General features: G+C 34.9%; 4 protein-coding genes across 5 annotated transcripts; 1 reads left to right on the top strand and 3 right to left on the bottom strand.

Moving 5' to 3' along the window:
• Nucleotides 1–12872: 12872 nt before the first annotated feature.
• Nucleotides 12873–46368, bottom strand: LOC137397963 (mucin-5AC-like). The gene is made up of 12 exons (XM_068084059.1): nucleotides 46356–46368; nucleotides 42907–43071; nucleotides 40034–40186; nucleotides 31213–33180; nucleotides 30378–30593; nucleotides 27434–27682; nucleotides 24839–26116; nucleotides 23186–23398; nucleotides 20697–20945; nucleotides 17057–19384; nucleotides 15413–15628; nucleotides 12873–13243 (listed from the first exon to the last, which is right to left on the bottom strand). The coding sequence occupies exons 1-12, from the start codon at nucleotides 46366–46368 to the stop codon at nucleotides 12873–12875; spliced, it is 7419 nt and encodes a 2472-aa protein (XP_067940160.1).
• A 13078-nt stretch (nucleotides 46369–59446) lies between these two features.
• Nucleotides 59447–131690, top strand: LOC137398537 (protein scabrous-like). The gene is made up of 19 exons (XM_068084663.1): nucleotides 59447–59557; nucleotides 59887–60045; nucleotides 79555–79866; nucleotides 90742–90883; nucleotides 93926–94053; nucleotides 97494–97560; nucleotides 100846–100984; nucleotides 103554–103669; nucleotides 108060–108272; nucleotides 110238–110324; nucleotides 112602–112735; nucleotides 113892–113979; nucleotides 115925–116066; nucleotides 117091–117252; nucleotides 119757–119903; nucleotides 121239–121319; nucleotides 125019–125165; nucleotides 128644–128757; nucleotides 130915–131690. The coding sequence occupies exons 2-19, from the start codon at nucleotides 59987–59989 to the stop codon at nucleotides 131055–131057; spliced, it is 2421 nt and encodes an 806-aa protein (XP_067940764.1). The 5' UTR covers nucleotides 59447–59557; nucleotides 59887–59986; the 3' UTR covers nucleotides 131058–131690.
• A 2347-nt stretch (nucleotides 131691–134037) lies between these two features.
• Nucleotides 134038–185358, bottom strand: LOC137398633 (stAR-related lipid transfer protein 9-like). Of its 2 annotated transcripts, none has more exons than XM_068084810.1 (14): nucleotides 185223–185358; nucleotides 177976–178038; nucleotides 176527–176658; nucleotides 167595–167803; nucleotides 161962–162059; nucleotides 157925–158070; nucleotides 155914–156079; nucleotides 149834–149918; nucleotides 147411–147520; nucleotides 145903–146035; nucleotides 141663–141728; nucleotides 140147–140286; nucleotides 137578–137732; nucleotides 134038–134560 (listed from the first exon to the last, which is right to left on the bottom strand). In XM_068084810.1, exons 1-14 carry the CDS (start codon nucleotides 185328–185330, stop codon nucleotides 134369–134371), a joined length of 1803 nt encoding a protein of 600 aa, XP_067940911.1. In that variant the 5' UTR covers nucleotides 185331–185358; the 3' UTR covers nucleotides 134038–134368. The 2 variants fall into 2 exon arrangements, with proteins under 2 accessions (XP_067940911.1, XP_067940913.1); XM_068084812.1 differs by having other exon boundaries at nucleotides 147417–147520.
• A 265-nt stretch (nucleotides 185359–185623) lies between these two features.
• On the bottom strand, nucleotides 185624–194368 carry LOC137398589 (IST1 homolog). Its single transcript, XM_068084750.1, has 6 exons — nucleotides 194014–194368; nucleotides 193646–193715; nucleotides 192843–192996; nucleotides 191559–191689; nucleotides 190426–190510; nucleotides 185624–186216 (listed from the first exon to the last, which is right to left on the bottom strand). The coding sequence occupies exons 1-6, from the start codon at nucleotides 194292–194294 to the stop codon at nucleotides 186080–186082; spliced, it is 858 nt and encodes a 285-aa protein (XP_067940851.1). The 5' UTR covers nucleotides 194295–194368; the 3' UTR covers nucleotides 185624–186079.
• Nucleotides 194369–260253: the final 65885 nt, after the last annotated feature.

Genomic DNA, 260253 nt, shown 5'->3' with positions numbered 1-260253 from the left:
GCATGACCTTGAAATTTTGTTAGTGCCACAGCACTCTTATGCAATTACATACATATACTGGAAAAATTATGTTGCGTTTGTAGTGCATTTTACATCTGAGCATCAGTAAGTACCATCAGTGTGCAGTTATTATTATTTTATAGTGATCATAAATCTGCATATTCATAAATGTATATACATATACAACGCTGGACATTCAGTTATTATACATATGTTTTTGTTAGTTTCAGGAGCAACTGAAAAACTCTAACGAAGTTATAATCAACCATTAAATTTTGAAAACGCAAACCAACTCCAAACCAAAATGAAAGAACTGGAGTTATGTTCTTTCTTAAGGAAACATTTTTTACCATTTCTTTGGAACAAGTTCTCTTTTAAATGGTAGCAATAAATGCTGGCATGAAAATTACTTTTAATTGTTTTATTACTTATTTTTTACCTTATACTTAAAGTGACTTTCACACTTTGATAATGTCTTTAAAATTACTAGTTTAGTTGATGTGAAACTTCTGCATTATGCTGAAAATATTTGCCACTCAAGGCAGCAAAGTTCAGCAATACTACGTACACTGGAAGTGAAAAAAACTAATGCGCTATTAGCAAACATTTTTCGTTTGTTGGTCTGTTAAAAGAGCCTTTTTTATTTTGGGAATACTAATAGTCAACTTATCTGCAAACTCTTGAAATATGATAAAAACAGAAGTCACGCAATGCGATCAGTGTTTCATAATTCTACTTAAACCGCAACTATGGAAGTACAAAAAGAAATAGTGTTTTTTGGAAGTGTCATCAGTAATTTTGCTATATCTCAAAAACCAATTATCCTATCACTTTTAAACTCTGGAATTATACTTAAGTTCTATCCAGCAAAATGCCACCAAAACTGTGTAAGTTTTTGTAAACTCCAAGTATAAAAGAACAGGGTGAAACTACTACATAATTCAAGTTTACTTGTGATCAGGCAGAAAAACATATTTTCGAGTTATCTCAGGCCCAGGCTCCAATGTGTAACAACAGCATCAAAGATAGCAATCCGTACAGATATGTTTACACCAGATACACTTTTATATGCTTGTTTCAAGACATCTGCATGCCATGAAATAAGCAAATAAAATGTTCAGAACTTCAAAAAAAATAATTTCATAGCAGTTTGGATTACATATTAGAAATCAGGACAAAGTGAGGATTAGTTCAATATATTATTGATTACTATTGACTAAATTCACGATGCATAACAATGTTACAAATGAGAATTTTAGTTGCTGACAAGGTTGTTCAGTTTATTTCAAATACCACTGTATATGCGATAACTCACGAGTTAGAGTAAATAGAAATCGTTTCCACAATAATGTGGTGCTAAATGGTAAGATAACTCCACAATAGAACAAATACACGAATTAATTGTTGGCTCACAGGTTTATCTAATTCTACTCAAGAAAAATTTTTGAGATTTTTTTTGTTTTTATTGTGATTTATAAGAGCAACCAGGGAAGATTTTTTTTTTCAAATTGATTTCTTTCCTCCCAAAAGGTCATTCAAAGTTAATTGAGAAACCTTTAAAGGTTAACTTGCAACAAAATTCACATTACAGTTATTTGGTATCAAAAGATTCACCATGTTTTACTTCGCTGTGTTGTAAGTGCAAAATATGTGGAAATGCGATTACAAGCTCTTTAAAGCTCAAAAACAAAAAGCCGCCGTAGATTGGTATCTCTTTATTTCTCTGACGTTGTCATTACAGTTTGGTTGTTTTCTTGTCACGTGGTGTTCTCACGTGATTTGAAAGGCTAATAAAAAGCTCAATATTAAACTTATCGTAGCACTATTTTATGACAAACACTTCGGGTTTTACCGAAGACCCCTTGTCAAATATAGATGCTCGCTACTTTACAGTTTTGTTTCGGCTTGACCAAATCGTCAAGTCGTAATCTGATCATGTGACCCAATACTTCGCAAATAATTTTGGCAGCATTTTCGATAATCACAGGTGACCAACAGGCTCGTCTTGATTAACACACAATGATATGTACTCCTTCGAGATAAGATTAAAAAATTAAACGAATTTTTACTGTGAGTTATAAGATATCACCGCTAAAAGTGACAGCATTACAATGGCGATAAAATAGACGCATAAAAACAATAGACATGGTTTTATTGAATGCGTGAAGTATATTTGTGAAAATATTTTGACGAATAAGGTTGAATGAAAGTGTAAACAGAAACCATTTACCACAACTACGTCACATTTGAGCCATTTTGGAAAGAGAATCCAAACTACGTCGGTATTGTGTGGCTGCGATTAACTGTCCTTTTTTTAGCTTTTAAGAGCTTGTAATTACATTCCCACATATTTTGCACCTACAACACAACAGAGTAATACATGGTGAATCTTTTGGCATCAAATAACTGTAATGTGAACTTTGTTACAAGTCAACGTTAAAGTTAAAAAGCGAACAGTTAATCGCAGCCATCACGAAAATGCCGTAGTTTGGAATCTCTTTATTTTGATGGCGTTCTCAAACATTTTGGTTACTGTTTTGACATGTGATGTTATCACGGGAGTTGAAAGGCCAATAAAAGGCTCAATATAAAGCATCTCGTAGCACCAGCTTATGACAAACACTTTGGGTTCTACAGAAAAGCCCTTTTCAAATACCTAAACCTTAAATATATCAAACCCGATTTTCAAATTCCTGTCTAAATCTCCCACAATCTTCCTCCCATGCAGGCCATCACAGGGTGGATTTTCAACAAGCTATTTTTTGGAACCAACTCCATAAGTCTATTAAAGGCATAGAGAAGGTGGTCAGTTTCAAGAGAGAACTTAGGTTGTATCTTTTAACATGTGAATAAAACCGATGACGACAAGCCCAATGCCACGACTAGCTATGCTATTGCGTAATATGGGCTTCATCACTCCTCCAGCTTTTTTCTTTTGCTCAACTAATTTTGTTGATGAAAACACATCACAAATATAGATGCTCGCTACTTTACAGTTTTGTTTCAGCTTGGTCTAATCGTCAAGTCATAATCTGATCATGCGACCCATACTTCCTGCCAAACAGCGTGAGTAATTTCTGCACCATTTTTCAACTAACACAGATGACCAACAGGCTCTTCATGTTTATCAGAGGATAATATGCACTTCTTCGAGCTAAGGCAAAAAAATAAAACAAATTTTCACGGTAGGTTTTGAGATATCAGTGCTCAAAATGACAGCATTAAAATGATGATGAAACAGACGCGTGAAGACAATAGACATGGTTTTATTGAATGTGTGAAGTATGTTTGTGAAAATATTTCGACGAATGAGGTTGAATGAAAGTGTAAACAGAAGTGCATCGTGTTCATCTACGTTCCATTTGAGCCGTTTTGAAAAGGGATTCTGATCTACGCCGTTTTCATGATGGCTGCGATTAACTGTTAGTTTTTGAGCTTTAAGAGCTTGTAATCATATTTCCACATATTTTGCATCTACAACACAGCAGAGTAAGACATGGTGAATCTTTTGGCATCAAATAACTGTAATGTGAATTTTGTTACAAGTCAACCTTTAAAAAGCCGATACTATTACTGCTAGTAAAAATAACATTTATGGAAAGTGTGGGTAATTGGGCTTAGACTTTAGCCTTGGAATATTTGGCATTTAGTAATTAATCTAATATAATAAGCCTTTGACCTTTTGACCTGTAAAAATTAAGCTGTAGGCCTTTGACCTTTTAACATTTAGTAAGTCATGTAAGCGACCCTTTCAAAGATGGAGTATGATGTATGCTTAGCTTACTACAAGCAGAAGTTGTGCATGTTTTAAGAGAGTTTTTGCACAAACCATGGTTCTATGGTCTCGGCTAAACATGTCTGAGTTCAGTACAGGGAGCCTCACTGACTGAAGACATACCCAGTTGCAGAGAGCAGTTAAAGGTTAAACGTCATTTCTGTCACCACCAGTGGCCTTCTTGAGAGTTAAACCCCAACATTTGGTTTACAGGTCAGCATTTTACACCAGTAAGCTGCCAACCATTCTAATTTAGTAAGCGACCTATTATAGGCCTTTAACATCTTGACCTTTGTCAATTGACCTATGAACTTCTAAATCCTTTTTCACGATAACTAGCTGTTTTAAGCAAGGTTACAAACAAGCTTTTATTTTGGCCTTAAGCCTGGTTCCCATATACGCTGCAAAGCACCGGCGACAGCATCACAGGCTATTGTGGTAAAATGTGCGCCTGCATGGCGGGTACCGCCGAGTACTACCAGTAGCTGTTGGGGTTACCACATGAGTTTAGCGCTGTTTAAATTTCGTGAAAAGCTTCATGCAAAACCTTTCCAAAATGCACTGTACAGGTGAAGGTCACTACTATCAAAACGGCATGGCGAGCGAACATTTTATGCAATTATTAGCGATGCAGCTATATATGTGAACAGAAGCCGCCGAGCCCAGTGTTGCAAGCATTTTGCTGCGCGAGTTACCGTCAGGGTCTTGCAATCGATATGGGAACCAGGCTTTAAGGCTCGGTCAGTGGCTATTTAATATTTTGTTACAAACAGTAAACAAGGTTTTCAAAAGTTTTTAAAAGAATTCTTTGAAACTTTTAACTTCAACAGAATTTTTTTCGGCATTTTCCTTTTGCTTGTTCTGCTAATTATTTGTCGGTTTGCCTATACAGTGGTACTGACTGCGTTCTGCTCGGATGCCATCTTGAGTGCTTTCGCATTCTCTGCACAAGGCATATGGATTTTAATTGCATACCTCTGAAAGTTTTAGAGATTTAGGTAGTTTTGCTCTGATTATGGCCCACAAAAGTGCACAAAAACTGAGTCAGGTAGCATCCATCCATTAGCAGTAAATAATGTCATACATGACAATGCATCGGTAAAGGTAGTTTAGTAACTATATTTGAGTGAAATGTTTATCAGTAGCATTACCCTAGACATCCTGTATAACATAAGCGATTAGCAGGTGTTCGCTCACAGCACAGAGATTAGGTACATGCAGCAGTATTTTAAAAGACAGGAAGATTAGCCTAAGGCTGGTTCACATTATACTAAGGCTAAGGCCTAAGGCTACATTGCCGAATGATGGTGTTTTCCTTTCATACAATGTATGATGGTACAAAGTACAATGTGAACCATTTTAGCAATAGTAATTTTCGGTCGCCGATAGTGTGATTTATTTATTTCCGGTTTTGGTAGTCGTTGAGGAAGTAGTAGATGTATTTTATTCAAAATGTAAAAACAAAGAGGTTTCTTTGCAAAAAAAAATGAAAAAGAAAGATGAAAACAGCCACGGAGTGTTTGCTGATGCAAATTTCGGTAGGTTTGTGATAGTGTGAACATTGTTATCATCGACGATCGCCAAAGTATTGCTGCATCAACGCCGAGATACGATAATATAGTGTGAACTAACCATTTGGTGTTGCTACATGAAACTGGATGATAAGAGTTCAAGCCCCATTTATAGCAATATTTTATCCCAAACTTTAATCATGCATGGCGTCACAAGTACGGACAAGGCTCCTATTATAATAAAGGCTATATATGCTCATCATAGCATAGTCCCAATACGAGCCTTAAAATTAACTCATGGTAAGGATATCTTTGCGGGTGTCTCGCTATTAAAGCTGATTTCTTTAATCTGTGATAAACTCTCTTAAACATTTTTATTAACCCTTCGAACCCTGATGGCGGGTTTATTGGCATTGCGTAGGGTGTATCAAAAACCCTAGCGGCTGGAATACCGGCATTCACATGGCTCTGTTTACAAAAGCTGTTTCTAAGTAGCAGAGTGAACCAATCAAATTAATTATTGCACAGGATGTTAAACCAGAAATTTCACTTCCATTTATAACAGTTTTCAAATTTCTTCATCTACTTTCTTTGTTATAATAACAAATTTTGTTAGATCAATATCGCGAAAAAATCAATACGACTCGTACGCTGGTAAGTCATAATGGTTGTGGTGCAAATGAAGAATTTTATGATACGGACATGTAATCTCATTAGTCACGTCAGATGTTTGCATGTGACTGCAATTATGTGCTTTCATGGCTTTCAGGCTTTTCATGAAAGTCAACATCATTGTTCGGCATAAACGGTTTAATGGTAATTTTATAGCTATCTAGGCCATGCTATCGTTTTGCCTTCAGTTATGTGTCAACTCTCAGACTGAACAATACACGATAAATACTTCATTATCCCATGCACTACTCAACAAGTTTATACAATCTGACAGATGCTAACTATAACTTTCCAGTATATTTTGAGTCATGAAAAGATGATGAACATGTGCTCGATGAATATGATACTACTGTGAATTTTTTTATGAGTTTTTCAAAATCGTACGAACTTTTATAGTTTTAGCGCAAATAATGGCGAAGTACTATTTTTTCTGTTTGATGACATTTGCTGTGGGCTGCCTGACATTCTTATTAGTGGTTAACCAAATATCATTGCATTGTGAGCACATTTAGATATATTTAATAAAAGTTTTAAAGTTTCCGATCGTTAGACAAATTGGCAAGGGTTACTGACACGCATTGACAAGAACCGCTAGGGTTCAACGGTTTAACTTTTGACCAATTTTTGTCACTGCCAGTTTGGTATACTAGTAACCTGGCAATCCAGTGAGATGTGAGAAACCAGCAGGTGTTTGCTCGAAGCACAGACACAAAGTATGCTAAGCAATATTTTGAAGGATTGTTACTCGGCTGATTATGTCAGGCAAGTGAATGCTGCTAAGTCACAGGTCATGAGTTCGAATACCTTATGAAGTAATCTTTTCGTCCAACCTGTAACCTCGGCTTCGGACAGACATCTTATGGACATGTCTATTATTATAGTAAATATTTTAATGTTTGTTCAAGTAGCATAACTGAACTTTTGTCTTGTAAAAAATGTGTTGTACAAAATCGTACTTTAGAGTTGTTCCCCATTTTTCAATAAAGTACAGACAGTTGATACTTTACTGGAAGAATAAGGTAACTCAAAGTTTATCTCAAGTTTCACACATAGGACCATACAAATGCTCATCATGTGCCGCAATCCATGGTTGATATTTTGCAAAATTTCATTTAACACATATTTGCAGGTTTCAAGTCATACTGTACCACAACCGAAATAAGAAGTTGTCTACTCCTTTATTTAAAAATAAAACTTTTCGGACCTCATTGGTAAGTCTTTAGAAGGAATCACTAAACAGCCGCAATGGGATAATTAAAGGAAAATTATTTTATAAAATAAAAAAAATTTTATGTTTGCAAATAAACTAAAGTAGTAAACGAAATTGTAGAGGTTTTGGCAGTAAAGCAAACAAATTTGTATTTTTTGCCCATCATTTCTAGCATTTCAAAAAGGAAAAATTGTGTTTGCTACGAAAGTGGTCTGTAGTTTAGCCTGATGACTGAGGTCCCATCTTTATCAGACCCCATAAAGGTGATACATCATAGAGGTGGTGCATTTCAGTATTCAAAACAATGAAGCCATTGTGTGGGTTCTTCCTGTTCTGCGTTACCTTTGTTCACAAAATAAATATTTAGACATTTTGTGAATAAAAATGCAATCATACCTCCATTACAAACCACTTTGTCACTACTTTTCAACATTTTATTATAAAGATTAGTGCCCCTCATCTGTCATGACTAAAACAACGACAGATTTTTAAATATTATACTAGAAACTAAGGATTTACAAAAGGTATGGTAACTCCAAATTAGATTGCTGCAGCTCATTTTGATGTGTCACTAACAACTTGAGATTAATGTACAAATTCATTTTACAAATTACGATTCGAAAGGCATTCCACAGAAGGCCGAATCACACGATGCTACCGAGTCTCCAATGAATCTGTAAACAACATCATTATTAAAATTCCACGAACATCTTATTACTTCCAACTGAATAGTATCACCGTAGCACAGATCATCATAGCCATCAGAGGAGTGAGACGCATAGACATCCATAGTTTTTGGCCACAATATTGCCTTAGGCGGTAAATCTTCTGTCCATAAAGGAAATCTTGAGCCACAGCTGTTCCTTCTTGGGCAGTAATCTAGCAACATCTCTCCTTGTAACAAAATGATTTGAAGAATAAGAGATGCTATTTTCAAGTCTTGTATGATTTCTCAAAACTTCAGCTATAAAACAGAGTACTTTTTTACATATTGTTCAAACAACAACATGCAAAATAACTCTATTTAATAAGTACCTTCATACGAAAGTAAAAATGGTAGCACTACTTGAAGTGAAAGTAAACACATAATTTTAACATTGTTTTATATGATTGGTAATGCATCATACTATGTTAATTGAAGAAGAAAAAAAATTTTAGCAGATATTTCTACTAGTTTAGCAAGTTCAAAGTTGAAAACATATTTTGGTGCATTTACGTCGGACCATCACTGATTTGTAATAAAGCTGTTTCCAGTAACGCTTTCTTTACTTATTCGTTAGAAATTCAACACATTCTATTTTCTCTTAACCACCGTCAATTAATTACGATAGGTAGATGTCTCTTTGCTAGTTGTAAATCTTACACTAGAAGTCGTAGCATAACCTTGTTTAAAGTTCCTGTCTCTCAGTTGCCAAATTTAGCAAAACTATGGCTGTCTAAGGTAAAGCGTGCCGACTTACCTTTTCGCAGACTACCTGATAGTACGGTCGTGTGCGTTAGGCACTTCCATGAGAGGTTTCTAACCACCGAGTTTTCACCAAGGTTTTAATGGAACATTAACTTGAGTAGCTTGGATATCTTGTTTTAAATGGGTTTTGGCAATCATTTAAAATGTCTTTCACAGTCATCCATCAGTCACAAAATTAAATTTAGGTAGAAAAGGTTTCTTTGTTTATGCTTTTAGGTTGTCCATGCATACTCTAGAGAGCGGGATGAGACAACTCTAGAGTGCGGGATGAGACAAAATTCAAAAAAATGATTTACCGTGGTGATTGTAGTTCTGGATCCGTAATTATTAAACCATTTAAAATAAAAGTGTTATTTCTTCTTAGTTCATATTCTTTAAAACATTTATTAACTGAATTATGGCAAGATGAACACCTATAAAAGCTATTAATGTTGTACACATGAATATTGCTTTATGAGTTTATTGCTCAGATTTTATTAAAATATATTCCAAAAGAGGGTCAAAAACCTCGGGTTAAATTCGTGCTTAAATATTTAATATTTAAAAATTAATATTATGTTTTCTTTCTAATATAAAAATTGTTAATACATGTATTTAAAAGTACAGATTTGTAGATAACTAGACAAATGTCCGGTGTTGCACGGGTGTTACAAAACAGCTTATAAACAGTGTCAGGTAATGTATGTATTTAGCTGTCATTGCTATTAGCCTTGCACATTGTTAATAGCTAATTTAAGTATGCTACTAACCGGATTACTGAACTTACCAATAAGAGCCGTGAGAGCAAGCTTTAGTGACGTTGTGTAACGCAGAATGCTATGCGTGCTTCAGTCACCATAAGAACTTATATCGCCTAATGAATCCATTTGACCTCGCATAGCTTTATTGGTTAGATTATTGTTTGGTAAGCGGGTGGTCCGAGATCAACTATAACTTAAAGTGGATGTTTTATTTCTAGATTTCATTAGCTACAGCTGAAACGACCAAATGACAGAGTTTAAGACCTATATACAGTCGAACATGAAAAACTCAAACTTCACGGGACCGAGGGAAAATGTTCGAGTTATCAGAGCGTTCAAGTTATCAGAGCACCGTCACAAGTTTATGTATTTATTTATTTATTAGTAGATACATGTACATATACAATCTATAATATAAATCAAAAGCACAAATGGCTTGTTTCAAATTAAATACTTCTAATGTAAAGCTTAAAAAACTTTTATCAAAAAGTATAGAGATTTTTTTATCACTTGAGATTGGTTTGCTGTTTGAGGTGGTGTTATTGCCTGGACGTTTTTTAGATTAAAATAGGCAAAACTTGATTGCTGTTGAAATGCTCCAAAGAAAAGAGATCTTTTTCTTTTGAGCGTTTTAACTTAAATCAGTTTTGCCAATTTTTCTTGAAGTTTATGCGGAGGTTAACTTACTTTTCCTTGCTTCCGGAGGGCCATTGCTAAGGGGATGTTTGGTAAAAATCAAGTTTTACCAAACCTTTAGAAAAATCGTTGACAAAAATATTTTGCCGACGATGGTAATAACGACGCCTATGAACTATGAAATGTTGAAGTTTATCTCTATGGCTTGGAATAAAGTGATTTTCTAAAGCGATAACAACCATTTCGGTAGCTGTTGACCAAAAAACTGTTCGAGTTAACAAAGTTGAGGTCGAGTTATCTAAAGCAATTTACCATCACGTGGAAACGGACCAAAAAAATCGTTCGAGTTAACCATGTGTTCGAGCTATCCGAGGGCGAGTTATTCATATTTGACTGTACATGTAAATAAGTTCAAGCCGGTTTTCTTTATTTCTTGCTTATTCATTAAAGCTATAAATTTAGTTTAATAGAGTCTTACCAGCAATTTGAACCAAATTCTTGTATTAATGAATGTACTTTCCAACATTTTCTATGTGTTTGGCTACTCACCTGCTGCTCCTCCAAATCTGAACCATTGCTTGCTTTTCTGAAGATCGCAGTGAGATTTTTGAATAGGCTTACTTGTCGCATATTCATCATAAAATCTCCAACTTTCTGAGTAATAAACAGCCTGTTTGCATGCTTCAGTCAGTGAGATTGTTGTGGAGACCACTTTAGAAGATGTAATGGCTTTTGTAGGCTGGACTGTAGATGATTGCAATCGTTTGATGGTGTCAGTTGGTTGAATTGACCGAAATTCACTAGTAGCAGAAGGTTTTGATTTAGTCGGAGCTGTAGCAGCAGATTCAGTTGAAACTTTCGGTTTTGAGCGAGTGGTGGCAGGGTGTGTGGGTTGAACAGAAATAGCAGGTGTCGCCCGAGCAGTAGTAAAAGATTGAGATGTCTGAGCAGGTGTTTCTTGGGACGTAAGATATGAGGGTTTGGCAGACGAAACAAATACTGAAGATTTTGATCTGGCAGTTGTTTCCTTATCAGAGACAATTGGGGTTGTTGTTTCTGACTTTTCAGAAACAGTTGGGGTGTAGCCTGGGAGCGTTGTCTTCGTTTTAATAGCTAAAATAAATAATTATATTGTTAATAGAGACGCGTCACCACAGCAGAGTGCTCACTTCAAAGCACATACCTTACATCAAGTATAGGCAAAGCATAATAATTTCCACATAAAAGTATTATTATGCAATGTTTTTCAGACAAAGCAATACAGGGAATAAAAGGCCAACAGTAAAATAAATTTCCTATTTGAGAGTTTTTAACATTAGGAAGTTTTTGTTATAAAGGAAAGAGAACCAGAACCGCCATAAAATGTCAGAGCTTAAATGTGTGTCCAGGTTTTAGTAGAAAGGTTTGAAAACCTGTATTTATGCAGGAACATCTATAAGGAACTACAAAGGGATGGAGGTGGGTAAGAGAAGGGAAGGAGGTGGGTAAGAGAAGGGATGAAGGTGGGTAAGAGAAGGGATGGAGGTGGGTAAGAGAAGGGATGGAAGTGGGTAAGAGAAGAGATGGAGGTGGGTAAGAGAAGGGATGGAGGTGGGTAAGAGAAGGGATGGAGGTGGATAAGAGAAGGGAAGGAGGTGGGTAAGAGAAGGGATGGAGGTGGGTAAGAGAAGGGATAGAAGTGAGTAAGAGAAGGGATGGATGTGGGTAAGAGAAGGGATGGAGGTAGGTAAGAGAAGGGATGGAGGTGGGTAAGAGAAGGGAAGGAGGTGGGTAAGAGAAGGGATGGAGGTGGGTAAGAGAAGAGAAGGAGGTGGGTAAGAGAAGGGAAGGAGATGGGTAAGAGAAGGGATGGAAGTGGGTGAGAGAAGATAAAATAATCATTAGATAAAAACTTAGTAAGAGTTTTTTAGAAAAAGCTGATAGAACCTAAGTATATGTATTAGATTTTAGTTACAAAAAATGTAATTTTTAACAGAGTTACTCGTCCATAAGATATGTCCATAGTTTTCCAACATTTAGCAGTTACTGCGTACTAGCGGTGAGCCTGGGGATAGCTGAGACTTTTTCAATTTTAATCAGACAGCTTACAGGAAACCAGATAGAGTTTTGAAACCAAATATGTTTGGCCAATTTGAGGTTTGGTCAAATTCAGCTAAAAATGCGGAAACACATTGCGCTTGCGCAGACTAGCAGGCAGACAATGACAGTGTAGAATTTATTAATTTATTAATATACATTTTTTAAGATAAACTCCTTTTTGGTAGTTTCTCACATGGTTAATTTTTTGAAAGTTTACCTTGCTTTAAAAAGTCTTTAGTAGGTTTTTTAATATTAATATTTTTAATATTAATATTAAATATTATTATTAATATTAATATTATTAATATTAAAAAAAAATATTAATAATTAATATTTTTTTTAAAAAGCTGTCATTTATGCCTAATTCACTCATGAACATTTTTCTGACAGCATCTTGAAAAAAGCGAAACAATAATTTTATCTTTGTGATGACAGATCAACAAAGCTTGTTTGGCTGTTGTATCTGACTATATGACTGAGCCAATACTAAACAAAGTTATATTCTCAACGCCATCATTTTTCGCAAACAATTGATCAATAGCATTATTCGATAAGGGGATTAAAAATATGATGACATAATTATGCTGATCATCTATCAAATATTTTATGAAAATCAAATTTTTTATAAAATAATAATTATTGTTTATTATTTTATGAAATCAAATAAATCCAATAAATACTAATAGTCAAACCAAACATTGCTCAGACTTCACAACACTTTAACAGATCGAACATTTCTGTCCAAATAAATTTTTTTAGAATTTTCATTGGAGATTTGCCCTCATGTTAAATAGACATGAATCTCTTCAAAGCTCCAGATAAGGATATGCGATATGGTCATAAGGATATAGTCAGAACAAGCTTCTAAGAAGACTTGCAGCATACCTGTGGTCCTATCTTTGTGTTTCTTCTCCTGTTGGCACTTGTGTAGTTTTGCCCTTAATTTGGCATTTTCTGCCTTCAGCGCTTTCACAATTTTTTCAGCTGCTTTCAGCGCCTCTGTTGATGTACCATCTGCTGCTCTCTTTTCAGTGTCAGCGGGTGCTTCAAAATTGTTGGCATGCACGCTGCTAAATAATATTTTTTGTGTCTTATGAAATAGAGCGTGATCTTTCGGCAGCATCAGGTTAGCACTGCTTATGCTGCCGTATGCTAATAAACAAAAAGCTAGTAGCTTAACCCCTGACATTATCCTTGCCTGATCTAATTATTGCTGACAGCAGAGAAGTTTTTATTCTCCGGGTAGACAACTCCTGAGAACAAACATTATTCCTAGACTTGGTACCTTGAAATATTAGATATTAAGGGCATCCTGTTGTACCATTATTTCAGGGTGTCAACCACAGGCTCTTACTACAAGTTTGACTTGTATAAATTTACTGGCGGAATTTTTCTAGTAGAAAGACACCTGCTGATTCCCAAGACCCTATTAACTTATGTAACATGGGAAGAAAACTCCGACAAGTTTAGTTCCGTTTTCTTTTCTGTAAAAACTTCTGATAGAAACAGAAATGTGGGTGCCCATTTAACACCATATCTTACTATAGCCTTAGAGAAGCGGGTTATACACAGGCATGTAGTATTGTCATAACAATTTTACATATATTTGTTGAGCTGAGGGACAAAGTTACAAATATTCAGCAGAATGATTTCTATTAGGTTTCCATCATCATTTGATTCCATAAACTTATTATGTAACTTTCAACAATGGTCTTGTTTGTTTAACATCCATCAAACTATTGTCTGTTTATATCCTGGTATATCATATATTACATATAATATATATAATATAATATACATACTATATAGATTTTAACCATTTTATCTTCCTTTGTGTTATATTACATTTTGCATATTGCATTATGTTGCATTATTCTGTGTTAAAATGAATTTTGTTTTTATAATATATTAAAGATAATATATTATGTTAGTTTTATTAAATTAGATTACTTTAAATTATAAACAATTATCGTATCATATTAATTTATTTTATGTCATTATTTTATATTACATTGTATTATGTACACTATGTTATACTTAATTATTGCATCATATCATATCATGTTATATATTCCATATTATATTATATAAAATTACATTATATTGAGTTATGTAAAGATAAACTACATTAGGCTATACCACATTTTCTTAAACTACGGTATGTTTTATTCTAAAAATTCTATATCATATATGATGTTCTATATTATATGTTATGTTGTAACATAATAAAATAGTATAATAGGTGAAACATCTATATAGTACTTTGCAGTAATCTTTTTTAATGTGCAATAGAATAAAATGCAAAATGATATGACATAATGCAAAATAATATAATGTTACACTATATAATTTGATATTATATCATATTATATTATATTCTGTCTTTTTATGTCATAAAGCTATGTCATCTCACACAGATTATTTACTAGTTTGCATAAATATAATAAAATTACTCAAATAATATTAGGTAACAATACACAACTGCATGTATTTAATTATGGCTGTTCTAATTATGGTAAGTCTGATGCTTTGATTATTATTGTCTTGAAAGTTGGCAAAAAATATTTTAACCAGATAATTAAACTATTTGATATATTTGAGTTTTATTTGAATAAAGCTGAGTTTATTCTATTTATGAAGTTTTATGCATAAATAATATGGTATAATAAATAAGAAGTAATCTATATATAAAAATACTGTATAGTCATCAGTATAATAAAATAGCTAAACTAATATTAGGTAACAATCACCGACCCAGTTGCATGTATTTAATTACAGCTGTTTTAATTATGATAAGGCTGATGCTTTGAAAATTATTATCTTAAAGTACATGTATTGGCAAAATACTTTAGCCAGATATTTAAATTACTTTATATATTTATGTTTTATTTAAATAAAGCTGAGTTTATTTCATTTATGAAGTTTAGTACATGAATAACAAGGTATAAAATAAAAATTAATCTATATATACTACTACATACTCATGTATAATATATAAATAATATATCGTTTATAACATAACATACAATACAGAGTGACATACAATACAGTGTTATAAAATGTTTAGTAAATTGATATGACCTAAGAGGGCTCGTTATGACTGATGAGATTTCATGTCATCGCTTTTGACCTTAAAATAACCTTCAAACTGTTTATTAAAGATTGTGCAAGCAATTTTGACTGACTCAAAGCAACATGAGAGGGCGGATATAATGTATAACAAGTACCTATATTTCATACATTAGTCTTGGAAAGGACTTCCACAAAAAGCACTGTTGCAAGATGACAAAGGTTCTCCAAGGTATCTGTAGATCAAATCACCTTTAAACCTCCATGAACATCTCATTACTTCTACCTCGATCTCTTCATCATAGCAGTCATCATAATAACCATCAACATCACCATTAAGAGAGTTAGATGCATAAACAACTTGTACTTCGGGAGTCATTACTTTTTTAGGCGGGATGTCTTCTGTCCAGAGAGGATTCATAGATCCACAGCTGTTTATTCTTGGACAGTAATTTAACAACACTTCTCCTAAAAACGTGTTCAACTTATTACTAAGTTTTCTCTGCAAGTTTTATAGCAATTGTGAACGAAAACATTTTTATGTCTATTAACCATAAACGACATGTAGTTTTCCTAAGGAAAACTGCTGAGAATCTTTTTTGTTAAGAAAAACTACCGTAAAGATTTTCCTATCAACAGGCAGAATTACAAAAAGATAAAACATAAAAACAAGTTTTAATCTCATTATACAATTAAATAATAGTTTAATTTTAATAATCAAAATACTTAAATGCATTTAAATGTCGCTAATTATCACACTACAAGACATAAAATATTGACAATGGTGGCAGTTCACAAACGCTAAGGAGATTTAATCTTGTAATGTAAACACAGTTATTACAGCTATAATACTGTTTTGAGAAATCCAGATAAATTTCTTAAAACATTGATTGGCCATTTATGTTTGGGGTCTTTTTTAGAGTTATTAAGATGATACTATGACTTTTAATCATTGAAAAAACTTTTACATTCAAATCTTGGTTTGAACTGAAGTTTTTGTGACAGCATTTCATTTTAAATCGAAAGTAGCTTAACTATAAATGTTATCAAAATATATTTTTTTTGTAATTTTAAACTTGAATTTAAAATCTGGTAAAGATGAAAATCTCTGCACTACATTAGTGAAGACAACCCCCTTTTAATATTGGTAAAGTTTTAAGACTGCATGAATAAGCGCAGTAAGGTAAATTACCAGTAGCTGCAGTATTTATTTGTAGTCATTAAAAAATCTTTTCAAACATAAATGCCCCCAATTTGAACAATTATTAACAACCCAAAGACTTCTTTTGTACAAAAATTTAACATTTGAAAAAAACTAATATATTTTTGGCTTTTCCATGACAGTTGTTCAAACAATAAAATATATTGATTCGCTAAAGATGTTGAAATTAGGTTAGTTTTTTATTTTTTGTTCAGTTATACAGGTCATAGATAGAACCTAACAATTCTGTTGAATGACAATAGAGCAACCATTCCCATTAGATCAACATAGAGCTGTCAAGGAGACAAACGTTATAAAATGTTTAGCAAGTTCATTTTATCAACTGCTCCTTTGTTGCTACTTTTAGTAATTTCAAATTAGCTGCATGGCTTTATAGCAATCGACATACTAGAACTACTTCTTTCTGTCTACACATCGCCGTGTGTAACAATCAAATTGGTTATAGAGTTGTTGACTAAATTGAATTTTACTGTGTGATCCATGTATTTAGATTATGTATATTTCATCAAATGTTTATGTTAGCCCTGAAATAGTGTCTGCCATGAGTGAGCACTGAACTATTGTATGAATACTCATTTTAGTTTTATAGAGAAGTTCGTATTAGCAATTTGAACCAACTTCTACTAGTACCAAATGTACCAATATCTTTGACATGTACATCTTTGGCTACTCACCTGCTGCTCCTCCGAATCTGAACCATTGCTTGCTCTTTTGAAGATCACAGTGAAATTTTTGGATAGGTTTAATTTCTGTGAAATCATCATAAAATCTCCAACTCTCTGAATAATTGACTGCCTGTTTGCATGCATCAGCCAGTGAGATTGTTGTTGAGAAAACTTTAGAAGTTGTGATTTCTTTTGAAGGCTGGACTGTCGATGATCGCAATTGTGTGATGGTGTCAGTCGATTGAGTTGATCGAAAGTTAATAGTATCAGAAGTTTTTGTTTTAGTTGGAGCTGTAGCAGCAGATGCATTTGAAACATTCGGTTTTGAGCGAGTAGTGGCAGAATGCATGGGTTGAGCAGAGATAGCAGGTGTTTTCCGAGCAGTAGTAGAAGGTTGAGATATGTGAGCAGGTGTTGCCCAAGCGGTAGTAGAAGGTTGAGATGTGTGAGCAGGGGTTGCCCAAGCGGTAGTAGAAGGTTGAGATGTGTGAGCAGGGGTTGCCCAAGCGGTAGTAGAAGGTTGAGATGTGTGAGCAGATGTTGCCCGAACAATAGTAGAAGGTTGAGATGTTTGAGCAGGTGTTGCCCAAGCAGTAGTAGAAGGTTGAGATGTGTGAGCAGGTGTTTTCCGAGCAGTAGTAGAAGGTTGAGATGTGTGAGCAAGTGTTGCCCAAGCAGTAGTAGAAGGTGGAGATGTGTGAGCAGGTGTTGCCCAAGCGGTAGTAGAAGGTTGAGATGTGTGAGCAGGGGTTGCCCAAGCGGTAGTAGAAGGTTGAGATGTGTGAGCAGGGGTTGCCCAAGCGGTAGTAGAAGGTTGAGATGTGTGAGCAGATGTTGCCCGAACAATAGTAGAAGGTTGAGATATGTGAGCAGGTGTTGCCCAAGCAGTAGTAGAAGGTTGAGATGTTTGAGCAGATGTTGCCCAAGCAGTAGTAGAAGGTTGAGATGTGTGAGCAGGTGTTTTCCGAGCAGTAGTAGAAGGTTGAGATGTGTGAGCAAGTGTTGCCCAAGCAGTAGTAGAAGGTTGAGATATGTGAGCAGGTGTTGCCCAAGCAGTAGTAGAAGGTTGAGATGTTTGAGCAGGTGTTGCCCAAGCAGTAGTAGAAGGTTGAGATGTGTGAGCAGGTGTTGCCCAAGCAGTAGTAGAAGGTGGGGATGTGTGAGCAGGTGTTGCCCAAGCGGTAGTAGAAGGTTGAGATGTGTGAGCAGGTGTTGGCCAAGCAGTAGTAGAAGGTTGAGATGTTTGAGCAGATGTTGCCCAAGCAGTAGTAGAAGGTTGAGATGTGTGAGCAGGTGTTTTCCGAGCAGTAGTAGAAGGTTGAGATGTGTGAGCAAGTGTTGCCCAAGCAGTAGTAGAAGGTTGAGATATGTGAGCAGGTGTTGCCCAAGCAGTAGTAGAAGGTTGAGATGTTTGAGCAGGTGTTGCCCAAGCAGTAGTAGAAGGTTGAGATGTGTGAGCAGGTGTTGCCCAAGCAGTAGTAGAAGGTGGGGATGTGTGAGCAGGTGTTGCCCAAGCGGTAGTAGAAGGTTGAGATGTGTGAGCAGGTGTTGGCCAAGCAGTAGTAGAAGGTTGAGATGTCTTAGCAGGTGTTGCCCAAGCAGTAGTAGAAGGTTGAGATGTGTGAGCAGCTGTTGGCCAAGCGGTAGTAGAAGGTTGAGATGTCTGAGGAGGTGTTGCCCAAGCAGTAGTAGAAGGTTGAGATGTCTGAGCAGGTGTTGCCCAAGCAGTAGTAGAAGGTTGAGATGTGTGAGCAGGTGTTGCCCAAGCGGTAGTAGAAGGTTGAGATGTGTGAGCAGGTGTTGGCCAAGCGGTAGTAGAAGGTTGAGATGTGTGAGCAGGTGTTGCCCAAGCGGTAGTAGAAGGTTGAGATGTGTGAGCTGGTGTTGCCCAAGCGGTAGTAGAAGGTTGAGATGTGTGAGCAGGTGTTGCCCAAGCGGTAGTAGAAGGTTGAGATGTCTGAGCAGGTGTTGCCCAAGCAGTAGTAGAAGGTTGAGATGTGTGAGCAAGTGTTGCCCAAGCAGTAGTGGAAGGTTGAGATGTTTGAACAGGTGTCGCCCGAGCAGTAGTAGAAAGTTGAGATGTCTGAGCAGATGTTGCTCGAGCAGTAGTAGAAGGTTGAGATGTGTGAGCAGGTGTTGCCCAAGCGGTAGTAGAAGGTTGAGATGTGTGAGCAGGTGTTTCTTGGGACGTAAGAGATGAGAGTTTGGCAGACGACGCAAATACTGAAGGTTTGGATCTGACAGTTGTTTCCTTATCAGAGACAATTGCTTTAGTTGTTGCTGACTTTGTAGAAACAGTTGGGGTGTAGCCTGGGAGCATTGTCTTTGTTTGAATAGCTAAAAGAGAGCTAAAAGTAAAGAGCGTGTACCTCAGCAGAGTGAACATTTCAGAACACATATCTTACTCTCAAGTAAAACAAAGTAAAATCATTTCCACATAAAAGAACCCCTATACATATGAAGCAATGGTCTTCTGACCAAAACATACAGGAAATGAAATGTTGGCAGTAAAAACTTCTTTAATATTTGGGAATTTTTAGCATTAAGGAGTTTTCGTCTTAAGGGAAAGAGAACCAAAATAGCCTGTTTATGAAATGTCAAAATTTAACTGTGTGTCCAGGTTTTGGTATAAAAGGTTTGAAAACCTGTATCTATGCAGGAGCTTGAGGAGCAACAAAATGATGGAAGTGGGTAAGAGAAAATAATAACCATTAGATAAAAACTTGGTAAGAGTTTTTTATAAAAAGCTGAGAGAACATAAATATGTGTAGTAGATTTTAGTTACAATAAATGTAATGTAATTACTACCAGAGTTACTCGTCCATAAGATGTCCATGGTTTCATGGTTTCACCAACATTTAGCATTTACTGCTTACTAGGAGTGAGCCTGGGGATAGCTGGGGCTTTTTTTAATTATTGTCAGAAAGCTCTTTAAAAATCAGATGGAGTTTCAAAACCAAAGATGTTTGGCTACTTTAAAAAAGGATGTGGTTAACAATATCATGTTATAATTTTGGCCAATTTGCAGAAAGCGCGGAGCATGCGTGTGAGGTATGGGCAGACTAACAGACAGACAATGACAATGTGGAATTTATTAATATAGGTTTTTTATTATAAACTCCCTTTTGGTAGTTTTTTTATTTAGTTGAATTTTTGAAATTTTACATTGAATCTCAAAATCTGTAATAGGCGCTCTATTTATATGGAGCTGTTATTTTTGCTTAGTTCACTCAAAAACATTTATCTGATGACACCTTGTAAAAAACAACACAATAATTTTATTTTTGTGATGAAAGATCAACAAAACTTGTTTGGCTGTTGTGTCGGACTTTATGACTGAGCCAATAATAAATTAAGTTATATTCTGAACATCATCATTTTCCGCGAACAAATAATCAATAGCATAATCCAATAAGGAGACGATTTAAAATATGAAGAAACAATTATATCGATCATCTCTGAACTATTTTACAAAAATCAAAACTGCTTGAATTTCACAAAACTTTGACAGATTTAACGTATCTGGCCAAATAAATTTCTTTAGAATTTTCATCAGAGATTTGCTCTCATGTTAACTAGACACGAGTTTCTGCAAAGCTCCAGATAAGGATATAGTCAGAGTAAACTTCTGAGAAGACTTGCATCATACCTTTGGTTGCATCTTTGCGTTTCATCTCTCGTCTGCACTTACGTAGCTTTGCGACCATTCTGTCATAATCTGCCTTCCGCACTTTTATAAACGTTTCTCTTGATTTACCATCTGCTGCTCTCTTTTCAGTGTCAGCAGGTGCTTCAAGGTCTTTGGCATGCACGCTGCTAGACACTACGTTTTGCGTTTTATGAAATAGAGCATGATCATTCGGCAGCACCAGGTTAGCAATGCTTATGCTGCCATATGCTAATAAACAAAAAGCTACTAGCTTAACCCCTGGCATTATCCTTAGCTGCTCCAGTTATTGCTGACAACAGGGAGAGTTTTGCTTTCCGAGGGACAACTCCTGATAACAAACCTAATTTCTAGAATAAGTACCTTGAAATATTAGATATTAAGGGCATCATGTTGTAGCATTACATCAGGATGCTTAACCATAGGCTCATATTGCAAGTTTGACTTGTACGAATTTACAGGTGGTATTTTTCTAGTAGAAAGACACCTGCTGATTCCCGCGACCCTGTTAACTTATGTAACATGTGAAAAAAACTCCTACAAGTTTAGTTCCGTTTTCTTTTCCGTAAAAGCCTCTAATAGAAACAGAGATGTGGATGGCCATTTAATATCATATTTTGCTATAGCCTTAGAGAAGAGAGTTCTACACAGGTGTTTAGTATTGTCATAACAATTTAACATATATTTGTTGAGCCAAGTGACAAAGTTACAAAAATTCACCTAAATATTTACTAGTAGGTTTCCATCCTCAGTTGATTTCCATTAACTTATTATGTAACTTTCAACAATGGTCTTGCTTGTTTAACATCCGTCAAACTATTGTCTGTATAAATCCTAGTAAATTTTCTCAGAATATTGTAACATAAATATCTTCTGCCATCATATTCATCTTTCGGTGGGTTTATCTGTCTGATTCGTCAGTCGATATTTCTAAGACTGACAATTTATGAAAAAAGTCTGATGATATTAAGATAATTCTTGCCTTATGGAAAGTTTACTGCTTTTCATGATAGAGACAGGGATGTAATTTATATTGAATGAGATCTGTTTATTATATTCTGTCTAATGCATTTAGTGCTTAATTATTTTGCACTATATTAAGTCTAATGCACTATATTATATATAGTTTTATTACATATGATGTATATAATATGTTATATTTAGTACATATAGTATATTACATATAATATATAATATAATATACATGTACAAACTATTTAGATTTTAACCATTTTATATTCCTTTGTGTTATATTACATTTTGCATATTGTATTATTTTGCATTGTTTTGTGTTATAATGAATTTTTTTTATAATACACTATATTAAAAATATTATATTATGTTAGTTTTATTAAATTAGATTACTTTAAATTATAAACAATTATCATATTATACTATTTTATGTCATAACTTTATATGATATTGTATTATGTACATTAAGTTATACTTAATTATTGTATCATATTACATCTTGTTATATACTCCATATTATATTATATAAAATTACATTGAGTTATGTAAAGTCACACTACATTAGGCTATCCCACATTTTCTTAAATTACGGTATATTTCATTTTCGAAATTGTATATCATATATGATATTCTATATTATATATGATATTCTATACTCTATGCTATGTTGTAACATAATACAATAGTATAGTAGGTGAACATTTAATACTATTTCGCAGTAATCTGTTTTACTGTGTAATAAAATAAAATGCAAAATGATATGATACAATGCAAAATAATATAACATTACACTATATAATTTAATATTATATCATATTATATTATATTCTGTCTTTTCATGTCATAAAGCTATGTCATCTCACACAGATTATTTACTAGTTTGCATCGGTATTATAGAATTACTAAACTAATATTAGGTAACAATCACTGACACAGTCACAAGTATTTAATTATGGCTGTTTCAATTATGATAAGGCTGATGCTTTGATAATTATTATCTTAAAGTACATGTATTGGCAAAATACTTTAGCCAGATATTTAAATTACTTTATGTATTTATGTTTTATTTAAATAAAGCTGTGTTTATTTCATTTATGAAGTTTAGTACATGAATAACAAGGTATAAAATAAAAATTAATCTATATATACTACTACATACTCATGTATAATATATAAATAATATATAATTTATAACATAACATACAATACAGAGTGACATACAATACAGTGTTATAAAATGTTTAGTAAATTGATATGACCTAAGAGGGCTCGTTATGACTGATGAGATTTCATGTCATCACTTTTGACCTTAAAATAACCTTCAAACTGTTTATTAAAGATTGTGCAAGCAATTTTGACTGACTAGAAGAAACTTGAAAAGGCAGATAAAATGTATAACAAGTATCTATATTTCATATATTAGTCTGGGAAAGGACTTCCACAAAAAGCACTGTTGCAAGATGACAAAGGTTCTCCAAGGTATCTGTAGATCAAATCACCTTTAAATCTCCATGAACATCTCACTACTTCTACCTTGATCTCTTCATCATAGCAGTCATCATAGCCATCACCATCACCATTAGTAGAGTGAGATGCATAGACAGTTTGTACTTCGGGAATCATCCGTTTTTTAGGCGGTAAGTCTTCTGTCCAGAGAGGATTCATAGATCCACAGCTGTTTATTCTTGGACAGAAGTTTAACAACACTTCTCCTAAAAACGTGTTCAACTTATTACTAAGTTTTCTCTGCAAGTTTTATAGCAATTGTGAATGAAAACATTTTTATGTCTATTAACCATAAACGACATGTAGTTTTCCTAAGGAAAACTGCTGAGAATCTTTTTTGTTAAGAAAAACTACCGTAAAGATTTTCCTATCAACAGGCAGAATTACAAAAAGATAAAACATAAAAACAAGTTTTAATCTCATTATACAATTAAATAATAGTTTAATTTTAATAATCAAAATACTTAAATGCATTTAAATGTCGCTAATTATCACACTACAAGACATAAAACATTGACAATGGTGGCAGTTCACAAACGCTAAGGAGATTTAATCTTGTAATCTTGTTATTCAAACACATTTATTTTAGCAGCTAATACTGTTTTGATAAATCTAGACAAATTTCTTAAAACATTGATTGGCCATTTATGTTTGGGGTCTGTGTTAAAGTTATTAAGATGATACTATGACTTTTAATCATTGAAAAAACTTTTACATTCAAATCATGGTTTGAACTGAAGTTTTTGTGACAGCATTTCATTTTAAATCGAAAGTAGCTTAACTATAAATGTTATCAAAATATGTTTTTTTGTAATTTTAAACTTGAATTTGAAATCTGGTAAAAATGAAAATCTCTGCACTACACTAGTGAGGACAACTCCCTTTTAATATTGGTAAAGTTTTAAGACTGCATGAATAAGCGCAGTAAGGTAAATTACCAGTAGCTGCAGTATTTATTTGTAGTCATTAAAAAATCTTTTCAAACATAAATGCCCCCAATTTGAACAATTATTAACAACCCAAAGAATTTTTTTGTACAAAAATTTAACATTTGAGAAAAACTAATATATTTTTGGCTTTTCCATGAGTGTTGTTCAAACAATAAAATATATTGATTCGCTAAAGATGTTGAAATTAGGTTAGTTTTTTATTTTTTGTTCAGTTATACAGGTCATAGATAAAACCTAACAATTCTGTTGAATGACAATAGAGCAACCATTCCCATTAGATCAACATAGAGCTGTCAAGGAGACAACCATTACAAATTGTTTCACAAGTTCACTTTATCAACTGCCCCCTTAAATTGTTGCTACTTTTAGTAGTTTCAAATTAACTGTATGGCTTTATAGCAATCGACATACTAGAACTACTTCTTTCTGTCTACACATCGCCGTGTGTAACAATCAAATTGGTTATAGAGTTGTTGACTAAATTGAATTTTACTGTGTGATCCATGTATTTAGATTATGTATATTTCATCAAATGTTTATGTTAGCCCTGAGATAGTGTCTGCCATGAGTGAGCACTGAACTATTGTATGAATACTCATTTTAGTTTTATAGAGAAGTTCGTATTAGCAATTTGAACCAACTACTATTAGTACCAAATGTATCAATATTTTTACATGTACGTCTTTGGCTACTCACCTGCTGCTCCTCCGAATCTGAACCATTGCTTGCTCTTTTGAAGATCACAGTGAAATTTTTGGATAGGTTTAATTTCTGCGAAATCATCATAAAATCTCCAACTCTCTGAATAATTGACTGCCTGTTTGCATGCATCAGCCAGTGAGATTGTTGTTGAGAAAACTTTAGAAGTTGTGATTTCTTTTGAAGGCTGGACTGTCGATGATCGCAATTGTGTGATGGTGTCAGTCGATTGAGTTGATCGAAAGTTAATAGTATCAGAAGTTTTTGTTTTAGTTGGAGCTGTAGCAGCAGATGCAGTTGAAACATTCGGTTTTGAGCGAGTAGTGGCAGAATGCATGGGTTGAGCAGAGATAGCAGGTGTTTTCCGAGCAGTAGTAGAAGGTTGAGATGTGTGAGCAAGTGTTGCCCAAGCAGTAGTAGAAGGTTGAGATATGTGAGCAGGTGTTGCCCAAGCAGTAGTAGAAGGTTGAGATGTTTGAGCAGGTGTTGCCCAAGCAGTAGTAGAAGGTTGAGATGTTTGAGCAGGTGTTGCCCAAGCAGTAGTAGAAGGTTGAGATGTTTGAGCAGATGTTGCCCAAGCGGTAGTAGAAGGTTGAGATGTGTGAGCAGGTGTTGCCCGAGCAGTAGTAGAAGGTGGAGATGTGTGAGCAGGTGTTGCCCAAGCGGTAGTAGAAGGTTGAGATGTGTGAGCAGGTGTTGCCCAAGCAGTAGTAGAAGGTTGAGATGTTTGAGCAGGTGTTGCCCAAGCAGTAGTAGAAGGTGGGGATGTGTGAGCAGGTGTTGCCCAAGCGGTAGTAGAAGGTTGAGATGTGTGAGCAGGTGTTGGCCAAGCAGTAGTAGAAGGTTGAGATGTCTGAGCAGGTGTTGCCCAAGCAGTAGTAGAAGGTTGAGATGTGTGAGCAGCTGTTGGCCAAGCGGTAGTAGAAGGTTGAGATGTGTGAGCGAGTGTTGCCCGAGCAGTAGTAGAAGGTTGAGATGTGTGAGCAGGTGTTGCCCAAGCAGTAGTAGAAGGTTGAGATATATGAGCAGGTGTTGCCGAATCAGTAGTAGAAGAATGAAATGTATGAGCAGGTGTCACCTGAGCAGTAGTAGAAGGTTGAGATGTATGAGCAGGTGTTCCTTGGGATGTAAGAGATAAGGGTTTGGCAGACGAAGCAAATACTGAAGGTTTGGATCTGACAGTTGTTTCTCTATCAGAGATGATTGCTTTAGTTGTTGCTGACTTTGTAGAAACAGTTGGGGTGTAGCCTGGGAGCGGTGTCTTTGTTTGAATAGCTAAAAGAGAGCTAAAAGTAGAGAGCGTGTACCTCAGCAGAGTGAACATTTCAGAACACATATCTTACTCTCAAGTAAAACAAAGTAAAATCATTTCCACATAAAAAAAACCCTATACATATGAAGCAATGGTCTTCTGACCAAAACATACAGGAAATTAAATGTTGGCAGTAAAAACTTCTTTAATATTTTGGAATTTTCAGCATTAAGGAGTTTTTGTTTCAAGGGAAAGAGAACCAGAATTGCCTGTTTATGAAATGTCAGAGTTTAATTGTGTGTCCAAGTTTTTGGTATAAAAGATTTTAAAACCTGCATCTATGCAGAAACTTCTATGAGGAGCTACAAAAAATGGAAGTGGTAAGAGAAAATAATAATCATTAGATAAAAACTTGGTAAGAGTTTTTTATAAAAAGCTGATAGAACCTAAATATGTGTAGTAGATTTTAGTTACAAAAAATGTAATGTAATTACTACCAGAGTTACTCGTCCATAAGATGTCCATGGTTTCATGGTTTCACCAACATTTAGCATTTACCGCTTACTAGGAGTGAGCCTGGGGATAGCTGGGTCTTTTTTAATTTTAGTCAGAAAGCTCTTTGAAAACCAGATGGAGTTTCAAAACCAAATATGTTTGGCTACTTGAGAAAAGGATGTGGTTAACAATATCATGTTATAATTTTGGCCATTTTGCAGAAAGCGCGGAGCATGCGTGTGAGGTTTGGGCAGACTAACAGACAGACAACGATAATGTGGAATTTGTTAATAATTATAGGTTTTTTATTATAAACTCCCTTTTGGTAGTTTTTTTATTTAGTTGATTGTTTGAAATTTTACATTGAATCTCAAATCTGTAATAGGCGCTCTATTTATATGGAGCTGTTATTTTTGCTTAGTTTACTCAAAAACATTTCTCTGATGGCACCTTGTAGAAAACAACACAATAATTTTATTTTTGTGATGAAAGACCAACAAAACCTGTTTGGCTGTTGTGTTGGACTTTATGACTGAGCCAATACTAAATTAAGTTATATTCTGAACATCATCATTTTCCGCGAACAAATGATCAATAGCATAATCCAATAAGGAGACGATTTAAAATATGAAGAAACAATTATATCGATCATCTCTGAACTATTTTACAAAAATCAAAACTGCTCAAACTTCACAAAACTTTGACAGATTTAACGTATCTGGCCAAATAAATTTCTTTAGAATTTTCATCGGAGATTTGCTCTCATGTTAACTAGACACGAGTTTCTGCAAAGCTCCAGATAAGGATATAGTCAGAGTAAACTTCTGAGAAGACTTGCATCATACCTTTGGTTGCATTTTTGTGTTTCATCTCTCGTCTGCACTTACGTAGCTTTGCCACCATTCTGTCATAATCTGCCTTTCGCACTTTTATAAACGTTTCTCTTGTTCTACCATCTGCTGCTCTCTTTTCAGTGTCAGCAGGTGCTTCAAGGTCTTTGGCATGCGCGCTGCTAGATACTATTTTTTGTGCCTTATGAAATAGAGCATGATCATTCGGCAGCACCAGGTTAGCAAAGCTTGTGCTGCCGTATGCTAATAAACAAAAAACTACTAGCTTAACCCCTAGCATTATCCTTAGCTGCTCCAATTATTGCTGACAACAGAGAGTTTTGTTTTCCGAGGGACAACTCCTGATAACAAACCTAATTTCTAGACTAAGTACCTTAAAATATTAGATATTAAGGGCATCATGTTGTAGCATTACATCAGGATGCTTAACCACAGGCTCATATTGCAAGCTTGACTGGTACAAATTTACAGGTGGTATTTTTCTAGTAGAAAGACACCTGCTGATTCCCGCGACCTTGTTAACTTATGTAACACGTGAAGAAAACTCCTACAAATTTAGTTCCAATTTCTTTTCCGTAACATTTTCTGATAGAAACAGAAATGTTGATGGCCATTTAACATCATATTTTACTATAGCCTTAGAGAAGAGAGTTTTACACAGGTGTTTAGTATTTTCATAATAATTTCATGTATATTTGTTGAGCCGAGTGACAAAGTTACAAAGATTCAGCTAAATATTTACTAGTCAGTTTCCATCATCAGTTGATTTCCATAAACCTAATTAGTAACTCTCAATTTGCAATAATGGTCTTGTTGTTCAACATCCGTCAAACTATTGTCTGTATAAATCCTATTAACTTTTTACAAAATATTTTACGGTGAATATGTTCTGCCATTATATTCATCTCTCAGTGTGTTTATCTGTCTGATTGGTCAGTCAATATTTCTAAGACTGACAATTTATGAACAAAGGTCTGATGGTATTCAAATATTCCTTGCTTTATGAAAAGCCCACTGGTTTTCATAATAGAGACAGGGACGTATTTTATATTGAATGAGATCTATTTATTGTATTTCTCGTCTAATGCATTTAATCCTTAATTATCTTGCACTAGAATGCACGATATTAAACTCTAATGCATTATACTAGATATATTGTATATAATATATTGTGTAATAATATATATTATATATATAATATGTTATATAGTACATATAATATATATAATATATAATATGTTATATATATTATATAGATTTTGACTATTTTATCTTTCTCTGAATTATATTATATTTTTTATATCGTATTATGTTGCATTATATTATGTTATATTGGATTTTGTTTTATAATATATTAAAAATATCATTTTATGTTATTTTCTATAAAATTAGATTAGACCTACTTTAAATTATATATGAATATTATATTATGCTAAGTTATTTATATTACAATTTTATATGATATTGTGTTATATACATTTTTCTATATTTGATTATTTTATCATATCACATCATGTTAATTATTCCATATTATATAATATTACATTATATTGAGTTTTCTAAAGTTGCACTACATCAAGCTTTACTGCGCTATCTTAACTTATAGTATATTTTATTTTTGAAATTTTATATTATATATGATATTCTATATTATATGTTATATGGTAACATAATAGAATAGTATATTAGGTAAAACATTTATTACTATTTGCTGTAATCTGTTTTACTGTGAAACAGAATAAAGTGCAAAATGATATGATATAATGCAAAATAATATATTGTTACACAATATAATTTGATATTGTATTAAATTATATTTATTATTATTTATTTATTATTTATATTAAATTTGTATTTTGGTGTCTTTTCATGTCATAAAGCTATGTCATCTCACACAGATTATTTACTAGTTTGCATAAATATAATAAAATTACTCAAATAATATTAGGTAACAATACACAGCTGCATGTATTTAATTATGGCTGTTCTAATTATGGTAAGTCTGATGCTTTGATTATTATTGTCTTGAAAGTTGGCAAAAATATTTTAACCAGATAATTAAACTATTTTATATATTTGAGTTTTATTTGAATAAAGCTGAGTTTATTCTATTTATGAAGTTTTATGCATAAATAATATGGTATAATAAATAAGAAGTAATCTATATATAAAAATACTGTATAGTCATGTATAATATATAAATAATATATCATTTATAACATACAGTACGGAGTGACATACAGTGCACAGTAGTGCTGGGTAGGGGTAGTAAAACTCGTTGAACTCGCAGGTTTATCTTCTCTTGAGTCTCAGGTAATAGAAATTTTGAGTATTTCAATCTTCCGAGTTTGGGTTTTGTCTTGCGAGCTCAGGTTTTGGTTCACGAATCCGTCGATTAGAGTGTACAAAAACTCGGTCTATTGCACCCTGAGCTCCAAGCACTGTTTAACAACCCGCCTGTTAACGCTGCGAGCACGAATATCAGTCGATAGAAAATAGTAAAAAATAATAAATGAATTGAATAGAATGATAATTGCGTTGTAAGTTTTAATATGTCTGATATTTGGAAACTTTAGATATAAAACCCATATCAACCAACTCAATAACAAAAAACCCATTGGCCAAGAAGTACTCGTGCCAAGCACTAGTACCTACAGTGTTATGAAATGTTCAGTAGATTGATATGACCTAGGAGGGCTCATTATGAATAAGGTGGGCCTATGTGATTTCATGTCATTTTTGTTGACCTTAAAATAACCTTCAAACAGTTGATTAAAGATTTTGCAAGCAATTTTGACTGACTCAAAGCAACATGAAAGGGCAGATAAACAGTATAACAAGTACCTATATTTCATACATTAGTCTTGGAAAGGACTTCCACAAAAAGCACTGTTGCAAGATGACAAAGGTTCTCCAAGGTATCTGTAGATCAAATCACCTTTAAGCTTCCATGAACATCTCATTACTTCCACCTCGATCTCTTCACCAAAGCAGTTCTCATCATAGCCATCACCATCACCATTAAGAGAGTGAGATGCATAGACAGCTTGTACTTCGGGAATCATTAATTTTTTAGGCGGCAAGTCTTCTGTCCAGAGAGGATTCATAGATCCACAGCTGTTTACTCTTGGACAGAAGTTCAACAACATTTCTCCTAAAAATGTGTTCAATTTATTACTAAGTTTTCTTTGGAAGTTTTTATAGCAATTGTATTTTTATGTCTAATAACCATAAACTAGTTTTCCTAAAAAAAACTACTGGCAAATATTTTTCTTTTGAGCAAAGCTTGAGCAAAATTTTTTAACCAACAGGCAGGATTACAGAAATATAAAACAAAAACATTTTTTAGCCTCATCCAAATATTGAATGATAATTTAACTTTAATAATTAACATATTTAAATACATTTAAATGTCGCCAATTATCACACTACAAGACTTAAGATATTGACAATGGTGGCAGTTCACCAACGCTAAGGAGATTTAATCTTGTAATGTAAACACGTTTTATTACAGCTAGACTGTTTTAAAAATTCCAGATAAGATTTTCAAAAACATTGATTAGCCATTTGTGTTTTGGGGCCTTTGTTTAAAATTTGCTAACATGTTGCCATGATTTTTAATAAATAAAAAAATTCAAATGTTCAAATTATGGTTTGAATTAAATTTTTTGTTTTTGAAATCAGGAACTACATGCACACTACTATGTAGCGGTATTTCCTTTTTACATCAAAAGTAGTTTAGCTATATGTGTTATCGAAAGTCAGCTACTCACCTGCTGCTCCTCCAAATCTGAACCATTGATTGCTCTTCTGAAGATCACAGTGAGATTTTTGGATAGGCTTACTTTTTGCGAACTCATCATAAAATCTCCAGTTTTCTGAGTAGTTGACTGCCTGTTCGCATGCTTCTAGCAATGAAAGTGTCGTCGTCTTAACCTCAGAGACTGTGCTGGATTTTTCTGGCTGGCTTGTCACTGGTTTGGTTGGGTTGATGGGATCAGTCAGTCGAGTTGTGGTATAAGGTATCTGTTGAGGTGTAGTAGCAGGTGTCTGATGAGATTTAGTAGTAAGTGGCTGCTCCGACTTAGTAGCAAGTGTCTGCTGATGTGTAGAACCAGGTGTCTGCTGATTTGTGGTAGCAGGTACTTGCTGAGGTATAGTAGCATGCAGCGGTTGAGTTGACTTATTTGTATCAGTGAGCTTTGTAGTACTTGTCGATTTAATTGTAGGAGTAGGTGTTGGTTTACTTTCAGTGCCAGAATCATGATGTCCTTTAGAAGAGATTACTGGTTGATTTTTAGTAGTAGATGCTGGTTGATTTGAAGTAAGAGGAGATTGTTGAGCTTTACTAGTAGTTTTTTGAGTTTTAGTAGCTGGCGCTAATTGAGTTGTAGAAGCAGGTTCAGACTGAGTTGTAAAAGAGAGTGTTGGATGGGTTATAGGAGCAGGTGCTGATTGAGTTGTAGAAGCAGGTGCTGATTGAGTTGTAGAAGCAGGTGGTGGATGAGTTGTAGGAACAGGTGCTGATTGAGTTGTAGGAGCAGGTGCTGGTTTAGTTGTAGGAGCGGGTGCTGATTGAGTGGTAGAATTAGGTGCTGGTTGAGTTGTAGGAGTAGTTGCTGGTTGAGTTTTAAGAGCAGGTGCTGATTGAGTTGTAAAATCAGGTGTTGCATGCTTTGTAGAAGCAGGCGCAGATTGAGTTGTAGCAGCAGGTGCTGATTGAGTTGTAGGAGCAGCTGCTGGCTGCGTTGTAGGAGCAGGTGCTGGTGGAGTTGTAGGAATAGGTGCTGGTTGAGTTGTAGGAACAGGTGCTGGATTGGTAGGAGCAGGTTCTGATTGAGTTGTAGTAGCAAGTGCTGGTTGAGTTGTAGGAGCAAGTGTTGATTGTGTTGTAGGAGCAAGAATTGATTGAGTTGTAGGAGCAGGTGCTGGATGAGTTGTGAGAGCAGGTGCTGATTGAGTTGTGAGAGCAGGTGCTGATTGAGTTGTAGGAGCAGGTGCTGGTTTAGTTGTAGGAGCAGGTGTTGGTTGAGTTGTAGGAGCAGGTGCTGGTTTAGTTGTAGGAGCAGGTGTTGGTTGAGTTGTAGGAGCAGGTGCTGGTTTAGTTGTAGGAGCAGGTGTTGGTTGAGTTGTAGAAGCAGGTGCTGGTCGAGTTGTAGGGGCAGGTGTTGGTTGAGTTGTAGGAGCAGGTGCTGGTTTAGTTGTAAGAGCAGGTGCTGGTTGAGTTGTAGGAACAGGTGCTGGTTTAGTTGTAGGAGCAGGTGTTGGTTGAGTTGTAGGAGCAGGTGCTGGTTTAGTTGTAGGAGCAGGTGTTGGTTGAGTTGTAGGAGCAGGTGCTGGTTTAGTTGTAGGAGCAGGTGTTGGTTGAGTTGTAGAAGCAGGTGCTGGTCGAGTTGTAGGGGCAGGTGTTGGTTGAGTTGTAGGAGCAGGTGCTGGTTTAGTTGTAAGAGCAGGTGCTGGTTGAGTTGTAGGAACAGGTGCTGGTTGAGTTGTAGAAGCAGGTGCTGGTCGAGTTGTAGGGGCAGGCGCTGGTTGAGTTGTAGGAACAGGTGAAGAATGAGTTATAGAAGATAGTGTTGGTTGTGTTGTTGGAGGTTTTGTTTGAACTGTAGTAATCTTTGGGGATTTAGTTATTTTATTGTAATGAATTGTAGTTGTAACTGCGTTTGGGCTTTTCTCGGAAGTAGCAAATTTTGATGTTCGTGGTTTGCTGGTTGTCATTACATGTTTTGGTGATGTCACTGTAAAACATAAAGATCTTCTACTCGCATAATTGAAATAAAATACAAATACTCTAAGAATAAACAACTAGCTCAGGAAGGCGTCAATTTTGTAGATACAACATGGTAAACTTGCCCTTATTGCCAATAGAAAATTACAATACCTGTTCATAGAACTAAGAGCAATATATGTAAAAAATCTAATTATGTGAACACTAAAAAAAACTTTCAATCTTTTTTAAAACTTTTTCAAGCAAAAAAATAAAAAAAAGTTTTGCCTGAAAACAGGCGAGATATAGGCCCTTTTGTAGACACAGGCACTTTTTCAAGCATTATGTACCTGAAAACTCTTGAAGGAGCCAATTAACAGATGTACTCAATTTGCATTTACTAATACTTAGATGTACGAAAACATAGATATATCAAAACACAGATATAACAATGCATAGATGTATGAGAACATAAACACAAGCATACAAATTAGCGTTGCCCTGATTTTGGTATCGGAATCAGTATTGTTGCCGATATGGGTGTTAAGTAGAGATGTCCCGATTGTAAATTCACCAGCCGATTCAGATACCAATCCGATATACCGATTCTTACTGAAAAATAATCCGATTCAGATCTTTTGTGTTGCATAGATAATTGTTCTTTTTATTACGCAAATATAAATATAATGTAAAAAAAATATAAATATTAATGTAATTATTTGTTTGTATTTATAGAAAAATATATATATATGTTCACATACTGAAATACCAAGCATTTAGTAGAAAAACAGTCCATGTTTCTTGTAATTTGTGATTAATAAAGGTAATTACTGTTAGTGGTACAGCTCTCTCTGTGATAACAAAGTCTCTCTTCTATTGCTGATCGAACTGCTGCATCTGTACAAGTTTAGAGCAAATCAATGCTTCTATTAATTACCGTTAGTGATTTAATTATCTCAGCAAGAAGTCTCTTTCTTCTATCACTATCAATGTAGCCAGTTGTACTGAAGAGGGACTCACTTGCCACAGATGATGGAGGACAGGCTAAATACCTATAAGCCACTGGGGTTACCGTATTTTGTTCGATACAAACGATACATTGTATCGTAGGATCAAGAGTGATAAATAACTTTATGCATGGACTGCTTAAATTACTGTCGTAATGCTAGTAAATAGAAATATTACACTGCATTCTTGTTTCCCATTTTTGTTATCTTGTTCATGATTAGCTGCAATAAATCCTATCGATGTAATTGCGGAAATACCAAACTTTGTGATTACGTCCTGACTAAAGCAAAAATGTTCCTCATGTGTTGATGTTGATCGGTCTATAGACATGAAATAAATTGGGTGGCAGGCCTGAAATTTATTAGGTAAAAGTAAGGAACTGCAGCTGATGATTTTTATTAGTGTAGCAGGCTAAAATACTGTTTTCTGCTAAATAGTTGATCTGGAAAAAGTACCTGAAGTTTCCGATTTTTTAAGAAGAGATTGGCCGACACCGATTCAGATACTTAACACCCGTATCGGCACCGATACAAAGATTCGGGCAACTCTAATGTTAAGTATCTGAATCGGCGTCGGCCAATCTTTTTTTAAATCTGAAGCTTCAGATACTTTTTACAGGTCAACTATTTAGCAGAAAACAGTATTTTAGCCTGCTACACTATTAAAAATCATCAGCTGCAAGTTCCTTACTTTTACCTAATGAATTTCAGGCCTGCCACATTATTTATTTCTTGTCTATAGTCTGATCAACATAGCTGAGGAACCGTTTTGCTTTAGTCAGGATGTAATCACAAAGTGTGGTATTTCCGCAATTACAGCGATAGGATTTATTGCAGCTAATCACAAACAAGATAACAAAGATGGGAAACAAGAATGCAGTGTAATATTTCTATCTACTAGCATTGCGAAAGTAATTTCAGCAGTCGGTGCATAAAGTTATCTGTTTTTCTCTTTATCATGACGATAGAGAGCTTGTTAGTTGGGTAGCTCTCATTGGGTCTGGTTGTGTTGTGAATGTAATTTGTTTCTCTCTTTTATTCTATTTATTTACACATCAACATTTGAAGTTTGTCAAAAGAATATTGGCCGTTCAGATCATTTGATGAGCTAGTTCTTGTGAGGGAACTATTGCAGGTCTTACTATAAATTTAAAAAAGTTCTTTCACAGGTGCTGCTAATGTTGTTGTTGTCTCCATTGATAAAAACAATAAATAAATACAAACAAATAAATACATTAGTATTTATACTTTATTTATAATAAAATGAACAATTATCTATGCAACACAAAAGATCTGAATAGGTATTTGAATCAGATTATTCTTCAATAAGACTCGGTATATCGGATCGGCATCTGGAATCAGCTGGTGAACTTAAAATCAGGGCAATACAAATGCGATATATGAGCATTTTAGCAAACAAGTTCAATTTACGGAGAATGTCAAGTAGGAAAAATGAATGTACTTAGAGTCACTAAAGCATTGATTTTTTTAACCGAACTATTGTAAGTATAATATACTTACACTACTTTGTCTAAAAACATCAAATTTTACATATCATGTAGAAATGGAGAAGTTTCATTAGTAGGTGAAGACAATTTTCACATGTACTCATTTTAGTCAATTGTAGCCGATGCGTCGAACAAAGCAGGAAATTATTTTAGGAGGTCAGGACAAGGTTTATGCAAGACATGGTTTCTAGGTTTTTAGAAAGGCCTTGCACAGTGACTAAGACACATGCAAACAAATCATGCTGATTTGTTTTCATGTGCTCTTAGTCACTCTTCATAGCCACTCTTTGATTTATTACTGACATTTCCTTTCGTTTTCTATTAGTGATGTTTCAAGTCATTCTAGATTTTCCGTTTTTACTTTCCCTAATTGCAAAATGTGTATCAGTACAAAAGTTTTGTCGTTTCTGGTAACTTTTAAAAAAGCTGTATTATTGGCTGGCAGAACTAGCCAATTAGATGAGAGCACATTAAAAATGCACTGACATACTGAACGTAGTGTCTATGACGCTCAACGCAGACATCAGGAACTACATGCAGATTGCTATGTAGCACGAGTATTTGGGATTTATGTTTACGAGTTTATGTTTACGAGTTTATGTTTACGAGTTTATGTTTACGAGTTTATGTTTACGAATTTATGTTTATGAGTTTATGTTTACGAGTTTATGTTTACGAGTTAATGTTTACGAGTTTATGTTTACGAGTTTATGTTTACGAGTTTATGTTTACGAGTTTATGTTTACGAGTTTATGTTTACGAGTTTATGTTTACGAGTTTATGTTTACGAGTTTATGTTTACGAGTTTATGTTTACGAGTTTATGTTTACGAGTTTATGTTTACGAGTTTATGTTTACGAGTTTATGTTTACGAGTTTATGTATACGAGTTTATGTTTACGAGTTTATGTTTACGAGTTTATGTTTACGAGTTTATGTTTACGAGTTTATGTTTACGAGTTTATGTTTACGAGTTTATCTTTACGAGTTTATGTTTACGAGTTTATGTTTACGAGTTTATGTTTACGAGTTAATGTTTACGAGTTTATGTTTACGACTTTATGTTTACGAGTTTATGTTTACGAGTTAATGTTTACGAGTTTATGTTTACGAGTTAATGTTTACGAGTTTATGTTTACGAGTTTATGTTTACGAGTTTATGCTTACGACTTTATGTTTACGAGTTTATGTTTACGAGTTAATGTTTACGAGTTTATGTTTACGACTTTATGTTTACGAGTTAATGTTTACGAGTTTATGGTTACGAGTTTATGTTTACGAGTTTATGTTTATGAGTTTATGTTTACGAGTTTATGTTTACGAGTTAATGTTTACGAGTTTATGGTTACGAGTTTATGTTTACGAGTTTATCTTTACGAGTTTATGTTTACGAGTTTATGTTTACGAGTTTATGTTTACGAGTTTATGTTTACGACTTTATGTTTACGAGTTTATGTTTACGAGTTTATGTTTACGAGTTAATGTTTACGAGTTTATGGTTACGAGTTTATGTTTACGAGTTTATGTTTATGAGTTTATGTTTACGAGTTTATGTTTACGAGTTTATGTTTACGAGTTTATGTTTACGAGTTTATGTTTACGAGTTTATGTTTACGAGTTAATGTTTACGAGTTTATGGTTACGAGTTTATGTTTACGAGTTTATCTTTACGAGTTTATGTTTACGAGTTTATGTTTACGAGTTTATGTTTACGAGTTTATGTTTACGAGTTTATGTTTATGAGTTTATGTTTACGAGTTTATATTTACGAGTTTATGTTTACGAGTTTATGTTTACGAGTTTATGTTTACGAGTTTATGTTTACGAGTTTATGTTTACGAGTTTATGTTTACGAGTTTATGTTTACGAGTTTATGTTTACGAGTTTATGTTTACGAGTTTATGTTTACGAGTTTATGTTTACGAGTTTATGTTTACGAGTTTATGTTTACGAGTTTATGTTTACGAGTTTATGTTGACGAGTTTATGTTTACGAGTTTATGTTTACGAGTTTATGTTTACGAGTTTATGTTTACGAGTTTATGTTTACGAGTTTATGTTTACGAGTTTATGTTTACGAGTTTATGTTTACGAGTTTATGTTTACGAGTTTATGTTTACGAGTTTATGTTTACGAGTTTATGTTTACGAGTTTATGTTTATGAAAGGCCAAAGAAATAAGCTCGACCACGTTGCACTTCCTTTTATAATTATGTAATTTACAGATCATAAAGTTTCAAACCACTTTATTTCTTTTAATTAGATAAATAAAGAATAGCCTGTTTTACAGCTTTTTTATAAGTTTAGTTACTCTATTAAAATTATATTTAGCATGTTTATTCTTTTATAATGTTTGTGATGCAATTAGGCCTAGAAAATACATTTCTATAAAATACTTCTGATAGTCTGCCATGAGTAAAGGTTCGGCCACACGTAACGAATTATTCGTTCAATCTGACCGAATCCACGAATTTCACAGAATTCACAGATTTATTCTGCCGAATATCATAGATTCGTCTGAGCTGTGCATGCACACCGAATTCGCTACCGAAACGCGTTTAATTGGCTAACCAATTTTTTTAGCCAGCACGATTCTAGTAGCTTTGACAAGTGGTATAGTCCAAGACACGTACGACGACCCACAATAAAAGTATAACCGCGATATGACTTGATACATACGATGCAACGGCCTATATGCGCTATTGTTGGTTCTCTCTCGTTGGTTCACCATGACAGGAACTTCTCATCGTGTATCCAGAATTTTCTTTTAGATGTTTTAGAAGCTGTGAATTATTTCTTTTCAATAATAATAATTTCTTTTTATGCAGCAAAAGCTCCGTCGCAAAAACAGTCGCTATCTCTAGCGCATATAGGCAGTTGCATCGTATGTATCAAGTCATATCGCGGTGATACTTTTATTGTGGGTCGTCGTACGTGTCTTGGACTATATCACTTGTCAAAGCTACTAGAATCGTGCTCGCTAAAAAAATTGGTTAGCCAATTAAACGCGTTTCGGTAACGAATTCGGTGTGCATGCACAGCTCAGACGAATCTATGATATTCGGCAGAATAAATCTGTGAATTCTGTGAAATTCGTGGATTCGGTCAGATTGAACGAATAATTCGTTACGTGTGGCCGGACCTTAACAGTGATAACTGAAGTTGCATAGTTTTGGGTCAAGGTCACCATCATAGTCCTGGTCATCATTACAGTCGAAAAACTTAGTTGAATTCGGAGTAATTTCTGTGTCACAGTCACAGGTGTAATTGTAGTTTCACTATACCGGTAGTGACAGCTTCGGTAGTTAGCGATACGCATGGAGCTGTATTAAGTGTCATAGATTCACATAATCCTGAAAGGCTGGCTCACACTATAATGCCATATCTCGGTGTTGATGCCACAATACTATGGTAATCGTCGATGATAACAATGTTCACACTGCCACAAACTCATTCGCGTTCGCATCAGCAAACACTCTGTGGCGTAGTGGTCTCATTTTTCTTTTTGAATTTCTTGAGGAAACCTCTTTGTTTTCGTGTGCTTGAATCAAATACTAGTCTTGCATCAACTATCATAGACGGAAACAAATAAATCACGCTACCTGCGACCGTGAATTAGTATTGATGAACAGGTTCACATTAAAAAGGCGGTCGTCGATGCTCGATGGATTATCGGGAAAGTTTGACAGCTGCAAACTTTCCCGATGGCTTCGTCGATGCCATTGATTGACTTCAACTTGAAGTCTACAGCCTGAAGAATGCGCCAGCAGGAAACTGTCAGTAGCTGAAAGATAAGTGAACTATTTAATTTTCTAATTTATACTGGTCCATCCTATGTTGAGCACTCTGAATTTAGTTCTAAGTATGATACATTTCAATATATGTATAATATATATATATATATATATATATATATATATATATATAAATCTCAGTCCATCTTTCGGTGTGTCCAGCTACAGCTATTAAACACTAGGAATGAAAGATTTGCTTTGTGCTGGATTTAATCTCGAAGCCACCAGATTCACCAGGCGATAATCTAACCATTTAAGTTATGCGAGATACAATGCATTGATCAGGTGATGTGAGCCGTTATGTCGATTAAAATACGCTATGCGTAATCGACATAACGGCACACATGCTCTGCACAATGTAACATCACTAAAGCTGGCTCTCGTGGCCTTTTTAGTAAGTTTAGCTGTGTGAATAGTAGCATAATCAAACTAGTCATTGGCAATGTGCCAGGCTAATGGCGAGTAGCAGGCAACTACATTACCTGCTACTGTTTATAAGCTGTTTTTATTACCATTTATTTAGTTGTTCAATATTGTAAAACTGAAAGAAAGCGTTTGATAGAAACCAACAAGCATACCTCTAGTTGTATCCTTACGGTTCTTTTCCGTCCGACATTTGGTCAGCTCTTCGAGCAGACGTTGATAATGAATTTTCGCTACTTCATAGTCAACTTCCTCTGAAACATCTGCTGCTCTTTTTCGAATCTCTGTGTGACCATTACATTCTTTTTCTAAAGTGGCGTGAAGAATTCTTATTTGCATCTCATAGTAATGTATGTGCTGCTGGTCTGATAGTATAACATTCGCGGCTCCAACATTACAGTATGCTAATAGACAAAATGCTAGAATTGTAAACGCTGACATTGCTGCCAGATGATTTGCTTCATTCGTGGCTATTGACTTTCTACAGTTAGTACAAAGTTGCAAAAGCTACTAACAAAAAATGTCATTGGTTGTAACAGGCAATAATTTTTAGTAGCCTCAGATCTTAATCTTTATCTGTCGAGTGGCTGCTATATCCTTCTTTCATAGGCAATATATTAGCGCCTAACTTGGATAGCTTGAATTGAAATTTTTAAAAATACTGGTGAGGATGTATCAAACCTTTTGTTGGTAGTAATTTCTTTACGCCATCATCCTTTCCTGTCTGATGAGGTCAACTTCTGTTGGCTCCCATGAAGAATAAGCAAGTGAAGTAATCTAGTTTATAGGGAGGATAACTTCACAATTATTTCAGAAGGTTTGATTTGTTATTAACTGGTTCTGCCACTACTGTAAGGCTGCAGGCTAACTTTATCCAAATCGGTTCCTGATGAGGATAATATAAAAGCATATATTATCTATAATATATATTACATAATATATTGTTATATTATATATATATTAGTAACTACCAAAATGGTAATGATAAATTCATTACTTAAATTATGTATACTTGGGTTATAAAATGTTTAATTATATATTTAAATTATGATTTGTTTAATATTTTAAAGCCATTTATCTCATATAAAATATTGTTTTTAAAATATAAATTTAGAATTATAAAGTTTATATTTTAAAAAATAAATTATAATCACAATCAAGTAAATTTTTGATTAAGTTATAATATGACAGAAAAAAAAGATTTAACATTTCAGATGCAATTTAGTTAATTTTTACCACTCTTATTTTAACCTAATTTAAGCATTTCTTTTAATTAAATTGTTTAATTTTAATTGTAAAGACTGTAAAGTGCATAAACTAAAAATAATACACATTTTACGCGAGAGACATCAGTATTATATTAGTTTGTATGATGTGCATAATTATCAATTTTACCAAGGTGATTAATTTATGTGAACATAATTTAAAAGCCAATCAACATATAGTTGTTCAATCAGTAGCATTTAAATATATGATTGCAAATAGCTTGAAGCCTCAGTGTCTACTATTCTTGTTGTTGGGGTGGCAGCAGGGACTGGGGACTCATCACTAAAAAATTAAAATTAAATAATTGTTTAATTGTTAATTTAATTAAATTGTAAAGTTGCTTATGAAAAGAACTATTTTATAATAATACTAAAATATTCACTTAAGTAAAATATAGAAACCATGTTCTGGTTAATAAAAAATAGAATATGTTTGAATGTTTAGTGGAAATTTAGAGTCAAGACAAAAAGAACAGAGGAAAGGACAAAAAGACGTATTTTGGGAATATTGATCACTGTAAAAGTTTTGCCATTTTTGAAAAATTGTTTTTTTGTAGTGTCGAGATTGTAGTGTCTATGACACTCAAGGCACACATCAGGAACTACATGTACATTCCTATGTAGCACCAGCACATTTTTGGGATTTACTGATTTTATTATTTTAAGCTTATTTTTGAAAGGCCATAAAAATAAGCCATAAAAATTAATGTCCACTGCCTATTATTATTTATTCAATTGTTGCAGTTGCTATCACCAGCCATGGGAAAATTAACTTCCTTCAAAAACCACTATTTGACCTAAGCTTACAGAAATAATTAGGAAATAATTGTGAGAACCACATGGACATACATGTACATATAATATGATATACAGACAATAATGTAATGGTACAATTTAAATTCAAAGAAAAGACTCATTAACAACATGGCGTGTCTCCCTTGCTTTCCCTTTCCCTCTCTCTCCTTCTCTCTCTCCTTCTCCCTCTCTCTCTCTCTCTCTCCCTCTCTCTCCCTCTCTCTCCCTCTCTCTCCCCCTCTCTCCCTCTGTCTCTCTTTTTCTCTCTCTCTTATACAACACTAGAATATTGTAGTGTTGTATATCATGCCTTATATCATCTCTAAATGTAATCTCGCTATGTAAGTTGTTTGACAGATATTAAGCCAACTATTGGCAAATTTCTTTCTAAATGGAAATACCGTTTAGAAAGAAAAAGGTTTCCCTCTGTCCTTCTCTCTCCCTCTCCCTCTCCCCCTCTCCCTCCCCTTCTTCTTCTCCCTCTCCTTCTCCTCCATCTCCCTCCTTCTGTCGCTCTCTCTCTCTCTCCTGTCGCTTTCTCTCCCTCTCCCTCCTTCTGTCGCTCTCCCTCCCTCTCTCCCCTCTCTCCCTCTCTCTCTCCCTTTCTCTCTATCTCCCTTTCTCTCTATCTCCCTTTCTCTCTATCTCCCTTTCTCTCTCTCTCTCCCGCTCTCTCCCTCTCTCTCCCTCTCTCTCTCCCTTCCGCTCTCTCTCCCACTCTCTCCCGCTCTCTCTTTCTTCTTTTTTCTCCTTCTCTCTCCCTCTCTCTTTCTCTATCTTTCCCTCTCTCTCTTTCTTTCCCTCCCTCTCTCGTTCTTCTTTCCTCTCCCTCTCCCTTTCTCCCTCTCTCTCTTTCTCTCTCTCTCTCTCTTTCTTTCCCTCCCTCTCTCGTTCTCCTTTCCTCTCCCTCTCTCTCTCCCTCTCTCCCTCTCTCCCTCTCTTTCTTTTTCTCTCCCTCTTTTGTTCTCTTTTCCTCTCCCTTTCTCTCCCTCCCTTTTTCTCCCTCCCTCTCTCGTTCTCCTTTCCTCTCTCTGTCTCTTTCTCTCTCTCTCTCTCTCTCTCTCTCTCTCTCCTTTCCTCTCTCCCTTTTTCTCTCTTTCCCTCTCTCCCTTTCTTGCTCTTTCCCTCTATCCCTTCCTCTCACTTTCTCTCTCTCACTTTCCCTCTCTCACTCTTTACATAAGGCAGTCATTGTTAACATGAGCGGTTAGTCATGTCGACATGTCGACTGTCTTATGTTTAGCGCCACAATAACAAATAATAAAGTATCATAAAACACAACGAGTTATAAGGCACTCCATTAAGTGTCAATATGGTGTAATGTGTAAGAATTTGTGTACATAGAGAGTTAACTCCAAAACTGTCTATTATGTCTCATAGCTTTATCAACTCCTTTACTTTTGACCCTGGAGTATCCTGCGCCTATACTTTGTGTTTGGGAGTATTTACGGTAACAAGAAATTATTCTTTTTAATAAATTGAATTCAATTTTGCATTTAATTTTCAACTTAGTTTTATGCGATGTATTTATTTTATTGCGATGTTTAATTTTCTATACAATATTTATTGTTTAATTTTTTGAGATTCAGAACAAATTAAATGAACTAAGTGGTTTTTTGAGAGTATTTGCTCAACATACCGTAGTTTATGAAGCAAATATCGCCATGAGATAACTTCATATGTCAAAGTTTGTATGAAGTTAATTATCTCTGCTAAGAGATCTCATGCTAACTGCTGTGATGACTCTGGCTAAGACAGAGCATTAATGACAGGTTACCTAAGCCTAAATTCAACATGGCTCTATCTTATTAAACTGAGAGGTGAAAATCTGCTTGCAAAGCTTGCAGTTCTATCCGTTTACAACAGCTTAGGGTGTGGGAAAGTAAGCATCTGTTACCTTTGATCATGCAAGTAAAGCCTGCCAAGATCTTATATTAATACCATGGACCCCAATTGCATCATCTGATTTGGAATAGTCTTTCATCATGTACATCAAATGTATCAGTTGATTTGGAATACTAATACCATGGACCAAAATTTTATTATCTGATTTGCAATTGGGCTCCATGGTATTGGACTGTATCATCTGATACGGTCTTTCATTATGTACACCAACTGTATCAGTTGATTTGGAATAATCCCTGCCATATATACCGACTGTACCAAGTGATTTTGATTAGCCTCTTTTTATGTACACCAACTGTATCCAGTGATTTGCAATAGTCACAGTAAAATTATTATTGTTATTATTATTATTATAACACAGTACAATTACAATTTAATAATTATTACATCAGTTGTTATTACTTTATGGGCAATAATGTCATATCAGACTAATTATTTTTTGACCAACAAATTTATTTTCAAACTAGTAGAAATTTTTTCCAATTGTGCCACACAAAATATAAAATAAATAGTTTACATATAATGGCAAAAATTCTTTTTTTCGGTAACTAGAGTAAAATAGCGCTTTTACCATGTAAGAAATAAAATGCAATTTTTAAATCCTAATAAGATAAAACTTTCATTAATATGAAAACACTTTTAAAAGAAAATTTAATGCTTGATGATATTTATATAAGCAAATTGACACCAGAGTCAAGGTGTGACAACTTCAACCGGTAGTAAACATTAATATTCTATTCAAAGCTAGCTAACTATTATCATTATTGACAGTTCAAAAATCTTTAATAAAAAATTAAAAAGCTAGGCGACAATAATTTTTTTTTAATTTGAAGAATTTACGAATCATGGGTTAACTAGTCAATAAGAATAATCTACAATTTTCTCTAATATCCAATCGACTAATGCTGTATAGCAATAGTTCATATATAGTGATTTCATCAAAAGCAATTGGTTATTTGTTAAATAGATCAACTGGCATAAAATATACTTTTAATGTGACATATCACATTTACCAATAAGATCAGTCTATAAAAAATAATTAAGTAAGGAACTCTGCAACGCATTAAAAATACCTATAAGATCACAGTCTATATAAAACAATTAGAGAAGGAATTCTTGGAATAGTCAGCGATTGCTGATGATGTCATTAACAAGTAAGGAAACTGCAAGACTGCCAGGCAGCAAGAGTAGCTCAGAAAGTGAATAAAAACAAACGTAAATCATGGCGCAGTCGTACCAGGAAGTGACAAGAAATGTCATTCTTAGCTTCTTCAGCACAAGGTTTTTATACCCTATACTATTTGCTAATTGTTTACGTAACTAAATGCATTTAGCGGCGACCTTGATGAGTTATTTTCGTAATCTTTTAATAAATACTGGCGAGTGTATGTGTTACAAGAAAAATAAGTTGGCAATGTAGAAATGTTGATGAAAAAAATCCCAGTCAAAGGGAATATTTTTGTGGGTACATAAATATACATCTTAGAAACATATATAATATACAAATGATATATATACATGTATATAATATATATGCAATATATATAATATATATGATGTGTATATAATATATATAATATATGTAATATATATTATATAAATATTATATATATATTTATATAATATATTATATATATTTTATAATATTAAAATATTATATGTAATATATATAATATTACATATATTATATTTATTATAATATATTATACATACATATAATATATATATAATATATATATTATATATATTATATATATAATATATATATTATATACTGTATAAATATAATTTATGTTTTTGCTTAGAAAAAAAAACAAGAGAAAAACATGAACAATAAGGTTCATATATTTTTTTGTTTTTAAACACAAAGCTAATTTAAATTAAATTTAATAAAATGAGCTAAATTCTGATTTTGAGAAGTCTGCTAACAGTAGCTAGCAAACCGCTTTACTGCTTACATTTGACATCATACCAATCTGTAGGGATTCTACAAACCAAATGCACATTAGAATTTGTTGTTAGAATATATACATATTACGATATTTTCAAATTAACTGAAAATATTATAATAGGTAGCCCTATTTTGACTTTTGTTCAAAACTTTAAAAAAGTGTATACTTTTTTATTGTAAACAATTTCAACTCATTATAGGAGTTAACACAACTTATCTGAAGATTTTGGGTTTATACTTCATAGTTACCGAGTAAATTAGCCAATGCACAGTCTTGTGAATGAGAATGACATGGTGCTCTCCGATGTGTCATGCCTCAAAAACTAGACAAAAGCAAGTGTGAATGACTGTCTTTTGTAGAAAAACATCAAAAAAAGCTTTTTTTAAAAGCAAAAAGTTGAAATTAAATAACTATAGTGTGCTTACAAATATGAATTCAGCATTTGCGACTACTTTGTGCAATACTGAGCTAACATGTATTTGACCTTGTACACAAAGAGTATTAAAGTTTAGCGGAATCAGGCATTTAAACTTGTGCGAACAAATACAGTTTGAGGATACCAACAAATACCATAATTGATACTGCTTCAGAGGATCAATCTCGTGCGAAGGAAAGGTAGTTTTGATAAACTCTAACAATTTACTTTGAACAGGTTGATAATGGGTGGCTACAACAATCCAAACAACGCAGCTGGAATAGAAGGTTTCTTTGATGGTCTGCAGTACACACATACAGTACACCGAGTTACCACTGCTCTTAACAACTTCAGTAAGTGTTGAAATATATTCACTATTGTTCATTTATAGACCGAACTAGCGGAATGGCCAGCGTTGCACGGGTATTAAAAATCAGTCAGCTTATAAACTGTGACAGGTATAATATTTCATATATAACTTAATATGTAAGATTTTATATTTTATATATAATATAGTATTTTATACATTATATGTATTATATATAATATTTGTTGTATATATTACATATAATATATATATAATATATAATAATATTGTAATAATAAATAAATATAATAATATTATTTATATTATATATATTATGTATAATATATAATATACATTATACTTATAATATAGTATAGTACACATATAGTCTAATATATATAACATATTATATTTTATATGATATCATATCTAAATTTGGTAAGAAATTTATTAAAATATGACTAAGCATAAAAATTACTAAAATACCAATGCACAATTTTGTTTACATTTCAAAACGGCATAGCTAACAATATCACGAAGTTGTGATATTTATATAGATTTTTAGAAAATCTGTACTATGTAGTCATTGTCCTGTAGTCATCCAAGCTTATAATTAATTATTGCAAGAATCTCATTAGAACCATTAGAAAAAATATCATCGTCATGCCTTTACTTACACTGCGTTAGATTTTTAGAAAGTCTGTACTACGTAGTCATTGTTCTGTAGTCATTCAAACTTATAATTAATTATTGTAATAATCTCATAAGAAACGTTAAAAAATATCATCGTCATTTGCTTTACTTATACTGCGTTGGACATCAGTTAGAATGGGAAAGTATTCAAATGTGTCGGCAAATGAAAATGAAAAAATTGAAATTGGCAAAAATGAAACGATTTCTGTACTCCTATGTTAATTGCCAAAACCTTCGGCAATTTGACAATGCTATAGACCGGTGAAAAGTGCACGTTATTTTTTCGTGAAATGCGCAAGACTTCATCGTTCTATTATCTGTCCCGCGGCGTTTCAATTTTTGGTCTTAACTTTTATTAAACCAAGCTTTTCAAGTGTTTTGTGGCGATTTTTGTTGAAATTAATCTGTCTATGTGTGTATAATCCGATCAGATGGGTAAGTTTTAAGATAATATCGACGGTTTACAAAGACTTGGTAACATATTTAAATAGGTTTAAATGTGTTTTGTATTGTTATTATACATTAACGACTTTACATAACAATGTTTAAATTTGTTGATGAAAGTTCTTGACGAGGGTTCGTCTCATTGTTGATGAATAATTTTCGTAAGTTGTGTGCACATGCATTTATCATAAAAACTCCCACACTTCGCTCCGCTCGTTTGGTCGTGGGATAATATTATATATATATTATATATATTACGTATAATATACATTATACGTATAATATAGTATAGTACAAGTATAGTCTAATATATATAACGTATTTTATATGATATCCTATCTAAATTTGGTAAGAAATTTATTAAAATATGACAAAGCATAAAAATTACTAAAAGTTTCATATCACACAAAAGGTGTGTAGTATTCATCAGATAAAATGCTTAGTGAGGACTATTATATATGTAATAGTAATTCATGTATATTCCTCACTAAGCATTTTATTTGATGAATGTTACACACCTTTTGTGTAATATGAAACTTTTAGTAATTTTTATGCTTAGTCAAATTTTATTAAACTCCTTATCAAATTTACAGTAAGCTTTACTTTAGTATTGAGCACTTTATGCTGACTTCTAGCCTATACCTTAGGACACTTATGTATTCGCCGCATCTAACTTTCGCGTTTTCGCGGAGTCATCCTCTCGCGAAATTTTTTGAGCGAAACTAAACTATCATAACGAACGAGCAAAAATGCGAAATTAAATAGCTTTGTTTATTGATAGTCCAAGACACAAATGGCAGCAAGCGATCAAATTGCATCATCGATATCGCATACACAGTTCTACCTGCGGCTCACAATTACAAATTGTCCCAAATTAAAAAAAAAATTCTTACCAGTGAACTGGACCTGAGGAATCTAATTATGTTTGTTTCACTGCATTTATTTTCACATCACTATATTTTCGCACTCATCAGAGCTGCGAAATTAAGTTGCAGCGAAATTTTACTCTGTATTCTACTCATGAAACTAAATATGGTACTAGCGAAATATAAGTGTCCTAGGGTACTTTATTGTAATATCATATGTATATTATATTATAATATAGTATACATATGATATTACAATAAAGTATATATATATAAATAACAACAGTAAATAAATATAGATAATATATATATTATAATATATATACTATATTATAATATATAGATTATTATATTATGTATAACATACTAATTATCATGTAAAATATCAAATCCCCTTTTAAGGATAATTTTCAGTGAAAAAACTGAGGTCGGACGGAACTAGGCAACAAAAATCACAACACATAAGTAGAACAGACGCATGAGATGGAACAAAAATTGATTGGATAAATAAATAATATTATTTTATTTAATTAAACTAGTTTTGCTTGGAAAAAACATTAATATTTTATTTAGGCAAACACAACGCACACAGAAAAGTTTTTTAAGCAGATTGCATTTTAAACATGATTTTAACGAAGTCAAAAAACATATTTTAATATTTAAAAAACTGTTTAATATAAAACAGTAGAAAAAAATTAAAGTATTAAATCATTATATTAATCTACACGCATCAAGAAAATATTGTGGTCAAAACTGGAAATTAAATGCTTTTCGATTTGTGTTGCGTTACTCCAACAGCAAATGAATGCAAAAAAGACCATTTCCCTTAAAACTTGACTTGCAATAATCCTTTTAGTTTTTCATGTTTATGTCTATGGTTTTAATTGCAGACCATAGACATAATCATCACCGAATATATGATTCTTTTTGAAACTCTCAATGCTAATATCACTAATCATAGCTTTTCCTGTCTGCTCTATTATCACACAGATAGTTTTATATATATATAAAACTATATATATATATAGTTTATATATATATATATATATATATATATATATAAAACTATATATATATATAGTTTATATATATATATATATACATACAGTATATATATAACTTAAATTGTTTGAATAATTATTTTATTACTCGTGCACCGCTGGGCATTCAGCTAGTAAGTATTTTTAGTTATGCGAGCACCTCTCTTTGCTACACAACGAGTATATGTATTCAACTTCTCCATTGTTTAATCTGTGACTGTAGGATTTGCAGCCTTGGAGATGCCGGGCAATGCTTATGCTGAAGTGGTGACAGATGTTATAATGTCAGTACCACCAGAGGTCTCTACCCAGGAGGCTAGAGGAGCCGTACAGGATATTATGATGGAAGTCGTGCCATTTAATGAGCTTGCGTGGGGACGAATTTTTATAGTGAGTTTATTTGAAGCATTTGGAATCTAATCTTGTGAATGCATTATAATAAAAAGCACTAGAATTTGGCGAAATATAATATAAAAATGTTTCTTAACAGGGGCATCGTAACATGTGGCCGCATCGGTAAAATACTCAGCGTGCGCTATAGCTATAGCCGGAACGACACATATATCCACATACTTTGAGAAATAAATATATGGATAATAGATAATATTATAATAATATTATAATATGATATTATTATAATAATATTATAATAATATTATAATATAATATTATTATAATAATATTATAATTATATTATAATATAATATTATTATAATATAATATTATTATAATATATATATTATTATAATAATATTATATTAATATTATTATAATATTGTAATGTAATTTAAAGTATACAATAAAATATAGTGCATATAATACATTATATAATAATAAATTATAATAATCCATAATATGATGCCATTCAACCTGATAAAATATGGTTTGAAACAATATAATATTGTGTAATATAATTTCATATACTACAGCATACCATAGTATAAAATGATCTTACATAAGATATTTCAATATATCATCATGTAACATAGAATAAAATTACACGATTAACTTGATATATATAGTATAATTTAAAGCAATATTAAATAGAGTAATATATCAAATCATATAATAAAACATAATACAATGTTATATAATATATCTCAATATACAATAAAGCAACATGAAATGATATAATTTCATGCAAAATAATATCATATCACATCAGAAAGCATCGTACTAATAAATTTCAAATTAAGTCATATAACGACATATATACATAATTATGATGTAGACAATGGTTAATTCAATCTGGCTAATACCCCGTTGCGATTGGTTCCTATTGATTCTATTTAGCTAATACCTCGTTATGATTGGTCACTACTGTACTTATCTAGTAATACTCCCACATGATTGGTCGCTATTTCTCCTATTTAGCTAGTACCTCATTACCATTGGGCACTGTGTTTTCTATTTAGCTAATACCTCATCATGATTGGTCTATATTGTTTCTATTTAGCTATTACCTCATTACGATTGGTCACTATTGTTTCTATCCAGCTATTACCTCATTACGATTGGTCACTACTGTTCTTATATGGCTAATATTTAAAATGATTAGTGACTATGAATTTATGCTCCAATATGATTGAATAAGTTATCACTTATCAGTTTCATTGGATCTAATCAGCCATTACAAGAGCTATAGATAATAAAACCAGAAGAGAGTTGGTGTGCATAAAATCAACCTGTAGGCAATAAACTTTACTACTCGTAAATCAATAATAAAATCAATAATACGTGTCAATCTTTTACTCTTTTCCTCAATATTGTTGAGATTGCATACAAAATGTGCTACTGTAGCAATAACACTTGAAGTACGTTACATGAAATGTGTAAATCTTATCTTATATATATATATTTTTATATTTATTATGTGACAAGAAACTTTAGATCAATATGAAAAGAATTTCTTGTGAAATTAAAACTGTGACAAATGGACTCGACACTCATAGAAATAAAAAGGGATGTAAGCGCTGGAAAAGAAAACTGTAAATAATGGCGTGCCACACTCATGATAACAATTATCAACAAAAATTAAACAAAATTATTTGCAGCAACTTTCTTTCATTTTTTGTGACAACATTTTATTGTTGTTGGCCAACTTTGTAGACAATTTTTATCGTTAAAACACAAAGCTTTTACAATGGATTTTTGAAATTGATGCGTTTGTTTGCAATTTTTATATTATAGTATCAAATTAGCAAAAAAAAACTATTAAATAAAACATTAATGATCGTTTTTCTACAAATAAGGCGGCTCTTTCGTGAACAAGCGCGTGTGCAAATGGCTTGATGACGTCAGAAAAAGCGATGGATTATGAAAAACAAATTTTCGACAAAAGGAGGTAGCAACAGTTAAGATGAATCATTCATCATGAAATGTCCAACTTGCTACTTATTTTTTCCACTAGCCAAACTGGATGTCAAGACTTTTTGACAAAGATGCAGTTGATGCTATTTAGAATTCCATTGTAAGAGCAAACAACTCCAACCATAATGTCTACTGTCCTGTGCTTTACCTGAATGAGCTAGCGTCAGCTATTTTACCGTTTCAGTTTGTTGTCGCCCTCGTGGATATAGCTATAAACGCCCTTCGAGCTGGTCGGCCCCAGAGAACAATTGATATCATAAACTGGACAATTCAGATGCTTAACCTGCCCCATATCAGAAACTTCGTTCTCAGCCACAACGATTGGGTAAGGATGTTGGTTTGGTTATTTTGGTTGAACTGGTTGCTAGGGCAACCAACAAACACGAGAAATAGTGGTTTAGTTGTATTACTTAAACCATAACCGTCACATACAACTTTTATCACATTTATTAGGTAAATCAGACACGCTGATTCCGATTTTGTACTCAAAATAAAGATTAGTCCACTAACTTTCAGAGTAATGAAGGCTTTTTTACAGCGTTTTAATATCGGTCTCGAAAACAACACGATCGGCACAACAAGCTCGGCCTATAAATACGTGATGTAACCTAGCTTTTTAGGAACAGAAGTTACGTAGGGATGTTTAGACCGATTTAAAATAATAGAAATGGGTGTTTTAAAATCAATTAATATCTAAATTCAGCCTTAAAAATAATCTGTCTTTTCTGAAAAGTAGATAAGCTATTTAACATTGCATATTTAAAAAAGCGCCATAGCAACGCCAGCTTGTGATAAAACCGCGCCTTTTGAGCTTATTTTTCTTGGCGTTCAGCTCATTTAAACATCACGTAACAAGATACGAGCAATTTTAAATAGTTTATATCCCTTTCATAAAAGACTGCGATTATTTTACAGACTGGATTTCGATAATAATGGGTTTAAGACACCCATCTCTATTATTCTAAATCGGACTAAACATTCCTAAATTCCGTTCCTGAAATAGCTAGGTTTCGTCACAAATTTATGGGCGGAGCTTGTAATGCCGATTGTGTTGTTTTCGAAACGGATATTGAAACGCTTTAAAAAAGCTTAAATGACTTTGAAGGTTAGTGGACCAATATTTATTTTGAGTACAAAATCGGAATCAGCGTGCTGATTTACCTAGAAACTACAATAAAAATAGTACGTGACAGTTATGGTTTAAACAAAATATGTGTATAATATGATGTTAGATGCATCCAAACTGCTGCATGCATCAGCGTAAAATATGACTAACCCTGGGAAAGTTTTAAAGAAAAAGTTTTAGAAACCGAGGGAAAGTTTCTAAGTTCTAAATACAAATAACAAATTTGAAACACGCACGATATATATACTAATTTGATTTTTTAGACTTGATCTCTGGTGTTATGGCGTACCTTGATATATGATTGCTCTTTAAAGATATCATGCTTTACTTGCATTTTTTATTAAAAGGGTTGGAACTATATTGTCATGATAGAAAATATAGCTGTATTTTAAAGCAAATATTTCTATCTTCTAAATCATTGAATAAAGGTCGTGATTCATTTTGACTAAAATTAGTACGCTTGGTAGTCCTGTGCACTATGAGAGATCGTCATGAGTAATCAGTATGTACATAGTTAATATGTCAAGTGACAAGGTGGTGTGATGGTTAGCCTGCCTCACACATACTCAAAGTATTCCAGTTCAATTCCTGTGACAGGCAATTTTTTTCAAACACTCTTAGCGGGGCTTTAGACAGACAGGATGGGCAGACGGATACTACTTTTATTATAGCAAAGATTGCTGTCATTAGAATGTTCATTTACAAAAATTGAGTTTTGAAAAATTTGTCCTAAATTTTTGATAAAATCTTTCATGTTGTTTTGAACAGGCGGGTTGCCCGACCTACGAAGATAAACTACGTCGAGATAGGGATGACGACGATAAAGACCCAAGAAGAAAGCTCGTCAGAGACATGCTCGAGAAGTTCAGAGATTTTGGCACTGCAGTGGAGCGAATCCAAAATTACATCCAGGGAAATTGGTAAGGGTTGACTTGTTTTCTTTGACAAGTAGGTTGACAAGTGTTTATAGGTAACAGAGGTAGGCTAGCACTCTTTCTTTTTATGCCTGCTTTGTGATTGGCTAGTAGAATTGGACCTACGAGACACAAAAATAGTTTTTAGTATGTTCATAGTCCCACCATTGGCAGCAATCTTTATAACGCTGAAGTTGAAATCCTTGCCATTTTTTAAGTACAGTACTCGCTCTTACAACGTAAATAATCCGTTTTAGGAACGTTTATGGTTTTTATAATGTAAGAACAGTAAAATACATGTAAATTGCCTAATTCATTCCAAGATCTTTCCAAACTCACCTCTTTGGGATTACAAAAAGGAAAAACTTGACTTAACCTTTTTAATTTGTGGACTACCATAACCGCAGCATCATCAGTTTGCGTTGACAATTTTTCTCCTTTTCATAATCAATCTTATTGGTCTTATAGACCATTATTGCGGTAGCTCTACAATAACTTGATGGAGAGAGCACATCTTCGACGCTCCTTTACAACGATTTGCTAATTTTTCAAAACACAACAGTGTACTCTGCAAAATAAAACTAATAACAAATATTTCATACAACTACAACAAAACAAGCAAAACAACTTTACAAATACTTTACAAAAAGAAGTACGACCTGTTTGTCATCGATCTGTATCCAGGGTTCCAGGTTAGAATAAAGAGTATTTTCGACGATACTCCAACTAATGACGTGACTGAAGCTATAACACCTGCACCAATCGATTGCCTCTGTATTTATGAACAATGCGCAGCTACCCTGTTCTCTGTTTTGTCAACAAATCTGGCGATCTATCACGACGAATTAGATTGCTGCAAAAGTTGTATATATAATAAGTGTAATGTTATACGGACGACGTTGTTTGGTTGCAAGTGCCGGGAGATAGATTAAATATCAAAGCAAATTTGAGAACTTGCCCGACTTAACACTTTACGTTATTCGGATTTTTTTTACATAGTAGGAAGCAAAAACTTCACATAAATTCTTTACGTTGTCTGGAATTTATGTTTTAAGAGGTATATGTTATAGGAGCATCTACTTTTCTTCCTGTGTCAAGAAAACATCATGGCAATAGTCAATTTATCTATTTATTCGTAACTTGTACCCTGGCATCTAGTGTGCTACATGAGTATGTGAGGCGTGCCGAAACAGTGCAGAAAATAATTATGTGCAGTTATTCGAAAACACTGAAAGCCAATTGATTGGCATCGAAAGCAAGGATTACAAAAAATGTTACACTAAATTAGATTCAAACTCCAGCCTTCAGCTTAGTGACCAAGCCCACTACACACTGCACCATCTGACCACATGGCTACCTTTAAAAATAATGGTGCATTTAAAAATCAAATTTTAAATTTAAAATAAAATTTAAATTTAAAAATAATGGTGCAGATACTTCTTAAACACGATGATCTCTCATGAGGCATGAACTGTCAGAATTTTGGGAATGATTACATTTTATTTAATAAATTTCTGTTCAAATTACACAGCCAAATAATTATAGTTGTTCTATAGCATGATAGAAAATTGGTTACAACTATTAGGTCATAGCTCAATATCTTACAAAATATTTGTCTAAAAGACAAAAAATTGAATTTGTGTCAAGTACTATGAGAGTGCACAGATAAAACAGATATTTTATCTGAATTACAGAGAACGATGAAACTGAACTAATAACAACTAAAATAGTTCTTTATTAGATTTTAATGCATTTATTTTTTATTTTTTAAAAAAGCAATGAAAAAAAAATTAAATACTGTGTTTTTTAAGTAAAACCCATTTACAAAACATTTATTCAATTAGTGCATTTTGCTAAACAAATTTGTGGCTGACAATATACATGTTAGTACATTACTTTAAATTTTATTTTAATGTAAACCATTAAATATATATAATATATTAATATATTGTAATAGACTACATTATATATTGTTACAACCTTTTTTGTATTGTTATATTTATTGGTTAAATCCAATTATATTACCTTATGTATTATTTTGTGCTATGTTATATAATATACCATAATGCATATCATATCATATTAAATTTATATATGTTTCACTACACTATAATACATTATATTATATTATGTTGCACGATGTCATAGAATTCTGTAACTAATGAACTTGAAACACAGTAAAATTTAACGTAGCTAGGATATTTGTGATTTTCTACAGCCATTATGAGTGGGCAACTCCAAAGAGAACCTTACAAATAGCTTAATTGACAATTATTTATAACTAAAAAATTTCAATTTTACAGATAAACTTTCTAAAGATTTTGACCAACCAAGCCACTTCTAATCACCATAGACAATGTAAACCAACCACCCTCTTCTGTTACCATCCTTCATAACTACCTGTGATGAACCCCCACCCTTCAGAACCAGCTACAAACGTTTGCCACTCTTCATAACCACCTGCTACAGACTGCCACCATTCAGCTTGAGCAGAAGCGCTGGCACTTCAATAATCTTGCCTATAAGATTTAAAATTTCGTTTTTTTAATTCTGAAAAAATAAAACCGTGAAGAAGAAATTTGCTATATGCATACAAGTTTGATAAGAAATAATACACAGACTCTATGTGGGCTATGTATGTAGGTAGCCTATATTGACTTTGCAGGTAATAAAACTGGACAATCTAGGTGAAAACTATTAATATTATATCAATATTATATTAAATAATATTAATATAATATCAATACAATCATTATAAAATATAATACTAATATAATATATAAAATTAATATAATATAAGACAATATTATAATATATAATATTAATATAATATATAATTTAATATATAATATTATTAAAATATACAATATTAATATAATGATAAGATTAATATAACATAATATTATTATAAAATGTAATATTAATATAATACATTAAATTAATATAATACAAAATAATATAATATTAATATAACACATAATATAATATATAGCATTAATTTAATATATTATACTAATATAATATACAATAATATAATAATAATATATCAAACCTATTTTCTTTACATGATAAGTGTATGTCTTAAAAACATTGAACTAAGTGAGTCTAAATTCGTAACATTCTTGAATTCAGTAGGAAACAAAAAATAACATGTCTGTCAAAAAGTTTCAATTTATTTTTTTGTGACGGGAAATATGGAAGCCAAGTGTCTAGGTCATCTAGTCTGCCAACATCACTTACCTTGAAAAGTTTGTAGAAATTGCTGTATTTTAGAGACAGTCTCAGTAAAACAGAATAGTCAACGTTTTTAAGGTTCTCAAGGATAGACTTGCGGGCCTTTAGGTCTCCAGGCTGCTCTCAATTTTAACAACTATTAACCAACTAACTCCAAACCAAGCAACTTCAAACTTTCGGTTTTGGTACATAGCAATGCTGATTTTTTTCTGCCTATAGCATCTTTATGAATCTCACAATAATGAAGCCTAAAATATTTATAATTTTAAAAACTGGTTTAGAGTTTCGCAATTTATCATATGATCTCCTGTCTATAAAGGTCAAGGAGGCAATCACTAAGAACCAATATTGTATAGCCAAATAAACAGTAAGGTATGCTTTGAATGATGGATGGAGAGACATTGCCATGAGGAGCTGTAAGTATGAAATGGTATAAAATAGCTAAGCTTAGTACATGTAATGCAATTCGAACAAAATTTCAGAAAATGTTCAAGTGTTTTTTTGTGAAGAATGTTTGCACGTGTCTGAACATTTTCAGGGCACAGTTTCTACTAAGTACAAGAACTAACCTCCATGGTATCTTTGCAGCAAAGACCTAACACAAGCTCTCCCATATATACATACATGTACCTGCAGAATGTGACGTCACGATATTTTTGTATCCACAGTGTGGAGACCGTGTGGGTTCCGCACAGTCCTACTTTAGCCTGGGCATGGCTCTCTTGAGGGGTGGGGAAAAAGGGGGAGTTCTCCCCCACCCTCCAAAAGAGACATGCCCAGGCTAGTCCTACTTTGTCCAAATCCAATCATTACCTATAACCCAATCCAGGGCCGTATCCTCCTATACTGCAGCTACTGCCATGGCTGTACCATTTTTTGAGGCTCACAATCCCGGCATTCACGTCATTTTAGTTTGATTTTGACCCTTTGGCTGGGGACACGACCAAAATGTCGTTTATCGTTTGCGTGGGGAAACGTCATTTATGTCGCTTTTGGTAGACGTTTATGAAGCTGTCGTCTAGTAACGTTAAACAAAGGCTATGAATTCTAGCAAGTTTTAAATCTCATCAACAAGATATCAGTCGATGAATTACAATATGAAACGATTATCTGAGAGGCGTTTCTTTGTGCTAAAAGCTGAAGAAATCGCGCCTCCTTGGAAAAAAATAAAAGTTGGAAAAACCAGTCAACATCGGCTCGACTTTCAAAACGTTAAAATAACAAGATATTTGATCCTGTAATCGTTGGTGAATTTTTGTGTGATCAGAATAAAAATATTTCAGATGATAAAAGTGATGTAAACTTTTTGAACTTTTATTATACTTGGAATATACAGAGAAAATCGATCATTATGGTAGCTCGCATGGATACGCTATAGCATTGGACTCTACCAAAAGGAATGCTTCCAAGCATTTCATACAGAGACAGTTGTACATGGTTGTTTTTTTGTAGTAGTAGATATGTAAATGAATGCTTATGTACAAACGATTTTGTTCATGGAAATAAATTTAAGTTTGAGCTATGCATGTGGCATGCGTAGTATAGACTATAGTATAAGTGCATTATTTTTAACATGGTGCTCTCTTAATTTTACTTTTTAACTCTACAATATTATTTAATTAAATTATTTCATAGGAGACTACTTGTCTCCTACACCATTCAGCATTGTACCCGGTGATAATTCTACCTCATGCTAGCTTTGGCCAACCCTTTTCGCAGCTTCCACTCACGTTATATTTTTAATAAGCGTTGTTAAAGACAATCTCAATAAACAGTTTTATATTTAGAAAACTGGATTATAATGCCAAATTTGCTGTCATCAGGAGCCAAGTGTGCTAGATTTGCACCATTTTGACTAGTTATACTAAAAATTTTTCTGGGGGGAACCCCTGGACCCCCACCGAGAGCGCGCTCGGCACTCGACTCTTCCCACAGTACCATTTTCAAACATGTGGATACTGCCCTGACCCAATCCAATTATTGTATTATGAATGCGTGTTCATCTTGCGCCCTTACATATAGCTTGCCGCGGGCGAGTAACGGACTTGCGCAAGTTACTTCATTCTGAGCGCGTGAATAAATAGGTGACGAATAAAATACCCAACCACCAAGGATACCCATCGAACCGAGCGCTGTACTAGATGTACTAGACACTGTGAGGTGCCCGCAATAACTTTCGGAACTGTGGTTAGTGTACGACCTCTGACCCTCCAGTGCATAGCGATCGCACATGCTTAATTGATTTGTGAGTAGTTGTGAGTACAAGTGAGTTGCTGTGTAGCTAAGGATTAGTTAATTACTTAGCGTGGTTATGCAAATTTAAGAGATCTTACCCGACAATACTAGCGACGAGGTGGGTTACTTGGTTTATTGTACATTTTTACTATAATAGATCACTTATGTTTGAGATCGTTTGTTAACTTTTTGAATTATGCACAGGCATTTAGGATCCTATTTCGTGTTCAGATTATAATTTATTTTTACTGTTTTTTATGTTTAGATTTGCAGACTAAAACTAGGGAGAAACAGTTTTTATAGCATTTTTATACACATCGTTAGCTTTATAAAAAGACGCTTCCACATGATTGCCATTTATTATTTTTTAGAATCTAATTATTTTTTGTATCTATAAATGACATCTTTTGGCGAAACTATACGCCTAAGCTTATACGTATTTTGCAGAATACAACCGTAACGGGGAAACTAGAGAGTGCAGCGAGACAGCAGCTAATAGTTAGCGTGGTTGGATTTAGGAGCTGTGGCTCAAGAGCTTCGCGTCAAGATGCAACTTCACTTCTCCATTGTTCTGACCCTCTTCCTGCCGCTTCACGCAATTGCTAGGTCAGTTTGAACAAATACTAGCAGCCGTTACTTAACAATTACGTTAATTGTGTAGATCATCGTTGAATGTGCTTTAAATTTTGTATGATTCATAGCTAGAGTAGTCGGAACGGTTTATAAGCTGAATTCTGTTTCATATTTATGCGTATCCGTTTTTCTTGAAACAAACGGCAAATAACGGATGAAAAACCGGCGAATATATCAAAATGTTCAATGAACAAGTTTACCTATTTGACCCATTGAACTTTACTGTAATTAGAAATAAATTCTGTGATGAGCAGCATGATGTCGACACAAAATTTCAATTAAAGAAGTTACTTTTTCCTTCCCACTGTCCATCCTAAGTGGTCATTCCAAATAATTTTTAAATATGTCCCTGTATGAACCAGTGCATCAAACGTAAAACTGCATGGCACCAGCTGCAGACACACAGAGCCATAGCAATTTTCTAAATTCACATTGGCTGGAAGGGTTTTATAAAACAATATTTTTTCATGTATGGCTACAGATTTTTTAATGATTATGAACTAAATTGATATGCCACATAATAGCCTACATTTATAGCTATTTCGGTTTATTTTAAATCTATATTGTCTTGACCAGTTGTGTTATGATATTATGAGCCTACTTGTTAAAATTGTTTTGTTTAAGAATCAAACAGATTTTGAAATGAAACACTGAGGGAGTTTTCTTAGCGTTTTCGCTGGCTTATTGCTATTTCAAGTAAAAATGTACCAACTTTTCTAGAATCTAGTAAAACTTCTACATGTGAATTTACTCTTACTTACTTAATTACTTACTTCTGAAATCGGCTTCATATAGGCCTATGTTAAAATGGTTGGATGTTGGAACAGGAACAAATATTTTTTTTTGAAAATGTGCTGCAATTAATATGATTTGTATTATAGCCAAAACTGGGCCATATGTGAGTAATTATACATAACAGTTAGACTAAGTCATTAGAATAAATGAAATTTAGAAGTTAACGTCCATATCAAAACAACAGAATAACTAGTAGTTATTAACAAAAGGAAGTCTTTATTGTTACCTTAGCTGTAACTGTAGGATTGGCAGAAGCATGGAAGTATATGTGCTGACAGGAATACTCTCTAGGACTAATGCAAATCTAGTTTAATCTCTACCTTTTGACTGGTAATGAGGTGCAATTGAAACTAGTTGAAACTAGCTGAGTTTTTGTACTTATTACCTTTTCACTTGCTTGTTATTTTGTTTAATTCTCGCTGTCTGTTTTCCTTTCACTTAAAAAGTTTGAATATTTTTTAGTTGCTGCACACTTTATGGTGTGAATGACCATAGTTTCTCGGTATGTTACGATTCAGGTTTTACGCCTTTATACATTCTACTGCATTCATTCACTAGAAATTCTTAGAAATATAATAACAGTAACATATTGCACACTATCGGTCACTATATACTTCGATCTTGTAAATTCGAATGATTATTCTTATAATTAAATCTTATAGAATTGAATAATTATTCTTACAATTACAAAAGGGTTGTCAAGTTTTTATTGCGATTTTAGGCCAAATTAATCCGTCTATTTATGTATAATCTGATCAGATGGGTTGGTTTTAGGATATTGCGTCAACTTTTCAAAAGCTTGATAACATATTTAAATATGTTTATATGTGTTTTGTATCATTATTATACCTAAACTACTCTACACAAAAATGGTTAAATTTTTGATGGGATTTCAAAAAACTTATTTGATGGGGGTACAAGGGTTTGGTCACGGCCGTTGACGGATAATTTTTTGGAAGTTGTGTGCGCATATGCATTTACCATAAATCTCCCATACAATCGCTTCGCTCGTGTTTGTTGTGGGAAATTGAAGAGACTAAATAACAATAAAAAACTACTACAGTAGACGCTCCTATATCGTATACCTCCTATAACATAAATTCCAGATAACGTAAAAATTTATGTGAAGTTTTTGCTTCCTACTACGTAAACATTTCCATATAACATAAAGTGTCAAGTCGGGCGAGTTTTTAAAATCGATTTGAAAGTTAGTTTATTTCGCCGTAATTGCAGTAGAAAAAATATTGTGCATTTAGCGTTATATCTATTAGATATATATATATATATAACTGTCGCGACATTCTAGTTCATTGTAGTAAATCGTTAAATGTGTCGACAAAAAGGCGAATAACTTAGCTGCGCAATTGCTCATAAATACAAGTGCGATCGATTGGTGCAGGTGTTACAGCGTCGGTCAACCAGTCTTAATGTCAGGAGTTGCAGTCTCGTCAGAAATTATCTTCATCCTAACCTTGACCCTTGGATTGTGATAGACGACGAACAGGTAGAACTGCTTTTTATAGTAAGAAGATTTTGTTGTTTTGCCTTATTGTAGATGCACAAAGATGTACATCTTTGTAGAATAGACTTTGCTCAAAAATGTGCAGTCTCTATCAACTTGTTGTAAATTTACAGCAATCATGGTCTAGCAATCATGGTTAGGATAACATCTTTAACCTAACCATGATTGCTAGGATAACATCTTTATCCTAACCTTGACCCCTGAATAGTGATAGACGAAGAGGTAGAACTGCTTTTTATAGATGTACAAAATAGATGTTATTGGCTTTACTTTGTAGAATAGACTTGGCTCAAAAATGTGTGGTCTCTATCAAGTTGTTGTAAATTTACAGCAATCATGGTCTAGCAATCATGGTTAGGATAACATCTTTATCCTAACCATGATTGCTAGGATAACATCTTATCCTAACCTTGACCCCTGAATAGTGATAGACGAAGAGGTAGAACTGCTTTTTATAGTAAGAAGATTTTGTTGTTTTGCCTTATTGTAGATGTACACAATATTTGTTATTAGCTTTACTTTACAGAATAGACTTTGCTGTTTAGAAAAATTAACAAATTGTTGTAAATGATCGTCGAAAATGTGCAGTCTCTATCAACTTGTTGTAAATTTACAGCAATCATGGTCAATAAAACCAGTGAGATTGATCATAAAAAGGAGAAAAGTTGTTGATGCAAACCAATATTTCTGCAGTTACAGTTCAGCCCACAAATTAAAAGAGTTAAGTCAAGTTTATTCTTTTTGCATGGCCAAAGGGTGAGTTCGGAAAGATTGGAACGGATTATTCAACTTACATGTATTTCACTGTTCTTATAACATAAATTCTCTATAACGTAAACGTTCTTGGAACTGATTATTTATGTTATAGGAGCATCTACTGTATAACACCAAATAAATACATAAACATGAATCTCTCTCATACTCTGGCCCGGTAAGAGCTCTTTGCTTGTGTCTTGGGATAGCGGTCGTCCTGTTTTTCTGTTTTATTACAGTGAACCCTCTCCATACGATTTTCATTTGTTCCACTGTTGGCATTATATGGCGAAAATTTTGTATGGAGGGGTATAGAAACCCATAGCAAATATCTAACTCGTACAACCCCTGGTAAAAATCATCTAAATTTTCTATTCATACTGTACATATTAAAAATTTATAAAAATAATATGTTAACCTTAGTAACTATGGTTTTCTACAGTAATTAGTGTATACTGTCATATTTCAACTTACAAGTTTAATGCGTTCTGGGACAGAGCTCGTATGTCAATTTACTCGCATGTTGGTGCAATTTATTTATATATAGATCAATTAAATATATGTTGATTGGTTTCCATACTCTAAAAAATGCAAATAACACACAAAACAAGATATTGTAACAAAAAGAACATTTTGGTCAATGTCTTAACTTACCACATACTTTCAAAAGGCAACAAATAAAAAAATAATGCAAAGAAATGTGATTGATTAAAATGTAAAATTAAATACATACAATAGCAGATAACGCTAGCATTTGCCCGGGAGGCATCAAAAAGTTATCCTTCATTACAATATTTGTCTTTGATAAATTTGAATTCGAAGCAAACTTTCATTTTAGACTGGACGTAATTAAAAGATTTCTTTGGCGTTTATAGTTTTAAGTTTCTCGCGGCTTAGCTAATTTTTCCTTTGTTTCGCTCTCACGACCAGACAGTCATTTTAGGAAAACCTATCTAAGGACGTTTGCCTTTGTTGCCCTTTCAACATGTTGCGAAAATGACGAACACAGGTGCCGCCACAAAGGGTTAATGCACGACCACTAGCCAACTTGTCTGAATTTCTATTTTTTATAGTCTTGATAGATAGCACCAGCCTTTTTACATAGTATCGTTTCAGTTATGCTGTCGCCGGCCAATTGTTTGTCTTTTATCCAAAGCCTCAGCAGTCTCTCCATCTTGTCGTGAAGATCGTTGTGCCGTTATCAATTGTTATCATTCGCTTTTTCTTTGCATTATCTTTCATTGTACCGTTTGGCTTGTGGCCTACGCACATTACTTTTAATTCACATAATTCTGCGCTGAAAAGCGCGCACAAAAAACACGGTGCAAAAGTTTAACCTGAGCAGTTGAAAAATACAGAGTGGTGCTGTTCTCATAAGACACCTCCAACATGCCTGGCCTCTGACCCGCGTGCTCGTATCTCAAACATAGTTTGTATGTTAGTCCTAAAACTTGCTTCAAAGCTGGCTCGTATCTCCTATGTTGGTACACTCGTAAGTCAAAGTATGACTGTATAGTGGTTATGATCTGCGATAAAGTGTAATGTTACAATGTTCTATGCGCTGTATGTACCGTAGGCAATGTATGTACCGTAGGGACTGTATGTACCGTAGGCACTGTATATACCGTAGGGAGTTCTTACTTTCGAGGCAGACTTACAACATAAATGTTGAATCGACTTTAAATGAATTTTGCCTAGTAAACACATACATAAAGCTTTCAGTTTTGGTATGTATTTTTAATGATTTTACTGAACTTCAACTTTTTATCACGAAATTTTATCACCTGTTTCCTGTTTCGTTTTCACTATAACTAATAATGCCGAACTGAGCAAGATTGAGCATTGTATTCATTTCATTTGTTGTTAGAAGAATTTTGCCAAATAGCATATCAGCATATTTGTTATTTCGACGCAATAAGCACACCGACTACCAAACTTGAATTTCGAGAAAATTTATTTTGATTTTGTATGGCTAAAAATATTTCGTAGGAAGAGGGTGAAAAATTAGCTTGTTTTACATCAGAGGGTGAAAAAATTGTATAACAGAGTTAACGTAACTTGAGGGCGCACTGTAATGTAAAGTTGTAAAGTTTAAAAGTACAAATTGCTTTTGACACCCTTCACCATGTCTCATAAACACCCTTGACCTTCAAAATCATCAAATGAACCTAAATAAGAGGAGAATGCTTACGATTAATGAAAAATCTAATATTAGATATGCGTTTGTTACTTTTTATTTCGTGGGAGGCTCCGGTCTCAATTGTGTTTCGCATGTAGAGCCGAATGTTTGCTCAAGGTTAACATCATATGTCGGAGAATTTGTAAGTTGAGAGATCATGAGTGGACGTTGTTTTTGTATTATCGTTTTCTTTATGGCTGCCCAAAGTATGAGACCATTCTCATACGTCATGCAGCCATAAATAAAACGATAAATGGTATGGTCTGCATTTTCAAAAAAAGTTTCGAAGTTTGCATCACGGTTTCTACTAAACAACTTGCCAAATATTTACTAAAAGCTGTCAGTAGTTTATAAATATATGGACTGCTATTTATGGCATTGCTTCATTGCATATTACGGTTGATAGCTTTATATCTGGTAGAAGCATCACTATTTGATGATTCTTCGTCAACAATCGTTGGTATTCAAAGAACACAGGCTTTTTGAACTCTGTAAATTGAAACTTGTCATTTTTCATATATAACAACCACTTTTGCCCTCTATTTTACTTGACACCTGAAAACATGTTTGCATACACAGTGACATTTTATGAGATTTCACAGAGCTTGTCATCAGACAGCATGCTGCTCTCACTAAATGAAAACTGATATTCTAAGCAACATAGGGTTACAGCTAGTGATAAGGGCTTATCACATCAACATTTCTCATTATCTCAGTTTTTTCAAGTTTTGACTTTTTCAAATCATTTGTTGTCACAATAATTGGGATTACTACGGAGATGCCGCTGTAAAAATAGATTCATGCACCCGAAAAAATTCTTGAGGTTTAATAGAATACAGCCGTATGGCGGCTGTATTCTATCCGCGATTATTCGTGGATTATGTGTACCATAAGTTGATAGCATTGTCGAGGCGATGCTGATAGGTCGGAAAAGTTTGCAGCTGTCAAACATTCCTGATAGTTCGCCGGGTATTCGCGACAGCCCCTCGCAACAGATTCTAGCTACACTCCTGTAAAGTTGTTATAAGGTTTGTACTACACTCCTGTCATAGGGTGTGGTTTTAATCACACTCCTTTAAATTTGTAAGGCCTTGACTGCACTATTGTCAGATTTTTCCTACATTTGTTCAGTGTGGTGTACATAATTTCCATTAATTTAGGAAAAGGAAATCGTTTGATAGCATTTTTCAACTGTACCTCAAGCTTAAGAATGTAGAATGAATTGATTCAGACTTCCCATGCACAGGGGACACATACATATAGGGTACACATACATATAGGGTACGCATACGTATAGAGTATACATACGTATAGGATACACATACATGTAGGGTACACACACACATATAGGGTACACATACGTATAGGGTATACATACATATAGGGTACACATACATATAGGATACACATACATATAGGGTACACACACATATAGGGTACACATACGTATAGGGTGCACATACGTATAGGGTATACATACGTATAGGGTATACATACATATAGGGTACACATACATATAGGGTACACATACATATAGGGTACACACACATATAGGGTACACATACATATAGGGTACACACGTATAGGGTACACATACGTATAGGGTATACATACATATAGGGTACACATACATATAGGGTACACATACATGTAAGGTACACATACATATAGGGTACACATACATATAGGGTACATGTACATATAGGGTACACATACATATAGGGTACACATACATACAGGGTACACATACATATAGGGTACATGTACATATAGGGTACACATACATGTAGGGTACACATACATATAGGGTACACATAAATATAGGGTACACATACATTTTGGGTACACATACATATAGAGAACAGAAGATGTTCAGATTCCATTCATGTATCTCTCAGAATAGCATTATTTGTGGCTTTGCCCTGCATTATGATTGAGTTGTGTAGGGAGTAGGTACATGTGATTGTGTGCCCTTAATGTATCACTAAAGCTCATGGCCTGAGATATTTATAAATAATTAGTTTACCTATTGCTTGGTATATAACCCAGACTTAAGTTTTTTTATTCACCTGTGCTTTGTCTTTGAATTAGTAGAGTATTTATTGCATTGATAGCGTATCATTGAAAGCCACATATAGAGCATAACTCCAAGGGCAAGTCTAGAATAATTGCAGATCTCATTAAGTGATAGATGTTTTTAGAGATTTTTTTATACATATGCAAAGAAAATCCAAAAGCACCATGGACTACACAGTTCATTACACTGATTTAACGATATAAAGGTTGATGCGTGGGGCCGCCAGTGCGACAAAAAACCAGAAGCTGATATCACCTTACTGAGTGATAATCTATGGATCTATACAATTTTAATGAGGGATTCCGTATCGATCGAAAGGTTATCCAATCATTGTTATCACGGTGTTAGTCTATGTTTGTTTTTTGCTGATCGTTTAATGTATCGACATTTATCTCGTTAAGTTGGTGCAACGAACTGTGCAATTTAAGGTGCTTTCAGATAAAATGGATAATTTCATTTTATGAAATAGATCATTTCATAAAATGAAATAGATGAAACCAAGAAGTGTAACTAATGAAATGAAGTAGACCTTGACATGTACATTTTGTGGTCATCCAAAATCAGTGTCCTAAAGCAAGATGTCAAATTTTGCAATCTATACTGGCGGCTTTGACATGTCGTTTGTTGCTATTTTTTGGTGTTCATCTAATGTACTAGATATATATATATATATATATATATATATAATAGATCAATAATACAATATAATACAATAATCTAATCAATATTGTAAATCACTGTGAGCATCTTACAGTTAGTACAATCTTATGCACTAGCAAAGTTGAACTCTTAGCATATCTTTTTATCATTGGTCATGCACACCAGCTAAATAACACTTAATATGCTGCAACCCAAACTCCCCAGCTGCCAAAAACAGAGTAACATTTTAGACAGATCCTTCGTATCATCTCATACGATAGAAAAGTATTTTTAATCATCTCTGGCAATAATTTGACATGAAATCAGGGTTTCTCACATGTCATATTTGACAATGTCAGCAGGTGTGACCTTTGACATTAGTAAGTTCTTACAAGGATATAGCTGACCATTACATCACTTTGGCTAGCTAGTGCTGGGTTCTGTCAAAAACGGCGAAAATGTCAATATCATTTTATTTGTAATAATACCAGCCAGTGTTTCCATTGCTGTTCTATTATCTGAATAAGTGCTTCATCTTTTTTGGCCTTAGTGTATCGGCTAATAAAGTCATCTTGTTAGCTTACGACCTTCTTAGGTTCGACCAACGTCTTTCGACTAACTTGTCATTTATTTAAAACTAATCGTTGTATAAGGATTTTTGTTGCAATATATTGCTGCAGCATCTTCTTTCGTTTGGAAAAGTGAAAAAAAAACTAGTTAGTCTATGCCAGGGTTCGGCTACCTGCGGCTCCAGAGCTGCATGCGGCTCTTTCATCCCCTTGCTGCGACTTCCTCTGACTTTGAACTTTTTTTACCATATGCCAAGTAATTCATAAAATATAGAAGTTTTATCACTAGATTTTGTTATATAATTTAAAAAATTGTAATTATGGTGATAAATCTAACATTGTCACTTGTTATGCGTTATTATTTATGTTCTATTATTATTACCTTATCACATGACCATCACATAGCTTTAACTTTAACATAGAAGTACAGAAAAACGTACTACCGGATTCGCGCAGAGGTCCAGATCGCTACGAGACACCTTCTGATATTATGTCAATGAACTGGATTAAACAATTAGTAATCTAGTAAGGCTGGCCAGCTACTTAGGTCTGCAATATCTGCAACAACACTACTGACAAACAGCAACATTAATAATACAGTTAGTACAACTTATAACATTTTATGCACCAATAAAACCACCAATATTATTTTATTCTTTGCAAAAGTGTTATTTTGTTTTCTCAGCAGTTAAATCACTATACATGCCACACCTGTTCGTTTTATGGTGTAAACATGGTATAAAAACATTAAGAGCTGAACAAAAAAATTACATGTGATATTTATTATTTTTTAAATTTTAAATATCAAAGGGGATTTGTGGCTCCCATTGTGTTCTTTCCTGCTGAAAAATGGGTCTAAATGGCTCTTTGAGTAGAAAAGGTTGCTGGCCCCTGGTCTAGGCCATAGTTTTAAAATGGAGGTACGCAGTGAACCCAATGTTTTAATGACAGTAATGCCTCACTTTGTGGTTGATCCGTGACCCCTACAGGTGACCTCTACAATAAATGAAAATTTGTGGAATAGTAACTAATACTAATAACTAATAATCAAACATTAATAGGTTCGAGGTCTGTAGAATATCATTTTGTATGTCGAAGAAGTACAGAGTTTTGTTTGTAATCAAGTAAGGGTGTTCCTTCACAATTTGCTCTGCTAGTATGATTTTCAGTGGTAGAATTCATTTGCTACTGGTTTAAATTACCAAACCTAGCAAAGTTTTTGTCTAAATTCAATCTTAACAAAAAATATTTACAAACGGGCCTTATTTTCAGAACTAAATAAGCAAAATAGGATTTGTAACTTATTGTATTTTTTACAAAGAATTTTGTTTTATTTTGTTTAAATATTGCAATAAAAATTGAATTACTTTTTGAGGCACACATAGTTTGCTGATGGTCTTTATTGTTGCAAGTAAATTTACATTGAACGTATCAACGCCTGAATTTAAAGGTTAAAACGATTGATCTAATAAAGTCGATTCTTTATTAATCGAAAGTATTTTTAAATTAAATGAAAGGGAACACTCTGTTATTTGAAACTATTTAATACTAAATAGTTAAAACCTGAAGAGTTTTATCTATTTAGCGATTTTGTTACAGGTCATTTATTATTTCACAGAAAATTTTAAATAATTAAATGTAATGCATATAAATAGGTATCAAGGATCGCTAAACATATTATGAAGTGTTTAATTTTCCATATCCATTTCCATAAACATAAATATTTCCATAATTTTATGGAAATGGATATGGAAATTTTACTTTAGAAATATGGAAATGTTATGGAAATAGAAATAATATGGAAATGAATTTTGGAAATGTTATGGAAATGGAAATAATATGGAAATGAATTATGGAAATGTTATGGAAATTGTGACAAACACGTAATCCCTGATAGGTATACAAATATCTCAAACGATAAGATAATGAGTTAATCAAAAATTAACTAATTAATTAAATTTTATATTATCTAACACCAACACATGACCAGCTTAAAGATAAGAATTGAATTAACCAATACACGCAGGCATAATTGTAAATATATGCACAGCCTTCCTGAATGAATATGTATTAATACGTATGCCAAACTGATATTGTAAAAAAGCAGTTGAGTGGCTAGCGATTCACTGATATATATTAATTATATTACCAATACATATATATGATTACATCTAGTCACTGCCAATATATATGGTTATGTTGTGTTTTAACCATTATATCCGAAGAGTGTCAACAGGCATAAAACTATTCAAACTATTTTATTGAAACCAATAAATGGTTTTAAATAGGTTACGGAAATGTTCTCTTTCCATTAATTGAGATATTTATTTGTATATCTATTTATACGTGTTAAATTAATTTCTTTAAGGTTTTCTGTGAAATCATAAATGACTTGTTGCAAAAACATACTCACATTTTTGTTGTCACCACCAATAATAGTCTGTCGCCATGATAATGATGAGGCTCCATTTTTACTGTTTTTTTATTGGTCTCAGGCTAATGAAACTGCATTGTAAAGACATTTATATGTATTTAAGTATGTCTGTTGGCTATTACACTTGTGTATCCCGCCAATGTATTAGCAGCAGCATTCCTAGTTGCTGGCTTATCTCGAGTACTAACCACTAACGACGGTCTGGTAACCCTTGTTTACTCGCTAATTAGATTAACACGTTTGTTTCGTGACTGGAGAGCCTAAATGATTTCGTAACCCCAAAGCTCTCGGTCTCCCAGTCACTATGTTGGCAGGTAGGAGTTTACAAAGTGACCACTGGCCTGATAAGGAACCTAGTTGAACCAAACAAACTTCTTCCTCGTGTAACAAACATGGTTGGTATATGGAAGCAATCTTTTCGCGTGGTGTGACATGAGACGAGTTTTTCAATGATTGACAGGCTATATCTAGAAGGTTTCGCCTACAATATTTACTGTGAGACAAATTTGGCTAGGTGACAGCTGAAAAACTATCACATGGTGGAGATAGTCTATACATGTACTTATTCACTATGTTTCCATGGTGCGCAGTACTGCGAAGCAGCCCCCTCCGAAGTCGAGGGGATCGTACGTTTCCATGCTGCGCAGTGGTTTTCAGCAAATTAGCCAGAAAATAGAAATTGTGTAAATCGAATCGCTGGATGGATACATGGAATCGATCATGCGTACCGAACGTCAGAAAAGGTCTTTTTATGCTTTTATCATCATTATACTTTTATTTACAATACACATTCACAATGTTTTACAAACCTTAACACATTTTTTACAAATAATATATTTTTAATAAATATTTATATAAGTAATAGATTATTGAAATGTTACTTTAGGGCTTGCCACCTATTTTTCGAAAAGTGTTGGTATCGATAACAAAGTCCAGGAAAGTAATCACTTCATCATCTTTGTAGGAGCAGACCATAAGTAAATTTAAGTGAAAAAAATATCGGAAGAATAGCAAAAACAAAGATAAGCAGGATAACATTTTTACTAGTCTATGGCGCTCGAAGAATCTGTATCTACGGCATGAGAGTTATGCGCAGCCACTGCGCAGTCGCTGTTTCCTTGCTGCGAATTTGCACTGGCTTCGCACTGATCAGTGCGCAGTGATTTCAGTGCGAAGACGCCGTTTCCATGATTCGGAGATAGCGCAACTCCGAAGCACTGCGCATCATGAAAACATAATTATTCCTAAATCCTCCGAGTTGGGCACTTTGCAATGAGTGTTGTTAGCCTGCGCTTTCAAGTTTGATTATGACTTGAGTGATAAATGAGAATTATATAACAGAGTGTCCATAAAATCTACAGAGCTAAGGCAAGCCATGTTACTTTTTCTGACCAAAATGGTTTCTGCAATTTAATCAGGCATGGCGTGTTTCTATTCCATATTGATCTTTGACATTTTATTTTTAATACACCCATACTTACCTAGGACTTACTTACCTAGGACTTACTTACCTAGGACAAATACTTGCATTATTGTGTCTAAGCATTTTTCACCTGTTGGATGGAGTTGTCTGACTTAAACATGCAAATGTATACAGCAAATACCTCTGATCACTTTGAATCTCTGCCCTAGTCACCAATCAGTGTTAGTCACTAATCCAACTAGTCAAAGTTATCTCCCCGACAGGATGCTGCTTTTCGATTGTACTGGAATATGTTCGACAGTTAGTTTTCCATTAGTTCTTTTGAAGTTTTTTACTTGTTACTAAATCTTTGGGTTTATTCATGTGATCTCTTACAGTAAAGACTTGCACTTAATTACCCAAAACTCATTAAACTTCCGTAGTCTCGGATATAAAAATTATATTTGCATATATATCTATTGGATTTTGTGTCCGCCTTTTAACATACTCATTTTTTCTGCCTGCCTCTTTTATCCCTTTGGCTCCAAATTATTTTTTTTGTGCTCACCTAGTCTACTAGGAGTACAGTCATACCTCAGCAGACGCTTAATGAGTTCCAGGACTGATCTTCTTGTAAGTCAATTTTCTTGCAGCTCAAAGCATTATTTCATATATAAAATAACTAAATACAATTTAATCCGTTCTCATCTTCTAGAAAACCCACGTAAAGCAGGATATTATGATAGAAAGTGTGCTCTTAGTTGTTCTAACTCACAACCTACGCCCACAAAGTAACAAATACCTATTTATTGGTTATGATCTGCAATAAAATGTAGCATTACAATGTACAGTACTGCATGAAGTTCTTAATTTTGAGACCGATTTAACGGCTAACGGCACTGTGAGAGGCTCTTGATAACAACATGTTCGATACAGTACGCATAATAGCATAATCTTCAAGTTCAACTTAAATGACTTTAGATTACTAAACATACACAAAAAATACGTCTTAAACTCACACTAAACTTAATTTTAATTCATCTTCATTTTCATTATCTTCTGATTTGGTGCTTTGTGCTTTGCTTTCATGATCACTTTTAGCCAGTCTGTTTAAAACCTGTCAAAACTGATATAACGAGAATGACCCAGTGATGCGGTTCTAGAAAGCGGCCCCTCACATAGGCCTACTTCGCCATCTAGCGACTGAATCAAGGACTGTCTCGCATCTCACGGCAAAGTTATGCTCGAAATTTTCTCGCATCTCAGATTTTTTGTATGTTGACGTGCTTGTATGTTGAGGTACTTGTATGTTGAGGTATGACTGTATGTTGAGGTACTTCTGTGTTGAGGCACTTGTGTGTTCAAGTACTTGTATGTTGAGGTACTTGTATGTTGAGGTACTTGTATGTTGAGGTACTTGTATGTTGAGGTAGTTGTATGTTAAGATTCTTGTATGTTGAAGTACTTGTATGTTGAGGTACTTGTATGTTGAGGTACTTGTATGTTGAGGTACTTGTACGTCGGGGTGTGACTGTATGTTGCGGTACTTGTATGTTGAAACACTTGCGTGTTGAGGTACTTGTATGTTGAGGTATGACTGTCTTTTGATATTCTTAGTAATAGCATAGTAGTGCTGTAAACCAGGCGATGTCAAAGTTGGTTTTCATTTTCAATCAGATACCTGCAAGTGGATGCTTGAATTTCTAAAAAGTTTTTAGAATTTCCATAAATTCTAAAAAGCTAAATCAAGCTTTGTTGTTTTTACTCTCTAATCATGAACCAGATATATATAATATATCAATATATATATATATAATATACATAATTATATATATAATTAATAATATGTATAATATATGTATAATTATAAACACAATAATATATAATTGTATATATTAATATATATAATAATTAATATTAATATGTTATATTGTTATATGATATTATATATTAATATAATAATTGTTTTAATATATATTATATATAATAAATATATATAATAGGTCAGTATTATAAATCACTGTGAACATCTTACAGTTAGTACAGTCTTACACACGAGCAAAGTTGAACTCTTAGCGTATCTTTTTACCAGTGGTCATGCGCACCGGCTAAATGACACTTGTATGCTGCAACCCAAACTCCCCAGCTGCCAAAAACAGAGTAACATTATGGTCAGGGCATTGCTTCATATCATCATATAAAATAATGTGAGAAGTATTTTTAACTGTTGGGAGCAAGATAACTTGTATCATGCAGAGAATGTTCTCTCAGTATTTCATGCAGCGATAGTAACAATGACCATAGGTTTTTGCTAATTAATTTTCATTCAGGCATATTTTAATTGTATTAATCGACTGTAGGCTTATCTTTGGTTATACTAACGCTATTTAACATTAAAATAAGAATTTTCTTACATTTTGGCTATTTACATCTTTCACACTGGGCTATCTCCTTCTGGCATGGTTTTGTTTTCACCTAGATGCTATCATCTAGGATAATCATTGTTGAAATCATTGTTAGATTTTAACTTGTTTGTAAATATTTATCTCTGAGAAAGAAACCACAGAGTGTGAATCAGCCAGTCCTGCTTTTGTTGAAAACATCCGATGAATTGTTTAAACCATAACTGTCACGTACAACTTTTTTGTGTTTACTAGGTAAATCAGACATGCTGATTCCGATTTTGTACTCAAAATAAAGATTGGTCCACTAACTTTCAGAGTAATAAAGGCTCTTTTAAAGCGTTTTAATATCAGGCTCGAAAACAACAACTCCGCCCATAAATACTTGCAATTACCTAGCTTTTTTGGAGCAGAAGTTAGGGATGTTTACTCCGATTTAGAATGTTAGAGATGAGTGTCTTAAAACCCAATATTATCTAAATTCAGCCTTCAAAATAATCTCAGTCTTTTCTGAAAGATAGATAAGCTATTTAACATTGCATATTTAAAAATGAGCTCAAAAAAGCGCGATAACAATGCTAGCTTGTGATAAAATCACCCTTTTTGGAGCTCATTTTTCTCGGCGTTCAGCCTATTAAATGTACTGTAACAAACTACAAGCAACGTTAAATAGTATATCTACCTTTAATAAAATATTGAGATTATTTTACAGGCTGAATTTAGATAATAATGGGTTTTAAGGCACCCATATCTATTATTCTAAATCGGACTAAACATCCACAACTTCCGTTCCTAAAATGCTAGGCTACGTCACATATTTATGGTGTGGAACTTGCTATGTCAATTGTGTTGTTTTCGAGACGAATATTGAAACGCTTTAAAAAAGCCTAAATGACTGAAGGATAGTGGACAAATCCTTATTTTGAGTACAAAATCGTAATCAGCGTGTCTGATTTACCTAGAAAATACGATGAAAGCTGTACGTGACAGTTATGGTTTAAAGTTTTCTGAAAACCTATCACTTTTTATGTCAATGTTTCACATAGTGCGCCAAATTGAAGATTCATGTAAAATGCCCCATTGGTATTTAAAGTTTTATTGTAGTAGAACTTTAATTCTTCCTGCGGACTGATCATTGGCTAGTCGTGATATTGTTGACTGTTTGAGGTGAACTGACTGATAGAATATTTCAAGATTAAAATAAATAAAACTTGATCGCGGGTAAAACGCTCAGAAGAAAAACATGTGCGAAATAACGTCGATAGTTGCTATCGTTGCAATAATTGATATTGGCTATTGCGTTTAAACTGCAGCGATATGTGTCTCTCTCCTGTCGTTCGGTTTGCAAATATAGACGTCATAATCACACTTTGTACTCGCATCGTTTCTACTGCAATCAAGTGTTGTAGCTGTAAATCTTGAAAATATTCTGGCAGTCAAATTACCTCAAGCATCAAAAGCAATTGCAATTAATAAGTTCATTTTCAAGGTTGTCTCAGATGCTATATGTGTAACCTTGAGATTTACACATGACAAAGCATAAATTAAACATCTGTCATGAGATGGACAGTTTTCATTTAGTTTTATGTGTATCCAAATACAGTCAAACATGGATAACTCGCCCACGGATAGCTCGAACACATGGTTAATTCGAACGGTTTCTTTGGTCCGTTCCCACGTAATGATAAATTGCTATAGATAACTCGAACTCAACACTGTTAACTCGAACTGTTTTTTGCCCATCTGCTACCGAAACGCTTGTTATCGCTTTAGAAAATCACTTTATTCCAAGCTATAGAGGTAAACCTCAACTTTTCGTAATTCATAAGCGTCGTTATTACCATCATCGGCAAAATATTTTTGTCAATGACTTTTCTAAAGGTTTGGTGAAATTTGATTTATACCAAACATCCGCTTAGCGATCGCCCTTCGGAAGCGAGGTAAAGTGAGGTAATCTTTGCATAAACTTCAAGAAAAATCGGCAAAATTGATCGTGGGTAAAACGCTCAAAAGAAAAAGATGTCTTTTCTTCTGAGCATTTCAACAACGATCAAGTTTTGCCAATGCCAATCTAAAAAAACGTCCTGGCAATAACATCACCTCAAACAACGAACCAATCTCAAGTGATAGAAAAATCTCTATACTTTTTGATTAAAACGTTTTAAACTTTACATTAGAAGCATTTAATTTGAAACAAGCCATTTGTGCTTTTGATTTATATTATAGTTTGTATATGTACTGATGTCTTTTCTTTTGAGCATTTCAACAACGATCAAGTTTTGCCAATGTCAATCTAAAAAACGTCCTGACAATAACATCACCTCAAACAACAAACCAATCTCAAGCGATAGAAAAATCTCTCTACTTTTTGATAAAAACGTTTTAAACTTTACATTAGAAGCATTTAATTTGAAACAAGCCATTTGTGCTTTTGATTTATATTATAGTTTGTATATGTACATGTATCTACTAATAAATAAGTAAATACATGGACTTGTGACAGTGCTCTGATAACTTGAACGCTCTGATAATTCGAACACTTTTGCTCGGTCCCGTGAAGTTCGAGTTATCCATGTTTGACTGTACTTGGAGTTATCTTCTATACACCACCTTTGTGTTTTTAATTGTTGTAATTCACCGCCTGCCGTCACAAAGTAATAAATACCTATCTAGTGGTTGTGATCTTCAATAAAATGTGAGCTACACAGATCTGACTGGACATGGTGACTGCGATATAAAAAATTTGTAGTATTTCTTTTTTATGAATTAAATTAATAAGTATACAATTTAGATTTAGGTATTTGCTTAAAAAACTAGAATAATGAGAATAATAAAAGATTTTTAAGCACAGACCCTTACAAAATAGGTTATCATGTGGTCGTGTTCCTCAATCAAGTCGTAAAACTACACTAGTTCAGCGAATACAAAAGCCGAAAGGAAGAGTAAGGTACGGGCTGTGTCAGGCTAAATCTATTAACACATCAAATAATTAACCTCTCCTGACAAACAGCGCTGCTATAGAACTAATAAGTTCAATATGGGGTCATTCGGTGCTGCACATTCTTACTAGCTACCAGACCCACTTCTCCCAAACTCATTTCCTTTCTTATTTGGCCCTTGACCTTTGCTGCCGCAATGTTTTCCGTCTATTTTCTCAAGCATGTATACTCCTTTATCTATGTAAGGTTATGTTTTTACCGAGGAATGCTGTGTTATGTCCAATGCTGGTATGCCTGAACACAGTCAGGCAGCTTCAATTCGTTCCATGATACTGTTGAATTCCCATGTCATTATTTTATTTTTTCACATCCCCTGATTTGTGTTTATCAACGTTGACCAATGAATAAAGTCAAGGTCAAATCAATGTTGGAGTCTCACACTGTGAATTAATAGAAACTTGTGTTTTTGTCACAAATATCAAGTGTATCATTATGGTGATAGACAATTGGTTCCATGATAGTGTTTTCATCGCGCGGCTGACGCAGAATTGGATATGTGCGTTGATCTAATCTGGGATGAGTGTTTCAGTGGATATTCCCACAGGCTCTTTTTTAAGAAAGATAGTGAATTCTACACCGGAGGTCATAGCAGCGCACTCCCGTCTCAATTAGCAGCATGCTTTAGAGCAAAAATGACTATGGAAAATGTTGAAAATGGAATAGCTTGCGCAGCATTCGTTTTACATTTTTTGCCAGCATGAAACATTTGATTAAAATTTGCAAAACTTGTGGAATTTTTTTTATTTCCATCTTGCAGATTAACCGTGCCATGTAAACATAGTATATATCATAATATATATATATATATATATATTAACCGTGCCAATGTAAACATAATATATATCTGTAAGCTGTGACCTGAGGTTGACATTCAAATATGACGACCTTGGCTGTAGTCATATTCTATTATTGTGTCATGATATTACCTTTCACTGATATCGTATCCATCTGTTGTGGTAGTATAACTCCAAGACTGAATATGTGCTATTTTTAACCAGAACATTTTGAGTAACATATTATTTATCTCTGTGCTAATTATCCAGCTGCCCAGATCGGTACATTTTATATTGTTTTATATATATATATATATCGTTTATATCAGGTACATTCTACATTTTAATGTCTGTCTCTGTTGGTAGAGATTATAATTTCACATTTTATCTGTAGACGTTTTATGAATATACATATATTATTGCCAAATTTTTATTGGAATTTCTGTAAGCAATACAGTTGACTAGAACATGAGGCAGCAGTGTCTACAGTGTGCAGTGGAATTCTTTTATGCATGCAGATACCCAAAGACAAATTGTACAAACATGGACGACTCCAAAAAATTCTTTTCGCTGTTATTACCGAAATATATATCTATATATCATACTTTATTGGAAATAATTTAATCTCAAAAATAGAAATGTTTTTCAAATTAGGACATACAACAATAGTAAAACAAAAAGAGGCAGCAGTTAGCCATTAAAATCGATAAATGGTTTGACAGATAGTGTTTAAAATGCCTTTCTCTGCTAAGAGCACGGATATAATTCACTAGAATATAATAACCTTTTTAATAATAACAATTACTATAATAATAATTTAATATAATAACATCAGAATATATTAATTTACCAGGCGTTTGGTAAATTAATGGCCGCTTTTATACCGCCTCGTCCATTTCCCTTCATTTTAACAACTCACATGCGTGTCTATTTTTCAGTTTGGAAGACGATGATGACTCTAGGATAGTGCCTCTGAGACGGAGTCGCTCATTAGTGGAAACTTCCGGTAGTTTGAGTTCCACGGAAGAGGTCGTTGCTAGCGGATATGAAGCAGATGACTCCAACCCGTTCATCGCTCACTTAATTTCCATTGAAGCTGATCAGGCAGCCGCACAAAGTACATCCTTACCTTTAACATCGGAGAGTGATCTTTGGCTGGAAGAAGACGCTATTACTGCTGGGGTTTGGGATGCGACGACAATCGATCCTTTGGAGAGCATGAGTACAGCTCACCCAACTACTCCGCAGAGGTTTGTCGTTTCCTTTTGAGGTGAAATCATGTTTCAATCGTTGACATTTGTTGACTTAAATTTTCTCCTAGACAAAATGTTCAACAGTTTTATGCCATAATAGTTTTTCTTTATGCTTGTTGTTCTATGAAATCCAGTCATAGAGTTGTCTCCTTCGGTTCTCTCAGTCCGACTGACTGTTGAAATGCTAATGATCAAACCTTTTAATGGTTGAATTAGAAATACTTCATTAAAGTGTATATTATGTAAAGTTTAAAGGTTGAACCTCAATAAAATTCAAATTACAGTTATTTGGCATCAAAAGATTCACCATGTCTTACTCTGTTGTGTTGTAGGTGCCAAATATGTGGAAATGTGATTACAAGCTCTTAGAAGCTCAAAAACGAAAAGCCGCCATAGATTGGAATCTCTTTATTTCGATGACGTAGCCATAAAATTTGGCTATTGTCTTGTCACGTGATGTTCTCACGTGAATTGAAAAGCCAATAAAAAGCTCCGTATGAGACTTATCGTAGCACTAGTTTATGACAAGCACTTCGGTTTTACCGAAGACCTCGTATCAAATATAGATGCTCGCTACTTTGCAGTTTTGTTTCGGTTTGGTCTAATCGGCAAGTCGTAATCTAATCATGTGACCCAATACTTTGCAAATAATTTCTGCAGCGCTTTTCGATTATCACAAGTGACCAACAGGCTCGTCATGTTTATCAGACAATGATATGTACTCCTTCAAGCTAAGGCTAAAAAATTAATCAAATTTTTCCGGTAAGTTATAAGATATCACTGCTAAAAGTGACAGCATTACGATGACGATAAAACAGACGCGTAAGAACAATAGACATGGTTTTATTGAATGTGTGAAGTATATTTGTGCAAATATTTCGACGGATAAGGTTGCATGAAAGTGTAAACAGAAACCATCTCTCACAACTACATCACATTTGAGCCATTTTGGAAAGAGAATCCAAACTACGGCGGTCTCGTGTGGCTGCGATTAACTGTTCGTTTTTTAGCTTTTCAGAGCTTGTAATCACATTTCCACACATTTGGCACCTACAACGCAACAGAGTAAAGGTCCGGCCACACGTAACGAATAATTCGTTCAATCTGACCGAATTCACGAATTTCACAGAATTCACAGATTTATTCGGCCGAATATCACAGAATCGTCTGAGCTGTGCATGCACACTGAATTCGTCAACGAAACGCTTTTAATTGGCTTACCAATTTTTTTAGCGAGCTCGATTCTAGTAGCTTTGACAAGTGGTATAGTCCAAGACATGTACGACTACACACAATAAAAGTATCGCCACGATATGACTTGATACATACGATGTAACTGCCTATATGCGTTATTGTTGGTTCTCTCTCGTTGGTTCACCATGGCAGAAACTTCTTATCGTGAATCCAGTATTTTTTTAGATGTTTTAGAAGCTATAAGTTGTTTCTGTTTCAATAATAATAATTTCTTTTTATGCAGCAAAAGCTCCGTCGAAAAAACAGTCGCTATCTCTAGCGCATATAGGCAGTTGCATCGTATGTATAAAGTCATATCGCGGTGATACTTTTATTGTGTGTCGTCGTACGTGTCTTGGACTATACCATTTGTTAAAGCTACTAGAATCGTGTTCGCTAAAAAAATTGGTAAGCCAATTAAAAGCGTTTCGTTGACGAATTCGGTGTGCATGCACAGCTCAGACGATTCTGTGATATTCGGCCGAGTAAATCTGAGTTCTGTGAAATTCGTGAATTCGGTCAGATTGAACGAATAATTCGTTACGTGTGGCCGGACCTTAAGACATGGTGAATCTTTTGATACCAAATAACTGTAATGTGAATTTTGTTGTAAGTCAACCTTTAAAGAGTCTGCTGTTGTTTTAGTTTTAGAGTAGCTAAAATTAATCTAAATTAGTTCATTAATATTTAAAATTAATTTAAATAAATTTGATAAAAACACAACTGACATTAAACTGTGCTGATTTTTAAGCTTTTGCGGTAATGACATAAGTTATTTTCTCGTATCTGTAGGCAGCAGCACACAATATACCTAAACTCCTTAGCAATGCTTAACCCTTTGACCAGGTATAAGCCCCCCAAAAACAACCGAAACTCATGTAATTTATTTTCGAAAATTCAATAAAATCGATATTTGATGAACATGCATAGCTCAAATCTTAAATTTATTTCTATGAACAAAATTTTTTGTACATATACATTCATTCACATGTCTACTACTCAAAAAAAATTACAACCATGTGCAATTGTCCCTGTGTGAAATGCTTGGAAGCATTTTTTTCGGTAGAGTCAAGCGCTATAACGTAGCCGTGCGAGCCACCATAACGATCGTTTTCTCTGCATAATCCAAGTATATTAAAAGTCCAAAAAGTTCACATCACTTCTATCATTTGAATTATTTTTATTCTGATCAGACAAAAAATCACTAACGATCGCAGGATAAAATAATCTTTTATTTTACCGTTTTGAAAGTCGAGCCGATGTTGACTGGTTTTTCCAACTTTTAATCTTTTCCAAGGAACCGCGATTTGTTTAGCTTTTAGCACAAAGCAACGCCTCTCAGATAATCGTTTCCTATTGTAAATCATCGACCCATATACCGTACAGGATGAATTTATTCGCGGAGTTATATTTCGCGAAAATGGTATTTTTATGCATATTCGCGGATGAATTTATTCGCTGCTGAAAACTGCCACTCTCTAAGAAAAGTTAACTCTATTACGTCTAGCAATAGAGTTAACCTTACGCATGCGCGGCTGCGCACATTGCACGTTTCGTTTTCTATTTAGCTTACAACTACGGGTGGATCGTACGAAGCTATAAATTCTTTGTTGCGTTCAGAGGTTTTCACGAATATTCACAGATTTGGAGGCCTTTGATGAACCAACAATTTGTGGTAAGTAATGAGTTTTTCACATTTACTAAATTAGTTGAATCTTACTTTGGTTCTTCGGTAAAACGCAATATTCATGTTTTCCATCCCCACCAATTCATTATTTGTTTTAGTGTGAGAGAGAGATTTCTCATCATACACGGAAGAACAATGATTGCAAGGGTGGTGTATGTCACGAATCATTCAGGGAAGTCTGGAAATTCAGATAGAAGTGACCGCAGCTACTTACGAGGAGAATATATCTGATTTAAAAAAAGAGCTAAAACGCCTTTACGAGCACAAATCTTTGGCCAGCCGGCAGAACTTTGCAATAGTAAGCTACGAGGAGAGTTCTGATGATAACTTCCTTACCAGCCATGTAGTAGCAAGAGAATCGCCTTTAACGTCTACCCAAGACAGTGACAGCGACGTAGAGCTGCTATTACCAAAATAACTAGTCAGAGAGCGCCATTACACGCTAGTATTCACTTATCAAGAGTATCAGTTTAATTTTATTGCTCTAGACAACCGCAATATAGACTAAACTATTTATATTTACTCCATTCATCGTTTGTAAAATTTTATTTGTACACTCAAGTTTGTAATAAATTATAATATATCTATACATGAAATAAAAAATATAATTTAATCATGTTTGCTGCAGCGATATCAAGGAGTTGTTGTCAATGAAGGGGGTCTAGGTTGACTGGTTGCTTCTCTGCCAATATTCCTGCCTTGATGAATATTACTACTTGTCTCTAGTTTTCGTAATCGGAGTAGGTTGTTTTATTCTCAATCTGCAGTAAACACAAAAAAGAAAAAAATCTTAACAAGTGTCAAGGAAGTACAAAAACAATAGCTGAAGTATTTAATGAAAGCGATCAGTTTTTAAACAAAAGAATTAACTAATGCAGTTAATAATGGAAAAACGTATCTGCACTGCACATCAAATACATACCATAATGTCCAGATCAGAATCATGATCGTCCTCAACTTCGGTATTCGAGATTGATGGAGTTGATTTCAATGTATACAGACTAGGAGAGGTTTTTTGCGATGATGAAGCCATGCCGAACTACTTATAAAAACCTTGAATAATTTTGTAAAGTTTGCTGCAATGGCAATAAAACTCGAACCCCGGCGAGGAATTTAAAAAAGTTTTGGAACTCGGCTACGTTTAGTACTTCTGCCTAGTGGCTATTTTCGCTATGACGCCGTTCTGCCTATCTTGTGACAACCTTGAATAATTTTGTAAATAAATGTGATGCATTGGCAATGGTGTTAGCTCAAAGCCTAGGCAATAATTTTAAAAATGTTTTGAAACTCACCTACGTTTAGTAGTTATATTAAAAACTAGCCTAGCGACTAGTTTTCAATTTGATGCAGTAGTTATTCTCCCTTGTGATAAAAAATAGAACTAATTATTCACGGAATTTAATAATTCGCGAAGTTGACTGTTCGCGAAATCGCGAATTTTTATATCCATCGGATATTTTCATCCTGTACGGTATTGTTGATGATATTTAAAACTTACTAGTGTTCATATCCTTTGTTTAACGTTACTAGGCGACAGCTGTATAAACGTCTACCGAACTAGACATAAATGTCGTTTCCCCACGCAACCGGTCAACGACATTCTGGTCGTTTCCCCTGCCAAAGGGTTAACTGGAAAGTTTGCTAAAATCACAGCCACCCATAATCATGCTAGGGATAGTAATTTATGTGTTGCAGTGATGAACATTAGGCTATCTTAGAGGAGGTACTTCAAAAGCTCTGGTCAGCAGGAAATAGTGTGAGAATAATGCGCTGTCCAAAGCATTTAATATTTTTGAAAGATTTGTGCGGATAGTCAGCCATATTACTATAACACACTATGTTTCCATGACACACATTTGGAGTTGTCCGCAAGTTGATTTACCGCGGAATTAACCCTTTAGCGACCGCGGGTTTACAGCTGGAAATTCTCCAGCGCACCGGAGCATTTACTATGGCAATTTGAGCCTTCGACACCACTGTGTAAAAACTGCATCAACTTTCATCAAGATTGAGGTAGATACATAAATTAACGTGCATAGGAATGCTGAGAAATTTCTCTACAAGCTGATACTTTTTTTATGTAGCTAGCTTGCATTTGCTTTCCTGCAAAAGTCTCAATTCGTTGAAGCTACGAGTTTTTTATTTTTGTACGTCATTTTCAATTGTATTTTATATAGACTAAAAGCAATTGGCAATGTTGTATAAATAATTCTTGCATGGATTCATATGTTCGCAACAAGTTGTAAAAAAGTTAGTCGTCCAAGAGCATTGAAAGCGGAGTTATGAGCTCCGATGTATAGCGGGAGCGCCACTGGAAATGCTCGAGATACCTTGTTCATACGCAGCGCAAGACAGTCACCCGACAAGGTTGCTCCAACTTTCGTGCAAATTGGCACAAAACTGCAAATAAATATGCATTTGGAAGCTGAGACATTTTCCTGCAGAATGAGATTTTTTCGTCCACACAGCTTGCAAAAACTTTGCAGCTAGACATTTATATATACACAGTTACGATTTTTTGCTCTGAATTTTTATGCATTTTTTGAGACTATAGATTTATGTAAAAAATTGAATATAAAGTCATTGCACAGGTTCATGCGTGCTGCAGCAAAAGATTAACTGGTTGTGTGCAAGAAGAATAAAGTGGTGAGCCTATATTCACACATTTGGTGAAGCAGCAAAAGACAGGAAGCAACGTTTATTATGAGCAGAAACAGCAAATCATGGACTGCTAGATTGCAAAACAATATGAGAACTGAACTCTTTGATTAGACTGCTGCTCTGAAGATGGCAGTGTGCATCAAATGCAGCACACCAATGCATAACTAATACAATAGATTAGCAAATGTATGTACAAAAGCTAGCAATACAAAGCAGTGAAGCATTTGCAGAAACTAAACAAAACACCATTTGTAAATAAATTTAGTTAGCATGGTAAGGATCAAAACATGACTCGCACAAAGATATTCCACAAGTGACTCCGCTGCCAGTGCATTCAGCTTGCTCATCGACGATGTATACAGACAACTGGTGCACATAGCGAGAGATAGCAATGAAAAGCAAATAACTTAATTCCAAATTTAGATCTGTTAAATGAAATATACTGTCTGAAGTTGAGCCATCCTTTCCATGCCAACAAGCTTTCATCTACAGATATAAATTTGTCAGATAAAAAAACAGGATAGAACCAGTCGCATGTCATGGCAAAAACATTTTCTAATTTGAACAATATATTGCCAGCAGGGTCTTCAAAATTGTCAATAAAGTGTAAACTTGCTTCTAATTTTCTTTCAATTTTTAAGTTGATTAAAAATCAGCGTAGCTAATAAAGGAATGTGGACCAGTAAGGCAACAGAGAAGGCGTTTTGAGAACACCTATATGCAAAACTGAACAAACAACTAGCCAAATGTTTATCATCAACAGGCTCCGAAGCATCGCAATGTTTTTGAAGGCCATATTCATTCGTTTCGATAAATATAATATTTATAATGGCCGATGTTTAAAAAGCTTTGAATAATAAAAACACTTACCTGCTTAAGAATGCAAACTTATACTCCTGCAAGGCTGTCAGCAAAATGTAATTCTTTTGGTTTTAAATCAGCTACTCTTTGATATCCGTCATTATTCGCCATTGCAACACCGGCCGTTTCAGTCTCACTTTCGCAATCCAATTCATTATGTTGATTTTCCTTTTTACTTTTATCGTCTTCCTCACATTTTTCTGGTTTAAAATCCTCTTCTTCACTTTTAAACCAGTCTGTATCTTCCTATGAACGAATTTTTTTAGCAGCGCTTCAAATATCGTGTCCGTTCACGATGATCAGCTTTCCATAAAGAACGTTCAACTTCTAACAACGTGTTCTTTTTGCACATGCGTAGAAGAGAATAATTATAGTGTTAAAAAAGTAGTATGATATCTTTTAAAACTTCTCAAAATATTAATTAAAAATTTTAGTGCCGTTTTTAAAATAAAGAAATGAATTTAAAAAATACCTATCGAAGACTCAGATCTGACTGGCAATTACGGGTTTGGTACGCTGAGACTGCGCTCTCAGCCCGTAAGATTTACGGGAACGGTGTGGAAAAGGTTAAAGGGTTGAATAGTCATTCACACATTTATAGCCAGCCTTCTGGGAAAATACTAGACTGTGGTGCTAATTATTGTTCCCATAGGTCAATAAATAGCGATGCAGTATTTTTTGGTATTGTGGAACCTCAATACAAAAATTAGAAATGTATGTAGGCCTCGAAACAACTTTTAAAACGAGATTAACCAACTACAAAACATCATTTAAATATCCTACCAAACGTCTAAGAACAGAATTGAGTAAATATAGGGCATATATGGGACTTAAATCATAACTGCCACAATTCTGTAAGCAGAAGTTATTCAAACAGCAAATCAACTATGCTGATCAGTATGGTTACACTATTTTTCATATTTATTGCCTCATTAAAAAAATTGCAAACAGTTTTGAGATTAATTTGCTTTTTTTCTCCACAACGATATCATTTTGAAGGCGTTGTCTATTTAGCGCATATCAATATTTTTGTGGCATAACCTAGCTTACAATTGACCCCAATAACAATGGTAGCTTGTGGTAAACTCGCACTTTTTTGAGCTCATTCTTTTCGGCGTTCGGCCTATTAAACATCCTGTAGCAAGCTACGAGCAATGTTAAATATCTTATCTACCTTTCATAAAAGGCTGATATTATTTTGATGGCTGAATTTAGAGAATAATAGGTTTTAAAACACCTATCTCGATAGCGTCATTTCATTGCATTATCTTATCTGCCATGTGATTGGTCAACAGCCTTTCAACTAGTCCTGGAACACAATTACATCTCAGTAAAGTTTCCACCAAAGGCATACCATTTGTACTTGGATTCCTGCCATTGAGAGTGTTATCTGTATCTGTTGTCTAGTAAGTCTCTCTGTCTAAGAAATAAAGCGTTTTATGAGCGATTCGAAAATAAATTATAAGAGATTATCTTGTCCTTCAATGATTTGACATATGTCACGTCGCTTTTCATTGGTCAGTTCACATAGATATATTTCTAGATCTTTATATATATATATGTATATATACATATATATATATATATATATATATATATATATATATATATATATATATATATATATATATATATATATATATATATATACATATATACATACATATATATATATGTATATTATGTATATATGTATACATATATATGTATATATATGTATATTACATGTATATATATATATATATATGTATATATATGTATATATATATGTATGTATATATATATGTATGTATGTATATGTATATATATATAGTATATATATACTATATATATACTATATATATACTATATATATACTATATATATACTATATATATACTATATATATACTATATTCAATTGTATATATTTTGTACAATTTATGTATATTTATAGTGTTTATCATTAAATTTATTAGAGTTGTTGAATGAAATTAAGAAAATATAATCTGGTGTAGAACGAGGTGTAAATAGCAGAACAGATCAACTCTGTACGTCGATATTTGATTGCGTTGTTAGAGTCTTGGTAAAAGAAACATCGCTATTTAATTTAGCCGTTTTTTGTTTTTGTTGGGAGAACTTGAAGGGTACCTGAAACTTTCGTTCGGGCAAGGCTGGCTATCAAGGTTTCTTCTCGTTTGTTGGTCTGTTGTTATCTTGGGACTCTTTGGGAGATAGTTTAACCTTGTGACAGGCTGTTATGTTGCTTATCACATAGTGTGTTTGTGACAAATATTCATTATCTGGCATTGCATACGCATTGTCTCTTCATTCCCAGTGTGTACAGGAGTCTAACCAAATGTAGATATCAAGTCACGCGTGTAAAGCCATAATTAGTTAGCACCAACTAAATAGTTATATTTGTGTAGCCAATGGATATGATGCAGTATATGAACCATTATGTTGTACTTCATTGATGGATTGCTGACTGATTCATCTCTTATTGGCTGTGGCTGAATGGGCTGTCTTGCTTTAGGTGTTAGAACAAACAGAAGTGAAAGTTTGCAACTAAATGCCGTGGACCAGGTCAATTTGTTTTGACCTGGTGCAACTGTACTGTCAAATCTTCACAGGAAACTTTTTCAAGATTTTTTGATGTGCCAAAGCGATTGTACGTTGGAGTGAATATTCTTGTAATAAAACACTGCATTTTATTTAATTTGTTCACATATTAGAGACCTATTAAAACTTGTTTGAAGCCGCAATTAGAGGTTAGAAAAATATTGCATCGTACAGGGTTTGAACTTGTGGCATTCGATCTCCTGTCCAGCACTCTCACACTGGAGCTGGTTATCCGCTTTCCATCATATCAGAATAGTTGTGCATATTGTTACTATCTGTGCATTATCAGCGCACCTGACAATCTCCCACGCCACCTGAGACTGTCAGGTACTAGTCTATATATAAATTTCTCAAAGTTGGTCATATGTTTGTCGTTCCAGCTATTAAAATTTTGGACTAAAGAATCTGTTAAGCAGCAGGTTTGATATTGTACCTCCCATTCACCAGTCGGACACCTTACTAACTAAACCACGCGAGCTGGATCGATTCGCTTGGCAATATATGTCGCTATATTGGCTCAAATCGGCTACTGCTTTCGGTCATGACGCAAAGCGATGGCGTTACGTCATAAGGGTTAGCTCTTATTAGTAAGCTTACTCAAATTATCCATTGGCAATGTGCCAGGCTAATAGCAAGTGGCAGGGAACTCTCATTACCGCTCATTGTTTATAAGCTGATTTTTAATGCTTGGGCAGCACAGCTACCCATAAAAAGCACAATAATCCATAAAAAGAAATTTTGTTGTCACATCACCTTATTATGGAAGACAAAATGAGGTGTAGTATTGGTGATACCGGAGGTGGATGGTATGTAGGTAGAGGCTATGACAGAGATCGAAGTTTGTCTTACCTCTACTATGTGGATGATTTTTGAGAGCAAACGTGGACTAGTGGTCTAGAACTCCTGACTTGAAAACAACAGGCTGGGTGGGGTTCAATTCCTTAACTCTTTCGCTACCATAAGTCGATGTATTGGCTTATCAATAATGGTTTCACTTTTCTTTTCATTACGAAGCCTTCGCATTAGCTGGATCGATCAGATTTTTGTCTCCAACAAAACAACCTTGTTGCCAATCACGTGAAACCATATGAAACATTTTTTGCTCAGCAGTTCCATTTCTAATTATTTATCTAAAACGGAAAAACCAGATCGCTATCGTCTTGGCAATAAGAAATTCACTGCGTTCGTTCAATGCAGAGTAAGCATCAGAAATTTTGCGAGAGTCGGATTCACTGAACAATTTAAAAATTATCTTGTAGCGAATTTTGTTCTGGATAAGATGCATTTTACAGTAAAATGATATCTGTATTGGTTCTCGAGATATTGCATAAATACTAGCGGTATATCGATTTTTCGAAAATTCGTTTGAATTAATTTTGGTCAGAATAGCGAATTTAGCGAAAGAGTTGAAAGAAATGCCACTGGTGGTAACATAAATGACATCCAACCTTAAATTGCCTGTTACAAATGGGCATGTTTTTAGTTGTCCTGGCTAGTAAGCTCAAATACGTCCAGGTAAGATCACAGAGCCATGGTTCGTACAACAATGCTCTTCAAAACATGCACGACCTCTGCTGGCAGGGAGTTAAGCAGACAGCATACTCAGTCTTCAATTGATCGCTCACGCACTAGATTTTTCAATTAACATACTTTTGGTTACATATGTATTTGTTTTCTATTGTTTCTCCTTTCATCATTTCATAGACAATTTTCATATTCTAATGGTTTCGTGTACCTGTTTTGACAGAATGTTGGCCATCAGTTCAACAAACTGATTTGTGAAAAACGGTTGTTCTTTGCTTTGCGTTAATGAAGAATTTTGTGTTTTAGTCGCCAGCATCTAACGTCTCTGCAGGGTATCGTCGCTTTGCTTAATACTCAACAAGATTTACTTCTAGAGCTCAAGGAACAGCTGACACATGTCAATGTAAGGCTTGATACTCAGCAATCAGCCATTGACACACATGAGCAGGTGGGTGTTGAACTATTCAAAATTTTAACTATTTTTTGGGAGTTATGTACACCGTGTATATGTGGTGTTGGAAAAAATTTTAACATTCAAATATAGTGTCTAATTTGGTACCTGAACATACATTCGACAAAAAATCAAATTAACTAAAAATGTATTTTGTTCTTTTTAAATCAAGTTACTGAAAGTAATAGTAGAGATATTTATTGAAATCGCTAACAGGAATTGTCTGCACATTCTCTAAACGGCCAACAAATCAATGAACTTAGTTTTAAAGGATGGCTAGAGGCAATTAGTTATGTAGACATCTTAGGGCTTCCTCTGACTTTGTCACCACCTATGCCACACCTGCAGTGCAGAATAATCTCCATGGCTATCTGAAAGCAGAACCGAGGCTGTTTAGGTGAAGGTTAACAACGATTTTGTAATGGACAACAATAAAGCAATATACTGTAAAACCTTTATTTCAATACCATGACGCTCTATTTTCCAACCCATCTATAGTGGCGTTTTATTAGCAGTGATGTTATAATAGGGGGTAGGCACTGTATTTTGCGACTGGTTCGTCAGAATTTTGGAAAGATAAATTTAACTCTTTTGCGGTCTAAACAATGCAAATGTCACCTATATTGTGTACTTTCCGGCGTAGCAACATTAATGCCAGTAGTCTTAGTATTTTTGCTAAATCGTTTTTCATGTAGGGCCTACACCAAAGTGTTAGACCAAGTTAAACGAGGTACTACTTTGACTATAAAATATTAGCAGAGATACAGCTATTGATTAGGGCCTGTTTTACTTTTGAAGTTTATAAAAAGAAACGGTAGAACTTTGGAATTGGAAAAACAGACATGAAGTTTTCAAGTTTTAAATACGTTTTAATGTTCTAAAATTGTAATACGCCATTATATTGGCTGCTATTACGCTGTACTGCTCCTGAAAAGTATTCTCATCGTTTATTGCAACGCTTTTAGATCTTCAGTTAAGATCGTAAACCATGTTATAGAAAAATCTGAAAACAGTGGATATGATTTAGACATTAGTGACTTCGAATCAGAGTGTAGTTCTTATGATTGTGACGATCGATCGTCTCAGTTACATCGTAGTGCTGCACGATAAAACGATATAATTTGATGCGATGATATATTTCAGTGGATGATTTTATATTTGGTCAGCTTTCAAGTCGATATGAATATTAAAGCCGATATTTTATCGAACTATCGGCGTATTTTATTTTGCAAAACTGGAGTTGTCTATTCTCCTTATTGTAAAGAGGTGACAACTCCCGTTTTTTAACCGATATTAGCCAATACAGTCATACTTCAACTTACGAGCTTAATGTGTTCCGAGACTGAACTCGTATGTCAATTTACTCGCACGTTGGTGCAATTTATTTATATATAGAACAATTAAATATATATTGATTGGTTTCCATACTCTAAAAAAGCAAATAAAACACTCAAAACAAGATATTGTAACAGAAAGAACATGTTGGTTATTGTCCTTACGTACTACATGCTTTCAAAAAGCAACAAATAAAAAATAATGAAAGGAAATGTGATTAATTAAAATGTAAAATTAAATACATACAATAGCGGTTAACACTCGCATTTGCCAGGGAGGGAGATATAAGTTATCCTTCGTTACAACATTTGACTTTGATAAATTTGGATTTTATCAAAGTGTTAAAAGACAAACTTAGAGGCAGACCTAAAAACAAACTTTCATTTTCAACTAAACGTAATTAAAATTTCTTCGGCGTTCATAGTTAGAAGTTTCTCGCTGGTTGGCGAGAAATTTTTCCTTTTTTTCGCTTTCACGACTAGCCGGCCATTTTAAGATAAACCTATCTAAGGACGTTTGCCTTTGTCGCCCTTGCAACATGTTGCGATTAGGACGAACACAGGTGTCGTCACAAATGGTTAATGCACGACCACTAGCCAGCTTGTCCGAATGTCTATTAAACAGTTTGGGTAGATAGCGCCGGCCTTTTCACATAGCATCGTTTCAGTTACGCTGTCACCGGCCAATTGTTTGTCCAATGCCATCAGCAGTCGTGAAGATCGCTGCACCGTTTAGAAACTATGGTTAGTCCTTTTGCGAACTAAATGCCCTGAATATAATCCTTCTGTTTGATAATTATGAATGTATTTCTGTCATATGGCCGAGCTAGCTCAATCACGCATACACATTTTGCATATTTTTTAATATTTTTCCGTTTAATATCAATTTTTATCATTTGCTTTTTCTTTGTATTATCTTTCATTTTACTGACAAACTTTTGGTCTACGCACAATACGTTTAATTCACATAATTCTGCACAGAAAATCGTGCACAAAAAAACACGGTACAACAGTATAACCTGAGCAGTTGAAAAATACAGAATGATGCTGTTCTCATAAAACACCTCCGGCATACTTGGCAACTGACTCAAGTGCTCGTATCTCAAACATGGCTCGTATGTTAGTGCTAAAACGTGCTTGAAAGCTGGCTCGTATCTCAAGTTTCTCGTACGTTGGAGCACTCGTAAGTTGAAGTATTACTGTATCCTCTCGTATTGTTCATGTTAAAACCTACCACTATATATCGAAAGAAGACAACTCCGATGTTCGATATTTTTCGATATTCGATATATTTAGAGACCAAATAATCAAATGTACATGCAAAGATATCGTGCATCACTAGTACATCGTCACTATAATCATGGCAACTACTACAGAGAAAGAATTAATTGTTATTGATGTAGCTGAGTCATTATTAGCACGGTTTTGTGGACTCTCCTACTGATCGCTTGCTATTATGTGTACGCAAGGATCAAAGAATGTCAGTAGAGGTGGCGTTCAATTAAAAGGTGGCGCTGTTTTTTCAACTGCTCTCCTATATTGGCATTCAAATAAAGGTGGCATTCTGTTAGAAGTTTTCCGGTAGTGCTGTTTAGTTTTTTTTCGTCAGTTTGTTCTGCAAAAATAATTTTTCACTTCAATGGTAAGCAGTTTTGTAAGCTATTGACTTTCTTGTGCACTACTAATGCGCTTGCTCTCTCTACAGGACTTGTCTGCTCAGAGTTGGAAACTGGCTGAACTTACTCGCAGCCAATTGCAGATGACCAATGACCTGTATAATATCAATTCAGCTGTAAATACTCACAAGCACGAGGAGACAACTTCTTCGAGCAGGTAGGGCTAGTTTGGAGATATATTAACATTAATTGGTTTGATGGCTAACCGAATGGTGTGCTAACCCTTTACGCGCATTCAGTGTAGAACCATTTTGAGAATATAGTCGAGCCTATGCACAGTAATCGCTCACTTTTTCGCGGTTAAGGAGGCCCGGCATCCCCACGATAAATTAAAATTCGCAAAATAGAAACAAATTTTTTAAAGTATTGGTATCAGACAAATTTTAACACCAGAACACTTAAACCGCTTTCCAAACATATTGTATTTATTTCCTAAATAATAAGTGAGTAAATTAAATTAATCTTGATTGACTGTCAGTTTATATTTCAACTTTAGCCCCAATAATATAAGTTAGAGAATGCATTTACGTAGAACGGGTGTAGCTTGGACTTCATCTGGTTTGAATATTCATACTTGAGATTAACTGGGTTCATTGTAAGGAGCCACTTGTTTGTAATTTATGAGATTTATGTATGTTAAGTTTTTTACACCATTTTTTAAATTAATTTATGTTATTGTTAAGAAACACTTTTTAACCATGAAATACTGAAACTGTGAAAGGTGAGACCTCAAAGTATCGGGGGATTATTGTATATCAAAAATCCCTGAACATGCAAATTTTTTAACTATGTAATGTTTGAGCAAATTTTGGACTCGACATCGAAAGTAATCTCAAACACCTAACTTTTGAAAATTCTCGAATCATGGGTTTGTAAAAGCAGAACATAAACGTAAAAATGATAAGAAAATGTAGAAAGTAAGGTCAATAACAAATAACTCTTAAGTAAGTTAGTTAAAACTCCCCTAGTATAAATTAGAGTAAGTTACGCTGTGCGTCTCCTCTATCCCTACCTCCACCTTGATGTGCCTCTGAAAAGAAGTAAAACTAGAAATCTTCAGTGAATTACAGCGTACGTATGTTCCCTGGAATATTTTTATCGGAGCGTTTCAGCCGCGATCAAGTTTTCTAGATTTTAATCTTGAAACATCCTGGCAGTCAGGTCACCTCAAAAAATCAAAAACAATCACAAATGATAGAAAAATACTGATACTTTCTGATTAAGATCTACAAATTTTTTTAGTAAATTCATCTTAAACGCTCACATTTTTCAACGGGTAATGTAAAGTTTGAGTTTACATGTATATTTGACTGCAAGATACAATGTTAGGAGTTTAAAAAAATACTTGATACAAAATGTTTAATAAGTAGAAGTGAGGTGGCTGATGATACAAAGTAAACATAAAAAGCAACAAATGTACAATATAAAAATAATAAGAATACATGTGACACTCTAGTTTTAATATTCTGGATCGTCCTAATTACTCTGCTTATTAATGTCAACAGTTCCAAACCTGTGCGTCTACATTATATATATTCTATATTATTAATATTATTACCATATTAATATAATATATTATTCCAATATAATTATATATTAATAATATATTATACAATGATTATAATATCTATAATTTGTAATATATATAACAAAACATATATAATATATTGTAATTATCTAATAATTATATATGGTATACATTTATATAATATATAAATGTATAAAATATATACATCAGGGTGCGGAATTTTAATTCCAATATTTTAACTCATTCGCACCCAGGCGCGAGTTAACTCGCGTATTTATAACATTGCTAAGCACCTAGGCGCGAGTTAACTCGCGTATTTATAACGTCGCTAGGCACCCGACGCGAGTTAACTCACGTCTGAAATTTACCAACTCCTTACATTGTTGTTTTCAAATTATATAGGAATACTTTTGATTAGTTAGAAAAAAAATTCTCTGGCCAATCAGACAAACTTTAAAATATGCCTCTGTGACGTCTCTGGCAAATGTTATAACCAAATTAGTACACCCATCTCAATATCTAATAAAACCGGAAATCATCATGCCGACTTGAAATTTTATCGTTTGCGATAATTTTTTTTCAACTCATGAAGTAAATATGCAGATTCAGAAGTGGTAAGACATTAAAAAATTGCATAAATCAAATTAAAACATTATTTTTAATGTTTCAAAGTTTTTATTAAATTTTAATTTTGCCAATTTGAATCATTATGCTCGAATAAAATGCACTCTTCAAGCTGCCAGCCGTAGTCAGACTAACGTTATCTTTCAGTTTCGATACGATCGTATTGATTCTTAGAGCTGTTTTTGAAGTCTGAAAAGTCAAGAACAGAGTTATTGAACATATTTTTTATTATTAGAAACATTTTCATAACGTTTTATTTGAGTTATATTGGCATATAGATTTGCCCTGCTTTTGTTTGAAGGATGATACTCATGAGCAAAAGTTCGAAGTTAGAGTTTCATGATTTTCATGTTCATGACTAACTGCAGATGTATAAATAATATTCATAACTATGTATTGTTTGTAATAAATAAGTAATTTTAGTCAAACTTTGTATATTTTGTAATTTTTATGGTGCAAATCTAACTTTGTTTTAACAAGTGACAATTTTTTAAAAATTGGAAATTTCTTGAAACTACCTTCTTTGAGGCACGGATCTACATAAAAGGGATATGAGTTGTTTATATGAATGTAATATAATTTGAAAGAGGAGACTTGGCTGGTTCTTGTGAAATTTGAATGAGTAAATTGTCTCAAGTCTGTCTCTTGTAGTAGTAATTTAAATTATGGCAACTTTCAACTTTTTGAAAAATTAGCGGTATCCGGGGCTAATCGCCTAGAAATTAGTCGAATGAGTTAATAGCTATTGCTGGACATACTAAACGACAGAGAACTTTGAGAATTAAACCTCTAGATTGGCTGTTATCCATCCATCTGTGCTTTTTTCTGTCATAAAGCAATAATTATTATCTGATTAGTGCAATTATTCTGAAGCTATCCATCAGCCTGTCTAATAGGCTGAATGTCATGGGTCTCATTCCCTACATTTTACTTATCCCATTAATTGCACAGACATAATTTTATGATCGTGTAAAAGTTAGCAGATTTAAAACAACTGCTCTTAGCGTTTTAGGCGTGGTCAAGTTTTGTCGATTTTAATCATGAAACATACTGGAAGTCAGATCACCTCAAACATCAAAAACAATCGTAAAAGATAGAAAAATTTCGATACTTTTTAACAAAATCTACTAAAATATTTTGCAACTTTGGCTTTAATTTACCATGATTTGTGTATTTTTAGTGATTTGAAAGCCTTGTATTAATAACCATCTTCGAGTGCTGATAATAAAAGGAAACGTGTGATATGACTTCGTACACGCCCAATAACCTATGGAAACTAGTCTAATCGTGACAGCTGCACCATTACAAAGGGAGTTGCCCCTTTTAAATAGCCTTGTCTCAAACCTGCTTGTTCTGACATCGTGTATAGCATGTGCTCCTGAGCCTGTCATACATTGACACCTCTGTAAGGGAGAAGTAACTAACCCTTCCATGGGTATTTACAGTGTGAAGGTTCAAGAAACAAGTGATCTGGATTCTCTAGCAAAGGATATTCAGTTGATGGACGCAAGGGTGAGTTGTCAGGAGCTTATCATTTTGTTCCGCGTCGTGTGGATTTTGGAGTTGTGTGCACAGTTGTGTTGACCGTGCGCATTAAGTGTTTTTATGGACATTAGTATGAAGTGAATTGACTTTGTTGAAAAAAGGTAAAGAATTGTACGCTATAAGTTAACGATTAGCGATGCATACGCATGATGCACACGCATGAAACTCGATGGAAAAAGGATGACGGAAGTATTGAAAGTGGTTAAAATTGAATAGCTGGCGCGGTATTTTAATGCGCATCATTTTCAAGTGCTAATTCCATTATTCGCAAGCATGATAATAGATTCGAAAAAGATTTGCGAATCTCAAAACTCGCTTAGCTTGCGGATTTATGCTGTTTCCATGATGCGGTTAACCTGCAAATCTGCGAATCATTCGCTTCACGAAAACATTGTGTGTATGTTCATATCTCTTTCTTTCTCTCCTGCGACATTGTCTGTCTTATGGTTTAGACCTTATCACTGATTTCCATGCAGCTCTGCTTTTAGCCTTCTCTTGCAATCTGTCAAGGTTTCTGCACTGTATAAGCTCAAAAGCGACAATACAGATGATTCTGGTCTAAAAGCGATTTTGCTTAGCGATGAAACGAAGTTACGGATGACCATCTAAACAATAACAAGGTCAAATTGTCAAAAATGCTGTATGATTGCATTTGAACCTTTGTGCCACTTTTATTGAGAAGAACCACTTATTTATTTTTAACAGCCCAAAAACTCATTTCGTGGGCTGACAATAATGTTTGCTGTAATAAGGAAAGCCGCCTTTGTCGGAATCCGCAGCTGGAGGGTAGATAATAGATTGCATCCTAGATGATTCGAACCCAGGAGAATGAGCTTCTCTGCCCTGTTCACTACCATCTGCACCATTTGACCAGCTTCCCCATTGACCTAGTAGTTGTGCATATAATGGTTCTCTGTGCTTTATTGGCACACCTTTATGGTGCAGTATATGTAGGCGATGAATAATCGCCTACATACAGCGATGTGGTGTAAACCAACCAGTCTTAAAGGTTGACTTGCAACAAAATTCACATTACCGATATTTGATATGAAAAGATTCACCGTGTCTTACTCTGTTGTGTTGTAGGTGCAAAATATGTGGAAAGGTGATTACAAGCTCTTAAAAGCTCAAAAACGAACAGAAAATCGCAGCCACACGAAACCGCCATAGTTTGGGATTCCCTTTCCAAAACGGCTCAAATGTGATGTAGTTTGAGAGATGGTTTCTGTTTACACTTTCTTGCAACCTTATTCGTCGAAATATTTTCACAATTATACTTCACGCATTCAATAAAACCATGTCTATTGTTCTTACGTGTCTCTTTTATCGTCATTGTAATGCTGTCACTTTTAGCAGTGATATCTTATAACTTACCGTAAAAATTTGTTTAATTTTTTAACCTTAGTTTGAAGGAGTCCATATCATTGTCTGATAATCATGACGAGCCTGTTGGTCACTTGTGATAATCGAATAGTGCTGCAGAAATTATTTGCGAAGTATTGGGTCACATGATCAGATTACGACTTGCCGATTAGACCAGGCCGAAAAACAACTGTAAAGTAGCGAGCATCTATATTCGATACGGGGTTTTCGGTAACACCCGAAGTGTTTGTCATAAACTAGTACTACGATAAGTTTTATATTGAGCTTTGTATTGGCCTTATAATTCACGTGAGAACATACGTGACAAGACGATAACCAAATTTTGTGGCTACGTCAGAGAAATAAATAGATTCCAATCTACGGCGGCTTTTCGTTTTTGAGCTTTTAAGAGCTTGTAATCACTTTTCCACATATTTGGCACCTACAACACAACAGAGTAAGACATGGTGAATCTTTTGATACCAAATAACTGTAATGTAAATTCTGTTGCAGGTCAACCTTTAAGGAAATTTTCATCTAGCTACAAATTTGCTAATTGACATGTTTCGGCACAATACTCAATCGCTAAGCCAGTATCACTTGTGCTGACTACGGGCCATAAATTTGCTGATTGCCTTTGCTGATTTATTTATTATAATTATTCTATTATTAGAACTAGCATTTTGCCATAAGGTAAAATGCTAACCATATGTGTGTGCCTTTGATAATATTGTGAAGCTATGACCTAGTGATGACTTACTGATGACTTACTGATAACTTACTGATGACCTACTGATGACTTAAAGGAAAGCCGTTATAAAACCTCACTTGGTACCTTTACAAAAAAATTAATTGTGGATCACAGAGTTTACAAATCTTCTGAAAACTTTGTCAAAATATATTTTTAGAATTGGGTTATCATTTCATCAGAAACAATGAACGAATTAATTGTAATGGAATCATTATAAGTACAGTTTGGTGGACGCTTTTTTACCGATCACTTGCTATTATGGATTTGTGAAGATTAAAAATGTCAAATAGTCTTGGTCAAATAGAATTGGCGTTCTATTTAAGGGCGGCGCTCTGTTTTTCTATAGTGGAGGTCAAATAGAGGTGGGGTTCAATTAAAGGTTTTACTGTAGGTTATCATTTCATCACAACAAACTGAAGCAATTACTTTCTTTCTCCTAAGAATTACCACCATAATATTGCAGACGCCAATTTTTTTATTTCCAGTTTAGAAAAAATTAATACCAATAACTGATGTACTGATTATAGTAAGCAGCATATTGGTAATGCATATCGTCGGGCGATGATCAGGACTTCCATAACACCAAAAAATTTATAATATTGTCTGCGATTGTATTAAACGGCGTCTGCTGTATTTTATTTGCTTATGAAATTAACAAGTTAGGAGTTAGCGTTATACAGAGACATTTAAATGCTTTGGTTAAATAGTTTTGAACTTACAAACTTCAAGACACTAAACGCTTTACATAGTTCTATATAATGCATCTGGTTTAATGCTTTGTGTAATTGCTGGAAATATTCGCTATTATTTTTTGGGCTGCTGAGCTAATCTAGTGAAATGCAATATATGCCATTGCACATATTTGCTTTAAAATAAAATGTTTTCAATAGAGGAAGCAAATATCGGAACGGATTAATTTTGTATGTTGAAATTTGTTTTCAGTCTTCTGGAATTATTAGACAGTTTACAACCAGCTCAGGATTAGTAGAAAGTGGCTAATCATGGCAAAAATATTGGCACACATGCTCGATCTGAAATTTCTAGCTGCCCTTCTATTTAAAAAATGCTATCTTTTCAATTCTTAATTCCAAAGCGAACAATATTTGACATGTGTCATTCACTGAGACTGCCTTTGACAGGTGCAGCAAGTAGAGCGTGTGCAAGAAAACCTGGTCAGTGTCGTAGATCATCTTGTCTCAGGGGATCCAATTCAGAGCATACCTGTCACCCAATCAGATGCTTCCAATCATTCCATATCATTTAATGAGAGTGTAACAGGTAAGCATAGATTACAGTGATTCAGTTGATGGCAAGTGCTGGCAGGTGATACGCTAAAGGTTACAGTCTTGTTGTAAATGAATCTATGCATTTACTGGTAGAATAATGAATTGTCTTCTCTTACCTAAATAATAAACGACAACTAATTAGATTGTTTCAAATGTTATGTCATTGTGAGAACATAAAATTTCAGTCAAGCTTCTCCGTTTTGACGAACTAATAGTAACGTTAGTTACTATTAGTAACTTACCCGGGTATCAGCGATACCCGGGTTTTGTTTTTCGTATTCATTCAGATAGCCGCATGTGAGTGTTTAACTCATTTGCTACCAAATTTATTTCTAGCTCTGCCCGAATTTATATTTTCTATTCACACAAATGTTGACACAACGTCACTAATTTTGTGATAACTTGAGAAAGAATGAAGATATCCACGTAATTTAAAAACAGGTTGTTGAAAAGAAGATACTTTATTAGGAAATAAAAAACTTTAAATCCACTTCATTTAAAAAATGATGAAAATTTTTACAAACTTTACCAACAGTATTTTGCTAGCGATTTCGATAGTCGTATTTTGACAGTCGCCATAATGTTCGGTTACTATTACAATTTTTTACATGAAATACATGCACTAGAAGAATCAAAATCACTTGATATAGAGTTACTGGAGTCCCAATGGCTAAGAATGTTAGAAGCTTCTACAGCTTAAACAATCGCAGTATTCTTTTTTGTCCTTGCTTTTTTCCGCGGTGAACTTCCTGTTTGATAATCAGTGAGCCACTAGTACGAGGCCTGCTGATCCGTCATTATCATTAGCAACAAGCTTGTTTTCATGGAGGTCAAATCCTGTTGGTCTGTCTGAAGCGAAAGCTGAGTAATTATAAATAAACTAACACACTGTCTAAAAGCCGATGCATCGGCTTCCAGCCACAAAGAAAAGGCAACCCGAGCTGATACATCGGCTTGCGAAAGTGAAAGAGTTAAGAGGCTGATTCTCAGGAACTAGATGTAGTTTTGAAGTCAAATATTTTTAGCGACCTGACAGAAGGCTTGGTTCATACATGTGTGAAGTTTGGATGAAATTAATCAAACAATGTAGAAATGCATTGTGTTTACATGGACTAACAGACAGACACAGCAACATGTTAGTCTGTTAGTCTAACATACTAACATGACAGTCTAACATGTTAGACTGTTAGACTAACATCATGTTATCTAACTAACATAATGTTAGACTGTCATGTTAGTATGTCATGTTAATCTAACATAAAGTTAGATTAATCTGTTTAGATTAACATTAATCTAACTTTATGTTAGATTAACATCATGTTAATCTAACATGAAGTTAGATTAACATAATGTTAGTCTAACATTAAAGGATTTGTTAATGTTAGACTAACATTAACAAATCCTTTAATGTTAGTGTTGGGATTTAGTAATGTACATGTAGATATCATAGAATAGTGAAATTAATGTCTCCTCTATACTAAGTAATAGAATAACTAGCTAAGGTTTGAATGATATCCTACGTTTTTTCGTGACGTAATTTTATCGTTGTCGGCCATCTTTATCGACAATTTTATCGTTAAAAACACGAAGCTTTTGTAATAAATGTTTGAAAACGATGCTTTTGTTTGCAATTGTTTTATTATAGTATCAAAACAACACCAAAAAGTATCATTAAATAAAAGAAAAACGATCGTTTTCTACAAATATGGCGGCTTTTTCATTAACGAGCGCGTGTGCAAACGACTTGATGACGTCAAAAAAGCGATGGATTTCATAACCAAAACATAAAATATCTGCTAAGCTTGTCTATTACGTAGACTTCAATGCTGAAATCTTAAGGTGAAAATGGAAGAGTTGTGAACCCTAAAACTAGCGTTGCCGAAATAACTTCTGAAGTGTAATATGTCTGACATGTGGGTTTAAAATTTTATTTTCTTTAAATCCTTTCATGACGGTTTCTATTACAAAGTTGGAATAATTCTTAGTTGTTTATTGTAATTTTACTTGTGAAACAGTTATTTTAGAAACATATCTACATGTATTTCATGAAATGATTGCCGTCTCTCCTTGAAACTAATGAGTTGGCAGCTGGAAATATCGGCTATTACAGTTTGCTCACAAATTCGCTGCCGATAGCGCTTGTGAACATGCTGACAATTACATGCTGACAATTACATGCAGTGTCTCTCCATTGAACTTTGACCTTGAACTTTGACCAGTATAGTTGAAGTACCAGTCACTCAGTGTTTTTGTGCGACACTTTCCATTCAGTTGTAACCTTGAAGTAACGAGTTCCCAGTGATGACACACTTTAAATGGTTCCTATATGTAAATTTTCTTGTTTGACAGTTCACTGTTGGGTTGTTGTTTAGGTTTTAGGCTAGCTATGGATCAAAATGTCTTTAGCTCAGTTGCTGGCCAAATAATATTTGCATAATCTTTTTGTTTTTGTTAAGTGTTAAATCATTATCTGTGCTATTTAGTCCTTGACACTCACGTGACACTCACATGACATTTTTGGATATCATTGATGTGTTTTCCTTCTCATAATATTTACTCAGAGCTGGCGCTTGAAATGGATGAGGAACAGCCAATCAGTGAGGTCGATGTCCAAAAGATAGAGGAACGAACAAACCAGTTGGTGACAAGTGTTGACAGGTGGACTGAAATAGAGCAGGTAATAAGTGACAGTTGATAAGGGATATAAGTAAGGAAAGCAGGCAATCAATGGCAAGCATTGACAAGCAGAATCAAACATAAATGACAAGCGCCAAGCGGGTGGTGTTGAACAAAGCCGGTATTAAGTAGCATGCAGTAATGCATAGATTCGAATCAAACAGTCAGTATATCACTGCGTTTCCATGACCCGCATAATTCGCAAATTAGAGCCAATCCGCAAGTTATCCGCGTCATGGAAACGGCATAAATCCGCAAGCTATCCGCATAAATCCGCAAGCTATCCGCATAAATTTGCAAGCTAAGCGAGTTTTGCGATCCGCAAAACTTTTTCGAATCCATCGTGCTTGCGAATCATGGAAACGGTACTTGCGATTAATGCGCATTAGATTATCGTTGGCTATTACATTAAAAACATTTTCACGCTTCAGTCGTTTTTTTTCGATTTCAGCAGTCTCAATGCGCCAACGTTCCAACGATCGCCAACGTTCCAACGATCGCTGCTAAGCTAAGCGTGACAAGACTGCTTAGCTATTTATAGAGTCAATAATTAGGCTAATACTTGACCTATGGGGTCAAGTACTGGTGTTAAATCCAGGTGTTCATTGAAACGCTCGATTGCTAAGTAACTCAACTTGCGGATCGTTCGAATTATTTGAAACATGCGGATTATGCGAGTCATGGAAACATAGTGTATGACAGGTGTAGACAGGTAGAAGAAAGCCTGCAACTGGTTTGTTGTACTTGTTATAAGGAAATTCAAGCCAATTAGTGCTTACATAAATCATCTCTAGCTCAGCTATCATGAAATAATTAAAATGGTAAATATGGGGTCTTGGGTAGTGCAGAGTGCAAATTAATAATCTGTATATACAGGCTATGGAATACGATCTGAAAACTTGTCTATGCAGAGCGGTTTTTCACTATGATCAGTAGCTAAAACAAGCAGCCCGAGGCTACCATGTTGAATGACAAATTTCATATAAAACAATATTAACTGTTTTATATGAAATAATATAAATATGTTTTATAATAAATAAAATATGGTAAGTGTTTCTATTAAATAACCTGAATGTTTCCTGATAAAATATAATAAACGGTTTATATTAAAAATAATAGCAAATAGTTTTCCAATAAACAAAGTAACTTAAATGTTTATATGCAGTGATATAAATATATTTTTAACAAACAAAGGGAAGGTGAGGATAAAACAGCCCCTTGAACCACACGCTGAACTTTCTGTTGCCATGTCACCATATCATGTCTTCCACTGTTTCATATCATTGTATAAGGGTTGGTGTACACAGAAAAATATTGAACGAATTTCCTTGGCAAGGGGTGCTTGATGTTTTGCTTGTTGTTTTGTCGTGGTTAGCTAGCTGATAGTAAGAGAAAATGGTTTAAATAAAACCGGAAAAGCAACAAAAATGCTAGTTATATTTATAATAAAAACTTTGTTGCACTAACATAATTTTGAATAATTCTTGTATGAATAAATTTATTAAAAACGAATACCAAATAACAATGATCTATATCAAATAATATGTAATTTATTATATATTTCTTAATATATAATAATAATTTATTATTATCATAAAATAATAATAAAATTTATATTATCATTTAATATTAATTTCATTATTTAATAAAATTAAGAATAAGTTATAATAAAATAACAATAAAATAGTAAATTTTTGATAAACATATATGAACTATAACATATATTTCATCATATGTTATAATAATGAAATAACATATAATTATTATTTCATTATTATTAATAGTAAAATTTAAAAGAATTTAATGTCTACAAATGTCCAATGATTACGTTAGTGCTTGGTGCCTTCCGTGTCCTTCACAGCATTTGTTGCGGTTGATGCTAGTAATAGTGGTTTGTAATGCTCTTTGTGCTCTTCCAACACACCTCAGCTTAAAGTTTGCTGTCAGTTACAGATCAGCATAAAGTGCTGTAACGAATGGTAGAAATGTAAAACTTTGAATATTGTAGCATCAGCGACCACCTTTATGATTAAAGAAGTGCTAGGTTGGCATATTTACTCTGGAGTTTGCTGTATTGTTTGTGTTTTAGACAAGACACGCATCAAGGTCGTTTACTCGCCGGTAGATATGGTAAAGCTGTGTTGATATGCTATATACATGGTTTCTCTTTTCATGCCGGTACTAGCAGCTGGGTGGCTGACTGTGTGGGTGTGACATGGCTGAACCTGATTTGCTTGTTATATAAGAGTAGGCGGAGCTTGCATCGCTTGTATATGTCAGTTGTTGTAGAAATTGCATTTAGTGTTTTTTAGATAAGCTTATGTTGTTTACGTCTATGGATATTGCATAAGTGGGTGGAACCTGTGCTTTTTATATCTATGGTTTAGTACTTAAGCAGGCGGAGCTTATCTTTGTGGCTTAAAACATGTGTAGGTGGAGCTTACGTTGTTTATCTCTGTGGCTTATAATATAGGCAGGCGGAGCTTATGTTGTATATCTCTGTGGCTTTTAACATGGGTAGGTGGAGCTTACGTTGTTTATCTCTGTGGCGTTTAACATAGGTAGGCGGAGCTTATGTTGTTTATTTCTGTGGCTTGTAACATAAGTAGGCGGAACTTACCTTGTTTATCTCTGTGGCTTATAACATAGGTAGGTGGAGCTTACATTTTTTATCTCTGTGGCTTATAACATGGGTAGGCGGAGCTTATGTTGTTTATCTCTGTGGCTTATAACATGAAAAGGTGGAGTTTACATTCTTTATCTCTGTGGCTTATAACATAGAAAGGTGGAGCTTACATTTTTCATCTCTGTGGCTTATAACATGGGTAGGCGGAGCTTATGCTGTTCATACCTGTGTAACGTTATTTCCAAGTAGGTGAGCCTTGCATTTAATACGTTTACATTATGCGGATGATGCTGATTTGGAATTGTGCACACATGGAGTTTCAGTGCAATATGTGTTTAAATGGACATTAGCATGTTACGGATTAACTCTGGCACTTTGTTTAAAAAGACGAGGATTTCTATGCCAGAGCTCATGGTAGCACATGTCTGTCTTGTCAAGGTCATTTCGGCATTGATGCCACAATACTTCGGTGATCGTCGATGCTGACAATGTTCACACTATCAAAAACACATCCGCGTTTGCATCAGCAAATACTCTGGGACGTAGTGTTTTTATTTTTCTTTCTAATTTTTCGCGAAGAAACTCTTCTGTTTTAACGTGCTCAAATAGAATACTAGTCCTGCAGCAACTATCATAAACAGAAATAAATAAATCATGCTATGCGCTAATGCTAATTACTATCGCCAAAATGATTTACATTGTACAGGCTGCTGTTGATGCTCAACGAAATATCGCGAAAGCTTGACAGCTGCAAAGTTTCTCGACGTATCCGGGTTGCTTTGTCGATATTACTGGTCTCGGGCAGAGTCGATGATGACTGCTACAAGGACAAAGCTGACATACGGCAATATAGCGCGATAGAGGCTTTTGCACACTTTCGATATAGATATGGTTAAACCGGAATAGCTTGCACAACATTTTCTTGCGCATCATCCTTTGTATGTTGAAACTGCCATTATCCCAGTAACTCCTTAAATACTGCTAGTAATTAATTGCACAAAGAGTTGAAGAAATAGATAATATTACGCTACTTAAAAAAACTAAATGTTAACCAATTGAAATACGTGTTGGAAACAAAATTAACAAAGCATTAACTAATGAAGAAGTTTTTATTAGTAGTGTTTAGCGAGGAAACAGACTATGACATTCCGTGTAGGTAGAGATATGCTTAATGTTTTCTCTTGTTATTCATTATATTTATTATTTCAACTACCATGTGTCAGGGTGTAGTGTCAAATATTTGCTACAGTTTTACATTTTGGAAACTTCTCTCATTACATGTTTAGGTGGTGTGTGTGTCACCAACATCTATGACTTGTCATATAAGGTTAGCTGGAATTGGTTACACGGTTCCATTGTCTTGTTTTTCTTGTCGGATGTGGGTGTTGTGATTTATGTTGTGATTTATTAATAAATATATATTTTAAGCGAAAAGCTAGTCTTCATCTGGTGTAAAGCACACATTTGGTTAAATTTATTTAAAAGATCATTAAATAAACAAACACACTGAGTTTTATTCAGAAGTTGTTTACATGAGCTAACCCTGTACTTCACAAGGCATGCATGTATGCTACTATGTAACTAAGCGACTTGACCCAACAGGTGTTAAAAAAAGAGTTATCTGCTCAATAATCATGACGTTAGTTATGTGTAGACAACTTGCAAATAACACTTTTCTTGAACTCGGCTTAATATACAACATTGTGCAAGATTAGTTTATTCTCTGAGTGTTTTCGGAGTTGTCACTTCATGATGAATACTGCAGGTGCTGCATAATAGCTTGAGAGACATGCAGATTGATCATGAGAAGTATGAGGAGGCCCTCTCCTTTCTCACAAACTATACCCTTAATAATGCAGAAGTTCTCTCACAGCTGGCTGAGGCTAGAATAGAAGATGCCAGCTCCATCATGATTCTCATGAACACCAGCAGCTGGCTGAGTCAGCAACTCTATTTGTTCAAAGCTGCCGTCAGACAGGTGAGTAGAGGTTGGGACGGGTGCGCACTCAATCATTAAAACATTGAGAAGTGAACATTTGAGACTTTGATCGGTAGTGTTGGTATGCTGTTTTTTTGGTTTTTATCAAGTTGGAACTTTGCTTGTCACGATATGGGACTATGCACATTATCATCCAAGATATACTTAGACGCATACGGAATATGAAAAACTATATGCTAAAAAAATACGAAACACTATTGCTTGGTTCATGCGAGGATGAAACTTCACGCAAAGCAAAATATTACTTTCATCTGGGTGGTCTGACCTCACCAAAATCTTTGGACAACAATTCAGCTCATGACAATACAAGCTGTATTTTCAACATAATTTTTTCGAAACTTCATATATTACCTTGCTGTACATCTGTTCAGAATTTTAGTAAATAAATTGTGTTTGCGGTACAGGATTGCTTCAAACATTGATATCAATGACATCTTTTGTAAAAGCTTGCGATGTAGTGGGGAGAGATTTAAACATGATTTTTGGCAGGTCTGAATAACTGAGTTTTGCCTAGATGATAAGCAGAATTGATAGTAAGAGACCTTCCTATCCAGTCTCATCAGTAGTCATGCGGAGTTGGCTACACATGAAAATAAATTTCACTCTCTACTTTGTCCATTCCTTCATGTTTTATCATGACTACAAGTGCCATGGCAGTCTAGTGTGTTGTAAGAAGTCATCAGGTTTAATAACCATATGTACTATTATTCAGAGACTCCAGTCAGTAGTCGAGCGACGCTATTATTAGACTGTTGGTCTGCTATAGTGAAAGTCGTGAGTTTTAATTCTGTACAATGCGATCTTTTCTTTTTTCTTGGCTTAGATTTCTAGTAGTAATGCTGCTCTCCCAAGTATCAATTTTGCAAAGTCAAATCTGTACCACTTATCGAAGTCCATTAGAGACAGTTTTCAAGTGCTGCTCTGATTGTATTGGCACGTTTGTAAGGCCGGTAGGGGCATTCAATGAAACCAGCTGGACATGAAAGCTGCAAGGAACTGGTTTGATTGAATATTGACCGACCGACTACCGGTCTGAGAATGGTGTAAATACAGCAATACTTTGAGATATGAGCATTATGCGTTCCGGGATTGAGTTTGTATGTCAATTCACTTGTATCTCAAATCAATTTTTCTTTATGCATTAAATACAAATTCATCAATTCCGACCTTCTGAAAATAACTCCTGAAACCAGGAAATTACTATGAAAAAACATGTTTTTATTTGTTCTAATTTACCACCGACGCTCACAAGGTAACAGATGTATATCTAGTGGCTATGATCTGCGGCAAAATTGGAGAACGTTATGTACAGTACTGCATAGAATTTGTACTTTTGAGATGGATGGTAGCGGCTAACTGCGTTGAGAGAGAGACATGCTGGCAACACACTCGGTATGCTACACTTTTGTGATACTACGTAGCATAAATTTTAAATTTGGTTTGTAATAAGTTTTAATCTTACGTTACACAACGCTTTATTCTATTTTTGTTTTCATTTTTGCTTTTCTGACTTGCCTCTTTGTGACCCACTTTTTGACTTTTTTTCGCACTCATTTTTAGCCAGCCTTTTTAAAACTTTTTTAAACAGATCCAATGAAAAAGACTGAGCGATGCTGTTCTTGTCAGCAGCCTCTCGAATACTTGGTCACCTAGCGGCAGCATGGAGACCATTCTCTTATGCTCATATCTCAAGCTTTTCTTGTATCTCACAGCAAAAATTTACTTGAAGTTTTCCTTGTATCTCAAATTGCTCATATGCTGGGACACTCATATCGCAAGGTATTACTGTATAAGCAATTTTGCATGAATGTTCTAATACAATGACAGTACATTTTTCTGCTGCCATCCTCTCGTATTTCCGTATAGCAACAGTACTAATAACAATAATAATTATTGAACTATCTAAATGTTTACAGTGTTTCAACATTTGAATCCTCATTTTAGAATAAAAACCTCACGGATGAAATGGTCTATCGGACGGAGAGCAATCTCAATCAGTTGCTTGAACTCATACAGCTGAACTCTATGAAGGTAGGATTAATCTATGCAGATATCCATGCGGTAACCTGATAACTCTATGGAATTATTTTTTCTATAAAATGATGTTCTATCACAGTAGAATTGGTCTATGCAGATATCCATGTTTGTAACCTGATAACTCTATGGAATTATGTTCTCTATAAAGCGATGCTCTATCGCAGTAGTATTGGTGTATGTAGCTATCTATTTGGTAAAATGATAATTGTATGGAGTTATGTTCTCTATAAGATGATGCTTTATCAAGGTAGCATTGGTGTATGTAGTTATCTATGTGGCAACATGATAACTCTATGGAATTATGTTATCTTTAAAAGGATGCTCTATCACAGCATGATTAATCTATGCAGATATCCATGTTTGTAACCTGATAGCTCTATGGGATTATGTTCTCTATAAAGCGATGCTCTATCGCAGTAGTATTGGTGTATGTAGCTATCTATGTGGTAAAATGATAATTGTATGGAGTTATGTTCTCTATAAGATGATGCTTTATCAAGGTAGCATTGGTGTATGTAGTTATCTATGTGGCAACATGATAACTCTATGGAATTATGTTATCTTCAAAAGGATGCTCTATCACAGTAGGATTAATCTATGCAGATATCCATGTTTGTAACCTGATAGCTCTATGGGATTATTTTCTCTATAAAATGATTCTTTATCACACTAGTGTTGGTGTAAGTACTGTAGTTATCTATGTGGCAACATGATAATTCTATGGAGTTATGTTCTCTATAAAATGATGCTCTATCAAGGTAATATTGGTGTATGTAGTTATCTATGTGGCAACATAATAATTCTATGGAATTATTTTATCTATAAAATGATGCTCTATCACAGTATAATCGGTGTGTGCTACTATCTAGATGGCAACATGATAACTCTATGGAATTATGTTATCTTCAAAATGATGCTCTATCACAGCAGAATTGGTGTGTGCAGCTATTTATGTGGCAACTTGATAATTATATGGAGTTATGTTCTCTACAAAAATAAGAAAAGCAAGGTTGATTAGAGCTGTTGTTCACAATCTTTTCTTTATTTAACTTTGATACCCTCATATAAATACATACGTATAAGATGGGTTTTTAAGTCTATGGTAACAATGAAGCTGTGCAAATTTACTGCTCTGATAGGGCCTACAATGTATTGTGACCTTTTTGAAAGCAGAGTATGTTTATAAACTTACGCCAACTCCGTGAAATCAGATTGATTCCATGGAGCCGTGCTGTTAGCTTATTGGAAATAATTGCACTCTCTAGTTTGTGTGTTTTTGTGTGTGATAACTCTATGACCGGTAAGGAGTACTCTATTGTTGTTACAATGGAAAACATTGATTTTTGTTCATACGACTTTGACTTATAAGCCTGGAATTTAGAGGAAATAAATACAGTTTATATGCAATATATTATACTCTATGATATATAAAATATTTTGTATATAATATGTTTAGTATGCAAGTATGAACAATTACTGGATTTAATGATGCTGACATTGACCCTTTGAATCCTAGCCACTGTTATTCCAGCATTCACATGTCTGTGTTTATGAAGGCTGTTTCTAAGCAACAGTGTAAATCAAATCAATCAAATTAATATTTGCACAGGATGTTAGGCCAGAAATTTCACTTCCATTTGTAACAGTTTTCAAATATCTTTTTCTACTTCCTTCGTTATAATAACAAATTTTGTTAGAACAACATCGCAAAAAAATCGATACGGCTCGTTCGTTGGTAGGTCATAGATGATTGCGATACATATGAAGAATTTTATGATACTAACTATAAGTTTCCAGTTTATTTTGAATCATGAAATGATGATGAACATGTGCTCGATGGATATGATACTACTGTGAATGTTTTTACTTTATGTTTTTAAAATTGTACGAACTTTTATAGTTTTAGCCCGCATAATGGTGAAATACTGTTTTTTCTGTTAGATGACATTTTCTGTGGGTTGCCTGACTTTTTTTTACTCGTGTTTTACCAAGTATCATTTCATTATGAGCGCATTTAGATATTTAATTAAAGTTTACAAATTGGACAAAATTTATGTTGGACAAATTGTCAAGTCTTACTGACACGCATTGACAAGAACGGCTAGAGTTCAAAGGGTTAAAATTCATAGAAAATATTTCTTTTGATGTTGAACACCAGTTAACTGGCTTGTTAGGTGCTAACATGTCAGGCTTGACTTGCCCCCTTTTCTTTCTCACGACTGATATTTAGCATATCACATTTGATTGTACTTACTCAGACATGGCTTGCAGGTTGAGTTGTTGCAAGAAACTTTGACGGAACAGGGTTCTTCTATTGTCTCCCATTTGAACTACACAGACATCCAGCTGTTTGGTCTGGAGAGATCATTGAATTCCCTTGAAGTTTACCATAATTCTTCCTACAGGTAAAATGGCTAGTTAATGACAAGAATTAAATTTGAAACATTGTAAAACTCAACTCATGTGTTTTTTTATCATTTTTTATGCATTTAGATGGTTTCACGCATAACTCTACGGAGTTATGTTCTCTATAAAATGGCGCTCTATCAAGGTAGTATTGGTATATGCAGTTATCTCTGTGGTAACCAGATAACTCTATGGAATTATATTCTTAGAGAACCACTTAGTTCCATCAAACTAAGTGGTTACCGACTCCATAATACAGCCAACTTATTTAGGCAACAGGAAATATATTGTTTTTTTTTTGTAAAGTGCTTGGAACCGAGATGAGTTGACTGTTAGCCACACATTTGCTACTCCTGTGCAGCTAAAGTTCTCCTTTTTTCAATGGATTACTTTATAAAGTGCGTTTTTAAGTTATTCGTAGTTTCATATCTGAAACTTTGTTGCAAACTCTTCTTGATTAACTATTGGGATAAAAATATGTATCTGCTATATCTGTCACTCAGATAATTAAATTGTTTGTTCTCTATTTTTAACATATATCAGCAACCCTTGATATAAATTTTGTTGTCAAAGTTGGTGCGGCATGTTACAGATTTTAATCATTTTAGTTTTGAGTATTAAAGTTTGCTAATAGCAATAAGATATGAATAGACCATTTAAAGGTCATTATTGAATTGGAAACTTTAAATTAATTTTTTAAAAGTTTATCATTTTCACTGACTATTTACACACGAAATGATACTAATTATTATGATAATAGCCGTGTGTGTACATCTGTCCTAAGTCACAGCTAGAGGTTGAAATAAAAGATAGCTTCGTATGGGATTTGAACTCGTTATATATTTGACTCACCGCCTTGATTTGAAAGTTGTTTTTTCATTGGAGATATATTACAAATATATTCTGAAAAATTTGGCAAGTTATTCATTTTTAAATAGCATACGGCGCCATATTCTTGTATTATTCAGAAATAGCTCGCTTCACTATGGAATAGAAATTGTCTTTCCAAATATTCTACGGCCAGTCTTGGAAAGCCCGACCAGTCTTCATTTTATTGTTGAAAATATATTTTCCTCATCTCGCTTTTATGTAGCCCGTTCCAAGGAGTAAATAGCTTGTAATGTTGGAGTTATCTCCCACCGTCCATTGTTACAGCGAAGTGGCTGAGAAGCTCGACTCGAACAAGGAGAAGTCTGATATGCTCTGGTCAAGGGTGCGGATTCTAGACGATCGTCTCGCTCATGTAAGATGGTCTATTTTATTTTATTGTATTACTGAAATAGTTTTTAGGGATTCTTAGCAGAGGTTGCAATGTCATTTTCATTATTATTATTTTGACTGATCGCCTCTTTTACTTTATAGAATAAAAAACAAACAGTTTACTAACCCTTTGTCTGGGGAAATGACAAAAATGTCATTTATCGGTTGCGTGAGGAAATGACATTTATGTCGTTTTCGGTAGACATTTATAAAGCTGTCACCTAGTAACGTTAAAAAAATGGTATGAACACTAGTAAGTTTTAAATATCATCAACAAGATATTAGTCAATGATTTACAATATAAAATGACTATCTGAGTGCTAAAAGCTAAAGAAATCACTTCCTTGGAAAAAAATGGAAGTTGGAAAAACCAGTCAACATCGGCTCGACGTTCAAAACGATAAAATAAAAGTTTATTTGATCCTGCAATCGTTTGTGATCTTTTGTCTGACCAGAATAGAAATGATTCAGATGATAGAAGTGATGTAAACTTTTAGGAATTTTGAATATACAGAGAAAAGTGATCATTATTATAGCTCGCATGGCTACGCTGCTGCGCTGGATTTTACCAAAAGCTAAAAGAAATTTAGCCATTTTTCTGACTGGATTTGTTTCTGCACAGCATTTTATAAGTAGTTAATAATGACCAGCCAACTACTGGCTATACTACGTAGCCAGCTGTGTAGCTACGACAGAGCTGCATAGTCAGCTATGTAGCTACGTAGCCAGTCATGTAGCTATTGTTAATATGGCCGACTACTGGCTATACTACATAGCCATCTACAAGAAAGTTAATACTTTCTTGTAGCTGTCTTCTCTTTTCTTCCTTTATAAGTGCCTGTGCTTCGAGTGCCTTCGGATTTCTTCGGATTGTATAAGGTTATTCGATTTGGGTACATGTGAGTCATTTAAATTCCAATCGCGCACCATTCACAATTTTAGGCCAATGACACTGGGTGTTTTGCTTTGATATGATAAATGCTAATTACATGATAAGCTAGTCAGGTGGGTCTGTTGTGTGGCGAATCATTATTCAGAGCCCTAGTCTGAGAGCTATAGAAATATTTTAATATATGAAGCTTCAATAGTTGATCATTTGCCCTATAGCAGGTGCTTTTGGTGTATGCTAAACATAATTTATTGGATTTTGTCATATTCAGATTAATTGTTGTGTCGTGTCCGTCACAAATCTCAAAGTTTATAGATAGTGGTAGGGCATGAATGACCATGTGGATATGCTTACTGCATATCCATATTGTGATGATGATTCCCGGTGGAGCCGCCTTAGTGTAGTGGTTAGCACTGCGGAGTGCTAATCAACAGGTCAGCGGTTCAAACCAAGTTGTGGGATATCAAAAATACATTCAGTAATTCAATTGATTTTGTGGTAAGGAAGACAGCCCTGGCAGAGAAACCCGAAGCAGTAAATGAAAAACGACCTCTGTTGGTTTTCAAGAAAATTCATAAAATGCTCAATTCAAGTAGGCTAATTGGAGAAATCATGGCTCGACATACCTCAAGGCTGGTATGTAAAGGTAAAGAGACCTCTTTGTTTTCGCGTGCTCGAATCAAAACAAGTCCCGCAGCAACTATTATAAATGGAAATAAATAAATCACACTATCCGTGACTGTGAATTACTATCGCTGAAATGGTTCACATTGTAAGGGCTGTCTTCGATGCTCGGTGAAATATCGGTAAAGTTTGACCACTGCAAACGGCCCGTGCTCATCTGTGTTGCTTCGTCGATGCTATTGGTTTATCGGTCGCATAATCAATGATGAATGCCGAAAGAATAAGGTGGACATATGACTATGTAGTGTGAACCAAACACGAGTGAGAACACTCTTAACTAACCCTTTGAGGATACCCATAGGAAAGCCCAATATACTCGTACTACTTTTCTACCAAGTGTCAGTTCTTGACTCAGGTTGAGGTGAAGTACTTGACAGAGGAGTTGAATAAGTACCAGAAGAGCAACGATGACTTGAGACAGAGTTTGAAGCTGATGGAGATAGATAACGAGCTGGAAACTATTAAGTCTAGTATCAGTAGACAACTGACCAATCACGGTACAGGGTTCTTGCTAGCTAGCCAATCATGTTTATTAATACAAAACGTTGGTGACAATTTGCATTTACAAGCTTTATGCGAAAGCATTTGACTTTAACTATCAACTTACACAAAGTGTTAGTAGATTTTATCTGAAAGTATCGATATTTTTCTATCATTTGCGATTGCTCTTGATGATTGAGGTCATCTATGAAATACATGTATACGAAGCCTGATCGCGCTTAAAATGTACAGAAGAAAAATATGTATGAAATGACTCCACCAGTTGATATCAATTTTTGCATTAAAGTTGTAGCGTTACGCTTCTCTATTCTGTAGGTCGACCGCTTTGCAACTATAGATGTCATAATTGCACTTTTGCTTGGTCTGAGCATTTGAACCATGATAATAGTTTTTGTCAATTTTAATCTTGAAACACCCTGGCAGTCAGAGCACCTCAAACATCAAAAACAATCACAAATAATAGAAAAATACCGATACTGTCTGATAAAATCTACTAAAGTTGCGTGTAAGATAGGAAAATTACTTTTTTCTTCTTTTTAAAGAAATGCTCATTTTTAGCTGATAGCATCTCTGTAAGAGACAACTGTGAAAAGATGAATCACTGTTGTAATAGATTACTATCTTAAAGTAGGTCAACGTCAATATCTGTAGAACCTCGGCTGTCACACCGCTTACAGATTGATTGAAAATACTTTTGGTTGCCTTAACACTGTTTGTCAACCTCTTATGTATTGATGTACCGGAATAGCTACACTGCAGTGGGCCCTAAACGCATTGCTTATGATTTTCTAGAACATTCTCTCATAAAAGTGAAGCAGTGGTTTTAGCCAAACACCACGGGCAGTCCTTTAGGAACAGCATTACGATATTGGGAAAGTTTCAATTGAAAATTAGGATGTAGTAGTGCAGAAAGTCTTTTAAGGTGTGAGGTCCAAGCTATGGTTGTTGTGCAGCAGCCGTGGATGTGTGATAAAGTTCGACCATCGCATTGCTTGCATCTCAATCATTACATTTCGTTAGGGAACCTGGATGATAAATTGAAGACTGTAGAGAACAGGGTCGATGCACTGAGCTCTTCTCTTAGCGACTTGCGATCCGCATGGACAGAGTTCTACGGTCAACTGCCACAGTTGCGGCTCATGTACAGCGAGGTGCAGATGATGATCAACATTCTTCCTGCAGGTGAACTTTCATGAGACCTACTCTTTTCTGATTCTGTTTCCTGCTTAGGAGGTGTGGTGTGACCTTGAAATGCCAGGAAGGTTTAAGGAATAATATAATAGCTTTTTGTATTCTGTTCTATGGCAAAGTGCAATTTAGAACTACTTTTCTTAATTTGTATAATATTATATTCAAATGCTGCTGGCCACATATTATACACTGCCAATGCAAGAATTCATGTAATCTTGCCTGCCGAAAAGTTAAGTTACTTTTTGTTCTATTAAAAATGAGAATTTTTGCTTGTTTCATTATCCTTATCTGTAAGCTTGATGAAAACAAGAGTAAACTTCGATAAATACCGTACTTTTCAGACTATTAGCCGCTACTTTTTTTCTGATGATTTGAGCCATGCAGCTTATATAAGAGTGCGGCCAATCTGTGGTTTTTTCTTTCATCGCTAGGGCGCATTAACGGGAATCTCTGGTTAGTGCGCCTCTAGCGGTGAAAGAAAATACGAAACAATGCCTAACGGTACTGTCCCATTCGGCACTAGGTTAAAAAGCATCGATTAATACGGAACAGTGCATAACCGCACTGTTTCGTTTTAAACAGGAAAGTTGCTGCCATGTTAAAGAGCACCGTCCTGAGTTCTGCGGTCTATACAAAGGTGTGGCCTATGTATTGTTTTATTATCATTTTTTTTAAAATAAAGCAGGTGCAGCTTATATAGGGGTGCGGTTTATAGTCCGAAAAGTACTGTAATATATTATTTTGCATTTAAAATGGCAGAAATATGTTATAGCTTATGTCGTATGGTAGAATTAAATTCTTTAATATCAGCAACTTGAGAACATTCCCAGCTATATGGAAAGTACGCTTATATAAAGTTTATAAAGTGTATAAAGTACGGGTAATTTTCTTGATGAATATTAGGCTATCCTATGCAAGGCATTACATGCAAGTTAGTTATTCTCTTATTTAGCCTCAGACTCTTTTGAATTCCTTATGAGTTTGGGCTATAGGATTGACAATTATAGAAAAATAAATATGATTGCCACATATTTTGAACCCTTAAACGAGAGCCTCAAAATATATTTGAACTCAATTGTGTCATCGAATGCAGCAATGAAATAGGTTTGCTAGATGGGTGTGTTATCACCAGCTGCTTAGCCCTTTGAACCCTGGCCGCTTTTGTCAATGTGTATCAGTAACTCTGGGCAATCTGTCCAACGACCAGAGGGCAACCTGTCCAACGACCAGAGGGCAATCTGTCCAACGACCAGAGGGCAATCTGTCCAACGACCAGAGGGCAACCTGTCCAACGACCAGAGGGCAATCTGTCCAACGATCAGAGGGCAATCTGTCCAACGACCAGAGGGCAATCTGTCCAACGACCAGAGGGCAACCTGTCCAACGACCAGAGGGCAATCTGTCCAACGATCAGAGGGCAACCTGTCCAACGACCAGAGGGCAATCTGTCCAACGACCAGAGGGCAACCTGTCCAACGATCAGAGGGCAACCTGTCCAACGACCAGAGGGCAACCTGTCCAACGACCAGAGGGCAACCTGTCTAACGACCCATGTTTTTAAACTTTTATTAAATTTATATAAAATTTCTCATAATACAATAATATTTAATAAAACGCTAGTAAAAAAGTCGGGCAACCCACAGCACACTTCATCAAACAAAAAATAGTACTTCACCATTATTCGGGCTAAAACTATAAAAGTTCGTACGATTTTGTAAAACTTGTAAAACATTTACAGTGACATCATATCCATTTAGCACTTGTTTATCATCATTTCATGACTTAAAATATACTGGAAATTATAGTTAGTATCATAAAATTCTTTATTTGCATCACAACTATTTATGACCTACCAACAAACGAGTCGTATCGATTTTTTCGCGATACCGTTCTAATGAAATTTGTTATTAAAATGAAGAAGGTGGGTAAAGATATTTGAAAACTGTTACAAATGGAAGTGAAAATTTCGATCTAGCGTGCTGTGCAAGAATTAATTTGATTGGTCTCTGCTGCTACTTAGAAACAGCTTTTGTAAACGAAGCCATGTGAATGCCGGAAAACCGGCCTGGCCGTTAGGGTTCAAAGAGTTGATGTTTCTGTGATGGTGTTTTATGATGCTAGTATTTTTATCTAGACTTATAAATTGATGTTGAAATGCCATTAGCACCTGTCTTATTGAAGCTGTGCCTTTAAAATATGATAAATAGTTGAGAATGGACAATTACAATAGTTAAGCCTTGAAATACGATCAAGAGCTAAGGGCAGACAATTACAATAATAGACTGTTGAGAATGACCACTTGGCATGTTGTCAATAGTCATTCGTTAAATGAACAAATTATTTTCCGATGAAATGGCGATGTATCAATTTTTATTGTATGGTGGAGGCAGAGGCAGCTATGACTTGCTCTGTTCCGATATGCTAATCTTTCCCCAGAACCCAACTCGTATATAATATAATAAATAATATATTATATAATATTGGTCATTCCACAGATTGTGATGATGTCTACACAAAAGGCATCGTCAAATCAGGTGTTCAATTAGCCAAGCCAAACAGCAATATGACAGCGGTTAAACTCTTGTGTGATATTGACCTGGATGCAGAGAGGGGCTGGACAGTTATACAGCAAAGACGCAGTGGTGAGTTTACTTACTAACTTGTGTGTTCAAGTCTGTATTAGTGATGCTTTCTAGAGGTGCATTGGTTTGTTATAGGTGGTGCTTTTTAGAGGTTGAGTGGCTGTTCATAGTTGTTGCTGCTAGGAGTTCGTTGGTTTATTATAGGTGGAACCATTAGAGGCGCGATGGTTTATTATAGGTGGCACCATTAAAGGCACATTGGTTTATTATAGGTGGCACCGTTAGAGGTACATTGGTTTGTTATAGTTGGCACCATTAGAGGTGTGTTGGTTTGATATAGGTGACACCATTAGAGGCGCATTGGTTTATTATAGGTGGCAACGTTAAAGGTACATTGGTTTGTTATAGTTGGCACCATTAGAGGTGTGTTGGTTTGATATAGGTGACACCATTAGAGGTGTATTGATTTGTTATAGGTGGCACCATTAGAGGCGCACTGGTTCGTTATAGTTGGCACCACTAGAGATGTGTTGCTTTGCTATAGGTGGTGTTTTTTTTAGTTTCATTAGACATTATGCTCGATGCTTTTCAACAGATTCTTGGCTCTATATAAGTGATACTTTTTAGATTCATTGGTTCAATGTAAGTGGCGCTTGTAAAAGTTTATGGAGACTACAAGGATGCACTTTAGAGGTTCATTACTTTGTTATAGTTGCTGCTTTTCATAATTTCCTCTTTTCATTGCAGGCGAAGCTTTTTAGATGTTGACTAGTTCTTGGTAGGTAGATGCTTTATGAAGAAATATGTTCTATGTAGATGCTCATTAGTTCTTGATAGGTTGATGCTTTATTAAGAACTATGTTCTATGTAGACGCTCACTAGTTCTGGATAGGTAGATGCTTTATCAAGAACTATGTTCTATGTAGATGCTCATTAGTTCTTGATAGGTGACAGTTTTTAGAAGTTCACTCTGTTCAATATAGCTGATATTAAGTTTAAAAGTACTGTTCTTCAGGCTAGCATTGTAGCCTTTTTGATGCAGCCTTTTGCCCAATCGGTGAACGATATGCCCAAAAAGCAATTAAGTATATTAAACGTGATAATTTTCGTAAGAACACTCTGCCTTGGAGATCATACAGTCAGTCGCTGGTAAGTTTTTAGGCCTGAGGTTCTATAGATTTTCACTGATCTGTTTTTGCTGACTGATTGATATTTATAAAGTTGCTGCAGCTGTATTGCCCATACTAATCATCAGAATTCCTTGTTGGCCTTGTTGTTCCTGGGGAACCCATTGTATTTTATGTACATTTTAACGATGTATGAGTTAGATCTTATATGTACATATTTATGGTGAGATAACTCCGAACGTAATTGACATAAAAACTGTCGCTGTAGGTCTGCAGAGTTTCAACCAGAACTGGACAAGCTACCGGAATGGTTTTGGCTCAGTGGACTCTGACGGAGAGTTCTGGATTGGTATGTAGTTAGTCTTTGCAGACCAAAGGCAGCAGACCGTAATGTGGTACTATTAGTTTGTGAGCAATTAGGTTAGGGCATAAGTTGAGTGACACTTTCATACGTAGATAGGAAGCTGGAAGCTTAGTGGATGGTGGGTAAAAACTTTACTGCGCACTTCTGAGCATCTTTCTCAACTTTTGCGATGGTTATTCAGAATATGCTGAAGAACCACATCTGTAGTTTGTTGTCTTAGAACATTCACTGATTTTATTTTGACAAACCGAAGGCATTTATTTTTGGAAAAGTATGTCAAAATTTAACATACCGTAAAACCTCTATTTGAACGCCATGTCACTCTATTTTGCAACCCTTTTCTTATGGTGGCGTTTGTTTAGATGTGAAATTCAAATAAAGGATTGCGCTGTATTTTTCGACTTGTTTGTCAGAGTTTTGGGAGGATTAATGTAACCCTTTTATAGGTGAAGCCATGCAAACGTCCCATATATTTTGTACTCGCTTTTGAGCAGATCGACATTGATGCCGTTGGCCTCAGCATTTTTGCTAAACTGTTTTATATGCGTCAAAGTATCCTACCGAGTTAAACAAGGAACTTCTTTGATTATAAATTATTAGTGCAGTACTATGATTAATTGTTTCGATGGTGTCACTTTCCAAATTATTAAGAAAAAGCGCAAAGCTTTGGAGTATAAAAATGAAGATAACATTCTTAACATTTCCAAGTTAGAATGTGCCGTAACAATGGCTGATATTACGTCGTATGGTATTCCCAAAGAGTATTCTCATCGTTAATCGAAACGCTTCCAAGTCGTCAGGTCAAATTGTAAACTACTTTATGTATGAATCTGAAAACAATGGATATGATTTACACCTTAGTGACTGAATCAAAGTTTAGTTTTGATTACTGTGATGATCGATTTTCTCAGGTACAACCATGGCAACAAGTACAGCATCAATGAAAAAATTAATTGCAATTGATGCCACCGAGTCATTACTAGTACTAGTACTGTTTGTTGTCACTTTTCCACTGATCACTTTCTATTATGGGTTTGTGAAGATCAAGAAATGCCTCAGTGGTGGGCAAATAGTGGTGGTGTTCAATTAGAGGGTGACGCTGTATTTTCAACCCTTCTATAGTGGCTTTCTATCAGAGGTGGTGTTCAAATAGAGGTTTTACAGAAAGTGTAATCAGTGGGATCACTGGTGACTGCTGACTAAACCTAGACATACTAGCCAGGAAGTAGTTTGCTGAGGAAACTTTAAGCTAGTATTTTTTGTTTTTAAATCTTCATTGAAAAGTCAGATTTTTCGTTCTTGCCGTAAATGATAACATCAATGACTTCCTTTTTCTTTATAGAAAACAAGATAAGGCATATCGATCCACAATGCCTAACTTTTCCGATAAAGGTAATTCGATGCGTGTCATGCAGAACGCTTAAAATTTATTAGTGGTTCAAGTTACGAGTAATTAAGTTATGAGTGCTAAATTTAAAATAGTTTTGGCTGAATATCGCTGGTTGTCCCTACCCCTTTCCATGTTCCTTGTAGCAATAGTAGCTATCCCACACAAGCTAATCAACCACACTGTCTTTGTGTTATATGTGCCAAAATGGCTATTTTGTTTATCATGCTTGTAACTGTGTATGGTGTCATGAAATCTCTATGCGTCTGTCTAAATAGTTTCTCTTGGAATTAACATTGACTTTTTGCCGGTTTTGATTAGCCAAATGGCATCAATATTGGAAAATATTAGTGAAGTGGTTCCTCCTGCTTCACCTTTAGCCCCCATAGTGCTTCGTGGATTTTATAGCATTTTAATAGTGATGGAAACTGAAGGAGGGGCGGTTGTCAATATAAGTTTGGCAATCTATATATAAAAGTCCGTGTGTAGTTCACTTTGTCGAGCTACAGTATAGCTATTAAACTAGAAATTCCCCTGTCATACAGCCCACGACCAAAGTGATAATAGAAAAAAGAAAGGGTACTGCCAGTTGAGAAATGCAATATTAGCAGTCAAATGGCACTGCAGTGCATTAGGAGAACTGTAATGGTAGCTGTAATGTACTGGGTGTGGGTGTTATTATGTGCAACAAACAGCAATAATGAAAGGAAAAGATTATGTTTATATCTCTCTCTTGCAATAGGAGAAATGCAGTATCAGAAGTAAAATGGCAAGCTGCTGTGTAATATACACAGGCCAGGCGGTGGGGGGGGGGCTGTATATCATTGGTCATAGCAACCAATATCAAGAAGTTGTGATATTTACCTAGATTTCTGTATTCATGTCTTAAAAATTATGCTGAATTTAAAAATCTAAACAGATTTTAGCTGGTTGTCATAGAAATAGATGTATATCTATAAGAAAATGTAGGCCTATTACTTAATTTTGCAGTTATTAAAAGCGGCTTGGCGATATTGGGCACAGCCACAGTATCATCAACACAATCTTTAGAAAAATAATAACAGTGACACGGCTGTAGCTGGCTGTCGCACGGCTTTATCGGCGTTTCGTTGGCTGGTCTTAATTTTGATTAAAAAAGGCTTGTCAGGTTTTAATGACTTTTCATGTTTTCATGACTTTTTTAATGACTTTTCACTTTTCATGACGTTTTAATGGTTTCATATTGGAATGGAGAATCTGTATCACAGAAGTTTGATCTCGAAACCTCCCGTTCTCCAAACAAATGCCTTACCAATTTAGCTACGGTAGATTGATGGATTATTTGGGCGATATATGTCGCTATGTGGGTGAAAATACCCTACAACTCTCCATTACGACGCGGCGAAATTTTATGCTTGCTCTCCTGTGAGAGCAAGTAGCTCTTATTAGTAAGCTTACTCAAATTAGCCATTGGCAGCGTGCCAGGCTAATAGCAAGTGGCAGACAACTACATTACCTCTCATTGTTTATAAGCTGATTTTTAACAACCGTCCAAGGCCGGAAATTCTAATAGTGAAAAAATAAAAACAAGCTATTATTAACCTCTGTGATTAAAAATTTGATTTCAGAAGCAAACATTGCAAGAAATGTATTAAAAAAAGGTGTTTTGCTGAGGTGAAGGGCATTTTTAGAATTGTTTCATCAAACGACCTTGCCTTTACATTTTCCTTCAAGTCAAAAGGATGAACGGTTAGTTTTGAGTACAGCGATGTGGTGAACCAAATATGTTAATTATAGGCTATAATATTTTGCACAAACTGGCAATATATAACCTACAGTTGGTCAAATGTACGTAGAAATTCACTAATCGTTCCTGTGACCCTCGATAGCTGAGTGATCACTTTAGAGGATTTGTTAGCCTTAGACAGTTTGACGCAGTAGGACTCATCTTGTCTCGTATCAAATGTATGATTTCAACGCATAACTCAAGGCTTTACTACGTCTTGCTTGCTTTGATCTCGGCTGATAAAATGCTGGACCCCAATCAAAGAAAAGCTCAAAATATAAAATGGAGTAAATTTAGTTTAATAGGAAACCTTTTAGGATTGTTTGAAACTCGAGGAATGAGATATATACAGTATTTATTAGTCTGTAATGTTATATTATTGCAGTTCTTCATAAAAGTAGATATGCACAGGTTTAAATTGGCCATACAAAGTCTGACGCATTTACATTTGTAAGCTGCCAGGAAAAGACTTGTGCATGTTATATAGCGAGTTTTGCTTTTTGTTAGTTAAGATTTACATTACCTGTTACAGGAAATGAAGTTTTACACGGGCTGACGTCTAGCAATAATTACACAGTGAGGTTTGATATGTGGACGATCAACGGAACCTACATCTATGCCGTCTATGATCAGTTTAGAGTCTTCTCGGAAGCAGAAGGCTACAAAATGGAGGCTAGTGGTGAGTTTTTGTATTGCACTTGTGTATAAGTCAATGTGATAGGAGATAGGCATAACAACTTTGAGAACTCAATTTACTCTGCCACTCGTTGTAGCTGTGCCTTCTTTGTCCTGATGCTTGCATGTCAATAAGCTGCCAACCACCTGCTTTGTTTATTAGCTTGTATGGCGAAATATTGAGTCTTTGTTGTCGCTCTTATAGAGCTTAAAATTCCAACTTTTGTAATTTTTGCGTTAATATAATATGTTTGAAAAGAAAAAAAACACAAACCAGATTTGTTACAAATTTTCTGACTTGAAACTTAGTAGAGATAGGCACGCAAGTTAATGTGCCTGGTCGAACAAATTAATTGAGTCGATTTAATTCAAATGAATTGGATTGATTCAATTCTCCTGATTTATTTTACTTACTGCCATAAGATTGTCATAAGTCAATTTTTTGGAAAGAATTGATAAAGAATTGGTTTTGCCTATTGAGTGAATTGAATTGAACTGATTCATTGAAGTTAGGATGGGTAAGAATTGAGAATTGAATTGTGGTATTTTACGCTTCCATATTGAATTGATTCTTACTTGATCCATGATGCCAAAGAATTATGAATTGAATTGCTAATTTCTTAATGAGAGCTGAATTTTTAATATAGTCATTTTTGAAAGCCTTAAAACAACTTTAGAAATTGGAAAGTTCTAGAATTTAGCTTCTAGAAAGGTTATAGTCATTTAAAAATTCCAAGTCTGGTCTTGCATATGTACAAGCAAGTCTCCTGAACCTTAGCCATATTAAAAACTTTCTATTAACCATGATAGCACAATTCTTTTTCAAACTGGATATCGTATTGAAGTTCCATGCTTGCAGAACTAAATGGAAAAAAAATCAAATAGAGCAAATAGTTTTCCACACTCTTTCATAGATGTGATGTTTTATAGATAACTGAAGAAACACGCTGGCAGTACACTGAGTCTAATAGAGTGTGCACATTTGTTATGAATAGAAAAACAAATAGTTCTATTGTAAAGTTCTTGTTGTTGAGGAGCTTTGTCTATTTTTGATCCTTTACTAAAAATGTCAATCATTAGAATTAATGTCCTGCCAGCAGCCATTTTTCGTCGTTCATTCAGTTATTAGAAGTGCCCTCGTTCTTGTGACAATATCTCAAAAACTAAAAGTTCACTTGACTCGAAACTAGGGAATTATACCAAGCATGTACCACGCACAAAGCGACCAGAATTTCATAATACTACATTAACCAAAAGTTTAAAAACCAAAGCTAGACTGCAGCCGAGTTTACTCAGAGGATCAGATGGGAACACAACTCCCTGAATTATCTTATGCCCAGGCTGGAGAGTCTTGAAAATTATCATGAAAACACATAAAAAGAACGGAGGAGACATTTGTTATGCAACTAGCAATAATGCAAGTGTGTTATATTAGAAACTACAAGTATTATTAATATAAAAAAGATAAAAATTATGTTTTTCTTTGGTATTTTACCTTATTAGAGGCCGGCTAGTGTGAGATCGGACTTGAGGGAGAATAGAGATGGTCATAAAGACTCAGAATAACTGATTAGTAACTTAGAGGTGAAATCTAAACTGGCATAGCTTAGAGATATTTTATTATTGTAGTATTATATAATCTTTATATTTTATTTTTGGTTTTCACCTTCAGACTTTTGCTTTTACTTATGAATTGTGTTGTTTAAACAATTTCAAATATCGTGTGTCGGAAATTACTTTAAATGCAGAGTCGAATATTTTTACAAACTGTAGATTGGAAATATTGTATGTTGATGTGATTGGCTGGAGCAGGTGTTTAGCTGTAGCCTGATCATGACCTACGATTGTATGTTTTGTCGCCTATATTTTGTAAAAGGTTTTGGCTCTAGGGAATGAGTATTCACTAAACTTATGGCTGATAGATATTATGGATTATCAGAGTTGGCTAGAATAGGAACAACCAGTTTGTAATTGAGTTACAGCATTGTAATAAATTTTATCAGTTTGCTACAATTGATCATAGAAAAGGTTGTATGAGAATACATCACTATTAGTACAACTTGTTAATCTTGTCAGGAGAACACAACTTCAAATTAAAAAGTTTTCTTTTCCCTGTAATTCTTTTGGCCAAACATGGACTTAGCTTTATCTGGAACATTTGCTGCTACCGACATGAAATCATGTCTATTAGCATAAGTGACACACTTATTCTAGCCTGTGCTTCTATCAAACTAACTGTCAGTCAATTGAATGTCATGATTCGCTGATTGGAGGACCTGTAATCCAGGCTAAAATGGAGTTAATATATCAATGGAGTCAATCTGAATACAAGCAGTTATGAATAAAATTATCATATTTTTTGCAACATCAAGTACACTAGAAAGGTTTGGATTAAAAAAAGCACTATGTGCCTTTTAATACACTGCGCCCTGTGCGTGGACTGACTTCTACAATCTGTTGGGTAACTTTAGTAAGTGCACTACTCTCATCAGTTCGCCGAACTTTTCCCTTTAATACAACGAAAACTCCATCTAAAGTATGCAGCAGAGGTGCGCTGCTAACAGCTATTCATGTACTTATTTAAAACCCCCTAAAATAGCAAGTGCTTGTAAAGCTCAGTTTTAACTGCAGGCTGTCCAATCTGTGGCTAAAATGGCAATTGAGCAGCTGCGAGACATTTTACTGTAAATGAGTCAGTGGTCAGAAAACGGGAAAAGCAGGAAATTGAACCACGACCAGTGAGAAGACTACTCCGAGTATTGGCGTAGTCTCTGTTGGCCAACTTTTCCAGCTCTGGCCAACAAAGCGATTTGTTGGCCAGAGCTAAAAGATCAACTGGAACGGTGGGCTGTGAAACAGCGAACAGCCAGACAGAGCAATTCGACTGTCACCATGTGACTGAAGACTTGCGATTGCAGAACTAGATATTGAGCGCTTCCAAGGAAATCTGTCTCATTGTGTTTTCGCTTCATGAGGAGGCAGAAATTTTTGAAACGTGTGTTTGCCTTTGCTGGTGCTTTATTTGCAAATGTTATAAATTTCATCTTATAGTATAGTGCGCTTTATATATTGGTTAAGTACAGAATAGACCACAGAATTAAGACTGCACCCTATGATACAGTGTGCCCTATGGTGTTGAGAATATGGTAACAAAAATGGCTACTAATAAATATATTTTATGTATTGCAAGCACAGTAAAACTATGATTTCTATAAAATTCAAGGAGAAAATAGTACATTTCCGTCTAATGGTCTCACTGTACTTTCCCGGTACAGTCTTTCATAATTCTTTTCGTTGTGCAGTCGCTCAATGAGTAGTGCGTATTACCGATCCCAGTTCATGAAACAGTTTTAATGTTTCCAGGTATGGCGACTATTCCGCATCATCATCAACATATTCCGACGTCCTTTGGCACCACCATATCATTTATGTCATTCATATAGCTATCATGGTTTCATAGATCTCTCCCATATGTCTTGTAGGATACTCGGGCAATGCCACCGATAGCTTACAGCACAGCAGTGATATGAGTTTCAGCACACCAGATGTAGATAACGACTTGAGCTCCACTCACTGCGCTCAGTTCTACACTGCTGGTAAGTTTGGAGAGGTCATTGCTGTTTAGCTTTGCTTTTAGGTGTCACAATGCTGCAGATTTGTCATTAGTAAATTCATAAAGTATCTGGTTAAATTATCAATCTATGTAGGAGTTATCTGTTCATAGCATCATTGCTCGTAGTTATTATTTTGTGAGTTGAAAATGAAAAATAATGATTGCGTATGCAAATTTCATATGTATTCACGAGATTCTCGTGAAAGTCTTCATATTGTGATAGAGACCGGCAAATCCTCATTGTTAGTTACTTTTTAATATGAACTAAACATGGGTGATCTAAACAATCCATGACTACTCGAACAAAGGTAGCTTAATCTGCCCACCTGCACTAGTTATGGGTACATTTATTTAAGAGTTGTCCTCTTTTATTTCTGCATTCATTGGAAATATAGAGGAGACAAATCTAATAATGGTTTGGACAAAACATCAATTTTCACATTGACACTTAGCCTCCACATTCACAACTCGATGTGGAAGCATCACAGTATTTTCACAGTATATTAACAGGATGCTTGCTCAAATACAGTCTGAGCTTTTAGTTCCTCATGAAATTTAAGGACCAAATCCATCACTTACTTGCCCAGAAAAATATTTGCTCACAAGGGTCTTCACCCAGTCAAACCTCAACTTGCAATCGGCTTTGCACCTACAGCCTCAAATTTGAGCAAAGATTTGTCTTGAATTTGTACGATGTCTGACATTTCTCATGATATTATTTTATAATATTTTATATTACAATTTTAGATGTAGAAGTGTAAAAGGTGATAGAAGTTAAAACTAGAATATGAAAATGATGGAAATATTCAAATTGAGTATAGAACATTTGACAGTTTTTTGTGCTCTGGAATGAATGAAATATTAGGCATTCTTATCTGAATGGCTCTAAAATACAAGTTTTGCAATCGAGCATATGCATGTAAACGGATTGACTTCTTGTTTTGAGGTTTGACTGTACAGGTATAAACACACTAGTTTACAACACCAGTCTCTGTTGTAAACTTTAGTAGAACTTAAAAATAAATTGAAAATAGAATCCATAAGAACAAATAAAACTGACTAATACAAAAATAGAAATAAAACTGACTGAGCGCACAAATAACGACATGTTTAGTTGCTGCTGTTGGCTAAAGGTATAAACACACTAGGCGATATTTAGAGCGATATCGCGCTGTGTGGCGCTAATCTGCGCTAGAATTCACTCAGCGTGCTCATGCAGAGCGATAACGTTAGACTTTCTCTACACAACTTTATCGCTAGCGAGATCCATTTCGATTGGTTGGCTTTTACCAGAATGCAACTTTATGGCGGGTAATTATTTCTTATCGCTGTTCACCAACGTACAGCAGCGACAATTTGCTATTTTGTTACGATTGAAACATCTTCAGAACAAACACGGGATTGTTCATAAATTTAATAATCGCCCTCCCAGTCCTGTACACCATAACAAACAAAATTACAAAAATCTGAGTTGAAAACCAACATTTGGAGTCAATCGTTGCGCAGGTTGACCACCTTGAGAACGGTAAATATTTAATATATTAAGTATAAAAAACTACTACAAAATGAAATATGTTTAAAAATAGTAAAAAATATTAGTTAAAAATACAATAATCGTTTTTTCTTATGTCTCCTTGTAGTGTAGGCAGTGTACAATCCATGAAAGTGAGATAGGTTTAATAACAAATGCGTAAGTTGTTTACGTTGTCGCCTAGACGGCGCCATATTGACTAACCTAGATTTATTAACATCCGAAGAAACTAATGATACAGAATTTTTTTGGCAGTTTGTGGGCGTGCCAATTATATTGTATGCTAGTGAATCGCTCAAGTGTGTTTATGCACACGCCAGCGATATCTCCGCCCTCCTCATGACGCTCGCGATAAAATCGCCTAGTGTGTTTGGACCTTACTTGTTATCATAGGCGCTTTAGAGAAGAATTTACATACAAATTGTTCATAGATTTTATCAGAAAGTGTCGGTGTTTTCTATCATTTGCGACTGTTTTTGATGTTTGAGGTGATCTGACTGGCAGGATGTTTTAAGATGGAAATCGACAAAAAATAATTGAAGTATAATGATATTCTAAAGATTAAAAATTTCGATTGTTTTGTACTATAAATATGTTATCTCATTCCAGGTTGGTGGTACAAGCACTGCCAATATTGCAACCTTAATGGTCGGCACACGGTTGGGATCATCTGGTTCAACCATGAATCCGACAGATGGATGGAACTCAGGCAGACCTCCATCAAAATTTCTAGGCATCACTCAGGCAGATAAACCCAGTACATGTCATGTTAGAACTGTTTATTTTACTAGATAACTTTAGGTAACACAACTCTCCGAAGAGATTACGAGTAACTCATTTAATCTAGTCACAAGGGAGAATAACTCCAGTTTTTTACATAATCATTATACTCACCAAGTGCAATTATCTTTGTGCTTGTTTTTATCAATCAATTTTATAAAATCTTAATCTATAACAAAAAGTCTTACCCATGTCTATGTGACTATAAGTATGTCTATGCATTACTCATGTCTGTGTAACTATACTCTGCCAAACGAAGTTGGTGTAGCAGCCATTATTTTGTCAACTATCACATTGTAAATTATGTAATCCCTTTTTGTTGGACGAGGTCTAAAACGGTTTGCATGTAGGTAAACAAAATATAACATTTGTAATGGCTTTACAAATAGTCACTTGGTAAAATTGGTTGCAAATCCATCCCAAGCTCGTCGCTAGGGTGGTTTTGGATTCCCTGTGCGTATGCAATAGAGGACTTCATTTCAGAATCCAACTGCTATTCCTTCATGATTTAAAAAAAATGGCGATTTCACCTCCACTGGAAATAATTAAGTTGGGTACAGTGATAATAGATAAGTTCATACATGTTGACACATCTTTGAAAGTTCGCGATCCCAATTAGCCTGTCTTGACAAACTGTTGTTTTTGCGGAGTTGTCACCCCGTCGAGCGGGCGAGCAACACAACAGCTTGTTACAAGACGTACTGCACCTGATGCATCAGCTGCACTTATAGGGAGTTGTTCTCTTCCGTCTATGCTGCTTGGTTGCGATGTTATGTCGTCGCTCCATTGGTAATCATAACGGATTTCGCGCAAGTCTTATGTAGAAAAGAATAAGATTACAATGTTTAATCAGTGACGAGTGTCTGCGGTAAACCTTAGTAAAACATGAAACAGTGTTTTGTTAAATGAATGTATGGGTTGCTATTGACAAGTAATTTTTAATACATTTAAAAGTTGATAGAAATGTTGCCGTAGTAAATTGTTTGAATTGTAGTTTTATGGTTATCAAGAATAAATCTGTAAAGCCACAACCTTTCGCTGACTGCAACACGCACATAATACACCACAAAATATGATAATATGAAATATAATAAACACCACCAAATATGTTTTCGGTGTTTTATTTCTCTTATCCCTCTAGGGTATGCGTAAGAAACCCAAAGGTCAGGCCCGTATTCCCTGGGGCGGCTGAGCCGCCCCAACTTTTTAGGAACTTTCTGCGGCTAAGTACAGTCAAACTCGGATAACTCGCCCTCGGATAAAATGTAACATTTCATCTCAAATACAAGGTTAACTCGAACGGATTTGTTTGGTCTGTTCACACGCAATGATAAATTGCTTCAGATAACTCGACCTCAACATCATTTATTCGAAAAGCTATTTGCTTAACGGCTATGGAGACGGTTTTTATCGCTGTAGAATATCACTTTATTCGAAGCCATAGAGACAAACATCAACTTTTAGTAGTTCTTAGGCGTCATTATTATCATCATCAGTGGCAAAATATTCTTGTTAACAACTTTTATAAAGGTTTGTAAAATATCAAGTTTTACCAAACAGCCGCTTGGCCATGTCCCATCGAAAGCGTGAAAACCTCCGTATGAACTTAAAATAAAATGGGCAAAATTGATCTTTGTTAAAACGCTATAAAAAAGATGTCTTTTTTCTGAGCGTTTTAACTGCGATCAAGTTTTGTTTATTTTAATTTAAAAATGTCTCGTCAGTCACATCACTTAAAACAGTAAATCTCGAAAAATGTTGATACTTTTCGATAAAATTTTTTAAAACTTACATGAGAGGCCCGGCTGAGACCCTACATAAGAGAAACCTGTTGGGGGCTTACACCATCCCCCTCCACACCCCCAGGAGTTCATAACTAGTTGCCTAACATTAGCCGCCCCAACTTGCAACCAATGAATACAGGCCTGCCAAAGGTATCGTAAGATGATTGCATGAGAGCTCATGACGCGTAACGATCACAAGCTGGCTGCACGGCTCTTATCATAGTAAATATTTAGACTAGCGTAAGTTACTCAAATTAGTTACGCAAATGTACTGCCTGACAATTTTGAGCCAGGTGCATCTCTAAAGAACATAAATGATGGAGCAATAGTTATATAAAACAAGACAACTAGCTCTTCTGAGGTTACCTTAGCAGACTTAGAAGCTTACTTATTCTACTACCTTAGCAGAATAAGTTGATTTTTACCATGTCTGTTAAAAGCACAGGTCAAAGGTTGAGACGATAGATTGCTAAAACCAGAATTTGAGTTCACGACATTAAGTTTGGTAGACCAACACACTAACAACCGTACTAACGGACCACCAGACATTTGAGAATAATTGTGGTGATATTTCTGTGGCTTCATCAACACACAGCGGCGAAGGCTACCAGGCTACAAGTACATAATGAAAATATACATACATATGGAACTGTCTATTTCTTAAAGGTTGGTTCACACTATTTCGCCATTAGTCAGCGTTTTTCCTTTCAGCATTCATCGTCGATTATGTGAACCGTGACCGACGGCATCGACGCAGCATCACGGACATGTCGGGAACGTTTGCAACTGTCAAACTTTCCCGATACTTTGCCAAGCATCGACAACCGCCTTTCAAATGTGAACCATTTTGTCGATGGTAATTCGTGGTCGCTGTTAGCGTGAATTATTTATTTCCATTTATGACCATTGCTGCGAGATTAGTTTTTGATTTCAGGCACTCGAAAACAAAGGTTTCTTTGCAAAAATTTAAGAAGAAACGTGAGAACACTACGCCACGGGGTATTTATTGATGCAAACGCGGATGGGTTTGTGATAGTCTGAACATTGTTATCACCGACGATCCCCGAAGGCATTGTGGCATAAATGCTGAGATGTGGTGATATAGTGTGAACCAGCCTTTAGTCGACACAGCACACAGACTACGAGTACATAATGAAAAGATAATCCGTAAGAATACATACAGAGCTGTCTATTCCTTAAGACATCATGTTTATAAAAAAGGGCGCAAATGGAACAATCTCAATGTCAATGATAGGCTTACAGCATTACGACTATTCAGATGCATAGAGATATAGATGCATAGAAACCAGAGAAAACATCTCAGTTGATGAAATTGATACATAGAATTTGTGATAATTGTCAAATTTAGAGGTAGAATCAATACATAGTAGAGTTAACACAGCGCACAAAATTCGTTGCACATGTCCCAGAATTAATTTGCAAACATCCCAGAATTCATTGCACAAGCACAATTTAATCCATGTGTACTATAGCCTGCATTATTTATTGGTTAGATATTCCCGAAGGTGTGCTATTGCAATTGGTTGTTTCGCAACGAAATCCTCGTCAAACTGAAGAGCACCAGAAGTTGATAAATCACCGAGATCGATCTGGGATAGGTAGGTTACCATAGAGTAGATATGTTTGTTCTTGCTCACCACTGGTTCAATGATCCAGCCACTCGTGCCAAACTGCAAGCATGACGGCAAAATTACATTAACAATAGCTACTTTCTGACCTTTTGTTACCAGCTTAGTTCGTATCCAGCGTTCAAGCATTTCCTAAATCCTTACTGGCTGCACAGGTACTTTACAGTGGTCAGTTACTGACCTGTTTACAGTTGTCAATCACTGATGTGTTTACAGTTGTCAATCACTGACCTGTTTACAGTTGTCAATCACTGACCTGTTTACAGTTGTCAATCACTGACCTGTTTACAGTTGTCAATCACTGACCTGTTTACAGTTGTCAATCACTGACCTGTTTACAGTTGTCAATCGCTGAGTTAAGCCATGACTCAGCTTGAGCATTTGCACTGATGTTTTCATCACCATACTTGATGCATTTTCATGTTATGCAGACTTTTTATTGACCAAGAGATTGATTGAGGTCATTCTTAACAACTTTTTTATTCTCATTAGCAATGAAAAACAAAAATCGGTAGTAACCTTTACTATAACTACAGTTGTGTCTGTTTGTTCAAAGCCACGCTAAAAGCATTATGGAAAAAAGATAACCTCTCGCAGGAATTGAACTAGGATATTTCATTTTGCAGCCGGGCACGCTACAGCTGCAACACTTGACCACCTTGATGAATTCAAGAATAACTGTATATTCTTATTACACATGACGATCTACGATTATGGTTCGTATTTCTAACAAAATATAACTTGCCCAACCATGATTAGCCGAAGAGTGAATTAACACTCAACGATAAACCTAGAATGTCATTGGAGGAAGTGGGCTACATGGCAACAGCGATCTTCCCATCAGTAGTTGGTTCAGCAGCCCATGATTGGTCAGAACCGGCTACCATTGCTCGCAACATTCCAAAACAGATGCAGTCTAAACCCAAGATTATTTTGGCTCATTGTAAATTTGGTGAGCGTAGCATAATAAATCATCGCTCCGAATACACTAACAGCAGGCAACGAATGACTGCATATACTCGTGGATGAGTCAAGTTTCTGAGAGACAATTTTAGGGTAAAAATTGTGTGGTCGACTTATACACGAGTAGTGTTTATGGACTTGTGGCTTCCGAGTCAAATAAAATGTTAATATGAATAGAAAACTCTGTTACTATACATGCAATGTACACATCGTGGTACGCAGTCTTAACATACACTCATAATAATAATGGTACTTCATCATATCAATTTAAAGTTACTTCATAGAATCACCTGTATCAAATATCAGGGAAAATACGGTATATTACCAGTAAGCAAGCTTACAAAAGCAATTTTAATCATAACATGTTGCGCTGTACTGCCAACGACTAGTTTTAGATTTAACATGTAATATATTTGGTAAAACGTTAAGAAAGTGTTAAGCGAAATTTTACAACCGTAAATATTAAATAGACTCTATGAATAACTCTATCAATATTTGCTTAATGTTTGTTTACTAGCTACAGAGGAAAAGATGCGATTGAGAACTGGCAATGCTTAACTCACGATTTAGCGCACAGTCATTTCAGTAATAATACCAAAGCGAGCCGTTTCAAACCTCGTTTAAAACATATATGAAGGAACTTTATTTATTGTATCGAGTAAAAAACCTGAAATTTTTAAAAATTATTTTCCAGATTTTTCACATTTCTGATTTTGGATAGCAAAACTCTATAATAATACAATGATTTATAATAATGCAAATTATTGTCGCAAAATCCATTGTTTTTTTTACGTCATCAAGTCGTTTGCACATGTGCTCGTTTACGAAAAAGCCGCCATATTTGTTGAAAACGATCGTTTTTCTTTTATTTACTAGTACTTTTAGGTGTTGTTTTGATAATATAATAAAAAAATTGCAAACAAAAGCATTGTTTTCAAAATATCATTGCAAAAGCTTCGTGTTTTTAACGATAAAATTGTCTATAAAGATGGCCAACAACGATAAAATGACATCACGAAAAATGAAGGATACTTATCGATGTATACATGAGTATAAACTGTATTTTAGTTTGTAGCATCCTAATCCATTTGTAAAGTTGCAAACCATGAATCAAATTGATCATCAAAGAAAGTCAAATACATTATCAGCCAATTAAGGTGGAAAAAGAAACTTTACCAACATGAGAAATGTTTGAACATTTTAATGCAAAAGTACTTTGTACCTGTAACAAAGAGTTTAACCCTTTAAACCCTAATGACCAGCTTTCCGGCATTGCATAGGGTGTGTCAGAATCCCTAACGGCCAGAATTCCGACATTCACATAGGTCTGTTTATAAAAGCTGTTTTTAAGTAACAGCATAAACGAAATTTCACTTCCATTTCTAACAGTTTTCAAATATCTTTATCTACTTCCTTTGTTAATATAAAAAACTTTTTATTGGAGCGGTATTACAAAAAAATTGATACAACTCGTTCGTTGGTAGGTCATTAATAATTGTGATGCAAATAAAGAATTTTATAATACTAACTATAATTATCCAGTATATTTTGAGCCATGAAATGATGATGAACATGTGACCATTGGATATGATACTACTGTAAATGTTTCTACGAGTTTTTTAAAATTGTACAAACTTTTAAAGTTTTAGCCCGAATAATAGTGAAGTACTGTTTTTTCCTGTTTGATGACATTTGCTGTGGGTTGCCCGACTTTTTTACTAGTGTTTTACTAAATATTATTGCATTATGAGCATTTTTAGACATATTTAATAAAAATCAAAAAACTTCGGATCGTTGGACAAATTGCCCAGGGTTACTGACACATATTGACAAGAACGGCCAGGGTTCAAAGAGTTGAACCAGTTTAATAAATAAATTGAAGTTGTTTTTCCCTGAAAAGTCCTGTATGGTTCTATGCAAGTTTTATTAATTTGCTCAGCGTGTCATCATCACCTAATTCCTTGATATGTACATAAATCTGTGTCAGCTTCCAAAAAATCTTAGTTATCTTGACACGGTGTTTTTCATTTATTCGAGGTTAACTCGGCAGGAGTGTGTAACATGCCTGCCATAAAGTTACTAATGAATCATTTTACCTTGCCCCGAGGACACTCTTTGGTCTCAGGCTCCGGAGACTGAAATGAACATAGAGTGACAAGGCGCTTCTTTCCCTCTGTCCGCTCAGCCTGGAGAAGGTAAAACTCACGACTGTCTTTTCCCAACACTTGACTTGCGGAGTAGTTAAGTTTCACTATAAATAAAAATATTTCAGCAACGTCTACTGAGTTGTACGCTTGGTAAAATTTGACTATCAGAAGTTAGTAATTGTTAAGTAATTGTTGACAGACTGTCGCAGCAATGGTGCCAATGCACTTTTGTTTTTTGGGGACAAGCATGTATAGATTAATATATACATCAGAATATATATGTATGTACATATACATACACGTACATACTAGCTGTGCTACCCGGCGCTGCTCGAGTAATAAAAAAAGTATTTGGACAGAAAATTGATTTGTATTTAACATATTACAACATTTGCCATTCTAACTTTCAAACTACATATCATGAGAAAAGTGTTTAGTGTAGTTGAAATAATTTGAGAGAAAATAAAAACAACTGTAAAGGTTTTTAAACTTTGTCAAACAACTGTAGCTTTCAAATTTAATATCATGAGGAAAATATTTTGTGCAGGCCAAATAAATTAAAAAAAAAAAAATGACTACAGAGGGGTTTAAATGTAAATGTGGAATAATTAGCAAGTAATAGCTAAATTAAGTTGGTTTTGCTACAATTACAATAAAGATGATTTGTAATGATACAATTAAAACAAACTGAGAAAACAAAATATAATTCCTGAATATGTTGGAATTAATCATACAATTCTTGGATAGAAGTGGGTGGGTATAAAAAGGTTACTGTTCCACCAGAAGCTATTCTTTTGATTTTGTGTGAAGGACAACTAAATTAAAAATAAATAAATCAAATGAAAATGTTTTCAAACCGCTGTAAATTTAAAATTTCATAACTTTCAGCGACGTATGTATTTTAACAAAGTACAGTGGAACCTCGGTTCGAAAACCGAGCTGTTGGAGATCCGAAACAATTTTTCCCATTAGAATGAATGTAAGTAAATTTTGATCCATTCCAAGGCAAGAAATCGACTTCGGTAAAATATTTTTTATTTTACACCATAAACTGTACTGTATACTGCATACTATAAATAAAAACGGGTAGATATAGATCATGTTTAATTTTAATGAAAGGTTTTCCGTTTAAGATGATAGAAAAAAACCAAAGTAAAAATTCCGTATGTTTTGCTCTTAAAACATCAAAAACATTAAAGGTTAAGATACAATGACAAAAATTGCAGAACTGCTAATGACACAGCAAAAAATGCAACAGATCAGCTACATCAAAGTTGTAGGAAAAGGAAAATATAAACAGCAATGGCACATTTACTTCACATCTTTGAAGGATAATCCTCCTCCATACAATTTAGGGTAACTCGACTGGAGGTGTTATCTCTCTAGTAAATATATTCGGCAAATCTCTTCGTTCCAAATGGTTCCTCGTTTTTTGGAAAGAATTTATAAAGCGTAAATTGATTCTCCTTTTGTTAACGAATGTCCGCATGTTGTTTCCAGAGCTGTTTCAATTTCAATGCGCATGCTCTCGAATGTATGTTCGAGATCCGAGATGAACAATTCTCAACATCTTTGGTGTATAGCCGAGTTGGTCGAGAACTGAAGCGTTCAAGAGCCGTTGAACTGTATATAATCAGTAATAGTTGGCAAGTTATAAGTTCGAGATAAATTATTGACGATATCGAGCGGCTGAATAACTTAGTCCTAACGAAAAAAGAATAAGCATCGCGTTGCATATACTTACGTCCCAAAATATTTCTGAACAGAAGCATCGCAACTCGTGAACACAAGGCTAAAATAATCAGCACACACATGGTGTCTTCGTTATATGAAAACTTATCTGATCGCTATGGTGTCCTAGCTCAGTAGTAGAGCGTCTGCCAATGAAACTTGTCGATGCATTAGTCGTGTGTTTGAATCCATCCTTACACGAAATTCTTACTATCAAGCTTTTAAAACTAATAGCTGGAAAACATACAAACACACCAACAGACATTCTTTGAGAAATATAGATGTACACATATATATATATATATATATATATATATCCATATGTACATTTTGTGCATATATGTATGTACATGCACATATATGTACATGTATATATGATGTATATATGTATATAAACTATGTATATATAAATTCTATATATATATATAATAATATATATAATATTATAATGTATATACATATATAAATTATGTATATATAAATTCTATATTTATGTACATGTATATATATAATAATATAATAATGTATATACATATATAAATTATGTACATATATATTCTAAATCTAGAAATAGAATATATATGCATATAGATATGTAGCCTTGAATGTCCAACCTTTTCGTTTTCTATACAACTTAAAGGTTATCGGAATGCAAAAACTAACACAATGACAACCACTGACACAATGGCAACCACTGACAGGTATCCATCAAAGAGACCTTATCACGACCATCAACTTCCTCAGACCCAAAGCCCTACTTCAAGCTCATGTAATGTTGGTAACTCACACAATTTCAATCCATCATCAAGATTACTCAGAATGGTGAGATCTTTGAGCATCTCATCGTAGATGTAACGGCTGTAGGGATTAGCTACGGCCTGTCTCACCACCTCGGGACTCTCTTTTATCATTCCCCTGCCTATCCAGCTGCAGTAAATCGACAAATTGTATTTGATCATTATTGAAATTGACAGGTGCTCTATAACACCTACTAACAACTAGTCGCCGACAACCAGCGCGGCTGACATTCAAATACAGTTTTCAGTTAAAACCGTCGAGGGATCCTTTGGTAAGAAATTTGAAAAAATGGTGTTTTCTACAGAGCTTAAGGAATGTGGGTCAATTCATCTTTTTCTCCCGCTACAAGAATTCTGGTTTAACAATCGAAACTGAACAAAAAACTAGCATGCCAGTGATTATATATAAATAGGTACACTACTTCCCAAACTAAATGAGTGGCTTGCTTTTTTCATATTCACTAGCGGTTTGCCCATTCCAGCGCATATTTATGTTTCAGAAAAGGCTCAATTGCTACCTCTATAGCTGCAGGCCAACCTGAATAGGAACAGCCAATGTAACAATGTTGTTCAAAAGATAAAATTACGCCAAAACTTACAGCTTACTTAACTGGTAAGCTTAGATTAGCTTAGATGCTCAATTTTAGGAGCATTTCAAAGCAAACACAGTTCTAGTCAAAACATTTATAGGAAGCAAGTTTTCAAGCATTGTATCCTCTAGGTTATGTCTGCGAGTACAAAAACATTTCTAATTATTATAATATATATATTGACAACCGCAATATACATTATACATAATATACATTTTGTGTGTAAATATATATAGTGTATATATACGGCACTTTATATACACTGTATTTTTCGGACTATTAGCCGCCACTTTTTTCAGACGTTTTGAGTCATGCGGCTTATTTAAAGGCTGTGGCTATTCTGTGGTTTTTTCTGGGGCTATTCTGGGGTCGCTCTAACCGGAATCTCCAGTTAGCGCGCCTCTAGCAGTGAAAGAAAAAACAGTACAGTGTCTAACGGTACTGTTTCGTTTTAACCGGCAAAGTTGTGGCTGTGTTAAAAAGCACTATTATGAGTTCTGCAGCCTATACAAAAGGTGCGGCCTATGTATTGTCTTATTAATAGTTTTTTTAAAATAGAGGAGCAGATGCGGCTTATATAAGGGTGCGGTTAATAGTCCGAAAAATACGGTACATATATATATATATATATATATAAAGTGTGCTGTAATAGACGTTAACCCGGTCAGATTCATAAATTTTGTATTTTATATATATGTATAAAATACAAAATTTATTAACCTGACCAGGGGACCTTCTCCTCCAACACACTTCAATTTGTTTGTGAGCAATAATATTTTACAGCATTATTTGTAGCACACTATTGCACCAACAAACAGATAACAGATGATTCAGTGAGTGAAATTGTCTTCACCTGCAGATATTTCTCAACTAACCCCATTGGTGTATCGACATCAATAAGAGAACTCATACTAACCTGCGAAGGCTACCAGAATTAGAAGTTTTCCGGAGAACTGCCACATCCCTATCCGTGCTGTCTAATCTACAACAATGGTACTTTTAATTACATAATAAAATGACACTTTAACATCAAACAAAAAGACAAACCTAAACAAGCCCAAATTAGAACACATCCGCCCACTTTTTCAAAAATCTTAAATTTTGACTGTGAATAAACTCTATAAATTTCGAACTCTCATTGCACCTCATCAATTATTCTACAACCTTAAATCACATGGCATTCATCAATATCCCACTCGCTGCTCTTTTTTAAATCTAAAGCTACCTCCCTCTAAATCTGCTTCAGGTCATCGCAGAATGTCTTATCAGCAGTCAGCACAATGGAACGCTCTGCCTGATGAACTGCGTAGGGTTGCAAGTGGGCCCACTTTTAGACGTGCCCTCAAGCTGTACCTGTTGAGCGATGACTAGATAGTTTCTGGCTGCTCGCTGTTAACTTGTGGCCCAGCGCCTTGACTAGCAATGCTACTGCGCAGTTTGGGCCTCATCATTATTTTCTTTTGTTGTTTTTTCTGTTTTCATATCTTTTGATGAAATAAAACAAAACTATGGGACTCTCGTTATTCCTCGTTAATCGAATTCGAGAACTTGTGCCGACTTGAAGTTTTTCATCATATGGATTTTTTTACTGTAATATAACGCAAAAAATTTAAAAAAATTATTTTACATTATGCCGAAATTATGTAACCAGAGGTTTACATTATGCGGGTCTCTACAGTACTTGTAGTATCATCCAAACTAGTATGCTGGAAGTCTAGCGTGCTGTGAGAGATCATCAGGAGTGTTGATAAAGCACAGATAATAACTATGTGCACAACATTCATTATCCTAAATGCTGATTGGTGAAAGTAGTAAAGTGTAGGATCACCAAGCTCAATGTTACAGGTTCAAATCTTGTATGATGTGTTTTTCCAACCTCTAACCCTGGTTTCGGATAGAAGGACATGCACAGCTCTAATTATAATAAAGAAGATTGTGTTCTCCTCAAAGAACTTCGTTTTATTTTACAAACCTGATACGCCTGTTCTCTAAAATTGCTTACACAGCCTGCCTTCTATAGAAAGGGTCATTCAAGCATGTTTTCACTACTGCATACGTCATACTTCAAACAAATGTAGTGAAAGATTAAAATTAATTATTTGTTTTAAAGGTTTTGTGAAGCTAATAATGGACGAATCTGAATGAGCAATTTGTGATTTATCTAATCATTTAACAAGCTTTAAACAAACAGGAATTAAATTTCAAGGTTGCTGGCCTTTGCACTCTTAGAATAACGATAACACATTGAGAAACAGCAACCATTAGTCAGTCTAAAAAAAAGTTACTAGAAAATTATGTACAGAAACACAAATTTAATCATATTGAAAGTAACATTGGTTTTGGGGTTTGTCCTAAGACATCCTAGGAACGCCATGGCGCTCTATTTTTCAACCCTTCCCTTTGAACGGCGGTTTATTAGAGGTGGTGAACAAATAAAGGGTGGCATCGTAATTTTCAAACATATCATCAGAATATTGAGAAGACAAATTTAACCTGTTCACAGGCGAATCGAATGTCGTCTATATTTTGCACTCTGCTCCAGGCGAAGCGACATTAAACCTTTTGCATGCAACAAATTTGCTAACTTACCTCCAACTTGTCGTAGATCTATAAACAAATGTACACGAGAAGCTGATACATGTCTCTACTAGTTGATATCTATTGCTTGCAATTAGCCTTCGATGATCTTATAGCCAGCGTTGCAATTTTTTGCAGCTTGTAAGTTTTCTATTTCATTTTAGATTTGAAGGTATATTTTCATTTTTAACAAAATTTAAAAAAAATTGCATAAAAGCTCACTGCACTCGTTGATGTGTTTGCTACAGTTTGCAACAAAAACTGGCTTTCTAATTGCAAAGAAACGAAGTTACGAGCATCGATCCATTGTAAGCCGAGTTCATATTACAGTAATAAATGCTATCAAATAATATGCTACAAATAAGCAAATTTAGAAGCTTTAAAATAATAATAATAATGATCAATCAAATGCTACAGTATATATTCAGGAACAACTGGCATAAACCATATTAATAATACATGCAGAAATAAAAATTAATACTTTAAACCGAAGATACTAGCATCGTTTGCTTGACCAGTTGCATTCTGATTGTTTTTTTCATTTGAAACCCTTCCATATTTTTCTGACAGCTCGATACCTTCCAGTGTCTTCTGACCTCAAACTGTCTTCTGCACAACTGAGCTAGTCGATATTAGCGTACAAACAGATTTTTGGAAAGCAAATCTTTTACGCGTTGCATTTTAGAATACATGTACATACTTCTCGCCCGAATAAAGATAAACCGCGTGTAATCAAAATAGCCTCAAAATGTTAGCCTCAAACTACAGAGTAACACGGATCCCATCGTAAATGTGAAAACTTTTTCCCGCATACATCAAAGTATCAAGACCGCGTTAATAAAGCAACTGTTATTAGCTTGATCCAGTTACTAAATATTTCTATGGTGTTGCATTTGAAGTTTTAACAACAAAAAATTGAGAGGACTTGGAGTTGGAAACAGACTTTGATATGAACAGAAACAATGAATGGATCAATTGTTATTGATGTCATCGAGTCATTATAAGTACGGTTTTGTGAACACTTTTCTACTACTGATCACTTGCTATTATGGGTTGGTGAGAATCAAGAATGTCAAATAGTGGCATTCAAATAGAAGTGGTGTTCAAATAGAAGTGGTGTTCAATTAAAGCGTGGCGCTCAAATAGAGGGGGCATTCAAATTAAGGTGGTGTATAATTTGTTGGTGAATTTACGATTAGCGAAATAGATAGACAGTTACATAACAATAGTGATAACACTTCACACTTTCCTCTGCTACTAGTAGATGAGTCAGTCAAATGGTTATTCATTACTTCAAGAGCAAACGACTCCTGATTCAAATAAAGTTGTCTGTAATAATTTCTGCAAAATGCTACGAGTTTACAACCGCTGCGCCTTCTTTCACTCTTTTACATACCATCATAGCTCATAACATAACCATCATAACTGTTATGTTAACGTCATTGTTCGTAAGCCAGTCATTAATTCTTTTACGACTGCGCTAAAATCGCTATTCTGACCAAAATAATTCGAACTGATTTTCGGAAATTCAATATATATATAGTATTTATGCAATATCTCGAGAATCAATGCAGATATTGTTTTACTGTAAAATGCATCCTATTCAGAACAAAGTTTTTTACAAGATAAGTATAAAATTGTTTAGTGAATCCCACTCTCGAAAAAATTGTGACACTTTTTTTGCATTGGATGAACGCGGTGAATTTCTTATTGCCATGACGGCAGCAATCTGGTTTTCCTGCTTTGAAAAATAATTAGAAATGGAACCGCTTAGCAAAAAAAATTTTGATTGGTTGCATGTGATTGGCAATAAGGTTGTTTCGATGGGGAAAAAATTGGATTAGTCTAGCTAATGTGTAGGTTTCGTAATGAAAAGAAAATTGAAACCCGATTGATAAACCGATACATCGCAGTACGGTAACAAAAGAGTTAATGACAGCTCAAAACAATTGTGCAGCAGCACAGAGGGTGACTAGAAAAAATAATGCGTGTCAGTGAAGCGTTGGTACTTATCTATATATAAATTTCTCAAAGTAAGTCGTATATATGTCGGAAATCCGGCTATAGATCATAAAATCTTGAATTAAATATTCCATACCAAAGAGGATTCGATCTCGGACCAAGCCGTTCATAAGTCTTATGCCTAGCCCACGGGACTATGGAAGTCGAATTGCTTACCTGCCGATATAGGGCATTACATGAGAGCGATACCTAACTGTTTTTCGTATGACGCGGGTCATGCCATAACGTCACGAAAAGCTGTTCACTCACATTATTAAACTGCCTAATAGCAAAACTCTCACTACTTCTCATTGTTTATAAGACAGAAAACTTTTCTCATGATATGTAGTTTGAAAGTTAGAATGGCAAATGTTGTAATATGTTAAATACAAATAAATTTTCTGTCCAAATACTCTTCTATTACATGGACAACGCCGGGTAGCACAGCTAGTTATATCATATTATCACAACTCGAACAGCCTCGCCGATATCATTAAGTAAGTTCATTAGGTCGGTAAACAATAATTATTTAGATGAGCTGCAGTGAGTTATGGTCTAGGTAAACATAAGCAACATACACCCATCCTGTGCTTGTTTCCGATTTGTTAAGGGCTTTACGGGCGGAAGATGTCGCAGCCATGACCTCTGCAAGAAGGTCAGCAGCACAGGTATTAGAAAGTGTTTTGTAGTCGATCAGACCTTGTTGACCATCTACAAAGACAATTTAATACTGAGTGGCAAGTGTCATACATGAAGTGACAAGTGTCATACATGAAGTGACAAGTGTCATACATGAAGTGACAAGTGTAATACATGAAGTGACAAGTGTCATACATGAAGGACTATGCTAAAATCCAACCAATCAAGAAGTTTGGCATCAGAGAACATCACATTCCTAGAAGAAAAAATAGAAAATATCTAGGAGGATGCAACAAGCTATGAACGTACTAAGTACATCTTAAATGACATTTTTTACAAAAACTATATTTTTTTAAATTTCAGAGATACCGCATTATATAAATGATATTTAACAAAATATTTGCACTCTATTAGATGGCGCTAAATACATTTATTTCATAACAGTGAGAACATAACCTCGGAAATGATTTTTAACCCAAACATGGTCATTGCTAAAAAAGTGAGAGATTTGAAAATGACTCCACTATTTTGGGCATGCGATTTGAAGCATAAAGCTACCAGAATACAAACACTGAAGTCATCCCATTAAGGGTAAGGTGCAGAAAAGGTTGTTGGTAATGACAAAATGCAAAATCTAAACAGATCCGCTTCTACTAGCATCAAAGTAAATCTTATTGAGAAAAGAAGTTTCACCCAATTTAAAACTTGTGAAGACTCACAAGTTCCTTTTAACAACAAAACAAACTAGTCAGACCATTGCCTGGATTATTAGCTGACCTGCTGACCTGCTGGCAAAGCTCTGTAACACTTCACTAAGTGCGCTAGCTATTAATTGAGGTCAAATTACTGTATGTATATATATATATATATATATATATATATATATATATATATATATACACAACTGATTTTAGTACAACCGCGTCTGATGAGTGCAGCGCACGAAACAAAGTTGCAGAGCAATTACCAAAAGTTTATTTTCTTCTTAATATTTTTTTCAAATATTTCATACTCCACTAATTATCTTTTAGATTTTTAGTGTAGAGTTCTCTTTTTATATGCTTTTGCACCTACTTTTAGTTACTATATATATATATTTATGTATTTTTATATATTTGAACAAATATAAATAAATTATAACAATAACTATAATAATATATATAAATAAACTATTATATATATTATATAATATATAAAGCATATATATTATATGTATTACTTATCATATATTATTATATGTATCTATATATGAATTATAATATAGTGTAAATGTCGACACATCTTTATTTCCAGGCACTGACAGTGTCACGCTTTTACATTCCTCAGGCTATATATGAATATAAATATCCACTTGCATAACACAAACTGATAAGCAATTAATTGGCAGTGAAATTTCGACCATCAAGAGGGTGGGTTAAACATAGAGACAGGAAGAAGCAAGACAAACCTGAACTGAGTGTGCGAACAAATATGACTGAACTGTATCCCTCTACATGCTCCTTCCTCTCACTGACAGTTTCCAAAGATGGAGATAAGTCTGATGGAGTATCAGAACCACTTAATGATAAAAACAGAAATGAAAGACTAGCTGATTAAACACTAATAACATAAATAAGTAATAACTAATTGTCACAAACCGAAAATATTTTCTTTTTAAGCCAAATTACACAAATAAATCTGAACAAAAATTTGCAAGTCTTTTTTAAATAATAATAATACCGCAAACTATCTATAAAATCGCGATATATCGTGATTTGATATTGCAAACTTGAAATATCGAATCGTCTGACTATTAATATTCTATATATGTAAATCTCCAAATTTGTGTGTGTGCGCGCGCGTGCGCGTTTCAGTTTGTCCAGCTATAGTTATTAAAATTTGGAAATGAAATCTCCGTTTTCTGCTGGATTTGATCTCGGATCCACTCATTCCCCAGGCAAATATTTTACCAATTACGCTACACGAGATAGTTGGACTTATTGGGCAATGTATGTCGCTAAATGGGTGAAAATACGCATACCGCTCTGCGTATGATTCAATGTCATTTTATGCCTGCTCTCACAGCTCTCCTTAGTAACTTTAGCAATAGGTTACTAGCTGACTCAAATTATCCATTGGAAATGTGCAACTACATTACCTGTCACTGTTTATCAGCTGATTTTAATACCCGTGCAACGCCGAAAATTCCGTTAGCATATGTTCATGTTTTTTTGTTATTATGTTTATAGAAAAGGATCACTGCAGACTGACTGCCATAACATCCGGGGATGTAAAAAGGATGACAGTCAAGTGTCAGTGCTTGTCAGATTACTTTGCCATGATGAGGGCAACTGTTGACGACCGCCAACAAGAGTCTGACACCCACAATCAACAGGTGAGTCTAACATGAACTACATGTAGCTTGAAAATTATTCAGCTACTGTTAGTAGGCAACAAGCAAATAAAGCAACAAACAAATCTGCTGCAGTTTCGCAGGCCATACATAAACTCAAAATCTGCCATTGGATTTTATTATCAGTTTATATTTTGCCATATTATTTATGGTATCCACATTTATTATAAACTAGCTCCAAGATATGTCACCAATGATTTATTTTTGTTGCAAAAAAGAGCATTTCGGCTAACTGCAAATCTACATCACATTCCTGCATATATTATTCCAACGAATGATCTTTCCAGATCTCTGCATCTTCTTACTCTGCCTACGCTGAATGTTTATTTTACTTCTTATTTTCTTATTTTTCTTATTTTAATTCAAGGTTTCAAGATTTTTCATGGTTTGTATCTTCATTTTTTACATGACAATTACAGGTTCTTAACTCATTTCAACTTACTTGATGTGAACAAATTGCATACAATCACTAACAATCATTTTGAAAATATCATTGCCAGCTGCTTTAACAATCTTCCACCAAATATCCGTTGTCTTAGCAGAGAAAGATATTTTAAACACTATATGTCAAACTATTTATTCGATTTTAGTGGCTAACTGTTGTTTTTCTTTCTTTTTTTTGTTTCCCTATTGTTGTACGGCCTAATTTGAAAAAAACATTTTTACTTTTAAAATGAAATTATTGCCAATAAAGTACTATTTATATATGAACTGCATTAAGTCGTCAAGCCGCAAAGTGCGGCTTGCCGCCTTAAAAGTGTTAAGATCCGCCTACTCTATGGATCAGCTCACTCTATGGATTTTGGCATCACATTACAGCATAAAGACACATTAAGGCATAAATATGATTTTGGTTCTTTACAAATTTACAAAATTATTTTGATAGCTTTATGAAGTTTCTATTTATACTATCCACTTTTTCTTCTTTCTATGGTTCTAGTTTTCATCGCTCTATTGTTTTTATTGTTCTATTGTTCTCTGTCAAAGGAACGGATATTAGATAAAACATTGTTAAAGCCGCATGCTACAATATTTCCAGAATAATTGTTAAGGGTTGTATGCAATTATCGTTCATGATTTTTGGAAATCGTGAAGCTCTAGTAGGAACTAGAAACGAGTCGAATGGCGCAAAGCCGCGCCCGACTTGAAAGTTCAGAAAGAAAAACTTCATCAAATATAAAAATAACAAAAGACAAATTGGCTATGAATATCATAGTAGTAAAAAGAGACACAGATTCCATGACTATCTCAGGGCTTCACCTGATATTATTGTTTATATGTTCAAAGCGTCGATGTTGACTATTTCAAGGAAAGACACATTCGGAATGTTAGTGCAACCTGTCAGCACCCACATATTACAATAATCATAACCTTTGAAGATACCTCGACTGTTTTTCCAAACCATCCTAAAATAGCTGATGTGATAGAAACTGGATACTAAGGCTACATAAAAACGACTAAAGATATCAAACACACACCTGTAAGCATCAGTTCCTGTTGTATGAGCTTTAGGGGTAGCTACAACATTGTCCCCTCCTCCCGATGCGTGATCTTCCAATTGAGCTACAGAAAACATGCATTCCTGAATGTAACCAACAAGTGAATCTGGCATCATAAATGAATTCGACAGCAATGTGGGTAAACAGTCTAAAATATAGCTTCAGATTTCACAGTAAGTAGTGCACTCAAGTATAGAGTAATCTAATTGACATACTGCCAAAACTAAGAATATTTGTTCATTTGTCTCTATGTAAGAATTCATATAAGGAAACTGAGCTCTTTTCAAATTTATGTCCAACTAAAAATAGGTTTCTGTTTTGGTTTCTACAATATATCGGTGTGTTAGAAAGGCCTGCTTTGCAATGGCCCAAAAACAAAAACACCAAGATACTCGCATTGCAATAAAAATGCTAGCATTTAGAGAGCCATTTCTCAACGTGAGAAGTTGCTGCAAAAACTGTATGTTGAAGAAAATATTATTATACAAATACATTATATCTTATTCAATTTGTTCCAAAAGACATAGGACAATAGTAAATACATCAAATAATCACTAAGGTAAAAAACATAATGTAAAACTATAGAAAAAACTACGATTAATAATATGGACAATATGTAAACATTAAACTTATAAAACACAAACAACAAAAACTGTTTTGATTGTTACTTCATTTTGAGACAGAAATGCAGACTGGGGGATGCATATATTTGACAGCACAGAGAGTGATAAGAACTTGTGGCGTCTCTCTCCCGCTAGATATGGTTTAAATGAACCAAATTTAAATAGTTCATATTATTTTTCATTTTATTTTTAATGTCTTCCAGCTTTTTACTTCTAATAACAAAACTCTGTTTATAGAATATGTAGACTTGCAATGTTGAAAACGTAGAAATTTTATTTGCTCAAATTGTACGTCATATGCTTAGAAATTCATATGTAGATGCGATCGCGAGTCATTGTCTGATGGTACTAGTTTCTGTATTATTTGAGCTTCTGTCCTTTTATCCTGAAAAACTTTACTGTGATTCCAGCAAACCTTCAGTAATTATAGAAAGGGTCTTATTGTACAACAACTTGATATTAATGTGCTAAATAAAGAAGAATGCGACAAAAATGTGTGCCAAAAATTTCTAAGAGTAATTTGTTGTTCTGTTTAATCTCTAAGAGTATATAAGATGTAAATGACCGGACCAGTGCACATGTTTCTGCCAGTAATGAACAATGAACTTCCATTATCAAATGACTGCTATTTACACGAACTTCTCAAAAAAGAATCCTAAAAAGGACGTTCCGGGAAATGGAAACAGCTATCTATGAAGTAAGATATCACAAACGATATCTGGCTTGCCCTAAAAAGCATGTTGTATATCCTCTACTATGGCCATTTGTATTGCTGCAAAACAAAGATTTTTTTGAGAGTATTTTAATGCCAATATATATAAAGCTCAATGTTCGTCTTTTGTTGGTTTGTCTGTCTACGTGTCCAGTGATAGCGAACAAATTCTAGCAATGAAAAATTCGCTTCCCAGGGGAATTGATCTTGGAACCTCCAGGTCTGTAGTCCAGCGATCTAAACCACTGCACTACGACCATTGAAAGGACCATAGCAATGAATGATTGTGATGACATTTATTACATCGGTTAAAATACTCATGCTTCAAGCGCTCGGTGTTATTAACTAGCGCAGTTGATCGTTACGCATAATGTAATGATTTTAAGTTGGTTTCAAACGCGGCTATTGTTTTAGTAAAGATTTAAACTTCTAGCTTACAAAGTAAGTTACTCAAATTCGATGAGTAATTATTTTATTACCGGTAATTATTTTATTATTAATTATTATATTATTATGTATTATTGCGGGCATTCGCCTAGTTGTATAGAGATTATGGTTGTTTTGAACTTACTATAATTCTAGCACTTTCCATAAAGACTACCATGAAGGACCCGAATACAGTGGTACCTTATTGATCGATCATAATTCATTCGGATTCGGTGCTCGAGAACTCATTTGTTGGAAAGCTGAAACCCATTTTTTCATAATAAGCAATAGTAAATATTTTAATATATTTTTTCACTTAAAGTACTTAGATATTAAAATAATGCAAATCTAAATAACAATAAAAACCTAAATGGCTCTACGGTTTGACTTGAATGATGACCAAGATGAGCTGACCCATTTGAACACTGACGACCAGTATTCCGGCACCCACATGGCTCTGTTTGAAAATACCGGTTCCATGTAATCGCGTAAACCGAACAAATTATATTTTGCACAAGACGTTAGACTAACAATCTTACTTCCATTTTTAATCCTTTTTAAATATTTTTATACACTTTTTTTGTTATAACAATAATTTTACTGGGGCGATATCATGTAAAAAATTGATATGACTCATTTGTTGGTATGTGACAGATGATTGGGATGCAGATAAAGAACTATATGATACTACTTATATAATTTTGCAGATTATTTCGAGTCATAAAACGATAATGCACATGTACTTGATTGATACGATGCTACTTCAAAGATTTTTTGAAATTTTCAAAAGCGTGAGATCTTTTAGGTTTTAGCCTAAAGAGCGAAACAACTTTTTTATATATTTGTGACATTTGCTTTGTGTTGCTGGACCTTTTACTAGTGTTTTAACAAATCTCATTGTACTATGTTCAAATTTAGATAAACTTAATAAAAATTTCAAAACTTTCAATTGTTGGACAAATTGCCCAGCGATACTGACAAATATGGACAAGGACAGCCAGGGTTCAAAAGGTTAACTTGGCTTCCTGATAAGTCCGATTCAATTCGATAGAACCATATAAAAAAGTTTGAAGACTAACAAAAACTACTCGAACAAACTGCGTACACCTTACTCTCCAAACAGAGTCGAATAAACGCAGCTAAAAAGCTTATCAAATGATCGATAAGGACCAAGGAGTGTGCTCGACTCCACTCGGCATTCTCTGACTCTACTCAATTAGTTTACTCTCTAAAAATCTGTTCAGGTTCAAATGCATATTTTACTCAAACTTTCTGGTTAGCTTCCGAATCGTTTGAATAAAGAGGAAGTCGATCACCTCGGTTTACCACTGTACAAGGAATATAAAACGTTTAACTATTCAAAACTATTTATTACAAAATAATAAAATAAAGACGCAGAGTTAAAATCTTATCATGACATTCTCTGAAAGGTGCTTCCTAGTTATCTTATCATGACAGCCTCTGAAAGGTGCTTCCTAGTTATCTTATCATGACAGCCTCTGAAAGGTGCTTCCTAGTTATCTTATCATGGCAGCGTCTGAAAGGTGCTTCCTAGTTATCTTATCATGACAGATTCTGAAAGGTGCTTCCTAGTTGACATATTAACTTTTGCTTATGACTAGCACTAGCAAATATTCTTTACTAGATTAACTCTTTCGCTATCGTAATCCGATGTATCGGCTTTCGCAGTAATAGAAGGACAGACCGTAAGTCGATGTATCAGCTTATCAGTAGAGTTTCACCTTTCGTTTCATTACGAAGCCTAAACATTAGCTAGATCAATCAAATTTTGTCTCCAACAAAACAACCCTGTCGCCGATCAAAAATATTTTTGCTAAGCAATTCCATTTCTAATTATTTTTCAAAATGGGAAAACCAGATCGCTACCAGCATGGCAATAAGAAATTCACAGCGTTCATTCGTTGCAAAGAAAGCCTCAGAAATCTTGTGAGAGTCGGATTCACTAAACAATTTCATAGTTTTCTTGTAGAGAATTTTGTTTTGAATAAGATGCATCTTACAGTAAAACAATATCTGCATTGATTATCGAGCTATTGCATAAATACTCGCGGTATAACAAATTTCCGAACATCCGTTTGAATTAATTTGGTCAGAATAGCAATTTTCGGGCAGTAGTGAAAGAGTTAATGTTCAGATAGGATTTGCCTTCAACTATTTCGGAAAACTAAAATTAGACATCATTTGATGAACAATCCTCCGTATTTTTTAAATCAATCTGTCAAGCCGTTAGTTTAGATACCAGATGCGATACTAGATACACCTTTTCCGCTACAAATATTTGCATAAATCCTTTAAACATTGCATTGCTGTTATAAAGTTGATAAATTTCAAAAGTAATTCTGCAGCCTCTTAAAAGCATATGATGGCATCCCATCTTATTAGCATATTAGCATATTAGCATACCAACTGACTGGGGAAGAAGCGCAATCAGGGAAAGCGCTATGAGCATTTTCTGATACTTTATATGACGAAAGCTTTTGTTATTTTGATTTATGCTACAACTAAATTTAGTCTCAGCACTGTGTACTTTTAAAATAACTGACTGTTGGTTTACTTGCTGCCTACACACATTACTATACTTACACACGTGTAAGTATAATTATAAATGTGTTGTAAACATATAAATTATACTTATAAATATTTTAAAAAAATTCATAAAAATTTAATATTTATCATATTTATATGAAATTTTATATATATATATATAATTTCACATATATTATATGTATTTTATATAAACATATTACTTTATTATAATTATTTTGTTATAACTATTTTATATTTAAATATATTTTTTATATTTTATACAGTCAAACATGGATAACTCGCCCACGGATAGCTCGAACACATGGTTAATTCGAACGGTTTCTTTGGTCCGTTCCCACGTAATGATGAATTGCTTTAGATAACTCGACCTCAACTCTGTTAACTCGAACAGTTTTTTGCCCAACAGCTACCGAGACGGTTGTTATCGCTTTAGAAAATCACTTTATTCCAAGCCATAGAGGTAAACCTCAACTTTTCGTAATTCATAGGCTACCGTTAGCATTGATTTCGTAAATCAATGCTAACGGCTACCGAAACGGTTGTTATCGCTTTAGAAAATCACTTTATTCCAAGCCATAGAGATAAACCTCAACTTTTCGTAAATCATAGGCGTCGTTATTACCACCGTGGGCAAAATATTTTTGTCAACGACTTTTCTAAAGGTTTGGTGAATTTTGATTTTTACCAAACATCCGCTTAGCGATCGCCTTTCGGAAGCATGGAAAAGTGAGGTGACCTTCGCATAAACTTCAAGAAAAATCGGCAAAATTGATCTCGGTTAAAACGCTCAAAAGAAAAAGATGTCTTTTCTTTTGAGCATTTCAACAACGATCAAGTTTTGCCAACTTTAATCTAAAAAACGTCCTGGCAAAAACATCACCTCAAACAACAAAACAATCTCAAGTGATAAAAAAATCTCCTATACTTTTTGAAAAAAATTTTAAACTTTACATTAGAAGCATTTAATTTGAAACAAGCCATTTATGCTTTTGATTTCTATTATAGTTTGTATATGTGCATGTATCTACTAATAAATAAATAAATACATGGACTTGTGACAGTGCTCTGATAACTTGAACGCTCTGATAACTTGAACACTTTTGCTCGGTCCCGTGAAGTTTGAGTTATCCATGTTTGACTGTATATATACAATTATATATATATATAATAGTTATAAAGAATTATAACCATAAATATACAATAAAACACTAAAACAATGGGTAGTTTTTATATTTCTTGCGCAATGTAGTACTCATATCATCAACACACGTTTGATAAATAAACTTGACCAGTTAATAAGAAGAAACCTTCATTGAACATCGAGTATTACTATGATATAGCTCATACTGAAAATATGGTACGCAATCGCCTGGGATGTCTATGCAGTCAATTCCCTAGGAAAGCGATTGAATGCAAACTCACCTACATTACCATTGCAGCAATAGCCAAATTGGTTTCATGAACAAAGTTTTACAAAATTTCAGTTAAGTAAATAAATTTCAGTATAAAATAAATCTCTGTCAATAATTCATTAACTCATAATTCATCTTCCAAAGCATGAAATACAATAACTCGTATGTCGTTTACCTGCGCTATGGGTTTACCTGCGCTATGGGTAACAACTAAAACCTTTCGCATGAGGAAATGGCCCGAGTGAAAATCATATCGTCTGTCCTTCAATCGTAAAATTGGTAGCGCTCACCTTCTCGTGCCTCTTCAAACAAGCTTACCGTTAGGGCTAATGGAAAGCTCTTGTTGAGAAAAGGAAACATCATCGGGAGGATCTGATTTTTTGCAGTCACCCTGATTGGTCGATATAAAACCTTGACTATCTGGAGGCAGTTTGGAAGACCTAAGACTTCCTTTAGCTTCTGTGTCATCTTCCTCAGTGCTAACCTTAAAGAAACCACAGAGATATGTGGCGACAGTTCGGTGCTTCTGAATACGACCTTGACTCTTAGCCTAGTTTATAAGTGACTAAAAATAGCTAACTTTTTTTAAAATTAGGCCTGGAAAAAGGGAAAAAAGTATAAAGCATTGAGTACGGGTGCGAGGCAAGCAGTGTTGGGGACAATGTTTATAAAAAAAAACTTAGAAATATCTCGTTTAACATTATGCGATAAAACTTAGAATAACAAAACACCGAAAAATTGTGATGTATATATATACATATATATACATACATATATATATATATATATACGCATATATATACAAAAATACAATCTATATATAATATGTATACACATATATACACATGTACATGTATTTACTGTATATGTATGTATTGTTTTATGGCGAAATTGCTTCTTCTTGTTAGAGAATTTAAAAACTTCCGGAAATACCAAGAAAGCTCAGCAAAAAGTTTGGAGGAGCAGGTGATATACCGAGTGCTTGTGTACACAAATGGTACCCTCAACAGGTGATATACTGAGTGTTTGTGTACACAAATGGCACCCTCAACAGGTGATATACTGAGTGTTTGTATACACAAATGGCAGCCTCAACAGGTATAAGATACACAATGGAAAGAAGCACTTGGTGATAAGCTCACAATCTTTCAGCGATAAGGCCAATCATCAAATGGGATTTATACAGAATTGACAATAATAAAAAATATTGTATTTAAAAGCTACATACACCATAGTATATTAGCTATATCAGCTAATGCGTGTATATATCCTTGATCATTGGTTTACAGTTGTCATGAAAATGAGAAATATAGATGGAGGACCACAAACCGTGCGATCTGTTATTTCCACCCATGATATGGCCATCCACCTCAAGAGCTCTTATTCCATTATAACACGACTTGAGTTTTTGACTTATCAATATTACTCAGCTAGCAGCAGGGGTCAGCTCAGGTCGGTAAAAACCTCTTAAAGAGGAACTTGCGCAAAATCATACTAGATTTGATCAGAAAGTATCCATGTTTTTTCCATCGTTCGCGATTGTTTTTTATGGTTGCGGTGATCTGATAGCCAGGATGTTTTAAAATTAAAATCTAAAAACTTGAATGCAGCAAAAACACTCGGAGGAAAAATGCGTTATTATCGTTGCTATAGTTGATATCGGCTATAGCATTCAAGTTACGGTTCTATATTCTGTGAGCCTCTTTGCAACTATAGATGTCATAATCACAGTTTTGCTTGATTTGAGTGTTTTAATCACAAGCAAGTTCCGTCAATTTTAATTTTGAAACATCATAGCAATCAGATCACCTCAAATATACAAAGACCATAGCAAATGATAGAAAAATACTGATATTTTTTGATGAAATCAACTAAAATTTGTTCTGGTTTGTGTTCTGATTTTCATGTGATAATCACAGATTTCTAACTCGTTTTATCCATATGAACAATAATTGCATACAACGTCTAGCAATTGTTTTGATAATATTGTCACTAGCAGCTTTAACAATGTTCCATCTGATATCCGTTCTCTAGACAAACACAAATAGGAACGATAGAAGAAAAAGTAGATAGCATGAATATAAACTTCATAAACCTATCGAAATAATTTTCTAAATGTATAAAGAACCAAGAACATCATGTTTTTATGCCTTTATGTGATGCCAAAATCCATAGAGTGAGCTGATCCATAGAGTGGGCGGGTCTTAACTCTTTTAAGTTGGCAAACTGCACCTTGTGGCTTGCCGACTCAACACAGTTCATTTGCTTGTTGCATGGCAAATACTAACAGTGCCTGAATAATTCTCAAGCTAGTTCATATTAGACTCACCTGTTGATTGTGGGTTTCAGACTCCTGTTGGCAGTCGTCAACAGTTGCCCTCATCATGACAAAGTGATCTGACAAGCACTGACACTCGACTGTCATCTTTTTTACATTCCCAGATGTTATAACAGTCAGTCTACATTGATCCTTTTCTATAAACACATTAACAAAAAAATTAACATTTATTATTATAACATAAAATCTATATACAGTCAAACATGGATAACTCGGCCACGGATAGCTCAAAAACATGGTTAATTCGAACGGTTTCTTTGGTCCGTTCCCACGTAATGATAAATTGCTATAGATAACTCGAACTCAACACTGTTAATTCGAACTGTTTTTTTGCCCAACGGCTACCGAAACGGTTGTTATCGCTTTAGAAAATCACTTTATTCAAAGCCATAGAGGTAAACCTCATCTTTTCGTAATTCATAAGCGTTGTTATTACCACCATCGGCAAAATAATTTTGTCAACGACTTTTCTAAAGGTTTGGTGAAATTTGATTTATACTGCTATACGATGAATAGCACGGGCTAGCCGGGTCACGCGCGCAAGGATTTTCGCCACGCACATACCAAACAAAAACAGCATGTTGTTTTGTATGTGCGTGGCAAAAATTATTGAGTGCGTGACCCGGCTAGCCCGTGACGATTAGTTTTCCGACGTTGATTCCGTGTTGAATCAACGTCGGAATGTTGAATGTTTAAAACGTCTTAAAATTGTTTTTATTAAACGTATACGTTGTCATAGCTAAAAAGCTATTCATCGTTTGACCTAAACACAGAATACGTGTGTACATTCAATAAGTATCCATTCAAAAAGCGTGAGTGATATACAATGTACCGTTAAACCTCGTAAAACTTTTAATTGAACTGCCTCGGAGTGTTGCTCTTAACGAATCCCAGGTAAAGTAAGGGATTTTTCTTTGGTAACTTTTTCTTGAAGTTGCATAAACTTCAAGAAAACTCGGCAAAATTGATCGTGGGTAAAACGCTCAAAAGAAAAAGATGTCTTTTCTTTTGAGCATTTCAACAACGACCAATTTTTGCCAATGTCAATCTAAAAAAACGTCCTGGCAATAACATCACCTCAAACAACAAACCAATCTCAAGTGATAGAAAAATCTCTATACTTTTTGATAAAAACGTTTTAAACTTTACATTAAAAGCATTTAATTTGAAACAAGCCATTTGTGCTTTTGATTTATATTATAGTTTGCATATGTACATGTATCTACTAATAAATAAGTAAATACATGGACTTGTGACAGTGCTCTGATAACTTGAATGCTCTGATAATTCGAACACTTTTGCTCGGTCCCGTGAAGTTCGAGTTATCCATGTTTGACTGTATATATATATATATATATATATATATATATATAGATGTTATGTTATAATAATATATGTTAATTTTTTTGGTAATGTGTTTATAGAAAATTAACATATATTATTATAACATAACATCTATATATATATACATATATATATATATATATATCTATATAAATCTTAAAGTTTGTATGTCCTTCGGGCTGTCCAGCTATAGCTACTAAAACCTTGGAATGAAGAATCCGTATTGCAGAAGATTTAATCTCGGAATCTCCCGTTTCCCAGGCGATACGCTAAACCGTTGAGCTAAACGAGATTGACAGATTCATCGGGTGATATAAGGCGCTATGTGGGTTAAAATACGCATACCACTCTCAGTTATTTATGCTTGCTCTCACGGCTTTTATTAGCAAGTTTACTAGCTTACTCAAATAACCCATTGGCAATGTGCCAGACCAATGGCAGGCAACTCCATTACCTGTCATTGTTTATAAGCTGATTTGTAATACCAGTAAAACGTCAGGCATTCCGTTAGTTATAATATATACAATAAAATTATATCGTAACATTACATTCTAAAATCAATAAAATGATAGATTACCGCAATGAACTGGCTGTATAGCAATTTAGAAAATACGGCTACAGTACAATGTTAAATTGACACAGCAATAGCACACTCCACAAATTACCCAATCTTTTTGCTAAAATGAAACATTTAGCAATTGCATCTGACACTAGACAACAGGTAACCTTAGAATTACATGTTGCATATGATCTAAGATTATATACTCGAATAAGCGGAATGGAATTCAAGTTGTAATTGATAGGCAAACTGAAAAAAGCCAATTATGACAGCTTAACATCTTATGATAACTCCAAACATGAAATATAAGTAGTTCAATAACTAATGAGTTAGCATACAAAAACACTGTAAATTAAATAAACCAAAGACAAAGTTATTAATTTTCCTTAGGAAAGGGAACTAATCAATAGCCTCAGAACAGCGAGTCACAAATACTCACACTAAACACCATTTTATGTTGTTTGGACTCAGGAATGCATCCTGCAAATAATGAGGTGACAACCCTAAATTTAAAGCGCATAAATTAAATACTTTTTTATCATATATTTCAATACATCAGAGCCTTGGCTTTCGAATGAGCCATTGTTTGACATGGTGAGACAGACGTTGGTTGGTGTTTATAGGATTTCCCCAGAGCTCTACCGCAGAAATGTTCAATGGTATAGGCTTGGAAATTGTGATGTCACAGTTTTCATATTCGGAGTTGTGTGCTCTTACCGCTTATTTTATCGATTACCGCTTATATTTATCAACTATGATAATGACGCTAGTGGCAGGCGCAGGTAGGACAACTCCAGAGAACCGATGAAGATGACAAAGGAATCAGTGTCATTAGCTCTCCATGTACAGATTACTTCTATGATAAATAACTCAGATTCCAAGCACCATACAATGTTTTCCGGATGATATTATGCCCCAGCCCTCTCTTTTTATTGTGATGTTGAGGGGCACGACTGAGACTAATTAATTTCAAGCATTGTGTGATCTCGCGAAAGTGCAATTGACATATAGTCCTAGGGCCACACAACTGCAGGTCACAACTTAATCGATGTGACTTCATTACATTTATCAACGACAGTATATTTATTGAAGCATAATTAATTAACCCAGTACATGTGTTTGTATTGGTCGGGCATTAGCACGATCTCCGGGCATTGTTGATTATCTAGAATCCTAGTTTATTATTAGTGCTCTCTGAGTTTAACAGCACTGATTGTCACAGAAAAGCTCAGCTTCAATGGCAGCGAAAGGGATCGACTGCCAAAGGCTAAATAATAATTATGACATCACATTGTGGGAACCGCAACCAAATGTTTTTTTTATTGCAGGACATCCTTTTAACACCGTTTTTCATAGTTCTATTATTGTTTGTGTAATGAATATAGGCTCATTCGAAAGCCAAGATTCTGATGTATTAAACTATATAATAAAAAAATTATATAATTTATGTGCTTAAACCCTAAAACACTAATAATACTGTATAGCATCTAAAGACTAATTAAACAGCTTTCTATGTACTGATGGGTTTCTAATGTCTCTCCTTTGGGGAATTATCTTCCCATAAGCTTCTAGCCTTCAACTATATTAAGAGCCGTGTCCATCCATCCGCCACCACAATCAGATGTTGGGAAAAAGATTGTATTATATGAGTTTCGAACCCGCGACAATCAGCACAACAGACCAATATTTTCACAACTGCGCCAGAATAATTGTACATATATATATTACAACTGATGATGCCTCATGACACTAGACTGCCAATAAACCTGAGATCAACTAGAGATCTCTGACATATTATTAACCTAAATAATATACATATAAAGATAGCTTGTCATTAGTGAAATGGCAAACTACAGTTACAATTGGTGCTGTGAACACACATGCACACCCTTGGGCTCGAGTGCGCCCACGCACATTCACTCTCCTCCGACACAAACACCCTCGCACATACTTGGACGAGCGCAAACATCAGGCATACATTCTCACATTACCCACACACGCACACACCATTGCAAACACACCTCCACATGTAGAAATGTTGATAGCGCACATGCATGTACGCACACACGCGCACACACCTGTACACGCTTCCACACACACCAATCAGAAAGTAGTAAAACCTCACCTAGACCTATAATTGGTTGGCAGACAAATGCTGTGTTTGCTCCTGAGTGCTCATTGACTTCTATAATTGCTGGATATTTAGCACCACTTGTAAATATTCTGAAATGAGACAGAGATCATTGGAATAAGAGAATCAGTAGTCTATATGTACAAATTTCAAAGTTTGTCGTCTGGTGTCTGTCCAGCTATTATAATAGTGATTAAACTCTAGTAATGAAAAATCCGTATTGCAGAAGATTTGATCTCAGAACCTCCTGTTCACAATGCGACCAGCTAACCCATTAAGCTACGCAGGATGCAATGAGTTCATTGGGCCATATGAGTCATTATTTGGGTTAAAATACGCATAGCGACTCTGTGTTATGTGCAAAATTACCAAAGCTTGCTCTCACAGCTCTTATTAGTAAGTTTATCATTATGGATGCTAGCTTACTCAAATTAGCCAATGGCAACTGCATTACCTGATGCTGTTTATAAGCGTCTGTTTAAAAGAGTCTGGGGTGACAAAAGTTTAAAGGTTGACTTGCCACAAACATGATATCAAAAGGTTCCCATGTTTTACTCTACTGTGTTGCAGGATCAAATCATGTGGAAATGTGCTTACAAGCTCTTGAGACCTCAAAAACGAAAAATTAAAAAAAGGCTGTAGGTTGGAATCCCTTTATTTTAATGACGTACTGGTGGTTATTGTTTTGACACGTGACGTTATCACGTGAAATGAAAAGCCAATAAAAGGCACAATATAAAACGTCTCGTAGCACTAGTTTATGACAAACACTTCGGGTTTCACCAAAGAGCCTGTATCAAATATAAATGCTCGCTACTTTACTGTTTTGTTTCGGCTTGGTCTAATCATCTAGTCGTAATCTGATCATGTGACCCAAATTTCCACGCCATCTGGCGCGAATAATTTCTGCAGCGGTTTGACCACCACAGGTGACCAACAGGCACCTCATGGTTATCAGAGGATGATATGCACTCCTTCGAGCTAAGATTAAAAAATTAGACTAATTTCTACGCTAGATTTTGAGTGTTCAGAGTGACAGCATTACAACGATAATGAAGTAGATGCATAAGGACAATATACATGGCTTTATTGAATGCGTGAAGTATATTTGTGAAAATATTTCGACGAATGAGGTTGCATAAAAGTGTAAACAGAAACCATTGTGTTCAACTACGTCCCATTTGAGCCATTTTGGAAAGGGATTCTAATATACTGCGTTTTCGTGATGACTGCGATTATCTGTTCTGTATTTTTGAGCTTTCAAGAGCTTGTAAACAGATTTCCACATATTTTGCACCCGCAACACAGCAGAGTAAGACATCCTGAAACTTTTGATACCAAATAACTGTAATGTGAATTTTGTTGCAAGTCAATCTTTAATATAAAAAGCATCACCTCATCAGAATTCTACACCACTCACAATATCCCACTCTACCTATGCTAATTCTACACCACTCACAAGATACCCACTCTACCTATGCTAATTCTACACCACTCACAAGATACCCCACTCTACCTATGCTAATTGTTCATTTTACATCAGATAAACGTTTTAAGATCTTTCATAGTTTGTGTCCTGATTTCACAAAACAATTACAGATTTCCAACTCATTTTACTCCTTTAACAATGTTCCATCTAATGGTCATTCGTAGGTCATTAGGTCATCCTCTTAGCAGCGAACACTAGAAAGAAGAAAGTAGAAAGAAAAGAAAAAATAGAGAGAAACTTCATAAAACTACCGAAACCATTAAAAAGAATAAAGAATATAAAAACATCACTGCCTTAATGTGATGCCAACACGCAGAGTGAGCAGATCTTGGAGAGCCTCTAATAAAAGCCTTTGCCATCAATTTTGACTAAGGATTCAAAAGCCAAGATTTTTCAAATTCTAACTAAGCTAGCATCTAATAAGAGCGAAAACCGTAAGCGAACAGAGTAATGCAGAAACAATGAACTTAGGTGTTATGCACCCCTATTAAATTATCAACCCCCATGAAGGGCAAGGCATACTATTGCTCAAATCGTCGATTAGCTGTGCGATGAATGGCAATGATGGGCTGCCACGACGGCATTTTGCGTAGAGCGGCCAATGCAATCGTTGCTAGAGACGATGCACTGGATGGACTTTTAAAGGTTTACTTGCAACAAAATTCACATTACAGTTATTTGTTATCAAAAGATTCACCATGTCTTACTCTGCTGTGCTGTAGGTGCAAAATATGTGGAAAGGTTTTTGCAAGCTCTTGAAAACTAAAAAAATGAACAGTTAATCGCAGCCATCACAAAAACACCGTAGTGTAGAATCTCTTTATTTTGATGACGTTCTCAAACATTTTGGTTATTGTTTTGACACGTGATGGTATCAAGTGAAATGAAAGGCAAATAAAAGGCTCAATACAAAACGTCTCGTAGCACTAGTTTATGACAAACACTGCGGGTTTTACTCAGCAGCCGTATCAAATATAGAAGCTCGCTACTTTACAGTTTTGTTTCGGCTTGGTCTAATCGTCTAGTCGTAATCTGATCTTGTGACCCATATTTCCTGCCAAACAGGGTGAATAATTTCTGCAGCATTTTTTCTACTATCACAGATGACCAACAGGCTTGTCATGTTTATCAGAGGATGATATGCAATCTTTCAAGCTAAGGTTAAAAAATTAAACAAATTTTTACGTAGGGTTTTGAGATATCAGTGCTCAAAGTGACAGCATTACAATGATGATGAAATAGACGCATAAGGATAATAGACATGATTTTATTGATTGCGTGAAGTATATTTGTGAAAATATTTCAACGAATGAGGTTGTATGAAAGTGTAAACAAAAGCCGCCGTGTTCAAATTAACTGTATGTTTTTGAGCTTTTAAGAGTTCAAAAACATACGGTTAATTTCAGTTACCATCACACTTCCACATATTTTGCACCTACAACACAGCAGATTAGGAAATGGTAAATCTTTTAGTTCCAAATAAACGTAATGTGAATTTTGTTGCAAGTAAACCTTTAACAATTTGAACTTTGACACCAATGATCACAACTATTAGCATCTTGATTGGCTGTTTGTTGACCACATCGGATCTAATTTCAACAGTTGTGAAGATGGATGTGAATTAATATTCGCAAGCATGGCGAAGAATTACGCTCGTGATGAATTACGTAAACAAATAATTAAATAATAACAAAAGGACCGACGATACTTTTGTGCATCTGTGTCGGTCGTTGGTGCATCTGTGATATTATTACTAATGCAATTTCGTAATTTCTAATTGGTTGTTGGTTAGCGGTCAAAAACCGCTAATCGCTCATATTCACTAGTGTTACATGCTACCAAGTTTTATCGTATTTTTCATCTTCGTAGCATGTAAATGGTTCGAAACGTTGCACCTTTAAATATTCGAAGCGACTCACACCTCCGTTTCAAGGGGGGGGTATTTTTGAAAACATCGTAGCAACAATGAAGTACTGCGTATTATGTAAACATCGATATTCGTATTATTGCACAAATCTTTGCGATCGGAGGTTGGATTTTCATCGTTTTCATTAGTAACATCCTTACGGCATCTCTGTTTCTAATGCAAACGTTTTAAATATATTATTTTCAAAATAAAAAATATTAACTCCGAAATAAAAAAAAAATTTCTTACACGCTTTGACATTGACGTTTGACCTTAGACGCATTTTAGGAGTTTCAGCTGTGATATAAATTATGCACCCCGTTGTAGATAAAAGCGCAACAGACAATTTCTTCGTAGCACGTAAACTCATCAGCTACGAATAATTGCGAGTGGTGCGACCACTCCTGTGTATCATGTAAAGTCGCCCTCCTCATTCCTACGATCAAAACCACAACTTCGAAGCTCAAAAATTCGTAGCATGTAACACTAGTAAATGTGTACACCTTATCATTAGTGATGACCTCAAAACAGCTAATCGTTGTGGCCCATCACACAGATAAACGTTGATTTGAGCAATAGTGTGCATGGGCCTTAGCGAGACTACAGCTGGACTAGCAAAACTTCACTTAGTTTACAAAAAACTACTAATTACAGTAACATGTACTGTAAACAAATTCGAAAAGGAAAATATCTTTTTTAATAATCCTGGATTTTACAGAAGGCCATGGCACCCCAATCACCTGCAACAGCTCTGTGATCAATAGTTTAAAACACTTTTATTATATTAACTTAGCTCAATTGACTATTCACTTGCTACAAAGAGAGAAAGTGTGGCAGAAAGTCAAAGTAAGCAGCTGCAATAAATATTGGTTACTGTAAGTGACACGAATGTTTTGAAAAAATCTACAAGCATAAGAATCTGTGTATATCCCAATCACAAAAGCTTGAATTCAAATGGAACTCATTTAATACGAATTCAAAGTGAACATAAATAGAGTGTTAGAAACACCAGCACTATCAATTACTAACTATTAGCGTTTCAAATTTCATCAAAGCGTTTACCTGTTACAAAAGCAGACAACTCCCCAGCGTCAGATCTTCCCTTCATATTATACAAGGGACAATATCACCGATAACAGAGAATGTTTCCTAGTTCCAGACAAATAATTAGACTCAGCACAATTCTAGGACACTATTTAGAAATTTCTAGAGCGGCACTAGCCTGTTTTGATAAACTGTTGTTTTTGCGGAGTTGTTCCCCCGTCGAGCGGGCGAGCAACACAACAGCTTGTCACAAGACGTACTCCACATGATGCATCAGCTGCACTGAAAGGGAGTTGTTCTCTTCCGTCTATGCGACTTGGCTGCGATGTTATGGCGGTCGCTCCATTGGTAATCATACCGGATTTCGAGCAAAAATTTATGTAGAATAAAAATAAGATTACAACGTTTAACCAAAGACCAGTCTTTGTTGTAAACATTAGTAAAACTTAGGAATAAAATAAATTGAAAATAAAATCCATAAGAACAAATAAAACTGACTGATACAAAAATAGAAATAAAACTGACTAAGCGCACAAATAACGACATGTTTAGTCGCTGTTGTTGCCTAAGATCTCAAGTTCTACTAAAGTTTACCGCAGAGACTGGTCGCTGGTTAAACGTTGTAATCTTATTTTTTCTACATAAATTTTTGCGCAAAATTCGTTATGATTGCCAATGGAGCAACCGACATAACATCGCAACCAAGCCGCATAGACGGAAAAGAACAACTCCCTTTCAATGCAGCTGATGCATAAAGTGCAGTACGTCTTGTGACAAGCTGTTGTGTTGTTCACCCGCTCGACGGGGTAACAACTCCGCAAAAACAACAGTTTGTCAAGACAGGATAGAGCTGCACTCAAACTTACTAAAGGTTTGTGACTTTTTATGAAAATAAAGAGCAACAAAAATAACATGACAACTAAGTGAAACATTGACAACAAGCCTTCACTTTCTCCTGATTTTAAATTTTCAAGATAAACAGAACACAACGCACAAAGTAGGCCTACTCTAAATATGTTACATAAATTACTGATTTTATTGTCAAAACCTCTACTAGTAGTGATATTGGAAATTTCACTTTTTGCATTTCCAACTGCTCATGCTAATGGGACATTTACTCGTGCATGACATGGAGTGCTTTGTGGTCTAGTCTTTTTTTTCAAACTGAAACCCATCAATCAAACTTACCTACGCACTGTGCACTCGGTCTGTAAAAAAGGCTCTAGCCACCAGAACATTACACTGCCTTCTGGTATCAGCTTGCATTCCAGCCGTTTTTCCCTCCACTTGACAACTTGCGTGCCATGATTCGATGAAACTGAGGCAGCGGAGATTAGCGTGATACCAGGCCTCCATTCACTGAACAACGAAGGTTGGCCAAGCAGCCTCAACAGATTCTGCCAGTGAAAAAATTAATTGGAGTTACTTATGACTGTTAGACAAGATTTTAGTAGACTTGCAATGAGTCAAATTTCACCTTTTGTTAGACTAGCTGATATACAAACAACATGTCGGAGCCAAAGATGCCTGCTGCAGAAAAATATATTTCTTAAACCATTAAAGATATTGGTAATATTACGGAGGTATATAAATTAGTCAAGCATCTTACAAAATAATTTTCACATGATTTGCACATGCTGGGTTGACCTTAGTTAAGGCTTGTATTGGCAAGCTGCCCAAAGATGTCTTGCCTTGAACATGATTTATCTGTTTCAAAAAAAAGTAATTTCGGTGAGCCAAACATATGATATCATCTACCAATGACCTTTGGCGTACTCAATGTTTTACCGCTCTTGTTTTAGTAATGAAGAGCTCTATTGATAATTTGATATCACCTATGAGGCCAGTTTATTGCTACGCATATCACAACTAAGACAGTGATAAATCTTTATCAACCAAGTTGGCAGAGTGGCATACCAACCAACAGAAACTGTGTCAAACATTCTAAAACATGGCAAGTAAAACTAGCCGCAAGTGTGAGCTGCCTTCCCGACTCAAGAGGTGACAATTCCTAGTATCGGAGCAATAAGCGCTAAGTGTATCGAGCTACAGCCAGTGCCCAAGGAAATATGTGCAAAGTGTGAGATGAGCTTATATTGAAAACTTTCACACGCGATAAAGAAACGAGATACGCACCGCTAACCAAGTGGAGATAACTGAAACAGACACATGTATCATTAGCCAAGCCGATATATCAAAATAATTGATGTAAACAAATAACCAACAAAAGACTACATCAGAAAACATACTACTAACCAAGTGAAAACAACTTCAATAGAGATACATAAAGTAGCCATGTGGAGATAACTACAATAGCGACACAAATGGTCTTAGAGCTCGCCTTGAAGTTTGTGCGACCACCTGGATGTTAACCATTTTAGAATTAACAAACAAAAACATTTGTGTGAACAAATGTTTTCGTTTGTCTGTTAATTCTAACAAGTAAAAAAAGATCAGAATTTAATCTATATATTTCTCAAAGTATGTGTATCTGTCTGTCATTCCGGCTATAGCTATAGGGGACGCGGATTATTTTACCAATGCGGCCATGCGTTACGATGCCCCTGTTAAGAAACATTTTTCGTAAGGTTCAATTACTATTTCGGAAGTGAGGATTGGCCCTTGCTTTTCGTAAGGGCCAATCCTTCTCATGCGGACAATTATAATATTGTCTCATATTATTTTGGAAAGAGCCTCGACATTATCTCTCCTTTCGGTCAGACAAAGATAGTACGATATCACATTTTTACATTTGTGCATCGAGAGGTACCAGTACTGTTGTATTCAAAGTTTTGATGGATAGCTTCTGGTGGAACAGTAACCTTTCTTATACACACACTTCTATACATGGATTGTTATTATTAATTCTACATATTCAGAATTGTTATTTTGTGTTCTCAAGTTGTATTAATTGTATCATTACCGAACCATCTTTTATTGTAATCATAGCAAAACCGACTTAATTTAGCTGTTACTTGCTATTTCACACTTACATCTAAACCTTTTTATAGTCATTTTAATTTTTTTAAGTTATTTGACCTGCAAGAAACATTTTCTTCATGATATAAAGTTTAAAAGTTGTTTGACAAAGTTGGAAAACCTTTACAGTTGTTTTTATTTTCTCTCTTAATTTATTTCAATTACACAAAACACTTTCCTCATGATATGTAGTTTGAAAGTTAGAATGGCAAATGTTGTTATATGTTAAATACAAATCAACTTTCTGTGCAGACTTTTTTATAACCCGGACAACGCCGGGTGGCACAGCTAGTCTTTCTACAAAACCTAAGTTATTCAGCAAGGTTTAAATTGCTTTGAAACAACTTTAATTCACCATGCATTTTATGCTGTATAAAAATGAAATCACGTATGTGATTTGACAGTCTTCCACAATACAGTAGATGCTAATACAACGTAAATAATCAAGTGTTAAGTCAAGGGAGCACACATTCAAGGTTAATTTAAATTGATTTTTCATTTTTTCTGAGACAGCAAGGCATATAGTAGAATGAAAAAAGACATTGTAGATTTTCCAAACACAGTCAAACCAAAATATATATTTACTATTGCAAGAGTGTCATCTATCTGCCCCTCTTATTTTCCAAAGCCCCTTTAAGGTTAGGAAAAAATTGATTTTGCTGAGACTATAACTCAGATTGCAAAACACCTGTACCAACTGAATGTCTTTGAGTATTTCTGAATAATTATAAACATACTTATTCTGGGTGCTTTATCAGTACACCTGATTGATCGCACACGGCTAGATTGCCAAGGTATATAGAACACGCTAATTGTTCACCCTCTCTATATAAAATATTTTTTGCCATACGAAATCAACAAAAAGTTCCTTCGAAATACAAATTTGGCAGTCGGTGTGGTGATTACATCGGAATAACACATACGCCGATATGCTATTTACTGAAATCCCTCTAATAATGAATGAAAGAGATACAACACTCGATCTCGTTCACTTCAGCGTTATTAGTTATGGTGAAAATGAAACGGGAAACAGGTGATAAAATTTTGGTGATGAAAAAGTTGAAGTTTAGTAGAATAGGTAAAAATACATACCAAAACTTAGCTTCAAGTATGTGTTTAGTAAGCTAAATTCATTTAAAGGTTGACTTGCAACAAAATTCACATTACAGTTATTTGGTATCAAAATATTTGCCATGTCTTACTCTGTTGTGTTGTAGGTGCCAAATATGTGGAAATGTGATTACAAGCCCTTAAAAGCTCAAAAACGAAAAGCCGCCGTAGATTGGAATCTATTTATTTCTCTGACGTAGCCACAAAATTTGGTTATCGTCTTGTCACGTATGTTCTCACGTGAATTATAAGGCCAATACAAAGCTCAATATAAAACTTATCGTAGCACTAGTTTATGACAAACACTTCGGGTGTTACCGAAAACCCCGTATCGAATATAGATGCTCGCTACTTTACAGTTTCAGCTTGGCCATTCCGTCCAACGATTCAACGTGCGTGTACATGTCTGAGTTGCGATCATAAAAAATGTCAAATTCTGAATAGTTAAGACCCTTTTCGAAGCTTTTAAGATCGACCCACGATCTTTAAGACTTTTATGAAATTGACAGGGTTGTCCAAAGATTTCTCTATAAAATCAGCCTAAAACAACAAAGCAATTTTAAGCTTTTGTTTGAGTATTTCTAATCTAAAAACGAACATTTTTTGTGTGAGTTCATTAACTACAGCGCGAGTCAGAAACCAGGTAATTAGTTATGTTGATGAAATTATAGCCAATTCAGATTCAGATTTTCGTGATTATACAGATAATTAAAGTAGCAGCACTATCTCTGAGTGGTGAAAGTAATAGTTTTGTAAGAGTAAAGAACATCGTGGAGGATCGGTTTAGCTTCGGATTGATCACTTCACATAGCTTTATCATCGCACAAAGTATAGATCCATTGAATTTTTGCATAGCATTGTTGGTTAAACTGTTGTCAAAATAAAAATATGTAACAAAAATGTTCTAGACAGAAATTGAACTTAAAAAATCACTGTATAGCCTACATATCATGAAGCATTATCGGTAATTTTCGGTAATATGGCTGGCACTAGGCCGATAGCCGAATTTGTACATGGTTGGCAGTGAAAGAGTTAATAAATATCCAAATAAGATGAATCACATATCAATACCAACCTGTATCACTCAGTACAGGGCGACTGACAATACAAATTTTTATTGCATAAACATATAGATAGTAAAAACACAGAGAGCATTACAGATTGGTGTTCGAATATTATTTTTGTGTAATTTCCACAAAATATCAGGTTTTATTAACATTATCATGCCAGGAGAATAGACAAGATTGGCAATCTTTGCGAAATATTGACTGCAAACAGCTACGACACTATATGACTATATTAAACTCATTTGTTTTTTTAATTAGATGGTTCAAAAACCGCCGAATCAAAATCCTTAATTCATAAAAGCAGAACATGCGTTAACAGGGTACAAACAGATGAACAACGTTTACGGACAACTTCTTACATTTCCAATTTGTGTGAAGGAAAAATTTCTTGTTAGCACACTCCACAAAATGTACACAAAAGCCAATTGTTGTAATTCCACAACCAGCGCTCAACCTTAAACGCAGACGTGTATGTCATAAACTTTTTTGTATTTTTGGGATCTACTCAAGCCCTACATATAGTTATCTGCCATGATGGGTAACCAAAATGTGTGGTGTGACGACCAGATGGAGAAATCTGTTAGATTGACCGCAACAGAAGCGCTTTTGATAAGAGCTCATGAAATAGACCATTCGTTAGCATTGACGTCTTACATCATGTCTGGTCCGTCCGTTCTTATGGCACACCGTAGAGTTTGCAACTTAAGTGTTTTCGTCTCCAAAACTGGTTTGTTACTCTTCGAACCTCGAAGTCATTGCTGAAAAGTGAAATACAGTAAGTCGTCAACATACGACCTATGCGACATACGTCCACCCGAACTTACGACCATGTCCGTGGGAAGGTCAAGCAGCTCAGTGCGAGACGTAGCAAAAGCCGTTCTCCGTTATTTTTGTTAAGCTCTTTCGTTTGAACGAGTTTTTTCTGCCACACGATATCAACAATAGTTTCTCTCGGAATTAAAATTTGACGAGTTGTGTACCGGTTATATACGTTATTAGGAGATATACATTGCTCGCCATGGCGAGTTCAGCATTATCCGTTGTGGTAAAAACAGATTCGGAAATGAAATGATAAAATTTTAGTTCAAAGTATGAAGTTAACTAAAATACATACTAAAACTTCCTTCAAGTATGTGTTTAATAAGCTGAACTCATTTAAGTTAGATCCGAATCGACAGAGTCGACTTACGTCCGGTTCGTCTTACGACTGGCCGGCACCAAACGCACTCGTAAGTCGACTTACTGTATTATTGTAACGTAACCTTAAATAAATGGAATTCAAAAATTCTGTCAGTTAACCTTGAAACAGAAATCTATTAGAATGACCATTAACCTTTAAAAAGTCAAACAGCATAACATTACAACAAAGCTGATCAATGGAAATATTGTGAATGTGCCAATTTTCACCAAAATTATTACTTGTAACAAACTCGCTCCTCAGGAAAGAAACCAAGGTAAGTCTTTCACAAATTTGACAGAAACTTCTAATGTCTCAAAGGATAATTAGCCACGAATCATTAACTCTGATTAGGTTGATTTTGTGGTATGCAATGAAAACATTCTCTTTCAGTATTACCCAATGCCAAAACAACGATAAGCTTTAGGCAATGTGTTTCAGAGTTGCCTATTTCAGCCATAGCTGAGATAAATTTACAAATTATTCTAAATTGTGTCATAACACAAAAGCGGTATTCAAAATAAGATAAATTTTACTTTCAACCTAAAATTAGGATGTTTTTTTTTATTGTGATGGAGGAAAGTTCCATAAGAACCCCATGATTTACGTAATATTATGTACATACATTTATATAGCATCACCAAGTCATGGCATATATATCTATATATATAAGTCTCAGTGTTTGCCTTTTTATGAAACCGTGTGTTCAGTTGTAGTGATCAAAACCGAGCAATGAATAACTGTATCGCAAAGGATTTGATCTCGGAGCCACCCGTTCCCAATGCATCGAGCTAAGCCATTAGGCTACATGAGATACAACGGATCCATTGGGCAGATAATCATTATCTGAGTTAAAATACACAGCGATTCTGTGCAACGTCACTAAAGCTTGCTCTCATAACTCTTATTAGTAAGTTTAGTAAATCCATCATTTTTTTTGACGTCATCACCGTTTGCACATGCGCTCGACCACGAAAAGGCCGCCATTTTTGTAGAAAACGATCGTCATTCTCTTGATTAATAGTATTTTTTGGTGTTGTTTTGATACTAAAATAAAAATTTGCTAACAAAAGCATTGTTTGCAATAATTGATTGCAGAAGCTTTGTGTTTTTAACGATAAAAGTTGTCCATAAAGATGGCCGACAACGATAGTATGACGTCACAAAAAAACAAAGGATATGTATACTAGCATACTCAAATTAGCCACTGGCAACTACATTACCTGTCAGTTTTTTTAAACTGTCTTTTATTACCCATGCAGTTATGACATAAATTAGAACAGAATTCCTAATACTGGTAAGGATATTGGACTGGATTATAATGCCAACACAAAAACAGCATTGGACTTGGTTACACACTGTACGGCTATCAAACAAGAAACTCGTGTGAGTGTAAACATCGGGTAACATTAGCTCATGTCTCTAAGAGCCATGCAAACTTTTCAGGCTCATAGACACACACTTTTAAGGCATTTGCACATAGCTTGATCAATGTAAACCTTGACAAGGTCAAATGGAAACTTGTGGTAGGAGTTACTTCACAATTGTTACACTGAAATGATTGTTAAGCTATTTACACACTACAAAATAAATTTGTAAACAATTATTGAATTTTACCAACCTAGTTTTTAAATTTTCAAGGCCTCCTAGTCAACAAAGTACAAAAACTGTTTAAAGTGCATCTGATAAATTGATATTCTTGTAGATGGTAAAAACATTTGTAATAAAAACTCTCATTGTTGCCAAATGTCGTCATCACCCAGTCTCATCGTCACTAAGTCTCATCCATCACCAAGTTTCATCATCACCCAGTCTCATCGTCACCAAGTCTCGTAGTCACCCAGTCTCGTCGTCACCCAGTCTCGTCGTCACCCAGTCTCGTCGTCCCCGCGTCTCGCCGTCACCGCGTCTCGTCGTCACCAGTTCTGATTGTCACCATGTCTTATCGTCACCAAGTTTCATCGTCACCAAGTATCGTCGTCACCAAGTCTCGTTCTCACCGAGTCTTGTCTTCACCGAGTCTTGTCGTCACCCAGTCTCGTCATCACCAGCTCTGATCGTCACCAATTCTTATCGTCACCAAGTTTCATCATCACCCAGTCTCGTTGTCATCAAGTCTCGTAGTCACCCAGTCTCGTAGTCACCCAGTCTCGTCATCACCCAGCCTTGTCGTCACCAATTCTGATCGTCACCCAGTGTTATTGTCAACAAGTCTCATCCTTACCAAGTCTCGTCGTCACCCAGTCTCGTCGTCACTATGTCTCGTCGTCACCAAGTCTTTTCGTCACCAAGTCTCGTCGTCACCCAGTCTCGTCGTCACCCATTCTCGTCGTCACCCATTCTCGTCATCACCCATTCTCGTCGTCACCAAGTCTGGTCATCACCCAGTCTCGTCTTCACCGCGTCTCGTAGTCACCGAGTCTTGTCATCACCGATTATCGTCATCACCGCGTCTCGTCGACACCAAGTTTTGTCGTCACCGAGTTTCGTCGTCACCCCGTCTCGTCATCACCCAATCTCGTTGTCACTAAGTCCGATCGTCACCAAGTTTTTTCATCACCAAGTCTCATCGTCACCAAGTCTCGTCATCACCCAGTCTCGTGGTCACCAAGTCTTTTCATCACCAAGTCTTGTCGTCACCAAGTCTTTTCGTCACCAAGTCTCATCATCACCAAGTCTCGTCATAACCCGGTCTCGTCGTCACTGAGTCTCGTCGTCACTAGGTCTCGTTGTCACCAAGTCTTGTCGTCACCAAGTCTTGTCATCACCAAGTCTTGTCATCACCAAGTCTTGTCGTCGCCAAGTCTCATAACAGAGTATAGTGGACTTCAAGTTTTGGCGCAAAAGTAGACCCAACATAGGATATACACAATAAAATGTACATTTAAATATTAGTGAACAAAAACTTATAATTAAAAAAGACCAGTCATCATGACAGCCTTCAACTAATTAAATTTAATCGTACCAATTTTGTTTTTATATACAGAGTTCGAGATAGCCAGTTGCTCCCATATATCATGCGTATATGGGAGCATGATCTTGCAAAGCCATAGGCGACCATGCAATTTGCACTGTTGTAATAACAGAGCACAGTGATTAGAGCCGTGGCAATAGACCTGGCCACAACGGTTGTAGGATCGAGCCTCCGAGATACAGAGGAAAGCCCGGCCGCCGGTATCATTATATATACCATACCTTTCGGACTATTAACTACACCCTTATATAAGCCACATCTACTTTATTTTCAAAAAAACGATAATAAAACAATACATAGACCGCACATTTGTATAGGTTGCAGAACACAGGACAGTGATTTTTAACACAGCAGCAACTTTACTCGTTAAAACGAAACAGTGCAATTAGGCACAGTGCCGTCAGGCACTGTTCCGTATTAATCGACACTTTTTAACTCAGTGCCTAACGGAACAGTATCGTTAGGCATTGTTCCGCTTTTTCTTTCACCGCTAGAGGCACGCTAACTGGAGATTCTGGGTGATGCGCCCTAGCAGTGATAGAAAAAACCACAGAATAGCCGCACCCTTATATAAGCCGCATGGCTTAAAACGTCAGAACAAAGTAGCGGCTAATAGCCTGAAAAGTACAGTTTTTATTTAGTAAATATATATTCTATTGGCACTTAACACTCGGTGTTGTTGTTTGACTGCCTCGGGGACAATAAAGGGAACCAGCAGTTTCCTTTGCACCATGTTAAATCAAGATCCAATGTTAACTATGTTTAGTGATGATTAAAAATTACCATGTGATAGAGTAATTAATTTATACATACCTTGGCTGATGACTTTACTTTGAGTGAGACAGCATAAAGATGGACATTAACAGCTGTCGTAAGATGCCACACCCTGTGCCCGTTAATCACCCCTTCAAGGGTCCATGACCTTGCGCTGCTGACTGGCAAGAGCTGTCAACATTGCAGCTCTAACAGTTATTCCGAAATAGAAATGCTTTTGCAAAATACAACACTTCATGAATGCAAATATGACAGAGGCAAACACAGCATTTATATAACTTCTTGTCAACAGAAAAGTACATTTAGAGCTGACAAAAGTTATTAGTACAATAGATATGACAAGACAGTGATGAAATCTATGCAACTAAATGCAAATTTGGATTCAATTTCTCATGATTTTTGGAATCATTCGCGTAGACTTGTGGTTACAAGCAATAGAGAGGGTCGTAGACACACAAAAATCATTTGACACTGTTATGTAGTTATATGCAGGATAGCTAGAAGAAATATTTCATGTAACTAAACATGTGCCATCACCTTTACATTCCAGTAGTTGTATCCTATTTTGTCTATATGTATGGCTAAAATATTGTTTCTACTAACCACTAGATATAAAAGTGAGATTCTAAACACATATCTTAAATTAATTCAAATTCATTTCTACGGTGGTCTTCTCTTAAGGACTAGCTTCATCATTAGGGGACTGACAACGGACCACCCACACCGCATCATTAGGGAACTGACAACAGCCACTGACACCTCATTATTAGGGGACTGATAACAGACCAGCCACCCCAAGTCATTACGGAACTGACATCAGACCCCAACAGCACATCATTAAGAGACTAACAACAGACCTCTCACCTCACATCATTAGGACACAGGCAACAGACCAGCCAAACCACATTATTGGGGAACTGGCAACAGATCAGCCACCCCAAATCATTAAGGGACTGACAACATACCACCCACATCATATCATTAGGAGACTGGCAACAGACCAGCCTCCCCAAATCATTAGGGGATTGACAACAGATCAGACATGCCGAGTCATTAGTGAACTGAGAACAGACCACTCACATCACATCATTAGGACACTGCCACCAGACCAGGTACACCAAGTCATTAGCAGACTGACAACAGTTTTGTTGTCCTATAATTAAGAAGCAACAGCAGACCCGCTACACTAAATCAGGCAGCGACACAAAACTTATCACCCATACTAAATTGTTAAGGGACCAACAACAGGCCACCTGACCCAAATAATTTAGGGACCAATAACTAACACCCATGGCAGAACTGTAAACAGTTTTTAAGGCTGCTTCCATACCAAATTATACATGTACAATTAAACTGAACAGACCCAAAGCTGACAAACGGATATCATTCAAAAAGAACATTCTAATTCAGTTATGCTCATAACGCACCAAATGGCCGATTCATGTTAAGAACACTAGAAAATCTAATAAGTAAACCATACTAATATACCTGGGCAAGATAAGCCTCGTTGATTACATGCTTTGAGCTAATTTCAGTTGTTGTCTCCTTTACCTGTAAAAACCACATGTACTAATGTAGCTCTATAGAAAGCCAAAAAATGATAAAAACTGAAAAGGAAACTTGAAAACATGAAAAGTCAAAATAGCAGATAAATTAAAATGCGCATAAAAGAAAATGGATAAGATTTGCAGAATAACGCATATACAAATTGAAAGACTCAACGACTTGTAACATCACGACTTAGAGTTCATAACATTAGTGGAAACATGTTTTAAAGATGCCTGCGACGTTGCAGGAATAACAGAGAGAATGAAAAGTCGATCTAGTTTTCCCGCTATTAAGCAGAAGATATTCGACACTAGATCGTTTGAACTGGGCTAAAGATTGCCTAGCTGGTGTTAAACAAGGACTCAACCTATTACTCCAAATGGGTTATGATAGATCCGCTGACTAGCAAAAACAATCTTTTATCATGCCTTTACAAGTCAGCATTCAGCAAAGCATTTCAACCCAGATAAGGAGAACCAATCTCAATTGAGAAGCTGAGGCATGAAGACACAGATTGATGCTATAACAATGAAATATATTTAAACAAAGAAATGGGTAGTCTTGGAATTATTTCCATTTATAGAATTACCAAATCGTCGTTTAAAGCACATAAATTACATAATTTTTTATTGTATATTTCAATACATCAGTCTTGGCTTTTGAATGAGCTATTGTTTGCCATGGTGAGACAGACATTGGTTGGTGTTTATAGGATTTCTCCAGAGCTCTACCGCAGAAATGTTTACTGGCATAGGCTAAGAAATTGTGATGTCACAGTTTTCTTAGGCGGTGTTGTGTGCTTTTACCGCCTATTTTATTGCTTACCGCTTATATTTATCAACTACGATAATGATGCCAGTGTTAGGCAAAGATAGGACAACTTCAGAGAACCAATGAAGATGGCACAGGAATCAGTGTCATTAACTCTCCATGTACAGATTATTTCTATGATAAATAACTCAGATTCCAAGCACCATACTATGTTTTTCCGATGATATTATGCACTAGCCCTCTCATTTTATTGTGACGTTGAGGGTCGCGACTGAGACTAATTAGTTTCAAGCATTGCATGATTTCGCGAAAGTGCGATTGACATGTAGTCCTAGGGCCACGCAACCGCAGGTCACAATTTAATCGATGTGATTTCATTACCTTTATCAACGACAGTACATTTACTGAAGCATAATTAATTAACCCAGAACATGTGTTTGTATTGGTCCGGCGTTAGCACGATTCCGGGCATTGTTGATTATCTAGAATCCTAGTTTATTATTAGCGCTCTCTGGGTTTAACAGCACCGATTGTCACAGAAAAGTGCAGCCTCAATGGCAGCAAAAGGGATCGACTACCTAAGGCTAAATAATAATTGTGACATCACATTTTGAGAACCTGAACCAAGTGTTTTTTTGCAGGACATACTTTTGACACCCTGTTTTTCATAGTTCTATTATTCTTTGTGTATTGAATATAGGCTCATTCGAAAGCCAAGACTCTGATGTATTGAAATATATAATAAAAAATTATGTAATTTATGCGCTTTAAAGTGATACCAGTTTATCTCAAAGAATAACAAAAACCGCTTAGGGTCGAAATATTTAAAACAATTTATTCACCTGCAAGATTTGAAATGAGCTTTTCTTCACAGAGCTAAGAAAAGCTGCTTAGTTCTGGAAGTTGTCTGCAAAATGCCCAGTTGAACTTTGCTGATAAATTTTTCTGATGCGTTTTTTTTATTAGCTTTTGCTAAGAAAAATCCAGCTTGACATCTTCCTAAATTGTAATTTATTTAACATGTTTAGGCCAGACATAAAAAACAAGTTGTGTGCCATTTGTAAAAACTAACAGAGCATAATTATTCTGAACTTTGATCGAGCAACAATAGCTTGAACTTTAAAAAAAGCTATTCTCACTGTCACAATGCTCTTTTTATCCCAGTCTTTGGTTTTGTGACAGCACATTATTTTAGTGTGTGTGAAATCGCTCAAAAATCAAGTATGTCTGCCTGGCTTAAGACTAGTTCACGCTATATCGCCGTATGATGGCGTTTTCTTTTCGGGGCTCGTCGTCAATTATATGAACCGTAAACCCATGGCATCGATGAAGCAACGCAAATAGGTCGGAAAAGTTTGCAGCTGTCAAACTTTCTTGATATTTCACCGAGTATCGACGACTACCTTTCTAATGTGAACTATTTCGACAATAGTAATTCGCAATCGTCGATAGCGTGATCTATTAACTTCCATTTAAAATAGTTGCTGCGAGACTAGTACTTGATTCAAGTGTGCGAAAACAGAGAAGTTTCGTCGCAAAATTTTAAAAAGAAAAATGAGAACACTACGTCACGGAATATTTGCTGATGCAAACACGAATGGGGTTGTGATAGTGTGAACATTGTTATCATCGACGATTATCAAAGTATTGTGGCATCAACGCCGGGATATGGCGATATAGTGTGAACGTGCCTTTAGTACAAACAGAGGCTGTGTATGTGTATGTGTGTGTGGTTTGTGTGTATGGTATGTGCGTGTGTGGTGTATATGTTAGTATAAGAGTGTGTTTGTGTGTTTTTAAGGAAATTGTTACACAAACAACGGCTCTGTAATCTTGGCGTCTGTAATCTGTAATTTTTTGAGTCGAGGTCTAAAGTTTGGTTTAAAAATCCTGGTTTTGACATGCACCTGCCGTATAAGTCGACCCCTTCTCTGGCTCAAATCCTTTGATCGCTAAAAGTTCAGTCGGCATCAGAGGTGGGCAATGCATAGCTGAAAAATGGCTTTTAATAACGACATCAGCAAAGATAGCCAATGTTTTTTGTGCCATCAGAAATACAACAATTAGAAAAATATCGAAGAATGACAGTTCTAGTAAAGACCACAAGACATAAAAAATAATACTTCACCATCATATTGGCCTGCCTCACCAAATGAATGAAACTTCCATCTTTGATAATCTGTACGTTTTTACAAAAAAGCCATGCATCAAGACAGATTTCTGTCAGGAATCGTGATTCATAAACAAGAAAAAAGATGAATAGACAATAGTGGATGTGTCCATGGATTACTGAATTGCGAGCTTGTTGGCATTTACTCCAAGAAAAGCATTTAATTCAATATGAACGGGTTATTCCAGAAAAAAATTCTAGCGATGACAATTTGATTGGTGAAGAATGGGACTTTGCGTTTGATTCATCTTATATTGAGTAAGATTACTAGTATTTTACTATTTTATAAATAAATCCTTATGTTATATCATGTAATTTTGAGTTGTGATGATTTTTTTGTTGAATTTTACAACGATTCGTGTCATGAAAAACCTGACTGCCGTATAAGTCCAAGATGGATTCTGAGCTTGAAATTTGGTGTCAAATTTTCAATTTATGCGTAAGAATTTATGGTATATGAGACTTCTGGGTAATCAGAAAGCCATGCAGTGTAGTAAGTGTACTGACTTGTTGCACGGTCAACTCGTAAAATAATATCCCCCTACTATACATTAGGCCCCTCCTATAAAATCTTGCTTTTAAATCAAGAAAAAACTGTTCTGTTTATTATATAGTTGGTAATATAATGACTCATTAAAACAAGCTGCTAGATTTTACAATTATATCATAAAGGCTAAATTTGGAACCTTCCTGTCTGTACAAGAAGATATTTTTTAATTTAGATGATCTTTTGTATTTTTGTAAGTTTTTATAAACCAAGCGAAAGTAATCAAGAGAGGTTTGTGTGTTATTTTGAAAAAGAGTACTATGTATTAAGACCATCTAGACTCTCTTGTACAACCAAAAGGCATCAGCCAGGATTGTTCGGTTATAAAAAAAATCTTATAATGGGGCCAAATGAAATGTGATATATTATAATGTAATATAGTATAAGGTGATACAATCCATCGTTTTTTTGATGTCATCAAATCGCTTGCGCATGCGCTCATTCACAAAAAAGCTGCCATATTTGTAGAAAACGATCATTTTTCTTTTATTTAACAGTTCTTTTCGGTGTTGTTTTGATACTATAATAAAAATCGTTTTCAAAAATTTATTGCAAAAGTTTCGTGTTTTTAACGATAAAATTGTCTATAAAGATGGCTGACAACGATAAAATGGTGTCACGAAAAAACGAAAAATATGAATCTTTCAACAAAACAAACAACATTTAAGAAAGTATTTAATTCTACATCCAATGTTATTGCTAACATATTATTTCCATTGCAGCTATGTAAATAGGCACATGTTTATGCAGTTTTCCTTTGCATCGGTTGAGTCTATGGTTTATAATACATCTTATACAATACTTAATATCTTCCTGTTTATAGTTTTAGATGATAGATTCTAGTAAAACTAGAGCAGTATGTAGTAGAAGTGAAAACAAGAAGGTGCCACTTTTCATAAAATTTAACAGAAAAAATCAAAGTGAAGAACGAACAAAAATCTTTGAAGCAATTATTTGACCATATTTTTTAATCTGTCGAAAACTTGTCGAGAGAAACAAGTGACAGTGATGAAAAACAGAGCCCCGATTTGAGACAGAGGCCGATTATTACGACTAACGAATTAAGAAGAGAATATCAAATATAAAGCAAAATAATTTAAATAGGCTGTATCGATTCAGAGGTCACATAGTCTAAATTAGAAGAGATCCTATCTCTATACTTTCGAATGGACAATCCATTCCGTGAATCACCAGGCCTATGTCATTGTTTGTCTGTTTTGCGGTAAAAATGAAGTACGAACAAAAATTTTTTTTTTGATTGTTAACTTCATAGTTTACTTTCTTACATATATAATTCTGGCTTCCACTTTTTGACTTTTATTTAGGTTTATAAAACGCTTCTGAATTAATTCTATATAGTCATGCCTCAACATATGAGTGCCCCAACATATGAGTGCCTCAACATATTATTGCCTCAACATATGAGTGCCTCAAAATATGAGTGCGTCGACATACGAGTGCCCCGACATACGAGTGCCTCAACATATGAGTGCCCCAACATATGAGTGCCTCAACATATGAGTGCCTCAACATATGAATGCCCCAACATATGAGCGCCTCAACATATGAGTGCCTCAACATATGAGTGGCCCAACATATGAATGCCCCAACATATGAGTGCCTCAACATATGAGTGCCTCAACATATGAGTGCCTCAACATTTGGGAAAATCGAAATACAAGCCAAATCTTGAGCAAAGTTCTGTCTTGAGATACAAAAACTCTTTGAGATACGCGCATACGAGCCGGTTCTCCAAGGCCATTAAATGACAAAATATGCGAGGGCTGTTTTCAATAACAACAATGCTTGGTCATTCTAATTGAATCTGTGCAAAAAAGTTTCGAAAAGATCAGCCAAAGGTTATAGTGAAAGCAAGTCAGAAAGCGTCATGTCGGAAACAGATAATAAAAGATTATGACAAAGATTAAAGGATTAGAACTGACCTTTCTAAGTGTTGGTTTAGTAAGCTAAATTCATTCAAGTTGAATTCAAAGTTCATGCTATGGTACGTAGCATCACAAAAGTCTAGTGTACCAAATGCGTAGCCGCTCTCAAACTGCCATTAGCTATTAGGTCTGACTTTAAGGTAATCACTCCATACAGTACTGTACATAGTAATGTTCCACTTTATTGCAGATCACAACCAATAAATAGGTATTTGTTACTTTGTGAGCACTGGTACTGAATTACAACAATTAAAAGCTTTTTTTTTCATTGTAATATTCGTTTTTCAAGTAGTTTTTTTCATAGTATGGAAATGCATTAATTTGTATTTGATTATTTTATAGAAGAAATATTGCATTGAGATACGAGCTTATTGACATACAAGTGCAACCCCAGAATGCATTAAGCTTGTATATTTAGGTATGTCTGTATATAAATTACCTAAAAAAATTTGTTGTTAAAGATCTGAGAAGTGAAACGAATTAAACAAAGTAGAGTGTATATTTAGAAGAATATATTTTGCAATGGTGCAATGATTTCAATTTACAAAAAAAATACTACGACAGACTAAATTTGCACTGTTGTAATACTGCTATGAGAATGATGCTTAAACCTGTATTTAAATTTTAACCCAATTTGGTAGTTGTGTGCTGGACACCAACACGCATAGGAGCCTAGCAAAGACAGCTGACAGAAAGGGGAAAATTTCAGGTCAAACAGTTTAAACTTCTTTGAGCTGAATAATGACTGATCATACCTTTTCCTAAATTAGCACCTCCACTTTGTGTCTCTGATGCTCTATTAGACTTACAGTTTAATAGAGCACTAGGGATAAGAGCTTAGCCGAAATTGTCACACAATATATATACAATATATATATACAACATCAAATAGGAAAGTATTTCATGTAAAAATGTACAACCATATTTGAGCCATACAGCAATATTTGCACATATTGTAAGCAGGGTAGGCCCATAGCTAGATTCTCATTAGAATACTGTGATGGATTTGCTCAACTCAACTATTTCTAATAGCTTTATGCATCAAGCTGTCCTGGGATTAGCATAGTAATATGCAAGCCAGCTTTGATAAAAAGCCAATGGACTACCACATAACACTGTACATGAGGATATGTAAGCCAGTGTATAACAGGATGGGTAAGAATAAGTCATGAAGGAAGATACGTTAGTGAGACAGAAGAACAAAGAGCACAAAGCACCAGATACTGTCTACAAGCGACAAAACTATATATGGACATTCGTGGATTATTTGAACATTAACTCATTTCTGTGCAGCTTTAGCTTGCGTAATAAAGAGCCATACACATTATTTCGGTTTTCTTGCTTGCAACAATTATAGTTGTGCATGAGAGCTAATACTCATTCAGTATAAGACAACTTGTAACCAGAACCCACTTATTCGTGATTGCAAGTGCCGTAAGTCGCTATATTAGCGAGAGGCAAGCGCAAAAATTCACTACAATACGTTAAACGAAAATAAAGAAATGGTGTTTAGCTTCGACCAGACCGACTTTATTGAGAACATTACGTCTCTTGAACTAGTATTATTTAGCTATAAGATTATCGAACGCCACTTGCAAAGTATTGTGTAAATAACTATAGAATTACAAATGCATTAGGAATGTAACACCGCGGTTGCGTATAAATTATCAGAGCAGAGCTTGATGCGAATGTTATTTTAATAACGAATCCCATTTATTCAGTATGTTGCGAAAAACCACCTCATTTTATTTACCTTTGATACGAAGTAGCCGTATTCCAAATTAAATAACTTCAAAATTAATATGATACACCAGACGAAACACAACAGCCATATGGAGGCCATAAAAAAGAGCAGTGACATCTCTGTTGTTTCATGTTTTACAATTCGCTGAAACGGAACCCAGATGAGATGGTTTACGCTCATTCTCGTGTCGGGAATTTTTCTGTTTTATCCGTCTAGCAAAACAATTCGCCACTGCATCTGAATTTTTCTCAAGAGGCATTGGTGACACCGAAAGTTCGCCGTGATCAATTCCCGACATCGCTCTAAAGCCGAAAGGGACATATGGCAGTCATGCATTGTACCCAACGAGAGAACAACTTCAAAGGATATTAGTAATGACAATAAATGTTTTAAAAACAGTAGCAGACCAGCCACTTAATAAAATAAACTATTTATTGTAGTTGGAAGTAAACACTTATTTCTTAGCTCAAAACAGCATGAAAACATTGAGTTTAGCATAGCAGCATGACCTTTAAACTCAGAAAAGAGGATACCAGCACTATGAAGCAAGCGAACATAGTAACCTGATTTACTATTGGTCGGCAAATGTAAAAACCGCTACACATTCAACGAGCTACCATTCAAAAATATAACCTTCAACTTTCAATTCAAAAGTTAACAGAAGATGTGTTAGCTACTGTTTATTACAAGGTACAACCAGTGAAATTTTGAATGCGCAATACAAGACTGTCAGGTTCATAGAGCAAACTTATATCCAGACTAGATGCAAAAAGCAACCAAAAGTAAATAATGTGAGTCTAAACAATTCTATAGAAGAATAGAAAATCATGTAAACTGTATGGAGGGATAGAAATCGTCCGACTGACTCATTTCTTCTTCAGGCGATTGAACCTTGCCTCAAGGTCATCAAAGTTCATTTCTTTGTTCTCAGGCTTCGGGGAACTTGCTGGTCTGTTTGGTGGCACATCTGGAAGGTTTAGCCCTCCACCATTCACTGAAGGAGCTGCCAAAAAAACTCAGATGAAATGATACAAATAATTTGAAAATATGCAGCAATTTCAAGTAAAAGGTATATTGTACTTGGTAATAATAAACAAGCTTGATTGTAATTGTTAAATTAATATGAAATTAAAAATATATAGTTAATACAAAGTTAATATAAAAACATAAATAATATATTATATTAGAAAATGATATATAAAAAAACATATATATATATTTATATATAAATATATTAATATATATAATATATACTATATATCAATATAATCATTATCATTTTGATGAATATAATGACAATCATTAAAATGATAATCAATAATATCATTATTTTAGCTCCACTATAGGAGAAGGGTTGAAAAAGAGAGCGTCCCCTTTAATTGTCTGCCATTTTTATTTGAGCGTCAAACTTTATCAAAGTTACGAATGTTGCTTTTAGGTAAGCACATGTCGAATGCAAACAGGATAGTCAATAGCCAATCATAAAACTCTCACAATAGTATAATATATATAATAATATAATATATATAATAATATAATAACTTTTCCCACAATAATATTATCCTACTCACTCCTTCATAAATAATATGCTAGAAACTGAATGATACCTACAGCTGTCATTCACTCTGTTTATAATTAAATAAACAGAGTGAATGATAATCCATGGAATGGATAATCCATAGAATGGATTAGCCATTCAATAGATTCCATCCATCCATTCCATGGATTTAATCCATGAAATGGATTATCCGAAGTGCTTGTCTTCACTACAACTAGTCTTGCTGGATTTCTCCAGTCATAAGCTTTTTTAACTGAGGAATGAAAAATAACTTGCTCTGGAAGCACAGCAAGAGATGGTCAGGTGTGCAAATAAAGCGCCGAAAGTAAGAATGTGCACAAATATTCTAATATGATAATTATTCCAGGTGTAATAGTGACGGGTCTGTGAACCGAACGTCACAGGTTCGAATCCTGTACAACGCAAAAAATTTTTCTCAACAATCAACTGTAGCTTCAGACAGATTGATAGACACAATTCTTATTATAGTAAAAGTTTTATTGTTTGAAATGAGTGACCTCCGTCCAAATACAGATTATAATTTTCATTGTAATTGCTTCTATCTGTAATCAGCTTTATTTGATATTCAATTAAAAAAAACTCACAAATTCCTTGTTAATAAAAGGCAGTTTTTAAATCAATGGTAAACTACCATAAACGATAAATTGCAGTCTGGATGTAAAAGCGTTTTTTGTGTTACAATCCTTCGTTTTTTCGTGACGTCATTTTATTGTTGTCGGCCATCTTTATAGACAATTTTATTGTTAAAACACGAAGCTTTTGCAATGAACTTTTGAAAACGATGCTTTTGTTTACAATTTTTTATTATAGTATCGAAACAACATCAAAATGTACTATTAAATAAAAGAAAAACGATTGTTTTCTACAAATATGGCGGCTTTTCGTGAACGAGCGCATGTACAAATGGCTTGATGACGTAAAAAAAACGATGGATAGCAGTTGTTTTAAATGTGCCAACTTTTACGGAATCACAAAATTTTGTACATGCAATTAATGAGACGATGAAATATTTGGCCAGTATGGAGCTTAGCCCATTTCATTAAGCTCATTGAACCGACATTCTAACTAGCTGAGTTAATCAGCCACCTTTGTATGCCTGCCTCAAAATAATTGTGTCAATCAGAAAAAATAGATCTCTTTGTATGGGGCTTGAACCTATGACACTTATCTTTTAGATTGGCACCACTAACCAATTGGGCTAATCATTCACCATCTCACAACCTCCCAATGAATGTGCAAACCTTTTTGCTGACAAATAAAATAGATGCATGTAAAACTGATACTACTGAACAGGAATTTTACAATATATCATGAATATGAAAAATTAGATTCAGTAATTTGACTATAACGTTTAAAAAAATAATAATAATAAAATATAAATTATTAATAAATAATTATAATTATTTAATAAATTATATAATAAAAAAAATTTAAATTCTCATTGACATTCAATTTTGAGATAACATAATGCGTGACATTTTAACACAAATTACTGCAATCAATGCAATAACATACAATCGACTATATTTCAAATGTTAAAGATGAAGTTATACAAAATTGTAATTGGTTTCATCAGAAATTATTGTTATTTTTTATTATTTGCGATTGTTTTTGGTGTTTGAGGCGACCTGATTACCAGAATACTTCAAAGTTAAAATAAAAAAAACTTGATTGGGGTTAGAACACTCAGATCAAGTGAAAGTGCTATTACGACATCTATAGTTGTAAATAGAGGAATAAAATAGAGGCGAGTAAGTAGTAAGTTGCGATAGTAAGTTGCGAGCTGCAACTTACTATCGCAACAATAACAACTAGTGATGTCATTTTACAAACTTTTTTTAGCATTTTGATGGCAATAATTTTTTGCTGATCTCAATCTTAAAATATCCTGGAAATCAGATCACTTCAAACATCAAAAACAATCACAAATGATTAAAAAATGTGATACTTTCTGATAGTCTACTAAAATTGTGTGTAAGTTTGTCTCTAAAAAACCTACCCTATATGTAGAATTTAGCAGCGCTTACCAAGCAGTACACATAGTTGTCATTTCATGAAAATACAAGTGCATCATCAAGAAACCAGGTAAGACAACTCCAACAACCAAGACATGAATATGCCCCCAGCATTATAAGGAGATCATGGACAGCATGATCTCACCAGAGTCATCAGAGATCTCACCAGATCTCATCCATGTTGGTGAGGGCTCTCACCAACATGCTACTGCGCAGTTTGGGCCTCATCATTATTTCTTTTCTTTTCTGTTTTCACATTTTTTGATGAAATAAAACAAACAAACAAACAAACATGGACGAGATCTGGAATAAAATGCTCTGGAATAGCCCCAGAGCATATTACCCTGGTTTTCCTAGACTTATGACCAGCCCAAAATGCGCATGTTTTGTGTTTAAAGTTGTGATTCAAGCTAAATTCTCATTTGTCGTACAAATCTAAATTAGGAACAAGAGCTGTTGTTTTGAAGATGCTGCCACAATATCTATGCCGCACACCGTGAAATAAACCTGGTGTATGTTATGTTTTCATAATATACTTAGTAAAACTAGCAAAAGGATAGTTGAAAGCAGAAAAAAATAAGTGAAAAATGAAAAACAAAGCATTCAAGTTGAGTTAAAATCAAGAAAAATTTTGTTTTTTACTAAAAAAATAAATATATATATTTATATAAACATTTATATCTTTATATATATCAATATATATATGAAGATATACAAATTTTAGTTTGTTCCCACCAAAAATAATTCATAATTATGGTTGATTATTGTTGGAAACAACAATGATGTTTACGTTAAAAATGCTTTTCCTCAGTTAACTCAATTGCCATCAGCTGAATTCTTCCCTCTTCCCTTTCTCCCCCTCCCTCTCTCTCTTCCCTCTCGCCCCTCCCCCTTTCTCTCCCCCTGTCTCTCCCTATCTCTCTTTCTCTTGGCTCTCCTCTCTCCTCCCAGTCTCTCCAACTCCATCTTACTCTTCACCTCCCTCTCTCTTCCTCTCTCTCTCTCTCCCCTTCTCTCTCTCCCCCTTTCCTTCACTTTCTCTCTCCACCTCCCTCTTTCTCTTCACCTCACTCTCTCTCTCCTCCCTTCCTCTCTCTCCTCCCTACTTTCCTCTACATTTCTCTCTTTTCCCTCTTCCTCTCTCTCTCTTTCCTCTCCCCTCCCTGTCTCTCTCCACCTCCCTCTTTCTCTTCCCCTCCCTCTCTCCCCTCCCTTCCTTCCTCTCTCTCCTCCCTACCTTCTTCTATTTTGCCCTCAATCATGAGTGTTTATATAAAGGCTGCCAAATTTGATTCAGTAAGAGCATATTAATTCTACTGAACAAATATCTGTTCATCCGAAATTCCATTTTCATTCATACTTGTATTCCCAAACCTAACCAAAATGTTCAAATATTGCCGACTAGACACAATAAAATATTCTCAATTTTAGTTGTGACAAACTAGGAATGTGAAATGATCACATTCTCAGAGTGCAATATCATTAAAGGGTTATGAATGAAGGCTAAAACTTCAAACTAAAATATGACTAAGCTTCCATCGTACTTAAAAATATGTCAACCAATGACACACTAACATTGACAATATACTGATAAATAATTACATAAGTTGACACTGACCAGCAGGTGTTTTAACAGTAGGAGGCGTGTTAGGTTTGACATCAACCGTGGAGTATAGTTCAGAGGGCACAGGTGCTGCCGGTGGCTGCAAAAAACTTTCATTAGAGGCTCAATCACTAAAAATGTTTATGATAAAATTATGTGAAGGTAAATGTTTTGGAGAACTTCAGCAGCCAAAGCTTTGTGTCAATGAAATATGGCTGCTCTATGGAGTTATAGTGATGCGATTGTGATACATGTACAATAATTATGATCTCAGTCTCCCATCGCTTGCCAGGAAAGATATAAAAGCAAGAAAGATTTATTTAAATCATTGTGTAGGTCTTAAAGTACAATCAGATAGTTTTATAACATAACTTTTATTCGATTATTATGAATACTGTAAAACCTTCACTTACGAAATACTTTACATAACAAAATTTTCCAGTAACGAAACGTCTTCGGAAGGAATTTTGCTCTGGCTAACAGAAGATCTTTTTAAATACAAAAGGCCAAACTGTGTTTTGCATTAAGGCTGATTGATTTGTTTCATATTTTGGCCTATTTGCTTCCCGTGGGTGCAACATACAACACAGCTTTAATTAAGAAATGGGTTCTGTAATGAATTAATTTCGTGAGTAAAAGTTTCACTGCATAAGCAGATAAGGGTTGATGAAAACCCAGGCTTTTGCTTTGCCTAGTTTTTGATGAATTTTTTAACAACAAAAAAAATGTTTTTTAGCTTTGGAGAAGTTTTATGTGCAAAATAATTAAAATATTACATCATGGCAAAAGATTGACTGAAATATTTACATTTCATAATAACGCAAAAATTCTATATTTATAAAATTCATGTACTTGCCGCACTTAAAATTACAGTAAATGATTTCAATCATTGCAAGTGATCGCATTTATTGGCTAATATTAAAGTGCTTAGAAAATTTCAAACGCCGAGGTAGTGGGTTCAGTTTAAAAAGCTTGTCACCAAGACATCGACTTATTGATCATTTTAATCTATAGTTTACCGATTACCTTTGACAATCAGTAAATGTTAAAAGTAGTCCTACCAGTATAAACTCGCATAAAGAACTAGATAGAATAATACATGTAGGAAGGGTGGTCTAGTACCCAACCTCAAAAGGAAATGAGCCTACCGCAGACAAGGACATATCCATATGTTGTTGCCTAGAGCTGGTGAGCCCGTCAAGATCTTCGGCACTCAGTAAAGTTGAATCTGGTGTATACGATACATTGTATGTGGCTGCTATGACAACGAGGTACTTCTCTGCAAACAATGCCAAACACAATATACCATAGACACACGCCGATCTTCAAATAGCTGTATGCAGACAAACTAACAAAAACTACGGACAAATAATGTTACGAATAATTCAGTTGTTTTATACATGCAGAACAGTACTAACGCAAACAATTAGGGAGTTGTCTTCTCATGTTAAGGTTTTACCTTGATTTCTATGACATAGAACCATAGACCTATTAACTATACTTTAGTATAGTTAATAGGTCTATGCATAGAGCATACGCAGGGACCTAGGTGATATCGAATGGTGGAAAGGAGTAAAGACAGAACCAGTATTGGTGTCCTGCCTCCAGCCTAAACTCTTCTCAAATTCAGTGCCAGTATTCAACGAGTTATAAACTGCATGATCATGAGAAGGTAAAGAAAGAGTACTGTTATTTATGCATAAACCCTCTTAGCAAAACGAAAAAAGATTATAACTTTAATCTTTAACTTTCTAATAGGTAATTTCATGACTTGACTTTTAGCCAAAAGACATTTGACCTAATGCAAATTTAGCTAAAGGATGGGGTTCGCCTAACATTTGCTTTACCGGAAATTTGGGGAGATGAATATTTGATTTGGTGGATGTTTCAATTTAAAGACCATGGAAATTGTACCAAAAACATGGAGGAAGAAAGTAATGGCTTGATGGTAGTGCCTATAATGCTGATGTGAAACAACAGTGTAAATTAGGCCTACTGCACTTAGATCGTCAAAGAAATATCAGATTTTGAATATATATGAGGCTCGCGTCTATTATCTCTCCCTTCTGAATTATCGAGTCTATCGAGAAATACAAGTCTCACAACAAGTAGATTTCCTGAGAGCAATTATTGCTCATAATATCTTAACCATCTCTTTTCTTGATTTTTGCAATCAACTACTATAAATTTAAATATTAAATGCACACCTAAACATCTCCTGCAGAAAATTATTTTTCATTAAAACGAAAACAGCATTCAAGTGATGCAAATTTTTTACATAATTACTTCTCATAGACAGCATTGAACCATTCCCCTGGCGAGTAGTTTTGTATACCATAAATGGAGAAAGAGACTCCCACAAATAAAAGGCCCAAATCTCACATAGAACACAACCTAGCTACAAAAGACTGACATTGCTATGACAAACTGACCGACTAAACTGGCAGGCGGCACTGCTATGGACATCGTATGGACAAGCTTCTCATTGACCTTCACCTCCTCTAACGCATTTTGAAGGCAGGCCTGAGTAAACTCCTTGCCGTATTTGGCAGACAACTCCTGACTGACAACACTAATTTCAGGAACCTGCACAAAAATTGAAGAAGTGCAAGTTGTTTTCAGAGATTTCTAGTGATAATTCTATTTTTAGTAGTCCTGAACCAAAACAATAAGTTGAAGGTATAAATTATTCTAGTGTTTTAAGCTAACCTACTTTAATCAGCTCATTACAAGTTGATCTATTCAATGTCGGGAAGTTTGATTGCACTCCATAGACACGCGTATGAGCTGAGAAAGCTGATTTCCTAATGATAGGTTTTATCACAAGTTTCTCTGTGATTAAAAGGCACAGAAACTATAAACTTTACCTCTAAATTTCATGTATTAATTACTGAAATGTATAAGATAAACATGAATGATGTAGCTGCAAGGCTGATAGGGAAAATTTTAATTCCATTTACAAATTAATGAAATAAAAAAAATTGATATAAAATAGAAAATACTTCAAGCATTTTACAGTGGGTGAGTAATATATTTACCTTTTTGTCATACATGTTAACATTTTTAAACTCCATGACAGGTCTACCGGTCACTCAGTGTAGGCCTATGTCAAGTAGTTTTATGAGTAATCTGACTTCATGATTACCGCAACAATGTTTATGTTGCAATGAAAGGTTTTTTGCAAGTGAAAGTGATACTGCACAGATTAACTTGAGGTAGCCCTTGAATCACCTACCTCAGCTCTAAGACGCGGTGTTGCCCAAAGAATACTTGCAATCGACTCCTCTAGCCCTGGGTCCAGCTCTCTAAAACCACAAGGCTATATGTACTCAATCCCTATATATAGTACATGATATGTTACGGACCTACCAGATAGAAGTTAAATAGGCCTATAAATTATAAAAGGTTGTAGGCGTTGTTATAGCTAACAGGAAAAACGCATGCAGTCAAGAAAACAGATAGGCTACCATTCATCCCTTTCCCAACAAATATTCATGCAATATTTAGATTTAAAAAGCACTTTTTCACTTGCAGTAGCAATGATAATTCTTCGTTCTAGCTCATCAAGTGCCAATTACGTAAAAAGTACAATGATCTACTTACTTGATTGACTCAATGAGGCCAAATCTAGCTAGAAGCATATCAGCATACATTTCAATCCGCTCCATAGCTTCCACAGCGTAATCCTCACGTATGATGTGTTCAACGCGTACCTTGGCACGATCAACTTTTCCTGATCGAAGATAATCAGCAATTTCGGTTCGGGATTTCTGAGCAAGTTCAGTTCTCTTTTTCTCTAATAATTTAAGACGATTCACGACAATGCGTAAATTGGTTTTAAGTTTTGTGTAATTTGGACCACTTTTAAACATACTGAAGTCCATGGTAACGTCTAGCTTCCTACAATATGTGTTAGATGGTGACTAGAACGACTCACGTTTGACTATTTCTGACTCACCATCACACTCGGAAATAATAGTTGCATTCGATTGTTGACTTCGGCAAATGCAAAATTCGGTTACAATTCGCATCCGTTGTGCGGATCTCGGAGATATTTTTTCTTTTTTTATTGCTCTCATCGCTCTGATTAGGGTTGGCGCACACGGACGAGTATAACTGGAGTGGGTCAGAACCTGGTCACGTGACAGGGACATTTTCTGTTTTATTCTCGTTTTTATACAAGGCGAAATATCGAGAAAGTTTGGCAGCTGCAAACTTCCTCGGCATGTGAGCGTTTCATGGTCGATATTCACGGGTCGCATTTCTGACGATGAACACCGAAAAGAAAACGCCGTCACACGGCGATACAGTGTGAAGCCCTCATCGAGACTGCGTTATCGGTAAATCGCCGACAATCTACGAAAATACTCAATGATTACATTACTGTAAAACCTTTAATTGAACGCCACGACCCTCTATTTTTAGCATTTCTAGCATTTCTATTTTTAGCAAATATAGGCAGTAGTGTATTTTTTTACATGGCAAGTCAGAATTTTGAGAAGATACATGTATATTTAGCCCTGTTACGGGTGAAGTTGTAATATTCCTGGTGTTTGTGATAACATAAGAACATATTTTCTTTATCACATTGAAATTTTGTACTTGCATGTGTAACCAACACAGCAGAAGTATATTTTCACTTACTGCCCAAACTATAAGTCAACTACATCCAATGACTGTTAGCAGACAACTGGCCTCCTGCTCATGCAGGCAGTAAAACAGTATCTAATTAGTGGCACATTGGTCAGTGTAATATGGTGCCATCAGTCATGTATGCAGTTAGTAAGAGTACACACAAAATATGTGCTGAAAACAGCCATTCTTGTAAAAGTGCACATAACCTATGTGGCACATTACAGTGCAATGTAATTCTGCATGTATATTTCATACTACATGTCGCTTAGATTTTGCTCGCTTTTTCCGGTGGAGTGGTATTAAACCTTTAGGATGCAATCAAATATCTCCTAATAAATACGCATTAAGAACTTGAGAAATATCTCTACCAGTTGATGTCTATTCTTACTATTTGTAAGAGAGTGACATTGACATTTGAGTGACCTTGACCTATAAAGAATATTGAAACCTACGAAACGATATGAGGGCTTCTTGTACTGTATTTCAGCCATTCTAGCGGTTCTCTGAGATACTCGTGAGCTTATTAACATACAGCTATAGATATATGTTAAGATTACTTCACATAGTGTCAAAAGAAAGTTTGAGTTATACTGTCAATTTGCGGGAATTCGTGGTAGTTATTGGAAGTTTGTAGGAACCTCGAGTAATAATAATTAAAAAAAATGGCTGATGGTAAATATGACCATTTTGTACAGAGACTGACTTTAAAAGTGAAATCTTGGCTTTAAATTGGGAGACTTTCAATTCTCAGTTTGCAATCATGAAAATAGCAAAAAATATTCCAATATGCCAGAATAAGAGTAAATTGCAATTATATTGTTACTGTTTTAATTATTAATTATCTGCTGGAACAAAACATTTACAAGAAACTGTATGTTTTGTGGATGAGTTAATATCACGTTTGTTGGGCAAGCCAGCACTTTCAAAATTAGGTTCAACACAGTTTGTAGGAACTGTAAAGATGCAAAAGAAGCACGACTAAAGAAAACAATTTACAGAGTTGTTTCAAGGATTACGATCAATGAATTCTCAAGTCACTATTTCTATAGACAAGGAAGTGAGTTCATTCGTTCAAAGTACTGCTAGGAGAATAGCAGCTGTTAGAAAAGAGTCGTTAAAGGAGAAGTAAGACAAATGGAGAAACTTGGGGTTATAGAAAAAATTGAGGAGCCAACGCAATGGTGCGCCCCATGCATAGTTGCCCCAAAGAAGAATGGATTTTTTTTAGAAGAAAAATTTGTTGCTTAGTATTTGGCTCTCATTATTACTGTTTTTAGCGCTTAAAAATTATAGGTTATTGTTGCTATCATTACAGCTTTGAAATGCAGAAAAAAAATTGCTTCCATTTTGATAAATACGATTCTTTCTATGCACTTTTATCATGTCTACCAGAGTAATGAACCTTTTAATCACTGGAGCTTCTTCCGATACTTTACCTGTTCAAGTTATTGGGATGAATGCACCCAAACAACTATCGAAGCTAACCAGCTAAGCAAAACATAATGAACAGCCCTCTAAGTACATCACTAGCCCAATGTCAGTCAGCAAAGAGGCAGAGCCTAAAAAAGAAGAACATATATAAGTCAGTGCTCGCATATAATCTGAAGAGTAGCTACATTTGTGTTTTACACTTGTGTACTGTGCTTTCATTATATTTATGTTATAAATATATCAAAGGTGTGATACATTTCTGTTTTAAATATATCACACATTAAAGCTACAATCACTTCTTATTGCAAAACAACACAGAGTTGGTGACAATATATAGAGCGCCTAGACTCCAACTAGGTCAAGTCACAGACTGACTAGAATCCAAACTTCCTTTAGACTGAAGGCAGCACTAGAATCACCCAATCCCCTTTTCTATCCCAACACAAATGGCACACCAGATAGACCTTTCTATACTACATTAAAAGTAGCAACTGGGAAAATACCAAGAACAATGGACAAAACCCATGTGGAGCACCAGTAGATTGGTGATTTTGTGTAGATAGAAGGGGCCCTTCTACAAAGTGGAATTCTTCTACTTTTATAGCACCGAGTAGGCCAAAAGCATGAAAATGCTGATGGGTTGAGCAACCAGACTTGCAAGAACTGTCGTTAGTACAAACTTATGGAACAATGGGACAAATGACCGACATTAACTGATGCGAGTTTGCGTGAAAAAGCCAAGACAGTGCAAAGGCATCAAGGTAGAACACAAAGGTCCAGTCACCAAGACCACTCGACGACTCAAAGCGGAGAAAGAGCAAAGCTGGCAAGACTGCAGAAATTGGCCCAGACACCAGTGGCTGCCACATACAAAGCGGTCAACAACAACACCAAGATACTTCAAACACTCTGCACAAGATGCAGAACTTTCTGATAATCAGACTCGATAGCACGTTAGAAGCTGGTTAGCTCTAACCAGAGTTAATGGATGTGGTGTACAGTGAGCTCACCAACAATAAGATAATCTGCCTTATTGTAGACACCTGCCCTGATGCACTTTGGGATGGGAAGGGTGAGAAAAAGCCTCTAACTCTTGTTGTATTGGCCTAACCTGGCAGCAACAATTAGGGAGATAGTGAAAAGCTGCAGTGTTTGCCTGTCCGCTAAAAGCGGTGGAACAAAAATGGCTGGCACAAAGCAAAATCGGAACACGGCCGATCATGGCCAAAAAGAGCTGTTGACTTAGTTGGGCCCTTCTCACTACTCAAAATAGCAAAAAGTGAGTGCTGATGCTGTTCAGCTATTTCACAAGATAGCAAGACATTCTGGCCCTACCAGAAGCTAGTGCGCTGGTGGTAGTAATCACACTGATCAAAAGAATCTTCTGCTACCAAGGGCTGATCAAGGGGCACAGTTTGTGAGCTGACTGATAACATACATGTAGCTCTGCCAGCTGTGGAGCGTGAGAAAATTGCACACCATCCGCTATCATCCCAAAACCAATGGGAAAGTTGAAAAAAGAATCCACAGCTAAAAAATTCCCTACAAAACAGATTATTATCAAAAGGCTGAAATGAGTTGGATGGCTCTTTCCACAGCTGATGAGGGCAGACCAGGCTACACCTTTTTGAGCAACTGGAGAGACAGTAAACATGCTGATGCTGGCCCTGAAGCTTTTGGTCAAAATTAAGTGTCAAACCCTCCCCCTTCCCCCTACCGAGTTTTCACCAACAAATGAGTATGTGATTAGTAAGCTGAAAAAACTTGAGGAAGCGTCTGACTACCTCCGGCAGGTGCCGGTGGCCATCAGGCAAAAGGATCATGAAGAACCACTTTTTCAACCTGGTTTTGTTGCTAGCCTTGCCTTGTCAGAATGTAGCGTGGTAGCCCCGCCAATGAGTACTTATCAGCCTATAAAGTAACCTAGCTAGAGCATGGCGTCAGACAACAATCTATTTGGCACATCTTTCATTTTTCTCCATCGGCTGATCATTAATGTAACTAGCCTCCATAAGGGAAAGTAAGTGGTGACACCACGGAGGCCAGTCAGAATATAATGAACATGCTATTGGGCTGCATTGCCAGCAGGGCGTCAAAAAGGGCAGCCTCGCAAAGGAGAACTCTCACTTTCAAACTATATAGTGGTTACGCTAGAATTTAGGCTTCCCTTACACTATTATTCTGTGTTTTCTTAAAGCTTTCTCCTTACCCTGAAAGCATTATACCCCCTTGCATACTGCCACTACTTTCCTAGCATCTGCTCTGCTTGTCATGGTTACTTTCATGTCTTCTGCTGTTACTCACATCTGCATTCTACCCTCTGCTATGAATTGCATTATCATACTGATTCTATTCTTGTTATCTTAGAATAGAGTGGCTCATTTTATACAGAAAACATTGAGAGGCAAAATTGATATCTTATTACTTCATTACCCCTATGCTTCCAATTCTAACAAATTTTTGCTTATACACTTTTTACTCATTGCTATACTTAAAAGCAGTTATTTCATTACTATCGTCACTATAATTTCTTCTGTGGCATTTCGAGTTGTAGAATACCGACTTTTAGAATTATGCCCTCTATCTCTGGGAATAATTTTAAATGTTTGGAGTGCTGTGCATAACTACTTTTTTCTTCACTCTAACTACCTCCACTGAATCTCCCTTAATTAATGATGCACTTTCATTGCGTTTTGTTTTTAAAACTGATCTAAACTAATTGCCCCATACTGTGTTCTCAACAAGTATTTTGTTTTTAAATAGGCAACATGCTCTTTCAGACGATCATGTACAAGCTAAAGGCACAAACAGAAATTTACATTGAGAGCAGCCTATGGGAAATTTACTTGGGAACATCTAATCATAGAAGCAATTTGATATGCCAATAAACTGAAGAATGAGCAGCTGTAACAAACAAGGTTAGTCATTTGAGTTAATCTTTTTTTTGATCTTCAACATTTGACTCGTTATTCTCATGCACATCCTCTGTCCCTTCATCATTTTCTTCTTGTTCGAAATAGATCAGCTCATTTGGAATGTCGTGTTCTTTTCGTTGTCTCAGAATGTTCTGAACTCCAATTATTGCTCTCTGAAAAATCAACAAGAATCTGGCTTGATTGAAAATGGCTTACTAAAATATTTGTGAAATTGGTTGGTTTGGCTGAGAAAATTGGCTTTTAAATGAAACTTGCAAAGCTTATTTATGTACATAAATGCAAAAATAAAATAGGTCTGATCGAATTTTGTTATCAAAACCAGTAAAAATTTTTAACAAGGTTACTACAATTTTAGAAAGTTTATAGTTGAATTTTGGATAATTTGATAAGAATTGTTTGAAAGATAAAATAAAAACAGCTTAAAAAATGCTTATAAAAAATGCTAAAACAGCTTCTTATTTATATATTTGATAAATTATCTAGTTGTTTAGTCTCTCACATATTTTAAATCACATATAGATATGTCAAAAAATTTTCTAAAAGCTTTATACAAATACGTGCAACTCTGTTTTCTATAAATAGCTATCAGATTTGACTTAACCATTTGTGGTTATTGTGCTATTTTCAAAAGTATTGCTTTATTTAAGTCAATAGCAGCTTTTGCACAATTTCATTTAAAACTTGCGTATGTCGTTGTAGTTTTTTGTTTGTTAAGTGAACTCTCTGCAGCAAACCGATTAGTTTTTTGATGTATCTATGACTCTATGATATCTATGAAAATGAATCTATGATCAAAACTTTGAAGCATTTTCTGGGCTCCATATAGTAAACGCGCAATCTTTATTTTAAATAACTAAGTTATAAAAATTAAAAATTGTTTTTAGTCAGTTGTTGCATACGTAGATGTCTCTCATATGCCCAATTTTTTATTTTGGTCCAAGGATGTCAAATCGAATTATTAATACTATTAATATTAACAATATATTATTATATCCCTAAAATTATATGGCTTAGGATTATTATAATTAACAATTATATAACACATATAATTAGTTTAATCTATTTAGTTTATGTTGACCTAATTTGACCTATGTTTACATACTTGGCATAATTTAAGTCGTTAAATGATGTAATATGATAAAATGAGGCACATTTATGTATTGTTTATGTTTTAAATAATTAATCAAGTTCTTCTTGTTCTATTATTGTTCAAGAGTGGTTGAATATTGATGCCACAAATAGCTATTGAAATCAATGTTAGTAATTCCTCTGTTGTTAACTTTAAGCTTTTTACTGTTTTTTTGGAATAGAAAAATCTGACAAAGCAAAATGATGATAACCTCAGTTAATGTTTAACAAATCTTCACATTCTGAAACAACGACATAACATTTAACTAAAATATTTGTAACATTTTTAAAGCGTTACACGCTAAATGAAAAGACAAATGCAGAATTCTGAATTTTCACATAGAGAAATAGAAAAAAACTCAATGTTTTCTTTAACCCGCTGATCTCTTTCAGCTTTTGCGGAAATGAAGTTGTGATTTCATTTGTATCAACACCTACATTTGATGAAATTTGTTTTTCAGTTTTTGAAAACATTTAGTAACTAAAAATTCCACTGTCATACAGCCCACGACCAAAGTGATATTGGGAAAAAGAAAGAGTACTGATGGTTAAGAAATGCAATATTAGCAGTCAAATAGGATAACTGCAATGGTAGCTGTAATGTACTGGGTGTGGGTGCTATTATATACAACAAATAGCAATAATGAAAGGAAAATATTATATGCTTATATCTCTCCTCCTGCAAAAAGTGAAATGCAATATTGGCCAATATTAGAAGTAAAATGCACTGATATTATTAGAATAACCAATATTATTAATATAGTAATAATATAAAACCAATGCATAATTTTGTTTACAATTCAAAACGTCATAGCTAACAATATCACGAAGTTGTGATACTTATATAGATTTTTAGAAAAGCTGTACTACGTAGTCATTGTTCTGTAGTCATCCAAACTTATAATTAATTATTGTAATAATCTCATTAGAACCGTTAGAAAAAATATCATCGAATATTCCTTTACTTACAGTGCGTTAGATTTTTAGAAAATCTGTACTACGTAGTCATTGTTCTGTAGTCATCCAAACTTATAATTAATTATTGTAATAATCTCATAAGAACCGTTAAAAAATATCATCATCATTTCCTTTACTTATACTGCGTTGGACATCAGTTAGAATACGAAAGAACTAAAATGTGTCGGCAAATGAAATTGAAAATGAAAAAATTGAAATCGGCAAGAAGGAAACGATTTCTGTACTCCTATGTTAATTGCCGAAACCTTCGGTAATTTGACAATGCTATAGACTGGTGTTAAGTGCACGTTTTTTTTCGTGAAATGCGCAAGACTTTATCGTTGTATTCTCTGTCTCTCGGCGTTTCAATTTCGGGTCTTAAATTTTATTAAACCAAGCTTTTCAAGCGTTTTGTGACGATTTTCGTCGTAATAAATCTGTCTATTTATGTATAATCCGATCAGATGGGTTAGTTTTAGGAATTTGAGGTAACCTTTCAAAGGCTTGGTAATATATTTAAATAGGTTTATATGCGTTTTGTACCATTATTATACTTAAACAACTTAACTGAAAAATAGTTAAATTTGTTGATAGGATTTTGTTGCAAGGGTTTGGTGACGGCCGTTAACGGATAATTTTTTGGGAGTTGTGTGCACATGTGCATTTATCATAAATCTCCCAATCAATCGTTTCACTCTTGTTTGGTCGTGGGACAAGTTTGCGCTGTTTAGACTGTTATGAGACTGACTAGATTACCTACCCAGCCTCCCATGTATTTTATTGATGAGTTGACGTAGAGATCAAAGAAAACTGATGTCATTTGAATGAGCTCCATCATTCTCTTTAATCCTTGTACTTGCTTAAGGCTGAGGATTGTGTTGACCAGCTGACACAGGTATTCCAGAATCTAACAGAAAGTGGGAGTTGTGTTACACTGGCTCATTACTAAATGTTTGATAGGCTACGAAAGACAGACATATTTTTTGTACTACTTCATGTACACCAGATAACACATGAGATTTTGTTTGCTCCTGATAACTGTAAGATGTTGAAAATGTATGTATTTATTTTTGTATATCTTTTGACACAATCAGTTTCGTTTATTTTATTTGTACTTGATCTCTTGTATATATCTTAGTTACAACAAGTCAGTGACCTTGACCTATTAATTCTTTTATAAGTAGCTATTTAAAGAAGGGCAGGTTATTTTATGTTATAATATTTAAAGAACATACGCAGCTATGAATAATTTATATAAAAAAGTGAATAAATTAGTAAACATAAATATGACACAACTTGACAAACTAGAAGCAAAAATGTCAATGTTCAGAAAGCAAATAAATCTGGGAATAAATTTATTATTAGTAAGAAAAGGCATATTACGAATAAGCTATGCTGGGAATACTAAAGTGAAAAACTTTTCATAACTTCACCTAAAGGTGCTCATTGTGAAACTAAATGGTGAAACTATTTTTCATACTACTGATAAAAAATGTTTTTTGCTTTCCAAAGATAAATTATTATGATACATGGAAAAAGGTTGAATTTCTAGCTTTGAACCTAGCCTTAAAATCATAACACAAAGTTTAATGCTGCAATTTTAATAAAATCTAATGGTACATTTAATCAGTATACTTGGTGTTTTTATAGGTTTTCTGGTCTAATTAAATTCTTGTCCTATACAAAGTTTTACAAAGTACATGTAACTTATCCAAAGTAACAGTACTAGGTGCTAATGTTGCACAACAAAATATTTAAAATTGAAGCCATAAAACTATAAAAAGCCTCGGATGTTATTGCTAACAGTGGTGTCTGCATCTGACTCGTGATTGAGACTTAATATAGTTTAAAATGAGCATGCTATAGCTATAGCATGCTATAGCAAGCTATAGCATGCTATAGCTATAGCATGCTATAGCTATAGCATGCTATAGCTATAGCATTGCTATAGCTTGCAGGGAAATGTTGACAGAACTTGCATCAACAAATGTCTTTCTTGTAACATGGACTGATAGTTTTTTAACAATTCTTGATGCATATTGCAAGATTTCAAAAATTAAGTTTTCTTATGTACTGCAAGTAGGTTTATAACAGATTAAAGTAGCCATGACTGAATTAGAGCATAATAAATGCTCACTTCAAACATGCTCATGAAAATTAAACTACAGTCGGTGGTAAGAATGGGTCTACAGATTTGAATTTTGGTCCCGTTTGCTGTAAAGTGGCAAACATGATTATATGTCTGTCTACTATGAAATTTGTCAAAATCTATTTTCTCATTTTTCCTTCTTCTTCAGCTGTCAAAACATTTTAAATGCAAGACATTATTTAAAGCTTATTTAAATACATGTGAATTTTATCGTTTTAAAAAGTACCTCTGCATACTGGCATATTATAACAAGTTGTTTAAGATATTTAGAATCTGTTTCTCACTAAAAGCTACTCATCAAAACTCACCATAACAATTCTGTCCCAATTAATTGCATGTCTATCTTGTACCAGCCACGCAAACAGGAAGTCTTCAAATCGTTCCCAAACTTCAGTGTAGCCAAGTGAGACATTCAAAATAGGAGAAATTTGATTGAGTCGTTGGGAGTTTACAGCTTGGTAAGCTTCGTGAGCATCAGAGAACACGATGGCGCCTGGAATAAATATAACAGCAAATACTTTTTTATGCAAAGTAAAACTAGGCTAAAATATAATAAATGAATTTTATAAATATTGTTAGCCTCAATGTCTAAAACCAACCTTTATGTCAATATTTACGTTTACCTTAAGCAGAGCAAACTTGAGTAGGATTTTATGGAAACTTCTGGTTAGCAGGGGAACATTAGGTCAAAAGAAGTACATAAAGAAAAGCAACTAGCCAAAAATATCTTCGCAAAGTTTTTAATTTACTACAAAACTAGCAAATTTAAAACACGCTAAATCAATCTTGCCAAATTTAATTACTATCATTAACTCCAAGTTTGCGAAGTCAAACTTTCTATTAAAAATTTAGGTTTCCTTAAGACCAAGATAACTTTGGCTACAAATTGATTATAAAACTATGTGAGATAAAGAAAGTGAGAAAAACCAAATTCAGTCATGAAAATTATCTTTGAAAACTTAAAAGTTTTTTATCCAATTTTAAGGGCGCTGAAGAAATATTAGTAATATTTGTTCAATGAATCAGGATGTCTGATAAAGGAAAAGAGATTAACTTGTCCAGCACAAAATTGATATTTTGCAATAGCCGTTATTTCCTACAGAAAGTAAACTAAATTAATATTTATTACTTTGTTTTTTTAAATAATTTTAATACCACCTTTTCTCTGGCTGTCAAATCTTTTTCAAAGAGTTTTTTCAAATTGATCAATGATTGGTTGAGTGTTCAATTTGTTGATTACTCTGATCTAAAAAACCTTATTGATTACAGAATGATGTGGCGGTCTCGAATCATTTGATAGAACCTTTCTTACCACACTCTCGAGTGGAACAAAGTATAGCTGATCCAACTAGGCTGTCATGGCAACTTAAAAGGTTCAAGGCTTCTTCTGCAACTTCTGTGTTTGGCGCTGGACCTTTCCGTCTCGCTTCATTTTCACGTGAGACAAGACTGTAAGATGAGACTACGCATTAAATGGTGGATAGCTAAAAATTTGTTAAAAAATCTTTGCTGGAAAAGGCTGTGGGAACACTCATTGCATGTTCCACTGTACACTGAAAAACCTTAAAAACATTGAAGATTGTTTATAGTTTAATATACTTGCAAGAAACCAACGTTTTTTTTCTGAGGCAGTCCTATGTTGTTTTTACTGGAGTAACACAGGCGCAACTTTGGTTGGACGCTCTTTTTGAAAACACAAATGAAATCTGTGCAACTCAAACAATTCACCTACAGTTCCCAATTTATTCTTCCTACTGACAACATTATCTAAAGTGTAGAATTTGAGCTTTTAAAGTTATATCAAACTTTAAAAAACACTATGGTATCAAACTGCGTAAGAAAAGCAAGGTTAAAAAATGTTGACTTGCATTGCGATGATGATTGAAATGTTTGAGTATAGAGAGCTTTTTGATTAGAAAACTTAATTCTTGCTAAAATAATTGCTACAAATAAAGTATGCAACGAAGTAATAAACAATTTGCATGCAGCTATAGAAACCAATGTGGAGAACTCTATCGTCTATATTGGCTGTATATCAGTAGATTTATAAACATTTCCTCAGTCTCAACTAGTCAACTCTCCTTTATTAAAGAGAAACTTGAAGAAAATTGTAGTAGTTTATCAGAAAATATTCATATTTTTCTATCATTTGTGATTGTTTTTAATTTTTGCAGTGATTTGACTCCAACTTCAAGCACAATTATGTCACTGGTTGTTACTATGGTGATAGTTGATATCAGGTATTGCATTTACGTTACAGCGTTACGCGTCTCTATTCTGTCGATCTCTTTACAACTAAAGACGTAATAATTGTACTTTCGATTGATACAAGTGTTTGAATTTCGATCCAGTTTTATCGATTTTAATTTTAAAACATCCTGACAATCAGATAACCTCACATGTAAGAATCATTAAAATATACTGATAACTGATAAAATCTACAGAAATCATCTTATGCGCGTTAGTGCTTTTGTTAGCGCATTCCTTTTAAGTGCTAAGAAACCCTGAGTCAGAGTCCCATATCTATAGTAGTTCAAAGAGGACATACTTGACTTGTGTTGAAAAAATCCTTACTTAAAGATACAGAAAATAGTCACTATGAGATAGTACACTGAAACTATATACATAACTAGTTGTTGACTTGCAGTAAAATAAAGATAAATTTGGCCGGTTTTTTAAAAATTTATTTTGTCAAAACTGTTAAAGTTATCTCAACAAAAAGTTGATTCAACCCAAATCCATTTGAATTGTAAATGCCATAAACGCAAGGCCACTACTTGAACTTTTTTACAACAAGAAGCTTTGAGTTGGTACATATTTGGTCTGTTTAAATGGGTGGGCTCCTTTAACGGTTGACTTGCAACAAAATTCACATTGCAGTTATTTGATATAAAAAGATTCACCATGTCTTACTCTGTTGCGTTGTAGGTGCAAAATATGTGGAAAGGTGATTACAAGCTCTGAAAAGCTCAAAAATGAACAGAAAATCCCAGCCACACAAGACCGCTGTAGTTTGGATATTCTTTTCAAAACGGCTCAAATGTGACGTAGTTGTGAGAGATGGTTTCTGTTTACACTTTTATGCAACCTTATTCGTCGAAATATATTCACAAATATACTTCTTGAATTCAATAAAACCATGTCTATTGTTCTTACGCGTCTGTTTTTTCATCATTGTAATGCTGTCACTTTTAGCAGTGATATCCTATAACTTACTGTAAAAATTTGTTTAATTTTTTAGCCTTAGATTGAAGGAGTACATGTCATTGTCTGATAATCATGACGAGCCTGTTGGTCACTTGTGATAATCGATAAGTGCTGCAGAAATTATTTGCGAGTGTTGGGTCACATGATCAGATTTCGACTTGCCGATTAGACCAAATCGAAACAAAACTGTAAAGTAGCGAGCATCTATATTTGATACGGGTCTTCGGTAAAACCCGAAGTGTTTGTCATAAACTAGTGCTACGATAAGTTTAACATTGAGTTTTTTATTGGCCTTTCACTTCACGTGAGAACACCACGTGACGAGACAATAACCAAATTTCATGGCTACGTCATCAAAATAAAGATATTCCAATCTACGGCGGCTTTTCGTTTTTGAGCTTTTAAGAAATTGTAATCACATTTCCACATATTTGGAACCTAAAACACAACAGAGTAAGACATGGTGAATCTTTTGATACCAAATAACTGTAATGTGAATTTTATTGCAAGTCAACCTTTAAAGCATGTTTTAGTAATTTTTTGTAACTTAAAAAAAAAATCGAAAATGTTATAAATGGAAATTGCAAAGCCAAGGCTGATAAGCAATATAAAGGCACAATAAAAACATTGAAGATAACTACGAATTAACGTATTAACTAGGGTAATTCATTACCTTTTCATTGTATAAAAACTATTAGTAATAAATCTTTCAACCAAGCTCATACTACCCTCAACCAAATGTTCTCGCCATATTTTATACTACTGATTAATTTTGTATGCAAAGGGACACGATTACCAATGTAAACTATTTATCGATCTACAACAAAGTTTTATTCTATTTTACATTTTCTTCATAAGGCTATTATATGTAGCATTAAATAAAAACTACAAATATTTTAGCAATCAAAAGAAAGAATAAAACAAAATGTAGCCGCATACTACATGGCATATTTATATTCTCATTTATACTGTCAAAGCGGTTTAACTGCAATTTTTAAGTTTGTATTAGTGTGCGGTAGCTAAAAGCTTTAATTGAGGCATCAGCTACAACTTACTCAGTTATGACATAAGCGGTAATAACATCGATTGTATTCACTGGGGCCCTAGTCTCCTCTTTGATGGCTTCAGAAATGTCTTGGTTTCTAGGAGTGTGGAACGATATGTTGCTGCTAACAGGACTACCAACAGAATTTTCTATAGTCTTAGTTGGGGCATTTCTGCTACCATCTGGAGGATTGCAAATATCAGCCGTGACAACTCGAAGTTTCACAAGTTTGTTGGCTTCTCGGTTGTTATCATAAGGCAGCAATATATCGTCTTCTTGACACGGCTGCTTTTGACGCTTAATAGTCGGAGATGTGAGGGAATGCCTTCAAAAGATTCACTAGCAAGTAATCATTGCAGTTTATGCTGCTCAAACAAACTTTCAAAGTAAAAAGTTGTTCATCTTTTATTTCTAAAAGGTTGATAGTTTTTCAGAAAATTTATGCCCAGTAAGGAAGAGTGGCTTGAAAATGCATGCTTTACAATGCTTTGACAAAAAGAAAACAAATAATTTCAGTTCATTATATTAAAACAGAAGATTGATGAGTGCAAATAATCATAAGATAATGATTTATTAAGTAGACTGAATTTGAAAAAAACATTAAATTCAAGTTATATTATTTAAATCATAAGATTTTTAAAGTACATTATGGAATCCTACAATTTTTATAATAGTTAATGAAATGCATTAGCTGAATAAATACTCTGTACATTATCTCTACTTATTTTACCTAAAGTAGCCACTACAAAAATAGACTGGTAACATTACTGCATGGAAACCAGCATAAAAGATTTGACTTCACAATGTGAGTAGCCATATTTAATTTCAACAGTAGGTAAAAATTAGGACCATCACTTGATAACTAAATGAAATAAATAAAAAAATTAAAATTAAATAATGAAATATTTGATTATATAAAGTTGAATGAGTATAATATAAGCAGCAATTAAAATTGATGTTATCAAATTATTACTAAATTCCTTAATAATTCGGTCATTAGTAATTTAAAGAAATGCATTCACACAAAGTTCATTGTTTGTAAATATTATGCAGAAGTACAGTATAGTTGTGATCACCTTACTGCTTACTTTTTGTCATAAAATGCTTTAATTCTTGAGGCTGACATAAACATAGCATCAGACATCTTGAAAACTGACTTCTCTCAATGGATTCCAGGAACCAAATAAAAAGTTTGAAATTCTAAAAAATTCTTTAAAAATTCCAGAATAAAATTTTTAGACAGCTTTACAAATAAGGTATTATTGTATAAATATGCAGAAAAAATAAATTGAACTTGATCTCACTGTAAGTTTGGTGAGCAGCCAGACACTAGACTTGTTAAATTTAAAAGCATTAATTATATTATATTATGTGAAGGGCCCAGATTTTTGTAATCCTTGGTTACACAGCCCATCACGACCGTGTCATTCTGATACAAAGGAACCCATAATGTTATTATACTTTTATATTAATATTTATGCATCCTGTCGTAAGAGTATTATACGCCTCTTACGGAACCACTCATCCCCTTTTATTCAACCATTTTTGATATAATTAGGAAACAGTATTCTGGACTCTTGGTAGCCTGACCCACCGGCTTGTTATTCTAATTTTTTAGCACCTGCTATTTAACTGCATAGTATAAATGTTATCTGCTTGTTTTTACTTACTCGTTTTCTGTCTAGGAGGTTTTGCAGCGCCTAATTGTCTGAGAACTATGGATATGGCAGTTGGCTGACATATGTCATAATGACTAGGCAAATATATATAAGCATGCCTAGATCAAAAATCATTTCAATTCCATATCTTACTCACGCTTTAGGTATCACTCTGCTCTTGTATCACGTTTTATATTTTCAGACATGTGTAATGAGCACCAACCATTGACTTAATTAACCTTTATATAATTTAAGATTTCTGCTATTGAAAGTTTGCACTTTTTCATAAATATCATCTGTTTTAAAGTTTACGAGCTAAAACAAACCAGTCTAATTCTTGACATTAAATCTACACCTAAAATTCGTGTTGTATTGCGTTAATTCATAAAATGAGAAATATGATGAAAAGTTATATAATAATAATGTATGAAAGGTTATATAATATTAATGCGTATCAGAAAATACTAGCATATAATGTGAAGTAATTAGTGAACAAGCTGTGTTATATAATATCGCTCAAAGTGTTGTAGTGTTAGTTTATGACACGCAACATCTCTTCCGCTCTAGCAAAGTTCAATACCATTGGTTCAGTCAGTGTTCAGTTTATTGCATAACGAAATCATTCAGCCCAGACGGGGGATTTCTCACTTGATGTGAGCGTCTCGGTTGCTGCACGTTCGCTGGATTTGGTTTTTCATTTGGCAGCCCGTTCTCGACTGGGTTATTGCAAGGTGTTTTGGGATTGTCCGCTACCTCGACATATCGCGGCTGTAAGTCTCTATGGTTTCGACGCAACATAGCATGATTTACATTCACGGCATAGGAACGATCCAAGAGCTGCTTTGCTAGTACAGCTTCCTTCCAGTTGCGACGGTGAGTGGTCCAGTAGTGTACTAGCACCGGCTGACCTTCATTTAATGGTGCAAGATTCCGGGCAGGCTTATCATATTGGTGTTAATCATTTCTTTTCTTGTTTTGTTTCTGTTGCCATGCTTCGGTGTTGGTCGTCTGGATGGCGGTGGTCTGAAGGAGTATGGATCTCGTGGATCTGCCTAGCAATAGTTGAATTGGGCTTTTTTTCATCGATGCCGTTGGCGTGTTTTGCAGCTCGAGCATTCCCAGCTCGGAATCCTTGCACCTCCACAGCTTTTGTTTAGCAATTTTCACTACGGCTTCTGACTTGCTGTTGGATTGCGGGATGTGTAGGGAGCTGGTCAGGTGTTCGAACTGCCATTCTTTGCGAAACTTTGCGAACCTATGCGGCATAAACTGGGGGCCATTGTCGGATTGCACAACATTTGAGATTCCCAGACGGGCAAAGCATTTCTTGACTTTGTGGATAACCTCTTCTGTTGAGGAGTTGGATAGTTTCTTGAATTCGAAATAATCGGTAGTGTAGTCAACAACTATTAGATACTGTTTATTGCTAAAGTTAAACAGATCTACCCCAACTTTGGTCAATGAAGCTTGTAGAACGTGGTGACTCTAAATTTTTCCGTCTGCTGCTGTGGGTGGTCTATTTGATATGTTTGCATGTTTCAATTAGGCGTTTAATGTCGTCGTACATGCCAACCCAGAAGACAATGAGACGTGCTCGTCGCAGAATGGAGTTTATATCAGCATGGTTGGTGTGTAGAAGGTTAAGTGTTTTTCTCTGTAACACTTTTGGAATCACTGCTCTTTGACCTTTGTAGATAATGTCTTGTTTGATTGTTAGTTCATTGTTGAAGTTCAGTAGTTATCATAAGTAGGCTGGTCAGCCTGTTTCTTGCTCTACCCGCTGTGAATGAACTTGATTAGAAGCTGTGATTCGCTGTCTTCTTTGGTAGCTTAAGCCACTTCTTTGAGTAGGGGATCCTGTATGGAGTTGTCGGTAACTGTTACATTAATTGCAAATAGGTGTTCCAATGGTTGGTGATGGGTAGGTTCCCCTAAGTATGAATCCCTCGATAGCAGGTCAGCGGTTATCTGCTTGGTTTTCTTCCTCCAGACAACTTTGACTTTTAAATACCTTTGTACTTGTAGTAACATGGCCTGAAGACGGCTCGATGCTTTGTGGATCGATTTGTTGAATGTTGAGATAAGTGGTTGATGATCAGTGTAGATAGTAATGTCAAAATGTTTGAAAATATATTGATCGAAATGTTCGGTACCATGGCGATGTTCGGTACCATATACTATGGCAAGGCATTTGAGTTCTAGTGGCACATACTGTTGTTCACACACTGTTAAGCTTCTCGAGATGTACGCTATTTGTTTTCCGTCTGGAAACAATGTCGCACCAATGCCTGCGGTGGATGCGTCGGTTTGCAACACAACTGGCTTAGTCATGTCAAGTTTAGTGTCCATGACAAGGAATTTGCGAGATGTGTATTGTCCATTTTGATCTTCTACCATCACGTCTGTCCATCTAAGTGGAATGCACTTGCTTTGGTCATAAAACGTCAATGTTGTGTTATTTGGGGGTCAAGCTTCGTTTCCCTAGTCTGTCATAGTCTGTCATAGTCAGTGTGTTGCATGATGCTCTGAATCAAGCTAAAATTCAATAAGCACTGCTTTGTTACCATTCTGTACAGAAATTTTAACTAGAAGTTTGCGTTTAGTTTTGGTGGTGGTAATACTGTGTACTTGTTCTCCCTCGCTGTCCAAGGAATAGTTCCATGAAAGTTGGTTGACAACTTGTTGGGCTTTTGATCTGCCTACTGTTGCGTAGTGGTTGCATTACCTACATTTATTGCTTTGTTTTCCATACGCAGGGCAGGATCGTAAAGGTGACTGGCCACAGTTTCCACATTTGGATTCCTTGTTTAAATTTTTTTCTGGTGTGTTTAATGCGGCTCGGTTTGTATGAGGGTTTCTATTACCTCTTGTTGAGTTATTCGAGAGTGGTGGTCGGTGTCAGACTGCATATGCTTGTTCATCTTTACTGTTTCCAGTTAAGTTTTTGAAGTCTTTAGAAGTTGATTCCTTTTGCCGACACAGCTCTACAGCTTTGTCAAGGTTGGTGTCGTTTTGTTCAAAAAGCTTTGTGCCAGTTTTGTCATTCTCGATGCCTAGAAGAAGGGCGTGTAAGACCATACGACTGTACATACCTGGAAAGTCACATAGAGAAATTATAGTATGTAGTTTATTTTTGATATCACCCACACTCTGATTGCCTTGTTTACAGGTTAAAAATGCGTATGTTCTGGCTATCAAGTTGATTCTGGGTTTGCAATAATTGTCAAATTGCTGAATAACTTTATCATAATTAATTTTGTCTCCATCTTCAACCGAAGTAAATGATTCGTATATTAGGTTTCTCTCTTACCAATAGTTCGTAGTAGTAGTGCTGTTTTGATTTTAATGTTTACCTCATCTTTAGATGTTGCTACCAAAAATTGTTCGAAGTCTCTTTTGAATATCTTCCATGAGTCTGGTAGGTTTTGGCCATCATCGATAGGCCTGGGCGCTAAAAAACTTTCCATATTTTTCTGAGTCTATTGATTATATTTTCCTCACTCAGGGCACCATGTTTTGTTACCAATTTGCTAATCACTGAAGGCTGTCATAAATAAACAAACGGCTAAGATTAGAAGTTTTACTAGCACTGCCGGATACCGGTAGTGCGTGTTGTATTGCCTTAATTCATAAAACAAGAAATACGATGAAAAGTTATACAACGATAGTGTATGAAATGTTATATAGTATTATTATGTACCGGAAAATACTAGTACATAATGTGAAGTAATTAGTGAATGAACTGTGTTATGTGATATCACTCAAAGTGTTGTATTGTTAGTCTATGACACGCAACATACCATATAATGAATACGGATAACTCGCCACGGCAAGTTCAGCGACGTATACTTTTTAATAAAGTATATAATCAGTACACAAAGACCCATATTTTAAGTTCGAGATAAATTATTGCTGATATTATGGGCCAAATAAATTAGCTCTCACAAAAGACAACTAAGCATCGCGTTGCATAAACTTAGATTCCAAAATAATCTGAACAAGAGCATCATAACTCGTGGATGCAAGGCTAAAATAATTAGCACGCGTAGGGGTATGCGGTATATGATTACATAACTGATCACTATTCCGTTCTAGCTCAGTGGTAGAGTGTCCAGATAAGAAACATGTTGCTGCATTCGTCAAGAGTTCAAATCCATCAGAGCGCAAAATTTTATTATCAAGATTTTAAGATCTATAGCCAGAATGCAAACAGATCCGCATATGACGATGACGACATACATTGAAAAAAAATATAGATATATACTCGTACATGTATATAATAGAACTCTTTCCTCATCTTTGCAAACACAATTGAAATGGCAATTTTGACTCAAACTTGAGTCTCCTACCAGCGATTGCTTTAACATTATATTCATGCCTATAGCATGTTTTATGCACCTGTTTTGTGCTGACTGTTGCCGCAATGTATAAGTAGATTGTGCTCTAATGTCTAAATGACTACAAGAATTACGACTGTTCTTTTGCACCAGCACATTTCAATCTTCTCTTTGACTTGGAGAAGTTTTTCCAATTTCTCTCTATTGCAGGATACATTGTAGTTAGTAAATGCTGATGATTGCATCTATTATAATAATCTATTATTGTCTTGCTCTCCTCATTCATCACCACAATATCTTGTTGATTAGCCAAAATACCATTGTACATCCAGATGTAGAAGTACTTGAGGAACTTAGCGTGGTCACTCTCAATGACTTTACCCAGATTTTTCTATTAGCTTTATCGCTCATTGAGGCCTGTAGGCTTCTGTAGACATCATACACATATGCACACAGAAATGTCCACTCACTTGCAGGCACTCACACACACACGCACATACATGCACGCACGCACACACACACATTCACACACTTGCTTGTGCATACACACGCACGCACGTGTGTGCGCACACACATATGTTTACACACACATTCACGCACACATCCAAGGGCGCTAGTTGTCATGCCATCCACTTTATGTCTAAACCGGCTTTGCCTGGCCATAACAGCTAGAAGCATGCTTTAAAAGCGGCAGGTCTATTCTCCACTCAGCCCAGAGGAGCCGACCAGCATGAACACCAGACATTCACAAGGCCAGAGTTTGTCAGCTGTGTGACTTGGCGCCATTACAAAACAGGGAGATACTTGATGTCTCAGGTGCAGTGAACCTAGTAGTTCTTCATAATGGAAACCTTTAGCATAAAACTTCAAGCATAATCAGTTGAAAGGTTAACAGAGTGAAAAACACAAAGTGTTGCCATACTTTGAATGTTTTGCACAAAGAGGAAGTGATGAATTAGTATGACATAGGTTCTGCCCATAGCACCAATATAGTGAGTCGAAAAAAATTATTTTTTTCTGTAGAGAAGTTAATTGAACCATTAATCACTTGCATTACATAGACAAATCTCTCCTTCAAGCAATTGGATGAACTCTGCTGATTTTATTATTAATGGGTAATTTTCAACTGTTATGATAGACTTCCTAGAAATAAATTGCTATATATTATACTTTATATATTATACTTTATTTTATACTATAACATTAATGTTATTTATCAGAAATTTATAAAAGAAATGTTTGTTTGAGTTTTATTACTTCACATTTGTTTCATATTTCAAGCAGATTTAAAAAAAGTTCAAAATATTGCCTAGAAACACATCTGAAAGATTTAAATTTAATCAGCATTTGTAGTTGCTAAAAACAGTATAATTACATTAAATAAGTAAAACTATTAAAACAGTAGTACATAAATACTACTGTAGTGTATACCTCCTACAACATAAATTTCACATAATGTAAAAAATCTATGTAAAGTTTTTCCTACATTAAATATTCCATCCGTTTAAGGTAGCATAGAGTCAGTGCAAATTTCCAATTTGACTTCAGTGGCACGCATCTTGAGGTTAGCCTTAAAATATATCTTTCCCTTTTGACATACTTGAAAAAAGAAAACGTTGTACATGTAGAGGGTATCTCTAGTATATATACTAGAGCCTTGTCAGTACACTTCTCCATGAGAAATCATCAAAGGTGTCGATAAGCTCAGATACGTAATAAGTAGCTGCACAATTATTTGGTGTATAGGTTAAAGTGCTATTGTACTTTGCCTAGTAATTTGTCTGACTAAATGGAGAGAGAATGTAGCTGTTTCTACTTGAAGTGATACAAATGCCCATGAAAAGTATTTAGTATTTACAGAGTTAGCCACCAAACCTTAGGAAAAACAAAAAATAGGAGTATAATGGCGCATTTGAAATTGACAAGTACATTTGAAAATTGCAAAACAAAAAATATGGAATGATAACAAAAACTTTTCTTAAGCAATTTCAAATTAGAAATGCAATTAGTAATATTTATCAATAATAAAAAGTGCGTACTTAGCGTGTGCCATCGGGAAAAAAGATACAGGCTATATGGTAACAGTGATGGGAATTAGAAGAATGGTTTTGTTTTGTAGTTATGTACATGTAGGTTTACAAACTTGTAGTTGCAACCTTTGTGAGTTTTAAAACCAATACAAAAGGAATTGTTTAATTCCAGATTTTAATCGTTACAGCCGGACCAAGGCCGCCAAAGATTGAGATCTATAAACATTAATATAATACTAAGTGAATGTCCAGCATTGTCCAAATAATGAAAAATTCTTTGGGCAAAAAATTTATTTTTATTTAACATATACATCACTTGGCACTATAAGCATTGTAACATGAACAGCTTCACATTTTATAATATTTTAAAATTTTAAAAATATTTTTTGACATTGCAATCAGACAGAAATATCACACAGCTTAATTTGCCAATGCTATCAGGACACTCACATCATATGGTTGTCTTACCTTTTTCGCCATGCCCAAAGTAGCTGTTGAGGTATTCAATAACTTTTCCCACTTTTGGGTAAGCATAAAACCTTGAACCATAACTGTCACGTACAACTTTTATCGTATTTACTAGGTAAATCAGACACACTGATTCTGATTTTGTACTCAAAATAACAATTAGTCCATTAACTTTCAGAGTAATGAAGGCTTTTTTACAGCGTTTTAATATCGGTCTCGAAAACAACACGATCGGCACAACAAGCTCCGCCCATAAATACGTGATGTAACCTAGCTTTTTAGGAACAGAAGTTACGTAGGGATGTTTAGACCGTTTTAGAATAATAAAGATGGGTGTTTTAAAATTCATCAATATCTAAATTCAGCCTTAAAAACAATCTCAGTCTTTTCTGAAAGGTAGATAAGCTATTTAACATTGCATATTTAAAAATGAGCTCAAAAAACCGTGATAACAACGCTAGCTTGTGATAAAACCGCGCTTTTTGAGTTCATTTTTCTCGGCGTTCAGCCTATTTAAGCATCATGTAACAAGCTACAAGCAATTTTAAATAGTTTTTATACCTTTCATAAAAGGTATAAAAACTCAGGTATATAAACATATAAAAGGTCATTTTACAGGCTTGATTTAGATAACAATGGGTTTTTAAGACACCCATCTCTATTGTTCTAAATCGGACTAAACATTCCTAACTTCCGTTCCTGAAAAAGCTAGGTTACGTCACATATTTATGGTGTGGAGCTTGCTATGTCAATTGTGTTGTTTTCAAAACGGATATTGAAACGCTTTAAAAAAGCCTAAATGACTTTGACGGTTAGTGGACCAATCTTTATTTTGAGTACAAAATCGGAATCAGCGTGGCTGATTTACCTAAAAAATACGATAAAAGTTGAACGTGAAAGTTATGGTTTAAGTTTGTCTCGCTTCTTTTACAACACCTCAAACATGTCTCTGTTTTTGGCTTGCTTCTTGAACCGCAAGATTCTGTTGAGAAATTTGACTGCAGATGAATGAGTAAAACACATTAAACTTATCTGACTAGCTCACTATTTTTTCCATATACGTAACGAGAACAGCAAACAGTTTGTATTATGACAGGTGTAACAAATAGATTGGAAAAACCTACATGTACTGTTACTGCAGGTAGCAAGTTGGACTCTTTCATTTAACCAAAGTCGTTTATGTTTACAATTGGGTCGATTATACAAAAAGCAATCTGAAAGTAATGATGAAAATAGTTTTACATGAGAAGGCAAATCCAGAAACTATAAAAAACAAGAAGCATTATTCAAGCAAAGAAACCACCCTGGAGGGAGCTTATATTTTGGGATAGGCTTAGTTCTCCTTAGAGACACTCCCCAAAAACTATTTAATTGCCTTGTAACCCATAGCTGTTACCAACGTTCACCCGATATCCTGTAGCATGACACACAACTACATGTATCTGAACTTGTTGTAGTTGTTATACAGCTAGTTATACAGCAGTCTAGAGATGGCAATATATTACATTAAATAGGGTTGGGGTATATACGAACATATTTTTCTAGTAAATATACTAGAAAAAAAGTTATAAAGTATTTATGTAATAAATTATGAAATACTAAAAGTACTTCATAGTATGCAAACCACACTTGACCACATTGAATAAAAGGAATGAGTTGTCTTCAAATGGTAGACACGCTAGGAGTTATCTTCTCGGTTAAACTTAGCACTAAATGACATGATTAAAACATTGAGCCCATTTCTAGCATTTCCGTACAGCCTTTCATTTTAGTCAAACCTGAGGAGTGCATTGCACAAAACAGACTTGTAGCACTTTTGCTCAAAATTTAATTTCTTTTTAATACTTTTTTATTATTCTATACTGCACTAACTACTTTTTAGGTTTTAGTGTGGAGTTCTCTTTTTATTTGCTTCTGGATATATTCATTAATAATAAAAAGTGCACATTTAGTGTGTGCATTCTCAAAAATGATAAGGAATATATGGTAACAGTAACGGTAATGATAAAATTGGCCTTGTGGTTCAGTACGCGAGCTCACAAACTTGTACTTGCAATATTTGTGAGTTATAAACTGCTAGAACCAAACTTTTCATTCTTAGAATTTAATCGCTTTAGTTGAACTGACACCGAACGGAAACAAACTTTGAGATTCAAAGATATGGATATACTTATATATACTAGTTAAATGACAGTTAGTAAACTTTGTTAAAACAGCTTTATGTAGTTGCCCATTACATGCTATTAGCATGGTACTTGCCAATCACTCATTTGAGCAAACTGTTTCCGTATTGCTAAACTCACTAATAAGAACCGTGAGAGCAAGCTTTAACATAGAGTCGTAATGCAAAATTATCATAGATAACGACTCTGTGCACTGCTAAATAGTTCTACTATCTGTCGCACAGCTTTATTGGCGTTTCAATTTTCGGTCTTAACTTTTATTAAACTGAGCTTTTCAAGCGTTTTGTGGCAATTTTCGTACAAATAAATATATCTCTTTGTGTATAATCCGATCAGATGGGTAAGTTTTAAGATAATAACAACGGTTTACAAAGACTTGGTAACATATTTAAATAGGTTTGTATGTGTTTTGTATCGTTATTATCCTTTAACGACTCTACAAAACGATGGTTAAATTTGTTGATGAAATTTTGATACAAAGGTTCGTCTCATTGTTGACGAATAATTTTCGGGAGTTGTGTGCACATGTGCATTTATTATAAATCTCCCAACCAATCGCTTCGCTCTGTTTGGTCGTGGGACAACATATTTTATGTGTTATATTTATTTTCCCACGACCACACGAGCGGAAGTGTGGGAGTTTTTATGATAAATGCATGTGCACACAACTTACAAAAATTATTCAACAATGAGACGAACCCTCGTCAAGAAATTTCATCAAAAAATTTAAGCATCAGAATTTACAGTCGTTAAAGTATAATAACGATACAAAACACATTTAAACCTATTTAAATAATATTTAAATATGTTTAATATAACATTAATTAGTCGACTATTACAAGGTATAAAGCTATGAACGTAGTGTTTTAAGTTGAAACATTGCTGAGTTTTAACAATTAGCAATTGCTAATTAGGAATTATAAAAACGATCAAATTTATAAGCAAAAATATACATTTAAAAAATAAAATATAAATAGTAAATGTACTTGCATGTCTATAGAAAAACAACAAATTTTCGTTCTGTTTAATTCTTAGGTCCACTACCCTGCCAACCCACAGCAACCTGGGCCACTCTATTTCAAAACCACTCGGATGTGTGCGCTATTTGGAGTGGTCTGTGACACCTTCCCTGCACAAGTGAATTATCTGATTGATGAGACTGCTTGTTCGACAAAAGGAGCCAACAGCGTCATATCTTATATTCATCAGTATCTAGAAACCTATTGCCTTGATGAAGAGAAAGCTTTGTTCCACGCTGACAACTGTTGGTATTCAAGCAACAACCAATGTTTTGAAGTTTCATGTTTGTATTGAAAATGTATTGATACAATTATGTATATCAAACCCTTTTTAATGGCCAGAATAAAAACAACGCAGTAATACAGTACTTGGCTTGACGCGTTGCAAGCGGGCTGTACAAGGAGATTGAACTGAATTTTCTCGTCGCAGGTTACACGAAGTTCAGCTGCGATTACTGATTTGGCTTGCTAAAAAGGAAATACAGAACTAACAGAGTTCCTCTCTTTCTGATATAGGTGAGGTATGTTTCTCATTTTGTCAATTAGTGAAATGAGAATTTTCAAATCTTGCTTGCGCTATTTATACAGAAACTATCTAAAGGTTCTTGGTTACTTAATCTGAGTTTTATTTAATTAGGTAGTAAATGGCTTGGCTTGGCTCGCCTAAACAGTGCCCAGCTTGTCATGGATGATCATGGCAATGTGCTTGTTCCAATAAAGGACTGAAGTGGATTTTTTCATGCAAAAAGCAAAAAGATCAGCCAAATTAAGAGCTACCACCAGTTTATCTTATTGGCGGAAAGATTAGGCCTACTTTGTTTTGTGTTCTTTGCCATCCTGAATTTTGGCTTTGAAAGTACAACATAGAGAAATTCAATAATGTTGTACAATAAATGTAATACTAATAGACAGTGTGTGCAGTAATCGTTGTTTTGCTGCAGGCAGTGTCCAAGTAAAAAAGCATGCCAATAGCGTGGAGAGTGATGATATACATCTTATGTCTGCAGAGTCAGCCAGGTCAGGGTGGCCTGAAATCATTCCGCCTCCTTGTCTGACTGTTGAACGCCAGCAATATCTTTTCAAAGAAATCAGAGAGTTATGTGATGAGAGCAAAAGAGATATTGTGTGCCCAGCGCCTATTCAACAGCCATCACAGCTCAATACATCAGCTCAATACATCACAGCTCAACCGCCGCCGAAACCAAAAAGACTTCTAAAAAGTCTACTAAGGCTAGCTCTATCGCCCCGATACGGAAACGTAAACGTCAATCCTAGACAGTAGCAGCAGTGCTACTAGTTTATTTTTTTATTGATATTATATTATATTCATGTTATTTTGATAATATTTTAATCAATCTTAACTTGCTTTAACTTGAATCTAATTTAGCTACTAAACAAGTAACATTGATCTCAAATTGTCTCCTCGGGCTCAGAAGCCTGGATCGTCTACTCTAAAGACGCTAACTCATTCATCTCAGTAAAAGTTTTGTGAGTGCATTGGATTATTATTCTAACACTGATACATTTGCATCAATTTTATGCTCAAAATAATCAATTCAATGTGCAACACAATTTGGTAGTAACTCCTTTACTGTGCATCAATGTGCTCCTTTTCAATGACACAACATGTGACCTTGACCTCACTGTTTTATGTATTCGAGCTGAAGTGACATCATCGGGACCCATTTCATATCGTTCGCCATGTTCTCTTCCCTATAGATCTCAACATTCATGAAAATATAATGTCTGCAGCGTGCGGTTGCTATGACATTCCAAAACGTCAACAAATACTACGGTTTAAAATTCAATCCATCAACTTTAAAGACGAATTTCTCAATTTGTGGTGTCGACCATATTGACCAACACCTTCTAAGATAAAAACCTGTATCTCAGGTTAAGTTGCTTCGATTTCAATTCCGAAAACAGTTTTGAAAAGCTGAGAAACTGCTCTATTACATTGGGCTAAAAAACAATTTTGTGATCTGACCTCATTTGTATTGAAAATGACACGACCTGTCACATATGTTACCAAGTCTTTTTAAACCTACGATAATATCTTAAAACTTACCCATCTGATCGGATTATACACAAATAGACAGATTAATTTGAACGAAAATTGCCACAAAAAGCTTGAAAAGCTCGGTTTAATAAGAGTTAAGACCGAAAATTGAAACGCCAATAAAGCCGTGCGACCGATTGTAGAACTATTTAGTAGTGCATATTTCACGAGAAAACCGCGCTCATTTCACCAGTCTATGGTGTTGTTTACTTGTAATCGAATTTATTCGAAGGTTTTTGTAATAAACGTAGACCGTTTGAGGCGTAGACCGATTTACATGTACGAAATTGTGGTACACTGTTTATCAGCCTATGTTTTTTGTCCAATCACCGAAGGTTTCATTATTTAAAACGTTAGCCGAAATTCTTCACAACTTATGTACAAGCTAGGGCCGAACTACAACGCCCCTTCATGACGAGAACATTTTTTATTTTGCTACAGTTTTATACGCGTGGATGCTCCTACACGCTTTCTGTTAAAGATCGCTTATCAAAACCATTTTACATTCAACGCAACCAACTTTCACACTGTGTATAGTACACAGTAGCTTGCCATTTTACTTCTAATTTTGCATTTCAGAGTTATAATAAACATATTTCTTTATTGTTGTTGAATTACATACATTACAGTAAATTAGGCCTACAGCTTTATAACACTTTTAAAACAGCTTTTATTTTGCTGCAGTTTGCAGAAATCTTCGAGACGCGTGAACGCTCATAGGTTTTCTATTATTGCTGTATTACTATATTAACAATATTGGTTATTTTAATAATATCAGAGCATTTTACTTACAATATTGGCCAACATTGCATTTCTCCTATTGCAAGGGAGAGATATAAACGTGTAATATTTTCCTTTCATTGTTGTTTGTGGTTTGTCATGACCAAACACTTTTTAAATAAATTTTCTAAAAACCTATATAAATACCACAACTTCTCGATATTGCTACCTATGACGTTTTGAAATGTAAACAAAATTGTGTATTGGTTTTCTATTATTACTATATTAATAAAATTGATTATTCTAAGAATATCAGTGCATTTTACTTCTAATATTGGCCAATATTGCATTTCTCCTATTGCAGGGGGAAAATATAAACATCTTTTCCATTCATTATTGCTTATTGTTGTATATAATAACACCCACACCCAGTACATTACAGCTACCATTGCAGTTATCCTATTGCACTGCAGAGCCATTTGATTGCTAATATTGCATTTCTCAACCATCAGTACCCTTTATTTTTTTGCCAATATCTCTGGCCATCTTTTTGGTCGTGGGCTGTATGACAGTGGAATTTCTAGTATATTATATTTGTTTTATCTTTTACAGTTTATAATAATAAAATTTATTTATATATATACATGTACATGTATATATATGAAAAAAGTCATTGCTAGATATACTAGTTTTGTAAAGAATAATAGAAAAAAGCACTATTTATAATATGTGCAGAGTGAGCTATAGTATAATGGAACATTATGGAGAGAACTTGGCTGTCAGTTAATCATGTCTTATGCTTACTTTATGCTATTGCTTTATTTAAAATTCGTTTCTGTACTAAATACATATGTACTGCACATATTTCATGAAAGGAAAATAGAGTTTTATAGCAGATTGTATTATTCAGTTATTGCAAGAAGCCTTTTCATCGATGAAAGAAATTTCAAGTTGCTATATTTTATAATAAGGAAAAAGTATCATACTCTTTCTCCAGTCGTTGCTTAGTTGCAGTTTTCCCAAAGAAAAATAAAGTTTACAGAAAACTATTGGATTGTTATACATCAGTAACAACTATGATTTACCAAACATCTTGACAGCAATCAAGAAATAACTTGTTATGACCAGTTATAAATGTCTTATATCAATTAAGGCTGGGTTATAGACAAAATCAGCAAAACAAGAAATGCTTTGTTAGTGACATTTTTTTGTTAAGAAGAAGCTTAATTGTTGGGGGCATTTTTTTGAAGAGCTAATTATAGCTATAAAGCTACATAAACTTTACCTCATAATTGATTCTTTACATTTTACGAGTCAAGTTGCTAGCAAGTAATTATTTTAGCTGCCAAATATAAAACTTGTCGTTTGTAACTTCCTCAGGTCATTCACTTCAGGCAACAGTTGATGTTTCTCATCTGTAACGATCGCATGCTCCGGTTTCCTAGCCTAACAACGAGTTTTGGCTTAAGGCTTGCTAATAAGTTTCAGTAAGTTTAAACACAAATTTACTTGGTTTTTATTGCAGAGGTGACATAAAAGTATTTTTTCATAGGAGGCCGGAACTAACAATAACTTTGCAAGCAAAAAAGGGAAGGATTATTTGATTAATATGAAAAGCCACTTTTAGCTTTAACATTTGATACTTAGTAAAATTGTACATTGTCGATAAATATATTTGAGCTAGTATTACCAAATATTGTTCTTACTAAGATAGTTGTATGAAATAAAATTATTCAAAGTCAGATTTTTATTCATTTCAAGCGGCTAGATCTAAAAGTTCTTCTCGGCCTGTTTCCTCTCCTTTTCTTGTTTCTTACAGATTGTTTCCTTAACATGTTACTGCAAAATATTCATAATCCATGCTTTGGTATTGATGCTGTGCAAGTATTTAGTAGTAACTTCAAATAACCAACGATCGTTTAGGAATTTTACTTACATGAATGTTATGAGAATCGCCATAAACACTTCAAGGTGTTCTAACACAGTTTGAAAGAAATTAGTAGAATGTTTTGATAATTATTGTACCGGCAGCGTTATTTAGCAAAAAGGAATGTGGTCTTTATGTGTAATGTTTGGGAAGATCGGTTTGATTAGGCCTATTCTATAACCTTTTAAACAAATCATTGCCTAAATCGGAAACTTTGTTGATCAAATTTTGGATTATGAAAAAATAGAAGTAACTATTATAATTATTGCTCATAAACTAATTACTAATGGTTCAAAGTCTAGAAAGTTATTCCTTGCATACCGTCTCTGGATGGCGTGTGTTGGTAAAGAGCCTGTGTTACGTTTCAGCCTAAGTTGATCAGCTGTTACTTTGGTTGAAAGGTTGTCCTCGAGTAGACTCAGTTGTCTAAAGTTAAGCAAATACTTTGTTATAAATTTCATGTTGAGTTGTAGGCTAACCATATGTTGCTAAACAAAATAAAACTACGTAATGATCTAAATATACTAATAATCTTTTAGTGGTTTATTTGACAGGAATCGAATTGGTTAAGGTTTAACAACTCAAAGCGGAAACTGGTCAGGTTTTGTAACAGCAAAATAGGTTTTCCACCAGAACTTATCAACACGCTTTTGGCATGCGTTGGTCTTGTGTCAAAGCTTCTATTTTCTGTATATTTTTTCAGTCTAAACATAAATATATATTTTATATTTCTGCGTCTATACACAAATACATTTATTTATACATAATGTGAATTATACATATATATAAATATATATATATATTATATATTACAATATATATATATATATTGTGTATACTAGCTGTGCTACCCGGTGTTGTCTAAGTAATAAAAAAGTCTGTGACAGAAAATTGATTTGTATTTAACATATAACAACATTTGCCATTTTAACTTTCAAACTACATATCATGAGAGAAGTGTTTTGTGTGATAGAAATAAATTAAGAGAGAAAATAGAAAAACAACTGTAAAGGTTTTCAAACATCAAAAAACTTTTGAACTTTATATCATGAAAAAAATGTTTTCGTGTAGGCAAAGAAGTTAAAAAAAATAAAATGATTATGAGAAGGTTCAGATGTAAATGTGAAAATAATAGCAAGGAATAGCTAAATTAAGTTGGTTTTGCTACGATTACAATAAAAGATGATTCGGTGATGATCCAATTAATATAAAGTGAGGAAAAAAAATAAAAGGTCTGAATATGTAGAATTAATAATAACGATTTTTGCATAGAAGTGCATGTATAAAAAGGTTACTGTTCCACCAGAAGCTATCTATCACAACTTAGAATACGACGATACTTGTACCTCTTGATACCAGTACAAAATGAAAAATGAGATATCGTACTGCCTTTGTTTGACCAAACAGAGAGGTAATGTTGAGGTTCTTCTTACAGAGACAATATCATTGTCTACGCGAAAAGAATTGGCCTTGGTCCCAAACATAGTAATTTAACCTTATTTTAAAAAAGAAAAATATTTCTTAACAGGGACATCATTTTATTTTCTTAACATGGGCAACTAACAGGTGGCCACATCAGTAAAATAATCAGCGTGTGCTATAGCTATGACTGGAATGAAAAACAGATGCACACACATAATTTGAGAAATATATGTTGTTATATTTTCACTGTAATGTTCTTTATTCCAGTACTGAGTTTACAATGAATATATGTATATATATATTCCCAGTATATATATGTACCGAGAGCTGTTAGCAAAAGTATTATCCTGGAATTATACATTAAGCAAGTAAAAGTAATCTTTAATTATTCCATAAATAACCAGCTATGTATAATCACAGAGCCAATATCATTTGCCATGTAATGCACTGGTTATCCATTGTAATGTCCCAACATCCATACATATAAAAAATTGTTTCCTTACCCCGGATACCCCGTATGGGTGGTAAATTCTGCTCTAACTCGGGTCTCCTACCAGAGACCTGGGAGTTTGAGCACTTACCTCAAGATCTTAGCTGTTCCCAATAGCGCATTTTTCTGCAACTCACCTGAGTTGATTGTTGTTGGTATTTGGGCAAGCCACATTTTATGCGCTGGTGTTATTGCGCCTAGTGCCCCAATGACTACTGGGATTACAGTTGTTCTTACATTCCAGCATTTTTCAATCTCTTCTCCAAGAGGGAGATATTTCTCTACCTTTTCTTTTTCTTTGCTGGCTATATTGTAGTCATTGGGTACCGCTATATCTATTATAGTAGCCCTCTTGGTTTCTTTGTCTACCACCACTATATCTGGTTGGTTTGCTAGGACATGCTTGTCAGTTTGGATGTAGAAGTCCCAGAGGATCTTAGCGCGGCCATTTTCATTGACCTTACCATTGACCTTATCTTATATATATACATATATATAAAATTGTTTCCTCTCCCTGGATACCCTTGTATGGGTGGTAAATTCTGCTCTAACTCGGGTCTCCTACCAGAGACCTGGGAGTTTGAGCACACGCCTCAAGATCTTAGCTGTTCCCAATAGCGCACTTTTCTGCAACTCACCTGAGTTGATGGTAAAAAAGGAATTGGTATTTGGGCAAGCCACATTTTATGCATCGGTGTTATTGCGCCCAGTGCCCCAATGACTACTGGGATTACAGTTGTTCTTACATTCCAGCATTTTTCAATCTCTTCTCCAAGAGGGAGATATTTCTCTACCTTTTCTTTTTCTTTGCTGGCTATATTGTAGTCATTGGGTACTGCTATATCTATTATAGTAGCCCTCTTGGTTTCTTTGTCTACCACCACTATATCTGGTTGGTTTGCTAGGACATGCTTGTCAGTTCGGTTGTAGAAGTCCCAGAGGATCTTAGCGCGGTCATTTTCATTGACGTTACCAGGAGCTTCCCACCAGTGTTGTGGTTTATTAAGGCCATACTCATCACATAGACTTCTATACACAACACCTGCGACATGATTATGTCGCTCAGTGTATGCGTTCCCTGCTAGCTGCTTGCATCCACTGATGATGTGTTGGATGGTCTCAGGTGCATCTTTGCACAGTCTGCATCTAGGATCGTCTCTAGTGTGATAGATTTTCGTTTGGAGTTGCCTTGTTGGGAGCACTTGCTCCTCGGCTGCCATGATTAGCGACTCTGTATTGGCCGTTAGGTTTCCTTTGTTCAGCCACATATATGTCTGGTGAAGATCGCCAACCTTAGATATTTGTTGGTGGTAAGCACCATGAAGAGGTTTCGTGTGCCAGTCAATTTCCTCATCATCAGGGCGTAGGTCCGTTGTAAGAGCAGCCGATTGAAATTCAGCTAGCAACTTATCTGAGATGGCCATAGAGGCTGCATATGCTTTGAGGCTTTGCTCCTCCTCTTTCACTGTCTGCTGTACACTTTTGAGTCCCCTACCGCCATCTTTCCTATCAAGATACAATCTAGTAGTATCAGATTTTGGGTGGAGTGCTTCATGCATGGTCAGCAGTTTACGAGTTGCTATATCTGTTTCTTTGATGGCTTCCTCAGTCCACTTTATTACGCCTGCTGGATATCTTATTACTGGCAGTGCGTAGGTATTTATTGCCATGATTTGGTTCTTGGCATTGAGCTGGCTCCGTAAGACCTGCCGAAGGCGTTTCTTGTATTCGGTAATGGCTTTGTGATGTACCTCGGCTTTGCGGTTGATGTTGCTTTGCATAATCTCCAAGTACTTGTACCCTTCTTCTATATCTTTGATGGTACCATTTGGCATTCTTAGGCCATCTGTGAGAATAAAATGGCCTTTCTTAAGAATTAGCCTTCCACATTTCTCAATACCGAAGGTCATTCCGATGTCCTTGCTGTATACCTGAGTGAGGTGTATTAGCGAATCAATGTCCCTTTCTTTGTTAGCGTACAGCTTGATGTCATCCATGTAGAAGAGGTGGTTTATCTTGGTGCCACTCTTAAACTGGTACCCATATTGAGTCTCCTCCAGCATATTGCTTAGAGGGTTTAGGCATATGCAGAAGAGCAGCGGTGATAGGGAGTCACCTTGATAGATGCCTCGCTTAATTTGTACACTCGCCAGCTTTTTGCCATTAGCCTCCAGTTCCATCTTCCATTTGGTCATTGACATTTTGATGAATGCCACAAGAGCAGGGTGAACATTGTACATACCGAGGCACTCAAGTATCCAACTGTGGGGAATTGAGTCATAGGCCTTTTTGTAGTCAATCCAAGCCATGGCAAGATTGGTTTGCCTTCTCCTGCTGTCTTGACAGACTGTCCGATCCACCAGTAACTGATGTGTAGCTCCTCGAGTGTTGCGCCCAATTCCTTTCTGAGCACTGGTCATATAGTGACTCATGTGCTCTTCTAATTTGTCTGCATCTATTCCTGAGAGCAGTTTCCAAGTGGTGGGCAAGCACGTTATTGGTCGATAGTTTTTGGGAATCGGCCCCTGCTTTGGATCTTTTATCAGAAGTACAGTTCGTCCTTTGGTCAGCCATTCTGGATGGTCACCTTGTTCTATTAGGCATTCCATCTGCTTAGCCATTCTAGTGTGAAGTGATGTCAATTTCCTTAACCAGAAGGCTTGAATCATGTCATGGCCAGGTGCTGCCCAGTTCTTCATACACTGCACTCTGCACTTGATGTCCTCTTTGCTGATGGTGAGTCTTTGCTGAGCCACAGTGTGTTGATGGCTCTCTTTAAGCCTCTTCAGCCAATTTGCAGTGGTGTTATGAGTAGTCTCTTTCTCCCAGATGTCCTTCCAGAACCTTGAAGTGCTAGATCGGGGAGGCTCAGACATTGGCCTCTGCAGTTCACCTTTGAACTGGGAATACACTCCAGATGGATTATTGATGAACAGTTTGTTCATTCTCTTGTTATCCCACTCTTTGGTGTACCACTTCAGTCGTGCCAAGAGTGCTACTAGCTGCTGTTTGGCAGATTCTAGAGCTTCTATTGTGGCTTCCCTTTTTGGACGCTCCAAACTGTGGTTAGATCTCTCACTGTAGAGCCTACTAACTTTCTTGCGCAAGTCCTTGATCTTATTTTGTAGCCTCAGCTGCCAGGACGGAATGGCTTGAAGCCTTGTTGGCATTGGCTTAATATCCATCTCCTCCAAGATGACGGTTGCTGTACTGTAGATTAAGGCATTAGTCTCACTGATTGATCCAGTTGAGATCGACTTCAGTGCCATGTTAATGTCTTCTAACAGCTTCTTAGGTATGGCCTTGCTAACTCTTCGTAGTGGTACCCTTCTTCCATAATCATTAGCAGCTGACATCTTGTTGATGATATTTTCCGCAAGCTCTCTCTCCCTTGGGTCAAGGTTCAGGTGCATGTCTTCTTCAACCCGTGAGTATATCTCATTTTCTACATTTTTTCTAAAAATTTTCTAAATTTTTAAATGCCATTTGCCATACTATTTAGACTGCATCAACCACTTTTCTCATGATGTGAAATTTAAAAACTAGAATAGTAAATGTGTGTGTTAAATAAAAACAATTTTTTTTGCAAGAAGTTTATTGTTACTCTGGCAATTCCAGGCCGTTGATATGTACAAGTACGTATTTCCAAAGCAATGCAGCTATTATATACCCAAATGAAATTTTGCATACCGGCTTCCGAAAATGTGAGTAGGTTGAAAACTTGTCCTTGGTTTCGCAGTTTGTGAATCAGATCCCAGTTTGGTTGGAAGGTAGTCATTGAGTACACTGGCTTGTCTAAATTTAACAACAATTTTTGTTAGAACTTTCATTTTGCATAGTATGCAGATATGAGGTGCAAATCACGTTATGACAAGGACCTGTGCTAAACTGACCATTGTATTTATTTGGGTTAGTTGACATTACATATATATATATAAAAAAAAAAAAAAAAATTGTTTCTTTATCTCGGATACCCCGTATGGGTGGTAAATTCTGCTCTAACTCGGGTCTCCTACCAGAGACCTGAGAGTTTGAGCACTCGCCTTAAGATCTTAGCTGTTCCCAATAGCGCACTTTTCTGCAACTCACCTGAGTTGATTGTTGTTGGTATTTGGGCAAGCCACATTTTATGTGCCGATGTTATTGCGCCCAGTGCCCTAATGACTACTGGGATTACAGTTGTCTATATATGTATATATGTATATATATATATATATAATAGATAAGTGGTCAGGCCTACTGCTAACAGCACTCTACGCTCTAAAAAGTGCGGAGTGTTATAACTAACTAGAGTGTGGAATAGGTTAATTTTACTTATCTTTATTCCAGATTGATGTTTTATTCTGGGGTCACGACAGCTCTGTTTCATGCTGGTGCACTCTTCAGGTGACTTGTGTTGATATATATATATATATATATATATATACATAAATATATATATACACATATATATGTATATATATATATTTATACATATATATATCTGTATAAGTTTGTAAATATATATGTATAAATGTATTTATGCCACGACTAAACACGAGCAAAGCGATTGTTTATGATACTTATGATAAACGCATATGTGCACACAACTCCCAAAAAATTATCCGTCAATGGCCGTGAACAAACCCTTGTACCAAAATCTCTTCAACAAATTTAACCAATTTTGTATAGAGTCGTTCAAGTATAATAATGATACAAAACACATATAAACCTATTTAAATATGTTACCAAGTCTTTGAAAGGTTACCGCAATATCTTAAAACTAACCCATCTGATCGGATTATACATAATGTAAATAGACAGATTAATTTGGCCAAAAATCGCGATAAAAACTCGACAAGCTTTTTCTAATCAAAATTAAGACCGGCCAACAAAACGCCAATAAGGCCATGCAGCAAATAGTAAAACTAGTAGGTTGTGCGCATTTCACGAGAAAAACATGCACATTTTTTACTAATTGCCGGAGGTTTTTGTAATTAACGTAAAAATACAGAAAAGTAGTCGTTTCTTTTTTGCCAATTCGATTTTGGACATTTTGGACACTTATAATGAGTATTTTGCTATTCCAACATGTGTCTAATGCAGTGAAAGTAAAGAAAACTACGTTAATATTTTTCTAACGATTCTTACAATATTACCTATAAGATTATTACAATATCTAATTGTAAGAATAATTATTCAATTTTATAGGATTTAGTAATAAGAATAATTATTCGAATTTAAAAGATCAAAGTATATACTATATAGTGACCAATGGCGTGCAATATGTTACTGTTATTATTTTTCTAAAATTTTTGTTGACGGTACTATGGCTTTGCTCAATATTGCGGTACTGCCAAGCCGTTTTTAATACCTGCAAAATTAAGTAATAGGCCTACATTTTCTTATAGATATACATCTATTTCTATGACAACCAGTAAAAGTATGTTTAGATTTTTAAATTCAACATAATTCTTTAGATATAAATACAGAAATGTAAATAAATATCACAACTTCTTGATATTGGTTGCTATGACCAATGATATACAGGCCCCCCAGCTATATATATATATATATATATATATATATATATTTATATAAATATATATATACAAGGTCCGTGCTGCCTGTAGCTGAACCAGGACAAGGCAGTGAAAAATGGGCTACTGGTTCAAAACGGATGAAATGGACTCGGACTGATAACACGGACCTCATGCAGTGCTACTTTATGAGTGAACCTCAAAAGTGGGGCTATATGGGAAGGATGCGTCAACTGTGAATAAACATGCGCCCTGAATTGCCACTAACCGCTAAGCAACTTGTAGCTCAGAGGAGTAACATAATCAAGCGGCACCTCATATCGGAACTTGAGGTAGATGAAATTAGGGAACAGTTCACCCAAGTAACCTCAACCAACGAGGAGTACATATCAACACACACTGTCACGCATACACGATCATGTGTTGACTCACGGGTATATATCATCAAAATATCATCAACAAGATGTCAGCTGCTAATGATTATGGAAGCAGGTACCACTACGAAGAGTTAGCAAGGCCATACCTAAGAAACTGTTAGAAGACATTAACATGGCACTGGAGACTAATGCCTTAATCTACAGTACAGCAACCGTCATCTTGGAGGAGATGGATATTAAGCCAATGCCAACAAGGCTTCAAGCCATTCCATCCTGGCAGCTGAGGCTACAAAATAAGATCAAGGACTTGCGCAAGAAAGTTAGTAGGCTCAGTGAGAGATATAACCACAGTTTGGAGCGTCCAAAAAGGGAAGGCACAATAGAAGCTCTAGAATCTGCCAAACAGCAGCTAGTAGCACTCTCGGCACGACTGAAGCGGTACACCAAAGAGTGGGATAACAAGAGAATGAACAAACTGTTCATCAATAATCCATCTAGAGTGTATTCCCAGTTCAAAGGTGAACTGCAGAGGCCAATGTCTGAGCCTCCCCGATCTAGCACTTCAAAGTTCTGGAAGGACATCTGGGAGAAAGAGACTACTCATAACACCACTGCAAATTGGCTGAAGAGGCTTAAAGAGAACACACTGTGGCTCAGCAAGGACTCACCATCAGCAAAGAGGACATCAAGTGCAGAGTGCAGCGTATAAGGAACTGGGCAGCACCTGGCGATGACATGATTCAAGCCTTCTGGTTGAAGAAATTGACATCACTTCACACTAGAATGGCTAAGCAGATGGAATGCCTAATAGAACAAGGTGACCATCCAGAATGGCTGACCAAAGGACGAACTGTACTTCTGATAAAAGATCCAAAGCAGGGGCCGATTCCCAAAAACTATCGACCAATAACGTGCTTGCCCACCACTTGGAAACTGCTCTCAGGAATAGTTGCAGACAAACTGGAAGAGCACATGAGTCACTATATGACCAGTGCTCAGAAAGGAATTGGGCGCAACACTCGAGGAGCTAAACATCAGTTACTGGTGAATCGTATGGTCTGTCAAGACAGCAAGAGAAAGCAAACCAATCTTGCCATGGCTTGGATTGACTACAAAAAGGCCTATGACTCAAGTCCCCATAGTTGGATACTTGAGTGCCTCGGTATGTACAATGTTCACCCTGCTCTTGTGGCATTCATCAAGATGTCAATGACCAAATGGAAGATGGAACTGGAGGCTAATGGCAAAAAGCTGGCGAGTGTACAAATTAAGCGAGGCATCTATCAAGGTGACTCCTTATCACCGCTGCTCTTCTGCATATGCCTAAACCCTCTAAGCAATATGCTGGAGGAGACTCAATATGGGTACCAGTTTAAGAGTGGCACCAAGATAAACCACTTCTTCTACATGGATGACATCAAGCTGTACGCTAACAAAGAAAGGGACATTGATTCGCTAATACACCTCACTCAGGTATACAGCAAGGACATCGGAATGACCTTTGGTATTGAGAAATGTGGAAGGCTAATTCTTAAGAAAGGCCACTCTATGCTCACAGATGGCCTAAGAATGCCAAATGGTACCATCAAAGATATAGAAGAAGGGTACAAGTACTTGGGGATTATGCAAAGCAACATCAACCACAAAGCCGAGGTATGTCACAAATCCATTACCGAATACAAGAAACGCCTTCGGCAGGTCTTACGGAGCCAGCTCAATGCCAAGAACCAAATCATGGCAATAAATACCTACGCACTGCCAGTAATAAGATATCCAGCAGGCGTAATAAAGTGGACTGAGGAAGCCATCAAAGAAACAGATATAGCAACTCGTAAACTGCTGACCATGCATGGAGCACTCCACCCAAAATCTGATATTACTAGATTGTATCTTGATAGGAAAGATGGCGGTAGGGGACTCAAAAGTGTACAGCAGACAGTGAAAAAGGAGGAGCAAAGCCTCAAAGCATATGCAGCCTCTATGGCCATCTCAGATAAGTTGCTAGCTGAATTTCAATCGGCTGCTCTTACAACGGACCTACGCCCTGATGATGAGGAAATTGACTGGCACACGAAACCTCTTCATGGTGCTTACCACCAACAAATATCTAAGGTTGGCGATCTTCACCAGACATATATGTGGCTGAACAAAGGAAACCTAACGGCCAATACAGAGTCGCTAATCATGGCAGCCGAGGAGCAAGTGCTCCCAACAAGGCAACTCCAAACGAAAATCTATCACACTAGAGACGATCCTAGATGCAGACTGTGCAAAGATGCACCTGAGACCATCCAACACATCATCAGTGGATGCAGGCAGCTAGCAGGGAACGCATACACTGAGCGGCATAATCATGTCGCAGGTATTGTGTATAGAAGTCTATGTGATGAGTATGGCCTTAATAAACTACAACACTGGTGGGAAGCTCCTGGTAAGGTGAATGAAAATGACCGCGCTAAGATCCCCTGGGACTTCTACATCCAAACTGACAAGCATGTCCTAGCAAACCAACCAGATATAGTGGTGGTAGACAAGGAGAACAAGAGGGCTACTATAATAGATATAGCAGTACCCAATGACTACAATATAGCCAGCAAAGAAAAAGAAAAGGTAGAGAAGTATCTCCCTCTTGGAGAAGAAATTGAAAAATGCTGGAATGTAAGAACAACTGTAATCCCAGTAGTCATTGGGGCACTGGGCGCAATAACACCGGCGCATAAAATGTGGCTTGCCCAAATACCAACAACAATCAACTCAGGTGAGTTGCAGAAAAGTGCGCTACTGGGAACAGCTAAGATCTTGAGGCGAGTGCTCAAACTCCCAGGTCTCTGGTAGGAGACCCGAGTTAGAGCAGAATTTACCACCCATACGGGGTATCCGGGGTGAGGAAACAATTTTTTTATTTTATTATATAAATATATATATTAATATATTTATATACTGTATATATATTTATATATATATTATTATATATATTATATATATTATATTATATATATTACATGAATATATATATACATATATATATATATATTCATGTAATATATATATATGATATAATATATATAATATATAATATATGTATACACAAATATATATATATATATATATTGTGGTGGATGGCGTCCCCTTACATTTAGCCAAGCCAAGCCGATGTACAACCGAGTCAAGCATAGCCAAGCCAGAGCCGTACCGACTGAAGGCTGGACCGAGCTGGGCTGGACCGAGCCGAGCTGGACCGAGCCAAGCCGAGTCGTGCTGGGTCTAATCAAGCAGAACAGGGGCAGAGTTTAGCAGCTATATAAGCCCAAACATTTGTCTAGTAAAGCAGAACTGTTCTGGGCCTGTTCATTGCTTGTCACTTGATTCATTTCTTGTACACCTTGATGAACTAAGCAGAAATTTATGTATTGTACTCATGCACGAGTCTTGTACTAGTGGAGGAAAGTGAAGGTCACACAAAACCTTTACAATATATATGTATATATATAGATATGTATATATGTATATATGTATTAATGTATATATGTATATATATATATGTATATATGCATATGACAACTATATGTATATATGACAACTATACTTGAATACATAATCCTCATGTATAGTTCTCATATATACATAAATAAACCAAGAAAAAACTTTCTTTATTTGTTTATGTATACAGTAGAACCTCAGTTCTCGAACACAATCCGTTTGAGAAGGCTGTTCGAAAACCGAGTTGTTTGAGATCTGAAACAGGTTTTCTTATTAGACTTAATGTAAGTTTTAATTCATTTCAAGTCAATTTAACAGCTTCGGTAGGGTATTTTTTAACATTTTGCACCATAGCCTGCACTGTGTACTGCATTCTCTAAATAAAAACGGGTAGATATAGATCGCGTTTAATTTTAATAAAATACTTTCTATTTATGATGATAAAAAAAGCAAACATTTTGTATGCTTTGCTCTTAAAACATTAAAAACATCAAGGTTACGATACAATACCAAAAATCACAGAAATTAAAAAATAAACAGCAAAAATGTAACAGAACAGTTATATCAAAAATCGTGTGAAAAGGAAAATAGAAATGGCAATGGCAAATTCGCTTTAAATCTTTGAATAATTACTCTCCTTCAAAACAATTTAGGGTAACTCGACTGGAGGAGGTGTCTCTGAAAAATCTTTTCGGTAGAGGCGACGTCTTCCTAGATGGCTCCGTTTTGTAAAGAATTTATGGTGCGAAACTTCTTCGTTTATTTGAGAGCCTTTTGAAAGTGGCTCATAATGACGTCATTAAACGTATAAACATGCTGTTTCCGGAACTGTTTCGAGAGTTTAATTCCGATGTGCATGCTCTGGTTTGTTCGAAAACCGAATTTATGGTCGAGATCCGAAACGAAAAAATCTCAAATTTTTTAGTTGAAAATTTAGTTGGTCGAAGCATTTGAAAACTGAGGTTCCACTGTATACGACAAGTAAGTTTAGGCAATTTTATAGCTAAATGTCAAAAAGTCAAATCTTATCAGAATTAGGAGTAATTTTCCTTGCCAGCCGTAAGTGGCTATGATGAGGTTTCTATAGTTGAAACAGTACTGTTCATACCATGAGTAATATGCTCCCTTACTTCGGTTTTATCAAGCTCTCTGAGGATGAGCCCTATATTACAGTATTTGTTTGCCCATAGCTTATCAAACATGTGATTAGAGCACTGTAATGTATGCAAAGTGAATCTCTTAACTTCTCTATTGCCATATGCTTCATTGAGCCGAATGCTAAAATGCGACTTTTTTCACCTAAAATGAAGGCATTTTGTTTGAGCCCCTTTTTCCTTACTACTTATTCTAACTGGACAAAATTAAAAAAACACCGTTAAAACCCTTTAAAAGCAGAATATAAGCAAGAGTCCTTATTTTGGGAAGTCTTATAGCAAACCACATGATGTCGATTTTCACAAAGTTTGTTTTTGAAATAATAATTTAGCTATATTGACTCTACATGTAGCTTACATTTCATAAATGCTAAATGTCTTATTTTGCTGCTAGAAATGTTAATATAACATGAAAAAAATTGAGAGAAACTAGTATAAACTAATGCAGTGTCCAATAACATAATATGAAAACATTACAAACCAAAAACATACCTCTGAAAAATGTAGAAACGACTAACAAATTGATTTGTACTCTTTGAAATATGATGATTACCAATAGCTCATATGACAAGGTTTAAATCTAGACAACAGCATATTATATGTACATAAACTTATACTGGACACGGACTCGAGCCAATGTGGTTAAGGGTTTGGAATAGAGTAGATGGAGTGTACGCCTATTTTATTAAGATCTTGGAACCTACACAGAGGAATTACGATGTCACTCGGAAGGAGATGTTGGCTATGGTTAAAGCCGTAAGACACTTCTGACTTTACCTCTAGGGACAACAAATCCTACTATGCATTGACTGTGCCCTACTGCACTAGCTGAACAAGCCAAACAGCTCTCTAACCAACAGGCCAGATGACTAGATATTTTGTCAAGATTTCAGTACACAAATAAGTAATGAGCCGGGCAGTGCCACAGAAACGCGGGCTAAGCCAGCAGACGCACAGGACTAACAGGAAAAGTAACAATGCTTATGTCAATGTAAGCTCATTGACATAAGGGCTGGCAAACCATTATGAAGGTTTTCGGAGAGTCAGTTGAAGCCTTGTTGAAAATACTTGAGAGAAACTCACACACAGGGTCAGGAATTGTTTAGATTGTGCACAGAATGGTTGGTTCTATCGGCCAGCCTTCTGCCACTAAGTCAGCCAGAGACGGTGGTCCACAACTGACCGAGGCCATCCTGGGACTCTTTGACACTAAAAAATTAAGATGACCTTGACAAGGAAATGGCCCGAATTCAGGGTGCGGTCCAGAGACTTGTGGCAACTGTGTGTTAGGCACTCTCCCAGGCAGAAGAACCTACTAAAGATAAACTAGAACTGGAGAACCTAACGGTATACAACAATTGGTCATTTCTTCAATTAGGACTGGACAAAGTGTTAGAAGCCCGTACATCTTTTTACAACCAGCCTCACTGATGGGCGGTCCGCTTGCTAGTCATTAAAGAAAGCACCAAGTTGCTAACGTGTGCGTTTGCCCTATTTGGGTAGAATAAATTACTTACTGCCTCTGCCTGACATGGGGCTGGCCGAGGATGCTAGTGACAGTAAGAAAACTGATCAAAGCTGCAAAATATGCCAAGCTACCGGGCATAGACAAAAATACAGCTAGGCTGTATGCAGGAGAACTTATTTTTTAAATAAAGTTGTCCAAGGTAAAGAAAGTCAAAATTCAAAGGCAGAGAAAAGGTGACAAGCTCAAAAAATGATGCAGACTGAGCCATTAGATCTCGGAAAATATGGTGAGCAAGTACTGTTCAAAAATCTTTTTGAGATTTATCTGCCGAATAAATTACAGCATTCCTACAAACCTGTCATTGTGGCAGAACAATGCAAGCCTAGTGGTTTGTTTGAATATATGTTTAGCCAGCTAGAACTATTGCAGGAAAAAGATAAAGAACGCTTGGGTGCCTCTAAACCTGGCTGACGAGACTGTGACCGTGTGTCAGAGTGCACGATGGCAGACTCACGCAAGGCAATAGTGTTCTTCAAAAAAGGAAGCAGACAAAGAGCATATTGCCCAAGCTGCTTGCAAAATCGACTGTTTCTAGTAACAAGGAAACCTATGTCTAGCAACAACAAGTTGGCACTCACTTTTCTACTGACCAAAAGCAGCCAAGACTGTACCTTACCAGAAGCAGCCAAATCAGCTAGCTAGCCAAACTGGCTCGATTAAAAAGAGATGACCATGGATCGCCGAATTGGCTTTTACTCTGGTCCCTCAGTCAGTTTCTTTGACTGGCAAGTTCCTTAGGCTTCTGCATGTCTACCCTGATCATTTTGGCTTTTTGTTGTATGTGGAGCCTACGAGCCACAATCATTGTAGGGCTTTTTTTATAAATCTGGCAATTCATCTTCTCATATTCAGAGCAAGCATCAACTTAGTCAATTATGTATATGGCACTCCTATGCTTGCCACCTTCATGTGTGCCTCGGTGTGACATCAATTGATGGCATGAAACATTTTGTTTCCAACAGGAACACACAAAATGGGCATACTGTCGACATTTATGTAGGTTGGAAAAATGCCTTGCAGCTCGCATTTACCAGGTTAGCCTGGCATAGCCTCGCTTACGCCAGACCATGTGGTGTCACAGACAAATCATTCTGTCTTAGTGACAATATTTTTGGTTGATAGGTTAGGCATTCTGTTTAGTTCTACAACTGGTGTTTTAATCCTAATCCAAAGCAAGAGTTGAAGTCAGATTTCTAGTCTGAGCCAGTTTGGTGCTACCAAACTGGCAGTCTAGCCTGTGCCCAGCCCTATTGCCATGTTACCTAAACAGAAATCTATTCTGACATGGCCTGAGCTACACTTGAGTCATCTGACTTTAATCTTAGGGTGTTAATTTGTCAAACAGCTACTGTATTTTTTGCTGTGAAGTGTGAGTCCGAAAGCTTTTGGAAGAAAGACGTTGCTGGCAGGCAACAATTAGACCAAAAAACTGAGTGAAAATGATTGTGCTTTTGTGGAATTTGAAGTTTGTCGCTACGGGTTTTGGGCTCACCAGAATTGGCTTTTGTCTGAGGTAATCGCTCATCTCGAAAATGAGTGAAAAGTGTCTAGGCCTTGATAGAAAAAGTGTGGCAACCAATTCCTAGGTCCAGGGCTAAGTGAGGAAAAAGAGTAGAAAATATAGAGATTGACGCCAAGACCTTGTCAATCCCTGACTCAGCTGATTACTCAGCCCTTGATAGAGCTTTCCGTAGGTCAAGGGTCACCTAGTTGTTCTCTGTGACTGAGTTGTGAAGCTTAACTTTGCTCGTAGACCACTTAAGGAGCCTAAATAAGCCGAAGAGAGCAGAGGGCCTGGAAGTCTCATCGCATGCAATTTATTGTATGTTCACTGCATCCGGCACTGTAAGCATATATATTTGTGAACTACACGTATATATACACAATGCCTTGCACTCAAGTGGTTTGATTCTTAGGCAACCATTTAAGTAAATCAGTCAGTTCCTTTACAGCTTAAATAAACAGTTCATTCACTAAGAATATTTGAAAAATAACCCAATTATGCACTTGTAAAATTTCTGACAATAAACCCTTTGCCATAAGTCTTAGAACCATTTCTGTGTTACCTGTGTGGCTGAAATCATAAATACTTTTAAATCAGATACATATTTGACAACATGAAGTCATTTTTTGCTTGTACCAATTTATTAAGTTTTTAGTTTTTTCAGCTTTTTATTTCAAAATTACTTAACTTTATTCAAAAATTTGTTTAAACTTAATTCAATTTTTATTCTAAATTCCCTCAAAAATTAATTTGAATTAATTAAAATTACTCACATTTGCGTTGCGGGTAAGTCAACATAGCTATCTGGTGAAACTGTCTTTTGTCTGTCTTCAGAACTGGAAACAACAAAATTTTATATAAATGTTAGAACAATTGTTCTAACACTTGTTGTGCATAGCCTCGGAGACATCCTATAACTTTGTGAAAGTTTAAATTTCAGGGTTCTATCAGAGGCTGTAACACGAAGAAATTTTCCAAACCTTTTTAAAAACTGTATCCAGAAGCATAGATTAATATTGGTGCATCTACTTCCCTTATTTTAAATACAATGTATATCACAGCTGACACAGCAGAATCAAATTTTTTGTCGCAATAATAGTGTATTAACAACCAAATAACTAGAAATATATCACTGGAGTCAAACTTGGTGTAAAGAATCACAAACATAAAGCAAGACTTACATGTACAAGCCTATGGTATGCCACAACAAACAGGAAATTCTTGTTTACCTATAGAAAAGCTAGCAAACTCTAAACAAGATTCAGCTCAAGTCATAAGCAGTCAAGTGTTTTCATTTGATCCTAGATACTAGAACAATGTCAGTTATGTTATATATTGTGACATTTAACATAAAATAAAAAAATACTCATCTCATTCATGGAAACCTAGTTCCATAATTGAGGTGAGTTATAATTTTGAATTAGTGTAGTTTTTTGTATACATATAGGAAATAATGGGACGTTAAAACCGTGACCGATTCTATGCAATTCTTTTTTTCTGTGATTGACCAGTTGAACTCGGATATTACATTATATTTAATTTAATATACTGTAATTTAATATAATATAATGCAGAATAGGTAATACTAGAATGCTAAACTAAACTCAAGTACTTCAATGGTATTTGTAAAGAGCTATAATATATTTAAAGTATCAAAGCATTGTTGATATAAAATTTGCCTTGCTATATTTTGAAGGCTAATTTAGGTTGGTTAAAAGATACAAACGACCTATTTGAAACTGTTGGTTAAACCGTTTACCTGGTTGGGTTTACTTTTAATCCTTTATGCATTTTAAGAATTCCATATAATAGGACGCAACCCAAAATAAAGACACCAGCAAACACAGGAATTACCCAAGTTAAATCTAAAAGGAAAATGATTCAGCATTAATTGATGACGTCTTACTTCACCATCTTGCTTCCCATTCAGCAAACTCACTTCTAAACGTTCAGCTTTAGCTTAGCTTAAATTAAAAGCTGGTGTGTGTTAACAAGCTTGTGTGTGGAAATAAGCTTGTGGTAACAAGCAACAAGAGCGTAACAATAACCAGCTCAAAAATGATGTCAGTTCATTCCAAAAAAATTTCATTGATTTATCCTTTAAGCAATAATACAGTTGGAAAAGCAAATAACAGTCAATTTTCAGCTGGTGATTGGCCTCAAAATAAGACTTCTTTAAAATACGGCTTTAAAATCGAGAAGGAATTTGGTTTGTGTGTGGCTTATTTTGTAACATATTATGTAGGGTAAAACTTAAAAGCAAATCAAATAAGAATGTTGAATCTGTTTTTGCATAATGCACAATAATGTGTAGTGATTTTTAATAAAAATTGAACATAACCACTAATTGATAAACAGCCGGCAGCTTCAGGATAAATCTACCTAGAGACTAGAGTCTGAAGTCTAGTGCACACAAAACAATCTTAATTAAAGCAAGATGCATGAAAAATACTTTGTGGAATAAAAAAGAATTTGTACTATTTTTGTTGCATTAAACAAACAATTGTGAAAATTATTTTTCAAGTTCAAATAATTTATTGCGGTTTTTTCACCTCGACGATTTCAAATGATGCCTCATTAGCGACATTAGTTTGGATTTTTGTTTGAATCATTGTGGCTCCGCGTCTGCAAAAATAGTTGCTACTTTCTATACTAGGTAACAGATCCCAGAAAAGAAAAATAGTTGTACTGAAACTTCTTTCAAAAGTTAAGAGTATAATGTGCATGACTGCTAACTTAGCTTGAACAAATAAAGCAAACACAAGTATACCATTAAGAAAAAATTAAATAGGTGAATTATGCCATATCAAGCACCCAGCTTACACAAAATGATTCAATAATCGAAAAGTCTTGACAAAGTTTACACTGACTGAAGTTTCAAAAACTTCTATTTTGAAATAACTAAATTAAAAAACTGAACTAGGTAATGTGGGAACTCGTTTAACTTTTTTGCCAGTTGTAATTACAACAACCAAAAAACAAATAAATTCATTTTTTTTACACACATGCAGCAACCAAACTAACGACTTTATATATACATGTATACAAACCCTAGTTTTTGTCATTTTTTGGTCTGTCATTCATGTGTCCAGTTATAAAGAAAAAAGTTTTAGGGACAAAAAAGCCGCTTCTCAATGGATTTGAACCTTGGAGCCTTCATGTCTGTGGACAGACATGCCACAGATGAAATATACCATAGAATAATTGTGGTCATACTCATCACACTAATAAAAATTTACACTTGCAGCATTAGGGAATATCCAAGTAGATATTGTTAGCACATTTAAATATCATGATTGTGAAAGAGTTCCTAACGTAAAACGTAACAAGTAACGATTACAAGCTGGCTTCACAACTCCTGTTATAGTAAATATTCACACAAGAATAAATTAATAAATTATGTTACTCCAATCAACAAATTTGATATTTCTTTTTATTTTCCAATTGAGCGATTTGGCTAATACAACTACTGACAATGTCATAAGTAATTTACCTTTACCTGACAATGTTTATAAGTAATTTTGATTACTTGTTTAATGCTGGGCCCTCCTGTAGTAATTCTATATGTTCAACAATTTCATGTGAATTATAAATAATTATTATAATATTATTTAATTATTATTATAATATAATTATTATAAATAATAATTCTTAGCAAATGAACTCACTTTTATGATAGTTTCCTTCTGTTTTTGATGATGCGGAGGCTTCTGTAAAGAAATAAATGATTCATCTAGCATGATCACCAAATTACAACTCAGTGCATCGGCAATATACACTATGCAATCATGTTGCAATGGTTAAAAAAACAAACTACTAATATTGGGTTAAGCTAACCAGTAACACAATTACTAATAGGTTCTAATTAGGCTTGCTAATTTAATGTAAATTTTATTTTTTATTTGACAATAAAAAATGATGTTTTGGTTCAATTATTTAAACTAATCTAATAACTTGATAAACCTTTTTTGGAAATACTTGAATATAATTTACATTTTCATCACATTTTCATTTTTACATTACTGCGCTAAATTTATACCGTACATCATTCTATCTGCTAGGGTATATGTTATCACAACAACCTTGGGAGATCACATGTTTTGAAAGAAGCTTGGTCAGTTGCCATGTCAGGCCTATCTTTCTTTTTAGTATTTGAATCAATGATGGAATATGATTTTGTTGGGTTTAGATTTCAGATAGTGTTAACTTGAGTGTTTACTTGGTGTTCAATCAAACTAAGCAATTGAAGACCATCAAGTCTGGAAATCATCATGGTCTAGTCTACTTGGCAAATGATACTGATATTGGCTTCAACAAAAACATTGGTCTGTTTCAAGATGCAACAAAGATACATGTTGATGAAATCTGTGGATACTTGTCTAAACTTGCTTGACCTATGGGCAAGACGCTTGAAAATTATCAAATTCTAAAAAGCTTCACTAATTTTTGGCCTTTGAGGTTTTCTTCAAGCTAACATAAAGCATTGCTATTGTATAATAGAAAGTTATTCCAGCAAATAGATGTCATGCCATTAAAAGATCATCAAACATTTTGAAGAAGTTCGCAAAACTTTTGATCCAACTATAAACACAAAGTTAATAAAATAATCTTACCCTTTTACGGCATGTAAAAGAATAAGTTAGATATATTACCTTATATATATATATATATTTCTTAAAGTTTGTTGTGCGGAGGTTTGTAGGATTGATTGTCTGGCTAGAGATCTTAAAATCTTAGAAAAAATATTCCGTAACAAAGAAGATTCAATCTCGGACCCTGCCGTTGCACAGTCTTACGCCTTACTCACTAGACTACAGAAATTGAATTGCTATCTTCCCAATATAAGTCATTATATGAGAGCAAATATCTAACTGCTTTGCGTATGACGCGGGTCATAGCATAACGTCACGAGAAGCTGTTCGCTCACATTATTAAAGTGGCTAATAGCAAAACTTTCACCACTTCTCATTGTTTATAAGACAAAAAACTTTTCTCATGATATGTAGTTTGAAAGTTAGAATGGCAAATGTTGTTATATGTTAAATACAAATCAATTTTCTGTCCAAATACTTTTCTATTACCAGGGCAACGCCGGGTGGCACAGCTAGTAATTTTTATGTATCAAAGAAGAATAATATATCAAACCATCTCAAACAAAAAAATTGTCAATTAAGCCAGTCAAGAAAGGTTTTGATACCCAATGTGTTTTTATTTTATTAAAGTTACGCATATTACTCAGGATTGTTCAGATCATGTCAATCTTTCTTACATGATGATCTGGAAAAAATGAAGACATGTAAACATGTTTTAGAAGTTTCAGTAATGCGCTCATACAAACATTAGTTTAGAGAAGTCGGTCTGTGAAAAACGTCAAACAAAAAATCACTGTCAATTGCTATGTATTTGAAACCTGTATACAGCTTTGGTAATTTTACTGTGGCGTTGAATAATGAGGCAAACGACAGCAATAACTTTAGCTGTGTGCTTTTTCAGTATGTTATTTTAATTTGTGATTAAATTACTCATAAAACCTGAATGACTTTGGCTAAAAAAGCTTGTTTCATAATTCTCGATATAGTAGGTATTGGAATAACAATACGCCACACAGAAAATACATTTTTGATTTCGGGCTCTGTTTTTAGATAGCAAGGCCAAGCTGTTCAATGTCGATGGTATAACTCAATTTGCCAAAATGTGTTAATCCGTGAATGTATAAACTTGAAATTCCCTGGTTGTTTCAAAGTGTCAATATATGCTGTCGGTAAAGAATCTGTGCACCCATGTCTAAATAAGATATGTTGATGCTGATAGAGGGCATTATGGAATAGATGCAGTTCTTGCTTAAATCTAATAGAAATTTAAATACCTCATCTTAGTAAGGTTTATAAATAGGTTTGTGGTAAATTCTATTTGTGTAAAATAGTTGATCATATCGGGCAGGTATAATTTGACTAAGTCACCAGTGGCTACTTTCAAAGTGTTTTCCACTCTCACTTGTGCTATGTTAGACTGGTTAGGTAGCTTTACAATCAAAGGAGAGGTCTGGCAGAAGACTAGTAGCAAGGTCTACGTAGTCCGTTCATTGATGTGTACTCTAGAGAACTTATGTTGAGAGTGTACCAAAATATAATGCTAAGTTTTTTGAAAGTGCTATTTTTTATGAAATGCTATTCAGTAAGAGATTGGGTGACTAAAGCATCCTCTGATCCTGGCTCTCAACTAGTGTGTGTTGAGAAAGATCTCAAAAAACTGAAATAACTTAGTGTTTAGAATAAATGTACTGCTCAACACATAGCCTTTGGTACCTCTCTGTCAGCCTTTCACCTCAGGCTGACAGAGAGCAAAAGAAGGCAAGAGTAGCTGACATGAGATGACCTCCTGGGCCACCCGCCAACCCGTAGCCAGCTTTTGGCAAACAGCGAGTCCCGCCAATGTCTTCCCCCTGAAAGACATCTGAGCGACAATCAAAATTTTGGAAGAGGGGCAAAATCACTCTGGTCATCAAAGTGATTATGAGGGAGAGTTGTGAGCCCTCAAAGAACACGTGCCATACTACGAAGATGATACGAGGCTAAAATTAGAAAACTCAAGAGACAAGATAAAGAGCTCTGTGCTAAGAAACGCGAGTATGATAAAGTCCTCCCTCTCAAAGAAATTTCAGCCTCAACTGAATATCCAGGCTTTCTGGCAACTCCCTAGACTTCCAGATCTCAGAGGAAACCTGCTGTTTCTGTCTTGCCACAACCATATTTGTCAAATGACAGCAGTAATGCCATAGGTAAAGATGAGAGAGGCCACAATGATAAAGAATGCCATCTGTCAAAAAGAGACACCGTCGCTTCACCATCCACAGCCGATGACCATACAACAGGAGACCGTGCTGAACCGGCAACTTTAGCCAATTACCTTGCTCTAGAAAAAGACTACTGAGCCGACTGCTACTGGTAACCAGAGCCATAGAGACCCTAATTCATGGGCTGTCGAGAGAGAAAACGTGAACACTGCGGACAAGGACTTGTTACTTGTTTTTGGTGAAACTGCAGTTTGAACTTCAGATTAATATCCGGAGATATTCTACATTTTCAGCAAAATTTAGAAATACCCAGACACTCAAAAAACAGCACCATCACAACATACACATCAGTCCACCTAAGTGAGTATCTCTACAACATTGGTATGTATTATGTCATTAAAAATGATAGTGTAAAAAAGTACACATACACACTTTCAGATAAAAGTGTGTAAGTTTATCAGCATGGGTCTAAATTAAAATTGTGAACAATAATCACGGCATCACGAATTAGAAGTCATTAAAGGTAGTTGGCTAATGTAAAATGTTATAGGTCATGTTTCTTTTCATTTCTGCCAACTCCAAAACAGAAAAGCCTAATTATGGTAACTATTGTGACAAGCGTCAAGCATTTGTGATTTATTTAACTCTACTATGCCATAGAGTGCTGGCCTGTTTACTTGTCTGATCAACCATCACAAGAGTGGCCTGATAAACGAATGGTAACCATAAAAATATGGTAAATATAAAAAAATATTACTCATCACCATTTTAATAGACTTTCAGTCAAAATCTACATATCATACATTCTTCGAAATTTATAAAGATTAAATAATTGTATTTTGAGTTCTTAACTTAGCTAGTGAGTGATTTTATCCATGCTCATATAATGAGGAGTTGCAGATAAAATCTAAGGTATTAACTGAATACAATAGTATTATATCTTCTGTTAGAATTTTCATAAACTACATAGCTGACCATTAAACAAGAGCAATACTATGGCTGACTAAGAAAACAATTTTAACAGCTCAAAAAACTGCACGGAATGCAGGAATTGCACCACAAGATAGTTTTTTGGTTCCTTATCAATATTATATACATGTACATATACCAACCACAAATTTAAGCAAGTGTCAAGCAGTACTAATATAGTTAACCTTTTACCTTATTCGGTATGATAAAGCTGTATGCAATATGCAAATTGCATATTATGCAATTATGCAATAGTTCTACTTGTATGCATTTACATGATTAGTAAAAAATAGCAAAATATGAAAAATATCACCAGGCTTATGAAAAAAGGCTCTATAAATAGTTGTTTTTAATAAACTAGTTAGCTTTAATTGCATTGAAAACTGCAAAAACAATCAGCAGTTTTGTTGTTAAGTTGCATTTAGTGCAACGCCAAAGTGCCTTGACCAGGGCCAAAACAATCAGCCTCTTGGCCACCATAGTCACAGGGCGTAGTCTTCCAGTCATAGGAAAAAACTCGATAACTGTTGACGATGTCTGGACGACCAAAGAGACCAAAGCAAAGCATAAACACAAACGATCGTTTGAACAGAGTCTTATTATTTAGTCTTAGTTTATTGTCATCTTACATAAATACTGATGTATTATTTCAATATACATTATATATATTTCTCAAAGTATGTTTGTGTGTATGTCGTATATCTGTCTGCATACAGGCTATAGCTAATATTAGAATAACTGCAGCTGGACAACAATGCTGACGCAATGTCACAGAGTACCATCATTAGAAGCCTAGCAGCTTACTGCAATTTTCCATTGGCAAGGTGCGAGGCTAACTGCTTAAAAGTTACAGTTGTTTGACAAAGTTTTAAAACCTTTACAGTTGTTTTCATTTTTCTCTTAATTTATTTAAACTATGCAAAACACTTCTCTCATGACATGTAGTTTGAAAGTTAGAATAGGTAATGTCGTTATATGTTAAATACAAATCAATTTTCTGTCCAGACTTTTTTATTACCCGGACAACGCCGGGTAGCACAGCTAGTACATGTATATATCGTTATAGCTCAATAGTCGTTGTTATTGCTGGACTGTCTTGTGAAGAGTAAAAGGAACTGACATATTCTTTCACAATAAATAATACATATGCATATCACTATTCTGTAAATTAAAAACTATTCTGACGTGTAGACGGCTTATGATTGCACCATTTTAATGGTATAGTAAAAATCTACATTTAAATATGACACTAAAATGCCACAATGATAATCAAATCTATAGATTTATCATCATTTCCAATTGAAGGTACTTTATTCATTGCTCAAAACCTGTTTAGTTTCAGGCGCAAAGCAAAATAAAGTAAAATTATCTTGAAGCATCTAACACTATAATATATTTGTCTGATAAAACTATAAAATACATTATTATATTTTAACTTACCCACATTCAGTAGTGCGACTCTCAAGTCTGATTTGCTTGTTCTAGCAATGGCTTTAATGGAAAGCAAATAATAGCCAACCGGAAAAGTATCATACAGTTTTAAGTTTTTCCTGTACAAAAGTTTATCAGTTTTTGCTGGTATTTTCCAGCTCTCAATAGCTTTGTCACACGGCGATGATGTAGAGCATATAGACAGCTCAAATGTGTCTTGAAATGTCCTTTCAACAACTCTCCACGCAATGTTCAACTCATACAGGTCTACCTCCTCTGCTTTAAGTACCTTGAGGCTGACAGGACTGAGAGGCACTATAAACGGGTAACACTGTGTATGCTGGTAAATTTGTAGTATCGAGCAACAGTTATTAAAGTATTATCGACTCTGCTAAAAGATTCTAAGAGTCAGAAGTTTATAAATAAATCATTTAAGGTGTCAATGTAAGGTATGGCAATGCTAAGAATTTTGTGGCAAGTTTTTTAAAATATTCCAAATTTTTATCTAGAAAATTTTATCTTATCAAGAAATTAGAGCCAGAGATTGAAAACACTTCAATATTGCGAGAGTCAAGTTGAAAATAAAGATAAGATTGCAAGGATTATTGGGAAAAATTAAAATAAAGTTTCCTTTTGAATCATTGAAACAAAAGAACAAAAGGAGACATTTGTTATTAACAAATTGGAAAAATAAGTTTAACATATAGAATATATACGGCCTTCTCTATATGTATGTATATATATAGAGTATATATGTATATATATAGTATACCCTACAGGATGAATTTATTCGTGGAGTTATATTTCGCGAAAAGTGTCTTTTCATGCATATTCGCGGATGAATTTATTCGCGGCTGAAAACTGCCACTCTCTAGGAAAAGTTAACTCTATTACGTCTAGTAATAGAGTTAACCTTACGCATGCGCGGCTGCGCGCATTGCGTGTTTTGTTTTCTATTTAGCTTACAACTACGGGTGGATCGTGCTAAGCTATAAATTCTTTGCTGCGTTCAGAGGTTTCCACGAATATTCATAGATTTGGAGGCCTTTGATGAACCAACAATTTGTGGTAAGTAATGAGTTTTTCACATTTACTAAATAAGTTGAATTTTACTTTGGTTCTTCGGTAAAACGCAATATTTATTTTTTCCATCCCTACCGCTTCATTATTTGTTTTAGTGTGAGAGAGTGATTTTTCATCATACACGGAAGAACAATGACTGCAAGGGTGCTAGATGTCATTCTTAGAAGATCACCAATCATTCAGGGAGGTCTTGAAATTGAGATAGAAGTGGCCGCAGCTGCTAACGAGGAGAATATACGGTATATGTTTTAAAAAAGGAACAAAAACGCCTTTACGAGCACAAATCTTTGGCCAACCGGCAGAACTTTACAATAGTAAGCCACCAGGAGAGTTCTGATGATAACTTCCTTACCAACCATGTAGTAGCAAAAGGATTGCCTTTAACATCTACCCAAGACAGTGACAGAGCTGCTATTACCAAAATAACTAGTTAGAGAGCACCATTACACGCTAGTATTCACTTATCAAGAGTACCAGTTTAATTTTATTGCTAGATAACCGCCATAATGACTAAACTGTTTATATTCACTCCATTAATCGTTTGTAAAATTTTATTTGTATTTGAAGAATTTTATTTGTACACTCAAGTTTGTAATAAATTATAATATATCTATACATGAAATAAAATATATAATTTAATCATGTTTGCTGCAGTGATATCAAGGAGTTGTTGTCGATGAAGGGGTCTAAGTTGACTGGTTGCTTCTCTGCCAATATTCCTGCCTTGATGAATATTACTACTTGTCTCTAGTTTTCGTAATCAGAGTAGGTTGTTTCATTTTCAATTTGCAGTAAACACAAAAAAGAAAAAATATTAACAAGTGTCAAGGAAGTACAAACACTATAGCTGAAGTATTTAATGAAAACGATCAGTTTTTAAACAAAAGAATTAACTAATGCAGTTAATTATGGAAAAACGTATCTGCATTGAAAATCAAATACATACCATAATGTCCAGATCAGAATCATGATCGTCCTCAACTTCGGTATTAGAGATCGATGGAGTTGATTTCAGTGTAGAAAGACTAGGAGAGCTTTTTGCGATGATGAAGCCATGCCGAACAGCTTGTAAAAACCTTGAATAATTTTGTAAAGTTTGCTGCAATAGCAATAAAACTCGAAGCCTGGCGGCGATTTTAAAAAAGTTTTGGAGCTCGGCTACGTTTAGTACTTCTGCCTAGTGGCTATTTTTGCTATGACGCCGTTCTGCATATCTTGCGACTACCTTGAATAATTTTGTAAATAAATGTGATGCATTGGCAATGGTGTTAGCTCAAAGCCCAGGCAATGATTTTAAAAATGTTTTGGAACTCAACTACGTTTAGTATTTATATTAAAAACTAGCCTAGCGACTAGTTTTCAATTTGATGCAGTAGTTATTCTCTCTTGTGATTTAAAATAGAAGTAACTATTTACGGAATTTAATAATTCGCGGAATTGACTGTTCGCAAAATCGCGAATTTTTATGACCAACGAATATTTTCATCCTGTAGGGTATATATATATAGCAAAATGTAAATATATTTACAATAAATATATGTACATGTATATATATTAAGCAAGTGTATAAATATTTTAAAAAAAGCATACGAATATATTTCTCAAAGTATGTGTGTCCCTCCAGCTATAGATCTTAAAATCCTGGTATTAAAATTCCGCTATTCAATGGACTTGAAATGCAAATCTGGCTCATCATCTGGCTAAATCGTTGGCTCTACCAATGAGCCAGAACGACTTAGCAATCAGTTGGTCCATGCGCATGCTAATTATTTTAGCTTTGCATCCACGAGTTACGATGTTTGTGTTCAGAAATATTGTGGGACCTAAGTATATGCGACGTGATGCTTATTTGTCTTTTTCGTTAGGGCTAATTCATTCGGCTCTCGATATCGACAATAATTTATCTCAAACTCAAAGCACATCAATCATATAAGTACTGTTTTAGCGTATTCAGGTTTGTCAATATGTTGGCTTTCAAATGAGACCTTGTTTGACATGATGAGACAGACATTCGTTGGTGCTTATAAGATTTACACAGAGCTCTGCCGCAGAAATGTTCAATGGTATAGGCTCAGAAATTATGACATCAAAATTTTCATATTCGGTGTTGTGTGCTCTTACCACTTATATTTATCAACTACGATAATAAGGCTAGTGGCGGGCAAAGGTAGGACAACTTCAGACAACCAATTAAGATGACAAAGGAATTAGTTTCATTAGCTTTTTATGTACAGATCATTTTTATGATAAATAACTCAGATTCCAAGCACCATACTATATTTTCCCGATGATATTATGCACTAGCCCTCTCTTTTTATTGTGATGTTGACACTGCAGGTCACAATTTAATCCATGTGATTTAATTACTTTTACCACCATGGATGGTTAACAACCAGGTGTATCACTAGTAGTAATTTCTGTTTTTGTTTAATTTTGTTGTAGAAGTCAATTGAATTAAATCAATTGTTGTGGTTGACTCACTGCACTCCGGAATCGTTCAAAATAGAGAAGTCTACTGTAAATAAATTAATCTGCCTATAAGCTAGTATCATACACAAAGTGATTGTTTTAACTGTCCAATACACCTGTTTTTTATTTTCAGTATAATTTGTGTAAATATAATATATTTTACTTTTTATATATTTTTTATAATATTTAATTACTAATTAGTTATTAATCAAGTTATTAGGTAATAATTTCCGTATGGGACAAACAATACCATCATATAAAACAATGTGATAATAATTGCTATAAATTTTTAAAATGAATGAAAGGATAAAAAAAGCAAACTCTAACAATCACCCAGAATCTATTAACCCAGAACATTTGTTGGTACTGGTCGGGCGTTAGCCCAATCCCCGGGCATTGTTGATTATCTAGAATGTTTGTTTATTATTAGTGCTCTCTGGGTTTAATAGCACTGATTGCCGCAAAAAAGCGCAGCCTCAACGACAGCGAAAGGGTTGATGACCTAAGGCTAAATTATAATTATGACATCTCATTGTGAGAACCACAACCAAGTGTTTTTTTATTGCAGGACATACTTTTGACACCTTGTTTTTCATAGTTCTATTATTTTTTGTCATTTTAAGCCAAAACTCTGATGTCCTGAAATATATGATAAAGGTATTTATGTAATAGATAAGCTTTAAGATTTGCCAATTTGTGTACTAATTATATATGTTATTAAAATATGTACGTCGCTGAACTTGCCATGTCGAGTTATCCGTATCCGTTATACTGTATATCCGGTATATCCGGTATTCGTCAGAATGAGAATGTTTCGCCATGATAAAACTATTGCTAAAAGTTTAAGGTTAACTAAAATACATGCTAAAACCTCTTTCAAGTATGTGTTTAGTAAACTAAATTCATTTAAGATTTTTAGATTTTAGATTCAGCATTTATGTTACACGCCTGTCTCGAAAGTAAAAACTCTCTGCGTAGTACATTGTAAAGTTATATTACCTTGGGCACGCAGATCGTAACCACAAAATTCACTGAAGTCATTGTAGGTACCTATAGTTATAAAGGTTAACAAAGTATTTTGGCACTATTGTTAATGATGAGTAGTACCTACAGCCTACAATATTTGCCTAAATGCCAATTTTAAATAAGCTATATTTAGCCATTACTTGGTAATGATTTCACACTTACAATTAAATAGCTTTACATTATTCCTCCTAATTTATTTCAACGAAACAATTTTATTAAGTTATGAAATTCTAAATTTACAGTTGTTTGAAAACCTTTACAGTTGTTTTATTTACTTTTAATTTAGATGTCCTGCGCAAAACTTTTTCCTCATGATATGAAGTTTTGAAGGTACAGTTGTTTGACAAAGTTTGTAAACCTTTAAAGTTGTTTTGATTTTCTCTCTTAATTTATTTCAACTACACAAAACACTTTTCTAATGATATTTAGTTTAAAAGTTAGAATGGCAAATGTTGTTATACGTTGAATATAAATCCATTTTTTGTTCAAAGACTTTTTTATGACAATTTTTGCATGTCAACACTGAAATGGACTGAAATTGAATGACTGGATACAAAATAATCTTTGATTGTAATTGTAGCAAAATAAACTTTATTTAGCCATTACTCGCTAATGATTTTACATTTGAATACCTTTGCATTTTTATTTTCTTTTCTAATTTATTTCAACGAAACACTTCTTTCAAGTTATGAAATTTTTAATTTACCGTTGTTTGAAAACCTTTACAGTTGTTTTATTTATTGTTAATTTAGTTTTCCTGCACAACACCTTTTCTTCATGGTATGAAGTTTAAAAGTTGCAATTGTTTGACAAAGTTTGAAAACCTTTATAATTGTTTTGTTTTTTTTCTTAATTTATTTCAACTGCACAAAACACTTCTCTCATGATATATGCAGTTTGAAAGTTAGAATGGCAAATGTTATTATATGTTAAATAAAAATCAATTTTCTGTCTAATAACCTTTTCATTACCCAAGCATTGCCAGGTAGCACAGCTCGTATGTATATATTTATGATCACCAAAATATCACAGCACCATAAAGAGTAATAAAAAAGCACACACCAGACTATATGCAGGATGAATTATAACACATTACAGAATAAAAAGAGCACCTAACTGTTGGTCAATCACTACAAAGCTCTAAAACAGATATAGATCTGCTGTCAGCAGATGATAACTTCCACAAGCTATCACATGCTGTAAGTTATCACCTGCTGACTGAGGACCTTTATTCCTATATTCAGCTTACCACTCAGATCTGTTCTTAATAATACAGTAGGAACATAAACTTATCTTTCAGCTTTTTCTTTCAGATAGGTGGGCTACTCAATCAAAAATATTCCATAGCAGAAATTTATGATGAATTTAATTATAATGTTTCTACACCTATGTGTTTCGACATTTCTGAACAAGAGAGCACTTTTGAAATGGGAGAGGGCAACTCCAAGTTTGCTTAGAAAAGTTTACATATCAGACAAAAAGAACTATTTTATAGCTTCGAAAAATGATAATGTTTTTTTTTAGATTACGTGAGCTAATTTTCACCATTTCTTAAACCATGCTAAGGATGCAGCATGGCTGTTTGTTCCACTGTCTTGATCAGTCTATAAATGAAACCCTAGTCAGAGTGACTAAAGTACAATTGGAGGCAGCAAAACAATATTCAAACAGATGGTTAATGCTGGAAGAAAATAGAATTTAATGTGAAATTGCTCAAAAAGTGTTAAGCATTTCGGACTTTGATGAGAGTTCAGACTTGTTATGTCAGCAACCCTGTTATAAAAAGTATTGTAACAAACTCATTAAGGAAAAGGCTGAGAAAAGACATGAGATGAGAAGAGACAGAAAGAATGTGATACAGCCGAAGACCTGAGATTAGATATTTATTACTTCACAAATTCATGATGATCACTTCATAACGATGGTACATTGGTGGGAGAAAAAGAAACATTTTCATTTTTGTCCGCAAATTTTGTGAGCAGGAAAACTAACTATTTGCAGTTTACATGACGTGTTATAACCTACAATTTGGACATAAATGTATAGATAAATTACAGGTATGATCTGCAAATTAAAAGGTGCTTAGATTTGAGGAATTACTTGTCATACCTGTGTCAACCAGGTTATAATATTGCACTATGTTTTTTAGCCTGTCACTAAGTGTACCAGTTTTACTGGTGTTCAAGGTAGAGGTCAAATACTGCCAGAAATGTATGTCATCTGTTTGAAGAAACACAGGTTTACCAAGGATACAACCAAAAACATGACTAAGACACTCTAAGTAAAGCACAAACCATAACTGCTGGTAAGTAGACCTTGTAGTGTACAAAGCGGTTATTGTAATTGGTGACTACTTATTAGCTTCTTACTGATCTTCTTTGAACTGTTAAAAGCAGGTGACTACAATATATCTTTATTAGCACAGGGTTATTAATAGAGAGTATTAAGATGAGATCAGATGGTAAGAAAGTGTTGGACTTTATTGATGCAAATGATGACCTGGTCACCTGCGAAGCAAGGCACCACATATCATGCTTCAGAGAGTTCACTCATAGACTCAAAGAAAACCAAAAGTTAGTGACAGAATGTTTATGTCAAGTCATGATGTCAATTTACTTTCATCATTAGGCCCATATCTATGCTTAGGCATCTTTACTTGCACATCTCATCTATTTTGAAGATAATTAGGCATGTCTGCTTCATGCTCTTTAATTTCACACATGAAACCAAAGATACAACTGAGGCGTGAATCTGTTTGATATGCATTTTTTCTAAACTGGTAGGCTTAGATGATGACTGATGTTAACTTGTTAACTTGTCAATTGACCGTTGTTTCATGCTTTCCGTTTGTTCTCCATTGTGAAGCAATCTGATTTGTATGAGCAGACATACAAGACTCACTTCAAGCCACTGATAGAAAGACAGTTGAGTCAGCAGAAAAAGATATATCACCTCGTTTTTTTTTAACACGGATGTTTACAAAGTTGTTGCAGAAACATGAAAATCCAGCTGTGGATGAGATAAGGTTTGTTGAATTGATGTCTTTGCATTCAACAAGTTGGAAGATTTTGTCAAGTTTTTTTGTTTTAATTACACTCAGCATTTTACAATTTCAATTTAGGCAAAGGATTTATGAGTTATATAGCTATCAAGTTATAATTGAAACATTGTAGTTCTAGAAGACAATAGTGAATCTCACTTATTTGCCTTTTGTTTTCTATGTACAGGTATTATGTCCTTAAAAGAAAACTACAGCGTGACTACCCAACATTAATCTACCACATTGATGGATCAGCTACCTTTGACGCTGTTGCAATTGATGTTATGGCCAAAATTCAGACCCTGACAGCTCCTCCAACTTTTGGCATGGTTGCAAGTCAGCTTTTGCAATGTATAGTTAGTATTGTAAGCGTGTATCACACATGTCATGGGGATTTTGTTTCTGACACATACCCTTATATCAGCAATAAAGGGGGTGAGAGATGTTGTAAAAGTGAAAGAAAAACAGAAGGTTGCTGTGTTTTGTCCGAACCAATCAGTTCCGACCGAACCGAACTCAGACCATTTCAAATTGGTCTGAGCTTTTAGCAGATGCCTCAGACCAGACTGCCATTGTGAGTTTTTAAAGCATAAATGGAGCAAGTCAACAGTGAAACAGAAACTAGATCTTGTAAGAGCTTTTTCTCAAGAATGCCACATGATCAGCTATGTCTTTGACGGATCAATTGCTGTAAGCCAAATAGATAGTTTAACATGAGACCAAAAAGAGGCAGATACGCGCATGTTATCCCATGTCGCAAAGATAATGGAAGACAAACCCAGCTCAAAAGCTCTGATCAAGTGCCAGGACACAGATGTTTTCCTAATCTGTTTATCTCTAGTAGATGAGCTGCCATCGCAGGAACTCATTTACTGCTGTGGTAAGAAGGAGCGGTGGAGATATGTAACTGTAGGCTTTCTGTCTATCGTCCTCACATTCGAACAGTGCAAAGCACTGCTCGGGATCCATGCTCTAAGTAGATGCGACAATGCATGCACATTCTATTCCAAAGGAAATAAAACTTTCTTCGAGCTGCTAAAACAATCCTGAATTCTGTAACACATTAAAGTCATTGGGAAAAATTTTGAAGTTGGTGGCGCAATGAGAGAATCTATTGAGATATTCATAGGCAGATTATATGGTAAAAGCCCAAGTTCCATCAATGAAGCATGGTATAAAATCTTCTGTTCATCGTCTCGCACATCACAATCAAACCTACCACCCACACTAGATTAGTTAAATCTCTATAAACCGGGGGCTGCCTATTGGGCCGTGATATAGAGAAGAGCCAAGCAAACCGTCATCAATGCCCCATCCACCAGCAACATGGATGGTTTATGATAGCTTAGGTCTATGATGGCTAGATAGATGACACAACATCCAACACCTTCTGATGTGCTCATGGAAATGTTTTGTCGATGCAAAACTGAGTGCCAGTCTTATTGCTGTCAGTGCAACCAGGCAGATCTTAAGTGTACGGACATGTGCAGATGCAGCGGATTTACTGATAGAACTAAAGAAAATGGAGATGAAAGTAGTGATGCAGAAGACTCAAATGACTGTGAGTTAAAAGGTTAGTACTCAAGTAGTATTGTAACCAGAGGTGTGCTTCATGTTTGATTATAATTCAAATACATGTAGATCATACTGTATAAAAGACTGACTAATCGCGATTTCACTTACATATTAAAGTACACGGTTCAACATAATAAGCATTAATGATGAATACATGTATACTAAAATATTATATATACATGGTATGAGTCTTTAAAAATACTTTTCATTTTGTTTTGCAGATCTGTAATGATATAGGAGTTGAAGAACAACAAGGAAAAACTGTAAAGCTGTCACAATTTCAACAGAACTAGGAACACATAAAACTATATAATTCAATTATAATACAAATTTTATTTTTTGAATAATGAATATTTTAGTGTTATCAAAATTGATTCCAACTTGGGTTATTGCTAATTATTTAGTATTTATATGCCATTTTCATTATCACGGTGTTGGTAGAAGCACACAAAACGTTATGGACAAATATTGAATTAAAATAATATACTAATTTTGTTGCTGGAAAATGGAAAATCTGAGATGTAAAGAAACCAAATATTTTAAATCAGCTCAAAATTGTGATCTAGATGCTACTTTTATCATATATCCCACCTTAAAAAAATAAATCACTTTTTTGAAAACTTTTTGATAACCTCTTATAACTGTACTATAAAGCTTGCAAGAAGTTTTTTGTACCCGTTGACTTACCTACAGCAAACTAAACAAAGCAATCAATAATTTATAAAGAAACTGGTCCAATGAGCTGTTTTCCAATTTTGATATATTTCAAATTTATTTTATTCAAATAAATTGAAATAAAATATATTGAATTCAACTCTATTAAATAGTACACTTTGAAGGTGATATTTGCCTATGCACTATTTTGCCAACGATTTTGGTGTGATAATGAATCACTCTTTAATTTGAAAAGCACCAAGTTGATAATGTTTTTTGTGTCATGGTTTTTGTTATAGTTTATGCATAAATACAAAGCCACGATTGTTGTCAAAAATTACTTTTGCATTACCTCGATGTCCAGTGTAGTTTACTGTAAAGGGTTTAGACTCATGTCTTTCATTGTGGGTGAAAGCTCTTAAAATATAAATGTCTCCATGTTTTACAGGAATTGTACAACTTGTGCGGTAAGAGTTTGTTCCTACAATATTATTGAATGAATATTACTAAGAACCTGAGCTATAAGATCTGGTAGACTTTGTGGACTGATGCCTTTAAAAAACTGTTAAAAAGTTTTCAATTTCTACGTCAATCCAATAATACTTTTTACTATTTTTACTAAGAACTAAAAGTGAATGAAATACAATATTAAATATCTCGCAAACCAATTCTAAAATGTTAGTTGCTAATCTCCTACACCTATAATCATATAAAACTGTCCAAGCTCAATTTTACCGTTATCTCTATTGTATTACATAAAGTATCGCTAATATATAACTTCAATCAAGCAACAAGCTAAATACTTTTTAGAAAAACCTCTGGGCGTTGCTTAGCTCTCATTTTTTACGTGGATAGATTTTCCATTTGCCAACTTTTGATGAAAATATTCCATAATGACTTAATTGACATACTTGCCACAGTTTTGCATGTGTGTTCTTCTCCACATGTGTAATTTGACAGAAGACCGATGCAGCGCAATGATGAACGTATAAAGTTGAAGGTGGAATGGATCAGATGAACATGGAGAACACTTGCATTTTGACCGGCTGAAAAATCTAACCTTTTTACTATTGGAGGATCTATAAATAACATAGCAGATGAAATAATGACACTTTCAAATCTTAATGATGTGAGATGACAAAATGGTGTTAGAAATACTTCAAGCTAACAGGTTTTTATGTTTAGAGAATAAGATAGTTTAAACACTGGTCTCTTTAAGAAGATTTATGAATATTCAGGTGATTTTTAGATGAGTCTGTGGCATACTATTGTATATAAGTCTGTTTAAAACTTACCTTGAAATGTAAAATTGTTTTCTCTAAACCCATTGCACAATTCTTATCCATAAAAAATCTTAAAACTGTTATTTGTGCTTTTTATGGCGATTATATAATTAATAGCAATTGTATATTTGCATAAGTTAGTTAGAAAAATGTGAAT

The sequence above is a fragment of the Watersipora subatra genome, chromosome 6 (genome assembly GCF_963576615.1).
Source record: "Watersipora subatra chromosome 6, tzWatSuba1.1, whole genome shotgun sequence".
NCBI lineage: Eukaryota > Metazoa > Bryozoa > Gymnolaemata > Cheilostomatida > Watersiporidae > Watersipora > Watersipora subatra.
This window is presented reverse-complemented; position numbering and strand designations above follow the sequence as displayed.

What these genes read in the sequence shown, in the direction of transcription:
- LOC137398537 (XM_068084663.1), top strand. Translation starts at nt 59,987, where the DNA reads ATGCAACTTCACTTCTCCATTGTTCTGACCCTCTTCCTGCCGCTTCAC. An exon ending in TTCAGTTGATGGACGCAAGG is followed by an intron (nt 97,561 to 100,845) that starts GTGAGTTGTCAG and finishes TGCCTTTGACAG; the next exon opens with GTGCAGCAAGTAGAGCGTGT. An exon ending in ATTTAATGAGAGTGTAACAG is followed by an intron (nt 100,985 to 103,553) that starts GTAAGCATAGAT and finishes ATATTTACTCAG; the next exon opens with AGCTGGCGCTTGAAATGGAT.
- LOC137397963 (XM_068084059.1), bottom strand. An exon ending in GAGAGAAAGGGAGAGGAAAA is followed by an intron (nt 40,187 to 42,906) that starts GAGAACAAAAGA and finishes ACGCCACTTTAG; the next exon opens with AAAAAGAATGTAATGGTCAC. An exon ending in CAGATTCGGAGGAGCAGCAG is followed by an intron (nt 23,399 to 24,838) that starts GTGAGTAGCCAA and finishes ACACGTTTTTAG; the next exon opens with GAGAAGTGTTGTTAAACTTC.
- LOC137398589 (XM_068084750.1), bottom strand. Translation starts at nt 194,294, where the DNA reads ATGGACTTCAGTATGTTTAAAAGTGGTCCAAATTACACAAAACTTAAA. An exon ending in GGCCTCATTGAGTCAATCAA is followed by an intron (nt 193,716 to 194,013) that starts GTAAGTAGATCA and finishes TTGTGGTTTTAG; the next exon opens with AGAGCTGGACCCAGGGCTAG. An exon ending in TACTGTTAAAACACCTGCTG is followed by an intron (nt 186,217 to 190,425) that starts GTCAGTGTCAAC and finishes TTTTTTTGGCAG; the next exon opens with CTCCTTCAGTGAATGGTGGA.
- LOC137398633 (XM_068084810.1), bottom strand. Translation starts at nt 185,330, where the DNA reads ATGTCACTGCTCTTTTTTATGGCCTCCATATGGCTGTTGTGTTTCGTC. An exon ending in ACAGGAACTGATGCTTACAG is followed by an intron (nt 147,521 to 149,833) that starts GTGTGTGTTTGA and finishes TTTATCATTAAG; the next exon opens with TGGTTCTGATACTCCATCAG. An exon ending in TGATGATGGATTGAAATTGT is followed by an intron (nt 137,733 to 140,146) that starts GTGAGTTACCAA and finishes TTTTATTTATAG; the next exon opens with TGAAACTTAACTACTCCGCA.